We start from the raw sequence: 287089 nt of genomic DNA, 5'->3' as shown, positions 1-287089 counted from the left end.
CCCATTGTGGCACGGTAGCGCTCGGCGAGAACGAGCCGTAGACCCCTGTTGGAGAAGCTCCGTGGCTTCCATCCACAGGCAAAGGCAGAGAAGACGGGAGTAGAGCCTCTCTGCCGACATTACTGGGTCCTGAAGCCACGTCTCCCATATGAGTTAGGAAACCATTGAGACATGGAGTTGAGCTTGTGGAGACTGGAGAGTTTCCTCTTTCTGGTGTATCGTCTTTTGGGCTGTTCAGTGCGGAGTCTGTTCCTGAAAAGCTCTTCCCTTCCTCTTCAGCCAGAGAATCTGACTTTCTCTTTCTCTTGCGACGGAAGTTGCCGTTATCGAACATTTTTTCACAATTTGGGTCGAGGGTCCAGTAGTTACCTTTGCCTGGAGGAATAAAAAGGAAGGAATTATTTTTATGTACTTTGAAGACTTTTAACACATAGAGAGAATTAATGAATCTGGCACAGGAAACATGTTCTCACCTGGATCACTGTCATCTCTGGCCACCTTCATGAAGCAGTCGTTGAGCGAGAGGTTATGCCGGATTGAGTTCTGCCAGCTAGCTTTGCTCTTGTTGTAAAAGGGGAAATTGTCGGCAACATACTGGTAGATTTGATTAAGGGTGAGACGACGGTTCGGGGCTCCGTGGATTGCCATTGCAATAAGTGCTGAGTACGAATAGGGAGGCCTGACTAGTTTCATCAGGTCTTCTTGCGAAGGCATAGAAAACCAGCTAAAGCCACTGTCGGTCCCTCCAAGTCCTCCTGTGGCCAAATAAGGCCTTGTCATATTGTAGTGCTGAGCTCCTCCACCAAGACAAGGAGCTGAAGTGAGCCCAGGTCCGTTAAACCACAGGTACGGGTTGGAGGCTGGGCTGGCATAGTCTCCGAAATCATAAGCGGACGGCAGAGTTGGCTGTGGACTGGGTAATTGTTGAGCGTTGTAGAAGCTGTCACTGTACAGACTGTACTCCTGGGATTCCTGCCCCATGTTGTGAAACTGGGGTGAAAGGGCTTGGGGTACAAATGACGTCATGGTCTCTGTTTTTTTGGTTCTGTGCTCTGTTGCTCCAACGGTGCTCTTCAGTTGTGCTGTGTCTATGTCTGACACAGGTAGATTAGTCAGGTGCGACACCTGTCTCACCTGAACTATTTATACAAGTTTTGCAGCACCCTCTGTGCTCTGATTGGCTGCTACTGTCACACCTCAGCCCTCATTTGCTTGGGGGTGGATTAGCCCCTCGGGGGGAGATAAATATATCAGCGATAGCTTAAGTTTTATGAGTGACTAAAATGGATTAATTTGATTAAATTCATAAAGAGAATGACATAAAATCATAAAAAAACGAATTGATAAATAAATTTAAAGATAACCAATATGAAACCTTTATGGTGATTTTACACACATTGTGCCACTTTATCTGAATTAACCCTAAAACATATATGTCACATTTGGCAATATACAGTATCCTACATTGTTGAATTTTTTACATTTTACAATAAGGTTGTATTAGTAAACATTAATAAATGCATTAACTAACATGAATAAACAATATTTTTCAACATGTATTCATTCTAGGTAATTATTCATGTTTGTTCATGATGCATTATAATTAATGTTAACCGTTATAACGTTTGATTTTATAAATGTATTAGTAAATGTCCAAATTAACATGAGCTAAGATTAATAAATGCTGTAGAAGTATTGTTTGTTAGAAGTAGGCTACTGTTGGTTGGTTCATTGTAAGCTATTGCATTATCTAATAATAGTTAACAAATGCAACCTTATTGTAAAGTGTTTATAATTTTATTTTAAATATTTCAAAAGCATATTAAAATTAAAGTGTGAATTTTTTAATAGGCTAAGCGAAATGTGTTAAAAATAAAGAGACTCAATGTAAAACGTTTTTAACGTAGTACCTGTGGTATTATAAACGAAATTTACCGTTAATATAAAGACATGGGTCATGTGCTGTTGTTGGAGAATCATTTGTTTGCATTGTAAAATCACTTAAAACAGTCAGGGGTGAAATGCCATTTCACAGACGATAATGCGAATTCAATTCAAGCCATTCCTGTGTCCCTATCGCAATTTACATTGTAAAACAGATCGCACGAGCACCACCCATTCCTGCACGCGCCGGGAGATTCACCTGCTGTCTCACCTGAAGGCTCAGCGAGTGACATGCAGCTACTGTTTGATTTAGTTCTCAGACTCCTAACTAACCATGATTTTGTTATAGTTAAATGGATTTACTCATGTTATGGGCGGATTTATTACTATTTATAGTTGTACTACAGATGGTTAAACTAGGCTATATAGTAAATTTGTGGTAAACTTTACTGTGCATGGATAATTTTCGTAAGAGACATGCTGATAAAAGTGGTGATAACTAAACGAAAACTGAAAAGATAACTACAGCGTAGCACACATAACGGACGACAAGACAACGCTATGTTTATTCTAAAGCGCGTGCGCTTTTACATTTTGAACGTGCGAGCGGTATAATCAGAACGGATTTTGATTGGCTGTCAGTGTTTCATTTCTCATCAACAGTTAACGAAAATGTTCTACTGTATGTTTATCATTATACTTTTCTTTTGATTTTAGGACTTTTATACTTTCATATAGTAGGTATTGTCCTTGATGTGAACGAACTTATACACACAATTATTAGGCTATTTATGACAGAGTTTAAGAATGATAAACGCTAGCTGTTGTTTGCCGTAAAAAGTAACGTTATTTTTGACTTTGTCGTAATTTTTGTTGCATCACATAATTGGGCAATAGGAAACTGGCGAAAGGAAAACTGTAATATAAGATTGCATAACATGCTTAACTTTATTTTAGTGTGATGCAACCCTCTTCATATTTGTAAACGTTGTTTTGTCATGCATAATAGTAAAAGCAAAAAAGGAAACTGTGCGGGTGAATTCTGCTGTAGAAATCTATCATAACTTCATAAGTTATGACCTCGGGGTAATTGAGTCATCTGTTAATTTTCTGTCATTTGTTTCATGTTATCAAATATCCACCTGTATGAGAAACAAAACGACTCGTCTTCCAGGAACGAACAGACCATCATGTAATCGGGATTATATTTTGACGCCCTATGGCAAATCATGCCAATCATGTAACTGAATCCTCTTTTGTACATCGATGTTTTGTAAGCCCAATGACAGTTTGATTGTCCTGAATGCATTAAGGGGAGACGTTGAGCTGTGTTTTCCCCTTAAGAGAGCTTGCATGGGCACGTGAACACAGTAAGATTAATTAAACTGAGGTCTAACACATCAGTTTGCGCATGCCAGTGCCGACAGTTTATACAGAGGATTACTACAGGATTAACTGAAAACACACGCGGTATTTTAAAGATTGTGGTACATTGGTCATTATTAAATGTATAGAGTAATCTTTATTGCGTTATCAATATACATACAGATTTAATGATCACGTGGCACCAACGCAACAAAAAGTCACTTATAGAAAGTCATAGATCAGTTAAAACAAAAAGGAAGAAAATACCCTAGGTTAATAAGTTTGAGATATAATGAAAACTTGTATAATAGCGAAACAATATTAATATACACTCTTAAAATGCTGGGTTTGTATTAAATTAACCAAGAAATTGTCCATGTATGACCCAACCATGGTTTGAAACGACCTAGGATTTTTCAGTGTGTATAAACATTTGAAACATATGAAATTTCATGAAATTGTGTAATTGTCATCAGTTTGTTTCAGTAAAGAAACATTGAATCAAATATCCATCAAGAGATGTTGCTGCAATGATGTATTTCCATCCTGTAAAAATGATCCCTGGGTAAAGATTTAATATCCGGCTGGGTACATCAGAGCACATTGGTTCTGTTGACCTGATACTCGGTTCTTGGCATCAATGAGAAGGAGTGGCATGTGTCTGTGCTGGTTGATAATGTCAATCACCCTTTCAAAAGTCTGCAAGAAACAATAAAGAGCATTACTAAATTTGGTCTTTCTTGCAACATGAAAAGTTCATTATAAAACACAGAAACACAAGCGCTCGTGCTGTACCTCTGAGGATTTTAGACCAGTGCCAAGCATAAAGCCTTCGTGGGTTCTGCGGATCTGAATGTTGTAAACTTTATCCTGGTAAAGTACCACAAGTGTGTAGGGCTGGTTAGAGGTGCGATTTGAGCTGTCTCGCACCAGGAAGGTCCCATCCTACCAGATATGGTAAAATATCATAACATTGATATGAGAGATTTGCATGCAAGCAGAGATCAAAATGTCAATTTTTAAAAATCTCTGTTACAAATAAAAATGCATACTTTTATTTGCCAAATATACAAATAACTGGTTTATTTGATCTCACCCTGTTAACTTTTCTCAGACATCTCTCCGCCTCACCCCGGCTGATTTGTCCCACATACCAAGATGGATCCATATCCTTCATGGAAAATTTCAAAATTGAAAATGCATTAAAGTTAGCAATGAAATTAAATTATTAAAGAATTATCCATGGAAAGTATTTCAATTACTCCAAATATGAGAAATTGAGAAAAGCTCATTCACACTAGTCACCAGCTCCTGTGTGATTTTAGTAGCACCTCACTAGAAATGCATTACAAAATCGCCATCTTCTGGTTGATGGGCGTTATTGCTTAAGTTTAAGGATTTTAACATACCTGTTTGCCCCCCATGTCAGCCTGAGGTGGTGGTGCTGGTGCTGCTCTTGTACTATTCAGATGAGCGGTCATAGCTTTCAATTAAAAAAATAGAATAGTTGTTTAATTATTTTATATAAATATAGCAAAAAGGAAAAAACTCCCGCACACTATCATATACTTGCAATTTAAAAAAATATTTATTCACAACAACCTTTTGGTCTCACGACCTTCATCACGTACCTGATGAAGGTTGTGAGACCGAAACGTTGTTGTGAATAAATATTTCTTTAAATTGCAAGTATATGATAGTGTGCGGGAGTTTTTTCCTTTCTGATACGACCTAATTGTTGGTCTTTTTTCCTATGCACATATTCCCTACAGGTGTGCGATGGAGTTTGTTCATTAATATAAATATAGCAAAAAATATTGAATTTAGAAAATTAATAGCTTTGATTCTCACCCTCTTGTAGTTTTGCTGGTAGCGATCGACTTGGACTAACACTGTTAAAAAAAAGAAAAAGAGCAAAATATCATAAGATCCATGAATTTATTTATTTATTTTTATAACAGCAGAATCTTGCATTGCATGAAATTTAACCTTAATAACACTCTTAAAGGACGTGTTAATTTTAATGCATTGTTTTGCGTTACCCTATTTAACACATTAGGTGTTATTTTAACACATTATGTGTCATTTCGTGTTCAAATAAATAAAAGGGACAACACAAGATGTGTTAAAACAACACCAGGTGTGTTGTTCCAAAAATAACGATAAGAGATGTGTTGTCCTTAACTAGACACAAGATGTGTACAAGAAGGAACAACGTGGTACCTTTACACTTTTGTACCTAAAAGGTGCATAATGGTTCCTCAAAGATACGCACTGGTCCCCCACTCAACTAAAATGGTACATATGAGGATCATTTTAAAAGGTACCGGGTCTGTGACAACTTTTGTACCTTTCTAATTATTTACATTTATGAATCTTCCAGAAACTTTTATCCAAGGAGATTATTCACTTAGATTATTTACATATTTACTATATACATTTAATCAGTTTTTGTGTCGTCTGGTAATCAAATCTGTAGTAATCATGACCTTGATGTGGTTGCACTTTACTCCAGTAGTTGTTACAGGATTTTTTTTATTATTTACAGCACTGCTATTGTTTAACATACAAATTAACAATTAATCTATTCATAAGACTTCATATGAATACATGCCTGTCTCTTTGAAAAGGCTGTCCGTGTGTTCCTGGCGGTCTTGGTGATGGATTTCGGGCGTGCATTGGAAATGTGTTGGAGGTTTGTCTGGCAGCTGTAGAAATCAAAGGGTGTAATGTGTTATAACAAATGATATACAACCATAAAGACAGAAGTTTGCTTTTATTACTTTGTTTAATAAAAAAAGGGGGAACTTGTACATACTGTCATCTTGAAACTGTTGAAGAGAAACAAACAAAAAACAGTAAAATTATGTGTCATGTAACTAGTGAAAGTCACTAAATGAAATGAGTTTGTTAAACTTATCACTTGTTAAAATGTGATATGAACTCAAAAACTGCAGTCGTGAAATGTAATTACCTCGTTTCTGTGATCAAGTTGTTTGCTAGGGGAAAAAAAATTAAGTGAAATGATGATAGTGAACAGAAAATGAAAGCACTAGTGTTGCATGCTTGATAAATGCACTAAATCTCATGTGATAGTGTGCGAATTCAATAATCACACCTGTTTTGAGTATAGCCCGGTGTGACGGATGAGGCGCTCCTACGTACTCCAGATGGAGGGAGTGACGGTTTGGGAATTCTCATTGGATCTGCTGGAATCTCTACTGCAGGTCTGTGAGGAGCAGCAATGCTGGCACATGATAAAAAACATCTGTGTTCATCTTACAAATAGACAAATCCTACCATAGTCATTAAAATGTCCAAATGTTACATTTGTAGCTTCATCAGACATATTTCATATGGTTTATATGTCATATATATTTGATTTGTGATAATAATAAAGTACAAAATAGTAAGTTATCACCTACTTTCTTAGTGGCTGGGTACCCTGTAGAAAGAAATTAGAAATGTCTATTAGAGAAAAACACCAAAACCTTTTCCCATTATAAGATCACAAAGTTCTGTGAATGTTTATGCACTGTAAAAATATTTTTGGTTTAAAGGAAAACAACACAGTTTTTCAATATTTTACTATGTTCTTACCTCAACTTAGATGAATTAATGCATACCAATTTTTTTTTCAATGCGTGCACTTTTAATCTTTGTACAGCGCTTCTTGAATGTGTTAGCATTTAGCCTAGCCCCATTCATTCCTATGGCTCCAAACAAAAGTTTTATTTTGTGCCACCATACTTATTCGTGTAACTACTCATAAAACGGTCTTTAAATATGGAAAACATTGAAGTGTTTGGTGGCTTCTAAATTCATCCCTGTTTGGAGCCATAGGAATGAATGGGGCTAGGCTAAATGCTAACACATTCATGACGTGCTGTACAAAGATTAAAAGTGCACGCATTGAAAAAAGATGCATTGTATTATTCATCTAAGTTGAGGTAAAAACAGTGGTGTTTTCCTTTAACTTAAAAACCTGGTTTTTCGAGATTATTCAACTTATAAAAATATTAACAAAACAAGTTGTTGCCTCAAGTAATATTTTTAAGTTGAATTATCTCATAATTTTAAGGCAACCAGCAAACTTACTTTTTTTTACAGTGACAGCTTATATAGAACATATAAAACACCTTTTGCTCTTTAATATTTTTAAGTTTTCATAAAGCACAATGCTTTATGATGCAAAAGGCCAAGTTAAGAAATGAGGCCATTCATACTTTATGTCAAAAAAAAAGAAATGTAGCATTTTTGTAAAATCAACATGTATTTTTATGTTACTTTAACTTTTTAAACAAATTAAGTTAGGGTAAATGAATGCTGCATTTTTTTACAGTGTAGATGACCAAGTATTTTCTTTTTACAGATCTATACCACAATAACTGACCAAATCACTTTTTTCTTATGTACAGCTATGCTTTTTGGTAAATGCTGAGAACATGTGGTGAAAAGTGCAAACAGGAAATTGCTAAATCACATAGCAGCAACTTCTGTTTTTAGAAGAAACTTACTCTGTCCAGTGAACTACTGCCACCTATAAACATCCATTAACAAAAGCATATACAGAGAGAATTAGACTAGTACCAAAGGTGTGATATAAATCATATAAGATCATATCAACAAAAAAGCATTGCGAACTAAACAACACACCTGGTACAGGAGGAGGATGGGCTCTGTCCTGTGCTCCAGGCTTGGTTCTGCGATCCACAGCAGGTGCTAAAAGAGCATAACACAGTAGTTAAGATTTATAAGAGAAATAGACCTTGCCCATAAACCTGGACAAACAAGTCAGTTTTTTTACCAGGGGGTCTTTTTGGTGTCCGCTCTTCTCTTGGATGTTGTCCAACCTATAGAATACAGCTGTTTATTTGACCGAAAACTCAAAAAGGACTTTAAGAGATGAAAACGGACACATACTGTTTCAAAATATGAAGAACTCACAATTGGTCGCTCTACAGGAGGAAGAGGTAGACCGGGTCCAGGGCGTTCTGGGGGTCCAGGGCGTTCTGGAGGCACAGGTGGATGAGCCCTGCCCTTCCCACGGCTACGGTTATTATCTGATAAATAAAGGTATGGGGATATTTACAATGAGTATAATATTGATTTTATAGGCAGGCAGAATGTCAATGTATTGTCACAGCAGATGTACTACATAGTTAAGGAGGATATAACAAGTGTCCTCAAATAGGTTAAAAAAAACTTTTTTGTGACTCAGTCTAGCTAAATTAATTTTGTGATGCTTTCTATATAACACCATCCTACATAACATTCAGTGAAAATATAACCTTGATATATTTAATAGTGACTACTGGGTATGATCATATCAAAGATTGAAATAAACTTTGATGCCACTTTAGCCTGGATTTCACAGACAGGGTCCCACATTAGACCATAATAAAGGCATACAAAGAAAGACAGAATAGTGACTGATCTGTGTACCGATATAATCGCTGTTCTCCATGGATTTAGCAGGAAGTATATGTGGGCTGTTATCGGGAGGTTCACTTGGAGGGGGCTCGTAGTTGTCACTGTCTGTTGCATCTTCAGGGGTCTCATAATCTCCACCGCTAGCCTCGTCTTCACTATTAGAATTCGGATTTTCATAATCGTCCTCACTCTCCTTCACAAAAAAAGACAAACTATTGAGCGACCATCGGAAAACCTGAAAAGACTTCTCGTGAAGAAGATACAAGAAAACTAATATTAGAGATGACTCACAAACTCCTCAGAATCCCATGCTTGATTGTCATGATGCGTGTTCTCAACTGAAAATAGTAAGAAGAACTTACAAACTTCATCTTAAAAAATATGTAATATTAAATATTGATCTTTACACAATCTGTACCTGTTGGTTGCGGATAGCTGGGAACTGGTTGTGTCCTATTACAAAATCAATAATTAATTTTAAATCATAAATTGTTTAGTACTATGACTCTGTACCATATGTTGCACGGGTATATTTGTAGCTATAGCCAACAATACATTGTATGGGTCAAAATTATACATTTTTAATGACAAAAAATCATTTAATAAAGATAATTTGTAAATTTCCTCCCATAAATATACGTGTCAACTAGGGGTGCACCGATAAATGTCGATATACATTAATAATACGTGGCCGATAACTCTTCTGAATCGCACAGACGATAATATTCACAGTACTATTCATGTACTAGGGCTTTTGATCAGTAAGTCCTTATCGATCTGAAATTACTGTTAGTTTGACTCGTTTATAACATGCTTTTGAAAAAGCAACACTCGTCAAACATTCTTTATTATCATGAAAATACCTGAAAAGGTTTAGAGAACAGCAATATAAATATATCCTTAAGCCATTTCCTGGAGCTGCGTGTCATGGCTGCGTGTGTCTGGTTCTTCATCTGCAGCGCATACTGAGTTTCTGCACGAGAGCGCCCTCTGGCTTTTTGGATGTAGCAGCATTTCACCATATTTCATTGAGAAGCATAGTAAGCATCATCGGACGATAGATCGGTGCACCCCTAGTGTCAACATTTGGAGTAGACCAAAACCTTAAATAAAAGTCAATTTGCATTTCCTGTTCTTGTCTTTGGACAACTTTAATGAACTTTTTTAATCCACTTTGACTAGTGAATATCGAAATGTATTTATCATCAGTAATATTTTTTGCTAAGGACTTCATTTGGACAACTTTAAAGGTGATTTTTCAATCATGATTTTTTTTGCACCCTTAGATTCCAGATTTTTAAATAGTTTTATGTTGGCCAAATATTCCTTTTCTAACAAACCATTTATCAATGGAAAGCTTATTTATTCAGCTTTCAAATGATGTATAAATCCCCTTATGACTGCTTTTGTGGTCCAGGGTCACATATGACCAAAAGCATGTGCTAAAATGATATGACTGGGCCCTTAAAGGCGGGGTGCATGATTTTGAAAAACGCTTTGGAAAAGGGAGTCGGGCCGACTACCAAAACACACTTCCAATCAGAAGTAAGGGGCGTGTCTACTAACCGACATTGTTGCCTGGGTTGCGTATGTGTGGGGCGGGTAGGTCTAGATTCTATTGGGGTAGGGGGGCGTGTCTGTTTAGGTGATTTCAAATATCAACATTGGCCTTCAGAGATCATGCACCCGCCTTTAATATCAATCAAGATTAATATTTTTATTTTATTTATACCCTCATGTTGTTCTAAACCTATATGAGTTTCTTTACTCTAAAAACAAAAGAAGATATTTTGATAAATAATGGTTACTGTTCACAGCACCCAAAGACTTCCATTTGTTTCTTCTGCTATGGAAGTCAATGGGTACCGTCAACTGTGTTCGTGTATCAAAATGTCTTGTGTTCAACAAAAGAAAGAAACTCATACAGGTTTAGATCAACATGAGATTGCATATAAGCTTGTGGGCCTGAAGGCTACACTTTTGAAATATCATGCCTATGAGCTGAACTTCAGCGGCTGACCTCACTGATGCTCTGAACGAGAGCAATACCACAATCATGTCCTAACATCTAATTAAAAGCTTTTGCAGAAGAATTAAAACAGTTTCGTGACAGCTATCTATTAATACCTTTGACTCTTACCTAAAATGCTACAAATACAAGTGTGAAACAACAAAAAACAGCAAGCACACGTGGATGGGTGTGTGGTGCATCCATATGGCCAAATAGTGTATAAAAAAATTGATAATGGCATGTACTCACTTTATTGTTGGCATTGTTGGAAAGAATCTCTTCTTCTCTTTGTTGATTTCCTGACAAATTTTGGAGACAAGCCTAGAAATACAAACATTTTAAACTTTTTAACTCGATCAACGTTAGTGGCATGTTCATTTCTAGGTGTTTTGGTATCTTCTTAAGGTAAGATCTTAGCAGTTTTTGTGAAATGATTGCTGTGTGTACGACCCGAGAGTTCAGCTCAGGCAGGATGTGGTAACAGAACCATAATTTTCTATCTCTTTATTTCTATGTGCCTAACCTTGCTCAGTAAAACAAGCAGCAATGACTTTCCTATGACATTAGAATAAACTGACACATTTCTCATCTCATTTTTTTGGGAGGAATCAAAACAGTCCTCTGTAACTTAGTTGTTGTTTGGGTGTGAGGGGCATTCAACCATTTCACACCATACATGCATCATGCACTACAAAACAGCGTCTACATCATCAACGTGAAGGTTCCTGCCACATCTGCTTGTCTTGGTTTATCTTTCCTGTGCACTGTTTCCTCCTAATGTTACTATGTCATCTGTGGTGTTTCTGCAAGTTTCCACCTGTTTTCAAGGCTTGAAGTATTTACATTTTAAAAAGTGTAAACGTTTGTCGTTGAATACTGTGCAAATGCTACATTATTCCACACAAATAGATAGATATCCTAAAAAACGGGCAGGTATCACTACATTTGTTAAAGGTTTACTGTAAAGAAATGCAGAATTAAGTTAAAACAACTTGGTTTTGCAAGTCTATTCAACAAACTATTTCAGAAAAGTTGACATAACTTATAAAATCAAGTTGAAAACTTAATGCTTGCTTAGTATGAATCGCTTTCTTTGTTGGTCCTTTGTAAGTTGCTCTGGATTAAAGTGATGGCTAAATACATAATGTAAATGTTTTATGTGGTAAAGCTGTTTAAAGCTTTTTATTTGACCTGCTTCACTTTAGTGGCAACAACACTTTAGACATTAATTAAACACTGTACAGATGAGGACAAAATCTAAAGACGTATACAAAAAATATGCAAAAAAAGCAGTACTCACGGTGCATGAAGCTTAGGAAACTTTTGATGGTCATTTTCTGACATACTCTACAAAAAATTAGACAAATTCACTATTTACCCAGACGTGTGTCATTAAATAAATATCATCATTGAAAAAATATATAAAAGTGTGTATATAAATGTTTTAATTGGTTAAAGGTTAATATCACTGTCAGAAAAACTTGTCAAAAGATGGTCCCTATTTGGGGTGGTACCCTTTTAAAAAGTACACATTTGCACCTGAAGAGTTCATATTAGTACCTCAGAGGTGCGTATTGGTACCAAAAAGTGCATATTAGGACCTCAGAAGTGGGTACTGGTACCAATGAGTTCATATTAGTACCTCAGAGGTACGTATTATGCTAAAGAGTTCATATTAGGACATCAGAGGTACGTATTGTGCCAAAGAGTTCATATTAGTACATCAGAGGTACGTATTGTGCCAAAGAGTGCATATTAGTACATCAGAGGTACGTATTGTGCCAAAGAGTGCATATTAGTACCCCAGAGGTGCGTATTGGTCCCAAAGAGTGCATATTAGTACATAAGAGGTACGTATTGTGCCAAAGAGTTCATATTAGTACCCCAGAGGTGCGTATTGGTCCCAAAGAGTGCATATTAGTACATCAGAGGTACGTATTGTGCCAAAGAGTTCATATTAGTACCTCAGAGGTGCGTATTGGTACCAAAAAGTGCATATTAGTACCTCAGAGGTGCGTATTGGTACCAAAAAGTGCATATTAGTACCTCGGAGGTGCGTATTGGTACCAAAGAGTGCATATTAGTACCTCTGATGTATATATTGGTACCAAAAAGTTCATATTAGTACCTCAGAGGTGCGCATTGGTACCAAAGAGTTCATATTAGTACATCAGAGGAAAGTATTGTGCCAAAGAGTTCATATTAGTACATCAGAGGTACGTATTGTGCCAAAGAGTTCATATTAGTAGCCCAGATATTGGTACCAAAAAGTCCATATTACCACCTCAGATGTATATATTGGTACCAAAGAGTTCATATTAGTACCTCGGAGGTGCATATTACTACCTCGGAGGTGCATATTAGTACCAAAGAGTGCATATAAGTACCTCGGAGGTGCATATTGGTATCAAAGAGTGCATGTTACTACCGCCTGTGTATATATTGGTACCAAAGAGTGAATATTAGAACCTCAGGTGCGTATTGGTATTAAAAAGTGCATATTAGTGCCTCAGAGGTGCGTATTGTACCAAAGAGTGCATATTAGTACCTCGGAGGTGCATATTAGTACCTCGGAGGTGCATATTAGTACCAAAGAGTGCATATTGTACCAAAGAGTGCATATTAGTACCTCGGAGGTGCATATTAGTACCAAAGAGTGCATATAAGTACCTCGCGGGTGTATATTGGTACAAAAGAGTGCATGTTACTACCACTGATGTATATATTGGTACCAAAGAGTGCATGTTACTACCACTGATGTATATATTGGTACCAAAGAGTGGATATTAGAACCTCAGGTGCGTATTGTACCAAAGAGTGCATATTAGTACCTCGGAGGTGCGTATTGGTAGCAAAGAGTGCATATTATATCTTAGATGTATATATTGGTACCAAAGAGTGCATATTACTACCTCAGATGTATATAATGGTACCAAAGAGTGCATATTAGTACCTCGGAGGTGCATATTGGTACCAAAGAGTGCATATCACTACCTCGGAGGTGCATATTATTATCAAAGAGTGCATATTACTACCTCAGATGTATATATTGGTACCAAAGAGTGCATATTAGACCTTTTTAAAAGGTCCTGCTCCAGTGACACCTTGGGACACCTTTCTGACAGTGTAGGCTTAATTTTGATATTACATCCGACTAAAGTTCTAGTTAAATCTTTCTTGGTAGTTTTAGTTTCCAATAAAAGCACTTCCTAAATTCTTGAATCAAGGGAAATGTTGTTACCACAATGATTCAGCTATCAAGGGGAAGCCTTGTTATGTGCTATAATCGAGAATTTGGACGATAAAGCTGTTTAAATAAAAACACATTTTGATTTTTAGCTGGTTGCATAGTCCACGAACTGTGGAGTTAGCAAGGCTGACAAAACTTTTCCCAGGGGTACATACCAAGAACCGTTGTCCATTTATGTTATATCGAGTTACAACCTTATCACATCCAGTGAGACCTCTCTAGACAATAAAAATAAAATGTTAGATAGATACAGAGACTAAAACATACATATACATAATTATGTCAGATCCAGGAGTATTTAATGGCTTTATAAAGATGATTATAATAAACTGCTAAAAGTGTATTAGGTCAAAATAGTGCAATAGTACATATAACATTTCTCGTTTCATTATCTAATCGAAAGCAAAATCAACTTACTTTCTTCAGAAAGTCTGCTAACCGATGTGAATCCCAGCTTTGGACTTCTGATTTGGATGGAACGCTGTCACAACTCATTGCTTCAAATATAATGGTTTTAATGATGAGTATAAAGTTCCTGATATCCTCATTGAAGAACTGTAGCTTCTCTCATAACAAGTTCACACGGTGTCAGACATCACGTCCACCAAGCTCATGAGGAGACAGACAGACACGTGCACTACCAAAAATTGATGTTACGTTTCAAAAATATGAAATATAAAATCAAATTAGTGTTTAAATAACAAATCAAAAGCAAGGAGGACAAAAAATAGAGAGACGAAAAATAGAGGTAAATCAACAAAAAAATTATAATAGCTGACGGAATAACCTTGTTTTAAATTTAAAAAAGAAAATAAAAATTATTTAAAATAATCGCATTTTTTTCTTAAACTAAAAACCAACACCCCCGATTTACCAGAGCATGCAAAGAAAGAATGACATCCACTTCCCCATAGACTTCCTGTTAACGCTTATGGTGACAAACAGGGGAAGTACAGCCCCCATATGAAAAAAGAAGTTATTATTTTATTCATATAACTTATCATCACCTTTTCAGGGTGATGACGGCCACGCATTTTAATACCTTTAATGTAAATATGTGAATATGCAGTCATGATGCTATATATACTAAATGTTTTTTATCAATAAATGTTGGTTAATTCATAGGCACACAATACAAACTATGTAGTCATTTATTTGGTTTTATTATCTGAATCTTGCTAGTCACATGTCATGTGGTTTGTCGTGTTGTAAGGTTTTTTCGATGCACATTATCTGCTTAAACATGTCAGTGTACAAGATAATCTGGTTGTGAATATGGATTTTGACATTTAGTTGCATAAGTAGTCATGGGTTCAACAAAAATGATGTCCAACATTAGTTCATGCACAATCAGCTAACATCTATCAACTTATTCTAATGGTAATTAACATACTTAATTCTGATTGGTCTGTTAGGATATTAATTAACAAGGATTCACACTGATAACAGACTGCACATCCTACTGTGAATTATCTTGACCAGTGCTATTTATGCTGTTTAATGTGTCACCCGGCTTTTCTTCCTTAAATTTGTGACAAATGACCTAATGAAATATTTTTAAAAATGTTAATCATTTACTTTTATGGCGAGTAACCGCTTAATAAGGAGGATAGTGTACATCAACCTGGTTATTATCCTTTACTTAAAAGAAGCAATTTTTGCATTAATTGTTTATATTTGCATTCAGATTAATAATTGCAATAAATTATTGTTTATTGTTAGTCCTTAAAAAATCTGTATTGCTTGCAACACACATAAACAATTAAATGGACACCAACAGTCACTGATCAAATTTATTCATTCAATTTACTCAATTTTTTAAGGTAAGTGGTTGCAATCAATTTGTTCTACATTTAAACAAAAGTTTTTTGTTTTGTTTTGCCTTTCTAATTTTTTTGTTTAAATGTAGCTTAAATAAATTCATTGCAAACACTTACCTTAAAAATTTAAGTAAATTGAATGAATCATTTTTTTTCAACCTGAACGTTCAACTAAAATGCACAAAAACTGCTGGGTTATTTTCAACCCAGCTTTGAGTAAAAAATGGTCAAACCCAGCCGCTTGGTTAAATTAACCCATTCATTGTTTATGTGTCCCAATAATGGGTAGAAACAACTTAGCATAAACCGCTATACCTTATTAAAAACAACAAATGTGTAGTTAGCATTGTATACATTAATTTAAAGGGACCATTTAACATGTCCGCCCAAAAAAAAATCAATTCATACTCCACACGCCAAACAGACGGGGGCAGTATACCTCCAGAAAAGTGAGTTGGTCTATTTTAATTTAGCAGCTGCAAATTCAGCAGCATATATCAAGTTTGATTTACATTAGCAACTAAGTTATCATTAGTCACAAAAAAAACATTCGGTCTCATTAAAATTGCAATGTTTTCCGCTACGTTTCGTGCGTCCATTTGGTGTTCATTATAATCGAAGACATTTCAAGCTTCTTAGCTAATGTTACATTTTAGCATCAGCTTGGTAGATAACGGGTGAAAACCGGATCGGATCCGTGGGTAGAGCTAACTATTAAACGTTAACAGCTAAGGATGCGCAATAATTTGCATGCGATAGTCATTGCGCTTCTCGTCAGTGAAGCCGGTTTATTGATTAAAAGTGAATCGCCATCAGCTGCTTTCAGATGGAGCCACATTTACTGCACAAAGCCGTAGTTCATGTACAAGCTGAGCATAGGTTATGGCAATGCCTATTATAAGTGAACTTCTAGCGAAATACTAACAGCATCTTACTTACCAATCGAAAAGAAAAGTTGTCATTTCGGAGTCGAACCTCATTTCTTTCATGTTCATTAGTTGTCTCCAGCGATGAAAAGCAGTGCCAGTATTTACTCTGGTTCGGTTACTTTATTTATCATATTTTATTTGTGATTCCGAGCGCGTTGTTCCCTGCAGCAAATGTTTGTGGTAGTGGTAAATGTCTCTTGCTTTAGCCATTCTTCCGCTCTCTTCCCTGAACTGAAATACGTCCGAAACCCCTATTGCAAGGCAGGAAGGCATCAAGGCATGTCCGAATCCATGGCTGTCCGAATTGCATTTCTCTGAGCTGCATTCATAAATCTTAAATCAACAAGTCAGCTGCCTTTTCGGACGCAGCGGTAGGGCTGTACTCCCACTTATTCGTGTATTGCAGTTTGGCTGGCGGTTATGTGCGTGGCCCGCATACCGCCTCCCATGGTCGAAACTGGTATTACAACACCAGTCGGGCTGTAGCTAGTAATTTAGCATGCTAATTCAGATTGATATTTCTGCAGCCCTATACCTTGTCATTTTTTTAATGACATCTTTGCCCTTATTTCTTCTCATTCTTTTGATGCGTGTAACTAATTTTTAAAAATCTTTTACCTCAATTATTACAAATGGCACCTTTAACACAGTAACTTTAGCTCAGTGTAGGTTTTGATATGCTTTAGTTATAATTTTAACTAAGGTAATCTACTTGTTATTTATTTTGCTTTTTATCAAAAATTTGATAATATTGATAATTTGTGGAGGTTTACTGGAATTTAAATTTGTTCCACATAAGCCGTTTGTTTATGTTGTTAGGGCTGAAGCCATCTATATAAACATAATACATTATTGTATTATTGCATTATTGTATTATTATTTTCTATTATAGGAGTTTTTTATATTCAGCATTCAGATTCAATATTTATTTGGATCTACAATGTATTTAAAAATATTATTATAAAAATGCTTTTCCATTTACGCATTTAGCAGATAAAAGCGACTTATATTGCATTACAAGGTAGGTATACATTTATTCAGCATGTGTATTCCCTTGGTTCAAACCCATGACCTTCTACAGTGGTAACTTATTGCTCTACCACTGAGATAGATAACATTATTCCAGCAAATATGGCAAAATTCATCACTTCGTGCTATCATGTGCATCCCTTGTTGTTACAAACAGTAGCTTCTTAACATCTAATCGTTACATATTTTGCAATTTCACAACAAAACAAATCAAACGTCAGCTTGTGTGACCCAGTAGTCCCAAACCCGAACGGCTAATTCATTTACAGTTAGCATTTAACACCCACAACTGGAAATTTTCTGTTTTAAGCATTCAACTGCTCCTTATTTAGGTGTGGATGTTAGTTTATGGAAAATCAGACGTGCTTATCATCACAGACAATCCACTTCGATTCGCTGTAAAATGCATTTGATTCACCTACAGTGCATCACATCAGATATGTGATCATAAAGTTGCTGTGATACAGAAAGACACATTTAGTACCCCTGCATCATTTGCTCTCTGTGTGGGTGGTCACGCAATTATTTCCACTTCCTGACTGCTTAGTAGAATATGGTAAAGTGGGTGTATTCAAATCTTTGATTGGAGGCAAAGTCAGTTAAAGTCTTGATTCAAAGTAGTGCCATCTTATATCTTATTCTATGTAGTACAACTTAGCGTTATACATGCATTAAGGTCACACATCAGAAGTATGAATACTTGTTTCTTTGATTTAATCAATAGGTAAAACAATCAAACATCTTTTGCCCTTTCAGTTGGTTCAAACTGGTGGTTACTAGGTAAAATTTTGTTGCAGGTGGGGAGTTTCCCGAACAGGGTTTAAGTCTAGTGCCAGACATAAAATGCATGTTTGAGCTGTCTTAACTGAAAACTGCTTAGATTGACATAATCTTAAAATATATCAGTGTCATTGTTTTGTCTCAAGATGCACACCATGCAGTAATGCTGTTTGTTAAAAATCACTTATGGGGTGGTTTCCCAAACAGGGATTAGTTTAAGCCAGGACTAGGCCTAAGTTTAATTGGGTAATATAACAAGTACAAACATGCTTTACTAAAAACATTACTTGTGTGAATTTTAAGACAAAACAAAGGGCACTGATGTATTTTATTATATGTCAGTGCAAGTTGTTTTCAGTTTGGACAGCTCTTACATTTATTTTAGTCTAGGATTAGTCTAATCCCTGTCTGGGAAACCGCCCCTAAATGTCCTAATATAATTTAGGCCTAGTCCTGGTTTAACTGTCTGGTAAACCATCCCTCAAAGGCATTTTTCTTATGATTTAAAACATAAAACTTTCATAAACTCTTTATTGTAAGCATTCAATTTTCCTGCAGCCATTGTTGCTGCCATTTTTTCACTTTTATGATCATATTAACCGTTTTAAATTTCATACTTTAAACATATCATTTTATTGTATAAGTGTCATTATATATGGGCTCCATTAATACATATTTGTCTTTGGACATTACACAATAGCCACTAGTGCTTAGTTTTTTGATGAAATAAACATAATGTTTATGTCCTTTAAGCATCATACCAGATGCCTTTGTAGTTGCCAGTGTACATTTTTGCAACCCAACAGCGCCATCAGGTGGTGAAATATGCCACAAATACCAGCAACTCTGTTATTTCGTGCAAGCTTTGTTATTTAAATTTATTTGATTTTTTCCTAGGTTTTGTTAGTAGTTTAAGTACCACAATTTTCATGCTTTTCATTATTCTCACACTACTAACAATTGCATCAAATGTGCCAAAATTTCTTAAAAGAACATAAAACATGTTTCACTTTTACTCTGACATATATTGCAGATAGTGGTTTACCTTTAGGTAAATTACATAATCAAATTAAGGTGGTATTAAAGTAAAAGAAACCGTAGTTTCTTTCTGTTCTGTAGGCATGTCATATATACAACAATAAAAAAACTGTAAAAAAAATAAAAAAGATAAATATACCGTCCACTTTGAAAGAAAACTGTCTATTTTGAATCTCTCATCTTTGTAGTTTTGTAATATTTACACTCAAAGAAAAAGGATGTGTACATTTTTTCCACATTACACATGTTAATGTTTTAAGGAAGTTTGTAATATTTTTGTTATGTTATTTAACACATTATATGTCATTTTGTGTGAAAATAAAAATGGCAACCCAAGTTAAGTGTTAAAAGTAACACAAAATGTGTTGTTCCAATAATAACACACGTGTCTAGTTTGGAGCAATGCATTTAGTGTGCTGTCCCTAAAATAAGACTGAATGTGTTGTTTTTAAAGAGTAACTAAACCCTAAACCAACTTTTTTTAGTTAATGATCTGTAAGAATGATGCTTTATTAGTGCTGTTCATTGATTTTAGTAAGTTTTTTGACATTTGGATATAAAGTGTTTCAATACTACAATATATGGTGTAAAAACGTCTGTGTGCTGCCCTCTTCAGGTTGAACGATGGCTACTGCAGTTGAATTTTCCTATTGGATGTTGGGTCCAAGAAATGACTCGTGACGTAAGCAGGTTCAAGCTTACCACGCCCTTGTTACGATCTCACCACACACTTAGTTCGTCCCCTCTATCTCCGTTGGGATCTGCCCACTTTTCTTGCATTTTTCAAATATTGCAGTGGGTGGAGTCAGGCTCTGATCAGGGGTTTAGTTACACTTTAACAACCATTTTTAGAGTGCAATGTTTTGTACTTTGTATAGTACTTTCAGTAAAACAGAGGAATATTTTGAAAAAGTTGTTACACAATGTTTTAATGTAAAATAATCATAAAGTACAATTTTTAACCCTAATATTAAAAGAAACAAAAACATGATACACAAACAGTTTTGCTCTTTCATTCTTCTCCAGATCACAAAAGACATTGGAGGATAAAGGTATGAAGTCTTGTCTTCTAAAAAGGTCATATTGCTTTAACCTTTCCTGTTGCAGTATGCAGTCGTAGTAAGAGGGTTATTTCAGATTCAGAACTCAGAAAAGCATAAATAATGCAACCCTATTTACAACAAAAACTTTACCTAAATCAATGAGTTGACTTTAAACTCTGATCAGCGTTACTGCAATGAATTTTGTTGAAAATTGGTTGACCAACTAGAGGCTTCACCACATGTGCTGAATCAGAATTTTTTCAAAAAGCTATGTGGTCCTGTCAAGGAAAAATGAAAGGCCTTAGTGAGCAAATACCTACAAGAGAACCTCATCAATGACCTTTTTTGGAGGAACCAAACCCTGAGAAACCCATCACGGCAGCCATTTCATCATCATCTTCAAAATTCAGGTCTTCTTCTGCCTTTCTTTTCTTTTCCCTTTGCTTTTCTTTTCTGTATGCTTTTGCTTTCTCCTCCTTAACAAAGGAACAAAAACTGAAATCAGACTTTTCATAACAATCTGTATATTAAAATGAAAATTCTATTTAACATTTGGATTTTTTTAAACATTTACAACCATAGGTTGTAAGCTATAGGAACTAATAATTCAAATATTATTAATAACACAATTTTCAATTAAATTGTGATAGAGTGAATTAGTTTTAAAGACAGTGGGTCTTGTTCACTAAGCATCTGTACAGACAAATGTATTTGTGAAATGTGTATAAAGACTTTTTTACAAACAAATCATGACTCAACAAAAACTTGAATGTTAAAATATCTTCTAAATGTCTGAGAAACTTATACCACAAGTAAGCAATAATTAAATACTAAGCTTTAAATATAATGTAAATAATGTATCAATATATAATTGATATGCATTTAAATTATTATATTTTGTAGTATCATATTTGTATATTAAATATTATTATATACATTGTTATATATAAATAATTTTTTCTACACATATAAAGATTGCCAATCCTTCATGCTTTGCTTCCTCATTTTAAGATCCTGGAGCCGTATGAATTACTTTTGTGAAAAGTGGACAATTTTTATTTGGGCTTGAAGGAAGAAGACTCCCATATTCAATCATTATCAGAGGTGGCCAGTGACTTCTCTTCCTAAGCATCGAGTGTCATGTGTTGCTCGTTATTTCAAAATGTGTTTGGTGCGTCATGTGAACCATGTGCATCATGCCTCTTATCAAAATACAAGTCTGCTGCACACACGTTGAAAGGATTTATGATAAAAGAGACCCTCATGTTCGCAAAATACTTGCAAGACACTAACTTAACACTAAACTCAAATGAGATTAAGAGAGTATCTGGCAAACGCGAGCGTTACTTTTGGAGCTGGTTTAGGCCTAACTTAAGAACAAGTTAAGAATTAATTAATGTGCGTACATACGTCTTGCGAATTAGAAGTTCAAATGGGCGTAAAAATACAAAACATGTACGCAATTATTAAGGCCTGAGACCCGCTGTTGTCTATCAGTACATATTTAAATTAATACTCACCTCTTCCCGCAACTCTTTCATTCGTTCCTCGAAATCATACTCCTTCTGCTTCTCCTCCATCCTCTTCTTATTTACTTCAAAACGTTTTTTAACTTGATCTAAAGAAGAGCGCTCCACTCGCATGGACATTCCAAGGTTCCTCTGATCTGTTAAATGGGAAAGGGGGTAAATTTGTTTTAGCCCTAAATACAAATGAAATGGATAAAGATCTGCAATATTGTTTGAAGTTTAGGTTACTTGAGACAGTTGCAAGAGTAAAACAATACTTTGGTAATAAAGTTGCTAATAAATGTACCTAAGCATAAAGCTCCTTATAGTCATATACATTTGTTGTAGGGGGACTAGTGTAGCAGCAAGACATACACATTTATTCACAGATTCATCGAAACAGTGACTCTGACATCCCAGCTACCTATGAATCTCTTTTTCATAAAAGCATTTGTAGTTGCTAAAGTAACCTAAGGGTGTTTTCACACTCGAGTCCTCTTTAAGAGAACCAAACTCAGACAACCTAAAATCAGACCAAGAAGTGAACCCTGTCTCTTTACGTTCACACTGTCTCTGCCCCTGAAAAACAACTCTAAGCTACTTTAGGCACTTATAGGTTTTCTCAGACCTCTTTGTGTTTTCACACTTTATTTTGAGACCAACCCCTAAAAACATTTACTATGGTTTTATTAAAGGTGTAGTAACCATGTTTTTATCATGTTGATACCTGTTCGTTTTACTACAAATGCCATGTTGAAATTTTTTTTTTACATTTTTGTTTACTATGGTTTAACTACAAATAAAGCAAATAAAAGCATCCAACTACATCACTCCAGCAACACATGCTTTAATGGTTTCAAATCATGTTAATGCTGTATGGCGTCATTGTGTCGTGTAGACTTTTACAACTTTACACAGTGGTCTAAGTTTAAATATATATAAGTGAGCATGGAGTGGTTTGTGTTCACGCTGCACGTTTTTAATGGAACCGTACTTAAGTGAACTGTACTCAGACCTTTGAAAAGGACCAAGTGTGAAAACACCCTAGGAAAGTATTTTAGGGGTAGAAGTATGTTTTCTTTTCGAAATATACACTTAAGTTACTTACGTTTTTTGCCATTGATATGATCCAAGAAGTTTATGGAATCTTTCACTACACAATCACAGACATTACAGTAGTACCTGTGTAAAAATAAAAAATACAAATTAGGAAGACCGACAATATTATTACAATTAAAATAGCAGAAAGTCCTGAAATATAAGCAGGCAGACAACCTTGGTGGTTAAAACGACAAACAGTACAAAATGAAATTTCAGTGATCTTATTATTACAAACACTTTAAAAAAACTCTTAAATACAACATAAATGTATGCTTAAATGATGTATGCTAAAATTTGAAGATTTGCTTTTATGCATTGTGGGGAATGTTTTAAAAAGTAGCAATGTTGACATAGCGGGCACACACATCCAAATTCTTAGGCATAAAAATTCCACCCGCGTGGGACTTTTACAATGCGTCTCATGCAATATCCACTTCTCGTCGCATGGTTGTAGTATGTTTTCACTAAATACAACAATAAATAGGTCAAGTCCGACAACCGGAAACTGTTTAGTATTTTGAGCTTTCAACCCGGGGGTGTTTTTAGTTCACAACAACGGTTTTAAAAGTTGTGTCACATTCAACCGGTTGGTGTGTTTCCACTAAACTCTGGACACTAATGAAAGGTAGGTGGACAAAAATATATCTCTTTATTCTTGGTACTGAAACATTGTAATCTAAATCTATTGAGGAGATTGTATTTAAATAAATTGCGGAAATTTGAATATTACGTTTCTGGTAATAGACTACAGTGAACGTCCTGTCAGAACGTCCACTGCAGGCATTGTTTTAAAAACCATGGTTACCATGGGTCCGATGCCCATTCTTAAAGTCTGATGCCCATTGCAACTAAAGTCTGATGCCCATTGCAACTAAAGTCTGATGCCCATTCCGACTTAAACAGTAAATGTTTATGATTTTATTTGAAAGAACTAACAAAATTCTACCTTCTGTTAAAATTTCATGCAAATATCTGATAAAATGAGAAAGTTACAAACCAAAACATTTGAATAAGCAGCATTTTCCATCACACACCTTCCATTGACATCCATATATAACTTTTTCCTCTGATTTCTAATATAAAAAATATCATAACTTTCTCAATCCTCAATGGATTTTTACAATGCAGGTATCTTTGTAAATGGGAATGTCTGCTCTGTCTAGTCATATGAAAAATTTTGAGTCATCATACCTATAAAAAGCTCAGCGCTTTCATTGGAAACAACTGAAAACATATGCCGGCCGCCGGGGTAAATGTCTTGGTGTACATGCGCTCTAAAGTGCTGCAGAGCATTTCAATTAAGCATTATATGGACATAGGACAATTTTTAAATGTGGTTTACTATCATTGTGGGGACCCACACAAGCAGACATGCACAGCTTGATCCAAAGATCCTACTACTTTTTTGAGGTGCAGTAGAGTCAAGTATGATACCCACCCTCCCATCTCAGCCTGTGGTGTTGTCTTTGTGATGACAATAGTTTTTCCCAATTTTGACTCCAGATCCACTTTATAATCTCTGTGGCGGAGAAGCTCCCGTTTGACGGGAGGAACAGGCTTGCCTGGAGAACAGGACAGAGAAATATAAACAACATGAAAACTCTGCAGGTATTTATCAATTAACAAATTATTTTTTTGACTAAATATTGTATTGTGTTCATTGCAAGTTTGACTCTTTAACTTTTTACTTTACAACCTTAAACGAAATAAGTCACCAAAAAACAAAACAAAACAAGGAAATATTTAAAGTTTACAATATAGCATTTGCTTACCATCTTTTTTGTCTCTCTCTTCCGTGATTCGCTTCTGGGCAAGTTGTTCATATTCATCTTTGTCCCATTTGCGACGAAAATCATTCTTGGACTAAATAAAGAAGATAAATATGATGTAAATATTAACTCTGATATTTCTGAAAGCTGCTGAAATTGTCTATGCACAAGACAAATAAAACAAAGGCCATGAATAAACAACATGATCATGTGTAAAGTCTGGCAAACATGTCTGAAACCGATACTAATTCACCAATCGCTTCATAACTTTAATATCCACATGTTTATGTTCTTGGACGTAACAAAACAACAAGATAGCGTCAGAGCCCAAGCTAGCTCTGCTAATACATCTACTATAGTATACATTTCTAAATATATTCACATTTAAACAACATTGTATAAAGAACATTCACTGTTCGTCATCTGTTAATACAACGTAGTCTGCATATAATCACAACTTAAACTAAGAAATAAACCTTTTTATCTCCAAAGAAATAACTTACCCCACTGCCGGACGCCATTTTGCTGCCGCGGTGCCGTAAAGTGATTCTGGCGGTCGTAAAGAATGTCGTGGAGAATACATTAGAAATGATCTGTCTCTGACATAAAATAAAGTTGCCCACAATAAAGCACCAAAGTTCACAATAGAATTTCCTTTGTACTGTTTTATTTGAGGTTAATAAATGCGCAACTGTGTCTTTTTTCAAGGTTGTTTTCAGAGATTGTAAATATATACCGCTACCTACTGAGTTGTTAGGATTTATTTAATTTCAAATATTTGTTGGGATTAATTTATTATATTCGTATATGTAGCCCTGTACTATGTAAATATTGTTAAATAATAATAATAATAATAATAACGTGATTAAATTATATTTTATGTCTCTGTACAATGTAAGCGTGTAAAATAATATTATTGTCGTACACGATCATACACACCTGATTGGTTGCATTACTTCTCATTTGGGCAGTCCCGCCCTCCCGTCTCACCTGTGGCTGATAAAAAGAGTTGTCAATCGCAGCTCGTTGTGTGGCTGTAGCCTAAATCAGCATGACAGCACGGATAGAAAGCCTACTTCAAAGCCCCTTAGAGACGCGGTCTGTATATATTTGTACATTTTCAAGACTTTTTAAAATCTTTAACTTTATATGGATTGCTTTTTTAGTAATGTTACAAGTGTTCTGTCTCGTTGTTGTTGTTGTAGTAGAGGTCTACCTCTTCATCTGTGGTCAACAGATTCAAAGACTAAAACACATTCTCATCCATGTAGCCCAGAGCCATGGCTTCTTCCAGGCTGCAGTTCAGTGTATGATAGTCTTGTAAGGTAATGATCTCTCCCATCAACAGTCAAAATATGAAAAATTAAAAACTGTCTAATAGTTTGATTGTTTGAACTCCTAGCTGCTCTAAAACGCCACAGTCAACTTCACAGAATGGAGAAAAGACCTCCGTTCAGAAGTCCCGCAGGTCTTTTTTTATTAATTATTACTGGATTAATTTGGAGTTTGTTTATGTGATTTAACTGTATTGGCCGCGATCAGGTCTTCAATCCTTGAGAGGTGCATCTTGAAAATATCTACAGCTAATGTTGCTGTTGGAACAGAGGACCTAGATGGCATCAAAAGGTCTGATATTGTTGCATAAAAAAAATGTCAATGTGTTTATTGGCTTGTTGAAGCTACATAAACAACAAAACTTGTTTTGTAGGTCACCATCAGGGCTGCAGTGGTGTTCTCACAGTGCTGACACATCACAATTTGAGACCAATGATGCAGTTTTGAAGCGCAGACAAAAGCAGATTCAGTATGGAAAAAACACCTGTGGTTACCAGAGCTATGTGCAGCAGGTCCCAAAGTGAGAATTGTCATTACATTATTTTATTTGACACTTGGACAAGTTTTATTTCAGTTTTTCTGATTACAATAAAAGACAGCTTTGAAACACTTTCTGTCCCTAATGGTTTAGGCGTCTACGGGTTCCTGGGGTTCATCCTTCCACTCCCAATAAATACCGCAAATATAGCCGCAGATCTTGGGATATGCAAGTCAGGCTCTGGCGGAGAGCACTCCATGCATGGGATCCACCATCTGCCTCCCAGAAAGACATGGAGGGCCAAGACCCAGTTGATCAACTGTAAGACTTCAACAATGAAATTTAATGTTATAAAAAAACTTTAAAGGAATGGTTTACCCCCCCCCCCCCAAAAAAAAGAAAATTCTGTCATTTACATTAACCTGTATACATTTATTTGTTCTGATGAACACAAAGGAAGATATTGTGTAATGTTTGTAACCAAACAGATCAAAAGCCCTATTTACTTCCATAGTATTCCCTTTTCCTATTCTGGAAGTGAATGGTGCTTTTGATCACTTGGGTTACAGAAATTCCTCAAAATATCTTCCTTTGTGATTTGTAACAAAACGATGTTGAGTAAATGACAGAATTTTCATTTTTGGGTGAACTATCCCTTTAATTTAATATTTTAATGATAATGTTTATTTAAGTTTGTGAGGGGCATGGTCATGTAATCCAATCAGAGTAAAGAGGTATCCCAGCAAGCAAAAACCAAGACGTTGAAATGACGGCTAACTATAGACCCAATATAGACCGGCTATGAGTAACCCACTTCTACCCTAAATAGCCTTGAATTTGGTTACATGCCATTTTTGCCTAAATAACTTGAAGATGTATGATATTCCAACATGTGCAAAGTCAACAGGTGTTCAAGGTGTTTGCTTTCATTTGTTTTAAACTTGTACGTATCGTCTATTCTTGGGCTATGGTAGACGTCTAGTAGATTTTCACTGACAGCCCAAATTTAGCCTGGTTTTAGCCCAAATTGCTTGCTGGGATGTATAAATTAGCCTTACCTCATCTCTGTCCCATGACAGTTTATGCAGCATCTCCTCACTCTCAGCTAGTACATCTATCCCAGTTAAAGAGCGAGGAGTACTCTGGGTTTCGGCTAAACTTCGGAGCTCTGAGCCCTCCTTTTGGACCGCATGCCAACCATGCTTTATCTTGTTAATGCACAACTCCTGAAATCCCTCTCATAGGCAAACCCTGCTTGACAAAATGAATACGGAGTTGTGTGAAGGTGGAGATAAGGAGGGAGTGAAGTGGGAAACAGGACTAGACTCCAGCACTTCCATAATTTCTCAACCTATGGAGTTATCAAGCGACGGTCCCTGGCTGTCGTTCAGCACTTCTCAAGTCAGTAAACCTAAATATTGTATCTGTTGTGTTATGGCACTGTGGTTGATTTCATTGCTTATTGAAATTCATCCAGGTTGATGTCCCATGCCACCAGAGCCAAACCTCTCAGCCTGGATTGGGCTATACCTTCAACAGTCACCTATCTGCACAGGAGAATGTTCTAGGATGGTTGCGATTTCTCCTTGAGACTAACCAAAACTGGAACCAAGCACCTTTGCTGCATGAAGAGCCTTTCTGGAGATTTACGTAGTGTACTGTCAAGTTATTTGAATGGTATCCACAAATCATGTGCAATAGTTTTTTGTCCAGCAGTGTTAGATGTTCTGAGAAATATTACACTTTGATCACTATGGTCATCTAGTTTTGTAAGTTATTTAATTTATGTAGTTTGGCATCAGCGTATCGTCTTCAGATGAATGTTATGGTGCACTTGCACATAATTGTAATCGTTACTTTGTTTTGCACTCTTCAGTTTTCAATTCTTCACCCCACCTTACCTTTTTAGAAGACACGTGTTCAAGTCATGATTTGTTGGGTTCTTCACACTCCTTTCTCCTGTTTCCCGTTTTCTTCACATCACTGTTTTTCTAAAAACAGACGACGTTTAGACATTTTATTTTTTATGTGTGTGTATGTTGATCTCTAATAATGGAAATCAAGTTAATAAAGATGTGGACTGGCTATACATGAATCTGCAATTTTCTTTATAGTGGTAGTTTGCTACAATATGAAGGCTTAAAAATGTCAAGTCTAAATTTGCGTGACCCTGCCCAATGCAAATTGTTTGCCTGTTATAGGCTTTTACACTGTGCTTAACAAAACGCAGTACGTAAGTTCAACTTTTGCACTGCAAACACCTGGTAATTCGGTGAGGGGTCTGTATGACTGCTATATTGAAAGATACGCAAATAAGTCTGAAAGCAATTAACACATTGGGGCGGTTTCCCAGAAAGGGATTAGAATAGTCCTAGAATAAAACCAATGTAAGTGCTGTCCAAACTGAAAACAACTTTCACTGACATACCTTAAAATACATCAGTGCCCTTTGTTTTGCCTCAAAATGCACACAAGTAATGTTTTTAGTAAGGCCTGTTTTTTTTTTTTTTAAACTACTTGTATTTCCTAATTAAACTAAGGCCTAGTCCTGGCTTAAGCCAATTCCTGTCTGGGAAACCACCCCATTATGTTGAAGTCCTTACCTGTTGATTTAACAATTGCTCATAAGTCAATACATGATTGTCTCTCAATGTTTTCAGTATATAAATGTAGGATTCTCAGATTTGTTTATATGATAAGGTAAAACTTTAAGATTTCACAGACAAAGCTTAAGGCTAGTTCTAGGCTTAAAAACATGTTTGAGCTGTCTCAACTGAAAAAAGCTGAGCTGCCTTGTTTTTGAAATTCAGGCTAAAGTCTCATAATCTTTGTGAAATCAAGAGCATCAAAGTTTGATTTCACTTATTAATTTCACATTTATTTATATTTTTACATGACCTTACTCTATCAAAGATTTTAAAGTTAGACTTTCAGAATGATCTTTAGATCAGTGGTTCCCAACCTTTTTCACTTCAAGGCCCCCTAGTTGCGCACAAAAATATTTGAAGGCCCCCGACTGACTCAGTTTTTTCCCCAAATAAAATTAACTAGAGCAGTGGTTCTCAAACATTTTCAGAGTGCGGCCTCCCTTGTGTATGGCACATTCCTCCGCGCCCCCCACCAAAGAAAATTTATGACGAGAAACTGTTCTAAAACAACTTTTAAATATAGCTGCAAGCAGCAATGGCGGGCCCTCGCACGTTTTTTTACCGCTACACGGTGCGTCCGAGAAAACGATGCACGGTGGGCAAGGGCATCAAGTGGGTAATATCATTGGGCTATTTAATGTTGTTACTGACCCATTTGGGGACTGTAGGTAAAAGAAACCCCACATGTTAGACTAACGGGGGCGCTAGTGAGCCACTTAAGAGACACGCCTATGTGTGACCTGTTTGTGCACAATTAACAGCCGACAACTCTGATGTGTGTGCCGACTTTTAGGTTAATCTAAGCACGCCAAGAGTCCTAAATATGCCTGAAATAAATGTAAAGTTTGGGGCGTTGCCATGGGAACAGCGTTCGAGATATCAAAAATCCCTTCACAATTTATCATCTACTATGTCTCGGCATCATGTTGACCACTTCTGGCATCAATCGCATAATTATTCTAGAAGGAGTATTTAAAAGAACATCGGCGTCAACTGAAAGGCTTAAATAAGCCTTTAAAATGAAAGTAAAGTTTGGGGCGTTGCCATGGGAACAGCGTTCGAGATATCAAAAATCCCTTCGCAATTTATCATCTACTATGTCTCGGCATCATGTTGACCACTTCTGGCATCAATCGCATAATTATTCTAGAAGGAGTATTTAAAAGAACATCGGCGTCAACTGAAAGGCTTAAATAAGCCTTTAAAATGAAAGTAAAGTTTGACGCGTTGCCATGGGAACAGCGTTTGAGATATCAAAAATCCCTTCGCAATTTATCATCTACAATGTCTCGGCATCATGTTGACCACTTCTGGTGTCAATCTCATGAATATTCTAGAAGGAGTATTTAAAAGAACATAGCATAGAACTGTAAAAAAAAATCCAGCTTTGTGACTGACGCACTTCCTGGCGCCTGGTGGTGGCGCTATACCCGGGAGTCACAATAGGCACATCGATGCGATCGGAATCTTCAGACGAACAAACACTCCGCATGGCATCACAATAAGATATTTTTTGCCTTAGATATTAGACACTTCCTGTTTCTCTGAATTCGCCATAAATTCGTCGCCTCGCCATGGCAGAACCGTTCGAGATATCAAAAATCCCTTCGCAATTTAGCAAGTACAATGTCTCGGCATCATGTTCACCACGTTTGGTCTCAATCGCATGAATCCCCTGGGAGGAGTATATAAAAGTTCAACGCATGCATTTTTTAAACAATCCAAAATAGCCGACTTCCTGTTGGGCGGAGCTTAAATGTTAGAGGGCGAAAGTTGTTCGGGTCGATGAGATCTATAAGCGTACCAAGTCTCGTATATGTGCGTACATTTTTGCCCGATCTGTGCATCAATGTTTTTTTTTGCATTACAGGGGGCGCTACAGAGCCCCTGTGCCACGCCCGTGTTCCAGCCTTTGGATTTCTGCGATGACGGACGACTCTGACGTCTGTGCCAATTTTCAAGAGTTTTCGAGTATGTTAAGGCCCCCAAAAAGTCCAAAAGTGTTAAAAAAAATAAAAAAAAAAAAAAAAAAAAAAAATAATAATAAAAAATATAGCTGCAAGCAGCAATGGCGGGCCCTCGCACGTTTTTTTACCGCTACACGGTGCGTCCGAGAAAACGATGCACGGTGGGCAAGGGCATCAAGTGGGTAAATATCAGTGGGCTATTTAATGTTGTTACTGAGCCATTTGGGGACTGTAGCTAAAAGAAACCCCAGACTTTAGACAAAAGGGGGCGCTAGTGAGCCACTTAAGAGACACGCCTTTATCTGACCTTTTTGTCAACACTTAACAGCCGAAAACTCTGATGTGTGTGTCAATTTTAATGTTAATCTAAACGAGTCAAGAGCCTTAAATATGCCTGAAATAAATGTAAAGTTTGGGGCGTTGCCATGGGAACAGCGTTCGAGATATCAAAAATCCCTTCGCAATTTATCATCTACAATGTCTCGGCATCATGTTGACCACTTCTCGTCTCAATCGCATGAAAATCCTAGAAGGAGTATTTAAAAGAACATCAGCGTCAACTTAAAGGCTTAAATAAGCCTTTAAAATGAAAGTAAAGTTTGACGCATTGCCATGGGAACAGCGTTTGAAATATCAAGAATCCCTTCGCAATTTATCATCTACAATATCTCGGCTTCATGTTGACCACTTTTGGTGTCAATTGCATGATTATTCTAGAAGGAGTATATAAAAGTTCACTGCATGCAACTGTAAGGCTTAAATATGCCTTTAAAATGAAAGTAAAGTTTGACGCGTTGCCAGGGGAACAGCGTTTGAGATATCAAAAATCCCTTCGCAATTTATAATCTACAATGTCTTGGCATCATAATCGCCATGTTTGGTGTCAATCGCTTGAATATCCTAGAAGGAGTATTTTAAAGAACATCGGCATCAACTGAAAGGCTTAAATATGGCTTCAAAATGAAAGTAAAAAGTTTGACACGTTGCCATGGGAACAGCGTTGGAGATATCAAAAATCCCTTTGCAATTTATCATCTACAATGTCTCGGCACCATGTTGACCACTTCTGGTGTCAATCTCATGAATATTCTAGAAGGAGTATTTAAAAGAACATCGGCATCAACTTAAAGGCTTAAATAAGCCTTTAAAATGAAAGTAAAGTTTGACGCGTTGCCAGGGGAACAGCGTTCGAGATATCAAAAATCCCTTCGCAATTTATCATCTACAATGTCTTGGCATCATGTTGACCACTTTTGGTGTTAATCGCATAAACATTGTAGGAGGAGTATTTAAAAGAACATCGCATGGAACTGTAAAAAAAAATCCACCTTTGTGACTGACACACTTCCTGGCGCCTGGTGGTGGCGCAATGCCCGGGAGTCACAATAGGCACATCGATGCGATCGGAATCTTCAGACGAACAAACACACCGCGTGTCATCACAATAAGACATTTTTTGCCTTTGATATTAGACACTTCCTGTTTCTCTGATGTCGCCATAAATTTGTCGCCTCGCCATGGCAACACCGTTCGAGATATCAAAAATCCCTTCGCAATTTAGCAAGTCCAATGTCTCGACATCATGTTCACCACGTTTGGTGTCAATCGCATGCATCCTCTAGGAGGAGTATTTAAAAGTTCAACGCATGCATTTTTTAAACAACCCAAAATAGCCAACTTCCTGTTGGGCGGAGCTTAAATGTTAGAGGGCGAAAGTTGTTCGGGTCGATGAGATCTATATGCGTACCAACTCTCGTACATGTGCGTACATGTTTGCCCGAACTGCGCAACAATGTTTGTTTTTGCATTACAGGGGGCGCTACAGAGCCCCCGTGCCACGCCCGTGTTCCAGCCTTTGCCCGGTCGCAATGACGGACGACTTTGACGTGTGTGCCAAATTGCAAGAGTTTTCGAGTATGTTTAGGCACCCAAAATGGCCAAAAGTGTTAAAAAAAATAAAAATAAAAATAAAAAAAAAAAAAAAAAAAATAATAATCCGAGCAAAAACAATAGGGCTTCGCACCATTCGGTGCAGGCCATTCTGGCCTGCTCCTCGGTGCTCGGGCCCTAATAATAAATCCGAGCAAAAACAATAGGGCTTCGCACCTACGGTGCAGGCCATTCTGGCCTGCTCCTCGGTGCTCGAGCCCTAATTACATAAAACATATTAAATGATACAAAGTAGTGCTGTTGGTTAGAAGTCTTATTTTGTTTAGGTTTAATTGCAAAGAATTCATGATAAATTTATTTATTTTATAAAATGTCATAAAGCTGGGCCCCCCTGGCACCATCTTGCGGCCCCCCCCCTAGGGGCCCCCAGTTTGAGAACCACTGAACTAGAGCTTGGAATGACTAGACAGATGTTTATTCACTACTTAAATGGCCAAAAAAAGAAACATCTTGATTTTTGTTTGTTTCAGCTTATTTTAATGCTCGTTTTTTCCCAATTTGTAATCATTTGGTCATCTTGAGGCCCCCCTGTGGGCCCCGGCCCCCTGGTTGGGAAACACTACATTAATCCTACATAATGTATGAATCAGTTTTATAATTGTAACATTTTTATTGTCGTAATGAATTAAAGGTTAATTGTGCCTTCTTCTGTATTTTATAATGGTGTTTGTAATATTGTTTTTGTTTACTTTTTTATAGTGCACTTTAAACAGCATTGATTTTTTTCGAAAGTGCTCTATAACTGATAAACTCCCACAACATTTGTTGCCTTTCAACTCGTGAAATCAATAAATTAATAACCTTGTTCATAAATCCGCAAGCCTCGTGATGAGTTTATATCGTGAGTAAAGTTCAAACAAAAACCGTGGAAACCCCCGTTTTAAAAACTGTACTACAATTCCCATGATTCCGAGTGTGTCATATTATCTCGGGATCGGCTCAGTCCACAGAGAGTCGAGTGCACTCACGGTATTTGACACCTCCAATTTATTTATATCGTCAGTTTCATCATCTTATCATAATGGCTTTTAATCACTAAATGTTGGGTGTCTTTGCACATATTTGCTTAAAGACGATTATAAAAACCCGAGACAGCCCTGAATGTTATTTACAAATGCCTCCATAGAAGGGGCGCACTTATTTCCCTAGTGGGCGACGTTGAGAAGGCAGTCTGTATCGACCAAGCGTGCAATTGCAGACCAGTCTTCAATTTCTACACGGTCCTTTAAATCGTTTATATAGGTGTTAGCGTACGATCCGATGTGTTATTTAAACGTTATGTTTTTGTTAAGCAGAACAGTCCGGAGCTGAATACAGATATATTGCCAGGCCAAAGCGACGGCAGTTTATTAGACAGCAAGCCGACCTGCTTTAGCTCGTTGTATCGAATCGCCTGAATCTCTCGGTCTCGGGCAACATTTACGGCCTGGGGTTTTGTCAACTGCTCTCATTTAAAGGAAGGTAAGCCGGTATCGTCGAAAATCATAATAACATCCTCGTTTAAACGTGGTATTATTCATGTAATTTATAGTTTCCATGCAGTCCGCCTCATTGTAGCTTAACATAGAAATCGGTTCATGGGTCAAGTCAGAATTGCATTTCTTTAATATGTCTATACAAATCAACAGCTCACACTGATATGCGGTAATTCAGGTTTGCACACTGGTTAATAGAAAATTCTAGATGTAACCAACAGCCATTATAAACCTTTATTTCTGTGGTGGGCCTGTTTACTGCTCGACGTTAGCTAAAGCCCGGTCGGCTGTTCCTGATTGGCTTGTTTCGTGTAGACTGTTATTTTTATTCATAATGGAAAATATTTCGCTTTTTATGAAATTGTAAATATTGATTAAGAAGACGTTTTGTTGAGTCATATCATAACTAGGAAGTGAAATGATGCAAATTGAAAGCGGTCGGTACGCAGAATGAGATGTAGATAGAAACGATATCAAACCGCTTTCTGCTCGCTTATGTTGGCAGACACATATTTATAGTCGCAGTTCATTTGCATGCCTTTGACGTGTAAAAATCAATATACACTTAATGTGTATGCATTCTCAGAATGGCCGAACTTGGCTAATGCCCCGTGTAAATCTTAAACACACACACACGCTTCTGTGTAACCCGGTGGCCTACTCCGACCTTCAAGGCTTTTTATTTTATTTTTTTGCCGATGCGATCGTGAAATGTGGTGTTATTATCCATGTAAACCATTTGAAGACGAATGATGTTATGCTACATGTTACGCTTAATGTGCTTATAATGGAGATGACAGGCAAGCTTATACTCCCCTCCCCCTCCGCCGCCTCCATCAGCCTCTACCGCTCATTGCGTTACCAAGGCAACGGCGGAACCGAACCCGAATTTACTCGTGACCACCCATGCTACGTCATTACTAGCGACGTTTTTTAGCTTCAGTCGAAATATGTGCAATCGTTTTTTTTACCTACGTTTGTGATGTCTGCTATACACACTTATTAGTGTACACAGTTTAACACATTCAGGGATGTGACTGCAAACACATGCGTTGGCGATTGTGTTTAGTGTGTAAGCAAAGGCACTTGTGTGTGTGTGTAATGTCTATTGTGTAAGTAAACACAGGCTGTGGACATTGTGTTTGTAATGGTTAGTAAGCAAGCAAGCACTGCACAGGCAAATAAAAAAGTGTTTGTTATGCTTAGTGTGTGTGTGTGTAAGCACAGGTAGTGGAGATTGTGTTTGTAATGCTCAGTGTGTAAGTGCAGGCAAATAAGAAATAGTTTGAAATGTTAAGATATTGTGTTTGCGTGTGTGATCACAGGCTGTGGAGATTGTGTTTGTAACGCTTTGTGTGTGTGCATGTGTGAGCACAGGCCTTGGAGATTGTGTTCGTAATGCTTTGCGTGTGTGCATGTGTGAGCACAGGCAGTAGAGACTGTGTTTGTAATGCTTAGTTTGTAAGTACAAACAGAACAGAAGGTGATTGTAATTCTTAGTGTGTAAGCACAGGTAGTGGAGAGATTGTGTTGTTATGTTTAGTAAGCAAGCACAGGCAGGAAAGGTTGTGTTTATTATGCTTACTAAGCACAGGCATTAGAGAATGTGTTTGTAATGCTTAGTATGTAAGCACAGGCAGGAAGGGTGTGTTTGTAATGCTTGGCGTGTAAGTAAGCACAAGCAGGGGAGATTTGTAGGAGTTCCCACAGTGGCTTCAGGCCAGTGAAACAACATCTCGGTTCTTGACTGTGCAGCTTTCTCAATCACCTATTACTGAGTCGTCCCTATTCATGTCTGTGGTAATGGGTGACCACTAACATACTGAGCCAATTTGCTTACATTCTTAGCAGAGGCTTGAAAAGCAAGGATACATAGCCCCCCACCCAAAACTGCCCACTTTCTTTAACTAAACATTTAATCACATAATACTTCAAATGGGAAAAATTTGTTCCAGATAAACAAAAACCCAGAACTTAGGTAAACAGCAGGGTACATGCCTGCACCAGTCAAGAATGATGCTACTCCTTTGGAATACATACCAAGTACATTGTGGCTACATGTTTTATGCCTATATTGATATATTGAAGTGGAAATTTATTTGATTGGGTAGCTATCTAAGGGTTATGTTTCACATATCACATCACCCAGATTGTTGACTTTAGTAAGTTGTCATTTAAAATAAATAACAAAGTATGTGCAGAACAATTTTGTATCTAGGATCTTTTCTTTCGTTTAGATATCATTTGAGTATTTTGAAGCATAATTTTTCTGGTGTTGTTTTGATGGCACTTCAAATACATGCAGTTCAGTCACCTGAAATGATGTGGTTGTTGCATTTTAATAGTGCAATGTCAGCAATGTGCATTAACAGCTTATTAATCAAAGGGAATTTTATAAATTGTATATGCTGCAGGCAATGCATTAATAAAGACACTTCCCATGTCTGTTTTATAGAGATGCTTGTTAGCCTGCTTTTATTTTTATTATTAACATTTTCCGTAGCCTACATGTTTCAGACATGACCCATTCTGCCTTGAGCTAACATAAGGCAAGGCAAGTTCATTTGTGTAGCACATTTCATACAAGGAGGTAATTCAAAGTGCTTTACATAGAGATGAGAAAACGATCTTAAGAGGAAAAAATCTGTAAAAACAAGAGACATTTAAAATTACAATAAAAACAAAGATGAATGAGAATTTAAAATAACAAACCAATTAAAATAAATGTTATTTTTAATTAAGACCATTTAAAATGTGTTAAAAAGAATTAAAACAGGAGTAATGCTATGGACACACCAAACGCGGGGCATCGCGTTACTCGCTCTAGATTAATCGCAGGATTAAACTTCATGTCATGCGAATTTTTTGCTCATTAAATATTTTCAACTTGGGTGAAGACGTGTTTGAGGCTAATAGTGTAAGGGCCTGAGGACTGGAGTGATGTGCTCAGATGTTTTGGTTCTGGTCAAATTCTGGCAGCAGCATTCAGTAGAGCTGCAGCTGTCTAATGGCGATTTTCCATTGCATAGTACCCCACGTTTCTGTTTGGGTCAGGTCGGGTCAGCTTACATTTGAGGGCTTTTCCACTGGGTGCAGTACGTATTAACGGATACTTTTTTTTTAGTACCGCCTTGGTTGGAGTTCCAAGCGATCTTGGCTGATACCAAAATGTGACGTGGAAACACTGTAGATCACTGATTGGTCTGTGAGAATCGTCACTACCAGTGTCATCGCTATAACGTAAAATATTAGCTTTAACTTCATGCTAGCTTGCGCTGTCTCGAGTAAACATGTTGTCATCTGTGACAGCATGTTTACTCCCTTTTAGCGATGTAAAACATCCACAGGTTGAGAATTGAGAATAACACCATAAGTGTTTTTCAGACTTGCAGTATGTGGCGGCACATTCGCGACACGCACGTCCGCATATATGCTTAAGTGCAACTTAAATGTGGCTCAGCGGAGAGCGTCGACTGACTAACGCCACATGTGTTTGCACAGAAAGTCAATTTTAATTTTGTGGCAGACTGAGAAATAAATGAATGTATGGAAACGTACAATGATGTCTCACTTGTATGATGTCACAGCAGTAGGCAGCACAAATATAACAACACGCCTTTAGTCCCTCCCATTCCTAAGTGTTACTAAACTCGATGGAAAGCTAACCAAGCCAAAGTGAGTTGAGCTGACCCGACCTGACCCAAACCAAACGGTGGGGCACTATGCAATGGAAAAGCCCCATAATGGTCTTTTTGGGGATCTCAGTAAGGGGACCATTGACATAATCCACCCTGCTGGTGATAAAAAGCATGAACATGTTTCTCTAAGTCGTGTCTTAAGATAAAACATCTAATTCTGGCTATATTTCTGAGGTGGCAGTAAGCTGATTTGCCTTTTGCTTTCACATGACTAGTGAAATTAAGGTCAGGCTCTAAGATTACACCCAGATTTCTGACTTCATTTAATTACCCTTAGAGTCAAGGTATGTGTTAACCTTGAGAATTTCATCTTTATTTCCAAATACAATGACTTCAGTTTTGTCTCTGTTTAACTGTAGGAAGTTTTGATGCATCCAACTGTTATTTCATCAATGCATTTACATAGGAAGTAAATGGGTCTGTAGTCATTGGGTGACAAGGCTAAGTATATTTGGGTGTCATCTGCAAAGCTGTGGTAAGCAATTTGGGTCTTTTTCATTATTTGATCAAGTGGGAGCATAACAAAATTAAACAGAAGCGGTGCTAGAATAGAGCCCTGTGGGACTCCACATGTCATGGGTGTCCACTCAGATTTATGGTTACATATGTTCACATAAGGTATGACTTAAACCATTCAGGAACATCCCAGAGAGCCCTACCCAGTTTTCCAGTCTATGTAAGAGTATTGTGTGATCTAACATGTCAATTTGTAGTTTTAGTGTGACTGCCCAATTGTTAAGTTTGAGCACTGTGCTGAACTACCAGTAGTTAAATAAAAGCAAAAAAGCACAGAGTGCAATTAAAAGCGTCCGAACAGTAGCGAATCAGACATCCTAGAATACTATATTGTGTTCTGCATAATATATGATATGCAGGATTTTATGTTTAAAATGCATACATGTAAATATATGAATAATGAAGTCTTATTATAGGGGGTAACGTGAGACTTTCTTAATGTTAAAATGTTGTCGTGTGTACCTTTATTTTAGTGTCTGGTTTAAAAATTAAATTTCCTTTAATCTTAGAGATAAAAATGAAATATTACTTTTCCTTTTCACTTTTGATAGGAGTTATTTTATATATCAGTAATAAATGCTGAGTTTAGTTAAAAATGAGAAAGCTAAACAAAACCAAAAACCCCACTGAGCACAAATAGACTTCATGGAAAATGTATGATTTCATCCTGTTTATTTTTGCTGGTATTGATTACGTTTCGGATGTGCTCACAGGTATGGACGTCATCATGGTTCCTGAGTGAAACTTGGCAAGCGTGCACTGGATGTTTGGTGGACGCGACTGTGCTTCATTTTTATCTAGTGCACATCAGCCACTTTCCCCACCTTTCCTTCCTCCTTCAATTTGCAATGCCATGGTTTCGTTAAATGTTAGACAACAGCGTTGTCCCAACATCAACAACGACCACTGGACAGCAAACTGGTAAAACTTGTGTTTTGGAATTTTTACCAACAGGATGATTTAGGATGTGCAGACTCAGTCAATAAATCTATTTGACTGCTAATGCATTTCATCTGCATTTGATCTGTTTTGCAGTCTCAACTTCATTGTAAGAGCCCAGAACTCAGCAGGCCTACAGATGGATTGATGCCTGGTGAGTATTTTTAACGAACACAACTTGACATGTATGCAATCTAGTATGTATACCGCTCGCAATTATTTAAAAACAAGAGTTGTGAAATTTAAAATAGTACACATTAAGTAAGGCTCAGCGTCTGTAGTTTGTAGCCTTCCTGTAGTTATTTAAGAGTGTTTCGAACACTGATGCAGTTTACGCCACTCTCCCCTGCCTAAAGTAATTCAGTTTGCAACATTTCGAGCATGGCGTGCCACAGCATTTCAATTCGATTAAAGCCTAAAATGTCTAAAACTTTACTTTTATTGTTTTTATAGTTGCACGATTATTCCTATATAAACCGAACACAGTCACATCTCTCCGTTTGTCTTTTAGAAAGCAGTTACTGGCAGCTCTGCTCTCCTTCAAAGCCCAGCCAGCAGGGGGCGCTCAGCTCCAGCTTCCCCCCCGGCCCAGTGCCACTGGGACCTCCAGAAAGCCACCTTCCGGAGGGGGATGCCTTGAACCGTCCGCTCGCCCCTAGCACCTCTGTGACGGACCTGTCTTTTCCCGGGCCGCCCCCTCCCCCCCCGCCACCCCCGAAACGCCACTGTCGATCGCTGTCGGTACCAGAGGACCTTTCACGCTGCCGGTACACCTGGCGGCCGAGCGCCTCCAAGGTCTGGACGCCAGTGAATCGCAGATGCCACAGTGGAGGGGGCGCGGGGGGGCCGTGTCCGTTACGTGCCCCCAGCTCCTCTCTAAATTCCTCGCTGCACTCTTCTTCCAGTCCCACCTTTTTCAGCCTGGCCCTCTCCCCGGATTCTCCATTGCCGTGGAATTTCCCTTGGGATCCGAGTGACGCCGCCGGAGGCGGAGCCTGTTGCTGCTTCTTCCCCTCGCCATCCTCGTGCTCCTCCTCTCCTTCACCGCTTCATCCGCCGCCACCCCCTCAGCGTCGTTTTTCTCTCTCCCCCGTGCTCATTCGCGAGGCCGCCGCACAGTTCTTGCCACCGCCTCCGGTGCCACCGCAAATCGCATCCCACCCTCCGGCAGTTCCCGCCTCACCCTCGTCCGCCTGCAGTACTCCATCTTCGGTTCGCCGTGCTCTTCCTCCTCAACTTCCACGGTGTCATTCTCAGCCCTGTGACCTGCTCCTCCTTAAACCTGGCCTGAAGCGTCGCAGGGACCCGGATAGACCATGCGCACGGCCTGTGCTAGACTTTGCCAAAATGACGCAGGTAAAGCTTTGCATAATTTTTAATCTGATGAGAAGTTAATCCTTGTTTTTGTCACATTGCAGTAACTCTAGTAGTCTTGAAAACGTTTTAACCCAGCTTTATTTTTCCTTATAGACTCGAAGCACAGACCCTCTCAGTTATATGGAACGTGGCAGACTGGCCTGCGGTGGGGACGTCTGTATGGGCCTCGAACCTTTCTTTGGAGATTTCCGAGGCTCGTGTTCACCAGCTGAAGGTCGGGGAAGGACGAGTATTGGGCCGTTGAGCGAAAGCGATGAGGAGGAGGAGAGAGAGGAGGAAGACCATGAGGAGCGTGAGGGGGGGCAAACGAGCGTGTTTGAAAGGGATTGTACTGAACTGGATATCACCCTCATTGAGGAGAACTGAAGGTTTGGAATTCCCCCTCACCTACACCGCCAGCATATTCAACCCTCTCTCCACCACCTGCTACTTTACACTGGCAGGCCTCTCAGGAACCCAGCCGGCCCTAAACGGGGCCCGCAGGCGTAAAAGCCCATTAATGCCGACTACTATCATATGCAGGTAGTCACGGACGCTGACCATCAACATTGTACATTCCAGAATCAGTTGCTGAGACATTCTGACGGATGCAGATGTACTGGAGAAACCAGCATGGAGTTTTCTGTGTATCGGACGAACTCTTAAATTCATCTTTAAACTGACACGCTGGAGCTGGAGGCGAACTGGTCTCCACGTTCCTGCTTCTTTCTTTTTGCGTCTTTCCTCTCGAATCGTTTTGATAGTAAGAAAAGACTTTCACGGATGATGGTTATAAATATCAGTGTTTTGTTTCGGTTAAAATAAAAAAATGGCCGTATAACATAGCAGTATTTTACTCTGCAGACCTTTATACTTCCTGACGAAGGTCCATCTGATTTAAACATAAGCCTTAAGATGCCTGTTTTTTTTTTCTTCCTCTTAATCAAAAGATTCCTCAAGGAAATGAATTGTGTACTGTAGCTGTTGTTCTGTTTTTATTTCTGCAGTCTCTCTCTTTATTTTTTAATCTGTACAATGCATTCCTCTGAAATTGAAATGTGTATACATTTATTAATGCACTGTATTTGGGACATTTAGAAAGAAGTGAACGCAACCACTGTATTCTGAAGGCACATTGTTTTACTGTATTGTACAGCGAGTATTTGTTCAAATAAGTTGTGTAAAGATGGTAGCTTGAAGGTCGGAGACAGGCTATTTCTGTCATTTAGAGATTTTTTTTTTTTTATTGTATGTGTGATGAAAATTCAGACTCAGTTTATGTAAAAATAAAGTTTATTTGAAATTATTTTACAGGTAGTGGAAATGAACATTGTTTAAATGCTAGAAAGACTGAGATGAAAGCTTACAATGTGATGTGTGATGAAAAAATGTCTAAATACTTCCATTCGGTTGGACTGGCTTCATTTAAATACGAATTGAGAGAATGTTTTTGCCGACGATTTACCTTTTGTTGTTGTTTGTTTTATGCAATTGCAGGTTAAAATGATTTCTTATTTCACTGGTACACAGGTGCTTATATTCCTTGTATAGGCTGGTAATATCAACACGTGAACCAGATTTAACATCTAAATCTGAACAAAAATAAGAAATAAGGTGATGGGGTGTGTGCATTTAAAGCTGAAGTGACCATTCTAGATTCAGATGTTGCTTTGCAAGGTGAGTGTTGTCAAAGTTGGGACTCTTATGTAAACAAAATAATTTTTATTTATATAATTTATAGCTTACATCAAAATGCAGTGATATACAGGATACATAATACCCTGTCATCGTATTGTATTGTATTTTCTGAGCTAACAGAACAGGCATTGGCTTTAGAGGAATAAACATGGGAATAACAGATCCAGAACAAAGAAAAAATAAAAACAAAATGAAATCATGCCCTGAAAATGATATAATTGTCCTGGATTGTTTATTTGCTTTGAAAAAGCCAAGGCCTATAATGCATTAATCTTTCTTATTTTTTCTCGGTTTCAAAAAGCTTTTTTAATCAGTTTATTATTATATTTCTGTTATTATTATTTATTAAAAGTACTTTTCTCGTAGTGATTGATCAAAAGAGTTAACATTGTGTTAGCTTTGTATTATCATCATTCCTACAGTAAGCAGTGTTATGATCTCCAGTAGGAGGCAGCAGAGCACCAAATTGGTACATTGGCTCCATCAGAAAAGCGTAGCGTACCGTAGCGTTTCCCACCCCGGTTCATGTTACGTGCACTTTTTGAATCCACCATCCCCAACAATGGAATAAAGCACAGTGTTATTAGAAAGGAAATATCATCCTTACTACTGTTGTACTTAGCACTATTATATATTCCTTAATGTAATAATGACTAAAATGCAGCCACAAGGTCTTCATCCGCTGGAAAAAAATGCACTGCAAAACCTTGTAGGGAACATTGAGGGTTGTTAGATACAGGATGATTTAACCTTGTTTGTATATGCAATATATAGAGCAACAACAAACATACATTAGCATCTGATCCTTCCCATATAGCCACTTGTTCAGTAACAGTAACATGGTGATCTGCAAGAGTTAATCTCACTGCAGTGGGCTATTTTTAGACAGGCAATATATACAATAGCCAACATTTAAAGTGGATCAAAACCTTTAATAACCGTTGTTTTAAAACAAATACCCAAAACTGTTCTTGTCTTAACTTTGATGAACCCTTTTGATCCACTTCAAATGTTGACTAGTAACAAGTAAAGATGGTCAGACTTAATATTAAGGGACTTCATGTCTATTCACAGTAAAATATCATATACTGCCTTCAGCCTGTTGATCATTCTCATTTGATGTTTTGTACATTACTCAGACAGGCCTGGCCTTTCTATATATTTAGAGCTGTTGCATTACAGATATAAAGACACAACGATTTACATTGCATATTCTTTGGATTTTATATGTAGGGGAGAACAGGGGCGAAAGTACACATTTTCAGAAAAACTTAATTTTAAAAGATAATGTTTTAGGTAGAGATATATTTTTGCTGTGGTCGGTAACTTACATGTGTGGTCTATCAATACAAGATGGAATTAAAAAAAAATTTGAAAAACGACTTCTGTATAATTTCACTTTAAACATGAGTAGTGAATTGTTACTTTTGACACTGATAGCAGGGACAAAAGTAACACAACAAAACAGATTTTTGTGTTACACTTGTTTTGAATAAATATACATGACTATGACCTCTTTAATATGTAACTGCAAACTTTTTTTGTCATTTATCTTTGAAAAAAATGAAATGACATTTTTTTATATATTCATTATTTTTATAAAAATAATGAAATTACATTTTTATGTAATTTATATTTTATATTTCAAAATCAACCAACAGTACAAACTTAAATTGTTGAGAATAAAAAAAAATTCAGCAGTTTGAACACTATGAAAATTAAATAATTAAAATGTAAATAATTAAATTATAAATTTTCAACATATACAACAGTATTAGCAGCGGGACAAAAGTAACAAGTGTTACCTTTGTCCCGAGTCCCGACAGGATCTCCTCACAATTAAACTCGATTTACTTTTATTTTGAAAAACTCCGAGAAGTCAAAATTCAGGATGTGTTAGGAGTAAGTTATTAAATAACCTGTTGATTGATCAGTACTTAACACATGAAACGAGAAACACAACGCGTTATAAGAAAAAATTCGCTTTTGGAATTTAAGTTACTTATCATGGTTGAAAACACTTTTCTGGATCTACACGCGGAAAACGGTGAGTAAATAACGCGATATTTGTCAGCTCTGTCAATGATTTGTGTGCCTATAATATGCGGTCATAGTTTGGGACGCAAATGTTATCAGGGCTAGGAGAAAATCGCTTTTTTACTTTCGTCCCGCGTTTTAATGAAAATCAGGCTGACGTCAAAAAACAACTTTAGACTGATGTCAAGCTGTAATTTCAGGTTGATATCATCAACCAACGTTGGACCGACGTCAAGCTGTAATGTCGGGTTGAAGTCAAAAACCAACATCGGCCTAACGTCAAGAAACAGGAAAATTGCGCCATCTCGTGGTAAGAATTGTATCAACTTAGTTTCAATAAAAATGAAAATAACGCATTTTTTTTTAGCAATTTTTTGCACGTTATGCCCAAAACACACCCACTACTCATAACGAGAATAGGAACAACTCTTTTAACCATTTTTCCCATCGTTAAATTAGCAAAAGTGGATTTGGACACACGCTTTTAGACTGTGTGCCATGTGCTTTAGACAATGCACGTAGATCGTTAAAAGAGGGCCCAATGTATGGCTTGTGTTTTATGCTATGGCTTCAAATGTAAGACCACAAGAACATTAACACCATTTATTTACACAGTTTTTGCACAGTAGTAAACATTGAAGTAAACATTGAAGATTTCTTAATACATTTATAGCAATGTAATGGAAACAACTGTCAAAGAATGTGTAGGACATATAATTTACCAAATAATTTGAATACCCAGAAATTAAATATCAATCTAATCCCCCATAATGCCACTCTATATACACTACTGACACAAAGCTTAAAAGTAGTCATATTTACTACTTTTTTTTAATTTAGTTCCCATTCACTTTCATAACAGTATGCTGTAGATAAAGAGTTTTTTTGTGTGTGTGAACTATCCCTTGAAATTAAAACTAAACAGAATCAGTTTGGTTTTGCTTTTATTCCAGAATGTAGATGTTCTCCTCCACTGGTCGTCTTGTCCGTATTTCATAAATAATGTGCCGTGGCTCCTTTGAAAAGCTAAGGTTCAAAACAGCATTAATTGTGATTACATTAGATCAAAAAGAGCTTTATGGTATTCTATTCTCAATGTGAAAATGTCACATGCACATACCATCCACTGTCCATTGCCTTCCCATAAAATCCACCTAAAACAGAATATTAATGCTAAATTATTTCAGTTCAGAATACACATCACCAATGGTACTTTTAAAACTAGCAAACTTTGCTCTCCAAGGAGTTAACTGAGCAGAACATTTTCCCACCAACAGTTAAAGCAGACAGAGTCTCTCCCTAAGAGAATTGTTAGTGTTTAACAGTTTTAGATTGACTGACTCTTTTTACCAGAGGACGGGACTTCCTTCGCAAGAACAATCATACAGATCATTGCACATTTCACTATTCATACTGTAATAGATATGCAGCATCATATTTATATCTATAGTCTTTGTCTATACTTACGTTTGAAGGTCAACAGGGCCAGGGCTCCTAAGAGGAGCAGCAACAGACTGAGAGATAGAGACAGCACAGGAATGTTGATCTGTAGTGTGATCCTGGACATAGGCTCCTCAATCTTTAAACCACAAATTTCAGAAAAGTCACTCTTTCAAAAAATAGTGTCATAAACAGCCTGTGAAAAAGTTACTTTACAGTATACTGTAATTAAAGTCTCAGTTCCTTATAAGAATAAATAAAGAGTTCAGACGAGTTCAAGTGCGTCTGTCATGTATTCTTGTAAATGAGCATTTTTTTTATATGGCTCTTATGTTTAGCTTCAGTTTCAGTTTAATATCAATGAAAAGGTTATTAGTAAGTAATTATAATGCCTTATTTTCACAAATTTCAATTTTGTCATTTCGTTGTAATTTAACAATGACAGTCTTTTGCTGAAAAACACAAGTTTAATTGTGATTCACCCTCCTTTTGCACATCGTCATTCATTTAATTAATCTTTTGTGTACTTAGAGGACAAGTGCACACAGTCGTGCCGTTTAGCAGATTCGGATAACAAGCGGTATTTCTGAAAGAGATTAAATACATTTTAAGCAAAGGTATTTGATGAACATATAAAACATGCCGAGAGCATTCAATATCATCATCTCATTTTTGATGGAGGTGGCGTTTAGCAGCTTTTGCATGCGGGCTCTGCAAATGTTAACTGACCTTTTGGTCATAGACTTAAGTATAAGCTCCACTCTGCCCTTTATAGTATGCATTACTCACAGTTTCAAAAGTTGGTGAGATGTAACAAACAATATAAAGTTCATGCTGAAAATGATACAATGACACAAGATTTTACATTATAAAAAACTAATTGTTATTTTTATTATTATTTAAGTAACTATGATATTGCTGAATTGCTGAGCAATATTCTTCCATATTAGAAATATCTCAAAAATACGCCATATGCTGTCTGCATCAGATGCAGATAAGCTTATCTACACTTTTATGACCTCAAGAATATTGCAAATAGTTACTCGGGGGGTGGGGGGTGTCACAAATTAGGTAAACAAGTTTTAGCTGGTTCAAAACACCACTGCAAGAGTGCTTACTCGATCTAAGAAGTTTGATAACATAAGGCCTTTAAAGCCTTAAATGGCCTAGCACCTTCATATCTTCGAGAATTACTATCAGAACACAATCTATCACGTAAACTGCGGTCGCAAAACTCTGGTCACTTAAGTATTCCTAGAATATCAAAAGCGTCTAATGGTGGTCGATCCTTTACTTAGCCTTAGCTCTGGTATGATTTATCCAACAATTTTCGAGAATCTGACACAGTTGATCAATTTAGGTCTAAACTAAAGACAATTCTCTTCAAATGCCCACCGACGGTTTCCGTTTAATTAAATTTTATTTTGTATGATCAAAATAATAGCAGTGTGAAGTTTAATTGGAAAATGAGTTAATTCCGTAAAAAACATCTCCTTTTTGTCCTTTAAGTTTTTTATACTATCATGTTGGCTTACAAGGTAACATGGATAAGTTTGAATACTTCAGAATACTTGAAGAGATTACATTGACCCTTTGCCAAAGAGGAATTGTCCCTAAAAGGGGTGTTTCAAAAGAAAACAACCCAAAACACACAAGCAAGAGAGCAAAATCTTGCAAAAGATTGAAGTTATGGAGTGGCCAGCTCAATCCCCTGTTCTCGTGATGCCTTACGATTAGTTGCGACTAGCCATTTGCAGAATAAAAGTTTTTGTTTACATAATATATGTCGGTGTACTGTGTATAATTATTATTATGTATAAATACAATCACATGCATGTTCATAGTTAAGAAACTTTTGCATGTGTATATACATGTTTATATTTATAAGCTTTACAGACTTATAAACTGTGTTACTGCTTTGATTTGTAATTTAATGTGTAATGTTTTCAAACCATTTGAAATATGGAAATAAATTCTGTATTTAACATTTTTGCACTTTATTCACTTATATTTTAATTAAATTCCCATAAAATCTTTTAAATATAGTATCTAATATATAGTATATCCTCTATAGAATCAGCTATGTCTGGCTCTCTCTCAAGGTTTTTTTCTCCTAGGAGTTTTTTCAACCCCTGGGGAGTCACCTGACATTGGCTAAACTTAGAACTTTCTTCTATAGGTTACATTATTACTACGCTCGCTGTTACGGTTTGATCTTAGTCACTGTACTCTGTAACTTTTGTTGTCCACTGATTTTTTTCTGTTTTATTAGTGTAAACCTGCTTTGTAACAATTAAACAATTGTGAGAGCGTTATATAAATAAAATCGACTTGACTTAAATAGTGTTTGCGCAGCAGAAACTCACCATTACCCCTGAATGTTCTTGGGTGACATTTTGCCAGGAAATGTCAGAAAGTGGTGAGTCGTACTCTCTCGGCTGATCCGACACTCGTGACACTGTGAAATTCAGAACGAAACACAGGAAATCAGTTTGGTTGCTCATGTTGGTTAAAGCTCACGTAACACACGCTGTTTCTGCATTTCTGATATTAATCTGGAGTACCTATGGAGTAGTATGACATCCTTTATATCTCTGAAGAGTCTTTAGTTTAATCAGATTTATAAAAGAAAGATTAGCTTTACCGAATCTTTCCGATAACGTACGAAAAAATGAAGAAGGAGGAGTTATAACACGGGAGGAGCGAGTACGAGTCATGCAACACTATACAACACTGTTTTAACTTATGATTCACTACATGTTCGTGTCATTTATATAATATACACGCGCCTATTTCCAACATAATACAGAAGTCTTACTTACCGCGTGTAACTCGTCATGAAAATCCACCGCATCAAATACACACACGCAAAACTCCGCTGCTAATCCGGATAATAAACTATATCCATTGTTTCCATAAGGCTGGATGTCTTCTCCTTACATCCAAAAACACACTTCTTGTTGTGCCATTGTTGACTTTTGAAATTAAACAAAGCTGAGTGGCGTGATAAGCTGTTAGCAAGCTCTAGCGTCTCCCGCTGACTGACGGCTGGGCGGGGTTTTCCAGGGGAAGTTTTCCGGCGGAAGCCCATATAAAGAAGTGATACGTATCGAAAACCCCTGAAACGTCAGTTAGAACCGTAATCGAAAAAAATTAGCCGAAACTTGTACGAACCCTGGCGAAGTGCATTCGGCACAGAAATACTCTGAAACACGCCCAACTGCATTTTTGACACTTTGCCTACATTTAGCATGAGGAAACAACTCTATAACTGTGTTAATAAGTCAGAATGCTTGAAATACCATTAAACCCCCCCTTTAACATGTAGGGGTCTGTGACATTTGAGATGTAGTGCTGTGTGGTCTTATGATATTCTTGAATGTATACAAGCAGAAACAAGTAACTGCAGTGCAATGATGGTGTAATTACTGGTGATTCGTCACATGCTGCGGTTTAACTGACTGGCATCAGGGGTCTCAGCAAAAGAAAAACACCACTTCTTGCAACTTGCAAAAAACAAATAAAAGCATTAGGCGTTAAAAGTGTTACTTTGAAATACTTACAGGTCTGTGTCTTCAGTGGCTCTGTGGTGGGCATGGTGGAAGTTGTTGTCGGAACAGTTGTTGTGGCTTAACAAACACATCAATGAAAAGTATTTCTGAAATTGTTTCTAATTTGGCAGATATATAATAATTATATTACTTATAAAAAAAATTTTAGTAAGTGTTTAAAGACTTTTCCCCATCTTTATCACTTGCCTTTCATGACCTTCAGAGTATAAGAAACCTTCTTGTCATTGAAATAACCTTCGATGTCCACTCTGCAGCAGTACGGTCCCCTGTCAGTCTGCTGTATTCTTTGGATCCCCAGGTCCATTTGTCCTGACAACACGTCTCCAATGAGCCGGTACCTGTCTGAAACTTTGGAAATCACACCGTTCTCATCTGTTTGTACAAGGATGTCGTTGCACCAGAAGGTTCCACAGTCTCGTCCCCAGCATACGTGGCTCAAACCGTGAAGTTTTACAGAGTAATGACAAGACAAAATCACAGTGCTACCCTCCGTCACTTGAAATGCTGTTGTGGTGGAGCTGTCAGCTACATGAGACAAAAATAGCAAAGTTTTAGAGAACTATACAGTGAAAAGATGCTTTACTTTTGACAGAGGAAGGTCATATCAAAGATTAAAATTAAAGGAAAATAATTGACTGAATTAAAATTTTAATGGTCCTATAAAGACGTTATCTTGTATTTCACAGACACGGTCAGATATTACTTTTGCTATAAGCGTAATTTTAAATAATGCATTGTTTATAAGTTTCTTGCCTGAGATGATGATGAGGAGGATCCATTGCATTGGGGATAATCTGGGAGGAGTAGCCATACCGACCAGCCAGTGTGACGTTCAGGCAACACTGCCCTGTACTGGGCGGCACCAGGGACATGTAGAGGAGGGCATGTGAATGAACGCTTGTGTTCTCCAGCTCTCCGCCTGTGACATCTCCAGGAAGGACAGGGCGCTGACTCCTCTGCCAGCCTTTGTCTGTAGGTGGAGCCGTGCACCAAAGAATAAGGCCATTGTGTCATGGAATTTTATCTGGATATCTCAGCCGTGTCCCAGTCAATGACTCAGTTGGCCCACTGACCGCATACCATGTTCATAGTGGCACGTGTGTTGTCTATTGGTAAACAACAAAGTGGCACAAAGTGTGCATGCAGTCACAGCTGGATGATTACATGAGCCGGCTATATCGATCAGATTTAAGGAGCTGGCTGAGGCTACGTTTACACTAGGGTACATTTGAAAACAACGTTTTGGTTTAAAAATGTGCACTAGCGTTTTCCAAAAGTTGCTCATCTATACTAAAACGTCTGAAAATTCTTACATCCTTGTACTGTGCATGTGTCATTTACGTCACGCATTTATTTACCTATCACCTCTTTGAACTGCAATCTGGTGGTAATGCTCGAAATGTCACATGGCATTCAAAAATCATTTAAGCTAATTAATAATTTTTTATATTTTTTGAAACTTTGGTGTGCCCACCTTTCCCAGATGTACACTCACGTAAAGGATTATTAGGACCACCTGTTCAATTTCTCATTAATGCAATTATCTAATCAACCAATCACATGGCATTTGCTTCAATGCATTTAGGGGTGTGGTCCTGGTCAAGACAATCTCCTGAACTCAAAACTGAATGTCAGAATTGGAAAAAAGGTGACTTAAGCAATTTTGAGCGTGGCATGGTTGTTGGAGCTAGACGGGCCGGTCTGAGTATTTCACAATCTGCTCAGTTACTGGGATTTTCATGCACACCATTTCTAGGGTTTACAAAGAATGGTGTGAAAAGGGAAAAAATCCAGTATGCGGCAGTCCTGTGGGACAAAATGCCTTGTTGATGCTAGAGGTCAGAGGAGAATGAGCCGACTGATTCAAGCTGATAGAAGAGCAACTTTGACTGAAATAACCACTCGTTGCAACTGAGGTATGCAGAAAAGCATTTGTGAAGCCACAACACGCACAATCTTGAGGCGGATAAGCTACAACAGCAGAAGACCCCACCAGGTACCACTCATTTCCACTACAAATAGGAAAAAGAGGCTACAATTTGCACAAGCTCACCAAAATGGACAGTTGAAGACTGGAAAAATATTGCCTGGTCTGATAAGTCTCGATTTCTGTTGAGACATTCAGATTCAGATAGAGTCAGAATTTGGTGCAAACAGAATGAGAACATGGATCCATCATGCCTTGTTACCACTGTGCAGGCTGCTGGTGGTGGTGTAATGGTGTGGGGGATGTTTTTTTAATGGCAAACTTAGGGCCCCTTAGTGCAAATTGGAAATCGTTTAAATGCCACACCCTACCTGAGCATTTTTTCTGACCATGTCCATCCCTTTATGACCACCATGTACCCATCCTCCGATGGCTACTTCCAGCAGGATAATGCATGATGTCACAAAGCTTGAATCATTTCAAATTGGTTTCTTGAACATGACAATGAGTTCACTGTACTGAAATGGCCCCCACAGTCACCAGATCTCAACCCAATAGAGCATCTTTGGGATGTGGTGGAAAGGGAGCTTCATGCCCTGGATGTGCATTTCACAAATCTCCATCAACTGCAAGATGCTATCCTATCAATATGGGCCAACATTTCTAAAGAATGCTTTCAGCACCTTGTTGAATCAATGCCACGTAGAATTAAGGCAGTTCTGAAGGCAAAAGGGGGTCAAACACTAGGTGTTCCTAATAATCCTTTAGGTGAGTGTATACACATTAGAGTGTGTATACAAATATGAAAATATGGCAGCTCAGTGACGCAACATCCAAAAAACACTGACAGTCACAATTTTGAAAAAAAAAGCATCTGAATACTTAAATAAGCTGTTGCTCTGGGATCCACCAGAGTCCAATGACTTGCAGGTGAAGTGAATTAGTAAAACTAAATTAATTCTCCTAAAATACTATGTAGACTTTCATAAAATACTCCTTCTTTTATCAAGAATATCACCATAAAATCTATAAAGATGTTAAATAAGAAGAAATTAGCTGTTATAGCCTATTGAAAATGGCCTTAACCTTAAACATATTAATCATCAATGTATTTTCTAGTAACGCTGGTTCTCTGCACCAACTGGATTTAATATACAGTAATCCTACTGGATTGATTTAAAGACCATTTGGATCTTTGTTGACAATATTCTCAAGTATCTTCTCCTTTATCCTTGCATTACAGAGAAGGCAGTATTAATTTATTCTTAAAAAGGTGCATCATTTACAACAAGCGTCTGTTTATGTGTCACTTATGGTTAAAGGAAGTTTCCTTAACTTGACCTGATGACAGCATTGAACCAATTTACAGAAATTACGCATAACAGAAACTTCTGTTTGTACTGGAAAATATCAAAATGATTTGTAGGCTAATCTTGATGATTTTAACTGCCATGATATGACTCTTTGATCTAGTTCATATCTAGTTCCTATCTAGTTTCCAGATCTTTGTGGTTAAGCAAAGGGTGTGGTGACGCAACAGAGCAAAGCTAGTACCCAAACCAGGGCCGTGCACAGGGGGGTGGCCCGGTGGCTAGAGCCACTGCCCCTCTGCCCTAATCGGCTGAGGTGCCCCTCTCACCAACTGCCCACTCGGGTCAAAGTGTTCTGTTACCGCTCGTCTAAAGATCCACTGTTTCTGGTAATCCACTTCGTGATTTCCCGCCCGCTACGCAGCATCTCTCACAATCTGTGTCCACTCTTTGAAGGGCGGAGACGACAGTTTGTTGTATTAACAGGTAGATTCATTACATTACCTCAGTTGTTGAGCTGCTCAATTAGTAATTTGGTAGTTTGAAGCCGAGAGAGGTCGTGTTCTATATTTATTTTGCTTGGTTGTTTTCTCGTGATCACGACTTAATTTTCTCCTATCTCGATATAACAACAGTTGTATTATTGTAATGTGATTAAAGCTTACGTGTATTAAAAAGAACATAATTTTTAGATAGAAAAAGCATATTTAGCTAAATCAGCATGAATGAACAAATGAGATTTTACTTGGAACAGGGATTCGCTCAAGATTAAACAGATTTGCCAATAATTGACCATTTGATAGCAGTGACCTTAGGGACCGTATATAAAGTAGCTCCATATATGTTTCTACTTTAAACACCATTTAAATGGAATAACTTAAAGTCAACAAACAGTCACAAAACCAACTGTAAAGTGTTCATGTGGTTTTCAACTATGCACAGTTTTTTAGATTTCTTATATTTATTCAAATAAACTGTTAAATACTATTGAAGATAGAAAGTGTACATTGTTACTTTAGAGATGGTCCCTAAATTCACGAACATCAAACATCCAACTTTATTTATTTATTAAGTCTATCGACAATTAGCTACGCGTGGTAATGGCGAAGACCCCAACTCATATATGCATCAGCAGTCCACTTCAAAATAAACGAAATATTATGGACAGGAATAACATTATGGCACACTTTGTAGACAAAAAATAAAAATAAAAAACAATGTTTTCACAAAAAAGAAGACAGAGTTGAAAGGAAGGCTGCAAAAGCTGTTTAAAATTGCAAACATGGATTCAAAGCTTCAGCACGTAAATCATATAGAATATTAAGCAGTTTTGTCACACTTTAATTCTTGTTATTAAGTATATTTTCCATTTATAATCACTTATCTTATTTGATATTAATCTATAACACATCATATTGTTAAAACCATATAAATTGTGCCCTCGCTCAGTGCCCCCTTTTTGGTTTGGGCCACTGCCCCTTAAAATGTCTGTGCACGGCCCTGACCCAAACACACGGTAAACCATTAAATGAAACTTCGTTCACTTCAAATATGTTTTAATAACAGTATAGTGTTGAGTATGTTAGCCACTACATGTGGCTTATAGATCAGTTTTTGCAAGACTATAAAGCTCTGGTAAAAGTTAGCCAAGTTAGTCAAGTCATTTCTCTAAACAGATAAAGTTGTCACATAATTGCAATTTTACAATATAAACAGAAAACAATACAGTGGAGGCCACTGATCAACAACAAATATCACACGTTTTAATGCCACTGTTCATAAGTAGACTCTATCTGATAGACATTGTCCACCGCTATCTCTCTGTTGTACAGGCCCACGGTACTGCCGGAGTTATTGTAGATGACAGAGCTATCTGAGTTCTGGGCCCTGTGGGAAAAAACCAAACCAAATCATGAGAAACATCTTAGTATTCTCCAGCAAAACCATGATACTCCAAAAAAGGACATTACATTTACATTTAAATGTGAAAGAATAACAGGTAGTGACTGTATTTTTTGCTGATGTTTACTGTAATGTGTTGACCTCTTATGTGGCAATGAATAATTAAGTTTCAATATCTATTGAAATCTTTTGTTTTCTTAAATCCAAGCACGATGCAGAAGTAAACTTTGATTATTTCATCATTTCATGTGTTGACCTTTTAAACTAAAATAGCACTTTCGACATACACTTACATTTGTGCTATGTCTCTGCGTTTGCTCTTTTGCTTCCCTGAAACGTAAACACAAATGAAGACAAATTGTTTTGTTTTTAAAACGAAGCGCAATATTGCTGATAAATTTTAAGAAGTAATGTACCAAATACACTGCACTTACATAACAGAATGAGAGCAATGCCTACTAAAGCCAACAGTAACAGGAGAACAGGCACAATAATTGCTGTTGTGTTCACCTTTAAAATAAAAACAGGATTTAAATATTAAAAATGTAGGTAAATCAAACTAAAATGAACTATATATCATGTATTAGTAAGATACTCACACTCTCTTTTTTATCCATAGAGGATGACTCATCAATATAGTTGTCTATTTTATAATCAAAACAAAAACATTATGATAAATATGAAAATGTGCATGTACACAAATGTACATTTTACATCAACAAAATGAGTTTATGAAACAATACGAAGCTAGAAAAACATGTAATCTGCTTTGTTATACCATATGTTGTGTTAAAGGGCCACAGTCCAGTAGTGGTGCTCTCTGGAAAACCTGAAGCGCTTGAGACTGAAGTACTCTCTTGTGTCGTGTCTGTTTCACATAATACAAAAATTACGTTACGTTACACTGACTGAAAACCAATTTTAAATGTGACCCAGTCTGTGAAACTCAAGCTAATGTCATTTTTTTGTGTTTTACTGTTTTTTTTACACAAAATCATCCTACGGGATGTAAAGAACATTGTGTGAAAATAAAACCTTGATAGCTTTAATATTGACTGAGTAAGACCATGTCAAAGATAGTAAAACAAACTTTAAAGATCCTAATAACATAATGAGATTATAAAACTTGAGCCTGAATTTAACAGAGGGGTCACAAATATCTTTAAAAGCCTTTAATGACTTTAATATCTGTAAAACATGCATGACAAGTCTCCAAAATCTGTACCAGTTGGTTATTTACAAAAAGATACATTAGAGAAAATGAGTATTGAAATAGTAAACCTGAAAGTCATTATCGATTTATAACCAGAATAAATGAATAATACCTCTCGTCAGGTAAGTGCTGTGTGTTTCAGTGGTTATTTGGCCTGGAATAGTGGTTACTGCCACAGGTTCTTGTGTGGTTGGCACAGGTGCTTTGAAACAGGATGTAGAAATGTGTTTTTTAATGCTCACAGTGTTACATGAGCAATGGCAAATCTGATATTTGCTGATCTGTGGATAGTATATCATCTGTGATGACTGAATGATGGCAAATAATGTTAAGTAGACTTATTTCAATACTCATTTTCAGCTAAAAATAGTAGCTTTTAAAATAGTGAGTGGCTTTCATCATTCAGACAAAACAGATTCACAAAGACAATCTGAAATCGTACTTAAAATATACATATGTATGCATACTGTATATGCTCTCTGTGGTTTCATGGTCAGACGTGCTGCTGGGCGCAGAGGCAGTTTTCTGTGTTGTTTGTATAGGTGCTTGAAAGAAAGTTTATTTTAATGCAAAATATATTATATTGTATTATATTGTAATATCAATAAATACGCTTTATTTTAGTATTATTGCAAAAAAATATTTACAATGTCATCTGTAATGAGTGAATGATGAAAAACAATGTTTTTTTATGTAATTCTCTTGATCAGAAATGTAAATATTGTATTTTTATCTTTATATAGCCTACTTACCGTCTTTAACAACCAAGTTGACGTAATTCTTCTCATCATTAAACCATCCAGGAACATGTATGCGACATCCATACTTGCCAGAGTCTTTTTTCTGTATGTTAATGATTGTTAGCGACACATCTCCGTGCTCAATGTCACCTGTCATCTGATATCTGTCCGACTTTCTCCTCACCACTTTATCACCGTCACTTCCGATAATTTCATCACCGCATCCCCTATTGGGAATATCTCCTTTCGTCCAGCATATGTGACATTTTCCATGATATTTACTGTTGTACTTGCACGCCAAAGTTGCATTATCGCCTTCAAAGTACTGTACTAAGGTGTCACATTTACTAACTGAGAAAAGAGAAACAGTTTTAACCTTGGCCTGTATTAAATGTTTGTAACCAAAAACAGTTTTGTATAAAAATGTTAATTAACAAATTAAATATGCATCTTATACACTTATTACAGTACATAAAGTTCTGTTCTATGATATTACGTTGTAAAAAAATACAGCATGAAGTTTAATCAACTTAATTATTCAAGTCAATTCAACCTATTTTTTAAGTTTTGACTTGTAATGAAAGTTGACATAATTTAATTTTTTAAGTTAAATTAACCTTTCTGTTTTCTTCCTTTGACACAATTTTTTTTTTATTACATTATAGTTTGTAACTACATTGTGAAGTAAATGTTTGTAAGACTTACTTGACAGATGAAAGATAAGCAAGGATGCAAAGAAGCAGCTGTGAAGATCAGTCATGATGAAATGGTTTCAGTCTCACTAAGGGCAATGCTAAAGGCAGACGTATTTTTCCTCTTACATTAACACGGAAGTTGACATGCACATGACTAACTCTCCACTTATCTTACATGTGCAATAACACTTCTTTTTTCTTTGAGTTTCACTTCTTCTGTTCTCATCTATACTCTGTTGTCAACTTCAAGTAACCAAAAGACAGATTTTTTTCAAACTGAGATCATAGTAAATTATAGTAGTATTATAACAGCATTTTGAAACATGTCAGCAACTCCTAGTAACTGATTGTCAGGATCCTGCCAGATCCTTGTTTGTATTTAAATCTGGTTTGCATGGCAGGGTTCTGACAGTACACTGTTCTATGTGGGAGATGCGTGGTTTTAGTATTGCCCGGGTCTCGTCACTTTTTCCCCGATCCCTTACTTGTAATGATTTCCAGGTGTATGTAATTTATTACATCCACTCCATAGCTGTGTCCCAATTCAAAGGCTGCGACCTTCTAAGGACGTATTTTAAGACCGATTGCACAGCAGCGCGACTTAAGGACAGTAAGGCCGTCCCATTTCAAAGGATGCTTAGAATGAAGCCTCAAAATGCGTCCTCATTTCTCCGCGATGTTAAGGATAGAACGAATGGATCCTTAACAGCCGAGGATATCCCAAGAGTCATTGCGCGTCTGCAACGGCTGAATATAATGGGTGGATATTCTAAAATAAACAATTAAAACCTTTATTAAATAAAAGTGTATTTAGCAGAAAACATTTTTTCTTTTCTTGTTTCTTGTTTTAGTATTATAAGTTATGTTTTGTGTTAATAATATTCTTTTTATGTTGCGTATATTTCTAAGGTTGATTAATTTGGTAAACTGTTGAATAGTTTAATATACATCAACGTGCCATATTTCTAAAATAAATTAATATTTTTTCTGATGTCATATTTATTTTAATAAGTCAGAAACGTGCAGGCGGGCGCGTGCAGCAGGTGACGCTAATTATGGATCCTCCGAAGGTTAGACCGTCTCATTTCAGTTCTCTTCGCGAACTTCTGAGGCTTCCACCTTGAAAGACCGAGTGCTCACCTTTTAAGGTCGAATGCTCATAAGGTTGCAGCCCTTGAAATGGGACACAGCTCTTATATACTCACTTGACTGCCAGATCCTTGTTCTTATGTTGGTTTCTGTATTGTTTAGACTGTGTTTCGTAGCGTGCTTCCTGTGAGATTATACTGGCCAACAAAGGAAGCAGCAGGAAGTCACTCCCCATCTCCTCTAGAAGAGTTCCTCCAGCGGGCGGTGCAAATAATGGAAGGCCAGAGCCCTCTGTAGCGGTAATATTCTCTCACAGGAAGCAGTCGCAGGAATTAAACACAGGTTTATTTAAACACTGGATAAAAGACACAGAAGGGAACAAACACAGAGTCCAGATGATGGTAATGGTAACGAAGGACTACGGTGGTGAGCGGGTGCTGGTGGTTGCTGGTGACGTTGGTGGAGAATGTCTGTGATGAGTAATCCAACTGTGATGACATGTGCTTGTTATCCCAATTCCCTTCACCTGGGTTGATTGTCTCACTCCAGCTGATCATCATTACATCCACTCCACATCTACTCGCTTGACTCTCTGTTCTCTGCCAGATCCTTGTTCTTATTTTGGTCTCTGTATCGTTTGGACTGTTTTGTAGCGTGTTGGATTGTGTCGTGTGTCGTCTCCGTGTTGGATTGTGTTGTGTGTCGTCTCCGTGTTGGATTGTGTCGTGTGTCGTCTCCGTGTTGGATTGTGTTGTGTGTCGTCTCCGTGTTGGATTGTGTCGTGTGTCGTCTCCGTGTTGGATGTTCCTGTCTTCACATTTGGATTACTCACCACAGACCTACTCCACCAATGTCACCACCACCCGCTCACCACCGTAGTCCTTCGTTACCATTACCATCATCTGGACTCTGTGTTTGTTACCATTCTGTGTCTTTTATCCAGTGTTTAAATAAACCTGTGTTTAATTCCAGCTACTGCTGCCTGTGAGATTATTACCGTTACAATGATAGTTGAGATTGAAAACTCTTTTACAAAGCAGGGTTAGTTGTTATAACTAAGCTTCCAGTATACAATGATAATGAAATGAAAACGATGAAAATACTATGAATCAAAATGATTACTGTTAATGCATAATCAGTAGAAATACATGACAATTATGATTTTTTTAATCGTGCGGCCCTTTCAAAAATCTATATGCGTTGATGCTTAAATTAAAATCTGACTTTTTCCATGTTTAAGTCCTATAATTGGGTTCCCAGTGCTTCTATCAACCTAGAAAATGTGAAAAAGGTCAACCCAGTAACTTGGTTTTGGTAAACCATTCTCTACAAGCACGTGAAAAAACAGGTCATTAACGTTTTACTCTTCTTATGATGTCATAAGGAACTCTTATTACAACCCCAAATCAGAAAAAGTTGGGACACTGTAGAAATTGAGTAAAGGAATGTGATAATTTACAAATCTCATAAACTTATATTTTATTCACAATAGAATATAGATAACATATCAAATGTAGAAAGTGAGACATTTTGAAATGTCATGCAAAATATTGGCTCATTTTGGATTTCATGAGAGCTACACATTCCAAAAAAAGTAAAAAAGGTAGCAATAAGAGGCCGGAAAAGTTAAATGTACATATAAGGAACAGCTGGAGGAGGACCAATGTTTAGGAACAGGAATGTTGTCCATTCTTGTCTAATAGTCTTCTAGTTGCTCAACTGTCTTAGGTCTTCTTTGTCGCATCTTCCTCTTTATGATGCTCTGAATATTTTCTGTGGCAGACAGATCTGGACTAGAGTTCTCAACGGGCCTGAAAATTACAACCCGACCCGACCCGGCCCGTGGCTTTTAAAGCCCGGACGCGATGTAACCCGACACATCACCGTGAATTATCTGTCCGAACCCGACCCGCGGCCTGACCCCGCCTGACTTTTTTTCTTCTACACGTAGGCTTTTATCATGACCAGCAGACGGGAATTCAAATCAAGCTTTAATGTTCACGCCTTTTAACAATACAAACAACTGAAACAATAAACTTTAAATATAGGCTATATAAATATGCCTTAAATAAAAATGACACAATAATAAATAAAAAGAACTCAAACATGTACCCAGCCAGCGGCTTTTCCTCCTGTAGTAGCAAGCAACGGTGAATTCACCTGCGGCAAGTTTACTTTTCTCCATCTCTTCTTCTCCAGACAACAGGCGTGCACGCAGTGATAGCAATAAGCTCCGGGGCGGATCCGCAACGGATCCGCTCTGAAGCCGGCAGCTCCGGTCTGGATCCAATGCTGATCCGCGGCGGAGCTTATTGCTATCCCCCGCCCCTCTCTGTGATGCACGCAGCAGCCAGACCAGACTTTCTTTACGGTGAACAGCAGTGATGATTAATAATTTTTTTCGCGAAGTGTAAAATATTAAGCCCGAGGTCCGACCCGACTCATTTGCTTATATTTTTGACCCGAACCTGAACCCGTTGAGAACTAATTTGGCCTGCAGGCTGGCCATTTCAGTACTCAGATTCTTCTTCTACGCAATCTTGACGTTGTAATTGATGCAGTATGTGGTCTGACATTGTCATGTTGGAAAATGCAAGGTCTTCCCTGAAAGAGACGACGTCTGAATGGGAGCATATGTTGCTCAAAAACTTGGATAAACCTTTCAGCATTGATGGTGCCTTTCCAGATGTGTAAGCTGTCCATGCCACACGCACTCATGCAACCCAATACCATCAGAGATGCAGGTTTCTAAAATGAGCACTAATAACAACTTGGGATGTCCTTGTCCTCTTTAGTCCGGATGAAATGGCATCCCAGTTTTCCAAAAAGAACTTCAAATTTTGATTCGTCTGACCACAGAATAGTTTTCCACTTTGCCACAGTCCATTTTAAATGAGCCTTGGCCCAGAGAAAACGCCTGCGCTTCTGGGTCATGTTTAGATATGGCTTCTTGTTTGAGCTGTAGAGTTTTAGGCTGCAACGGCGAATGACACTGTGGATTGTGTTCACCGACAATGTTTTCTAGAAGTATTCCTAAGCCCATGTTGTGATTTCCATTACAGTAGCATTCCTGTATGTGATGCAGTGCCGTCTAAGAGCCCCGAACATCACGGGCATCCAATATGATTTTCCAGACTTGACCCTTACGCACAGAGATTGTTCCAGATTCTCTGAATCTTTGGATGATATTATGCACTGTAGATGATGATAACTTCAAACTCTTTGCAATTTTTCTCTGAGAAAACTATTTTTCGCCGCAGCATTGGGGGAATTGGTGATTCTCTGCCCATCTTGACTTTTGACAGACACTGCCACTCTGACAGGCTTTTTTAAACCCAATCATGTTGCCAAGTAACCTAATAAGTTGCAAATTAGTCCTTAAGCTGTTCCTTATTTGTACATTTACATTTTCCGGCCTCTTATTGCTACCTGTCCCAACTTTTTTTGGAATGTGTAGCTCTCCTGAAATCAAACATGAGCCAATATTTGGCATGACATTTCAAAATGTCTCGCTTTCAACATTTGATATGTTATTTATATTTTATTGTAAATAAAATATAAGTTTATGAGATTAGTAAATTATTCCATTCCTTTTTTACTCAATTTCAACAGTGTCCCAACTTTTTCTGATTTGGGGTTGTATAATAATACCACCCCTTAATCTGCACAATCCAACCACAGCACTGCCATTTAGAGAGAGAGAGAAAATAATTCACAGCACAATTGAGTTTGAATTGCATCAAACCACCATCAGTGTTTGCACTTCATCCGCCCACTTGCATTTTAAAGGACACACCAAAAACGGCACATTTTTGCTCACACCTACAAAGTGGCAATTTTAACATGCTATAATAAATTACCTATTTGCCATTTTGAGCTAAAACTTCACATATGTGCTCTGGCGACACCAAAGATTTATTTGACATCTTAAAAAAATTATTGTGACATGGTCCCTTCAGGGGCGTTGCACAAGATCTCGGGCCCTATGCATAGGCAGTCCTGATGGGCCCCCATGCCCCATCCCCATAATATATTCCACACTTATCAAGGGCCCTATTTTCCTTTGGGGCCCTGGTAATCAGTACTGGTTTTACCCCCAGTTTGACGCCCCTGGGCCCCTTTAATACATGGATAGTTAGATGAAGGATCATGGATGGATGTGTGGATATCTATCTATCTATTATGGGGAGATATATAAACAATATACACCTTTAGTATATGTATATAGACAGAATTGTATTTAATTATTTGTTTAATCCCTCTGTTTGTTACAACAAACCCCACATATGTGGTAAATTATGTTTGCAGGTAACGTTTACACTCCTGTAACTTTCGTTGTCATTGTATGACAAGTGTAGGTCCCACAAACAAACTTTAAGTGTTGATTTGTAGCAGAGATGTATATGTTGATTGTGTAAAAAAGATTTATCTAATTTAAATATGTTGAGCCAAAGCCAAAAAGCGTTAGTTTGTGCCCCACTATCCCCTACACTGTGGACTACAATGCTGCTACAAAATATTACACATAAGTTTATGATTTTATTATTTATTGGTACATCATTTTACTTTTTTTGTTTAAATATTTCACACAGGTGGATTAAACACTAGAGGCCACTATTGTATCATATTAGTGAGTAAATAAAGCGTTCCTCTTACCAAATAAATGCACAAAACTTTATTGAGAACACAAACATATGTCATTGATTTCTGAGAAATCAATGACTTCGTGACATAGGATTTAAATTCTTTTTGTGTATGCATTTCCACATAAATGACTTCATCCAGGAAGACGTATAAGCATCGTTCCGCTTTTAAAGTCATAAACAATGTTGCTTTGAAGAAGTAATCTCAGATTCATCGGATTATGTGCATCATTTTATAAATTATTAACCATAAAAATGTTCATACATCATCGTGCAAGTGTTTCACACAGTCACAGTGACGTAAATCCCGACCTCAACACTCCACACTTCATGCTGTTAAATGTGTTGCTGTTGGTTTAAGGGGGCAAGAGTTTTAATTCCCCTGCTGCTGCTGCTGTTTTCTATAGCGCCACAGTCCTAAAGGCAGAGCAATAGATAAATGTGTTAATGCACAGTAAGCAAAAGAGCCCATGCGTCACCTCTTTCACTTCCACTTAGCCTTAAGGACTCAATCTAAGAGCCAAATTTAATTCTGCATACAGCATGAGGATCTACAAAATTTTCCACCCAGCCACATGGAACAAGTTTTTTTTGTTGTTGCAGGAAATAACATTTCAAAGCATCTACTGATGCACAAGGAATTTAGATAAATCTCAAAAAACATTTAAAGATAATGTCCAAAATATAAAGCAAAGATCCACACACCGAAGAGCTCACAATTTAGATAATGAGATAATGTCCAATGACAAAAGTGTAAAAATAAGAATGTACTTGTTAAAAATCAGCAATATAGTTTTTGATCATTAATCTTTGCTAATGTTAGTTAATGTCAACATAATTATTCATATTCATAACCAACACAACTTTTCATTTAAAAAATGTTTTAGTGAATGCTGAATTGAACATGAACTAAAATGCTGTATAAGTTTTGTTCATTGTTAGTTCATGTTAGCTAATGGATATACTATTTACTATATTTAACAAAAATGCTGTATAAACATTAGTAAATGCACCAACTAACATGAACTATAATAAAAAAAAAATGAATAATATAGTTTTCAGCATGTATTCTTGTTAAAGTTAGTTAAAGGTGGGGTGCACGATCTCTGAAAGCCAATGTTTACATTTGAAATCACTTTAACAAACACGCCCCTACCCCAATAGAACATTCTTTTGATAGACCCGCCCCACACATACGCAACCCAGGCAGCGATGTTGGTTAGTAGACACGCCCCTTATTGCTGATTGGCCACAAGTGTGTTTTGGTACTCGGCTCGACTTTCTTTTCCAAAGCATTTCTCATAAATTGTGCACCACGCCTTTAATGTGCAAACAGTTATTACTGCTAGTTAATGGTGCAGTAATTACAATGCTTGATTTGATAAATATATTAGTAAATGTTGATATTAACATGAATTTATGATTAATAAATACTGTAGAAGTATTGTTCATTGCTAGTTCATGTTAGTTAATGCATTAACTTATTGTTAACAAATACAACCTCATTGTAAAGAGTTAACTGTAAAGTTTAACCAAATATATATTATTATTAAAATATAGATCATATTAATAAACATATATATATTAATTTTCACAATGCAAACGACTTAATGGTCCAAAATGCTTCACTTTCTTTAACGCAATGCATTTCATATTATTTTTATTATGATTGTAGGATCTAACATTTATTAAAGTGATCTGGTTCTTATTGAGTTTCATTCACCAATTTGTGCATCTTACAAGTACGCAGCAAGCATTTCTCTCTAGAGTTTCAATAATTAGATTGAATTACATTACAATAATCTACTTACTAAACAGAAGTGCAATGATTAAACCAGGGATGAAGACAATAGCCCCCAGTCTTATAGTATTTACGACAAATGTTTCTATTGTTTCCTAGAAAGAGAGAGAGAGAGAACATGTTTATGTGAAACATTTTTATCTACAAAATATTTATGTTCATTTAGTTCAGCAACAAAATATATAACACCAATACACTTACACCATACACATAATTTAAGCAAATGTGCTGCTGTATTTGTACAACCCCAATCGGAAAAAGTTGGGACACTGTAGAAATTGTGAGTAAAAAAGAATGGAATAATTTACAAATCTCATAAACTTACATGTGTGTTGCTCGGTTTTTTCAAAATGTGTTCTGTGCGTCGAGTGATCCTATCTGCATCACGTGTTTTGTCAAAATAAGTGCCTGCTGCACACCCGTCAAAATCGTTTATGATAAAAGAGACGGTCACATTCACAAAATACATGCAAGACACTCCCTTAACATCTGCAGCAGGCACTTACTTTGACAAAACATGTGATGCACATAGGATTGCTTGACGCACAGAACACATATTTTGAAATTACGAACCACACACGATGGGCTACATACATGTTGTGACAAACTTCGCATCGAACGCCCTCAAAAAAGTCACCGGCCGCCGCTGGGTAGCAAGAAGGGCTGGAAAAGTTAAATGTACACATAAGGAACAGCTGGAGGAGGACCAATGTTAAGGAATAGAAATGTTGTCCCATTCTTGTCTAATACAGTCTTCTAGTTGCTCAACTGTCTTAGGTCTTCTTTGTCACATCTTCCTCTTTATAATGCGTCAAATGTTTTCTATGGGTGACAGATCTGGACTGCAGGCTGGCTATTTCAGTACCCGGATCCTTTTTTCTTTGCAGCCATGATGTTGTAATTGATGCAGTATGTGGTCCGGCATTGTCACGTTCATTCAGCTGTTCCTTATACATTTAACATTTCTGGCCTCTTATTGCTACCTGTCCCAACTTTTTTGGAATGTGTAGCTCTCATGAAATCCAAAATGAGCCAATATTTGGCATGACATTTCAAAATGTCTCACTTTGTGTTATTTACAGTATATTCTTTTGTGAAAAAATCTAAGTTTATGAGATTTGTAAATCCTTTTATACTTACAATTTCTACAGTGTCCCAAATTTGTCTGATTTGGGGTTGTACATACAAATAGTTCAATACCTCTTTGTGGACCACTGCAACGGCTTTGCCTACGTAGACCTCAGTATCCTCTGAAAATAAAGAAATGAGTTTGCATTTAAATAAGAAATCTCAGCCAATAGTTTATTATGTTGCAAAAATACTTGTAAGTTAGATTGTATTCTTACCTGCAGTTGTTGTTTCTGGTCTGATATATTTTTCAGTAACGAATGTGGTTTGGTCTGATGCATAGTAGACTGTGTAAAACATAAACATTAAAGTTATAGAGTTATTTCAGTTCATACACACAAGAAAGGATTTGTTCAATTTTTTTACACATTTTTTGAGTTATGCTATTTAACAAATTATGTGTCGCTTTAACACATTATGTGTCATTTTGTGTTAAAAGAAACACAAAATGTGTTATTCCAATAATAACACAAAGATATGTGTATTTAATTTTTGCACAAAATGCGTTGTCCCAAAACTAACACTGATTGTGTTGTTTTTAACACATCCGTTTTAAGAGTGTAAAAGTTTGACTATTATTGTAAAAGTTTCTCTACCGCTTCTTATTCAAACACAAACGTTTATGTTCAATGCATTGTGATATACATTATGGCCTTTAAGAATAGTGGACTCTCATTAATGAAATAATTGAAGGAATTATTGATTAAAGATTAGTTAATAATTAATAGTTATTAATAAATTAATAAGATTGCATTGTTCAATAATAACAATTAATTACTAAGGTTCTATTATGAAGTATTTAGGTGCAAAGTTGTCCTTTTTAAAAAGGGTACTGGCCTAGTGACAGCAAAAGGGACCATTTTTTCTCACAGTTTAGTGCTGTGGTTCTCAGCTGGTTTTGCTTCATGGCCCAGATTTAACATTTTGGTGACCCAAAACAAACTAAAATGTAGTGATATTACACCACATGCTTGGCTGCACTTATTTATATTCAGCATAGATTTTTTTCAGTTTTCCCGCATGAGAACCACTGCTGTAAAGTTTGAGAGAAAGATTGTTAAACCTTGTTTTTCTTGCTTTGCTATTGTAGGAAACAATTTTGTGACTCCTCTTCTTAAGACATCCGGTCCTTAAGGAAGCACAAAAATACATAAAAACTTCTGAGCATGACAATATTAATAAGAAGATTCAATAGTGTGATTACTTACTGTTTCTGATGAGTAGATAAACGTTGTGACTAACGTCATTAAAAAGTCCAGGGATCTGGATACGGCACACATACAGTCCATCGTCTTCTAACTGGGCGCCCTTAATAGTGAGAGAAACATCCCCTTGATTGAGTCCACTGGCTAAGCCGAATCTACGTGACTGTCTGTAAGTTACTTGTGAACCTTCAGTAGAGATAAGAGTGTTTTCACAGGTGAACAATGACTGATGTCTCCCCCAACAAATGTCCAGTATACCGTGTGTGTCAATATCATATATACACGGAAGAGTAACGGCATCCCCAACCTGTCCAACCACCAATTTTGAGGATTCACTGCAGTCTACAAAAAACAGAAGTTAATTGTATTATGCAGTCATTTTCACAGGATGCATACTGTATTCCCCAGGCATTTTACATATGATATCCATACTCCATCATACAAAACACATAAAGGCTGTTTCCCAGACAGGGTTTAGATTAATACAGGACTAGGCTTTAGTTATTTTAGGACATGTAAGTCATTTTTACAAACATACCTTACAAAAAATGCTACATGCTACAAAATTCATGGCAAGATGTTTTTAAACGATAAAACATACATTTTTGTCCTGTCTAGTAAACCACCCCATAATCTTAATATTGCTCTTATAATAAAGTCTACATATCAAACCAATGAAGTTGTTGTGTGAATGTTAAAGAAATAATGCAAGGCATTTGGGCATTACAGGTTTCTTCAGTGGTCTTGGTGTAAAAATACAACACAAGACATTGAACAAAACTTTAGCATACAAAATATTCACAAAAATAGATCATAGCTTTAAAATATATACATGCGTTTTAACTTACCTCCACCAAGAATGCTTGTGATAATGAATAGAAAAACAACCATTTTCTGTGATGTCTTGTCCTCAAAGACACTTATTCATACCCAAAAGGGTACACAGTCCAAAAATACAACTTCCCTTTTCCAAGGTGGCTGATCACCAATAGAAACAACTTCCACATGCTTTTGGTCTGCTTTTCAGAGACATCAAGTCATTTGATTTTTTCCCCTAAAAAATGTTAATTTGATGCCTATTCAAAATAAAATATTGTGATAAAACAAATGTTTTAATATAATGTATAATTTAAAAGAATGTTAACTTCTGCTCCTATTACGTGTTGTGGATGATTACGTTATAATTAGGATGATTTTATGATTAATCAAATAATACTTTATCGATGTAATGTTTACAAAATGATGTTGAGTTTGTAAAATCTGGTTATTAGACATCTAAGAGCAGCGGTTTTCAATAGAGCAGCTTGTGAAGTCAATACTCGCTCCAAAATTTTCTCCTTGGGTGTTAAAGATGAACAGTATTGTGCAAAAGTCTTAGACCACCATGCCAGAATTAGATTTGTTGTTTTTACAATGTTACAGCGATCATATATAATTGTTTCTCAGTCTCTTTAATATAATACATCCAGAAAATAAAGGAAATCTGCATATACAGTGGTGTAGTCTAGATTTTTGTAGTGAGTATACTGTGATTTTTCCCTCTCACCCTTATGCTCACTCGTCCTAGCGCAACACCTCATAAGCACCACCACACTCACAGATGCATAGAGTAAAGATATTCATGTAACTTAGAGCATTCTGAAAGTGTACTCATAAACACATAAACTGAATGTGTTATCAACATGTCAGTTTATTATAAGAAAAAAAAGACTTTAGAGACAATGGGTTTACAGCTGGGGAAACTGGACTGATTTTTAGACTGGTTTAGTGTTAATCAACATCTAACTCAGGAACAAAAGTTACTTAACTGTTAATTAAAATTAAATAAACTGTTTACAATCTTCAATCCGTGGATAACACATGCATTAAAGGAGAAAAAAATATTCACTCTTTCAATAGATATTATCTGACAACTATATGTTTTTAATTAATACACATTTAAGATGACCATGAATTAACTATAATTTGCATAGTCATTGATATTAAAGCTTATTTTTTGCATATAATATAAGCATTGTCTAAAAATGAAAATAGGCTTATACTTAATTATTATTACAAGACCATCCTGTAGCCTAAAATTTGCAAGTCTAAACTGAACATCAACGCAGACATGAATTTCCTCACAGAAGTTTAAGATCATATACATCTTGTCAAGATGATCTTGAACGTAGATATATAAATGAACACAGAGAAGGAAAGTTTAACACTGTGAAGCACAAGCAAACATGCAGAGGAAGGAACTGAATTGCAGTTAAAAACCATCAGGATATTATCACGGGCTTATTTTATTGCATTTAGAGCCTTACCTCCAGATAAAGTAATAAACTGGACTGATTATTTAAATGTTGTACTCACATGTGCGTTGTAAGCTCTATGGATTTTATGTTGCAGCACTGCTTCACTCGTTCACTTCTCAGTGTCGCGTGAGCAGCTACACTGCAGGTTCGACTTCATTTGGCGCTAAGCAGACCTCTTGGTGATGTCAAAGTACCGCGAGAGCGATTCAAAGCAGATTTCTCCATGTGATAACTGGAGTCGCTCTCGCGGTGCTTTGCTGTCACTTCCCTGTGGCGTCACACCAGTCTGCTCCCCAGTCACTTTCGCGTCACTATAGTAATTTGATTTCATAGAAATTAATACGCCGATCGGATCGCGCAGTTCGGCAGGAAGTATATAGCCTAATATGTATTTCAACCCGCTAAAGTGGCAAGTGTATAATGATCAGTGCTTCACATCTATATTATGACTAAAAGTTTAAAAATATGTCACAAAACCATGCTGTTACGCATCCTCGCGCTATTTTTAGTGGGTATACGGAAATCCTTGACCATTTCTAGTGGGTATACGGCGTATACCTGCGTATCACGTAGACTACACCACTGTGCATATAGTATTAAAAAATGTAAACTGATGTGTCAATTTTTTTAGGGTAAACTCCCCTTCCACTTGAGCAAAAGCAGGAAACTGCAGGATCTCTTAAACCTAAATAAAATTAAATCCTCATTTTAAAGAAATTAGTCTTTTTACTTCATTCTGCTCAAAAACACTCAAGATGTGTTTAGTGCCAAGAAGACAATTAGTCATGAAAATTTATTATTATTATTTTTTGTACATATTTCCTGTTTTTTTTTGTATCTTAATAAAATAGATTGAAAAATAAATCATTGGACATTAAAACCTCTAAAACCAAGTCTGGTGGTGGTGGCCTAAAACTTTTGAGGTACTTTTATGTAGTAGAAATGCTACACATATCCACAAAAACTTTTTTTCAACTTCCCTCCTTCAAATGGAGAAGTTTTGTTTGCACATAGACCACTGCTGACGCCAAAGATCTTCAGAGGCCATTTAAAGTCTAGACAGGAATATGTCCTTAAGAATGCAGGATCGGTTTTGGCTGGAAAGTGATGTAACGTTCTGATGGAGCTGACACTTCACCAACATCTGTTTGATCTCATTTGCACTCAATTTTCTTCCTTTGGTGTCACCAAAGTGTTTTCAGATTGATAAAACTTATAAAATTTAACTGCGACATTGACCTAGATTTATTGATCTTTACACTTCTCAAATCATGCTGTACAATAGAGGATCAGACAACATCATTTTGAGTAGAAGTACAGTGTGGCCATGTTTAATGTATGGCTTTAGACTGTTGTGGAACAAACCTGGACAATGTTAACAACAGACCAGTGCTCTTAATGTTAACAACAGACCTTATTTTACCCATAATTTAAAAACCACTATTCTAAAAGCCCATTACAGACTTCAAACCATAGAAAAATGGCCTTAAAAATGCAAATTTTTTCCAGGTTTTAGGACTAAAGACTAAATATATTTATTAAGCTTGATAGGAAAAGGTACTTCTCTTTTCTCTGGGGTCCAAATTATTATGCGTGCCCCATGTAGTTTGATTTATGCATTTATGCATCTTATGCTGCTTTTATCTAAAGTGACTTACAGTGAAGGCTTTTGGTATTTTATCAGCTGTATGACCGTTCCCTGGGATTTGAACCCGTTGCTTTGGTGTTGCTAGCTCAGTGCTCTACCAGGAAAGCCCAGATCCTGAAATTGGAAAAGCTCTTTTGTTATTTTAGGGGGGAAAACGCATCCTTTGCAACTCTGGCATATACTTATTCAAAATACATCACATACTGAAACACTGTCAATCTTTTCTATTGATCAGAAAATCAAATGACCATTTTGTTGGTAAAGGTTGAGTTTTAAAGGGGACATTTCACAAGACTTTTTTAAGATGGCAAATAAATCTTTGGTATCCCCATAGTACAAATGTTCTAGCTCAAAATACCTTATAGATACTTTATTATGTTAAAATTGTAAGTGTGAGCAAAAATGTGCCGTTTTTGGGTGTGTTCTTTAACATGCAAATGAGTTGATCTCTGTACTAAATGGCAGTGTCTTCTGACATCACAAGGGGAACCAAATTTCAATGACTTATTTTTTCCCATGCTTGCATAGAATGGTTTACCGAAACTAAGTTACTGGTTTGTTCTTTTACACATTTTCTAGGTTGATAAAAGCACTGGGGACCCAATTATAGCACTGAAGATTTTCATGATATGTCCCTTTGAAAGAGACTGTTCCTTTAAAAGCATTACTACAACACCACCATTTAATCTTATTATTTTACTGGGGAGACAGTTGTCTCCAATGAAACTGCCAGATTGGCCATTTGCTGGCTGGAGGTCACAATAATCTAAAGAACAGTCATTGTGTTATGAATTATGATGACATTTAATGATGATATAAAGTGATATTTATAAAGATGTTTATTACGGGTGTCTGCAAGGGCTAACGTATAGTTCATAAGGACTTTCATTCTCTTTTATGGTGTTTTAAATTGTTTTGAATAACCCCAGCATATGGTGATTTAAAATGTAAGCGCTCTCTCTTTAATTGCTGTTTATGGCAGCACTTCTGAATACCGCTCCAGTAAAGAATAAATTATAATGAGATGGGTTATAATTGTTTATAAATTACAGTCATTAATCACATTTTAAGATAATGAACATCTCTGAAAATACTATATAGTGAATTTCACTGAAAATTGTACAATGCTACAGTAAAAAAACAGGGATTACACTTTACTATAAGGTTGTATTTGTTTTATTAGGGAATACACAAGCTAACTAACAATGAACAATACATCTACAGAATTGATTAATTTCAGTTTATTTTAATATCAACAACTAATACATTTTTAAAATAGAAAGTTGTGATTTTAACATGTACAATGATCTTACAATGAACAATTAACAAATATGAATAAAGGCTAAACATCTATTGCTCATTGTTAGCTATTTACTAATGGTAACAAATACAACCTTTTCACTAGTTTAAAATGTATTGTGGAAACTATAAAATGCTATGCTTGTCACCACTGTTGTTACGGTACATTTCTGGTAACCACAGGTTTGAGTTTTATGCCAAAATTCAACAAGATCTTTCTCGGCCTAGTCTGAACATCTAAAAGGAAAGTATACACACGCGGTCTCTCTGGGGAGCGCTTTGTAATTGTGTTATTCAATAAATGCAGGTTTATTTCTAACCTTGTAGACGTTGAGTACTTTATGCACCTTGTAAATGCTTTCCTCTGAGAAAACAACCTAGTCAATATGTCTGCGAAAAACTTAAATGCAGGTGGACACTGATGTGTTATTCAATTTAAGATCACTTCTTATCAGTTTTAACTGCAGGTTGACCACCATCCAGAATGAGACAAACCTGTGGGATAATTGCACTTTTCCAGAAGAACATTTTGGTTTATTTAAGGCTGTCAATGCAAGTAAAATGTTATATAACCACATTTGTGTGTCGTGCACTGGTACTGAACTGTGTTACATCTCTCTCTCTCTCTCTTTCTCTCTCTCTCTCTTTCTCTCTCTCTCTCTGAAATGATATAAGCAAATAGGCTGATATATAACTCATTATTCTTGCAAGTTGCAATATCTTTTATATCTTAATTATGAATAAGCTGCACCTGTACACTCTCACATCTTTTGCATTCAATGCTTTTGGTATTATCCTGTAGCTCATTCAAAAGCAGCATCTACTGAATAGGCACCTATAATATTTGCGTCCTCATTAGGGTCTTTTCAGGATGACAATCCTGCATTTATTTGCCTTTTTCTATATTATTTATTCACTTTCCATCAATTAATTGTGTCCGGGTGGAAGCATTTTATAGGGCTTATGGGTGGGTTGAACTAATAAGGGTTTAATCTAAGCTTTATTAAGCCCAGCTTGTTTTTAATTAGACATGTGTTGCACCACCTTATGTTAAACACACATTGTCGGAAAAAAATATTCTTAGTGGTCACTGGGGTGGTATTCATTTAAAAATTACACCTTTGGCCTTTAAGAGTTTATATTAGTTGCTCAGAGGTAGACACAGTACTGCTATCAAAAAGTGCATACACTCTAAAAAAATGCTTGGTTATTTTAACCTATGGTTGGTTCAAAAGGGACGAAAAAACCTGTTGGGTTTTAAATGAAACTGGGTTGTTTTAACCAATTGTTGGGTCAAATCTAAACATGAAAAGCTCAGATGCAAAACCCTTTAAGTGTGACTAATATTTTTGTTCCTGTAAATGAGCATTTTTTGTCAGGTTTGTATGTTTAGGTTTAGTAATTTCACTTTAATGGCAATGAAAAGGTTATTATTCAATGACTGAAATGCCTTATTTTTGCAAATGTATTTTGCTGCAAACCCATCTAAATGCAAAAGCTCCACTTTAAAAAAAAAATCCAGTCACTTATCACTGACCTTTCACTGACCTTTCTGAATAAAGACAAATGGCTCAATAGTTCTGTCAATATCCTAATATATATTCTGTGCACTTAGAGGATTTTGCTGAAAAAGCAACCCCCCAAACTCCGCCTATGATCTATTTATACCTTGATACATATTATGACTTTTTTTAAAGATTATTGCTCCAGTGACAGCATGGGACCAAATGTAACTTTATAGGCAACCCATCCAAGGCTTTATGTTCCATCCACAGTGCACAAAACTCGTAAACAAAGACAAAATCACAAATTCGAGAGTGAGCAAACCAAATGTAATATTTTAACCACGGAAAATCCCATAACATAGCCTATAATACCATATATTGGTAATCTGAATATAGTGGGATGGTGAACTTTCTTTGTCGTTCTTAGTGAAAACTGATAACAAAGCAGAATCATGCTGGACCGCATTTTAACTGACTGAAGCACTTTAGATCTGCTTCAGTCTTTATGTCAATTAAACTTATGCATACTTAAATGAATCAATAGCTGGATAGTGTCTTACGTTAATTAAATGATTTTTTAATCATTTAAATTAGAAATACTTTTTTAAATATCCATTTTATTTGCTTAAAAATTGTATATTTATCAAATTGTATATTTTTAACAAAAATTGGGATTGTGTACATAGTGAAGTATAATTATAGAATTAATACACAAAAAATTACCGACATGCATTTACATTTGTTTATGCATTTGGCAGATGCTTTTATCCAAAGCAACTTATAGTGCATTCATGAAGCACCTTGCTTTACAATGCATAAATTATTTCAGATGCATAACTAAGACAAGTTTGCTCATGGATATCTAGTTTACTAGCTTTTAAGTCTTTGCTTAACAAATTAAATATTCTTTAAACAATGCTTATTGTAACAGCATGTTATCTAGGACTGATAACCTGTGCGCCACAACTCCTGTATAGCAACCAGCCAATCAGATAACTAGAAGTGGCAATGTCACCCAGCTCCTGCCTTGTGATCAAGTTATACATTTTCAGCATATTTGCTCTGAGCGAAATGTATGTTTCATTTCCTTGAAAACATAGAAATCATTGAAAAAAGAATCAGCGATACAATGAAAATATGAATGTTGCTGTATATAGTTGTAATATCTTAATTTTTTCGATGCAGAGACTGATGTGAAATGTGCACGGATATTGATGAGTAGCATACAGATGTTGCTTATAGACATTAACACCTAGAGATAATTTCTATTCTCTTAATTTTTCTGTAATTGTTTTGAACTAAATAGACCTGTTGTGTAATTGTGTCTCGATCAACCAGAATCCTAAATGAAACATTACACCCAATTTACCAGGCTGTTTTTGTGTCCTGAACATTGTGTATTCGTAAAAGCTGCCATGCGCCTGAATTAATGACGCTGTTCTGGGGATTTAGCTCTCACTGTTTTGCCAGAGGATCAACACCTTGCCATGAAGAGTTAGTTTATCCATTGATTTGTATCACAAACGACCGCTTATAGAGACACTTATATGGACACAAATACCTCTGTGACACAACACTGTGACACATTTTGAACTCTCCACCCATCGATTTCACTTCTTGAAAGCTTACAGGACAAACGTTGACCTCTTATGAATTCATCTAGCTGGTTTATTTAAATTCATATGTACGTTGTTTAGCAATATAACACTTGCGAGTCATCTTCCTGGGTCTCACTGTTCAGATTTCTGATTGCTTAACATGACCATTTAATACAATTTACTAGAAATAGCCTAGAGGGATGATAGCAAAGGTCTAAAATGGTAACAGAAAGGTTTAAAGTTCAAACCCTTTAAAGGCCAATCTATGAACCATAATCACATTGGAAGGCCCGCCTCTTCCCTCATTCGATTGGACAGTGGAAATAAGTTGCTTTTCCGCTCAGAGTTGACTCCCACAGCCAGTAACTCCACCATCCGAATTTTTTGTACGTTATCGGAAAGAATCAGTAAAGCTAATCTGTTTTTATAAATCTGATAAAACTAAAGACTCTTCAGAGATATGGTGGATGTAATCAGATACGCAGAAGCAGTGTGTGTTATGGACATGATGGAACATGAATAAAAAGTGTATTTTTTTACTGTAGGTCAGATGATATGTGCACAAGGATAATTTTTTTTTGTTCTCTGGCATTTAATTTTACATTTTGGATCGCAACAATAAAATGCTAGAAAGTGTGACTGGCATGTACGTAAAAAAGAGCCAGTTATCACTTGCTGCAAATGCTGCATAATTTCTCTGTGTGGATAACCGGCCACATCATGTGGAACTTGGAGACATGACAACCTGGAGCATTGCTGATAACAGACTCACAGCTGCTGGAGACAAGTTGCATTGACAGTTATTGTGAGATTAAAATCTTGCCATAAAATAGCTTTTTTGGAAGAAATATTTACTTTGTTATACATTTAAATATATAACATATAACTGGGTGTCCATTTATTGTATGTATTTTAAGTGATATTTTAAAATACAGGAAATATGTAAAAAAAAAAAAACTTCTTTAGGCATCATCTGTGTTTAGTGTGACCTCTCTTGGCACTAAACACATCTTGGGCGTTTTTGAGCAGAATGAAGTAAAAAGATTAATTTCTTTAAAATTAGAAATTAGGATTTAATTTTATTTAGGTTAAAGAGATCCTGCAGTTTCTTGCTATTGCTCAAGTGGAAGGGGAGTTTACCCTAAAAACTTGACACATCAGTTTACATTTATATACACTTTTTAATACTACATACACATTTCCTGTATTTTCTGGATGTATTCTTTTAAAGAGACTGAGAAACAATTATATATGATCACTATAACATTGCAAAAACAAAAAATCTAATTCTGGCATGGTGGCCTTAGACTTTTGCAAAGTACTGTACAGTTACATTTAGGCTACAGGGTGCTTAAACCGATATTCCAGCCAAATATAAAAATTACCCCATGATTTACTCACCCTTAAGCAATCGGAGATGCATATGTCCATAATCTTTCAGATGAACACAATTGGATATATTTTAGTAAATGTCCTTGCTCTTCCAAGCTTTATAATGGTAGAAAACAGGAAACTTTGAACAATAAAAAAGTGCATTCATCCTTTACAAAAGTAATCCACATGGCTCCAGGGGGTAAATAAAAGTCTTTTGCAATTTTGTAATAAAAAATAGCCATATTTTAAACTTTATAAGCTATAATAACTAGCTTCAGGTAACAACACCATCTTGGACTCATGCGATACATGAGAATCACTGCACAACGTATCCATGGCAACCAACACTACGCTAAAACTTTCGCATAAATAACGTGAGAACTCAAGATAGCCTCAATACCACAAGCTGGAGCTTTGATATTTGATATTTGGCTGGAGTATCCCTTTATTCAGTTCCGTTTATGACAAATAGACAAATTAAATGGATCAATTTAAGCTCCCTGTAGCTGACAAAAAACTACTTTTTTGTGTTTTGTGTGTTGTTATGAAGTGACATTTGACCATCATGACCAAACAAAAGAGGGGATTCATTTAAATGTAATGTGTGAACTTTTTACACGGTCCCTTAATAACCATTTCCCAATTCTCTAAATTCTCACGCAATTGACAGATGCTTTTATCTAAAACAACAGTGCATTTAAGTAAATATTTGATATATTTCAAACCCACCATCTTTTTTGTGTTGCAAACACAATGTTCTATCAACTGAACAACGGGAATTGCCAATCACACAGGCAGGAAATACGTTTTTGTGGCATCTCTTACTGATCGGATGTTAAGGGACAATTCATTCACTGTCGCATAGGTTGGAGGATATGTTGGTGCTGTGTTTTGACCTGTGATATAGGCCTTAAAATACTTCAGGATAAGTCCGTTGGAGAAGGATTAGGTCTGCTAAGGACACTTCTCAGTTTTATTTACCTCATACAATCTAAGTACTTAAGGCTCCCAGCTACATCTCTTATCAGCTCAGCATGACTGCGTAGTGAAGAGTTTGTTTCTGCCAACCTTTACTGGAGATATGACAGTGTGCCAAAGACTTAACTCCCCCCACCCAACAGGAATAGTAGTAAAGCTGCATTCATTTCATTCCCTGGCTCGACTGTAGCTGTAAGATGTAAGAGGTGGACCAAAGGTCTCTCTGGGTCTCCCTTTCAGTGCTAGCTTGCGCTGTCTCGAGCAAAAATGTTGTCATCTGTGCTCCGCTTTAAGTTCCCAAACTCCCTTTTAGCAATGAAAAACATCCACAGGTTGAGAACCAGGAACGCCATACCAGTTTTTTCCAGACTTGCAATTTGTATCGGCACATTTGCAATGCACGTGCACATTATAAGTGTGTATATGCAACTTAAATGAGGCTCAGCGGAGCGCACCAACGGAGGACGCGGAAACACGATGTCCAAACATCTTTGTGGTGGTCAATTTTGATTTTGTGGCGGACTGAGAAATAAATTAATGTTTGGGGATGTTTAGCATTCCAACAACGCTTTCACTTGTATGATACAGCAGCAGGCAGCGCAAATATGACAACACACCTATAATCCCTCCCACTGCGAAGTGTTACTAAACTCGATGGAACAGCTAACCAAGCCAAAGTGAGGTGAGCTGACCCGACCTGACCAAAACCAAACCGTGGGGTACTATGCAATAGAAAAGCCCTGTTTTTGGATGTATAAGTTGGGTCATTCATCCTCAAGTGGAGTTGCAAACAAGAGGCTGAATTTGTTAAAACACTTGCCCATTATAATCAATAAATGATTTTCTTATCACTTGACACCAAATATGAAAAATTAGCTATTTCTACCTGAAAAATGTGTTTTTGTGTCATTTGGGCGAAAGAAAACAATTCTATGTTTCTACATTTTGATTTAATTAACTAATACTGAGCATATGTATAGTTTTCAGCCTTTCCCATTCAAGGAAGAAGTGTTCTTGCATGAATGGAAATAGCTGAGCGCCATCATGACCCCCTGGCCAAGATCCCAAGCCTAAAATCTAAAAGCCATCAGCAAATATCCAACAGGAAATGTAATGTAACAATAGACAGGATGTGTACTGTTTTGAATTAGAAAACAACCTCTATGCAGTTGGGTTTTTGTACAGTATGATGGAAACCAATAATGATTCAAGCAGTCATATAACGGATGTAATGAAGTCTTGGAGCACTGTGTTTACACACTGGGCTCCAGCTACAGGCTGTGGGATATTTATAGGTATTTTACAGCTCATGTAGTGATTTGTTGCTGATAGCCGAGTTGTTTTCGTACAGGCTTTGTATGCCCGGCCAGTCTGTGGCTGACTCACATGAAGTCGTTCATCATGAGTCATAAAGCAGAGTCAAACATGTGACTCACTTCATCACATGAATGAAGGTGACATTTCATTTACACTCTTATAGATTCATGTCTTTCATGCTTTATGGTTGTGTGAGCTTTGTGTTAACCTGTATTATCTGTCTTTACTTGTCAACATAAAAACTAAAAGTGACCGTATGTACACGCTTGTTTTACTGTGAATCAAACATTCTCCCAAACTTCTGAGATAATTTTCATTTTTGCCCCCCTGCCAATTTGAGCACCACTGGTTTTAAGGTTAGTTGTATTTTATGCATGCATAATTAACCGTTATTACTATAGTAAGTGCATGTGTACCAAATATACTGTAAAATAAAATTGTTACCCATAAATAAATGCAGGAGCGGAGCCAGCCATTGTAGACATTGGGGGCTTAGCCCAAATCTAGGGGTTTCAAAGCATGGTCCCCTGCTAATATTTTTTCTCCATGTACGGCAGCTGATTTTTTATTTATTATTTTTTAATCCTATCTTATCCTATTTTTAGATAAGAGAAGTTATGTTACAGTTTTAAAATGACAATACAGAGAATGCAGCAATGTTCTCTGTATTGTCATTTTGAAACTGTAACGTATTTTTTTTTTGACAATGACACTTTAGCTTCTCTTATCCAAAAATAGGCTAAATGTTTGCTGTAATCCAGTAACTTTAATGCTACATAAGAAAGAATAAAAATTTTGACTTCACTGACATCATAATTTCTCACATGCTTATGGAAGCGTTCTCTCTCTCTCAATTTTTTTTACAGTCTATGGTTCAAATCGGGTGTGCCTCATAAGCCTTAAAAAGTGAAGCCTCTGGCTCTTTGATCGCCCCCTGGTGGCTGGCTGCAGTACAAATCATAAACCCCGCCCTCTCCATTCAAACGAATGGGACTCTGCTCTAAATAAAAAAATTATTTACACTTCCAATAAAAGTTTTTGAAAGATGGTTTTGGTCCTTTCAAGTAGTTGATATCACGCTGATATATGTTCAAGTCTTCATTATTGTAATAAGTTTCATTTTAGCATGTAATTTGATGCAATAGAAATGGGGCGTGACGTTATGATTGGCGTGGTTGATTGGTCGCGCGGGCGATTGGGCGGAAGTGTATTACTGCAGCGCCGCCTCTGGCTCCGCAGACGATTCCTTTTGCGCATGCCTTGGCTCCAAACTGACGTTTTTACGTAACATGGTGGGGACCGTGGTCGGACATTTTTGGCTTCAATTCATTAAAATAGTGAGAGGCTACATCGCGTCGTCCATCTTTTTTTACAGTCTATGGTTCAAATACCCACATTTGCGGTCCATACCACCCAAATAAACGTGAACACAGAAATGTGGAAAAACACATATCTGCTTGAAAAATCCATTACCAGCTGATATCATAAATATATAATTAAACTCTGTTGTGATCAACCATTCACAAATAAATGTTCAAATAATTGTTAGTAATAAGTATGTTATTTCTGCCTGCTGATTTTACAGGCAATTCCTATTATAACAATATTTATTTAGAGAACCAGAAACAACTACTTATTTATGGGTTTCAAATTTGCAGTCCAGTTATTTACTAAAAAAAAGTTGCAACTTATAGAGGGTTTTTTATGGCTCTCATCCAACATTCATCCATTTATTTTTACTAGGACAATTCCTGTTTCGCCACAACTTTCCAGAATTTGGCATTTAAATCCCTCTGTGCTGAAGCATAACCAAACAAATCCCATGTTTGGTCAGAGTGGCTGTTAAACTCAATACTCATCTCTTTCAGTTAGTTGTGCTACATGCCTACAACACAAGCTCAATATCACTAATGAAGTTTGTGATTTAAGACTTTTTAAAGATGTCAAATAAAATCCCCAGAGTACATATTTGAAGTTCCAGTTCAAAATACCATATAGATAATTTATTATACATGTTAAAATTGCCACTTTTGTGAGCAAAAATTAGCTGTTTTGGGTGTGTCCTTCAAAATGCAAATATGCTGATATCTGATTTGTGTCGTGGTTGGATAGTGCAGATTAAGGGGCGGTATTATCCCCTTCTGATATCACAGGGGGAGCCAAATTTCAATAACCTATTTTTTACATGCTTGCAGAGAACTAAATTACTGAGTTGATCTTTTTCACATTTTCTAGGCTGATAGAAGCACTGGGGACTCAATTTATATCACTTAAACGTGGAAAAAGTCAGATTTTCATGATATATCCCCTTTAAAAGAATAGTTGACCCAAAAATGAAAATTCTGTCATCATTTACTAATCCTCAATTATAGTATAAGTATAACTTTCTATGTTCTGCTTAAAACAAATGAAGATATTTGTGATCAAGCAGGAGGAGCAATATTAACTTCCATGAAAAACCCTTTCTTTAAAAATAAAGGTCCTTGCCAGTTCCAGGCTCTTTATTTTTTATTATTACAAAATGTAATAAATAAACAGAGTCAACTGATAATTAGATTGAAATAAGTAAATTATTAAATAAATTGAGATTTCCACACTTCTGTTGATTATGTAAAAGTCTGTTCATGTGTAAATACTGAGCGAGAGATTGAGCCAGCAAGCAAATCCAGGAAAATGTGCGGGTGGCAAACCCTGCTGTTTATAAAACGAATCTTCAGTGATTGGGATTTTACACCTCTTATGAAAGTAAATCAGGCGGAGTGGGAAGAGAAAAGAACATCGTGGGCCAAGCTGGCATCATCGAGTGCTGATTCAGTTCCCAATGTGATGTGAGTTACTGTAACCCAGAGGGATCATGACCTCCCTCTCTGCAAAACTTTTATTTCATCAAGCGCTTTAATGCACGCACCTGCATCTAAAGATCCAATGTCACTAACATCGAATTCAGAACATCTCATATGCTGACATTTATTCAGTGTTAAATCTTTACTCATACTCGAAAGATCACATACAGGGTAATATTTACGCAGGAGACTTTGAAACTTATTGGGATTCAAGCAGAGATTTCTATGTCAATATATGTATGAGTGCTTTCTAATTAAAACAAAAAACGTAGAGTGGCATTAGCTGCAGATGATAGGCAAAGGGTAAATGCTGCAAAGGATTCTGGGAAGGGGCCAAAATGGAGGGTTGAACAGAATACATTTGGATATTCAGTTACATAACAGCTCCATCTGTTGAGTTGAGTTGAACTCAAGTAGATGTCAAATCATGCTCAGTAAGTTCTTGTTGACAACTCAGTGGGATTTGAATGTGGTTTCCCTACTTGTTAACTGTGATTTTAACGAAAGCTGGACAAAAAGAAGAACTAAAAATAACAAGAACATTCTGTATTCTTGAGATAACAGGGAAATTAATATGCTTTTATCTCAAATGCTCACCTCTCTTCTGGAATGATAGCAAAAGTTTTGAATCTCTTTGTAAAAAGGATTGAGGTCGAACAATAATTTTGAGGAAAGTCAAATTTAATGAATACTGTACATTTTGATTTGCTATGTTAATGTTATGAAGGTTAAGTACATTTTATATTAAATATTAAAGTTAGACACACAGCACAACAGACTTCTGTAAGTAAGGAATAATTGCCGTTGTTTGAGCACCACATATAAAACCATTATAGTCGATCTAGTGCAGTGTAAAAAACTTTTTAAATTTGTTTAAATTTTTAAGTATAATCAACTTGTTTTTTCAAGTCATTTCAACTTTTATTTTTTATCTTGACTAGTGATGAGTTACTGTAATTTATCAAATAAAGTTGAATTTTCTTAAGTTAAACTTTATTTATTAAATTGCAGCAATTCATCACTAGACAAGATAAAAAATGGAAGATGAAATTACTTGTAAAAACATTTTTTTACACAAAAACAGTGCCGGCCCGAACCTCTTAGGGGCCATAAGCAAGATTTGTTTGGGGGCCCCCATCACCATTTTTTTAATAAAAAAAAAAACATTTATAAAAAGAACAAAGTTGCACATTAAGTAAGGGATAAAGTTAGCATCAGGTAGAGAAATCAAATCAAATGAATGATAACACTGTCTTTATTGATTTAATTAAATATAATTATTATTTTTTAGAGCTACAGAAGTGATTTTCTCTTTGTCTTGGATTGTTTGATTAGCATTAATGACTAGGGGTGTCACGATTCTCCAAATCCTCGATTCGATTACATTTTCGATTCTAAGGTCACGATTCGATCCGATTCTCGATTTTTACATATTTTTTTTGAAGACAAAACTGATATGCCATTATTTATTATTATAGTTTAACATTAACATGCACATTGCACAACTCGCATGGGGGTTTGTGGGCTTCACTTAAAGCGAGAGCTAGTAGAGAGAGAATTCCATCTTGGACGCACATGGACTTAATGCACATGGACTTAATGCGCGTGTCTTGGACTCATAGCATCTGAAATAAATCCACCAGCATCATAAGAAGCTGCGCTTCTCTCTGTCTCACATGCACGTGCACGCGCTCTCGCATATGTCCGAAGTCTAAACATAAACTAAAGTAATAATCCTTATGTATTTGTTCAGTTTTATGCGTTTCATGCGAGCTGAAGCAAACTATCCCTTTTGTTTCAAATATAATCCGCTGCATCTTTGCGCCTCTCTCACTCTTGCGCACGTGCAGAGAGCTGCGCTCTGTCCAAAGACAGACCACTAGGTAGTAAACCTGTTTATGATATGCATTTCAAGGAGTTGTAGCATCCCTCGTATTTAAAATATGATCGCGTTCCGCTGGACAGATGTTTTTAAAGGCATCTCTGAGAGTTTTTTTCCCTCTCTTGGCAAGCCGACCGGACGTGACATGGGGGCGTGGCAGCATCGACGATCCCATTTTTTAATTCGAAGTTCGAAGCTGTGACTTAATTTCGATCGATTTCGATATAAAATCGAAATCGTGACACCCTTATTAATGACACAGACTTAAGTATGTTAATTGAGGTTACTGTCTCTTTAAGAGAAGTACAAGACATAAACCTAAGACATAAACAAATGTTTTTATTGGAAAAAAATATTGTGGAAATCATTTTGTTTGTATGTGCCTGTCAAGAACAGAAAGATTTTATGTTCGCCTGCTTTCTGAAACGCATCTCTCCAAGTGTACACTACTGAGTGCACTTAAACGCGCACACACACGCACAGACGGAGGACAAATTACAAATGGGGCAGCATAAAAACGTTACGAGGCCCCAAGCAGCAGCTTAGTTTGCTTATGCCTCGGGTCGACCCTGCACAAAAACAATTTATGTGTGCATCTAAAACAGGTTACCTTACTTAAGTAGTATAATTATTGTGGCTATTATTTTACAATATTTACAGATTTTCCACATTGCTCAAACTCTTGCAAATGTAATCCACCACACCAGACACTTACATTTTTTTAAAGGGGTAATAAATCATTTTGTTTCACAAAGTAGGACTTCCCATTAAGGGACTGTCTAAATGTAAAAAAGATTGTAGAAAAAAAAGAAATAATGGGTAAGCTTGCTGCTCTCTTAGTTACAGTAACGGACAATATATTGTAGACTTGACATAGCTGAAAAGTTCATTGAGAATATAAACAAAGAGATTAGAAATTGTGTTTTCCATATAAATTGGTTGATGTTTCACCTGGCTTTCAGCCATTCTGTAGTGTATCTCATGGGAATTAGCATGGCTGCTTACTGTATGCTGGAGCTGAGAAGAGAGATGTTGTGATGGGAAGATGCTCCTGAGGGCCTGATTCTCATACAAGCACTTGACTTTAATGTGATTTTATGTCATGTGGATGCACAAGGGTTTAAACATATTTTCAAAATGACTATTAATTTATTTAGGAATGCTTTTTTAATTTGGTAAGAAAAATGATGAGTGCATCTTTAAGTTAAACAATTTCAAAGTCAAAACTTAAAATAGCAGGTTGCATAACCAAGTTGTTGCATTTTTTTCCAGTGTGCACATGAATCTATTTTTTTCCACCAAAGGAACAAAAACAAAACCATGCATAAGATGTCCAGCATTATCTAAGATTTATCAAGGATAAGCTGCAAAACATGTTTCTTATGTTCACAAATCCAGCACATTCACAAGCCATGCAGTCATTTTGTGTGCTCATTCAGAGCTTTTAGAGCTTTTGAAAAGATTTCCGGCTTCACTGTTCAGTCTAAAAGATTAATTAAAGGGTCCTTTTTATGCGTCATGAATATTCAACAATCCTCATGATTCATTCATTCACTGAGTCCTTTTACATTCATTTTCAAAGCAGCCATTGATAAGCATTGTTAATCCTTTTCAAGCCACTTTGTTCGTTCGATATTCCAATTATCTTTAGGTTTGTATTTAATTAAATACATAATCAATTCACATTTTAAAATGCAACTAGTGTGCTGAAGGAGCAGCTTCGAAAACAACATGATACTCGCATACACATATGCAACATGCATCAGACGGTGCAGACTATCTGGAGCTTAAAACTATATGATGAATTAAGCGTATTATTTTAAATCAAACCCAATGCTTAAATTATCCAATGATAGTGATGGGTCTGGCCTTGTTTACTTGCCTAGAAGGCACTATTGATTTTTTGATGTCCGCCATAACACCGGTACCACAATTCAGCACAGTGGTAACAGGAGTTGTTGGAAAAAAAGACAATTCATAGGATTTAAAAACCTGCAGGTAGTGAGGAAAAAGGTGACCAGTCTAATGTCCTTAGGAGATTAACCCCTACATGTCTCTGTTTGTTCTTGGCCCCTGTTGCAAAGTCACTTCCCTACCAGCTGTCAGCTGTCCCTGAGACTGTCAGAGACATAGACAGTCATGACAAGTAATACTGTATAAAAATTAGACATATTATCAATTTTGTGGGTTTGTGGTTTCTGTTTGACATCATGCAATCTGACACTTATAAGTTGGACTGAGTTTGCACAAATATAATGAAGAAAGATAATATAATTACAGGAAGATGATGTTGTTACAAAGAAAATGAAGAAGTAAAAAAATAGTATAGTTGTATATTAGACACACTCAGCAGAGAAACAGTGTCAAATTGTTTAAAATAAATGGAGTGTTCCATGTAGCAAGAACAATATTAAAGTCACATTGTGGGAAAATTATGTTTTTATTGTTGCTTATATGTCTACGTGGTGTTTTTAATATGTTTTAAGACAAGTCATGGGCAACTTCTTCATTTAACACCATTGCTAAGTATTTTTTCCATAAATTAAAGACAGTCTCATTCCTATGGTAGCATCTATTTAAATATACATCTATGGACTGAGGTGGTGTGAATGAGTGGTGGTGAGGACTAAATGGCATATTCATATATACGGTCTGAGCTGTATGTTTAATTTGCATATTCATAGATCTGCGTATACTAAATGAAGCAATGGTGTACTGTTGTGATGCTCAAAAATGAGTTTATTGACAAAATTATTGACTAAAGGAAGACTTTGAAAACAGCGAAAAACACAAAATATTCTCTTAAAGGTACAGTGTGTAGATTTTTAGCAGCATCTAGCGGTGAGATTGTGAACTGCAACCTCAGTACACCACTCACCCCTCCTTTTTGTAACACAGAAAAACTACAGTAGCTGCCAAAGGACAAACATGTCACATTGATAAAACGCGTTCTGTAGAGCAGTTAGTCCATTAAGGGCTTTGGTAGAAACATGGCAACTCAAAATGGAGTTCCATGTAAGGTGACCCACGATGTATGTAGATAAAAAAATTCATTCTAAGGCAATTAAAACATAATGGTTCATTATGTTAGGTCTTTATACACCACTGAAAACATATATATGTATATTATATTGCATTTCTGATCATTGATCCTCCTAATTTGTACACACAGCATCTTAAATGGCACATTTATATTATGAACATTGTTAAAGCAACTGAAACCATAAAGTTGTGCCATGTGGACTTATGCATTTTTTTTAAACAAATGCAAGCAAACTAAAAAAAAACCACAACATTTCTTCCACAGAAATTCTTTTTGGATCATATATACATTAATAAATTATTTATTTTATATAAACAAAATGGACATGAATTCTGGTTAAATGTGGGCACCTGCCAAACACAGCAAGATCACCTTGGGCCTATTTTAACGATCTGAAATGCAAGTGCGAAGCGCAAACCGCAAGTGACTTTGTGGGCGGATCTTGGGCGCTGTTGCTATTTTCCTGGTGGGAGAAATAACTCTTGCGCCAGGCGCAAATCAATAAGGGGTTGGTCTGAAGTAGGTTCATTATTCATAGGTGTGGTTTGAGCGTAACGTCAAATAAACCAATCAGAACGCTATCCAACATTCCCTTTAAACGCAACGGCGCAAGTTCCATGGCGGGGTGCTATTATTTTCACGGATTTACCAGGCGCATGCCAGGAGCGGTTCAGGAGACCAACGTTTTTGTAAGAGCAGTCGAAGACAGAGAAGTTGTTTTGTATGAGGATGGGAGAAACCCGCCCAAATCAGCGTCAGTTAAACAGGCGTGGGAGGAATAGCCACAATTGTCTCCTCAGCTGGCATCCCCAAATTTGCGCCAAGTGCTACAATGATGTCAGGAGACGGGGGAATCCCAAGCTTGCCAGCATAAATCGGGCACGCCGTGTAACGGGAGGTGGATCTGCCTCTACACAGACGCCAGCAGAGTACATCGCTGCGTCCACCCTCACCGCTGAAAGCCAAAAAACGCAAGCAGTCCAACTCCGAAGTACACTTACAAATCAAGTTCACATACATTCAGGTTTCTTATGAAAACATTTTAATTATTATTTACATAAAATAAACGTAATACAGCCACACAACCAACACAAAATAAATAAAAACTATCACCACAATGCTCACCACAATGATTTCCCTTATCTCATGTGTTAATATTTTTTATTGTAACAATTTATGATTTGCAAAAATAACTGTTGCATCTGTGTAGATTAGATGCAAAGTGTATGCGCGTTGTGCACACTATACATTATGGTCAAGCATGCGCCCTTAAAATAGCATAATGAACAATGCGCAACGCGCCACTGACTTTAAACTTTTTTTTTCTGGTCAGTGGCGCAATTGTTTTTTGAAACTGCAAAATAGCATCAGGGATGGTTTACGCCGGAACATGCCTCCTTTTTTGTGCTGAACCGCCCAGGGAGCGCAAGTTCATTCCCTAGTTTGCCGACATGCGTCTGTGGAGGGAAAAACCCGCTGTGCGCCGGTGCAAAATACGAATGATACATGCGTCACTGACTAACTCAATTGCACTGGGTGCAAGATAGGGCCCCTTATGTCTTATATATACATATCCTTAAAACCAGTGATTACTAGTGATTTTGCTACGTAGACATAAACAAATGTGATTATATTTGTGTAAAAGCTTTTCACCTATAACATACATCTTATATTGTTTCCCATTAATGATTCCCATTTGTCTCAATTAATCGTGAGTGACAGTGTGATCTTGACTGAATTCAAAATGGATCGGACACCAACACAAATATCTGAAATTCTTGTAAATGTCACTTTTCCTTCTGTGGATTTACACTGCAATAAACAATAATATGTGTCCTTCCTAGTTTTGAGTCAAATAATACATAATATGATCTACAATGTTTTTCACAAAGAGTGCAGTTATTTAAAAATAAAAGTAAAAAATGCATTGCTAAAAGACATTGGAAAAAATGTTTTAGATTTACATACAGTAAAACTGTGAGCATTAGTTATGATAACAGTATGAGCACTGACTGTAAAACAACTCTCTTCCTACAGTTGAACCTTACAATTACTATTTGAATCCTACACATTAGTCTACCTTTATTGTGGCCATAAAAAACTACAGGACTAGTTTTTGATTCCAGCATGAAAACGTAACGTTAGAATCAATCTTTTTAATACCTTTCCATGTCTTTTTGCCAAACCATTTAAATTCTGGGAGAGATTATTTATCATTTTTAATGAATTATTGCGCTTTTAACAGTTTTCTTGCTACCCAGTGTGAACTGAGCTGATTTTGATAAATTGTTGTTTCTCTGTAAAGCCACACTCTAGTTTACCCAAGTTGCACATTGACCCTCGAGCTCACACTGACAGCACAGTCATTCTGGTCTATAGCGACAAAAGAAAGATTACTCAGCAATACAAGCTGTGAAGACTAAATCACCTGCAAAATCACATCTGGGAAATGCTGGAGTTTTTTCACATCACAGAAGCGAAGAAAATGTGCAAAATCCATTTAAACATGGAACCACTGAGATTTTTCTTTGGTCCCTTTGGTTTACATACTACATTACAAAATGCATTTATTAAAATGACCTTTTCTATTAAAGAAAAGCATTTCCCTACTAAAGTTTATAACTTAACATTTTAGGTGAATGTTTATTGCTTTTTTAAACAAAACACAGATTGCTTTACATTATAAGAAGAAACCAGCATAAAACAGCAGCATTTTATAGTAAAACTTGTTTCAAGACAAACAATAAATTCAGAGTCACAAATACATAATAGTAAACAAAAATAAACTGAGGAAATGGCAAGGATTGACCGTGTTTGGAGCCAAAGGGAGTATCCCACTACTATGCTAGAAATTAAGATGATAACAGTAAGTAAACAGCAGTATTATTATTTCTATGCAAGATGGTTATTTATAAAGAAATTGAGTGTTTTGGACGACATAGAAAGCTTAACTCACTTTAGCTGGAGGAAATCAATCCCACATTATAACCACAATGAGTTTCCTCATTGTTAAACAAGAAAAGGCATATGGTACAGCCTGACCGTCGTATCAAAGAGCACAAAGCATGTCAAAGATTTCTGATAGTCAGCATCTGCCGTGTAAGTATTTAATGCAGAATTAGTCAAGGTCTTTCTGTGACATTTCCCCATTTGTTTACTGAACAGACCTTTCACAGACATATCAGTGGACAATGATGCGTGACACCGAATCAATAGACTGCATTAAGTTAATGACCATTCCAACTGATTTTATTTGCATAGATGTTATGTATACCCACATTTAGTGTTATATGGGGCTTTTAATAGCACATCTTTTTTTTACTGTCTGCTGCAAATTAAAGTAGGGGGGAGCAGGGGCGATAATGTTTTAGACAGAGATATATTTTTGTTGTGGTCAATAACTCACAAATGTGGTCTATCGATACCAGGTAGAATTTTGATAGAATGTTATAATGTATAATTTCACTTTAAACATATAGCCCAGAGACGAAAGATTTTTGTGTAACACTTGTTTTTAGTAAATGTACATGACTATCACCTTGTTAATATGTAACTGCAAAAATATTTTGTTGTTTATCTTTGCAAAACATTACGTTTTCATTAACAGTACAAACTTGAATTTTGTGTAAAATAATTTTTTAACTGTTTTACTTTTAACAGTTTTTTAAAAAGTCAAACTTCAGGATGTGTTACAGCACTAAATAACTTGTAGATTGATCAGTATTGTAACACATGAAACCATAAACACAAAGTGTTATTAGAAAAAAATGACTTATCATGGTTGAAAACAGCTTTCTGGACCTACACACCTAAACGGTGAGTAAATAATGTGATATTTCTCAGCGCTGTTAAGGGTTGCATGCTAAAGATGCTGTCATAGTTTGGAATGCAAATGTAGTCAGGGTTGGAAAAAAAACTTTGGTTACCACCTTACTACGCCCCGGTTCTCCCCAATTAAACTGACTATCCCTAAACTGTATATGTAACATCGCATAAAACATTTTAAGTAATGTGCATGGATTTATTGGGAGAAACTTGTATTCAAATAATTCCTAAGCCTCATTTTGTAAATTTTGGTTTTTACACAGAAATGTTTACTGTCACTTTAAGAGACTTAAAAAAGTGGTGGGTTGCCTCTAATCCTGAACAGACACACTGTTGGGTTATAAATTATATCATGGGTTCTTTCAACCAATGGTTGGAAAACAACAAAACAGCATACTGATTTTTAACTCAACAGTGTGTTATGTCCAATATTCACCCAACCATGGGTTAAAAACAACCAATAATTTGTGTACATTAAATGTTTGTATCTATTTTGCTTCCTGTATCTAATTTCATAATAATTGCTCGCCGTGTGTGTTATAACACTTTCTGGGCTTTCAACCAAAAATTAGCCTTTACACATCTGTGAATAATAAACTTAGTTTTGGATTAATCTAGTTTACTTAAAAAATTCCATATTGCTAAACTGCTAATTGTTGGCACCTTTTTGTTAAATTGTTAGTGGTTTTCCTCTAACTGTTATGGATAAAAAGTATAATAATAATTTGTGCAATAACCTGAATATTGTACTGCCTGAAAAGCAAAATGAGAGGTTTGTTTTAAAAAAATAATAACAAATAACCATGAATTATACTGTAGGCGGCCAGTGACTTCTCTTCCAAAGGGGCAAACTCAAAATATGTGTTTGGAGTATCATGTGTGTTGTTCGTCATGTCAAAGTGTTCGTTGCATCATATGAACCATGTGCATCATGCGTCTTGTCAAAATACGTGCCTGCTGCACATGTGCAAAAAAGTTAATGATAAAAGAGACGCTCACATTCACAAAATACTCGCAAGACACTAATTTAACACTAAACTCTGATTACACATGAGATTAAGCGTGGCAAATTATTCTGCACTGAAAAAATTTGTCAAAATGCGTACCCCAGCTGTCACTGGGGCTGTACCCATTCAAAAAGTACAACTTTGCATCTAAAGAGTTTATATTACCTCAAAGATCTTACATTAAAATATGTTTTAGGACACCCTTGTGTAAAAAAATGTGCATTTGTGTGTAAGACGTTTGGATTTTGGATTTCTCCTCTTTTGAAAGGCAATATAACCCTAATATTATATCTTGTGGTTTCACTGTTACATTCTGCCCCACATTTGAAACTTGAGGAAAGAATTATGAAGTACAATTCCCTAAGCATTAAAAGAAAAAAAAGGAAAGGGGGTTTGGAATGCAGGAAAAATAAATAATATAAGCTATTGAAACGTGTACATTTACGTGGAAACATTTTTCCAAGAAATGTATGATAATTTGCTTAGCTCTATGCATTACTTTTGGACAATATCTGTTGTGCAGGCAACAAAGATGTAATGATTGGATCCCTATTTGATTTACACACAACATAATTCAAAAATGCCATTTCCTTCAACACACAAAACATACCAACATCTGATTCTTTGTGCTCTACCTTCATAAAATCCCAGGTGAAGGATGTTATCATGATAATATCCGGTATATTAACACCAACAGACTTTAAAACGCAGATAAATCTCATAGAGGGATGATGTCTCATGATTAACTCTCAGCGTCACTCTTCCTGCGAGACTATGTGATATTTCCCCATCATGAACATTAGGTAACAAATTATTTCAAAGCCAGTGGCTTAAAATCAAGATTGCATTCAAATGTTCTATATGTGCCATTGGTGATTTGCATATTAATACCAGATTAACACAGACAAATATGTGACTGCTTTAAGCAAAGACATTTTTATTGAGAGGACGTTTCAGATTAAATGCATACGATCTCAATGTAATTTTTTTTTTGAAAGACCATGGGAATAGATGTAGCAAGACAATAGTATCTTGCACTAAAATGCCATATGAGGCATGCACATTTATATGGTATAGTAAATTAATGGTCCTCTGGGGAATCTTAACATGCATCTGTAACCGTAAGTATTTATACACCCATAAAGGGAGGTTTTTCAAACGATAGCATCAAAATTTAAACTTTCCCACACATGTAAGTACATACATTTTTATAGTGACTGTGTTATGTAAATGTCTACATTCATTACTGTATTTCCCACACAGTTTTTAAAGCAATGTACAGACTGAATTTGTTAACAATTTACACTAAGGTTGTATTTGTTAACATTAGATAATGCAGTCAACCAACAATACTTCTCCAGCATTTATTAAAATTAGCATTCATTTATCAAAAACTGAAGGCAACTGGCTAACAACTGGCTGGCTGTTAATTATCGGCTATTACACAGCTATTTACTTTATAAATAAGGTAAGAAACATTAAATATTGATATAAAATATTTAACCAACAAACATCTTCATACTGCTCATTGTTAGTTAATATTAGCAAATGCATTTACTAATGTTAACAAGTACAACCTTATTGTAAATTGTTATTATGAATTTGAATATCAATGATAGTTTGTTTTTAGTTTTTATGGGTAAGATGTACCATAACAACATTTGTCTATATTTTTGTATGTTTTGTTCCTCAAAGGACAGTAAAAACTGTTTAAAAACACACTGTTGAGAATTTGTTTTTTTACTTTTACAAGACCTTCTTGTACGGCAAGTAATAAAATGTACACATTATATTGGACACATATCTCGCTCCAGCACACTGAAACATCTTTTCATTATAGCTTCTCTCTCCTCACAGCCGAGCCCTGCAGCTGAATGGGTCGCACCCTTGGCCACAGTCCAGACAAATGAATTACTACCAATTTTTCTTATACTTCCATAACAGGAGCCTCTCAGAAACGTTTAGATCCCGTAATGTCCCTTTGAATTTATTCCAGGCTCTCTTTTCTGACCTTCATGCAAGATTGAGTCGGGTGAGTAATGTCTTTCGAATGAAACCCTATGTCTTAGCTGTCTCATTCTCATTTGGATTAGGAAATAGCTTGTGACTTCATCCTGATTATTTCAGCACTTACTCTTAAATAAACTTGTAAGGGGTGTGACAAGGCATATGTGTGCTTTGGGCATCCTTGAGATGCTAACACATAAAAACAAGCTAATAGGATTTAAACTGCACAGATAAGGGCAAGCAAAGAAAACATTTAAAGAGATCCTTACCCCTTAAACTAAAATCCACATCTGTTCTTTTTGTATGTAAATCAGAAACCCACTCAAGATTTTACCAAGATAATAAATGATATGTCTTGAGCTTGTTGAATTTTTAGCTAATAAATTTAGCAACATAAATTGTAAAGTTTAACCTGGTGTAAACAGGGCCTTAAACAGGAAGTATGCTTTGTTTGAGAGTGGGAAGAGTAAATGTTGAAATGTAGTTAGTCTGTGGGGTTTTTGAGCAAGCTTTGTTGTTTTTAGACTTATGTTGGTGTTTTGCTCCGGTTACCATTATGAGGGAAGATAGAAACTTGTACTTAAGTTAAGAGTGGCTACCAATATTATAAACCAGAAGGCCAAAGTGACATTATATAGTACCATGCAAAAGTCTAAGGCCACCATCACCAGCCTTGTTGTTTTAGCAAAGTTTTAATGTCCATCCATATTTATTTTTCACTCTTTTTTAAGATACAAACAGAAAATACAGGAAATATGTACACAAAATTAAAAACAAAACAATTTTCCGAACTAAATGTCTTTTTCAGGCGTCAGTCAGTATTTAGTGTGACCTCTCTTGGCACAAAGCACATTTTGAGGAGACTGAAGTCCTGAAGTCATTCGATTTAATTTCATTTAGTTTTAAGAGATCCTGCTATTGCTCAAGTGGAAGGGGAGTTTACCCTAAAAACTTGACACATCAGTTTACGTTTTATGCTGTTTTTAATACTACATACACATTTCCTGTATTTTCTGGTTGTATTCTAATAAAGAGACTGAGAAATAATTATATATTATAACTATATAATTGCAAAAACAACAAATCTAATGGTAGCATGGTGGCCTAAGACTTTTGCACAGTACTGTATATAATTATCACACAAAAGCACTTGATGAGATCTGCTTTCAAAATGACATAAGTGAATTATTAATCAATTTTGAGCTATAGAAGATTGAAATTTCACAAAGTCAGATACACCAACATCATTTTTTGGTTCTGGCCCTCCTGTAAAGTTGGTGAAATGTCACTTGCACCCCTCTGGCCCTCTTGCAAATGCCAGCAGAGTAATTAGTTTTTTGTCTTACATCATTACCCAGTTAGTTGCATTTACATTTACATATACTTTTATCCAAAGTGACTTACATTACATTCAAGCTATACATTTCCATATCAAAGCACAACATTTCGCCTCATTTTGTTTCTTCACTTTATTGAGCTTTATTTAGAAAGGTATACACTATACATAATACTGATTTTTTTAGTTGAATGTTGCATTATGTTTTTAAAAACCCATTTCAATTGTGTGCAAAACTTTCTAAAATTAAATTAACTTCTTCGAGTACATGAACTGTAAAAGAGGGAGTCAGTAGGGCAAACTTCACTGCTCTGTCTGAATTTAAGGATGTTCTTTCAGGAATTCAGTGCAAATTTGGGAGAGAGGTAAGGACTTAAGACAAAGTATATTTTAACAAGCACATTTACAGAGAAAGGTTTTAGGTTTTATCTAGGAGATGAACAAAACTTGTAGGCATCACAGGATTCCTAATCCTACCAATTACATTTCCTTGTTTCCTCCTATGCGTGAAAACAAAAAATATACCTGTCGAGATCCTGTTTTTAACAATGAACAAGGTGATTTTAAATGCTCCTCTTTTTTTTGGAAAGAAAAGATGTAAACAAAGATGCTTAATGCGTAATGCATAAATCATTCATACAAATAAGCAATGCCAGATAGACGAAACATTGTTGGTTCCCCAAAGAACTTTTCAGTCAAAGGTTAGTAAAAGAACCATTACCTTCCCAAGTTTTCCCCCGGTTTATAGTCTATAAAATCTTTTTCCATGACGAAGAACCTTTTGTGCAACAGAAATACAATCTGAAAAGGACCTATCAGAATTTTTAAGAGTGTGGCATTTGTCTGCAGCTGTACTGAAAGATGACACGGCTCAGTGTTCTGCGGTGAACAGCTCAGCATTTCCCTCATCTTTCACATCACATAATTTCCTTCCATTTATCATGGGACGATGCGGCAACATAAAAGTGCAATCACCTTAATTCACTTGAAGTGTATATGAGCTGAGTGCTGGACCGTTTTCAAGTTTATGTATGGTAAATCAGGGGATTTGAGCATGTGTATTTATTACGCTGGTCACACAGCGATTTGGCTGCTATTTCTCTTGAGCTCAGCATCGCTGTGTTGGCTAAAATTGATCAGCCGCACCTTTGATTCTGCCACATGCCAACACATCCAAACAAACTTTGCCTTTTTTCATATTGCGCAAGCTTACATTTCTCATTAGTGTGTAAAATAGTATTCTTCAAAATGCGGTATTTTATCAGCAGTGCCTATATGGGTAATTCTCACGAAATCCAGTGTCCAGCATCAAAATAAAAAAATTTAAGCCCATTTTTTTGCACATACAAGATTAAGGCCTGAACTTACTATAACCATTATGTTTAGATAATTTAAAACATATTTCCTAAAAAATTATTTACATTTTTTAGATTATCATTATCAAAAATTATCATTACCGCAACATGATATTACATTAAATATATGCATTTACAAACTCATGTTTTGGTAATGAGAACTAAAAAGTTGTCTAGGTACTATGACAAACAAAATTTCAACTTTTATCTGGAGATAAAAAATAAGAACTGCTGATCTGGTAGCCATCTTGAGTGTCACAGTCAATTATGTCCCTTACAACAATTAATTTTTTATTTTTTATGTTAGTTCCTTGAGGGCTTAAACAATGATTGAAAATTGTTGCGGAGGATGAGAACATTTTTCTTGGAGACATTTATATTCCTTATTATTGTCTCTACATTTACCAATGATCACCAAATACCACATGTTTCTTTACTGTAAATGTTTATAGTATAACATGTACTAAAACTTTTTTTGATTTTTTAATTATACATTTTTCCTTGTCAAAGAACCCAAATCCAGTCATGGACATGTTGGAGTAATTAAATTTTTTCCCTTAAATGTGAAAAACAAAAAAACAAAATTGGTTTGTATGATGTCATTTGAAATCATGTGCAAAAAAGTACATGAAGAGATGTTTGTAACTGCTTTTTATTTTGATACTCTTACTTTGCATTAACTTTTTTTTTCTCAAAATGTCTCATGACACCTCATAAGACTAATTTCGCGAGAATCACCCACATGTGACTGAGAAATCCTTAAAGGGAAAGTTTACCCATTTTAGACTTATTTACTCACCCTCATGTCAAACCTAGCCTCAGATGTCACGCCCATAAACCGTTGGCTGAACATCGGATGTATGCAAACTTAACTGGAAACACTTCAGCAGATTCAAAGTCGTCCTCTGATTGGTTGAATTATACCAGATTTCTGTGATCTTTAACGGTCTGCCTGGAAACAACACAAAGCCGTCAGATCAGAGAAGAAAGCTGTCATGTTGACATTGATGACACTGCTTCATCAAAATTTTTAAAAGCATGCAAAGTTCACAGTATAAAGTCTTTAAAAAGCCGTCCAAGAGTTTGCCATTGTTGTTATTAATGATTTACTACACACTGGTCTGTTATTGTGAAGACGTTTCCATGCCTCTAAACATGACGCAGCACAAAGCGAAACATGATTGGTTGCATTACGTGTCAGTCATACTGTGTACAGCCTGTTGGGCGGTGCTTGGCCATTCTTAAACTGAATTCTTAAACTGGCCAGACCGTCTTAAACTGAAAGGGTGACATCATGCTTGACAAGTATGCAACGCATACTCAAAATGTGACCTCTGCATTCTCAGTGAGTAGTAAACACATGCACTGCAAGTTACGCAAGACAAATCTAATCTCAAACAAATTTCATACAAAGTATCATACAAAAACGTACGATCAATAGAAAAAAATTACAATAATGATACACCAACCCTAAACCCAATTTCACAGGAGCGAAAGCAAAACATACACAACGTACGTACACAATTTTTGTATGAATTGTTTCCTGTGTGGTACATAAAGGCAGATGTTAGGCAGCATGTTAGTGACTCAACCCTCACTCACATTCTTTGTTAAGAATAAAGGAACAGTGTGATCGATCTTTAAAATATCTCCTCTTGTGTTCCACCAGTAAAGAACAAATTAACTTAACAACTCAACTTCTATGCCTCTGGAAACCTTTCTTAACTCCATGCCCTGAACTTTATTGAATGAAAATGAGCCAATTATTTATTCCAGCATAATCAATATAGACCTACACAGAAGGATATTTACCTTTCACTGCTCTCACTAGCTGTAATTTACCTTAATTATTGTGCAAATTATTGGACGTTCAGGTGTTTCATCCATCTGTTTTAGTTATCTCTTTCATGTTCACGCTCTTTTGGCGGAAGCAGCAAAGTACTTCATCACTGTCAAAGCATATTGCTGTCTGGCTGCATTTGCTAACAGATTGACTTAGTGGCTTGTTTATAAAATTACAAATGATTTGTGGAAATATCTGGACACTCGTGGCAGTATTTAAAGATATGAAAGTGTGGAGACCTTGCTTGCCAGTGAATGACTTTGAGTTTTCTGCAGTTTAACAGTGTGCAACAGGCCAGACAAATGAAAATAAATGTGGATCAAAATTGCTAACAATATATGTGTGTGGCACGTGCAACATGTTTGGAATTGTATAACTGTTTTAGTCCTTGATTCCTAGAATTAAAACAGAGTCCCCATGAGACCTACATTTGCACCTATAGCAGCAATACCTTGTATCCTTGATATTGCTAGCAAGTTTTCCATATTTTGAATCCCAAATGCTTCTAAGAATAGAGCTGTTGCAACAGTCATTGGCATGCTCTCCTCTAGTGACTGTAGATTGGATTACCTGACAACACACTCTAGGTCACCAATGTCCCCACGATGGCAAAATGGATGTACAGGGTAACAGGCCGTGAAAATCCTCAGCGTTGTGCTTTTGCTCTAGCCGTGACTGTCTATAGCCAGCGCGTAAAGTTGTGCATAGGGGAGGGGGTTTGGTCGGAGAGCGCATCGGTGAATGCAGGAGTGGCTAGAAGCAGTGCGCCGGATGAGTCTGAAACACCACTGCGGAGAACTCACCGAACCAAGCCGAGCAACTCCGGACAGCGCATATTTTGAACTATACTTTATGCGCCGTATCCAGTTATGGACTTTTTTTATTTCTCGCTCGTTACGCAACAGATCGTTCACCTCTACGCGTTCCTTAGCACTAATATAACAAATTACGCATTTAAAGGTAGAGACTGATCTTGTTTTGGTATGGAGGTACTGCAGAGGCAACATGAGTTCTGATACAGATCATGCCGTGAACTTCTTTAGCAATGATTCCTCCGAACTTCCTCCGGAACTGCTGTCGCAAGTGGCGTCCAACGTCTCCAACTGGACCTCGGCAAGAAACGGCACCGAATCGAGTTCGTTCAACCTCAGTCGTGCGGTTCCACTGGGCATGGTTCTTGGCGCTTTTATTGTGTTTGCCATCGTGGGTAATATTGTCGTGATCCTGTCCGTTGTATGCAACAGGCACCTGCGGATTCCAACCAACTACTTCATCATTAATTTAGCCATGGCAGACCTGTTGCTGGGCACCACCGTGCTACCAGTATCCGCCACAAAGGAAATTCTCAACTACTGGGTGTTTGGAAGGATTTTCTGTGATATCTGGGCTGCGCTGGATGTCCTCTGCTGCACCGCATCTATAATGAGCCTGTGCGTAATCTCCATAGACCGATATATTGGGGTGCGCTACCCTTTGCAGTACCCAAGTATCGTGACGGAGAAAAGGGCGCTCCTGGCAATGCTTGGGGTTTGGGTTCTTGCAATTGTCATTTCTATCGGACCATTGCTCGGATGGAAAGAACCGCCCTCGGAGGACGAAACAGTTTGCCTCATCACAGAAGAGCCGTTTTATGCCCTGTTCTCCTCATTGGGCTCTTTCTATATCCCTTTAGCGGTTATTTTAGCAATGTACTGCCGGGTGTATATAGTTGCCAAAAGAACTACTAAAAATCTGGAGGCAGGAGTGATGAAGGAGCGCATGGATTCAAATGAGCTGACGCTCCGGATTCACTATAAAGGCTCGCAGACGCAGGATGACTGCAGCGCAGCGGGTAAAGGCCATATGAGGAGCTCACTTACTCTTAAATTACTTAAATTTTCCCGAGAGAAGAAAGCTGCTAAAACACTTGGTGTTGTGGTGGGGATGTTCATCCTCTGCTGGTTACCATTCTTCCTCGCACTACCAATTGGTACGTATACGTCCCTCAAAGTTTGACTTTTTTTATTTTACTCATAACATACACTCTCATCAAAGTCAACAAAATCAAATATTTTATTTTCAAATGAATACATTGTATTATATTTGTTATATCAATGAAATATGTCACTTTGACATATTTAGAGTAAACACAATATTTATTTTTATATATTTATTTATATACACACACTGGGTAAACCTTAGTTCAAGTTTTAGTTCTCACTATTAACTCGTTGCTTATTAGCATGCATATCACTGTAGAAAAAAAACATTTTTGAATTTTTTAAGTTTAATCAACTTAGATTTGCAAGTCATTTCAACTAAATTGAATAGTGATGAGTTGCTGTAACTTATAAAATAAAGTTGGCATAACTAAAGCAAATTCAACTTGATTTAATAAGTTACAGCAACTCATCACTTGTCAAGAGAGTTTAAATGACTTCTAAATCCTAGTTGATTAAACAAGTAAGTGCACTGTAAAAATGAAAAATGATATAAAATCAACAAATATTTTTGTGTTATTTTAACTTAAAAAATTAAGTTAAAAAATCCAACTTGTTTTTATAAGTTATGTCAGCTTAACAGTCCAAAGTGAAAAAAGTAGGTTGAATTGACTTGCATAGCCAAGTTGTTTAAACTTCATGCTGCATTTTTTTTGTAGTGTGCAAAAACATTTTTTACATTGTATATTAGCTGTTTGTTAATACTGTTATCTTATTCTGCACAACCTTACTGTATATCCATTACAACAACTATGAAACATTAAGGGCTCTATCTTGCACCCAGCGCAATTGACTTTGTCCGTGACGCATGTATCATTCGTATTTTGCCCCGGCGCACAGCGGGTTTTTCCCGTCACAGAAGCACGTCGGCAAACTAGGGAATGAACTTGCGCTCCCTGGGTGGTTCAGCGCAAAAAAAGAGGCGTGTTCCGGCGCAAACCATCCCTGATGCTATTTTGCAGTTTCAAAAAACAATTGCGCCACTGACCAGAAAAAAAAAGTTTAAAGTCAGTGGCGCGTTGCGCGTTGTTCATTATGCTATTTTAAGGGCGCATGCTTGACCATAATGTATAGCGTGCACAACGCGCATACACTTTGCTTATCTTATCTACACAGATGCAACAGTTATTTTTGCAAATCATAAATTGTTACACTTAAAAATATTAATACACGAGATAAGGGGAATCATAGTGGTGAGCATTGTGGTGATAGTTTTTATTTATTCTCATGCAAATAACGATTAAAATATTTTCATAAGTTTGTTGTGTGGCTGTATTACGTTTATTTTATGTAAATAATAATTAAAATGTTTTCATAAGAAACCTTAATGTATATGAACTTGATTTGTAAGAGTACTTTGGGGTTGGACCTTGCTTGCGTTTCTTGGGTCCGATTTCAAAGCCCCCAAACCCTTTCAGCGGTGAGGGTGGACGCAGCGATGTCCTCTGCTGGCGTCAAGTCCTGAGGCAGATCCACCTCCCGTTACACGGCATGCCCGATTTATGCTGGCAAGCGTGGGATTCCCCCGTACAAGGACGTCGGTCTCCTCGGCTGTGAACCGCTCCTGGCGTGCGCCTGGTAAATCCGTCATAATAATAGCAACCCGCCATGGAACTTGCGCCCTTGCGTTTAAAGGGAATGTTGGCTAGCGTTCTGATTGGTTTATTTGACGTTACGCCCAAACCACACCTATGAATAATGAACCTACTTCAGACCAACCCCTTATTGATTTGCGCCCGGCGCAAGAGTTATTTCTCACGCCGGGAAAATAGCAACAGCGCCCAAGATCCGCCCACAAACTCACTTGCGCGTTGCGCTTCGCACTTGCGTTTCAGATCGTTAAAATAGGGCCCAAAGTGTACTGAGACAAAAGTCATAGTTAATAGTAAGCTAATAGGGAGACTTGGACCCTAAATGCAAGTGTTGCCATGCATGCTTTTAATAATGATGGATAACCACACACTGTAAAAATTAGCTGTTTTTATGCAGCTGGTTGCCAGTAACTTACTGTAGAAGATAAAGACTGAAAATGTTTCATGTTTATTTACCTTTAAACAAACTTTTGCAAGTAAATAACATAAATGTTAAATCTACAGTAAGTTACTGGCAACTAATTGCCAGTAATACTGTCATTTCTACATAATTTTTTACAGCGCAACATTTGTATTAAATATACCTTGAATATGTTCATATTTTTCCCAACAATAGTTTGAAATAACCCAGCATTTTCAGAGCAAGCTTTCCTTTAGTGTTAATGTTTTACTGTTAATGTATTTATGCATCCTGCTCATTGATTTCATATATATGAACTATACTGGGCATAACAAAATATACTGTAATTTAAAACCATAACAGTACCCACAAAACAACTGTTATTTCACTTATTTACATTGTACTTTTAGATATTAACAGGCATTTGTGCCTAATAGTGTAGTATTAATGACAGGGCCGTGCACAGACATTTTGAGGGGTAGTGGCCGAAACCACAAAAGGGGCACTTAGGGGGGTGGTAGTATTAATATGGTTTTAATAAAATATGATTATTATTATAGATTACTAGTAGCAACTAAGACAAGTGATTATAATATACTTAATAACAAGAATTAAAGTGTGATAAACTGTATTAATTATTATAAATATTAAATATTCTATACGATTTACCTGCTGGCTTGTTTGGAGCTTTGAATCCATGTTTGCAATGTTGAAATGCCTTTAGCAGCCTCCCTTTCCACTCTCTCTTCTGTTTTGTGAAGGCATTTTTTGTCTAAAAGGTGTGCCAACAATCACAAATTTGGTGATGTGGTATTTTAATTTGATAAGACAAGCATTGTAATTCTAAGAATGTGAATATTTAGTTGTTACTGACAGCATCTCAGAGATGTCTATTTGATGTCTGCATTTACATCTGCAAGATGTTGTTTTTTGCAATACGTCTCTGAGACGTTTCCTAAAATATTTCATATAGACTTATTGAAGAAGTCTTTGATTTAGAATGTATGTAAAACAGCTCTTTAGCAGACATCTTACAGACATACCTGTTGTTTGCAATTTTAGAAGACAGAGAGCAAATCCTTACCGACCGAAAAACAAAAACAAACTACCAAATTACTAATTCAGCTGATTCAGCTTAGGGATCTGTCGTCTCCACTCTCCAAAGACCGGGCACAGATTGTGAGAGATGCACTGGAGTGGCCGGGAAAAAACGAAGTGGATTATAAGAATCAGTGGATCTTTAGCAGAGTAATAGAACACTTTAAAGAGGGGGTTTGCAGTTGATAAGAAGGGCACTTCAGCTGATGAGGGCAGAAAGGCTGTGGCTCTATCCACCGGGCCACCCCCCGTGCACGGCCCTGATTAGTTATGTCAGGTTTTTTTAGATATCGGCTTCATGCACTACACTAAATGCTATATGTTTAATTCATGCAGATTTGGGCCCAATTAACCTGAATTCACATATTATTTTTATAATTTTTATAACAATCGTGGCAAAAATTAGTCCCAAGACATACTGTTATAGTAGGATGACCATATATGCCATTCTTCCCGGACGCGTCCTGGCCAGGATTTCGGTGCGTCTTCCGGAAGTCGTATTTGTTGACCGCATGCGCCATTCAGTTAAAAACATAAGACATACAATCATAGTTTCATTCTTACCTTAAAATGCAATGGTTGTCGGAGCCGATGGTGTAGTAGAGGGTGCTCCGACACATGGTGCAGACGCACTTCTGGCGACCCGAGTTTAAATCCCGTCTCCAGGTCCTTTGCCAATCCCATACCCCTCTCTTCTTCCCTATACTTTCCTGTCATGTCCTTAATTACTGTCTATCCAATAAATGGCAAATATGGACCAAAACAAAAACAAAACAAAAAAAACGGTTGCTTTTCTGTAATAATAATAATATTCCTGTATGACATATGCCGTCGACAAATACGACTTCCGGAAGACAAACCTGAAATCCTGGCCAGGACGCGTCCGGCACGTATGGTCACCCTAGGTTTTAGGCAGTGAATGCATGATGTACATTTATTAAATCAAAACATGAGATTTACGGATGGAGTTTGGTCTGTTGTGCTTCAATACCACATCAATACAATTACCTTTTATGATAATATGGTATTTTTATTTTTATTTAGCAGTTACAAGAAAACTTGCAAGGCTATTGTTAAAATTATAACCATAATCCAAAATAACCATAACAGTTTGATTGAATGTTAAGATCCTGACCCATGTTACTCTTTAGAATGTGACCCCGTTGCCAGAAAAAACTATTTGTTTCCAGCTCAAACGTCTAATTCACATACTTGTTCTGGTATTCAGCTTGGTGAAGAAACTACAATCTGTAATGATTTACTCACAGTTTAACATTTGGCTGCGTTGATTTCTGAGAAACAGCATCTTTATTTTGGTATAAAAATGGAAATGTTTTTGCATTGTTTATTTGTAGTATAAAAAAGCAGACAGAAGCAGATGTTGGTCTAATTTTGGATGTCTTGTTTGATAAAAGACCAGCATTGTCGTAGTATTAAAGCCTTTTTTTTAAGTTGAACCAAGTTTACTGTTTACAGTGTATCTGTTTAAAGCAATAAGCCATAAAAGCAAGGGAATGGATGTAACTTAAGTGTATATACAGTACTGTGCAAAAGTCTTAGGCCACCATCACCAGCTTTGTTGTTTTAGAAGTTTTAATGTCCACCCATATTTATTTTTCACTCTTTTTTTTGAGATACAAATAGAAAATACAGGAAATATGTACACAAAATTAACAACAAAACAATTTTCTGAACTAAATGTCTTCTTCAGACATCAGTCAGTATTTGGTGTGACCTCTCTTGGCACGAAACACATCTTGAGCTTTTTTGAGGAAACTGAAGTCCTGAAGTCATTCGATTAGAATTAGAAATTAGGATTTAATTTCATTTAGGTTTAAGAGTTCATGCACTTTCCTGCTACTGCTCAAGTAGAAGGGGAGTTTACCCTAAAAACTTGACGCTTCAGGTTATACTTTTATACTGTTTTTAATACTACATACACATTTCCTGTATATTCTGGTTGTATTCTAATAAAGAGACTGAGAAATAATTATATATAATCACTATACAATTGCAAAAACAACAAATCTAAATGTAGCATGGTGGCCTAAGGCTTTTGCACAGTACTGTATATATATTTACACACACAGATGAGCAAGAAAGAGTATACGATGAGCTCAGATGCAAAAGTCTCTAAAACCACCTTTGTCAAAAATAATATTAACAAAATGCTCTCTGCACATATTATACATTGATCAAATACTTTCACTTCAAATTTGCTTAATCCCAGCCTCAGGGCATTCAGAAATACTGGTTTGATGGCAGAATCCATTAAGAGTCTGATAAAAATAAATGCGCATTTACAAGAAAACATGTCAGATGCACAAGGTTTTGTATCTGAAATGTTTATATGTTCACTTTCAATTTTCATTTGTTTTAACTTGAATCTAATAGCTTTGACTTTGAAGGTTAGCATTGTTACTTCAACATGCTTATGTAAGATGTGGACATTGTGTGGACGTTTCCTTCAGTAATGGATGTGTCACTATAGAGATGGTGATTTGACATTCTGAGGTCTTCTGGTGGAATGCACTGGAGATGCCAAAGTCTTCAATGTTCTCCCATTCCCAGGCTCACTTTGTATTTGAACACAGAGACTTCTGATGAGGTGTGGGAATATAGATGAGGTACAATTCCCAGCACAACTACCCCCAATCTGGTCAAAAATATAATCCTATATTAATTTCATGCTTTGAATAACCTTCTTAAGGGTCATATTAAGTAATGGCCAGATATGTTTTTCTTGCAAATTAATGATATTTTGAAGGAAAATATATCCCATGTGTTTGACTTTTGAGAAGTTCATTTCCCTCCTTCAAATAGCCTGTTTTCTTATGCCAGGGTAATTTAATTTAGCTTTCTTTGAATTTAAAAGAGAACATCTGAAAGAAATTATTAAGCCATTGTTGTTTACGATCCATCAACGTTTTGGTCACTATGGTCAGTGTTCCCAGGGAAATGTTTAATTTTTTTGGGTCCATGAATCATAATGAAGACATATACTTCTTTTTACTTAAACATGAACTAATGCAAAGTTAAAGCATAAACTAATGAAGAGTCATCATTAAGTACAACATGATGATGTAAGTTGTGTAATAATTAACAATGAATTCATGTGTTGAGTCATGAGTCATGTTAATGATGACTTTTCATTAGTTTAGGATAAATACATGCTTTAACTCAGCATACTTCTTATTTACATTACATTAATTTGGCAGATGCTGTTAATCAAAGTGACTAACTGTGCATTCAAGCTGCTTATACATTTTTTTATCAGTATGCATGTTTTCTGCTAATCAAACCTAAAACCTTTTGCTCTGCTGATGCAATGCTCTGGATCTACAGGAACACCATCATCATCAAATACGTGTTGGCTGTGGACAGTCAGTTAATATCTAATCCATGCTGTGGTCCATGCGGCATGCAAACAGCAATTTATTACCTTTGCACTGTAACATTGATCACTACTTTTCTGTAAGGCAACATGCTTGGCCAAATAGAGTTTGTGATACCAATAATTGAAAAATCAATGTCCACTTTGCTACCAGGCCATGCAAGTGTGTATCCATCAAGCAGTGTGTTTTTCCTGTGCACTTCACTGGTTATTTAATTACCAGTAATCTAAATAACTAAAAAACATAAAGCACTCACGTTCAACAAGATATTGCAAGGTAATTTCAGATACTGATTCTCAAAATGTCATATGTCAAAAACAAAGTCAAAGGCATTAATTTAAGGAAACTGCAGACATTGAATGTGCTTGCAGAAGACATGATTTGTTGATTCAGTTGTTCCTGAAGAGGGAAGGTTGTCTTAAATTATAGCCGTTCCCTGGCTGAGAAATGGCTGGGAGACATTTGATGTAGAAATGGAAGGAGCAGTCTTAATTTAATGAATCAATTGACTTACTGGCAGGGAGAAAAGCTGATTTGAGACCTCACACCCGTGGCTCTTCTTGAAGTGTGTTAATGAACCCAAGCCTCATTCGGCCGTCAACTGACATGCGCTTAAATCTTCTCCCGCATCAGTAATCCATTCTATTCCTTTAAGTAAAGAACGGCACTTAATTATCATATACATGCAAAACGAATTAGCCTATAAGGCAATGGACATATGGGACTTTTAAGTTAAATTTCATTTAAGTTATGAGATTAAAAGATATAGAGTAGAAGAGACAGGCGCCAAAAAAGATTATGAGCTGAGTGATAAATGGTCTATTCCTCAGGGAAGACTGAGTTGGTAAACTCATAAGCAGAGATGAGCTACAAGCCAAAGTCTGAAAAGTATGATAGATCTTTGTGACCTTTTTTAATGTTCTGAAAACCCGAGGGAATATGAACCTAACAATGAGTTGAGAATTATAAATGGTACATTCAGAACATCCATTGCTTTTATGGCTTATTGCTTCAAATAGATTCACTGTAAACAGTAAAATTGATTCAACTTAAAAATTACTTCAATTAGTAATTACTTAAAGGGACATTCCACTTTTTTTGAAAATATTTCTAAGAAAATTGTGCTAAGCTATGCTAAAAGTGCTGGCGTCAGACCCGGAGATCAGCTAGGGTGGCCATTCATGCCAGTTCCGCCAGACACGTCCCGAACATGTTTTCGGGTTCGTTCTCCGGAAGTCGCGTTAGTCGACCGCATACGTCATCAAGGTTTAATACTTTGGGTTTAATTTCAGAAAAGCAACCGTTACATTTCAAGGTAAAAATGAAACTACTATGATTGTATGTCTTAAAATAAATAAATCTTAATTTTCTATTGTATTTTAACTGAAATGTGAGAACCTCGATGACGTATGCGGTCGAGCAACGCGAATGGCCACCCTAAGATCAGCTGAATGGATTCCAAAACGGTAAGATTCAAATGGGAGCTGGAAAATGAGCATATTTTCAAAAAAAGTATAATGTCCCTTTAAGTTTTTCTCACTTTAAATAGAAAAAGCTGAAAATGTTTAAATATTAATAAAATTAGGTGTTACCAATTGAAGTAATTTCTTAAATTTTTTAATTAAAGTGAGAAAATTTAAAAAACATATTTATTTGGGTATGAAAGTATTTTTTTTTTAAAGAACAGCTTTAAGTAGAGTTGCTTGGAGTAGAATAGCAAAAGGACTTTTTTTATACTTTCCACTTTTTTGAAGTTTTTTTTAGATGTAATTCTTTAAAATGTGAGAACTTGAACACCATTTTAATAAATCTTTCAAAGTGCACAGGAAAAAGGAACAAAATATTCAAATTAAGCTCTTTATGGAATATTTTAATATTTATGACATTTTGTGACAGAGACAGGCTTAACTGGAATTAGAGGCTTAAAAATAGATGCAAAACCCTGTAAGATGGTTTGGAAAGATAGGGAAGATAATAATTTAAAACCAAACACAGAATATATCATTTAAACTGATAAACGCACATATGACCTGTCAAATGTCTTAAAATAACCACCAGAGCAATGTCTGTGGTAACCTTGGTATAAGCGGAATAATTGACAAATAATTTAAAAACAATGTACACCCCACCACCTTAGCATTATTTTTTAATAATTCACTGGCCCGTCATCAATTATTCCTTACTTATACCATGTGGCTGTTGAATGCTTTATTCTGATTGGTTGAAAAATGTTTCATGGATAGGCATTATTTTTCGATAAATGCACACATGACCTGTCAAATGTCTCAAAAAAACCACCAGAGCAGTGGTAACCTTTGTATAAGCGGAATAATTGACAAATAATTTAAAAGCAATTCACATCCCCATGTAACCACCTTAGGTGTGCATTATTTTTTATAATTCACCGGCCCGTCATCAATTTTTCCTTACTTATTGTTTTATTTACATCCTAGTGGTACAGATGTCATATTTATAGAATTTATTCTAGTTTACATTTTTGATTTTATATATTCATAATATATAATCGTAAATTATTTACATTTACACTATCATCCAAAGTGACTTGCAGTTTTAACCCACAACCTTTTGCACTGCTAATGCAATGCTCTACCACTGAGCCATAAAAGAATTTAAAAGCAATTCTGATGTTAAATGTAATAACTGATTTGGTGTGATGAGAGATTCTGTTTTTTGTATTCTTGTATGGCTGAAAAATAACTCTGAACAGTTTGAAATTCATCTCTGTGTAGCCGTTTCCAGAAAAACTTTGTTGATAAAGTCTGCCACCTGCTGGTAAAAATACAGCATTTCACACAAAGATTTATATTTCCTGTTTTTCAGGATCCTTTAACGAAAGCTTACGTGTTCCTGAGACATTCTTTAGAGTCATCTTCTGGCTGGGTTACTTCAACAGCTGCCTAAACCCCATCATTTACCCCTGCTACAGTCGTGAGTTCAAACAGGCCTTCATTCGGATCCTGCGATGTCAGTGTCAGCAGAGGAAACAACAGGGGTGGAAAGCGTACAACTATCGAGTCCAGATGGGCTGCGCGAGCCAGGGCTTCACAGACACCAGCTCCATTTCAATGAATAGCAGTCAGCAGACCCTGGCGCTGATGCAGCCCAGCCCGAGTTTAAGTAGGGGCTCTCGTCAGCCGTCGGCCCATCTTCCAGGCTGGGGTTCCTGCAACTCCCCTCCCTCTTTATCTGGGAGTCCCTTCCTGAGTATGAAGAGGTCCACCCGGAGTCCCTGCAAAACCAGTGGAATGACTTTGCTTTTCCCTAACTGGTCCCGTTCCAAAGGACCTCAGCACGCTAACGGACAAAATGCTAATGGAGGAGTGGAGCAGGTGCCAAAATCTAGAACCACACCAGAGACTTCAATGTAGCTTGGTATCAATAGTGACTTAAATGGCAGAAATGTCTTTCTAAATGAATTTAATACATTATTGTCAATGTGAAACACACTGCGCATCCTGTCATGCATGTCTGCATTGTAAATCTAATAGTTGCTTTTAATATTAAATAGGCAGGGAGGACATTTACATTAAAACATTTGGTGGACGCTTTTATCCAAAACAATTTACAGTGCTTTAAGGTTTACATTTTATCAGTATGTGTTCCCTTGGGATTAAACCCTTACTGATAACGCAATGCTTTACCAATTGAGCTACAGGAACCATTTTTTCACCCCTGTAAAGTGTGTTATGTGTACATACTGTTGTAAGTTTGTAGATTAGGAAGTGTAGATGTTTTCAGGTTGGAGATCAGTTTTGCATCTGGACAAGCCGCACACAACTGTGAGCATGAAACTCACTATTTTATATCTCTTTTTGATCTTCATGTTACCTTTGCCATCATCTCCAGGTTGTGCCAGTTTTATAATAATCCCATTAGCCTGGTTAAGATACTTTGATTGGATTGATAGTTTAAGATAAACCAATGCCATCTTGTAGTCTTCAGTTCAATAAGAATGTTTTTCTGTTGTCTTAACTGATTTAGATTTGTTTTGGGTCAATGCTAAACACCTTACATAAAAAGATGGCATGAAAAGGTTGTATGAGTACAGATGAAGAACCGAAACAAACCAGCAAAAATGGTTATTCCCATAGGTGTATGTGCTGTACACACTCTTTGTGCTTTATTATAAGATTTTATTTTTGGTTTTACATTTACCATTCAACTATTCGTTGGATTGCATAAAGTACAATATTTCCCTAGGGAAATTTCATTGATAGTTATTGAATTTTTTATCTGCCATGTGTGCCCTTCTTGAATACATTTTATCCTAGAACCTGTACATTTTATTGTGGACCATATTGGTTGTGTTAAATTGTGTGCTACAATACAAAAATACCTTTCTTTTATTTAAGACATAACCAGAGCATCATGAAGAAATAAATTTTATGTGTAAAAAAGTCTCTTACCAAAGTAATTTTTTCAATTATCAAAACCATGCCAAGTGTTTGAAAATGTCCTTTCCACATAACAGTGATTTAAAGGTTAAATATGCTTAAAAGATTTAATGGCCTGTATAAAAAATGATGAGACTTTTGTAATACTTAACCTGAGGTATATCTGTGATGCTTACATAAACAAAATTTAGATAAAAATTGAAGTAAAAACATTTTATTCAAAGAAAGTCGAAAGACAATGAATAATATCAATGCTATTGTTATTATAGCATAACAATAGCTATAATAACAATAATAATAGTCTAATAATAAAGCAAAACAATGCTTTATAATTAGACACTCTTGTGCAGAAAGTAAAATAAGCTTTTTATCTAAAAAGCGGCGCATCTGCTTTTTAATAATATGTCTTTATTGGTAAGTAAAGTATAATGTAATAGCAGATGGCAAAACAATACCTCCACACAATACATTTTCTATAACAAATTAATAATACATTAATCTACACATAATATATTTATAAATAAAGTATTTATAGATTAACTATAAAAGTGAATGGGGCTCGTGATCGGTTTGTTTACAAACATTCTTCAAAATATCTTCCTTCGTGTTCATCAGAACAAAGAACTTTATACGAGTTTGTAGCAACATAGGAGTAAATGATGACAGGATTTTCATTTTTGGGTGAACGATCCCTTTAACATAAGGATATGCTTCCACATTGCTTATTTTATTCTGGATGTCACTTTTGACACTGTCTCTATATTTAAACGCACATGTACAGTTTCATTGAACTGTGTGAGCACACCAGACACACAACCAGACTTCTGTTACTATTTTGATCCTTGTTTGTCCTTTGTTTTGTTTTTTTACTGATGGTCATGTGTTTTAATGGAAGACATGAAGTCATACCCTGCTCTCTTAGTAAACAACTCGTATGTAAAGTTTTACTGTCAGATTCATCCTTTCTAAGTTCTACGTTTTTTTTCACTGCCAGAATTCACCAGGTGGCCCAAAGGCAAGCCAGACACGATCACAGAGCTGGAAGCAATATGAGCCAAAACTGTCTATTATGTCATTCCCACAGCTCTTCAACACATCACACTCTCCAAGTGAGAACTCGGAAGTAGGAGAGGAAACATGCCAAAACTCTGGATAGTTTCACAGGAATATTCATATTGCTGGCCTGCTTTGAACAAAACAAAAAATCACAAAATACCAAAAAAAATCCCATTGGTAACTGGACTGCAGATTCTGCTAAAATACAGTCAACACTGAAAAAAAGGGTGAAAGATTGATTAACTTAAAAAATACTTTAGTTTGTAACATCTTAATTATTATTATAAATTTTTTTTGTCAAATTAAGTTTTCTGACTTTAAGTGAAAAACTTTAGTTGACAAAGCTTGAAAATTTTACGTGTTGCAAATTTTAGTACATTTTTAAGTAGATCCAACTTTTACTTTTTACAGAGTATATAGGAATTAAATTTCTTCGTTTTTGTAAATATAAAAAAAAGGATTTAGCTACGATAACCTTTTTAAGGGTCTAAAACACCACAGTCGTTTATTAAAGCAAGTTTATATATATATATATATATATATATATATATATATATATATATATATATATATATATATATATTTGGTCGATCGTCGTCAAATGTCCACCCAGTCATCCAGAAACGACACAAAACCCGCACTACATATCCCAGAATCCTCTGCGCCCAAACATCATCCAACGTCACGACAAACCGGAAAAGACGTTATGGCTCATTTCTAGAAGGTAAGAAAGAAGTACCGGGTGATTGTTTTTGTTAAAAATTATCCGTTTGAATGCTGTTGTCTAATAATAAGTGCCAGTATTTATGCTACAATTAAAAGCTTTTATTAAACACCTCCGTCGTAGCGAAGTCCCAAGTAGCGAACAATATGAAACCACCACTGTCATATGTGCTAATATCACGTTTTGCCTGATATTTGTGTATAATATTTATTGCAACATTTATATTTCGTTGTCAAATATTGCTGTTCCTCTTCTTTGTCTAATAAACAAAAACAGTTTAGCTAAAATTAACTGTGATACTTAGGATTTAGCCCAAGCAGTACACTTATGTTGCGAGTTAGCAAAACCAGTAAGACACATTCATCTGCTGAAATATTGATATAAATTTAGCTAAACATATATAAATATGTATGAAACTAAGACTTGAAAAAGCTAATTTGATGTTGCAGCCCTGAATTAAAGAGAAGCAAAATGTACAAATTTGAGTTTTGCTGTGTTGGATGTCAAAGTCTGTGGTCATTTAAGTCTCTTTCACGCCCAGGTTGAACTGACAACAGGACTGCAGATGGAGAGAGAGACTGAGACACTCACAGCCACAATGGCAAACACATTAAAGGTGTCAGAGACCAGCGAAACCACTGCAGACCAGGAAGACTGTTTTTATGATTGTGATGACACATTACATGTAGAAGACACATCACCTGTGAGACAAGCGGATGTGCAAAGCGAACTCGTAAAAGACACAGAGACACTGGGAAATACGGATGTCAATGACAAGTCATGTTTGAATACCACACCGCCGGAGCATGAGCACAGATCAGCTGAAAACACACTTGACTCACTGGCTAGAGACCCGGGGCTTGAGGAGAAAAGTAACAATGACCAGGAGAATTTGGAGAGGTTTGCAGAGGATGATGGGACGAGAGACAGTGACTCAGATTCAGAGTTTAAAGAAGCGGCGAGTACGGTCAAGGTGAGCGAATACGATGAAGAATACCTGCGTGAGCTTGAGAAAGACCTGACGGAGGAAGAAAAGGAGGCGAGTATCCTCTTTATATAAGATTTCACATCCATTAAAATTTCTGTGTCTGCCTATAGCATATTATCAACCATTGTGCACAATGCTTCTTATTGTTCCATTGTTTTATTTATGATTTGTTCGTTCTAATCACAGAGCAGAAGAAAGGAGAGCTTAGAGCTGAAAGAAAAGGGAAACACCCAATTTAAAAGTGGAGGTAAGAGCACCCTTTTAAATTTTGGGGTGAACCGATAACTCCGTTTTTTTTTTATTAGCCCATATTTTGCTAATCCTCAAGCCATCCTTTCGTGGGTGTATATGACTTATTTCAGTTAAACACAGTGTGATTTATATTAAAAAATATCCTGGCTTTTATTAGCTTCATGATAGCATTGGATAGTACCCCATTTTTAAAAGTCCCCTTTCCTGTGTTTTCGAAGCTATGCTTGTGTTTACGGTGCACAATATAACATGTGTTTATGTTTCCTGTGTGAAAAACCATGTATATTCACACAATTTACTTATCTCTATATCGCTGTTTTCACTGTCCTAAAAACGGACTGATATCTTTCTTCTTCTATGAAGTCCCTACTTCAGAAATACATTACGAGTTCTAATGGTGTAGCTGGTGCAGTGTGTTGTGATTCGACGGTAGCAGCTTAGTGCACGTTGTCCAGTAAGGTCACACCAGATTGAGGAAGCTGTACTCAACAATGGCCAAACAAAGGGGATTTGACTCCAGGATGAAAGTAACATTGTCCTGATAGCTTGGTGACAAAAACATTCTACTAACGCAACTCTTCGTCTTCTCCATGGTAGCACAACAAGGTTACGCCCTTTTTTGGCATATTCCCGTAGGTTAGTCAAAAATTCAGAATATTGTAGTCATCTTGGGAAGTAAAAGGGCTATAGTCCAAACCAGCCGTTCTCTGTTGTCCTTGAAAAGTGAACTCTGTTAAAGAAAATATTATGTTTGGCATTGAACTTTAATTTTGCAGTTATTATTTATGCCTTAACAGCAACATTACACACTAACTAAAGTTAGAAAAATGAGATTAACGAAAAATAACACCTTTAAAGCTCCACAAAGCAAATACATCCATCAAAAATGAACCCATACTGTTATTTAATGTCTTCCTAGGTGAAGCAGTGGTTTTTGTAAAGAAACATTTATTTTTTAAACTTACATGGATTAGTTTTGGGTGGATCTGGTTTTAGAAGCTTTAAAATGTCACAAAATACAATCCTATTACAAAGCCAGAATATTATCTAAAGGGCATCTATAATGCCAATTTTTACCAGATTAATATATGTCTCAGGTGTGCTCAGAATGTGTGTGTTAAGTTTTAGCTCATAATATAGCATACAACTCGCTGAATGTGGAATCTATGGTAATGCAGGACTGTCAGTAAGTGGCCGTGGGCGGGGCTTTATCAGTGTGATGTTACACTAACAAGAGAATCAAACCAGCATGTCTTTGTTGGGTTGTTGTGTTCACACAGTGCCAACAAACATTTATGTCCAAAACATTTTAAAATATTTAAAATAATTTCTAAAAGAAGAAAGTCCTATAAACCCAGAATGGCTTGAGGGTGTTAAAATATCAGCTCATTTTTCTTGTGGGGTGAAGTTACTTTACTTACTTTAATGCTGTTGCAGGAAGGCTGTTTCATATATTTTAAAGAGGTGTGTATGGATGAGCTGATGGTATTTCGATGTTTACAGAACACGTAGAAGCTGAAGAGTCCTACACAGCTGCTCTACGACTGTGTCCTGTGTCCTACAGTAAAGAGAGATCCATACTCTTCTCTAATCGAGCTGCTGCACGCTTGCATCAGGTCAACTTTATCTAAAGCTTGGCTTGTTTAGTTGTTTTTTGTACTGATCTGTATTTTTAAATATTGTGGCATCTATAATATTAGCCCTGGTTTGTTTAAAAATGTGTCCTTTAAGACAGTGTTTGGTTACTGTCCAGCATTGCATGTGTGCGTTCTTGTCATATTGAGTTTGCACATTAGGAGAAAAACTCCTGCTTTGCTTGTTCTTTTATTTTGCCTTACCATGGGTCAGTGGCTGGTTAATAGCCATTAGTACAGTAGTAAACTTTTCATCCTAAAATAAATTAAATAGGATTTTTAGCCCTAGAACCAGTCTAATGAAATCACGTCTTGATGCATCCCTTACTTGTGTGCTCATTGTTCCTTGTATGTGATAATGTAAGAATGCTTTATTTATAGTTTTCATTTTTATCTGACAGGATAAAAAAGAAGACGCAATCAGTGACTGTTCCAAAGGTGAGATTATACATATCCGTGTATTTTTATGTGCTGTGTCACACATGTTTATCTTAATTTGCTTTTCTTGTGAAAATTCAGGTTGACATTTGAACAGTCGTGTTTGTTATAAAATGAAGGCAGAGACGGTGACTAATCTGCCATGTCTCCTACAGCCATAGAACTAAATCCAAATTACGTTCGTGCCATTCTGCGGAGAGCAGAACTGTATGAGAAGACAGAGAAGCTTGATGAAGCCCTAGAAGACTACAAAACTGTCTTAGAGAAAGACCCCAGTATACCTGCAGCTAGAGAGGCATGCATGGTACGTTTCTCCTATATGGGATTCTTATTAGGTTTTGATGAAATCCAATCTTGAACATTTATGTTCCATAAATCTGGAGGTTAGGTTATTGGTTAGTAATAATAAGGTTTACCCAAAATGTAAAGTGTCGTCTTTTATGCACCCTTATATAGATCAAAACCCATATGACTGCCTTTTTTGCTTTCATTTAACATTGTTTACAGAATGTCCTTGTCATTATATAACATGAACATTTGCCAGTGATATATTTATTGCTGAAAAAGTAGTCCATGCTTGCTATATTTCAAGCTTTTCTATGATAGCCATTGATATACATAGCTCTCACATATATACGTTTAAGGGTGGTTTCCAGGACAGGGTTTAGATAAATCCAGGACAAGGCTTTAGTTATATTTTAACATTTAAGTAGTTTTTACAAAAAAATTACTTGTGTACATCTTGAGACAAAACAATGGCACTGATATATGTTAATATATGTCAGTGCAAGATGTTTTTACATTAGGGAGCTCAAACATGCATTTTAGTCTGCGACTAGGATAAGCCCTGTCGGGAAACCGCCCCTTAGACTTTTTGTAAATAAATGGCTTAAATTTCAGTCTGTTGCTCACACGAAGCATAAGATGTATTGACGTATAGCAAGCCACATAGGGCGGCTCTTTATGGAGTTTTATGGAGCATTAATGTTCACTTTCATATTGTAAGACAAGGGAAAATCACATAGGTTTGGACTGAGGTGAAATGTTAATTTCTTGTTCTCTTGTATTGGACAGAGGTTGCCACGGCAAATCGAAGAGCGCAACGAGAAGCTTAAAGAAGAGATGATGAGTAAGAATGATTTACTTTTAACTTTCACTTTAAAGGTCAGAATAAAGTCTGGACAAGATTCATTATGATCTGTTATCTCTGCAAAAATTTTGCAGTACATTTTTGCATTTAGCAGATTTGACCAAAAGTGATTTACTGTGTATTTAAGGCAGGGGCGTCATGCACCACATTTTTGTAATGTGAACACAGTGTGCACACTTCATGCTGTAATCATAATTAACATCTATTAATAGAATGTATTAAAACCTTTTTAAATGCCATATTCTCAAACACAGACAAAAAAAGCTAAGAAGCGTTTTGAAGTTTATTTAATTACTATTTAAAACATTCATGAAAATCTAAGTGAAAAGTACACTTTTACACCGACAACTCATTTAAAGGAACACGCTGACTTTTTGGGACTTAAGCTTATTCACTGTATCCCCTAGGGCTGGGCAAAAAAATAGATTTTTCGTTTAATCTTTTTTTTTACGTGGTTGATTCAAAATCGATTCTCAAAGAGAGCAGAATCAATTTTGTGTTTCATATTTATTTCCGTAACATTGAACGTAAGATTAACGTTAATCTAATTACTAGTCTTCTTCACTAGATGCCACATTCTTTTTCTTGTGCGATGTTACCAAGGAGCGAGAGGTGAGTGCTTTATTCAGTGCTTAAAATGGCAGTTTCAGGTGCTTCATCGCTGTTGAAGCCACCTTCATATTAAAAATCAGAGCTATGGAAGCATTTTAGATTTCGCAAGCAAGATGACGACGATAGTGTTGTGGCTTTTATTTTCTTTTTATTAATTACCCACTTGTAAACTGCTGTTCACTGTTCTTTTTTTAATGATATAGTATTTGTATTAAATCTATATTCTTTGAGTTGAATCGAGAATCGAGTATAAAAACCGACCCGAGAACCAGAATTGAAAATTGAATCAAGAATCGAATCGATTTGATAGCTTGCGAATCGAAATTGAATCGATCTGGAACATCTGAATCGATACCCAGCCCTAGTATCCCCAGAGTTAGATAAGTCCATACATCCCTTTTTTATCTCCGTGCATGCCGTAACTCTGTCTGACCCACCCACCGCTAGCCTAGCTTAGCACAAAGACTGGAAGTAAATGGCTCCAGCTAGCATACCGCTCCCAATAAGTGACAAAATAATGCCAATATTTATATGTTGTGATTTGTATCACAGCGTATCACATTGATAATCACAGCGTGTACAAGTAACAAGGTCATATAAGACACAGCTATCTTTTAACAGTATTCAGACTGCTACTTGGGCGGAGTGATTAGCGCAACACTTGCGCAAACTATCTGCTCCTCACCACAGGGCTTCTCAGGTGCTGCGAGCAAATCACTCCACCCAAGTTGCTGGAGGACACTGTGTGTTGTCATATGTCAGCACAATAAATTCTGAAGGTTGCGAAAAAAAAATTGAAGGTTGCACAGATGCTCATAAATGTATTAAAGCTCCAGTAAAAAGTCTTTTTAAAAAAAAAAAGAGGAAAAAGCTTTGTTAGGTAAACAAATCTTACATTCCTAATGCAGTCATCTTTCATATTTTGGATTTCTTTCTCACAAATCTTTCTGTGCTTTTATGGTATAAAAATAAAAATCACAGATACTGCATACATTATCTAGAGATCAGATTTATATGTATAGGTAAACACTGTTGTTATGTAGCTGGTAGGGACAGTAAGTGATTTTACTGCAGCTCACAATTGAGCGGTCAGCTGGGGTGTGGCTTCTCAAACCCTTCATATTGATCTTACTGCAGTCTCAGAGCTGCAGTCAAACAGACATAGCTCATATAAAGTCTTGAACAAATATTCAGTGTTAAACAGAGCTTGTTAGATTTATTTTTGTATTTGTTTTCACAGGTAAGCTAAAGGACTTGGGTAACATGGTTTTACGACCCTTTGGTCTTTCCACTAACAACTTCCAGCTCAACCAGGATGCCAACACAGGATCGTACTCAATTAATTTCGTTCAGAATCCCAATAACAACAACAGATAGCAATCATAACAACTGATAAACTATTAACCCTAATTATTGAGTCACATTTTCTGGCTACACCAAGTCATTCTAATGCCTTTTTGGAGAATCACGTGTCGTGGATGATTTTTTAAAATGTTTTCTTTTGATGTGGTCAATTAAATTAAGCTGGTGAAGTTTAAAATCTAAAGGCAACTTTGTTACAGATCTCTAATGCTCTTAAGAGTGTGTATTATACCGATCTTAAGTTGTTTTTTGGCATGTTAAGAGTGTTGTTTGGGACCGTTTGCCAGTACTGAGCAATGAGGCGACTTTAACCAAAAAGCCCTAATGTACAGTCATGCCTGTATTATTTACTGGAACTGTGCTACTTGCATTCACATTAAACCACACATGTTCTTTAATATACTTGCTGTTGCTTTTCTTGTGTACATCTATTTATATTTACTGCGAAAATGCTCACTTATCCGAACTGATGTCATGATACGTTATTAAAAAATAAAGCACACATTTTGTTAAAAGACAAAAAAAAATGTTTAATGTTCATTTCATAAAGAGACATACATATACAATAATAAAACAAATTTCTGCCCACAACCACTATCTTCATATGTATCAGGAGGGTTCAATTCCCTTTCACAGGCCTCAGATTCAGCCTGTACCAAGAGGCTGCTGGGCAAACACAGAAAAACCTTGAAGCAAACCTTGAATCTGATAAAGCGATGAATGACGGATGGAAAGTCTGGAAAAGATGTATTAGGTTCTTACCATTGTGTTCATTAAATAAGATAAAAGCCATCTGAATAGTGGTTTAAAGTGAGCGTATCATGTGTTCAACTATGGTGTACCACAACCATAACCGAATGGAAAACTTCACGTGGTAATGAGACTTCAAGAAAGGGGATTAAGTGCACCCCCCCCTGCATTAAGGCTCAGAAATTTCTCAACACATAAAAGCATGGGTAAAATTTGGAACACTGGCTTTATCATGGACTAGAAGCACAAGACCAGTCCTCTGTATTTGTACTGTGAAGCATTGCACATGCAATATTCATTGCATTTTAACATATTTTAAAATTCTTAATGATAATTTTTTCTTTGATTTCAATCAAACACTTAAAACCCCTGAAAAGTGTTCCTGATCCATAAAAACCAGAACGTCCCTGTGCCTCTTCGCCATTTGTAAATGTCTTTTTTAAGCATGCTTTAAACATGAATGTCCGCTTAAAGATACATCGCTTTTGAAAAATTCTTCTCAGCATGATTGATAGGGATAAAAGTGTACAGTCTGCAAATCATTATAAATATATAATTCTTTTCTTAAATAAAAATAATTTCTCCATTACGCGCGTATCTCCAACTGTGGACGTCCCTTCCCTTCTTCCTGGCTCTTGACCAATGGCAGTGCTCCAGGCAAGAGACTTATCAGCAGCCCTTCAGCGTTGCAGCGCTAGAAAGAAAGGATACATGATAAGAATATTTCTTCTCAAACAGGACTATATCTATAGAAAAAAGTATGGTAAGTCAAAATGTTATATTCAAAACACGTCAATAAATAATCACTGTAAAAAACATAATTTTGCACTTATGTTTTTTTATGAGTGATGAGTTGCTGTAACTTAATAAATCAAGTTGAATTTGCTTTAATTATGTCAACTTTATTTTATAAGTTACAGCAACTCATCACTAGTCAATATAGTTAAATGACTTATAAATCCAAGTTAAAGGTGGGGTGCATGATCTCTGAAAGCCAATGTTGACATTTGAAATCACCTAAACAAACACGCCCCTACCCCAATAGAATCTGGACCTCCTTTTGATAGACCCACCCCAAACATACGCAACCCAGGAAACAATGTCGTTTGTAAACACGCCCCTTATTGCTGATTAGCTACAAGTGTGTTTTGCTACTCGGCCCGTCTCCCTTTTTCAAAATGTTTTTCAAAAATCATGCACCCTGCCTTTAATTAAACTTCAAAATGTAAGTGCAAAAATATTTTTTTTTTTTAGTCTGTAAGGCTCAGAGGGTAAAAAATAAATACAAGCAGTTCACTTAAAGTTTGTCTTATCAACCACTGGTTTCCCATTTGATAAAATTATTAGTTATTTGTTTAAATTCACTTTTCTGGTGAAATAAAATAAAAAAAATCTTAAGAAAATTAGTGCCTTACCACCAATTGTAACAGTGTGATGTGTATCAATAAGATTTAATTCACCAACATGTAATTGCAAAAAAGTGTTGTTGCTTATTATTTCTTCACTTCATGTTTAGAACTGTAATCTAATAGATTATTAAACTACTTTGGCTGACTTTGTTTACGGTGATGGAAAGTTATGCACATTTTTAACTGTCTATGAAATCCATGCTCAAGTCTCACAATCGATTAATGCGATTAGGAGCATTAAAGTGTAATTTCATTTCAAATGCATGCCAAAGCTCATTCTATTAATAGCCTCAATCTTAATATTTATTTATTACATATTTTTATATTTGCTTGGCTTCTTTAATGTTAACATTTTAAACAACAATAAAACAAAATAAATAAAACAAAAATAAAATCAAGTAAAACAATTTAAGTTTTGAGCAGACTATATTAAAAAAGTAGCCCTCCAGATTGTTTTATCCATTGTGGTAGCCCTTGCTCACAAAAAGGATTGGAGACCCTTGGTCTAAACTATGGTCACTGGTCAAAACTGTGTACACATGATATTCATGACAACCCTGTGTAGGCTTGAATTTTGTATAGTCAAAAATGTTTTGCATGTTTCAGATCTAGGCTCCCCTTGTTTTCTCATCTGTTTGCAGGTATGAAAATCTGTATTGTAATGTATTTGTTTATTATGAAAAAAAAATCACTAGTTAAATTTCGAAATTAATAAAAATTTGAGAATAAAGGTTTTTGACAGTGGGATTTAAACTCACAAAAAAAAACATCTTCCCACAGCAGGGTTGTGCACTAGAGGCTACACCTCACATAAATGCAGTTTAATGGTGGGCGTGCAGCCCATTGCATTTGATAACTTTGTAGTGATGAATAGAAGCTGAAGATAGAATATGAAAATAATGACAACTAGATCAAATTCTTGAAGTTCACAGTTTATTTATATACTCTTCAAACATCAGAAAACATGTACACAATATTTTCAACCGTTTCGTTTTTTCAATGGTTTTACAGCATTCTCTGACCTGCAAACAGATAGAAATAGCAAAGTAAAAAATAAGATGCTGAAACGAAACAAAGCCAACCACCCAAATAAATACTGTGTTTATTCTTTCGACAAACATCTGCCAGTCAGTCAGTCAGTGTGGTCTACCAAGCATCGTTTTGTTTTTTCTCAAGTCATTGATCTCTACCTGCTCATATATGGAAAGACCAAGCTATCATACAGTATGTCCCATCGACAGGTGCTAATGGATATGCAATGCAAAGACATAACCATGATTACAGACAAGAAAAACAAGAGTTAATGCTCATCCACAAAAATAAAATTGTTTGTCCTCACAATTAAAACAAGATCCAGTCTATTCTTCTTTCATTTAAGCAGTCAAAACAAATATTTTTTAACACTTTACATATAAACGTGTACTCCACACCTTCGGCCGCATTATGCGAATAGTGAAATGACAGCAAATAAAGTTCAAGCACAACAAATAAATTTAAAACACAATAATCCAAAACATTTCAGCTGTGACAATGAATACTGAAATCAGAATAATCACTAAACAAACAAACCAGCCATTGGCCCATAATTATAACAAACATACACGTGAGAACTGCTGCCGCTTTTTAGCAGGACACCGCGGCCGTCAAGTGTTTTCCTTTTCAGTTATTTTAATGGAACGATTTTGGTATTCCATTGCAGCTACATCAAAACTTACAGTTTGCTTCTTGATGAGATATGCCTAAATTGACTAAACATACGGTGGCATCAAAAAAGCTTAATATTTTATTAAACACATATGCACGCCCAAATCCATGCAAAAAAGGGGGGTTGGCTGAACAACAGGAACACTTTTGTGAAAATCAGACGTATATAAAAAATAGTCTGAGACATGAACATATGACATCGGCAGGAGGGAGCAAAACAAGTGGAGGAAAAGAAAAAAGAAGCTGTGAACAGGGCAAGAAGATTAGGGAGAAATGAGCTCGGGGAGCAGATGTTGTAGCTGTGAGGGGCGAGGGAGGCGGGCACGCAAATAGGCTGGCGGGTTTCTTCACGTCTGAGTTTGTACTCTCTGTATTTACAGAGTTGCTGTGCTCTACTCACAGTGGCACTTGAGGTGACTTTGGCTTACAGGCACCTCCCCAAATAACAGCAGCTCAACTGCCCGCAAAGCCATGGCTGGCCAAAAGCCACACCCAGATCGACAGCCATCTGCACGTATCGCTGGACTTGGATTAGTCGTGTCAGAACGTCTAAAAAAAATCAGCACCGATCCAAGTCCTTCTTACTACCTGAGCAAGACACTCTGTATCCAACAGGGCCAGGTTTTCACATTTCCACTAACTTCCATGTTAAAAGGATATTTAAAATAGTGTCCTAAATGAAATTCAAAGACTGTAATTCATCTTAAAAAGATTGGACTGAGAGGCTCCAACTTGTATAAAACACACCGAACTGACACTGTAAACATATAACCCGCCTTTGATCATCCGAGAGGAAGCATTAACTGTGCTAGGATTGGGATTCGGACAAAAAGAAATTATTTTCCATGTTTACCGTGTCTTAAGGTAGCGGTCGACTTGTTTAGTTGATATCAAGTATAAATAGCTACAAATAGACATCGAATTCTTCAAATGAAAGCTATTAAGCTCAATCCCACACAGGGTTACTTGCTAACCGTTTTGCCATTTGTTTTTAATGTTTACCGGGACCTTCAACAGAAGACACTGATCAAGAAAAAAATCTTCAAATAGATTTTCAATGACAATGATTTTTTCCCCAACTTCAGATACTGATACTACTTAGCTGGACAGCTAAGTTCAAAGCCTAAATATTGTGGGCACTCACAAGCCCATTAAATCTTTGCCTCTCCATCATCTGTTTTCAGTATCATAATTGTAAGATATGGCAAACTCAAAAGACGAACATGTACGGACGAACATCGGAATATCAACCGTTTGATTTTATTTAATCGGATCAATCCCCTTTATTTGCCTGTTTAGTGACAATAAATAATTTCTGGTTGTCTGTCTGATGTTGGCTGGGATTCACTCTGGACCCTGTGACTGGGTACAGCAAAGTTCGAGAGGTTTCAGAAGGGTTACGGGGCCAATTCGGGTGCCTGGCTTTCCTATCTTACCAAGATACGTAACCTCACGTCTCAAACTGAGTTAGCAAGGCGCGAACCTCGGGTGTGAGCTGCTTGGCAGCCTTGGCAGCCTCAGTGATGGCTTTACGATACAGACCCTTTCTCTTCTTGTCAAAGCGAGACTGGAAGCTTTCTAAAAAAGGGGCAAGTTGAGTAATTGCCAAGAAGGAAGTGGTAGGCGACCCGAACCAAGACACTCTGGCCTCCTGCCTGACTAAGAGCCCATTATCTTTGCGACTCACTGTGATGGCTAGGATGCGTGCGGGCCACCAAGGGAAGCCGAGGATTTTGGCCCAAACAATGTCCCCTACACAAATTGTCCTACCATCCACAGCAACGCACTTTGTAACGTTTTTGGAAAAAACAGTAGCTTTGTGGGATTTACTGCATTTTTTGTCGTCCTTAGGAGCAGAGGGAGAGGCAGCGGCAAAAGCGGAGGACGTGCCAGGGGCAGGGGCCGATCGCAAGTCACCGGGAGGGGGAAACTCAAATGTTTCGGTAGAGCTACACTCAGAGTTTGATGACTTTAGGTCATCACCACTATCAACGCTGCACATGGAGGTACCAGAGGAGTCAGGCTGGCTGGGGTTAAGGCTCATGTAAACCACTAAGTTGCCAGCCTTGCCCCCACGCGTCTCCCGCTTTTCCTCCCGCCCCTCCTGTTCTTCTCGCTCAGCCTGGGGTTCCCTGCATTCCGGGGCTGGGAGCATTTGGGGATCGGGTTGGGCCGGGCTCACTAGGGTTTCAAGCGCTCTGTCTGGCCTCTGGGGCTCTACAGCATTGACAGCTTGGCTTGCAGAGCAGGAGGAGGAGGAAGAGGAGGAGCGCGTGGAGTTGCAGCGAGGCGCGGCTGGTTTAGGCAGCACCAAATGGCCCCCTCCCTGCACTTTTTCCAAGCAAGGCGGCTTACATGAAGAAGAATCGTTCTCTTCGTTACGGTACCTTTGGGGCTTGATGCGCATCCTGGGTGGCAAAGGGTTGGAACCTGGGCCTCCTCCACTGATCTGCTGCAGTCTCCGAGTGAAGTGGACCTTCTGGTGGGCTTCCTGGAGAGCAGCAGCCCTGGTTATGGCCTTGGAATTCCCGCTGCTACCTGTGACTGTCTCTTTTTGTCCTCTCTGAACCTTGGCCATCTTAAGCACCTCTCGTGCTTTGGAGTGGTCAACGTTTTTGCTCTGAAGGACTTTTTTGGCATTGGCAGAGGATGGTGTCGTAGCGGACACCCCCTTTACCACTTTATTACCAGCAGCTGCCCCTTTAACCTGACTGTGACCCAGAGAGGAGGTGGATGATGACACTCGTATGGCTGAGGCCTGCCGCTTGGGCCCTTCAGTACCACGGCCCTTGTCCTCAGAACGCAGCTCATTACGGGGCCGCTTAGCGGCAGCTGCCGTCGCGTTGTCATTTCGCCGTCTTTTGGCATCGTCACTACGGCAGTCTGAGATAGGACCTTTGCGTGTCTCACGCTTGTCCCCTTGCACTACAGCCCCTTTGCATTTATCACACAGAACTTGTCTGGGTCGGAGCTTGATGGCATTCATTATAGAAGTGGGCTCCTCTCTGTACAGCCTACGCTTGGGCCGCTTGATTTTGCGGGGTAGTGGCTGAGGTAATGACTGGTTGTAAGTGTCCCTGATGAACAACGGGGGTGGATAAGGAGCCCCCTCCTGAAACAAGGGAGGTGGTTTTGAGGTCCATGGGTTGGGCTGAGGCTTGGGACAGGGCTGGGGCGCAGCAGGAGCCTCGGCAGGGTCCTTCAAAGGGACATTAGAAGCATCCGCAGGATCCTTAATTGGGGCATCAGTAGGTCCTTGAGAGACACCTTTATCTGTTTCTGACTGGAATGCTTCCGTCTTTAGCTGCATAGATTCTGGTTTATCCTTGTACTCCCTCTTAGGGAACACTGTTATAGGAATTCCATAAGGTCCAAACCTGAGGTAGACAGAATGAGAAAAGACAAACACAATAAGTTTAAAAAGTACAAGGTCAGGATCTCTGGTTTAACATACTTAGTTAATAGATCATACTAAATGATTCCTAAAAAGGTCATTCAATTCACAGTCTAGTCTTTTACTAGAACATTGTTGAACAATAATAAGGTTCTTTGAAAGCATTTTTCATAACATATTTCAGTTAATCATACTGCCATGTCTTTATTTGAATGCCATTTTATCTGGCTATGTTTATGTTTATAAATTCCAATGGAAAGAGCGATGGTTAGATGGCATCAAAGCAGGAATTCAGATTTTATTTTCTGCAACCATCATACAACCCATTATGCCTAAAAAATTGCTCTGCAAGAATAAAAAGCCACGTGAGACTAGATACTACAAAAGATGCACAAAACCTGTGTTGCTTTTAGTATAAAACATTTTAGTTAACTAAATGTTTACTTTTAAGATTCCTACAAAATAAAAGGCTATAAATGAACAGAAACAATTCCTGCTTTGTCAGATAGCTGATCATATTTGGCTTAAAAGCTGATATCAGAAGGAAAATGCAATGCAGCACCACTGCTAAAAAACTGCGCACTGAAATGTCCTTGGATGTCAAAAACACACTATTGGGCATTGCAAAACCATGTGTAGCAATAACGCTGTTCACCTGTATCTGTCCTGTATCAAATGTGAGCCAAGTAACAAATAGCAGATTTCTACAGATGAAAGAATTAACTATTACACAGCCTAACTAGGGCTTAAAGAGCCTCCTTAAATGTGCACTTTTGCATACATCATGAAATCATTTCTGTCTCTACAAAATATGTCCAATAACTCACAAACGTAATTTTCTGATTTTCCATTTTAATAGACTGATGCAAAAACCTCCTATTACACTCAGGCTTGTGTGCTTGAAAACCAGTTAATGCATCATAGATATGGTGCAATATGATCTTAAGAAGCAGATGAATGAAAGACGACACATCATAGAAATATAGATCAGCAAGCTAAGTACCATGGGTGCACCCCTTACTCATATGCATTACTGTATGTAATTTTGTAGTATAAACAAGTAGTGTTTTCACGCTGATAAAGCAGGCACTATCACAAACATAAGTAGTGCACTGTGATACCTATAGATGATGCACGTCTCATTAAACAAAAATAAGTGTGGAATATTGACCACTTCATGAACTCATTGGTTGCATAATTTCCCTACATAGCAAAGAGAGAAGAGCGAAAATTTCTTAAAAAACAAACAAAAAAACATTCCACACTCAATATGAATAAGTGCATCATTTGGATTCTCAGTCGGTATCAGTGTTTAGTGTGAAAGGTTTCAACAAGACTATGAATGATCCAACATGCAAAAATGCAAATGGAAATAACCCTTATTGCAAAGACTAAAAATAAACTGGACAGCATGGTTGGCAAATCACTTTAAAGCCATGACAGCAGCAGTACAGAGACTCAGTTCAGTCACTGTACTGCTGCTGTACATCCCATAGTTCATTCAATGAATATTAATTAATATTATTCAATACCACAGACATTAACTGCTTTCAATCTATTACAAAGTGATTACACATCTATCACCAATGCATGAAACATTACACTTAAACTAATAAAGATAAAGTAGAAGCAAGAGTTGAAGTCTAAGAGACACATTTTTAAAATAAAAACTTTGACTTTTTTGTCTCTGTTTGACATATAGAGCTGTATCTAGGTGATATGGTTTCTAAACACATTAACGATATTTAGATATACATGTCAGTATTTTTAACACGTGTTAAATTGGTCAAGGTGCATTCTTCCTTCCAAAGCGCGCTCCCGTGGCGTCTTTCGTAACTAAGCAAACATGAGCCACGCTCTCCGTGACGGCGAGGAAAACAAAATGCTGGATCGGATTTAAATCGCTCATCTGTATCTCGCGTCAAATCATATCATTGTCAGCATGCTGGTTGGAGATTAATTAAGCTGAAAAGCTTTCACTCAGAAGTGCGAAAAGAAGGTGCAGGGTTAGTTTGCATCAAGTCACAGCTTCCAATGGTGACACCATATAGGGAGGGAGAGAACGGGAAATGTAATCCAACACAAACTAAATTACAGATAAAAAAATAGAATTCCCACAAATCAGTGCAACTTTTGTCATCAGAATGTTATGTGCGCACTTTACGCGCACCGCCGGATTTTACAGGTAGGTCGCGCATGCATGTACAGGAGAACTTAGTATGTAGCCCAGGCAATGCGCATGCGTCGAACTTCTGCATACATGTATGATAACTATGCTTTGCAAGGCTGTATCTTCAACCGTGTGTGTGTATGTTTGTGTACTCATAATAATAAAGTATGCTCTGGGATTTTGACTTCCACTCACCGTAGTTCATAAATATCAACACATTTTGTTTGTTTCAAAAAAATTGAAGTACACTTTAAGAACTATACTAATAAATATAACTGTAATATTCATTTGCAATTGTGTTTTGCCATTTATTCACATCACTGTTGTAAGACTAAAAATGATGAGTGTCCTTGAGGATCTGCCCACAATATAATTATTCTACACCACTGGCATCCTTCTTTAAACCAATCAGGTGTCTTGTGTAATTAGTTGGTTGACTCATATGGTCTGTCAGCATGGGCAAGTGTTGCCTCTAAAAGTGTAATATCCAGCTGATGTAATCATCACTTTCTAGTAACGTTGTTGCACAGGCTCTTCCGGACACATTCCCTCCAAAGAAACATCACAAGAATGTTTCACGACTTATCTCAGTGAGAACTGAGAGACGGGTGATCCCACGCCACATGGGGCCATATGGATGGATGACACTATAAATTGGGCTCAGCTATGATGATTCTCTGACACATGGAGAAAATGTGTCAAAAAGGGTGTTGAGGATATGTGTAGGGGGTGTAAGGTGTTAATCATAAGCGTTACACAGTTTTCCATGGGTATAGTACACTGTCAGAAATAAAGGTACAAAACTTTACCTTTTTTGTCAATGGGGCTGTACCCTATGTTTCTGTTTGGTACCTTTACAGGAACACAAAACAGAATACAATTTTGGGTAGATTACCGTACCTTAAAGACCTACATTGTTAGAAAAAAGTCTAGAAAAAGTTCTTCTTTACTACCTCAGGAAACCAAAAATTATTTTATTTTTGCAAAACCTTATTCTTAAGCATGAGTGTGACATACTGCATTTTATTTTCTTGTGTATAGAAGTATAAACATTTTAGATAAAAATTATACATTTTGTGTCAAACCACATAACTATATATTTATTTACTATAGTAAATTATAGTGAAATTCCTAAATACTACAGTGGTCTAAGCCTTACCATAATAAATATTTAAATCAAACTACTACAATTAATACTACAGTAATTGTAATACACAATATTATAAATACTACAAAGTGCTAAAGTATACTACAATTTAGTACAGTTCCCTATTGAATAAAATAAAGTATATTATAATATCTTTTCATGTATGTTTTAAAGTAAATAAAGTAGGTAACAAAGTAATTAAAACTTTTATTAACTAAATCTATAAGCTAATAAGAATTGCACTGCAGGTTTACTCAAAATCAATACTGATAAAAAAAACTTGAAACCAACCAGTTTAAGTTAGGGAGGTTTTTAAAGAAAGATGCTGATTACACCTCAGCCATGAATTTGACATCTGTGACAGCTGAAGTGTAGGGGGGACACAGGTGCACATCATATGTTTACCTTTTAGAAAGGTCCATGAGGACCCCAGAGAAGATCTTCTCTCCTAAACGAAACGACACCACGAGCGCATCATCAATGATGTGATCCAGTGAGACCCGAACCTCTGACCCGAGCACCAAACGGCTGAGCGTGTCAGATTCCGCGTACAGAACCGGGGGTTTCGTCTCCGACTCCCCTTTAGGTTCACTGAGGTCCGTACTGAAACTCTGTTGATGAAGAGGATGCGAGTGCACCTCCTCCGACGATGAGATGAGCGACTGATCCACCGCTGCTGAAAGTTCGGGAGAGTCCTTACTGGAACCAGTAGAAAAGTCACTAATGCAACTCTGTCCCAGAGACGACGACTCTGTATTAGACAGAAAGTCCAGATTATCCGAGGGGTGAGGGGTTTCGTGAAAAGCATCCTCGTGACTTTTGTGTTCTGACCCGGCGAGTTCGGGCTCTGTGTCTGGCTGCGTGAAGCCTATCAGTTCGCACTCCAGATCAGTAGGATGGGTTGACGCGGGATTTTTGTCATAATCGACACTCGGTTCGGCTGGCACGGCGAGAGACAATGCGGTTTCGGGTTCGGAAGGATGAGCAGGACGGGAATGCAAGAAGACAACAGAGGGTTGGGAGTCGGTGATGGAGCTCGGATGAAGGCAGGGGCTTGAATCAAGAGGACTGACCTCGTTTGCAACCTCCACCTTTGGGGAGTACGATTTTTTCAGACCGTATTCAGAAATGCCTTTATACCTGTAGTCCATACGCATGGGCGGTTCGGTTCCGTCCGTGCGCCCCCAGGAATCCCCCGGCTCGGTTTGCTCACCGTCCGCATGGGCAGCGAGGGCTTTTCCCGCGGCTTGAAGGTCCGGCCTTCTGATTTCCATTTGGACATGGCTGCATTCCTGAACTGCATCCACATCTTCTGGTTGGTGACAAAGCTCCGTGTCAGAGACGAAGTCCTGCGTTGAACGGGTTTCTAGTTCGTCCACATGCTCTCCTGGCTCGGTGTCGTATTCCGCCCCGTCCCCCGCTGTCGTTGATGCCGCAGCAGCAGCTCCTGGCTCCGCAGCCACGGCCGCCATTTTCTTTCCGCTTTGCAACTGCTACTTGGCCCTCTCCTCCCGATACGATTAGAGCCCGCCCACTTACAACTACTGACACTTGCCATTGGTTGATTTAGTGTGCGCTAGTTATTGATTAGGTCATGGTCTTGTCATTCAAAGAAAACCCGCGGTGTGATTGGCTTCTGTTATGTCAATACACTTTATTATTTGGATACAACTTTAGCGCCACCAGAGGCGATGTTGAGTTGTGTACTAATAACAGCGTTGTGTTGTCCAGTTTTTGTTTTCTCAGTTGCTTTCAGCGTGGGAAAAAACATTACATTAAAATGCCAATTCAAGATAAAGAAATTTGTATTAATTATATTAACAAAGTAGATATTAAAAATTAAGTCAATTGTGGATAGCCTAATGGATGGGCCATTATTGCTTTGCAGTAAAATAAACTTGCAGACAAGACCGATTTGTTTTATTTTCATATGCACCAATGCTGTCTAGTTAGAGCAGCTGACTTATGCATATTTTATAGGTTAATTTTAACCATCCATTATATTTTCTATGACCTACTAATCATCATGTGATCTTTAACCCATCTTCTGTCTGATGATACCCGGTCTACCATTATGCTATCTATCTACATTTACATGTTTTATACAACAGCCTTTATTATTTTATGCATAAAATAAACATGAATGAATAAATAAATAAAATAATTCTGTCTTTAAATGGTTTGTCACCATGTTTGATGTTTCAACTTGATACTTTTATTATCAAACCTTGAGAGAATTGCAGTATTGTAAAAGTTTATGTGTTACTATCGCTTTTTCCTGGTGACCTCTTTAAGGACACAGTTTAATGAGTATTTTGCAATCGTACCATATTTTGTTAGTGATTTATTCTTTTATGACCTATGACATCAACTCATTCAGTAGGGGTTATAGCAACTTTCCTACTCTATTCAACTTACATTTGGATAGCACATTTTGCATATGAATTCTGTGGTATTGTACCAACATTTTCCGAGCAAAAATAATGAATATGCCACACAGCGCTCTTTTGTGATACTTTGCGATAACAATATCTCATCATCAATGGCCTTTTATGCTTCAAAGAAATCTCACATTGTTCCCTGTTCACCCGAATGTGTGCTTTCAGATGTCAGACCTTGCAGCTAGCTCGTCCTGTTCTGATCTAGCTTTTATCTCTTTTGGCACATCATTCTGCAAGGCTTGTGATATGTGAAACTAAATTTTATCTATACATCTTAACAACAAAAAAGAAAATGTAAGGCTTTATTGGCTGGGATGGCGGTTGAGGGGACGAGGCATGATGCAACGAAAGCTGTATTCTAGAGAAACTAACAAGGGTTTATGTGCTGAAGGCCAATGGCCTGTGAGACAGATAAGAGGATTTGAACACTCACTGTTGAGAGCAAGCTCATTTCTGGATCTCTGTTGTTTTATGTTCATCTGTATATTTAAGATTTTTGTATGTAAAAATAAAATAAAGATATAACTTGTCCCTGCAAGATGATTTCATCTTTTGCTTTCAGTCTGAACAGCTTTATATTACTTCAAAACAAGGTCAAGGCAAATGGTCTTCTGTACTGCCAAGTTTTTAGACTTGAGCATGGCTGCATTCAATTTTGAAGCTGGTTTAAATAAAAATACTATAGGTGGACTTAAAACATTTATGCATTTGGCAGATGCTTTTATTCAAATCAATTTACAGTGCATGGTGTTCATTTTATCAATACAATCTCCAAAAAAGGTACATGAAAAATACACTTTTGTACTGGTACCTCTAATGTACACGCTTGTACCTCAAATGTACATCTCTGTACCTAAATGGTACATAATAGGACCTTTTTAAAGGTGCCATCCCAGTGACAAATACCTTATTTTATACGAGTGTATATGTCTTCCCTTGGAATCAAAAAATCTCTTATAGAATCTCTTGTTTAGAAAGTTGAATGCAAATCATATCTAACAGGTTTTGTTAAAATTCAAAGCATATACATGAGAACAACCCAAGCAACAAAACCATTTGTTTCAAGGAGGTGGTAAAAGCTGTTAAATCATTGATAAGTTATAAGTTATAACTACATTACCCTATTCATCATTTATATTAGCCATTTGAATGACAAACGCTATTGGCATTATTTCTACTAGTATCATGAAGAAGCACTTCCTATGATCTTTGCATGGTGAGACTGATTTACTGAAAAAGATTTTAAAAGTCACTAAATTTTCCTTTCATTGCCCATGCATGGTGCATTAGTGCTAGTCAAGGTAATCAACCGTACGGTCATCCACTTGATGACTTGCTCTTTTTTAATGTCATTGTAAAAGTTTATTACACAGTTATTATAATGGTGTGCCCATAATGTCATGACAAAGAGCCAAAGAGAAAAGGGTATATAAGCACAAGAAACTTCAATCATCAGTACCTTTCTCCAAGATCACCTTTTGCCTCGCTCTTCTCTGTCCGCTCAACACCCAAACCATGGCTTTCTCTGGCAAGTGGGAAACTGAATCTCAGCAGGGGTATGAAGAATTTTGCAAACTTATTGGTAAGCCACTTCTTTAAATGACTATAAAATGTTTTTGGTTTCACCAGAGTTGGTGATTAAGGTCTCTAGTGATTGAACTCAGGTGGTGTATATCCAAAATGTATTGTTTGATACTCTAGCATGAAAAATTCCTACCTTCATCCCGACCCTGGTAAAATGATATATTAGATTTGGATGTTGGTGTGCTGGTTTACTCACCAGGCCCTTTAACTAGATTAACAGGATAGTTTACCCATGACAATTCTGTCACCTTCCTGTATGAATGTCTTTATTCTGCTAACCACAAATGAAGATATTCTCAGAAATGTTTGTAACCAAACAGATCTGGGGCACAATTGACTTCTATAGTAAAAAATACTATGGAAGTCAACGGTGCCCCAGATCTAATTGGTTAGAAGCATTATTTAAAATATCTTCATTTGTGTTCACCAGAACAAAGACTGGTTTGAAACACCATGAGAGTGAGTAAATTATAGCAAAATTTGTCAAAAAGCCATGATAGTTAAAACAGCTTCGCCATCAACGGCTATGCTTGTTTACCAGCTAAGCCAGTACTAATTTGCATTGCAGTTGATTTGGTGTTTTCTGCTTGGTCAAATAAGTGTTGCTTAAAAAACAAAATAATGTAATTATTGCTGGATTTGTTCATAAATTATACAGAGTATTTTATATATTTTATAATCACTTGAATATGCCTTAGGTATCCCTGATGATGTCATCACAAAGGGGCATGACTTTAAGCTTGTGACAGAGGTCACTCAGAATGGAGATGATTTCACATGGATCCAATATTACCCAAACAACCACACTGTGACAAACAAATTCATTGTGGGCAAAGAGAGTGACATGGAGACTACCGGAGGAAAAAAATTCAAGGTATTGCCATGAAAAGTTCAAATCAGACTCATTAATAAACACATAATGCAAAGCACTTATTGTATAGTGCCTTCAAGAACAACAATAGGCAGGGACGAGTGCTTGAATGTATTTAATCTTCAGTGGTTATCTCTTTCATTTATGCATATGTCTAAGCAAACATTAAATCATAAAGCATGAGCTATTTTAACCGTGAACGCTCATATTTGCATTGTTCATTCAGGGAATCGTCAAAATGGAGGGAGGCAAGCTGTCCATAGATTTTCCCAAGTACAACCACACATCTGAAATCAGTGGTGGAAAGCTGGTTGAGGTGAGATGTAAAAAAATCTGTTTAAAGTGAGCTGAAATGCACGGCGTATCTAATTCTCCCCATTCTCTGCTTTGCAGACCTCTACAGTTACCAGTGCCAAGGGTCCGGTTGTTTATGTACGTACAAGCAAGAAGATCTAACTACATTATTGACATACAAAACACTGTTCTGCTATGTATGCTACAAATAAAGTGTAAAAGCTTATTAAACTGTTTCTGTATCTCTTACTCATACTACATAAATGCAATAAAAACATACAATAGTGTAACATAAAGTGAATTATTTAATTTTTTTAAACTTACAAACAGCTTAAGTACCACTGGAGGGCAGTCAACCCTAAATCATACACGTGCTCCCTCTGGCAATTCTGTAACAAAGACATTAGCATTCATTTTTTAATGCATACTAAGGACAACACTAATGAGTACAAAAGGGGGGTGTGGGTTGATTTTTCAAGGTAACCTTTTAAAGAGCCAATTAAAAATTACACCGAATTAAATCATAAAACACCACAAGTTGTAAACGCCACAGCATGTTTAATTTGTAACTGATTCAAACACAGCAAGTTAATGTTAAATCTCACTTTATGCAGACTATATAGACTAAATGTATTGTAGAATGAACAAAGGAGTACAATGCATTAAAACAATAGCAATGTGAAGGGTTTGCTTTAGAGGTGCCCCCTCCTGATAATCAAGAAAAAAGGTGCCGGCCCTTCCCCCTTCTCTGCTTCGCAAACAAAGGTTGTGAAAATGATCCATTACCCGACTGCCCCTTTGCCAACTATCACCCCCCATTCAATCCGTGTCTCTTCATCATCACACCAACTCAGACATGTGCCCCCCCAACAAGCTTTAACACAAAGGGACAGTCCTCTGTCTGCTATCCACCAATCTCCTTAATTACATAGATAAGAAGGGACTCAGTAAAACCTCTAATCTAGTTACGGTAAAGTGAACTCCATCCAAGAGCGTTAATTGTTAACATTTTAAGGCTTTTGTATGTAAAAATAGATATCTTCTAAATAAAAATAAAAAATAGTTACATATAAGTTACTTTATGATGAAAGTAAAAAGTACAAAACAGGAACCTTTACTTAGTAACGCATTGCGTCAGCAATGCAAAGGTCATGGGTTTGAATCTCAAAGAACACACACTGATTAAAGAAGTATTGCACTTTAAAAAGCTTTGGATATAAGCATCAGCCGAATAAATGAAGGGAAATAAATATAAAATTTATGACCTTAAATGTTGACAGTGTCACTGTAAAATAAGTTTTTGCTGCTTTACATGTTCAAATGCCATCATATTGGCCTTACAAGTAATATTTAAATGAAATTTTAATATTCTGTTTTACTTGTAACCAATTTGATTGCATGTAAAAATGTAGGCAAAAAATATATGTCAACATTTGAAGTGGATCAAAAACGTTTATTAAAGTTTTCCTAAGACAAGAACGGGTATTGAGTATTGATTTTAAGACAACTTTAAGGAAAGGTTTTGATCCACTTCAATTGTTGAGTAGTGTATTTTACATTAACTGGATCATGGTTTTAGATCATACAAATTTAATTTTTTTATTTATTTTATAAAATAATATGAAATAATTTATATAAAAAAAGAATACATAGTATTCTTTTATCCTACTATGAAAGTTAATTGGGCTCATGATCGGTTTGGTTACAAACATTCCTCAAAATATCTTCCTTCAAGTTTGTCAGAACAAAGAATATATAATATGTACGTTTGTAACAATATGATAGTGAGTAAATGATGATAACATTTTCATTTTTTTAACTATATCTTTAAATTAATTATTTGATAATAATAAATGTAAAAAAAATAACATTTGTATGATCTAAAATCTTAATCCAGTTACTGTAAACTATTTTTTTTGCTTACATTTTCAAATGCAACTAAATTTGCTTAGTATCAACTTACCTTTTTTTTTATTTTTATAACTTTCACATTACAATTTTTAAAAGTTACAGCCCTACACCACTTGTCAAAATTTAAACAGCGAGTTGAAATAACTTGAAAAGCCAATTGGTTGTGCACTCTTAAAATGAATGTGTTAAAACAACACATGTTGTTGTGTCTAGTTAAGGACAACACATTTAATGTGTTGTCCTTAAATAGACACATCTCCAGGTTATTATTGGAACAACACACTTTGTGTATTTGAACAGAAAATCAACACAAAATAACACGTGATGTATTAAAAAGGATAATACAAAACAATGTGTAAAAAAAATTACACATCTTAGAGTGTAAATTAATGCAGGAAAATATTTTAAAAGTGTACATTGTGACTTTCTAAATTAAAGGACTCATCATTTATGATCTTTGGTCAAACATTAAATTTGATTTCCTTTAACCCAACATTTTGTAGTTTTGTCCTTGACTCAGTACACTGCACCCTTGAGTGTCAAATTTATCTTCACCATCTCGTCCACCACGCAGAAATATTTTGTACATTACTCCACCTTCACTGTAGCTATTGTCAGCTATCCTTTAGCTGAGCCCGAGGCTTTTATCTTTGAAAAGATCACTGGTGCTCTGTTGGATGCGCTTTATTTGTTTAGTGGTGTTTAGTGACAGGAAGAGCCACCATGTGAGGCTGGAATCTCCCCCATTGTCCTCAATCCAGCACGTGACATGCGGCCAGGAAAGGGGGAGGGCGGCGGTATTTAGAGGTGGAGCCAAATGAACCAGACCCCCCTCCACAACACACCGCCAAGGACCTTTTCATGTGCAATGAGTCCCGACATTCATATGAAACAACTTGCCTCGAGCTATGCAAATTCCCCGGATCCATTCACAAACCATGCACACGCATGACACACAAATAAAAACATTCGACATGAACAATTTGTGCTTTTCATTTTATTTCTGGGGTTTTCATCCAAATTACACCGGTTATCCCCTGACCCAAATACAGGGTTTTAAATAAACCCATTAGATCATTGAATGAGCAGTATTACTGATCTCCACCTTACTATAAATGTCTGACTCAGGAGACATTGGTTGCAATGTGCAACATTTTCTTGATGGAAAAATAAATCACTGCTTGTCGGCAGTAATAATGTATCAAAACAAATAAAAACAACTAATTCTACATCATAAAAAAGTAGTGGTAGTAAAAAAAAGCAGTCTAAGGCTATGTTTACATTAATGCGTTTATGCTTTAAAACGCGTTACTTTTGCTACGTTTACGCCTTTCATCTACACTACATCACCGTTTTCGACCCTCATAAACGGATTCGTTCGCAAACGCTGAAGACCCTGTTTTAGTTTGAGAACTCAGACGTTGCTCTGAGTGTAAATGAACCTAGACGGAGTCTTATGTAAACGAACAGCTGACGTTAACATGATAGCGCATCATTTTCAAAGTAAAAATTATTTTATTCATGTAAATGTTGGTTTGCAACGGAGGTTTTGCCAAAAATAGTAAACATCTACCAACCAGCTATTATAAACGCTATATCGGATTGTTTTAACATGTATCCTTATAGATAATGTCTGTTTTATATGAATGTTTGAGTATTGTTGGGTTTAATGTGTTTATGTTTTGTTTAAATTTAGTTAGCTTACGAAAGATAGACTGTAATTTTAAACGCCATATAGGCGTTGCAAAGGCCAATATGAAGGGAGAATTGTAATGGGTCAGACATTATTTTCCAGTTTAATGTAAGTTTTGTTTGCTACTTTAAAATGAATTTCGTTTCAGATAATTTGTCACTTAATTTTAATCGATGTTTTGTTGATACGTTTTGTGAATATAAATTAATAAAAACAATAAACTCAACGTCATTAATATAATGCTCATTTAGGCGCTTGCGCTTTTAGCTATTTGTGTGTTGCTAGCGGAGGAAGTGCACGGACCTCGCACACTTTTAATGCAATAAGCATTTCTGGTAGGCTAAAGCTATACTTAACCCTTTACTATGCTTGATTGAAGTTTGCATTTGCTGAAATTTATTTTTGCTTCAAGTTCGCTACTGTTTAGTACTGTTCACTTGAATGCTTTCTTTTTAAATCATAAAGACCTTTCTGTTTAGTTATAAAATCAAAATTAACCTGTTAATCATATTAATATGTTGTAGGGGGTGAAATATAACAGTATAAGACTTTCCCAAACACATTTTTATAGGTTAAAATAGTGTCTGTTATAGTTGCCAGCAAAGGACCCATGTATGACTTTTTGTCAATATCGCACACCCCTAGGCTGCATAAACGTGCAAAGGTAAGCTATTATTAGAGTAATAAGTTATTTTACACTTTTATGCACATGCCCAGTTACATGATTGGTCATGTTTCATGCATTTATGGTGGTGTATAGTGTGGATGAAGATTCTTTTTAAAATGCCAGTATAAACGAGGATCGTTTTCATTTTAAAATGCCGTTTTAAAACGCAAATGCTCTAATGTAAACATGGCCTAAAAGTAACAACCTAATGATTACGTATTGCACACACAGAGGCTTCACAAAAGAATGAACAGAAATATAAAACAGTGCGTGTCTGTTACAGTGAACACAGTTCTCTACCTATACAAAACATGAAAAAGAAGAGAAATTAAACTAAACTTTGGAGAAAATACATAGCTGTGAATGTTATATGACCAATCCAGTAAAAATGTATAAAGCAAAATAACGTCGAGCCCTGCAGAATCAGCACATAAATGGCAATATATTGAGGTAGTTCAAAGTTCAGGACTACAAGAGAAAGATTTTGATCCAAAGTCCAGTAAAGTGGTTGAAAAGCTTCTCATTCAGCAGGACGTAAAGCAGACACTTTGGTCTTAAGGCCAGCAAACAAAAAATAAGGAATTCATTGTGTAACCTATACTTTCTGGACAAAACTCATGAATATAAAAAGCATGTTTGGTTAATCTTTTCTTTAGTGTACAATAAAATATTTTTGGAGCAAGAATTAAAAATATCCTCAAGTTGAAATAAGACTGAATTGATGTTCATGTAATGTGTATAAGCAAACAAAATAGTGTTAACACAAAGTCAATCATCCTTCCGTCCCCCACAATGAATTAAAGCATATTATAACAGTAGAACAAAGCCTGAATAACTAACCCGCAAAATGATCTTAAATTTACTCTGTTGACCGGTTGCTAGCATGACCTCAGAGGTAAAGACAGTGTAAGAGCAGTAACGTGAGGTAATCTTTCTAAGCCACAGTGTCTGAATCGGGTGCGGCAGAACCACAGGGTGATCATGGCTATTTTCCCTAGGGGGAGGAACTAGTAAAGCATGGTTTCCTCCGGCTCACGAGAGAGGGTAGGACATATGCCTCCATCCCCTGAGAGGCTTCCCTCCATCTGCCAGAGGAAAAAAACCTGAAACCTGGTTTCAACCCGTCAACCAATTCAGCAAGGAGAACAAAGAAGCTACTTCATACAAACATAAACTGTTTCAATGGCGTGTAAGATTCCTGTACATCCCTGATATGAGGTTCGTCACTGTAAACAGAAAGGAACACGAGATTCTTGGTCATAAAGCCATACAGTTCATACAAAAGGCAGCAGCATCGAAGGTCCGTACAGTAAATCCAGTGTGAAAGTTCTCGAAAAATGCTGGTGTGGTTGAATTTCATTTCTTAAGGCTGTACATTAAAAAAAAGTGTTCTCAGTCGATCAGCTTGGCCGATGTGGCACTGGCAGGAAGGTCCCTTCTTAACAAAATCTCGAAAAATAGACATCCTCAGTTTATAAAAAAGAAAGCGCACACAAACGCTTTAAAAAAAGTTCAGTTTTTAAGTTAATACTATAACCTCTGTGGGATCCACTCGACTCTTTGTCTTCTGTTTGGGAAGTCTTCGTCTACGGCTAAGACGAAGCCCCTCGGGGCTAGATGAGGGCGAGAGGGCGGAGGACGGCGGCAGCCCCAGGTTGAGTTTGTCCTCCCTCTCCTGGCGTCACCTGTCGAAGCAGCCCGCTGTGAAGGCGTGGTGGGAGCTCAAATATCCGTTCCCGTAAGTCAGACCGAGGCAGTGGCGTTCGGGCCCCATGCTAACCTGCATAGAGATAGGACCCTGAAGGGGCAAACCACGCAACCCAGATGCCAAGGTGGGGAAAGAAGCGAAGGAGCTTGCCGGCATGGCTGCAGAGAGCAGGCTGGCCTGGTGAGGCTGCAGGTAATCCCGAGAGCCCACGGGACCCAGTGCCTGGCAGTCTGCCAGCATGTGCAGCTGGGATAATGCCGGCGAGTGCTGCGGGTAGCTGCTGGCTTGGAGGAGCAGCTGCTGGGAGCTGGCGATGGGCTGCCTCTGCAGAGAGGGGGTGGCAGGACTGGGCGGGATGTGAGCTTGGGGCAGGAGGCTTTGGCCAGAGGAGGGGGATGATTTGGATTTGTTGGCCTCTTTAACATCGTTGTCATGGGCACTGAAAATGAAAGAGAGGAACTATGAGCATGACAATGAAACGTACACTTACAATGAAAGCGAGTAGTGACCGAGGTTAGCGCTGCATTTAACATCACTTTTTGTGCTCCATGAGTCGACACGTGGAGGAGTGAATGACGACAATTTTTAATAAATTCAATACAGAGTATACCACATGTACGCAGGTATAAGCTAGGGTTTGCTCTTACAGTAACATGAGCTGGATACACTGCGTCAGATGATCCCAAGAGTAGCCGGTGAGCAGGTGGAGAACTGTGGTCCAGCTTGGTGAGATCTGCAGACAGATTCTGGATGCAGCTATGCAGGCAGCCGCCACCTGAGAGGGTCTGAAGCTTAGGAAGGCATGATCTACAACAAAACACACACATATGCATGCTTACTGACCTTGAAGAAACAAGTCAAATTTAGTTATACAGTGCTTTTTTATCATGTTGCATTGTTTTTAAAGCAGCTTAACATGAAAAACAAAATAAGGAAACCACAGAAAACAAGAAATTTATAAAAATATATAGTATAAAGGATGGGTCTCCAACGTTGTTCCTGGAGGGGACATGCATATTTTACTCCAACAACCCTGCCTCTAATTTTAAAGTAGCCCTGAACAACTTGATTAGCAGGTTCAGGTTTGTTTGGACCTAGTCCACACGGATGCAGGTATTTTTATAACCGGAGTTTTTCCTCCTGTGTTTAAAAAAAAATCCTGTCCACACATGCTCGGTTTAAAAGAAATCTCTGCATACATGAAAACGCACGTGCTGTCAAGAGCATGCCACACCAGCAGGCAGTGATATAACCCTAATTGTAAAGCCACGTTGGCCAATCAGAAGCCTTAATAAAAAAATGCAACCAGCGTTTCTGAAAATCCTCACCCTGGCAGGGGTTTTCAAAAATGTTCGGTTCATTGCCCTGATACTGCATTTCCAAGTTGACGAACGGCCGAACCACGTAAAAAAGGTCACGGTTATAAAAATACACGTGTCTGTGTGGACAAGCCCTAAAATGTGCAGGACATGTGCCCTCAAGGAGCAGGGTTGGAGACCCATAGTATAAAGAATATATGATATTATTGCAAATGTTATTGTCCTCATAAAATAGATTAAAAGCTATAATAAAATCTATCAAATAAAATAGTGTATACTTTTTCTATCGCACATTTAGTAAATTTATATGAAAATGAACAGGCATCATGATTTAACTAGATATGCCGTACCATCATAAAGGGATAGTTCGGCCAAAAATGATATTAAACCAATGATTTACTCACCCCCAAGCTGTCCGAGTTGATATGTCCATCGTTTTTCAGACAAACACATTTTCGGATATTTTAGAAAATGTATTAGATCTTTCAGTTGATTAAATGTAATGTTAAGGGGTCCACGACCTTCAAGTCCAAAAAAAGTGCGTCCATCCTTCACAAATTAAATCCAAACGGCTCCAGGATAATAAACAAAGGTCTTCTGAGGGTAATCCGTGCGGTGTTGTTGTAGAAATATCCATATTTAAAACTTTATTAACGTAAATAACTACCTTCCGGTAGCGCCGCCATCTTAGTCGCGTCCGCATTCAGGATGAGAGCTTACGCAGCCTACGGAGGCTACCCTGCTGCTGCTCTGTGCCCCCGCCCTCCGAATTTGTCATACGTCACTAAGAAAAGTGCGTACACTACGCTAATACTCTCTCCTGAATACAGAGGAGTCTAAGATAGCGGCGCTACCGGAAGGTAGTTATTTTCGTTAATAAAGTTTTAAATATGGATATTTCTACAACACCACCGCGCGGATTACCCTCAGAAGACCTTTGTTTATCATCCTGGAGTCGTTTGGATTTAATTTGTGAAGGATGGACGCACTTTTTTGGACTTGAAGGTCGTGGACTATGGGTGGACCCCGTAACATTACATTTAATCAACTGAAAGATCTAAAACATTTTCTAAAATATCCGAAAATGTGTTTGTCTGAAAAACGATGGACATATGCAACTCGGACAGCTTGGGGGTGAGTAAATCATGGGTTTAATATAATTTTTGGCCGAACTATCCCTTTAACACGGAAATGCCCCCCACCTCCCAAAAAAATGCAGTACAGAGAATTTGCAATAATATCATGAAAAGAAGGATAAAAACTATTGAGAAATTGTAGCAATATCATTAAAAGACCAAATCAAAGACAATGCCAGTACATTACGTTCTGAACACCCCTAAACCATGGTAAAATCAGTGTAAAAAAAGATTTTTACAAGACATTTATGTTAAATATTAAATCTTATATTAGGGCTGGGTGATATTGACCTAAATTTATATCTTGGTAATTTTGGAGTCATTGGCAATATACAATAAATATCCTCATATTCTACAAAGTGGAATAAATGTTTTCATGAAAGTAAAATCCTTAATAAATTACATTTATTGAAAAAGCGTATTAAGAAAATAAACTTCAAAGACTTTAAAATTTTCTCCCCGTTTGAAAATATACAGCTGTACAACATGCAAGCTGGCTGGAAAGCTTACGACTGACCTCAGTGTACATATTTTGGCAGAGCATCTGTTGCAAAAACGAGAGTCATATCAGACCATACGATGTTGACGGTATGGTCTCATCCCATATCCCGCTGGGAAAAATACCGATATGTTACCCAACCTCAATATATTGCCCAGCCCTACACCAGATTAAATTATTTAACCGAGTAATATAGTATATTAACCTCACTCTAGTCTGTTCACGGTTGCCAAGCAACATACTGAAAGATTATCCTATGAACATATAATTTGCACATTAATAAAGAATCCAATTAAAGTGCGGTCAGAGGTTTGTATATATCAGCTATTTAACAGCAGATCTGATTTCATCACTTATAAATCTATTCAATGTCCAGACAAAAGTCACACATTAATTTACAAAAAGTATTTCTTAGGCCTGGGATAGATGGTTTAGGGGTGGTTTCCCGGACAGGGATTAGACAAGTCCTAGACTAAAATAATGTAAGAGCTGTCCAAACTGAAAACAACTTGCACTGACATATCTTAAAATACATCAGTGCCCTTTGTTTTGCCTCAAAATGCACACAAGTAATGTTTTTAGTAAGGCATGTTTGCATATTTCCTAATTAAACTGAGGCCTAGTCCTGGTTTAAGATAATCCCCATAGACTGTTATAGGTTAAGCCGGGAATAAGCCTTTGTAAAATTAGGATAAGCAAGTAGCCGTTAAGTAGCTTTAACAAATATGACTATACTGGTGTGCATCTTGAGACAAAACAATAGCACTAATATATATTTTAGGATATGCAAATTATTTTAAGTTAAGACACCTCAAACCAGCATATTATTTTGGAACTAGGCTGTGAAACTGAGGCTTATAATACCAAAGCGACTTAATGCTTATTACCTTGTAATGAGACCTCTAAGAAGTAGTGTGTGTACTTGTCCATGAAGGCTTTGGTTTTGGACAAGGAAGAGAGGGGCCAGCCGTTGTGCAGGTCTCCCTCTTGGACAGCGGCGTGGAGGTAGTAGTCGATGAAGTGAGCGGGTGTTGGCATGCACAGGTTCCAGCCAAACGTCTCCAACAGCAGCAGCTCCATCTTGATGAGGTCACGCTTGTTGAGGGTGAGGTTCAGACTGCACATGAAGCCAAGTGTGTTCAGTTGCTCCAGTTTGGGCACACGGTCCTCCTTTTCCTCAAACTTACCTGTGCAAAGATAAGCAAATATTAAAAACGTGTGTAACACATGTATGATTTATATTTATTGTATGTTCTTATTGATATTTCTTGTTATATGTAACTTTCGTCCCACATCAGAGGATGCATGCATACTGTATGCTCCCCGTCTGATTTTTTTAACCCTTTATACATTATACATGTATGTCAGGCATGCGCATATAGGAGAACGTAGTATGATGCCCAGGAGATGCATTGCACTGTGTCGCAATGCGTATGCGTCATGTTTGCGTACACGTGCGAGTCAAATAAACTATGCTTTGCAAGGCTGTGCGTTCGACTATGCCCCCATGTTTGTGTACGCAAAAAGTAGACTATACTCTGGGTTTAACTTTCTAAGACCCGAGCTTTGGTTTGTGTGTTTTTTTTTCAGATTTCTAAAATGTATAAAATTGTACAGACCGAAATCACTATAAGCAGCTTTGGACAAAAGTGTCTGCCAAATGCATGAATGTAAATGTTTTTTTTTTCTCTTTCCCATGCAATGAAGACCCAACTACAGGTTCCTGGCATGGCAGTAGTAACATTTTATTGCCTTTTCTTTAATCCTGGCTAAAGTAGACCCTGTTATCAGATATCACAGAGAAATTCTTGATCTAAGAACAGTGCAGTTTTGTCTTTTACTCACATTCTTTGATTTTTTTTTAAAGGATTTGTGCTGACATCATTAAGGTGAGGCATTCTGCAAATTCCTGTAATGAGAATACACAGCTGCTCCCTTCTCTGCAGAATTCCTTTGTTCTCTTCCCCATTCCCTTCCTGTCTCTCCTGTGCTAGGTGTTAATATCTTTTCCCTAAAGTCCAAAGCTCCCTAGTATTGCTTTCCCCCGCACTCCAACGCTCCTACAATAAGGGCCTCATAACCTCTGACCCCCGCGACGCATGCTTGAGTGCTGGTGCCCTCCTGCCCGGCCCCCCCGTAGATCAGTGGCTGGAGGAGACAGGCATACAAATACGTACTATGGTATAGTGAGTGATGGTAAAGCATGGTACTTTTACCCATACTATGGGGAAGAAGTTGATATGGAGGTTAATTTCTTCCTGAAAACTTAAGACGATACACACATACCAGCATTATCTTAAATGCAACAAGGCAATGCCTAAATTAATAGTTTACCAAAATATGAAACTCTTTTCAATTTACTCCTCCCTATGCCATCCCAGATGTATTTGGTGACTTGTTGGATGGATCATTTTAGAGTTTTATCATGTTGGCTCCCATATAAGAAGATAACATGATGGCATTTTTATATCAAATTATTTGTTTGTATTCAACTGAAAAAAGGAAGTTATACACATATAGTGAATGGCATAGTGAGACAAGGCATCGTTCAGGGTTCCCAAACCTTAGTAAACTTCAAATTCATGGACCTTTAAGGACTTTCCAAGTCCAATACCCTCAAATTCAAGGACTAAATGTGGGGACACATTCCAATAAGAGCAAGGTTACATTGTTACAGTTCCCTTTTGAGGGAACTTGCGCTGCGTCACTGCAAAACACTTTGGGGACGCCTCCAGGGGTAAGTGCGTCTGAATGTTTACATCAAATTCAACCAAGGGTAAGCGACAAAGACAGGAAGTATAATGCTATCTGAAATATTGCCGTTACAGGGACACAGGAAGTATGGCAAGGGAGACGCAGCGTCTCGTTCCCTTCTCAGGGGACAACAGTTACATACATAATCCGAGACGTTTTCATTTGTCAAACACAACTATGCCAAAAAGCATTATGGTATGAATCAACATTCGCATACAGAAGATATAAGCATTTAAAGCGAACAGTTTAGCATGTTTGCTTAAAAGGCTAGAATGTTTATGATATTATTCTACACTACACAGGGAATAAAATTGTATGCATAAAATAGATTCAAGCACTTTCAATGACCTGTATCTATCTATGTATTTTTCAAAAACTTTCCAGGGCCTAGAATTTCCCCCTCCAGATTCACAAACTTTCAAGGCTTTCAAGGACCCTGATCATTTTCATAATGATGTTAAGCTTTTAACAATGTAAAGAACATTGTGTGAAAATATAACCTTGATATCTTTATTACTGACTGAGTAAGATTATGTCAAAGATTTTAGCCTGGATGGCTCAGGAAGCCTGCTTGTGTCAAAACCGGCAGACACTAAAGCCAAAGCATAATGTCTTCTCTTAATTATCAATGGGTATACAAACTCTTTTCATCAGCATCCAACCTCAGGGGGGGCATCTGTCACACTAATCTGAATATCAGGAACCCTGCTGAGTGTTTCAGTTTAAACATGCCCCGCCAGGACCCTAGGCTCCCCGCCCCTCCCTTCTCTCGCCGAGGAAAGGCGCAGCCTGCATTTGACATGCTACTCGAGACCATTTTCTCATAAAGGTGAGCACCAGCTCAATTAGTCTCAGTACAGATGTGTGATTTCACAAAGCTTTTTTCTAGAGATAAAAAACATAACCAGGTCATGGTTTCTTTTTCCTTAGGGATGCATTCATATTCATTTAAAGATGACATTTTAAATTCACATCCTGATAGGTCTGATAAAGGAAAACAGGTTTGGCGGAGTGCATTGTGCTTTAACGCCTGCTTTAAACTGGTTACCATAACAAACCCCCATCATCAGCCCGACTCAAGAGAGGAAATGAGCCTGAAATCTCGCCCTCTATCCTCCTCTAAAGTTTTCAGTAAAAATAATGAGAAAGGGGAGGGGGACACAGATAACATCAGACTTAAGCGTTTATCCATGCATGTCCACCAAGCTGCATTTAGTCAGAGCATTAAACTCTAAATGCTATAATCTTACAAATTTGATCAAGTCTCGAAATCATGCTTTATGTTTTAGGACTGTAATTCTTTAGCTTAAAGTTAATCTCAGACGTTTTTGGTGCGGTTTGATTTCTGCTGACTCTGCCTTTAAACAGATCATCCCTTGAGCTCAACTTAATACATAATGGGGCAGACACCCAGACAGGGCTTAAGCCTAGTCCAAGACTAAAAACACTTGTTTGAATTGTTTTAAAGGAAAACACCACCGTTTTTCAATATTTAACTATGTTCGTACCTTAACTTAGACGAATAAATACACACCTATCTTTGTTCAATGCGTGCACTTAATCTTTGTACAGTGTGTCGTGAATGTGTTAGCATTTAGCCTAGCCCCATTCATTCTTTAGGATCCAAACCGGGATGAATTTAGAAGCCACCAAACACTTTCATGTTTTCTCTATGTAAAGACTCTTACATGAGTAGTTACACGAGTAAGTATGGTGGCACAAAATATAATGTGGAGATTTTTTAAGTGGATACAAAATGAGAACTATATTGTATGGCGGAAGAGCACTTAGTTTGCAGCACTTCGACCTCGGCTGCAGTAATATTGACAGAAGTTTGAGCGAGAGGATGAGCAGTCAGGAGTGGTGATGTTACTGTGCGCCAAGGTCTATACAACTATAAATAACTAAGGTCGACCTGGATTAAACTAAACCCTGTCTTGGAAACTGCCCCGATGACAAATAAGCTTCAGATAGGAAATAACTAACCTCTACATAAATTCAGACTGACAAAACCAAAAATGCATATTTAAGGGGATAGTTCAAACAAAATGAAACTTCTGTCATCATTAACTCACTCTCATGTTGTTACAAAGTAGGGATGCACCGATACCGATACTGGTATCGGCCTCGATACCACATTTTCTAAAGCACTTGTAAAAAGTCCCCCGATACCTGGAATCGATACCACGGTCTGAGAAATGTCTATGTTTGAGCGGCGTGCAAGCGGTTAATGCCTCGTGTTGTCCAAAGAGGCAGAGTTTACAACAAACTGGAAAACTAGTCCTTTGTTTTTTTTTTGTTAAATTAAATGACTAAAGCTGTTACCTGTAAATTTAAATCATGTTTTTTTATCAAGTACTCTGTATCGGTATCGGCAAGTACTGATATGCAAGTACTCGTATTCCAAAAAAGTGGTATCGGTGCATCCCTATCACAAAGCTGTATAAATTTCTATGGTCTAATGAACACGAAGGAAGACATTTTGAGGAATGTTTGTAACCAAAACATTCATGAGCCCAATTTACTTCCATAGTATTATTTTTCCTACTATGGAAGTGAATGGGGCTCATGATCGGTTTGGTTACAAACATTCCTCAAAATATATTCCTTGGGTGAACTATCCCTTAAATTGGATCACCCAAAAATGATTATCATACATCAAAACTGCTTCAATTAAAAAGACATTTCTCCAATGTCTCCAAAAAAATCATGTCTTGGCCCTGAATGGAAACGCTGCTGTGTTCTCAGCTATATGCATTAAGTCCAACCCTGCCTGACACGCACTGACTGCAGGCGGCTCTTGGAGAAAACCAACAATAGCAGCAGCCGCCTCAATCAATGACTTGGAAAAAGGGAGGGATATTTTAACAACACGAGCAAAGTCATTATTCATTCAGTCCATAGCAATTAATTAATGCCTGAACAACACTGCCAGAAGCTGGTCAGCGCAAAACAGACCTCCCCCCAAAAGCCATAATGAGGCTCAGAAAGATTTGCTATTTAAACACAGGGATGCAAAACAAGTAAACAGAGACTGAGAAATGTAAAAACAGCAGGGTATTTTGCCTTCAAATGGTTTTCCAGTGTTTCACAACATAAACAGTTATTTTATTTCGCATATGGCAGATGCATTTTATCAGTATGTGCATTCCCTGGGAACGAACCGATGACATTTGCAGTATCATCAACACAATATTATGCATTTGGCAGTAGCTTTTATCCCCTGCAACTTAAGAGTTTATCAACATGTGCATTCCCTGAAAATAAAACTCATAACCGTTGAGCTGCTAATGCACTGCACTACCAATTGAGCTACGCGAGCGTGAGGAAGCAATCAAAATAGTTTTCCATATAAAGCACTTTGATCTAACCTTCCATTAAAAACATCAATGCACAACAAGCCCCCCACCCGAATCTTATCTGTGTCTCGTTCTGTATGTGTAAGCAAACATGCTACAGCAGCTGATAACATGCCTCACAACATTACTTCAAGTGCTGATAGATTATGAGTCATTAGTCAGACTTCATTGTTTCCAGCATCATTAATCTACTGGAGACATCGGGTGCTTCGCTTGAATTTCTCGCACAATCTACCTGGAACCATTTTGCCATTCGATGGGGATTGCTAGGCACTCGCTGTGCTTTGGGAAGCTGAGCACATTGGGAAGGTTGCCGTGGCGACTGACGGAGGGGTCTGGAGGCCATGGCCTCTTATGCACACAGCTGTCATGCAGCACAATACAGCAGCCAGTCACTGCGGATGTGCTTGCTCGGTTCCATACACGCAACAGAAACATCTATGGTAGACAAATTTACAGTTCAGTGGTTGCAGAGGTAGGGAAGAGAGGGGCGAGTTGTGCCAGAACGTGGGATGTAACAGTACTATAATGTTTAAAGATGTGTTGCATTGAAGCCACATAAAAATATGGGTATACAGTCTTCGTATGTTTACATAATGTCTGTCTATGCATTTCTGCCAAAGCGCCCATTTACGTTTACTGTGCATATGATTGCAATGCAACAACAAAGCATTGGTATCAGTGAAAAGATAATAGCGGAAAACGTTGTGTCTGCTGTTTAAATACCAATAAAACAATATAGACCTGAATCATATTGAAGGCATTGCCAAACATCATAGCATAGCATCATAGCATAATATCAAAGGATCGATATTATATCGCATCGTGATGAGATGTCCGTAGTTCTTATTTAAAACGATGTTAGATGAAATATTTCAGATGTTTTTAGGTGAGCTAAGCCGGTGGTTAACTATCAATAAGCCATAACCTTAATACAAGCATCAAAAATACTATGAAATTATTACAACACAAATCGTATTACAAAATACTCCTGTGCTATTCAAAAAAAAACCTGTGCCTTGCATAAAATCTATAATATGCATCAAAATAAAAAAATGGAACTGGTTTGTGAATTAATTATTTATCCATTTATCTTCACATTTTATTTATAAGATCATTGTAAAAAAAAAAAATCCATCTACATTAACATGCAATGTCACTAAGTAACATTTCTACAGCCTCGATGGTACAAATGCCATTCCTCCAATCTGACTTGACAGCAAACATATTATAATACATTCGGGCATACAAGTCTCCCTACGTAGTTCATACAGCTCGCCCGTGTGCAATGCACCTCACGGTTTCCTGCCAAATTAGGTACATTCAAGGATCAAAGTAGGCACAAGAAATACAAAACAGATTAATTTTGTCTTTAACTTACTGGCCAGGAGGAGGCAGGAGAGGGCGATGACGTAGAGTTGCCGCACCGCTACATCATAGTGGTCCATAAAGAGGTCGAGCAGGTAGACAGCCAAGTGACGTGCAGTGGGACACAGCTGATAGCGGTTACTGAGAACGGCCAACAGGTCTGCAAAGTACCGACGCATCCCGATCTGCGGAGAGTGGGCCTGGTATGCCGGCAATTTCAGCTCCTGTGAGAAAAGGAAGATTATATTATTATATTATTTTATCTGGCTAGGCGAAATCAAAACTTCCAATAGTACTGTGTTTTTGGGTTTAATGGACATATTTGATCTTTACTGTCCTTGATATATAGCTCAATAATGTAACATAGTATTTCAAAGTATTGTGATATTACCATCTGATATCATTAATGTTCCATGTAATGGAAAATATGCATCATAGACCATCACTAACAAAAAAGCATTAACGTAATAAAATATTTTATTTTCCATTTGTCGGCATTTTACTTGTATAACAAAAGCAAGCAAAACCAACCCAAATATTCATCTAATCTCACTGCCAAACTCGGGTCTATAAAGTTAATGCTTCAGTCACACATAATAAGCATCTAAACTCATTCCAGACGACTCCCACAGGCAAAGTGTGCTGCTTTATAGTGGCTGCTCATGAGAGAGCCGGTAACTTCACAGGCCTAACCCTCACGTCTCATAGCCATCTGTCCCCTGTGGGGTGAGGGGCTGGGATTTGACCCTCTCAAGAAGCCTTTTTGTGGGGCCTGCCCGCAATTTAGACAGCGCTACAGCTGCTGAATTTAAATGGCTGATCAGTTCGTCAACTGCATATGTTGATGCAAACTAAGTTATCTTTATCCGAAGAACGAGCTTTTAATATGACAACATCTATAAATACTATACCAAGGTAGAGGAAATGGCACCTTTTTGTGGTTTTACTTTGCGGGTCGGTTAAAGAAAAAAACAGGAATTGCCTCTTGAACATCACATTTAAAGAGGAAATGATAAGATGTATTTTTCGTCATTTATTTAAAGGGATGGCAAAAAAATGCATAAAAATATGCACAGGCCTTGAGCCATAGCTTTAAGCACACGGTACACCTTGGCCATACTTCACGCAAACCGAATCATTGCATATATCTGCACTACATTAAAGAGCATCTATTTCATTACTAAAAACAATGTTATTTTGTGCATTTGGTATAATACAATGTGTTTGCGTGGTTTATGGTTAAAAAACACATTTTCCAAATACCGTAAATTTTTGTAGCTCCAGATTTCACTCGGTTTCTGAAACGCATGGATTTGAAAAGCTCTGTGTCCCTGATTGGCCAGCTAATCTGTACATTGTGATTGGCCTGAATACCTCTGATGTCAGTCGGAAATGTGACGCTCCTTACCATGTTTGAAAGATTCGTGCACAATGCAATGCTAACAGGAGTTAACTTACAGGCTGAGTCCGAAGCGGGAGGAATTATGATAATGTCGGTCTTCTCTACATCACCAATGACAGGAAGTAAACTATTGCCTACAATCCATGTGTTTGTTGTAGTCCAAGAAAACATATTTACATTGGAGACGATAACTGGCATGAACGTTTACTTTGGGGTTTGTACCTTTTCCATATTGTTAACATTTACTAATACACACTTGCACACCAAAGGAAAATGTAAAATCGTGAATCGGACCATTTGGTGCAAAGAGAAGAAAAAGGGTCTTAAATAATCCACCAAAACCTTGCATCTCCACACATGTCTTCAAACAGCTTCACCATTTTGCTTCAGCTGTGTATCAGCACCATGCACCAAAAGATTTCATATAGTAGCACATATCCATCCAACCAGTGGGATGAAAATGTTTGTGTCTAACTAAATATATAGGCAAACAAAGTCAGAATAAGAACACCACTGCTTTCTGCCACAAGAAACTTAAGTGACTGCTGAATAAACCCAGTAGGATTGTTTAGTCCTGTAATCTTACGCCAACAGACAATTTCAAGTACAAACACACACACACACACACACACACACACACACACACACACACACACACACACACACACACACACACACAGAGAGAGAGAGCACTTCACATTCCAAACCGGATGCGAGCAGCCCCAATAAACAGGCCAGACAATAAAAGCACAACAGACTGCGCTAAATAAATGCACTTAACCTCACCGTCTGATGACAGCAATTCACACAGTAGTTGGGGGACACAAGTTCGGCAATTCCTTGCGTTTGAGCTCCTCTATTTTTTTCAGTTGTAGAGCAGCAACGTTTACAATAATAAAGTTGAAACTGTTTCCAAGGTCACGCAGACAACATCATTTGCCAATCGACAAATGATACTGGAGGGGCTGGAATTTGTCCATGGAGTAAATTTTAAGGGGGGGTGATTCACATCTTTTATCCATGTAATAGCATCTATACCGTAAATTTAATTATAGGCATCTATAGTTTAAAAATATGCCCCCCAACTAGAGTCCCCCCAGTGAATCACGGCCATGGAAACTGTGTTTCCGAAGTCAGGAAATTGTTTAGGATGGGAGTAGATGCACAAGACAATGTGTTGGACAGGAACCTTCATCCATCCACCATCAAGGGATGTTTTGGAAGGGCAGTGTGACATTTCACACTTACCCATCAAAGCCATAGACAGGTGAAACCAAACCTGGTTCAATTTGCAGCAGACATAATCTAATGATAGAGGCCTGGAGGCTGACATTTGGATCAAAGCTTCATTGACATGATGAATGCAAAGCATCTGTGTATTTTTACAACTCACCTTAATCCGCAGAGCCTGATGGATGTCCGCTGCGAGCTGGCTTTTCCACCACTGCCCCTCTGGTTCCATCTTTCCCATCCAGAAAGGGCCCAAATCCTTCAAAAACACAAACAGAAGTGTGAGAAAATAAGCAATGTTGGTTCACATTCAACCGCAGCAGTTGTAAAGTATAGCAGCTCTATTTCAGTTCTGCGTAAAAAGAGAAATGCCACAATCTTTACTGTAGGTGGAACTACAGACATGGGATAAGTGAGCATTTGGTGGAAACTGTGGCAGTAATTGTACATTTATTGCGAGGCTTTTAAAAGTCACCCAGCAAAGTTCAAGCAGTTCATCCCACGCTATGCTACATCAACACAGCCCGTCATTGTATCGTTGCAATCACAGCTTCGTCTTATTTCTTCAATTTAAGCTATATAGAAGGCTAGTTAACGATAAACGTCGGGTAACGCCTAACTTTGCTCTCTTTAAAACTCCGAATTTAAAGTGACCGGCGTCGCACATCCACCCCTGAGGCACGCCATGACGCTCTACTACTGCGATACAAAGTATACATACGAGTTGCGAACCAATAATTCAAAGACTTTCAACGACTAAAAGCTCAACATAAAACATAAACTACACGTGTAACGCTTTTTATCGTAACAATCATCTTAATCCCCTACCACAGCTCGTCTTACCTATTAGACAACAACGCTCCAGACCCCTTTGTTTCAAAAGTGCCGCATACTGGAGTTATATCCTTCAACTCAGCGTGTTTGTACTTTTCAAAACATGTCCCATATCAAGGACAAATCTTCTCGCGTGTATATCAATCGCTTCAGTGTACGGTACGGCGACTTTTTTATAATTAAAACACCGCCGCGTGGGTATCCAAGTTAACCTCTTTGACTTGTTTCGCCGTCCCGATGTAATGTGCTCCCCCTGTGGCCTGAGAGGAGCAGATCTGAATGATGTTGCTGTGCGGAGATTGCGTGGTCGCTCCAAACGGGGAGGAGCCTGTGGACATTAGCCGTGTTTGACTTCATGCGGCGCTGCGCAAACTGACCAGTTTGTGACATCAGAGTAGCGCGAGAGCGATGCGGATGTACTGGATAACGGTCGAATCGATCTCGCGGTACTGTGATGTCATACTCCGATCAATCTACGCAGCGCAGCTTGAAGTCACATACGCTTATTAACGCAAACGTTGTTCAAAACAATTGAGGCTTGCCAATTCATAAAAAATAAAGAAGACTGATAGAAGATCGAAATGTATTTGTTCATATTAAGCTAAATGTACAAATTTAGAGATGATGAAGTTATCATTGTGATGTAACGGGTGTTTTAAATAAATTAGTGGGGGGCCTATCTTTGCACATTTAAACAGATCCTAATATGACAAATCTTAAAGGGGTATTTCACTTAAAAATTAAAATTCTGTCATAAAAATTCTACTCAGTCTCAGTTGTTCTAAACCTGTATAAATGTAACTGTTGTGATGAACACTAGGAAATATATTTTGAGTAATGTTTGTAACCAAACCAATCATAAGCCCCATTCACTCCCATAGTATGAAAAAAGAATACTATGGAGGTGAATGGGGCTCATGAACAGTTTGGTTACAAACATTTCTCAAAATGTCTTTCTTCGTGTTCATCAAAACAAATACATTTATACAGGTTTGTAACAACATGAGAGTGAGTTAATGATGACGGAATTTTCATTTTTCATCTTTAATATGATAATTCCTTTCACGAATTAAATGACACATATTTTGTAATAGTTAAATACATTATATGGACAATATGGACTTGTGCAATAACATTCTGCACATTTTATATTTATTCTTTATTTTAAAATATATTTTCCCCCTTTGTATATACATGTGCATTCATCCATATTTGTAGTTCATGTTTTCATGTAATAAACACAAACAATATAATTAGTAACAGTAAATACATTTTACAGAAATGGATCTAACAAATGTTTATTTATTTAAACTTTTCTAAATTCTGTTGAGTGTTTCGATTAGTTCTTGTATTTTATTTGGCCAGCAGATGGAGCCAGTACTCTCAATAACTGTATGACTGCTTTTTACTCATGTTGTATATGGATGTATAGTTTGTTTTTAAGTATACAATGGCTTATCAATGTGCAGCTCTCTTCATTCTTCATTACCGGATCTTATTTCAGGACCAAAGGTAATCTTAAATTTACTTAATGCAAAACTGCATACGTTTCTGTAAAAATACATTGACCACTGTTTTCTAAGCCCAATTAGTAGGTAATAGCGCAGTGTTTCTTAACCAGGGACCCTTAACTGGGCCTTAAGATGACTTAAAATCATTTAAACAAACAAAAAAAAAATGGCAAAAACATTAAAACACGCTACAACAACTAATATCAAATTATTTCTTACTGGTTATTTATATAACATATAAGTACATCTTCTTATATTCATATTCTTGTGGACTATAGGGGTACTTGAAGTCCAAAAGGTTGTCATCTACTGCAATGGTGGACTTTAGTACCAACAACCTTTAAGTCAAAAAAGACGTTGCTAAAGTAAATAAAATCCTAGTAACAGTGAATGCTAATATAGAAGTGATGTTAGGCTGATGCTCTTAACTCTCTGTAATGCTATGCCACTTCTCACAACTTAACACTACAGTGCTGGCGATCCCCTCAGGTTTGATATATGTGCTACTATGCACAAGGGAAACTTTTGAAATGCCATGGGTGTGAAACAAAGTAGTCTTATTTCCACACTGCCCATTATATCATCTCATTAAATCATCATGCACAGCCAAGACCAAGTGGCTCAAATGCCAACTGTCATGGCCTGCACACATTTTAAAGACAACATGCATGTCTGCCCTCCAGTTTGAGAGCTTCCTTTCATAGTGTTGTTAGCTAATCTGTCACAGAGTTATATTTCACATCGAAAATAATTTTGTGTATAGTGAAATCTTCTATGATAGGATTAATTTCTACAGTCGACTGACACACACTAGCATGACGACTCTATTTGCAGTGGCCATTAAAAGGTGCGATATTTACAACAGTGTACCCACAGGACATGAGCTCTATCTCCCCTGCTGATAGTATTAAGGGGCCTGAGAAACTATATTTAGCTGGCTCTGAGACTTCATTGGCCATGTTAGTCAGATTCCAAAAGAAAACACTCCAGTACTAACCGTACCAGCACCTGGTGTCAATGCTAACTGACACACTATTGCCATAGCTACGACTGGGCCTGGACCACGTTTCCTGATCCAGACCCCTGCAGCCAAAAAATAAGGTCTGATTCATTTCTTTAACAGTCAGTGTGTATTATAATCTTTAAAGAGAGCTATTGGCTTCATTTCTTATTTTAGATTTCTTGTCTGTTGATTTATAAAATTATTTATTAAATGATTTTTCATTCAGACATCTCAGGAATTCAACAAAAGTGAGAAAGTTTGTTTAGGTTGGTGACTTGGATCAGGGGAGAGGGGTTTTCCATTAGGGGTGGGACAGTTTAATGCACCAGCTGTCTTTCTGGAACACACAATTTGTCTTTGACATACACTGTTAAGTCAAACACAAACAGCAGGGTATCTTCATCCTCAATTAAATGCATGATTCAAATCAATACTTTAAGCATTGCACACATGGCATGCTCAGAAATATTATAATCAAAATAATATTTTCTTAATAAAATATCATATATTTTATATATAAAATGTATTTTATGTTTTTGCATGTACATGGCTTGTTCTCTAATGGTAAATGTTTAAATAAATAATTTTTTATTCTTGTTTCACCTAGATTATAGACCAGAAGAGGAAGTTACATGATGGAAATATAATCTGTTTTATTGCCGAACACTGATTGGACGCCTCGTTCTGTAAACCATATCATTTCTGCACTTGCAACTGAGGTCCATGCCTACACATCATCTACACAGCCGGAAAGACTTCTAGTGCAACTGCATCAAAGCTTATTGGACCATCAACATGGAAGGACATTTTTCGAGGGTCATTTCAGAAGAAATGACTACATCATCTCCATCAATCAATGGAAAAGTCAGCCAGAATCACAGACAAAAAGATAAAGGGCAAAGTGACCTAGAGCAAGCCGATGAGATCATAGATGACTCAGGCAGTTCATACTACACTGCCCTTTGTTCTTTGAGTGAGTATAGTGAAGATCTAGATGATAGGACAGGCATAGAGCCGCTTGAGTCGCAGAATTGTGCTACCTCTATGGAAGGCATCACTTCAAAGTCCTTGATCAAAGACACCACTCAAGAATACAAAACACAAAAAGACCTGGATACAACAGAGCTGCCAGAGATGTCCCAAGGTCAACAAGATGAATCTTCATCATTCAAGAGGGATTTGTTAGAATCAGAATCAAAACCTTTACAATCATCGACAACTTTAACAAAAACGGATTTGCAATCTTTGAAGGCAGACGCCATTCAAAACCTGGACACTTTTCAATCATTTAATTTCTCCTTAAAAGATTTATCACTTAGACCGAAGGATTATTTTAGAGGCACTGGGACTATATTTCACACTAACATTAGATCCGCTGAGGAGCTCAGCTATTCACAACACGGATCTACTTCAAACACTATTTTGACTTCTCCTGACAGAGATCAGTATAGCAAGGGTAAGAAACAGGAGCACGGTGGCACAGAGCCAAAAGTGGGCCACGCGACACAACAGCACAGACCCAACGAATCCTGGTTTGACAGAGGTGGGCATATTCTGGGTAATATGGTAACGGAGAGAGAGGGGCAGGGTACGAGAAACGAGCAGGCTGGGCTGTCACTCAGGTCTAGAAATAGAAAAGGGTCTGCAAGCTGCATCTCAACATTTACAGGCAGCCAGCAGGAGTCAAGAATCCCGTCGCACTATTCAGAGTGTATCTCCGCACCCGGGCAACAACATCAGCCACAGAACCTTGCTGATACTTGGAGTTTGAAAAAGCAGAGCACGAAAGGCGCCTGGCTGTCCAGATCAGTCTCTTACAAACAGTGCAGCACCTTGTGGCAACCTTGCCACAATACAGACAATACCAGCATGGGAACAAAACTTGCTGAGGCCAGTGGTAACCTGGCCCAGGTAAGATCTTCCTGTACTGAACCTGACTACTTGCATGTTTTCGGATCTTGCTGCAGGCCCTCACATCAATTGTCTACTGATGGGAGCCACAATAACTGGACAGATGACGTTCTCTCTTTCAAAATGCGGATGTATTCAAACACTCAAAACACATCTGCTTGTTCAGAATCGAGCAGCTTTGAGTGCATCGATGTTGCAGTGGAAAGCACAGAAGAAATCAAAAGAGGATTAAAGACTGTTCCTAAAAGACAAATCCAGCTGAAAAGACGCGACGTAGCTGAGAACAACGATGAAAGCCTCCAGGTTCCGAACCCACCCATGCGCACCCGAGATTTATTTCAACGTCAACATAGCATGCCCGAAGCATTTCACCAGGAGTCACACGCGGCCGATCAGAGGTCAATCCAAGCTGAACGAAAGCAGAAGCTTCAGAAGTCGTTTTCGCTGGATGAGACGTCAGGCAAAACCAAAATGGCTTCGTGCATCATAACAAGTGTCCTATCGAAAAAGATGCAACATGAACAAAATCTTCGAACCATGGATGTTGCCGATACTTCTGCCGATGCGAATGATCCGTATTCGGCAAGCAAGGATGTACATGCTGAAATAACCAAATTACAACAAAGTGCTTTTCCCCAGACTGCCCCTCCGAAGATTGAGGCCCAAACGGAGTGCAGCTCCATCCAAAAGCATAACATTGCTAACTCCAAAACACAACCAAAGCCATTAAGCAAGCATAGCTTCAACCCCCTGCTAATTGGAATTGAAAGGTCGGAAATTCAAGGCAGTGGCACTGAAATAACTGTCCTTTCAGAGAATGAGAAAGCAGAGAAGCCGATCTCAAGAGAGGAGGTGGTGCAGCTCCCCAACCTGAGCCCGGGACCAAAGTTATCCTGTGACTCAGCAAAGAGCAGAGCGTGGACCTCGAGTGCAGCAACAAATGTACCTATCAGCGCACAGGCATCTGTGAAAACTACACCTGAGGAATGCCACATGGGCCAGAGAATCCATCAGGGTGGCAGTATGGAAAGTACACTCAGTCCTACAAATATTGCCTGCCTTATTTCTGATCTGGAAGCAAATGTGGTTGAAACAGTTCCCCTGGTTGATGGAGGAGCTGTTGGGGAGGGGCAGGAGAGTGTCAGGCCGCTGGGGAAAATTAAAGCCATGGCTCCTATGCATGTAGTAAGAGACATGAGGAGCCTAGTGAAGAACACATACAACTTGCCCTTTAAGGGCCCAGTGGAATCAGTTCATAGTAGCACTCCTTTTCACCACAATCAAACCAACAACAAAAATGAAGATAAAGGAAAGCTACACAGACAAGATGAAAAGCCCCTGGTGCAGAAAGTCTCTCCCCCCATTCCCCTGGACAAAATGAGAGATCTGGCCTTTCATCTCTCTACACCCAGAGGATGCTCAACTAAACTAATGCCTCCTGTGGAATCAAATGACAAAAGTCATACGGTTGGATTTACAAAGGTCAGCCAAACGAGTGTAACCAAGGCAAACAGCTGTGCAATGTCAAAGCCCCCAGGGATACAGGATAGCCAATTTGGCTTTTGTAAAGGTGGTATTGCAGGCAACGAAACAAACTTGAAACCAACAAACAGGAAAGATCTAACACTGCAAACTGGAGAGGATTGTTCAACTGAAGCGCCCATGAAACAAGAGTTGAACAGCTCTGACAACGACCGGCAGGCTGCTTTCCATAGTTTCCCAGTACCACTGCAATATTATTCACCTACAGTAAGCGCTGAACAACAATACAATGGCAGGATGATCAGTGATGGACAATGCGTGCCTCCCAGGTCACAGAGTTCAGCCGGGCCTCTGTCTGCTTGCGTCCTAACAGTTGCTTCAACACCTATGGTTCAACACCCGTGTTATTTCAATGCCAATCCACTGGGTTACCAGACAATCTCTCCTCACATTGGATATGTTCAAGGGCCTGTTTTGTTTCAAACACCTCTTTATAACCAGCCACCTGCATCAAATAGCAATATCTCTCTATCGAGATCCCTCTTCGAGGATGGAAAAATGCAGCAATCCCAAACAGATGGCTCAACCAATCATTCTGAAGAGTCCATCCTTAATATACCTTCTCCAGATGGAATACAAAACACAGTTTTCGTTGCTCCCTTGAATGCAGAAGCCAGGCTCGGAGGTACAGGTGTGCTGTGTACAGATGCAGGAGGAAGCCAAAACCAACGCCAACTGTTGCTGGACCCGGAAACCGGACGCTGCTTCTATGTGGACGTTCCTCAGTTGCCACAGCGCAAGATGCTTTTTGATCCCCAAACGTGTCAATATGTCGAGGTTCTACTGCCACAGCAGACACTAAACAGCGCTGTCCTGCCCTCACCCTGTCCCATACCATTTGCTTCTGTTCACATCCCCCCCATGTACACCACACACTGCTTACCTTTCGTGCAAGCACATCCTCAGGTACTCCAACCACCAGGACCATGAAACCTGATGGGACCTAATGCTCAAGGATCAGATTTCTCAGCGCCTCTGAGGTGCTGAATTAGAGCTGTTTATAAGCTACCGAATGAGTGAAACATGTTGACCATCTGCTACCCTGGCCTCAAGCGTATTTTCTTAGCACTGCATTTCTTTGCGAAGGCTACCTCTGGACTTGCAACTGACATGGGTGAGGTTAATTACATCTGTTGAAATGTTGTTAGATGAATATGAATTCACACATGCAACACATATATAAACAGAGCACTGGCTTTAAAGGGAGAAAGGGCTCAGGTCAACTCTGGTATGGGCTATTGAGACTCACAGAGGGACCTGAGGGTCTTTAGCAGGTTTAGCATCTATGAAAAGGTCACAACTGTGTTATTGTAAATGTTTACTGAATGCAAATTTGAACGGAACCATGGCTTTGTTTTGTGTAAACTGTGGCTTGTTAACCAGTTCATGATAATACTTCAAAGTTTTGTTTATTTGTAGACATGCTTACACAGGGTATTGGTGTCCCAAGTGCCATTTTTAATAGGAGAATCCAAAAAACATATATAAACTGGCTCTAAAATGAATCTGCTCTACAAATGCGTAATATTATTCTCTCCTGACATCGAGCTGTCTGCTTTAATACCAAGAGCTGGTATCTGAGATTCAGGCTGGATTATGGAGCATATATATAAATATATACTCCAAACATTTCGGCAACTACCCCCGCCCCTTATGTAGGGTGAATCCCTTCCCTCACGGCCCTTATTTTTCTGTGTTTTAAGTTATGATAAAATAATGTTTTGCTAAATTTCATAAAACTGCCCCCCCCTCGCATTTGGTTACAGGTTGCAGATTTCACACAGCATTGCTAATTGTTGTTAAACGTGTGAAGAATGAATCAGAATTGCTTTGAAGATTCCCCAAAACAGATGAAGTAAAATTATGTTTAATACAAAATAACTTAAACACAACTTTGTCAACACTGAACATCCCACAAGATCTGTAATGCTTTCACGGCATACTTGGTACACTTATTATATTTATAAACATTTTCCATTACGATATCATGTATTTATACATTATGAATTGTTTATTTCAAACACTTATTTGTCACCATCTTCTGAAGCAGAACATTTCTAAAAATTTTTGTTTAGTGAGTTTAATTTTAGTCTTTTGTTTAGTGTCAATCACTTGCAAATTTTGTACACAAGAGGTAATAAATCCTGAAAAACCTGACTTTCATTTTTTGTTGTTATTTCAGTAAACCCCCTAATGAGTCACCATTTCAATTAATTTCAATTTTGTTAACAGTTAAACGAACCAAGTATTTCGTCTTTCAACTGTCCATCTAAATTTATACTGAAATGGAGCATCTTTATTATTCTGTATCTTAGATAAAATACTGAACAAACAAATCGGGCATACAAAACAAATAGTTCATGAAACCCAGTTATACTTTGGTGCAGGCCATTTTATCTGGATCATCTGTCACCACACCTTCGGTTTTTGTCTCCTTCTCCTCATTGTGCTTGTGGCGTAATGGCTTAAAGCCCCGGAAAGTGGGACAGATGGGCAGGTATCGCAGGCAGCCCAGCTTTCGGACGAGTCCCATCCCCACCGGAAAGTCGTATGTGTCTGATTTCACTGTGTCTGCTCCAGAGCTCTCAGACGCCCAGTCTATCAGACCTCGCTCTTTTTTGGACCCTATATACAAAATATACAGTACATACAGTCAAACATGACATCAGTTGTTTGACATAATGAGTTTGCATTATCAGTGTCAGAGACTGATGCATACCTGGGATTGTGTTATCCAGTGCAAAGGCTATAAATCCACCTACAAACATCTCTGTCGTCAGGAGCACTGTGATGATTTGGTCCAGCTCTGCCACACCTGTCGACATCATTCAAAAGAGCTGTTTCATACAGTAGTAATGTAAGTAAGACTCACATGAAAGAGAGAAAATGAACGATGAGGAGCATATATAAAAGAGCTTATTGATTTACATACTGTATATGCACTTGGCTGACACTTTTATCCACAACGACTTACAATAGATTAAAGCTGTGTTTATTGTCAGTATGTGTGTTCCCTGGGATTGAACCCACAACCTTTTGTGATGTTAATGCAATGCTCTACTATTGAGCTACAGGAACACATTTACTTGAGAAAGCCTGTACTTACTGTTGTGTTACTGTTTTGGAATCCATTCAGCTCATCTCCAGGTCTGGCGGTACCATTTTTAGCTTAGCTTAACACAATCCATTGAATCTGATTAGACCATTAGCATCACACTCAAAAATAACCAAAGAGTTTCGATATTTTTCCTATTTAACATGGCTCAATGATATTATGCAGCCGCCGAAAATAATCCCCTTAGTATCTTTCAATAGCAGGGGACTATTTTCAGGGGCTGCGTAATATCACTATGGAGCCATGTTACAGCAGCAAAGTCCTTGATTATTACGCCAGAATGCAAGTATAGTTCCTAGCATATCGCCCTAGAAAATCTCAACTTTTATTTTCCATCGGTCCGAGTACACGATGTAACTACAGAAGAGTCAAGTTTTAAATAGGAAAAATATTGAAACACTTTGGTTATTTTTTAGCACGATGCTAATGGTCTAATCAGATTCAATGGATTGTGCTAAGCTATGCTAAAAGTGATACCGCCAGACCCGGAGATCAGCTGAATGGATGCCAAAACGGTAAAAACAAATGTTTAACTCTAGGGAGCTGGAAAATGAGCATATTTAAAAAAAGTGGTGTGTCCCTTTAATTGATTTTAATGCATCTTTATGCTCTTTAAGAAAGGGCTTTAAAGTGAACGCCTATTAGAAAGCTCCACAAAGCTTCAATTTTGCTTTTTTTATAGGATCTGTAAAAATGACTGATGTTTTGAGCAGAGGAAAACAAATCAGTAAACATGGTACACAAATAACATATTAACCTGTTTGGATGCTGCCCGGATGAGTCTCCAGATAATTGGGCAGCATAAGGCCGGTAAACATGGAGAAACCCAGAACAAAAAGATTTCTGGAGGAGTTCAGATCTACACTCTGGAGGTTTGACAATCCAACGGCTGTAATCATGCCTGTTCAAAAACAGATTTAATAAAACACTGACCAATCCACGGCAAAATTCATTTGGTTTAGACTTCACTTGGATGTAAATTCTGAAGTCTGCATAAATTTATATGCTCTTCACTGACACCTTGTGGACAAAAGAGGGGATTAAACACTTGAACTCTTAAAGGGACAGTCATCATTTTTTCACCCTCATGTTGTTACAAACCTGTATACATTTCTTTGTTCTGATGAACACAAAGCAAGATATTTTGAGAAGTGTTTGTAACCAAACTGTTTGTGGACCCCATTTACTTCCATAGTATTATTTTTTGATGGGGTCCACGAACGGTTTGGTTACAAGCATTCCTCAAAAAATCTTCCTTTGTGTTCATCAGAACCAAGAAATTTATACAGGTTTAGAACAACATGAGGGTGAGTAAATGATGACAGAATTTTAATTTTTGAGTGAACTATCCCTTTAAATACACTTGAATTTTTATCATTTTGTGTTTTATCACTTCTAAGGAAGCTGACCAGACCTACATAGCACTGCAAGTTGTATCCTGTGCATAACCTTGTATGTGATAAATAAACTAATTGAATTGAATTGAATTGACATAAGCAATGGTATAAGACTTCAATAAGCTTACCAAATAAAGTGCAGAACATCCCTCCGAGCACCGGGTCAGGCAAAGAGGCAAAGAGTGCAGTGAACTTCCCAATAGTTCCCAATATTAACATGATGCCTGCCCCATACTGTATCACCCTTCTACTGCCCACCTGATTGAATACAACAGACATCAGATTTTTTACATTACTGTTGGAAAACACTGCTGGTCACCTAACAAAAAATGTCAATACAAAGCATCTAAATGGTGAAGCAGATATTCTGGTTCCGCTATAAGAAGTCCATGAAGAAGTAAAACTTTTATGTATTCAAAAAGCTTTTACATAGGTTCAAAAAGTTAACACTAAAACTATACAGACCCGAAAATCTTCAACTACATCACCTTTGTGATACCAAGCACCCCAATGTTAGGACTGGAGGAGGTTGAGCCATTTCCGGTACCCAGAAGTCCTGCTATGATACAGCACACACCCTCTGTAAAGATCCCTCTAGGAAAGCAAACAATCAGAAAAATATCCCCAATTAAATCCAATTAATATTAACAGTGTCATATAATGAGGAAAGAAAAAACAGTAAAGCATAATTTTTACCTATTAATAGCATGCACAGGAGGAGGCGGAGCCCCGGAGAGGCGAGCACATGCGTAATAATCTCCAATAGACTCGACAATACCAGCAAGAGTTGCACTGAACATCCCGAGGACCCCTGCCACGGTTACTGTAGGTAAACCCCATTGACCTGCGGCACACATAACCACATGTACCTGATCCCACCTGAGATCAATTGCTAAATTTCTGGCTAATGATCTACAGGTATAACATCTAATCAATGGCCTAATCAGAAGTTAAGTTATAAATAATAGGTGTGTATGGTAAGCGTGAGAGTCCTTACACGGATAGGGGAAACGAAACCATGGCGCCTGGGTCATAATATCACCCCTGGAGTCAGTGCGGGCTTTGTAGCCGTACCGATTTGGATCATTTGGCAGCACATCTGTCAGAGTGAAAATATAGCAAACCAACCATACCACCATGATGGCCATGATGATCTACTAAGAGCAAAAGCAGCAATTACTAAGGTCAATGTACTATATGGGGTACGATAAATGTTGTACATATATGTATATGTAAATATCTACTGAAACTATTATATTAGTTATAAATGTGTATGACAACTGTGAGGTATAAAACTGGATCATACTGGAAACATTTTGAAGATCTGCACTCGTGTAAAGTGACAGCCTTTCTGTCTGGTATAGGCTGGTAAAGGACAAGCCCAGTTCCTCAGATACTGAGCAAACAAAACAATGAGAAAGATACACCTGAGAAAACACAAACAGGCACATTTTTACACATTCAAGTATAAAAAAGAATGGGTGATTCTCGCGAAATTACACTTATGAGGTGTCATGAAACATTTTGATAAAAAAGTAAATGCAAAGTAAGTGTAGCATATTACAAACATCTCTTCATTGCACATGATTTCAAATGACATCATACAAACCAATTTTGTGGTTTTTTCCACATTTAAGGGGAAAATTTTCATTACCGCAACGTGTTCGTGACTGGATTTGGGTTCTTTGACATGGAAATATTTATAATAAAAAAATAAAAAGCTTCTGTGCATGTTATACTATAAACATTTACAGTAAAGAAACATGTGGTATTTGGTGATCATTGGTAAATGTAGAGACAATAATAAGGAATATAAATGTGTCCAAGACCAATTTTCTCATCCTCCGCAACAATTTTCAATCATTGTTAATCCCTCAATAAACTAACATTTAAAAAAAAAAATTGTTGTAAGGGACATAACTGACCTTGACACTCAAGATGGCTACTAGGTAAGCAGTTCTTATTTTTTCTCTCCAGATAAAAGTTGAAATTTTGTTTGTCATAGTACCTAGACAACTTTTTAGTTTTCATTACCGAGACATGAGTTTGTAAATGCATATATTTAATAAAATATCAAGTTGCGGTAATGATCATTTTTGATAATGTTAATCTAAAAAAATTTTATAATTCTATAGGAAATCTTTTTAATACTCTAAAAATCTTAAAAACAAACAATTGGCTTTAAGGGCTTTTTAAAAATTCTGATGCTGGACACCTTCTACATCTGGATTTCATGAGAATCACCCTAATGCATTAAAAACATCTATAATTTATAGAGACTCACAGCATGGAGAGACCCCAGTGGCTGCCTGCTCGATCTCCTGCTGTCTGGAATACAGACAAGCCGATAAGTGACACGGTAGGAGTAACGGTCAGGGGCCCGATTGCATTGAGCAGGACCCCGGGGATTCCAGTCAATCCTATGACCACCTCAACCACGCTGGACACAATAATAGCACCCTGAATCTGTGAAGCAGATCTGTTAGAATCTGTGAAGGAGATGTTAAATAAGTTTTATTCAGACAGTGTTAGGTACACACCTCTCTTATTCGTGGGTGCCAGATATGAGATGTGTTGAGAGGAAGCGTCCAATCTCCGTAAATCTCCTCTGTGAAAACCCAAAACCATGTTAAGCATTAACCTAAAGTATTGACCTGTGCAATGTGGAATGTAGATGGATCCACAATAGACCCTTTTTGATAAATAAGACAGATGTGTATTTAATCATTTAAGCTATTTTTTAAAGTAAGCATGTGCCCTAGATTGACTTTTTGATAGACTTAAGTTTAATAGGTCATGAATGTTTTTTTCTTCTCAAACATTTACAATGACTTTTATTTTAAAGAACACAACATTTAAAATGTTATTTTAACACAAATGCATGGCCCTCAACACTGTTTGAAACAATATATACCCTCAGGGGGACAGGTCCATCTGTCTAGCCTCAAAATTGCCTGAGCGGGGACGAGAAAGGCAAAGGCACTCGCCTGGAACAAAGGCAACCTGACATGATACATAAGAATGATTAAACACACAAGCACACTTTAATCCCAACCACATGTTTCTGTACTGAAACACACATTGGATATTTCACCTGACACCAATTGTGGTCTGGATAAGAGTAGTGATGCCCACACAAGTGAAGATGGTGCCCACTAATTGGCTGACCGTGGACTGGTCCCGTCCCACGCACATGGCATCGGCCAATAGAAATGGCACAGCGATTGTTCCACTGAAGCATGTTAGGTAGTGCTGGAGATGTGGGTACACATTTGGGAACGTGGGACGGCATAAGAATGAGAACGTACACTTTAAAAAGTTGGGTCACATATGGACAAACCCCACTGAAACTAGAAAATGTTCATATTTGAAATATTTATGGGTTAAAAACACCCCAGTATTTTTTTTAAAGTTTATGTGTACCTGAAGTCCCAGCAGAATACACAGATACCAAGGTGGGACATCCTCAATCCTGTAGATCATATCAAATCCCGCTGTCTGATTCGGACTCCCATCAGGCTTGTTGTCGTCTGGTATCTCCTCTGTCTCTGCAAACACAACCTTATTTGAAGGTGGGAGCTAATGGAGAATAAACACAGAGACATTTTAGTTATTTAATGAATTTAAAATGCATTTGTGTGTTCACTCTTCTGCAGTTTCACAAAATTGCTCATATATCTCTGATAACAAAGGGCTCATATCTATATAGTTATTTTCATCATGATATTTTACATTGTATTTCTTTTACTTATCTTTAACTTTTTAATTTTCTTTACTGTGTTTGAAATGTTGTCTGTATTGTCTTATATGTTTGGGGAGCAAAAGAAAAATTTCCACCCCGGTGGACCATAAAGATTTATTCTATTCTATTCTAATATTTCAAAGAAACCATTTTTTTTAATCTTACAATGATTGAAAGTGTCAAGTTAGGCTGTAACTGATTCTAGTTTGCTAACATCCTCAATTTTGCATGGTCGACATTTCATCAATACACGTGACAGGTTAGGTGTTAAACCTGTTAAAAAAGCAATAACATGTATAAACATCATGACCTGTTTCAGCAGGTCTGGCAGGCATAATGTTGAGAACGTTATTGATAAAGGTAGTTTTTAAAATGGTTAAAAAGTAAAACAATGTTATTACATTAGCTGTTATGAAGATTATGCATATTTGAGTGTATATATTGGTAATGTAAACATATCTTTATCTAAACGGTACATATTACGACATTTTTATACTTTTGTAACCATTTTTTTCTGAATGATATACAGCATGTATGTAGTGTATATGTGACGTTGGACCATAAAACCAGTTATAAGGGTCAATCATTTGAATAAATAAGGTTTTCGGTGATGTAAGGTATAGTATAAGATAATATTTTGCCAAGATACTGCAATCTGGAATCTAAGGGTGCAAAAAAATATCAAAAAACAAAAAATTCCCTTTAAAGTTGTCCAAATGAAGTCCTTAGCAACACATATTACTAATGATAAATTTTTTTGTACCTTAAATATATATATATATTTAAGGTACAAAATTTACAAACTATCTTGGAACATGATCTTTACTTAATAACCTAATGATAGATAATTTTAACCCGTATTTTTAGGTATTGTTACAAATATACTTGTGCTACTTATGACTGTTTTGTGGTAAAGTGTCACACGTTTAAAATGAGTAATTTCTATTAAACATTTACTTTTCTAAATGTAATAAATTTATACCCAAGATGCTAAAGTGATGTTTATCACAAACTGTTCTGTGCATAAAACAATGTTGACAGATAGAATTTAATTGTCAATTTATTAATAATTATTTAGAAAAATCTCTTCTATAACAAACTAAGTGTTATTACATTAAGTGAAAAATTAAAACTGAACATTTTTTATATTTTACCAATTTAAATATATAAATATAAAAAGGTTTTTCACCATTACTTTTTATAAAACTTTGTACATTTTTTAAGTAGAGCAGCTTTTACTTTTTACAGGGTAAATGTGTTTATTTTATTTTTTTCAGATAAAGAAGTGCAATATGGTATATAAAAGTGACTTTTCTTTAATACAGCAATGTTCAGTGATGAACTAAACAAAAGTGATTTCATATGACATTGACATATGAAATATTAACCATTTCATATGACATATTAACCATCATATTTATAAACAATTCCAACAAGACCTGGTGTTTTCCTTTAGAACAAAAGCACCATATTTTATTTTAAGATATTTTACCTTCAGCTCCTCTGTAGTTTCTGAGGGATTCATTGGCCCTTGGATGATGTGCGGGGCTCTGTAGGGCCAGTGCTGCTATCTCCCATAGATAGACTTGAGACCTGGCTGGACACAAAGCACTGGTTATATGGGAGAGATAGAAAGAAATAGAGGGACCAGATTAGACAGGTTAATAATCTGCCCTATGGTCCTGGACTTTACTCCTCTCTTTCTGTACTCATCAAAAGAACAGTTAATACATGCAATGTATCCACATAGAGCTCCTTTGGATGTAAAACAGTACATGTGAGGTCATTCTTCAGATCTCTTCAGTTATTTGTGAAAAAGTGCTGATGGATTGAAAAGTGCCCCTCCTCCACTTGTATATCTTCAGTGCCATAGTGCCAATATGCAATATTGAAACTCTTACAGATAAAGACCACAACAAAAATCATAGGAGGAATATCCATGGATAATCAGAGGAGTACAGAACTTAGGTGCAAAATTTCCACTGTACTGTTAGAGCTACCCATATTAATCACATGACTTCACAAGGTCCACACCTAAATGTGAAGGATGTGACTGCATTTAGTGATGTGGTCAGTAGAGGGAAGTATAAATCAACATATGAAATAAAACCACATGTGGTCGCATCTGTGTGGAGCAGTTCTGTAATGTGTGGATGGATGTTTTATTATTTTAAGTAGTCTGGGCACTTAATAAAATATTAATGTCACTATCAAACAAAAATAACATTTACAGAAAGCTAACACTATCACTAAGTAATGCAAATCACGAGAAAAACTATTAATAATTATTAATGTGATAAATCCAGGGTATACAGGGTAAACTTTATAAAGCAGGTACCCCCATATATGATAAACCTTTGGATAGAGACCCCTTTCCTAAAAGTATATCTATAGTTTGTATAAAGAAAAATAAATTGTGTGATACTATAAAGATAGCAAATTGTTTATAAGACTGAAAGACTTTTACAGTTTTTGCTGTTCTTTTGAATTTTTCTGGGGGCCCCTTAGAAAAATTTGGGGGACCACGGACCCCAGCTTGAAAACTCTAGGAAACCTGTGTAAATTTGAAGGAAACTCTCAGCCAATACAAAAATCTCGGGATCAGCTAAAAAATTAAAAAGTTTAGTTGGCATTATTTGTTTGGGGCAAACCACATTGTCATAATAAATTGTTAAAAAATGGTCCCTAGCTGTCACTGGGTCAGTACCCTTTCAAAAGTACACCTTTGCAATTCCTTTTAGTACCTCAGAGGTGCATGTTGGTACTAAATGTATACATGTCTGTACCTATAAATGGTACATAATAGGACCTTTTCAAATGGTACTGCCCTAGTCACAGCTTGGGATAATTGTGTCTGATTGTGCAGAACCTCATTGGTTGTACCATGTCATTATTGACAATGTCCATTATTACAAATCTATATTATACAGTCAATCAGTTGTAGGTTTAATCATATCAGTTTAATAGTGAATATTTAATAAATAAAGGTTAAAAAACATTAGGGTTATGCTCTGCAGTATAATTAAAAATTTTTTTGCAGAGTTAGGGATGCCTGAATGTACCCACATACTTTGGAGTAAATTGATGTCAAAATGTATTATTTTAGAGAAAACTTTGTGCTATTTGTTTTAAAAATGATGCCGTTTTTGACCCACCGGCGTGTCTGCAGAGTTTATGGGGTTAAATGCTATTTGTCAGACTGTATGGTTCAATAAAGACCCTTTAAAGCATTAGTACATTTTCTTAAAAAACAAATCCAGATAATTTAGTCACCACCATATCATCCACAATGTTGATGTCTTTCTTTGTTCAGTCGAAAAGAAATTATGTTTATTGAGGAAAACATTCCAGGATTTTTCTCATTTCAATGGACCTTAATGGACCCCAATACATAACAGTTTTAATGCAGTTTAAAATTGCAGTTTCAACTGAGTTTCAAAGGATTCTAAACGATCCCAAATGAGGCATAAGGGTTACATATACGAAAAGCACATTTGCGGACCATTTTAAACAATACAGTGACACAAAGACATTAATTAGCATCATCCGACATACAACAACATCGGAACGGTCCTTTTTCTCCACACTTGTAAACACTGGGGTGTAGTTTCGCATACGTCATCTGTGACCTCTTGACGTGATGACGTATTACGTAAGGTAGTGCTGGCGCGTCACAGGAGGAAGACGAGAAGTTGTGGTTTAAAAGCGCATTTTTTTTTCTTGCCAAAAATGACAATCGTTTCGCTAGATAATACCGGTATGCATCTATTGGAATCGTTTAGAGTCCTTTGAAACTCCAATTTTAAACTGCATTAAAACTGTTACGTGTTGGGGTCCATTACAGGCCATTTAAATATGAAAAATCCTGGAATGTTTTCCTCAAAAAACACAATTTCTTCTCGACTGAACAAAGAAAGACATCTTGGTTTTTATAGTGGACAAAGGTACCAATGTATAAAAAAATATACCGTAAAGGTTTTTTTGTGAGACCAAAACAAGTTCTTCTAAGAAACTTAATTTTTAAAAGTATAGGTTTTATTTTTTCTGTCCATTTAGAGATAGTCCACAGTCATTTGAGCAAGGAAGGAGGATATCACTCAGACAAACATCTGCATCATTATAGATTGAGACACAGACAGACACACAGGAAAGACGCAGGAAGAGCAGTCTGGTGCAGATTTAAACAGAAGTCTCGTCTATTTCTCTTTTTCAGTTTTGAGGTCATCGCCTGAAAGTTTTCACAGGCTTGTGCAACATCTTTCTTTAGGTAGTCAGGAAAAAGATCACAAGAAAGAAGGGATGAGACACGAAAGAAGGATGTCCAGGGGAACGAACAGGAAACCGGTGACGTGCAGTTCCCAAATCTCGCAGCAATTAAGAGCATCCATAATAATAATAATATCAGATCGTATCTAAATTACTGTATGACACACACAGACACAAATCCGCTGTCTTTCAAAGTCATCTTTATTGCCATGTTCACACCTGCCTACATAAAAAAAATGTTTTGTATTTTTATTTTATTTTATTTTACAAACCATAGAAAGGAAATCTATAAAGAATGCAGTAAATAATAACTTAAAAAGACTTGGATAGGTTAAAGTTTACCTAAAAAGGTCACAGGAGAGTACATTAGACAGAATGTAAACATTCAATTTAACAAATCACTTAAATAAACTTCCTCTCTACAGCTGACAAATGACTCTTACTAGCATAGCTGTCAAGATGAACATTCTTGAATACATACAGAAGGCATGTAAACTAATGGTATGGTGTACAAAGGTAATATAGCAGGTTTTGTGGATGGGTGTGAGTGTTTTACTGAGCTCTTCTGGACATCAGCATCTCTCTAATGTTGTCCTCTGCGTCTTTAACGCTGCGCTCGAGATACGTCTTCTTTTGCTGCAGAAAAAAAACACAAGACAAGCCACTTTAACGGGTTTAAATCACAAAACCATGAACGTTCACAACATTAATATTTTGCATACATGCCTAAACAAGGCATTCGCAACATCAAAAGATTCCTGTTCCGATCACACCCTCTCATCAAGCTGGTGACAAAGTTGTTAAAATTCTTTGAGATAAGATAGGAAAATGACACATCAAGATGCTCTTAACAAAACTTATGATTACAGTTGTTAAAAAAACCTAAAAGTTTTTTGATATCCCTTACTGACCTAAATCACAAAAGGGCCGTATCTCAGACGAAAGGTGCTACATGCTGGAGAAAGTGTGAATGAGTGTTGCGTCAGATGTGTTTCAGGATGTGATCACATGGTTGACACCTGGTTAACAGCGGTGATAATGTACAGAAGCAGGCCCCTACCTGAAATCTTCCAGCGAAAGAAATGAGTCAACACACACAGAGAAAACCTTTGCCCTGGCGATGTGGCAGCATGATTATCTTTCTTTCAAACAAAATAACACAAGGCATTGTGTGCAATCCACTAATTTAACAATTTTTTATCATGAACTTTATATGAACCACTGAGCGGAGTTTCATCAACGTCACAATTTTGAAGTCTGTGAAGTCTTCTAGAGAATTTCTTTTATATGTTGTAATTTAAAGGACACATATTACGCAAAATCCACATTTATGTGTGTTGGGAGTGTGTGAACACAAAAACCCTACAATGAAAAAAACCTTTTTTTTTATCCCCATTAAATCAAAGCATGCAGTTTTGATTATTTGGTTATTGTGACCTCACACAAACAAAGCCCCACCCACTGCCACTCACTGACTGGTTAATTTACCCCAAATCTTTTCTAAATGGGTTTGTTAGCACGTTGTAGCGCTAATGCGGCTAAAGATACTATTGTCTCAGACTGTATATACAAAAATCTGATCTATTTTTAACCAAAAGCGCTGTCGGTAAGAGAGTGATGAGCTGTAGCTCATTTGCATTTAATGGTACACACATAAAAAAAGTTTTTGCTCCCATCCAGATAGGGTCATTTGGGACATGCTATAACACATTATTTGTGGGTATTTTGAGCTGAAACTTCACAGATACATTCTAGGGAAACCTGAGACTTCTATTAGATCTTGTAAATAATGATCCCGTATAGCCCATTACCGCATAAAAGGTTATTGGTTGGAACCCAGGGAACACACATACTGTTAAAAATGTATAATAATGGAAAAAAGTGTCTGCCAAATGCAAAAGTGAAATGAAGTATCTTTAATTATTGAAGTACGCCATGTGTTTATGTGAGTTGCCTGTAACCAGGCAATACTGTACATTAGATCATTGCTGTCTGGGAATCCCGCCCTTCCTTCATCTTTCCTTATTGACTTTTAGCCTACATATAATCTCACCGTCTCCGAAACGAATTGCCATGATAACAACCCTACACCTTTAGTGGTTTTTATTTCCGCTTTTATTTGAAGAACCTGTCGCTATACTTAGTGTGTTTAAAAACTATTATCTTGTTTAACAGTGACCTAAAAGCTATTAGTTTTCCCTTTCATGACTCAACCATACCAATGGTGGTGGGATAAAACAATGTAAGAAGTGTCACAGAAACGAAAAACGAGAGTAATATCCAAACGCTGTCCTATAAAATGCAAGAGGCAATTGTTCACTGAACAATTTGTTTATTTTTGGAATCTCACCCAGCCTGTTCACGCACAAAGCACTTTTGCATACACAACGTTTACATGTGCACATCTGCGTAACCTTGATGCAGGTTACAGATACATCGGTATGTTTTTGAAAGGAGGGTGAGAGTGGGAACCACAGGACATCAATAAGCAGGAATATTCTCTGAGCAAGCATGATAACAGATACGACAACAGATATTGGCCCATGCTTTTCATCTATGCCAACCCTTTAGAAAAGCTGCTTATTTTTAGATCAGAGAGGCCAAAGAAAGGTCATAAAAATATTTCAAAAGGCAAAACAGGCGCAGAAAACAATGGCGAGTAGGGGCGTGCATTTGGGTATCTAAGTAGCAAGTAGTATTGAATTACGACTGATGGCATTTTTGCCATGTTTAAATATTCTTACGTACTAATGGATGCCTAAGAACGTCATCAGCACACATATAATTTACCTTCTGTATTCACAAGTAATGGGTTGAACGCATTCAACGCTATGTAAGCTTTCATCAAAAGTATTTGTGGCATGTGTCAATTAGCACACAATATAATTTTGTAATGCGCTTAAGGGTTTAAAAGCACAAATGTGCAGGTCATATCTGTGTTAAAGGACTCAAGCATGAATTCTTCATACTTAGTCATCCATTATGAGGTAGGATTTCTTTCTCTTTTCTGGATGGATGAATTGCAGCTATTTTGCTATTGTACATGATGTGGGTAGAGTGTAGAGCTCAGCTTTGTGTGCTTAATGGATCTTGCCATGTAATATGCATGTAATAAGTTCACTTTTTATTTATTACTATTATTAGGGGGGGGGGGGTTAATGCTACTTCCTGCATTCTGACCTATTAACATAGTGTAATATGTTAATAACCCTCATGCTAAACATAAGCAACGTGTCAAAAAAGCAGTTGAGCTTGTGACCGAGTATTTCTAGGCCAAATTCAAAACCGAAGTTTTTTTCGAAAGGGGGTATCTGTTACGACTGACTGACCCCATATTCCTTTTATGGACCTTTACCCCCAGAAAAGCACGCCTGCCCTGCACGTCAAGTGAGAGCGAGAATGCGCATTAGCATTGCTCCGTTGAGTAGAAGTTACCTGTATCACTGCACAGCACCCAACAACTTTGTTTTATTAAGATGGGTCGACAAAAGAAGTGTGTTTTTGGATGTAAGGAGAAGAAAACCTTATTTCAAAAAAGCAGTTGAGCTTGTGACCGAGTATTTCTAGGCCAAATTCAAAACCGAAGTTTTTTTCGAAAGGGGGTATCTGTTACGACTGACTGACCCCATATTCCTTTTATGGACCTTTACCCCCAGAAAAGCACGTCGCCCTGCACGTCAAGTGAGAGCGAGAATGCGCATTAGCATTGCTCCGTTGAGTAGAAGTTACCTGTATCACTGCACAGCACCCAACAACTTTGTTTTATTAAGATGGGTCGACAAAAGAAGTGTGTTTTTGGATGTAAGGAGAAGAAAACCTTATTTAGCTTCCCATGTCTTAAGACAACAGCGGATGCAGTTAGTTTTTCAAAGACAACAACATAATTGCAAATTAGCTGCAGTTCGGAGAGGTTTGCTTTACAAACAAGGCTCAGTTTGGTCCCAACTTTAAGAGACAATGTAAAGGAGTCGCAACCACAGGCGTAAATAAATCAAAATCTGACGTGTTTTGTTTGCAATTAGCGCATACGTGCATGTAATGTAACGACACCAACAACAGAAATCATTTTCCGCCTCAGTTGGCATTGTAATGCACTTACGACATTTATACCTTTTAAACGAACACCTTAATTAAAATAGCAGATAAACAAAAAGGATTAATTACCAGATAGAGACGTCCTACTGTAATCGTTGCTGCTGTTGTTCCTTCTGATCAATTACTTACTCAGTATCCAATTCTGGATCATGTATGCAAAGCTGTATCTGACTGTAAGCCATTAAAAAAAGTTTTTATTAAGTTTGATTTCAATCAGTGTCACAGCTGTTAGATTAGTATCGAAAGGCTGCGTGTACTCATAACTCTTCAGCCCCGCCCACCGTACGCCTTCAAGTGTTCATCTTTTTTCGGCAAAAAAAACGGAATGGCCGTTCTGTCTTTTAATAATCTGACAACACGAAAGACTCTTTGGACATATGGGGCCCTATTTTAACGATCTGAAACGCAAATGCGAAGCGCGAAGCGCAAGTGACTTTGCGGGCGGATCTTGGGCGCTGTTGCTATTTTCCCGGCGGAAGAAATAACTCGATAACGCCAGGCGCAAATCAATAAGGGGTTGGTCTGAAGTAGGTTCATTATTCATAGGTGTGGTTTGGGCGTAACGCCAAATAAACCAATCAGAACATCATCCAACATTCCCTTTAAACGCAAGGGCACAAGTTCCATGGTGGGTTGCTATTATTATGACGGATTTACCAGGCGCACGCCAGGAGCGGTTCACAGCCGAGGAGACTGACGTTCTTGTAAGAGCAGTCAAAGACAGAGAAGTTGTTTTGTATGGGGATGGGAGAAACCCGCCCAAATCAGCGTCGGTTAAACAGGCGTGGGAGGAAATAGACACAATTGTCTCATCAGCTGGCATCCCCAGGACGTTGCGCCGCAAGCGCTACAATGATGTCAGGAGACGGGGGAAACCCAACCGTGCCAGCATAATTCGGGCACGCAGTGTAACGGGAGGTGGATCTGCCTCCACACAGGACCTTACCCCAGCCGAGGACATCGCTGCATACACCCTCACCGCTGAAAGCCAATAAACGCAAGCAGTCCAACACCAAAGTACACTTACAAATCAAGTTAACATACATTAAGGTTTCTTATGAAAACATTTAAATTATTATTTACATAAAATAAACGTAATACATATAATATTAATATTAAATTAAATATTTTAATCGTTATTTGCATGATAATTTTTTAACGCAGCCACACAAAATAACAAAATGACTTTAGACATTTTTTTTCTGATTAGTGGCGCAATTTTTTTTTGAAACTGCAAAATAGCATCAGGGATGGTTTGCGCTGGAACATGCCTCCTTTTTTGCGCTGAACCGCCCAGGGAGCGCAAGTTCATTCCCTAGTTTGCCGGCGTGCGTCTGTGGAGGGAAAAACCCGCTGTGCGCCGGTGCAAAATACGAATGATACATGCGTCACTGACAAAGTCAATTGCGCTGGCTGCAAGATAGGGCCCATGAAGGAGAAATTCTACTCTATAGGTAACCAAGCTTAAAATTTGATTGACCTAAACGGTGTGTGTTATGTGAGCCATAATAATAATAATAATAATAATAATAATAATACATATAATAATAATAATATTATTATTATATTATAGGAAAAGGTGCAGCCTTGAATAAAAAAATGACAAAATGCAAGAAGGTGAAGTACATAGGCATCATGTTTAAGGGCTTGTTTGCATTTTTTGCAGTGTTGCATGCTTGAATGCAGCGCCTTTTCTGATGAATGAAAAACAAAACTGCCTGGTTATTTAGATTATAGAAAGGTATAAAAAGAATGGCTCGTTGACTGATTGGTTTTCTTAAGAAAGCAAAAATGCTTTCTCTATGGCATTGCTGTCAAGACATTTTTAAGCATTTTTATTTTTAAGAGCGTACTTAAGAGGTTACAAAAAATAAAAGAGCAAAGAAATGTTGCAACTAGCTTTTAATAACCACTTTGCTAACTGAGGGATGTTTGCCTCCCACACAGCTCTTCTGGTTTGAATGTGAACAATCGATCTTTTGAACTCAATGAATGTCCTGCTTAGTTTATGTATGTCTCTCTCTTTCACTTCTGAGCATCTAGACTATGACATATCAAACCTCTTTGACAAATCTGTGATAAAAGTCAGTTTCATGGCACACAAGGCAATATTCTAATTTCAAGGCTCAAAATCACCCCAATAATTATTAAGAATTCCTTTATGGCCAACTAGATGTGTGAATATTACGAAACTAAAAGGCTGAGTAAATTGACAAACTTATATTGAACAATTCATGAATGCACCAAAATCTGGACTAAACTGGTTATCATCAAAGGTATGAACCCAACAAAGCCGCCCTAATGAGGGAATCCCCTCAGCCCATGCCCGTTGTGTTATGGAAACACAGCGCTCCATGCATATAATGATACCTCAGAAAGCTGACCTTCCCAGAACAATGCGGAAGAAGGCACAAAGAGGTCTTGTGGCTTTCTCTTTGCAGCTCTGTCTCAATCAGGCCGCAGAAGCCCTCATTGTTGTGGTCTGAATGGATCCTCTTATGGGACAGAGTGCCGCCCATAGTGACTTCTGTCAGAGCACAGATGACAGGGCAGATAGTCTGCGCAGACTCTGTCATAAATGAACCCTTTGTTGTTGTCGGCTCCGTTACTGGAGGCAGAGGTGATGGTCCTGAAACGCACTGACCTGCCGCAAATGCACACGGGTCGGAAAAGCGAAGGCCTTCGACTTCTTTCGGTTTTGAGTGAATTCGAATATAAACAACTGCCAACGGAATGCTTCAGTATTAGAATTCCAGAGAAAAGGAGGTGTAATGCTTTCGTTTATGCCTCTGGGGATGAATGAGAATGAATGCATTCCCTTCACACACCTTTGAAGTGAAAACGCAAAATACGCATACCGACTTCAAGCTTCAGGGATGTTTAATCATGCTTGTCTTGCAGAAACAAAAGGTTTATACCTACAGGTGTGTTTGAAACAGTGCATGAAATGAAAACGAAAGAAATTGATTATGTTTACATGAACACCCACAGAATAATGGGGAAACAGGAATCTAGGTCAGAATTGGACGAAATTATTGTTATATCGCAAATGTGCCTAATTGTTTGCAGAATGACTGAATAGTCAAACCTAGGGCTGTCACAATGACTAAATAATCGTCTCATCGCAATTGTTTGTCCTCATCGCGGTGATTTTAGATCACCGCAATGATTGCACATCTCTTTAAAAACCACAAGGGGGAGCTGCAGCGCCTGTAAAAACGAGACAGTATTAGATGGAGCTCTTTAACTGACAGTGTAACGTGATATAATGCAAATGCAGTGGAAAAAAACAGCATTTAAAGAAATGCTGCAAAACTTTGATAATTAGTATGAACTGCCAGGTAAAACAAACATTTCCAAAACAGCAATTCCAAATTTAGGGAAATGAAGGATGCTATTCTTAAGGATCTGTAAGGGATTATTTTTTTGCAGCCACTACAGACATGTGGTCCAGTACTAATATGACCTAAGTAGGATTGGCTGCTATGAATTATTTCATGAACAAACAAAAGTAAGAGAACTAAATGTTAAATTCTTATTAAACAATTAACTCTTTCACCGCCAGCGTTTTTAAAAAAAGTTGCCAGCCAGCGCCAGCGTTTTTCATGATTTTCACCAAAGTTTAATGCCTTCCAGAAAATGTTCTTCTTTAAATATATAAACATACAATATACCAAATGACAAAACAGACCCTCTGCTTTCAAACAAAAAAAACCGTTTCATCCTACCTTTAGTGGTTCTTTTGCAATCAGCTTTTGAATATTTTGAGCAAAAAGCAGAGATATTTCCATTTTTATGACGGACTTTTCATAGAGATCCGATTCAAAGCGATCTTTAAAACAGACACGGACATGCAGCCGCTTGCCATAGGGCAATACTTCCGGTTTTAAAAAGTTGCGGAAGGGCGCCTGGTGGATAATAGCGGTATTGCGGAAAGACGGAAAATCTCGTCATTGGCGGGGAAGCGTTTTCTCTTAATTGACGAGATATCTCGTCAATGGCGGGGAAAGAGTTAACTGTCAGCCAAATATCATAATCGTGACAGCCCTAGTCAAACCTTTAGTTCAATGCAGATAACATAGAAACTGGCATGTGAATGTTATTGCCTGCATGTACTCTGACGTATGGATGACGTATGGATGATCGCATATGAATGCTAAACGATCAGAAAGAAAGTAAAGGAATCAGGGCAGGACGATAAGTTAAATATTAGTTTAAAAAAAGTATTTTTAAAAAACTAATATAACGGAAAATGTATAAATCATAGAATAATGTGAACATCGAATATTGTTGAAAATTGTGCAAAATGTAATTTATTTATTATTCTTTATTAAAATGGCACCAACAAGTGACACAGATACTATACAGATACTATATATGTATATATAGATTATATATTATACATATATATATACAGATTTATAAATATTTATTTTATTTATTTAACATAAAATCTATTATGTAAGTGATTCATTAACATGAATGCAGCACATGCAAACATAAACTTTTATTCTGCATGCAATTAATTGCGAGTAATCATTTGACAGCCCTATTTCAAATTGGTCTTGCATACTTAAAGCATTACCATATTATATAACTCACTGCATTATTTAGCAAGTTATTGCAAATTGCATTTTTCTTAAAAATTTAAGTCTGGTTTGGTGCTGGTGCCCCAAAAAGAACGTGCCCCATAGTTGATGGGGAATTCTGAATAAAAGCACGGAAATGCCTCACAACTTGCGCCACAGTCAAGATCAAGAATAGTCAAAACAGGCACAGCGTGAAGGGTGTGAGGCATGATAAATCGACTGTCATGAGTAAGAAGTAAATCTGATAGTGCCATGTAAGGACAGCTGTCCCCCAGTTTGCACCCAGGACGACACCCCAACCATGCAAATAATTCTGCAGCATCTCCCTCCTGCTGTCTCGGAGTATTTATAACAATCTTCATCCGTCTTTTCTGCAATTGCACGAAACAACAACCCGCTGAGGTTCCCAAAAAGGCGTTGACAGATCCGTAACAGCTCTGTCAACACGCTACACATCAGTCCTCTCCCCACTATGGGCATGCAGCCCACCTGCATCGTGTGCAAATGATGACCTCATAAAGTAATCGGCAGTTGGGTCATTGTCACCCCAGGAGTCATAACTCATGCATGGGCATCACGAGGGCGGTGAGTGGGCACCGTTCAGATGCTGACAACATCATGTTACTTCGCACTGCCTCACCCAGACTCTGTGAATAAAGAGGTCACAGGAGCCATGAGCTCATTCGCTCCCCGTGGTCTAAAAAGGGTTCCAGTATTCGGCGGAAAATGGCAGCTATGCTGTCTGACTGTACACGGGCATTACAAAAGCAAGGAGGCCTCTGAAATATTTGCGTGACTCAGGGCTTGATCACAAATGCGTATCCAAACAACCTTTTTTAAAGGCCGGTCAGAAAGTCATCAGGTCTCGAAAATTGTTTCGATTGGTCACTGTAGGATATATGACGGTCAATGTGTAATGAAATACGCTGTCATCAGGTGCTTCTCATTGGGCTCAGTTAGTCGAGGGAAGCCCTGGGCCTGGATCCAAAAGTCACCAGGCCTGCATTTATTCAAGGTGATGTCATAGCCGAGACTGAGATTACACCCAAACTGCCCAGCGCGCTGCAGCCAAATACAGGCAGGCCCAGACACGATGCTGAAAGTGCACAAATACATCTCAGCATTACTGTATATCAGTCAACGCCCTTTTACAATCACACACTTCTTATTTACTTTTCTAAACAACTTTTTTGCCATTCAAATAAATTGAGATCTAAATATCGTAAATGGTGTTAAAGTAAATCAGTGGATGTGTGTATGTAAAGCCTTAGAGCATCATAACATACTGTAACTTTTATGATGTCAGATGCACACGAATGGCCACACACGCACATAAAAAATACAAGTGCTTAAACGTTTCTTCACAGCGATGGCATAGAAGAAACCTTTTTGCTTTACTTGTCCCATCCATTCATGGTAAAATAACACCAAGGAAGATGGATATAAAAAACATCAGAAGAATTTATGATACGAGTAAACAACGTCCATGACCACATCAAGCAGGTTTCCCAAAGAGTTTGTTATTAAAGGACGGTGCAGTTAAAAATAAAATATTAGAGCCAACTTCAACCCACAGTTTAAGTGCGGCACAACGCTATTTCTTATTTTACATGTAAAGAAAATGATCTTATTAACCCAAATTAACCCATATGGGTGATTCTCGCGAAATTAGACTTATGTGGTGTCATGAAACATTTTGATAATAAAAGTAAAAAAATCAAAATAAGAAGCATAAAGTTACAAACATCTCTTCATGTACTATTTTGCACATGATTTCAAATGACATACAAACCAATTTAGTTTTTTCCACATTTAAGGGGGAAATTTTCATTACCGCAACGTGTCCATGACTGGATTTGGGTTCTTTGACGTGGAAATATTTATAAAAAAAATAAAAAGCTTCAGTGCATGTTATACTATAAACATTTACAGTAAAGAAACATGTGGTATTTGGTGATCATTGGTTAATGTAGAGACAATAATAAGGAATAGAAATGTCTCCAGGACCAATTTTCTCATCCTCCGCAACAATTTTCAATCATTGTTTAAGCCCTCAAGGAACTAACATTTTAAAAAAAACATTGGTAGAAGGGACATAATTGACTGTGACACTCAAGATGGCTACCATGTAAGCAGTTCTTATTTTTTCTCTCCAGATAGAAGTTGAAATTTTGTTTGTCATAGTACCTAGACAACTTTTTAGTTCTCATTACCGAAACATGAGTTTGTAAAGGCATATAATTAATGTCATATCATGTTGCGGTAATGATAATATTTGATAATGATAAAAAATATAAATATAGGAAATATTTTTAAATCCTCTAAAAATAATGTTTATAGTAAGACCTTAATCTTAAATGTGCAACAAAAACAAAAATTGGCTGGATTTCGTGAGAATCACCCATATGACTCAAATAGTATTGACATTATTCAGTATTTCCCACACACTGACCTTACTTAGACGGGCCGCCCAGGTATATTAACAACCGCCCAAGTATATCTGCCATCAAATTTTGTCTTTTTTGTTATTCTTTAATAATGTTTCGTCTCTCCCGATGAGTTTGGTGTGAGTTTCTCGATGAATTGGCAAGCACTGAGTCACTTTGTATCCTTCCATGTTTCAGAACTTGGGCAGAGTTGTATCCATTAGAGGACTTCACGGAGGACCCGTGACCCGTTTGGGTCGATCCCAGTTGAATTACTTCGGGTCCTGCGTCTGATTAACATTGTGTGTAAAACCAGAGTCGATCAGAGAGCGGTCATGATCAGAGTCAGTCTGCGCTAACGCTCATGTGCAGTTTCAAGGGCGCATTTATATGTAGAAAACAGTAAAGCTCAGAAAAATTACTTTAGCTGGGTTTTCACAGACGGGTTCACACATTTTAGTCTGTACATCTTACAAAGTGATAATATTGCATTGGTAATACACCGCTTCAGTCATATGGGTTACTTTAGCACTATGGGGCAGTTTCCCGGACAGGGATTAGACTAGTCCTAGACTAAAATTTATGTAAGAGCTGTCCAAACTGAAAACAGCTTAGACTGACATATCTTAAAATACATCAGTGCCCTTTGTTTTGCCTCAAAATGCACACAAGTAATGTTTTTAGTAAGGCATGTTTGTTTAAACTAGTTATATTTCCTAATTAAACTAAGGCCTAGTCCTGGCTTAAGATAATCCCTGTCTGGGAAATCACCCCTATATCTTCATCCCAGACAGGGTTTAGATTAATCTACGACTAGGCTTTAGTTATATTAGGACATCTAGGTAGTTTTACAAACAAACCTTACAAAAAAGCAATACAGCTGTGAGACAAAACAATGGCATTGATACATGTTAAAATATGTAAGTACAAGGTGTTTTTAAAGTAAGGCAGCTCAAACATACATTTTAGTCTGGGACTAGGATAAACCCTGTCCAAAAAACTGCCCCAAAATTCATTTTGTGGGCATTTTTCAGAATATCACCTTATGCATTACAGACAGAAGAAAGCCATGCAAGAGTGTTAGCAAATATTAAAACATTTTGGGGGGAACTGTACCTTTAAAGAGGTGGTTTTCTAAAATTCTAGGAGATAAATATCAAGCACTGTTTAGTTCCAACAAGTCAGCTTTATAAAAAAAAAGGTGGATTAAATCAATCATAAACCCACAAGATCAAGTCTAGAGACCTGTTGTAGGTGTTGAGCTACACATTTTCAACATTAAAGGGATAGTTCGGCCAAAAATGATATTAAACCCATGATTTACTCACCCCCAAGCTGTCTGAGTTGCATATGTCCATAGTTTTTCAGACAAACACATTTTCGGATATTTTAAAAAATGTTTTAGATCTTTCAGTTGATTAAATGTAATGTTACGGGGTCCACCCATAGTCCACGACCTTCAAGTCCAAAAAAGTGCATCCATCCTTCACAAATTGAATCCAAACGGCTCCAGGATGATAAACAAAGGTCTTCTGAGGGTAATCCACGGGGTGTTGCTGTAGAAATATCCATATTTAAAACTTTATTAACGAAAATAAATACCTTCCGGTAGCACCGCCATCTTAGACTCCTCTGTATTCAGGAGAGAGTATTAGCGTAGTGTACGCACTTTTCTTAGTGATGTATGACAAATTCGGAGGGCGGGGGCACAGAGCAGCAGCAGAGTAGCCTCCGTAGGCTGCGTAAGCTCTCATCCTGAATGCGGACGCGACTAAAATGGCGGCGCTAGCGGAAGGTATTTATTTTCGTTAAAAAAGTTTTAAATATGGATATTTATACAACAACACCGCACGGATTACCCTCAGAAGACCTTTGTTTATCATCCTGGAGCCGTTTGGATTTAATTTGTGAAGGATGGACGCACTTTTTTTGGACTTGAAGGTCGTGGACTATGGGTGGACCCCTTAACATTACATTTAGTCAACTGAAAGATCTAAAACATTTTCTAAAATATCCGAAAATGTGTTTATCTGAAAAACGATGGACATATGCAACTCAGACAGCTTGGGGGTGAGTAAATCGTGGGTTTAATATCCTTTTTGGCCGAACTATCCCTTTAACAAAATGACTCTGTATGACACATTAAAGCCAGACAGATAAAAGGTGAACTAGATTACTGTATCTGGCACCTGATGACTGTAATGTCTCACCTGTACTCGGTTTCACTGCATTACAAGACTACAATCTGCAGTCATAAAAAAGGACTGTGATGCAATTTTCACACACACCCACATTTTTACATAGAAACTGTTTACCACAATAGGAAGTGGTAAAAGGAAAATGAATGACAGCACAGCTAAAATTATTCAAGGATACCATTCTAAAGAATTATATAGTTATAAAATGACAACAATTCTCCGGACTGTTTATTTAGGTTTCAAAGAAAATATGCATAGTCTTATCGCTAAACCAACACTGTTTGAGATAACACTATTTTTAGCACATGACTTAAATTCCAAGCATAAGTAAATACACAATTCCTCCCATCCTTCTTATGAACCTGCCATCTTAAATCATGTGAAACACACAGAAGGACTTCATAGCCTGACACCTGGATGAAAAACCGTGTTAGGTTTTTGAAACAGTTTACCTCAATGAGAAGATATGTGGTCGTCATACCTTCAATAACAAAATAACAAAGCCGGCTGCATCTCTCTCATGTCATTCAAGTTAACAATAAGCGGGCTGATCTGAAAGCTGTTTGAAACAGGAGGCAGGACCTCCCGTGAGGCTACAGGTGGCTACACTCGCTCTTAAAGTTCAGGTAAACACGAACAGCTGGCTTTTCATCATAAACCAAAGAGATCAAAGAACTGACATATTTAAACTTGGTTTGAACATTCTGATGTGGGCACAACTCACAACTTCTGAATCTGAAGCAAGACAGTCACGTCATTGCTACAACCGAGCAGCAAACCTCGAAAGTCTATTGAAATTAAAGGGAAATTTCGAAAAATAATTTTTAAGGCTAATGATGCCACAAAACCACGCTGATGTTGAAAAGTATGATGACATACTGATTCAGTCATTTTCATATTGAAGCCCACATGCTGGGCATAATGATGACATTTCTCATCACTATTTCCTCTAATACGACAAGTTCTTGGGAACAAAAGCGTCAGCTTTTCTTTACCCAGCACAGAATTTGATTTGACGACCTACGACTTTCCACTGAGTAACAACATTTCTCGTTTATACAAATGATCCTCTGTGCAATTCAGATCAAGTCACAATAAAACATTTTAATATTTTACAACATGGTTATTTGACATGATATTGGCACAGGATGGTGCTAGAAACAGCACTGGTTCGATTCCCATAAAATCCACATACTTACAAAATGTATAATGCAAACTGTTTTTCATTAAAGTAGGAGCTAAATGTGTAAATGTGAAAACATGCTGAAGGATGATTGCTCATACAAGCATGTGGATGCCTGTGTAAAGATAAGGATATCATGAGAGCCATAAAGCCATTGTGGTTTTAGCACAGTGATGGGAACACAATGATGTACGGGCATCATTTTAACCACACATACCTCCCCCTTTAAAAGAAATCAACATGAGAGGGTTGCTAAAACCAGACGGGAGGGCTTCCTCCCGCACAACATGAGTGTGACATTCTGAGCGTGCATGCAAAACTGTGGGAGAAGCATGCAAACATGGCCACGAGTAAAAACCACACAAGCATTTGAGTTTCTAGAGAAATAACAGGCAATCCTATTAGACTACAGCCTTTTGTGGAAACTCCAAAAGCCATACGAAAAAATATGAATATTTTTGATCGTAGGAGTGTCAGTCATTGATTTCAGTCTTATCATACATTCACATGCATTTAATCCTTTCAATGTTTGTTTCCTGCTTTTAATGTTGAATATCATTAATAAAATGCTTGTTGAATGCATGTATCTTATGGATTTTTCCATTTTCTTTAAATATTTCATTCTCTAACTTTTTTACTTTTAGGGGCAGGTTCCTGGAAAGGGTTTAGATTAATCCAGGACTAGGCATTAGTTATTTTTACAACATCAGAGTAGTTTTTACAAACATACCTTACAAATATCATTACTGCTGTGCATCTTGAGACAAAACAATGGAACTGATAATACAGTACAGGCCAAAAGTTTGGACACACTCACTCATTTTTTATTTATATATTTTTCCACATAACAGAATAATAATAAACTCGTCCAAACGATGGCATAACAAAAATGCAAATGTGGGAATTATGTTGGTGACTGACAGCATCTAAAATAAATCAAAACTCTGTTATATTTTATCATCTGAAGTGCAGTTACCCTTTGCCTAGAAATTGCAAAACCATACTTGTGTCATTTTATCAAGAAGCTTCTTGAAGTTTTACTTTAGACTGAATTTTAAAGAATATTGAAGGATTTCACATTTAATCTGGGCTCTTATTGACAGCTTTTTCTGTAATATTCAGTGCAAGTCATCTATTTCAAAAATAATATTTTAAAATAAAATTTTAGTTTTCTAATAACAGAAATTAATCTGTTTGGCACAGGTATAGTTTTTTCTACAAATATAATTTCATGTATTTAACCATACACCTTCAGATTAAAAGATTTTTAAAATCATAGTTAACATTTTAGTCAAGTGTGTCCAAACTTTTGGCCTGTACTGTATGTCAAGATATGCTTTTAAATTATAGCAGCTTAAAGTCGCAATGAAAAGTAAAATAAAAAAACTGTAATTTGTTTTGCAATATTGTGGTATTTTTTTTACAAATGATTTATCTGTGTGCTTCATTCATTTAAAATTTAAAATTCATGTGCCCTCATAATCTTTAATCATAAATGCAAATCTCCTCCCCTCCTAAAAACGATCTCTTTTTACTTCCGGTCATAATGTACGGCAGGTGGGCGGGGTCCGGGAGAATATCGCTGCGAATAGCAATTAGCAACACGACCCACCTTCAAAAGATCCAATTAGATCTCGATGGACAAATTCAAATCCAGCCCTGCCTTATTTCATTTCAGAGGCCGGTTTAGCAAGTAATAGCAGTCATTTTACTATTTAGATTAACTATAGATCCAGTATACCAAAGGTATAAGTAACCCACTTCTAGCCAAAATAACCTTGAATTTGGTTACATGTTGTTTTTGCCTAAATAACTTGCAAGATGTATGATATTAGCAAAGTTAACCGTAATTACAAGTGGTTTGGTTTTACTGATATATTTATTTTATTTCATTATTTCTGGGCTATGGTTAGACGTCTATTCAATTTTGACTGACAGTCCAAATTTTGCCTTGACATCTGGGCTGTCTTTTAATGGCAAAATTGCTTGCTTGGTGTACCTTTCGTGTATATATTTTTTGCTTTATCTAAGGCAAATGATCTGCGGTTAATTGAAGGGCAAGCATGCAGTGTTTCGCAATTATGTGATATTCATTAGGACATACTGGCATTTACACCAGAAATGCAATGAGTTTACAGGGATGTGTTACTATCCTCTCTGTAGTTTGAGTAACCAGATCACATAACGCTTTAGACCCTGTTTGCACCTGAGCTGACCACTTGTAAACAGATCGCCCGAGACAGATGATCTTTCCAGGTTAACGTCACCTTTAATATAGGAGTCTTTCCTTTATTTAAAGGGACACTCCACTTTTTTTGAAAATATGCTCATTTTCCAGCTCCCCTAGAGTTAAACATTTAATTTTTACCGTTTTGGAATCCATTCAGCCGATCTTTTAGCATAGCTTAGCATAATCCATTGAATCTGGTTAGACCATTAGCGTTTGTGCTAAAAAAAATAATCAAAGAGTTCGATATTTTCCTATTAAAAACTTAACTCTTCTGTAGTTACATCGTGTACGGAAAATTAAAAGTTGGGATTTTCTAGGCTGATATCGCTAGGAACTATACTCTCATTCTGGTGTAATAATCAAGAACTTTGCTGCTGTAAGATGGCTGCAGCTGGCGCAATGATATTACGCAGTGCCCGACAATAGTCCCCTTGGTTACTTTCAATAGCAGGGGACTATTTTCAGGCGCTGCGTAATATCACTACGCCTGCTGCAGCGATGCTTGGTCTAATCAGATTCAATGGATCATGCTAAGCTATACTAAAAGTGGTACCGCCAGACCCGGAGATCAGCTGAATTGATTCCAAAACGGTAAAAATCAAATGTTTAATTCTAGGGGAGCAGGAAAATGAGCATATTTTCAAAAAAAGTGGAATGTCCCTTTTAGCATCAGAATGCTCTTTGCATAAACCATTTGATGATATTTTTGTAGACATTTGCGTCCCCAAAAACACTTGTTATGATGAGCAAAATACTTTTAGGCAGTTGACAACTTGTGAACTTTGTATGTTTGTGTTTGGCCACACCCACCTCAAGCTCCTTAATCTTCTCATCTGCTGTTTTCTGCTTGTCCAAAAGCTGATTGGCGATCTCATCTTTAGACTGTAAAATAAACCTGCAAAATATAATCTGTGTTAACCTACAGCAAAAGGCTCAATCGCATGATATTTTGCACAAAGCTGATCTGCAGTGCACATACATGCGTCCTGCTCCCTCGAACATGCGGGTGCTGCCAGGAAGTGAGGTGATCTCTACATGTGTGAAGCTTGCGTGTTTCTTCATACGGCTCAGCTGTTCGATCTGCAAGTCTGCGATCTTCACCTTCTGCTGAGTGTCAATCATTTTGGCCTGCAGTTCACCAAAGGCCTGCAGAATACAAATGCGAGAATTGCAGATTGAGAAAGTTGTGGTAACAGTTTTATCTCTTAATAAATACCTTAAATATTGATAAATACTCTTAATAAATACTTTAAAGATTCCTTAAGATCTAGGCATGTGACATCATCAGTTATGAATTAAAAGAAATAAATGATGAAATGTACATCAGAAATAAAATATACCCTTACAAAAATTACCATTGTAAAATGTTTATAGTCATAACATTAAACTGTGCTATAGTGTTAAGGTCGCATTAAATTATGCTTAATTAACAAAATAATAGACTTTAAAGTATTTTTTGTAAACTTCATTTGCAGTCATATAAAAAAACAAAAACGAATGTATACTGGTGTAAATAAGGCTTTACTTTGTAATCTTTTAATGTAAAGGCAATATATGAAAAAGCATAACTATAAAAATGTGTTCTGCCACAGGTTAGCAGTTCCCCTGCATTGTTTTAAACCGTACCATAGCGTAATTCTGATCTAACTGGCAGTATAAACCATCACTCGCTAATTTAGAAAGGCAAAATATAATTAACAAATTCGTTTACAACTGTGAATAAATCTGTAAATTGTCATTTACCTTCTTCAGCTCGAGGTCTACGGGCGCCGCCATGATGCTGAGGTAAAACGAGACAATGCGCATGCGTGACAATCTTGCGCATGAGCTCTGCCTACACAGACGGCAGAGAGAGAGAGAGAGAGAGCATGCTTAGACAAATTGTGGGATGACAGGAATGGTTTAAACTGCACTGTAAAAACCTTCGATGTCTGTAAAACAGCATATAATACAGATTGTAAGTATGTTAACACCCTACTGAAAATAAAGTTAAAACCAGCCTTGGTGTAGCAAGCTGGTTTTATAGGGGTTTTGGCCACTTTTTACCTGACCAGGCTGGAAAACTAGCTTTGCCATTTAGCATGGTTATTGTAGTAAAAGAATGGTTTTGCTGATAGTAGTCAATACACCAAAAAACTATGGTTACTAACTACACCTTTACCACAATAAAACCATAGCTAATTCCATCGTAAACCAGCTAAGACCAGCCAAACAGTTTAGCCAAGTTTTCAGCCTCGACAAGCTTGTTTTTGCAGGTGGTCAGCTGGTCTTCCAGTCTTCAAACCCCCTCTAAAACAAGGTTGGGAGACCAGCTACTGCCAACTTAGGCTGGTTTTAGCTGTTTTAGTATAAGGCATATGACATGAGCCCCCAGTTTTATGGCATTTAAAAAAATGCATTAATTTATCATAAATTCTTTGTAATTAAACCTCAGAAAATGAGGCTATTAACCAACAGCACTGCATTGTATGATTTAAAATTTTTGGTTTAATTCAAATTCTGTGTTTGTTTTTGAATGTTTTATATCATGAATTTTCTTTTGGGAGTGGCATGCGCAGTGGAAAGTGTGACAAACATTCTCCCAGACCATAGCTTCTTTTCCCAATATAAACACCAAACAAATTCATATACAAACATAATTGTTTATTAAACTGAAACTACTCCAATATTGCTTGAAAATGCCAGAGCTTGGATATCACTTGTTTTGTTTATACAGTATAAAACACATAGCACTTCAAAAAATACTATGTTGAATATATTCCATTTTATTTCACTTAATTTAAGCTACTCTTTCTCAGTAATACATATAAAAGACCCAATGAGCAAACAATGTCAAAAACACAGATCATCCCTCCACAGTTCATAATTTCTCTGATTGTATCTCTTTAGAGCACCTGCTGTATTTTCACAGTATGGGGTTATTAAAATGTTATCTGAAGGTCTTTTATACAGTATGGGATTTTAAATATGGTCATGCATAAGCACAACAGTCATATTAGAACATTATTTGATTGTATTTGTCAATAATAAATATTCATACATTCAAAACAGTTTTTATAAAACTTTACAAAATTGTTACATATTACAATAAATAACCAACATATAAATAAATAATTACAAGAGCCACGTGGTGTTTTAAACTGATCTGATCAGAAACACCTTTTCTTTTTTTAAATAAATAAGCAACAAACATTAAAAGCAACTTGACTGATGCAGCTAAAAAGTGGTACTACATTCATCACGTGTTGCACTTCAGTTCCTTTTAAAATACAAGCAGTCCTTTCAGTATGTTGTCTAGGTGGACAATGGCTAAGGTCAAACATTAGAAAAATCCTTCATTCTTCAGTGTCCGTAGCCATTTCGAGGAAAAACAGGTGACATAGGAATGATTTAAAAAGTAGGGAGGTAACATTTTTAGTTCCCCTTGGGATGTATCCTATAAGATGAATGCAATCTATGCCCCTGCCAGACATAATAGTTTCCTCGTCGTCACCCATAATGCTTTGCCCATGTGGGTCACATGTCATGACCATTTAGCTTTTCAGTCTTCTGAAATAGAATGATAAAATATTACTAATTAATAGCATACCAATATGATAAATGATTAACATCATGATTCATTACTTGTATACAGGAGCACATACCTAAAATACACATATCTCTGGTTATACAGATATCTCTACACATTTATTGAAGACATCTATTTACCTTTCACTGCTTATCACTACTGCACGGAAGTTTGACCTTTTCTTCACTTTCCACATCATCATCACTTTTTTTGTGGTACCTGTAAAAGAAAATGCACGCTATATGACGTTGTCTTTTCAAGGAGTTTTAAAACCCATACGTTTTTATGTTTATACATTATTGCTGATTTATGGGAACTGACCTCAGTGTCAGCAAAATGCCAATGATTGTGAGACACATGAGAGACAAGACCACTGCCATTACAGCTAAAGCTGTGGTCCGGCTGTAACGCTGTTCTTCTTTAACTACCGGTAATATGAACAGGTGACATCTTTCCCCTGAGAAACCGGGATCACATCTGTAACAAAAATCATTCACTTTTTATTATTTTAGCAGTACATAATAGTATTGATTTAATTCACAAAGGCACTTTCTATTAGGAATTAAAGTTTGTGTTAAGTAGTACTGAGTTTTTCTACGTTTCTGAGTTCAGGAATATTTGGGCGGGGCTAAAACGGTGACTCGATGACGCACTGGAGCCATCGACCATGGCCCCGCCCCTAAAACAATAGCAAGCATCCATTCAGGTTGCAGTGGTATTTGAAAGTTAAAAGAGACGCAGCTTTCCCGCGAGTGGGCGTGGTTTTAGCGCTGACAGTGGACACGCCCCCTGCGTTTGCGAGCAGAAAAGTTTGCATGATTTTTTTACGATTTTGTAAATCATTCCAATTTGGCTGGGTGGTAAATATAATACATTTTTCTGTGGTGTGAGAAACTGAGAACAAATTTAATATCGGACTTTAAACTCCACTATTTTGCATGTAAACATGTTGTACCATAATTCTATTATTTCAGCATTCTTAATAGTGTTGTCTTCTTATGATAAACTATACGCTTATTCACAAAATCCTTTGGATAAACACATCTGCTTAATGAATATAGATACATGTAATGTTATGTCTTTATTAAATAACCTAATGTGACAATCTATGACAACAAAAAGCTAAAAGAAAGAAATGCACAAAAACTCACACACAAGAATGAGACTGTAACTCTTTCAGATAGTGACAAACTCCATGAATGCAGAAATCTTTGTATTCTGAGAGGCAGGGGTTTTTCTTCCTCCCCCTACCCTTTCCTTTGCCCTTTCTTTTGCCTTTTCTTTTCTTCTCTGTAATGGGCATCATAGACGGATGTTTGGGTTTTGTGGAAAATTCAACTGTTGAGCAAGAAATAGCAGTGATGTAAGTCTATGATGATCTAATATCGTGCAATATTCTATAAAACTGACTCAATGATTAAAAGACTAAGACTGCGTTTTCTGTGGATATGTACAATACTGTTTTGGTATCCAATAATATTCATTATTTTTCAACACGGTTATCTGTCAGAGCTTAATGTTAAAGAAGTACAAATTGCACTGAAAAAACAACAACCAGGCTGTTATTAAATCTGTGCCCAAATGGGTATTTAACAGAAATGGTCCTTCACCCCCCTGGTTATATTTCCAGAATCTACTGATAGCCTTGTCATGTTTTTAAAATATTTTGTGTTTAATTATTATTGTGTAATCATTATTATTAATAAAATCAACATTTTCACTAGTGGACTCCATAGGGCAGTTTCCCAGACAGGGTTTAGATTAAGACAGAACTACGGCTTATATTCAGGCATTTCGGTAGTTTTTACAAACATACCTTACTAAACAACAGTGGTGTGCATCTTGAGGCAAAACAATGGCATTGATATACATTAAAATATGTCAGTGCAATATGTTTTTAAATTCAGGCAGCTCAAACGTGCATTTTAGTCTGGGACTAGAATAAGACCTGCTGGCAAACTCCCCCATGTGTTGATTTAAAATCAGTAATTTCTTGCTACACCATGTTTGTTTACCATATTATTAGTAAACGGGCCACCCTGCTCTCTATAATGGTCCACAAGGTTTAACAGTCCCTAAAAAGAAGCAACTATACCTCTTGGCAGGATAGCATCATAATCCCCAGAAATAAAGTCATCATCATCATATTCAAGATCATACAGATCTGATGTTTTGTCCAGATGATGTCCTGATGTGCTGCTTGTCTCTTCCAAACTTTCAATACTGTTGAGCACTGTTGTTCTGGGTTTGGCACTTTCATACCTGTCCACAGAGGCGCAACTGCATAACACTGTAACACAAGAAAATACTCTTTAGATATAATACACAATGTGTGCTAAAGATATAAAATACAGTTAATAGATATAGATAGATAGGTACAGTTAATAATAACAAAGGTAACACTGAAATTGATGGGGTTGAATATTTTTTTTTACTATGAGATACTGTAGTAAATACTATAGTACAATTGCATATTTACTACAGTAATGTTCACAAAAACACTATAGTAGCTGGGAATTTTACTACAGTTTACTATAGTAAATCCTAAAGTACACAAAAGTGATTTTTAGAGGGTATACAATAAAATATTGAATAAATAGGCAATAATTGGTCAAAAATATGTCAAAACTACTGCTCATTAGAACCTCTTAACAATAAAACAACTTAATTTTAAACAAATCTGCCCACGAGTCTGATAGCCTACTGTAAAAGCCTCGTGAAATAAAGTCACGCTAGTTTTGTCAGGTTTGAGTGTAAAAGATTACAGCAGAAAAAGACGCTCACCGAGACAATAAACGACAATGATCCCAAGTCGTAAAGTATCCATATTCGTTTCAAGTATGTACCCGAAAATGAGTAGATCAGAAGTCCCCGTCTCCAGCACCGTCTGATATCTATACTGTAAATGCCGGGGACGAGCAGCGCGAGCGCGCCGATGCAGTTATAAAGACTGACACAAGCGCTTCCCCTTTATGAATCCATGGACGCACGTCATCAATCATTCATTCAGTACTACACATTTACTCAAAGCTTAAACTGAAAAGCTGTATACTCTCAAGATAAAGCAATAATTCACTGGTCTAATTTTTGGTCCTAAACATATTTTTCAATATTTAAAAAAAATGCCCCAACATGAGCTCCATGCGCTACAGTAGGTTTTATTTGAAAAATTAGCCACACCTATATAATTTCCAGGCTTGGGAAAGGGTGATCCCAAATGAGTCATTATTAAATGACATGATTTTGGCACAAAATGTACAGAAAGGCTTGGTGGTTCAAGGTTGGGTTAATTTTTTCATTAAAGACTTTGACTTGAATTCCCAGCAGGACCATTAGCACCACCTTGTGCCCAAAAAATAAATTTGACAAAGTATGGTAATATCATAACCACACCTCCATAAAAGACAGACCATAGGCAGATCATATCTGCAAAATTAGTTAAGTTTTAACTATGCTTTATTGTGGACCTTTGATCTATCTAGTATTTTGTAATGACCAACCAAGAAAGACAAAGCTTGTATCAAGACACCTGTTAATACATTAATGAACATTTATTAACAAATAAGAGGATTTGACAAAAAAAAAAGATATGCAATCATCTTGCACTGAAGCACAAGAAAAGAACACAAAAACATTTTCCAGTTTATTTTTAAAAAGCAGTTTCAACAAAGCTTTTCCTTATAAAAAGTGAAGCCGAAACACCACATGCCATGCACGGTCAGTGTTCAACAGTCTCTGAAGTGAAGAGGGAAACGATTGAAAGATATTTACAAGTACAATTATAACTAATAAGGTAATGACTGGAGTTCAACAGCTGAACCCCACAGGACTTGCAAAAAATATAATACTGATTCCAGGGGTGAGGATCAGGATGCAGGTGGTTAGGAGTGATTCTGGTTCTTCCCAATTGTATTCATTTAGGTGCCTCTACATGCCCCAGCCTCCTCCCATACCGTTCATACCGACAGAGCCACGGCTTCCACCATAGTAACTGCTACTCATTCCGCTCTGGCTGTCTGTTAAAATGAAGGAAACATGCGTTAAAACCAGTATCAGACATCACTAAAACATGCAACAGACTAAAAACACGCACTGTAGTCATTGTAGCCTCCCATGCTGGACTGGTTGTTGTACCCTCCTGTGTAGCCCCCACCCATCTGTTGCCCTCCGTGTCCATAAGATGACTGGTTTCCTAGGAAGAATAAATATTACAATTATTACACTTTTGTTTTGATGATAACCTTATTGAGTTTAGTCACCATCTTAGACAGGATCTCTATGGACAACTCAGAGGCAGGGTAAGGTAGCAGGATGCAACAATATTCCAAAAAAACATGTTTCAAGTTGGTTTGATTAACTTTCTCATTCTGTAAACATCTAATAAACATTCCTAATTACACTTAAAAATATGATCATGACAATGTTATACATACAACCATTTGCATAAAGTACAGCTCCAGTATTTGAATGAGATGCCACTTGTAAACAAATGATGTGGTTGTTTGTCATTTCAGCGCTGTTCAATTAACTTTTTCCAGTGTATGTGAACAAATTTTGCATGAAAAAAAATCTGAATTCATACTGATAGACAGAACAATAAGTATGCTAGAATATTTAGACCATAAGCTTACCCATTCCACTCATCATTTGCCCTCCATAGCTTCCATTACTGCCCCCTGCTGTTGAGTTCAGGAACAACTCAACATAACGGTGCTCTAAAAAGGAAAATGTACATGTCGATTTTACAAAAGCATTTAATGCTAGTGCACAAAAACATATTGGAATTACTTAACTCAAGATTCACATGACTTACGCATATTTGCCTTGTCCTTTGACATGGCAGCCACGGCATCCTCATGGGTTGCAAATTCGACGTCTGCCTCTCCGGTCACCCGCCCATCTGGACCGATCTCAATATGCACACGCACCGGGTTCAGAGGAGAGAAAAACTATGAGAGGAAGACACATTTTTACAATCAAAACATAAAATATGCTATATATCATATATATACACTCACCTAAAGGATTATTAGGAACACCATACTAATACAGTGTTAACTGCCTTAATTCTACGTGGAATTGATTCAACAAGGTGCTGAAAGCATTCTTTAGAAATGTTAGCCCATATTGATAGGATAGGATATTGCAGTTGATAGAGATTTGTGGGATGCACATCCAGGGCGCGAAGCTCCCATTCCACCACATCCCAAAGATGCTCTTGGGTTGAGATCTAGTGACTGTGGGGGTCATTTTAGTACAGTGAACTCATTGTCATGTTCAAGAAACCAATTTAAAATGATTCGAGCTTTGTGACATGGTTCATTATCCTGCTGGAAGTAACCATCAGAGGATGGGTACATGGTGGTCATAAAGGTATGGACATGCTTAAATCACCTTTCTTTCCCATTCTGACATTCAGTTTGGAAATTAGTAGATTGTCTTTACCAGGACCACACCCCTAAATGCACTGAAGCAACTGCCATGTGATTGGTTGATTAAATAATTGCATTAAGGAGATTGAACAGGTGTTTCTAATAATCCTTTAGTTGAGTGTATAAACACATTCATCAATGCAAACCAAACATTCTACTTACATTGTAAATGTCAGGTTCTGTTGCCCGGTAAGGCAGACCCCTCATGTGAACACAATGACCAGTGGTACTCTGAAAACTACCACCATCACTGTAACGCCCACCTGACACTTCTAAATAAAATAAGGTGGCACATTCAAAATTGTTAAAGCACAAAAGTGGCGAACAACAAAGGAATGGGGTCAAAGGTTGAACGCACCTCCACCGTATCCTCCACGTCTGACCCGATCAAACGACCCACCGCGACTCATGCCATTGTAGCCTCGGCCTCCTCCGCTGGGTCGATCATAAGGGCTGGGTCTCTGCATCCCCATGCCTTTACGCGGAGGCTCATAATGTGTCCGCACTTCAGCTCGACTGCTCTTAAAGATCTCAATGTACCTACAACCATACAGATTACATTGAGGTGCATACTCCTATTTGCCATAAAAAGGAAAAATGCTCAGTATAAACACACCTTTTCAGAAGTTCAACGGACACCAAGAAAAAAACAGTACTATGGGCCTTCACCTGTATTTGAATGTATGTATTTGGCAGGTGCCTTTATTCAAAGCAAGTTGCGTTGCATTCAAGGTAAAGATATTTACGCCCTTCCTGTGCATCGAACCCATCATCTTGTCATAGCAGTAGTATGCGTTACTGAGGACTGATTTTTTACTTCAAAATTGGAGATCATGTAATGTTGGTGCCAACTAGTTTACAAACACAACTGCTTTGTGGTTTAAAAAAAATTAAGTGTAAGTAAAGAGATATGCATTGCATCAACATTGTTCACTTAAATGGCAGTGCAGTTTCACCAACTATGCCTTAAATTGTAAAGGTTAAGTCACATTGCTGCAAAAACTGCAACATTTTACTTATGTATATATAAATAATTTAAAATAGTATAATTATTACACAAAGTATACCCACATTATGTTAATAAAAACTTTTTTCTGCAAATGGTTAGGTTTAAACATTTTAACATTAATTATTTTATTTGAGAAAGATAACGGACTTCCTTACACTGCCCCAACAAACACCAACAGGTTTAAAACTCAACAAAACCCAACAACACCTGTTAGAATTGGTTGTCTATCGAGGTAGTGTGAACTAGTTTAACCACTTACATGTGACAGTAAACCAAGCTACTGTGCTACATCAGTAGAGATCCATTACAATTTCCTGCCTATAATCATATTTTGACTGGCTGCAGCAAGGCACTTGTTTGTATGCTTATAAATTAAAATTTCCTGTAATGACAAACCATTAATATGCACTAAATATGCATTCTTCATCGATGACGATCACTGCGCTACACAAATAAACACATAGGAAAGTTACGAATCCTTCAAGGCCTGGGAGCTCTCTAGTAAAGACGTGTGCATGTCCATTAGGCGTGTGTAGGTTCATGTTGCATACCACTTTAATGATAACTGTAGAGTAAGTGTTTACCATAAGAAAAACAGCTTAACCATCCAACCATCCATCCCCACCTGTGCCCTATTCTTTCCTTGTGTTTCTTTAGAGCCTTTTCAGCTATATCCTGTGAAGCAAACTGCACGAAGGCCTCCCCCGTACTCCTCCCCTGGAAGTCCACCGGCAATGTTATCCCATTTGGCACGATTTCCAACCCTTCAACCCAAGGACAGATAACCCCATTGGGGACATATTAAATTAATCACATGCCCATTTACAGTCTTTTCTTTTCTTGAATGAAATAAGAAAAGAAAAACAAAAAGCATATTGCAATGAATGAACCTAATGGAAGAGTTCCACCACTTGGGAACATGGTCTCAAAAAGTGGGCAAGCATTCCAATATCTTCACTTAGACAACATTTTATACTGGCCATCCCAAGAGTTGGTAGCTGACAAAGAATATTTTATTTCCCATAACTGTAAAATAATTTAATTTAGTAAAACAATGTTGTAAAATGTAGAGGAGGACCAAAAGTTGAGCTCCTGAGAAATACTGCAAGTTTCAATGTGCCAAATTATTCTAGCAACCATGGGAATGGCCAAATGTACCTCGGTGAGGTCTACGTTGGGCCATTACTTCTTCCGATGTACATGTAAATGGGTTCAGGAAACGGTTTTGAACGTACCTGAGAAAAATTGCACAATCTCTTCCTTGCTACATCCGAAAGGGAGTCCGCGCAATCTGACCAACCCGTCTCCCTCGGTCTCTGGACAGTTCGGACCAGTGTGCTTCATAACCCAGTCCATTTCCACATTGTTTGATTTGAATACTGAAAACACAAAGATGACAATTCCCATTAAGCATCTAAAAAAAGCAAATAAGAAAAACTTTAGTTCACATCGAACTTCATACCTTCTACGTATCTGTGTCCCATTGTGTCTCTATCTTTTTTGACCGCGAGTTTAAGATCTTCCTCTGACTCCAGCTCCACAAATGCTTCTCCACTCGGCCTGCCTTCTCGTGTGTATGTGAAGTGAATGGCTGTTCCATTGTTGGCAATTTTACAGCCTGGAAATAAACATTCCTTTTAATATTTACGACATTTTTTAACTATAAATTGTGTTATTTTTGGTAAACATCATCACAGTATTACCAGCAAAGAACCTGGATACTTCTTCCGTAGAGCACGACCAAGGCAAACCCCGAACACGGACAACAAATCCTTCATCGTCAGCCATGATAACACAACAGATCTTCTTAGATCAAGCTATAAAAAAGCAATCAGTGTTTAGAAAAAAAATCTAATATTACTGATACACAATAAATATTCCAAAACAATACAACGCAGCCGCAGATTAAAAGGAAACAGTTACTTTCACAATACTTCTAGTCTTTGCATTACTGGTAAACACAATTTCAAGCAAAAGAAATAGACTGCTTTATTAGTCTTGACTGATAAAAAAGCCTGTTTTGGGGAAACGCTATTTTAAGAAAGAAATCTCTAGTGTATGCGCACTACGTACATTCACAGCAAGACTCAAACAAAGAGCGCACACAGGCCTGTAAAGGCCGGGAGCTCCGCAACAAATATTATTTTAAATTCCTTAACCGGAACGCAGTTTGTACAACAGCCCTAACGAAATACTAAATAAAAAACGATTTTGAAACACTAACAAAAATGATACCTTGGTAAAAATGTAATATTTTATCCAGCCGGCGTGGTCACGTTAGAACGCTTCTCCACTTCTCATTCACCTCAAGCTAGTGACAACTTCCGGCAAGCAGATACGCCCACTTCCGCATTCGGACTTAATGGGTTGATTCAGAAATAAAAACACGTATTTTTTCTTATACATTGTAACAAATTGCCATTGTCTATGTTTTTGTTTTTTAATGTTGTGCTGTTTATTAATGTGCTGTTTAGGTGTGGTTTCATAATTTTTTTATAATAGGGAACGAAATTGACAAAATTTAAAGGGTAGATTGCATTAGTACATCTGTGGTTATTTATGGCTCTCACTAAATACTTGGTGTTTCGAGTCTGGTTATACGGTAGTGTACTTTATCTCAAGTCCTCAAACTTTGAACTTCGCTTGTGGTTAGGGTATAATATAATTTCTGTAGGATCGAACAGTACTGCAACTGTCCTACCGGCCGACACGGTCGAAACACCTATTTATTTGGACTCAGACGGTTATTTATATAATAGACATTAAAGAAATAACTAGTCCGTGCATTGGCCGCTTTGGTCAGCTGCTGCATGTCAGCGGCGCCGGCCGCCATATTAGCGGTGGCAAAGTAGCCTGCAAACAAATGCGAGGAAATGAGGGAGCTGCGACTTTGCAAGATATACAACACAAAAACTTTACATTTCTCATCCAATTTTAATGATTTTTGATCCGTGTGGAGAACAGAAATGCCTTGAAGTTTATTATAAATTATTATAAATAAATTGTTATGTTTATAATGATCGCAAGTCCTTGTTATGCATTTATTTGACTTGTGGAGTCATCTCTTATGTAATATAACTTAATGTACATGAAATTTAATACATTCTTCCTATTGTGAATATCGCTTTTTGTATTGTTAACACCAACTTTTAGTTTTCTTCGGTTTCAGCAAAATTAGAAAATCCAAATCAAAGAGTGACAGTTTGCTTTCGTTTCTATAGCACTAAACTTACATCACATAGCATATCTATAAAACAAAAAATAACAACATAAAGGATTATATGAGCATTTATTTGAGTTGCCAACTCAAAATAATGTTATTTAACACACCCAGAAACAACTGTTAAATCTTACTTGTGAAAGGTAATTACCCGAGACTTTTTTTGAGGTGTGTGATGAATTTGTACACCCACAAACTGCACAAAGCGGGAGGCATTTTTAACTCCACTTGCTTTGCCACCATTAATATGGCGGCGCCGTTCACGCACGATCCAGCAGCCAATGCGCGGTTTAGTTATTTCTTAAATGACTTTCTCAGTTGTACAACAGCGTATAGGGTAGGAAAATCCCTCCCTCAGACTTTTTATTAGGCCACCTTTTTATTAATTTTATTTTACATTATTTTTAATTACAACATCGTAACATTAAAATAGAAATTCGGAGACAAATAAAAATATTGGAGGATGCGGGCATCGATCCCGCTACCTCTCGCATGCTAAGCGAGCGCTCTACCATCTGAGCTAATCCCCCTTCCACGTTACCCTTTCCCCCCCAACACCATATATGGTTAACAACTGTGCTGCAGCTAAAACGTTTCACACATTTTATTTTAATTTATTTGGCATAATATTTAATATTCATATTATACCAAATAAATTGTTTAAATACCTTAAAAATAGGAAAATGTTATAAAATTGTTTTTTAGGAATACGTTTCATTTCCGGTAAGGAGTTAACAGTCAAAATAAAAGCTAAAATAAAAGAAAATGTTCATGTAAAGCAAGACATTGCATATTTCAATCATAATAACTTTTTTAATTGCTGACAAATGTGCTTAATTTCTGTGGAAACATTTACATTCACTCTTTGTGTCATTATGTCAACAGATATGTCAACGTAAAAAATGAATATAAAACTGCAAAATGTTTAATAGGTAAACATGCTTATACGTTAAAAGAGAAATCAGTATGTGTTGATACAGAATTAATAATTTTTAAATGTATTTATTTTCCCTTAAAGGCATATAATACGCCAATCATGACAGGAAAAAACTTTATTCATAACTGAATTTAGTACGCAGAAAATAGCAATAAAAATGCAGTTATTAAAAGCTTGTTATACACCGCATAACATTCAAATTTAAGAGATTTAAACCCCAAATCACTAATAAAAAACACTTCAAAACAATATTTTATGAAATAGATAAGACACTTGTGAGCAAATAAAATAGAGCGGTGCAAAATTATTGTTGAAAAATTCACACCGGATATGCGCGCGCGTTTACATTTAATAGCCAGACACTTGTCATGCCAAAGAAGCAATAGAAACAGTCCAGTCATGACAAAATGGCGAGCGGAGTTGGAAGTGAGTATTCCTCTTTGTTTCTCTTTATATATACTGCATTTGGGTTATACACATGTATGTGACAGAGAATATATTATATAAGATGCATGTCAAGCGCGTGCAGGATAGATGCTATGGGGCGCGTGCATAGGTGTTGCGCGATTTGACAGGCAGAAGTCATGATGGGAATGACGCGCCCATTGGCTGAATCGCTTGAGACGTTACGATACATTTATCATTGAGACATCCATTGTAACTAGCTTCATTAGTCATCAAATTATCTTCTGCTAGCGCAAGAACTTAATGCAATGATCATATAAAATGGCCCCGTTAGTATTTGTCAAACTGCCATTTCTAGTAATGCATCATCTTTAGATATACTACTGTCATGAATAGAAATTAATTGTCCATATTGCAATGTAGCACGTAAACATACGCTTCGTCAATGCTGAAATGCATGAATTGAATTAAGTATGCTTCTTTTATTCTTTAAACAGAACATAAATTGCTGCTGGGCCCAACAGAACCTTGGTCAATTAGAGAAAAGCTTTGCCTTGCCTCCTCTGTCATGAAGAGTGGAGACCAAAACTGGTGATTTTTTTGCAGATTTTATTTTATCGTTTTAAAACCATCTCCATATCGACTATGGCATGAAAAGGCAGATATAACAAACTGATAATTATAAAATAACTACGAAATTGTCTGCTGCATAATCCAATGATTATCTATGGGTAAAATAAATAATAAAATACTTATATCTGTACAAAATTTGTACAGATGTGCCTTAAAAAAGTTGTAAATCACATAAGTGAGATTTGAATGGGCAAATAATTGTTTCTTAAAATCTCAAATTTTCACTTATATATCGTGCAATTCACCAAATACTCAAGCAGTATCATTTTTGTACAACGGTTGTTTCAGGGTGTCTGTGAGCCGAGCCATTAAGCCATTTGCCGAACCCGGACGACCACCTGACTGGTTCTCACAGAAGGTATGGGCAGAGTTGTAACAATTTAAAATTTTTACACACTCAAAAAAGCTTAAAAAGAAGGCGTTAATCTATTTAGTAAAAATTGAGCCCCACACAGCAACACTGGCTCATTTACTGACATTTTTGTAGGGTGAGACTTTATTTCTGGATGACTTTCTGTGGTCATCCAAACCTTGCTAGTAGTTGCACATGAGTCACACTGATTAAGATTGATTAAGTCACATGATTAAGACATTTTATAATATGCACTTATAATACAGAATTTCTCACCTTCACTGTCTTGCAGCATTGTGCATCCCAATACTCTGAGCTCCTGGAGACAACTGAGGCCCCAAAGTAAGCCAGCCCTCTTCCTGCTATCCTCTTACAGCCGTTCCATCATTCAATCCTGACAGCACTTATTAGACTGTGTGTGTGCGTGTGCTTGTTTGCAGGAGAAAGCGAGGTGAGAAAGGGGAGGTGGTTGAGACGGTGGAGGACGTGATCGTCCGCAGGCTGACAGCAGAGAGAATAGAAGAGTTAAAACGACTGATCAAAGAGACCCAAGAGAAGCACAGGTAACAAACCTGCTTAGCGCATTCTTAACCCAAATACAAGTCCCTCCCGACTGTCCATCGTTACTGTATTCTCTAGGAAACTGAAGAGAGAAGCTGAGCTCATCCAGGCGGGTCACCTGGACACCAAACTTGAGGAGCTATGGGAGCAAATTATACGGTAAGAATAAAATCAACAGCTATATCCATTGACAACCCAAATTATACGGTCTGTTATGTATGTGTATGTCAGTATGGGGGTTTAAAAACTTGATCTCCATTAGGAACAGAAAACAAGAGGAAGAGGAAGCTGATGTGAAGAGAAAGGCAACAGATGCAGCATACCAGGGTACTAAAAAGAAGCCCACCAAGTTTTTTCACAATAGTTATATTTTCTCACTTTATTAAACTTTGTGCTTTTTTAACAAAATCACTATATTGTAGACTTTATATTATGTTATATTTAAATTCCCACCTCAAGATTTTTTCCATTCCAGTCTATATTTAATTAAAGGAATAATGTAGTAATAATACAGTACTATTTACAACATTCACACAGGATTTCATTAGAGGTTTCATCGTAAAAGTTATTCATCTAATTTTTCTTTTCAGCCAGACAGGCACTGAAGAACACTCCTAAACGTGTGCCCTGTGTGACTCTACGCTCCCCCTCTGGGTCCTGCTCTCCCAGCCTAGATTTTCCCATTGGAGAGTCGTCTGAAGATGCCAGCACCACTGTGAGTTTTTAGTAGGTTTTTTTACTTTAATTCTATTATATCATCTCATTCTGAAATTCATTTTGATCGGGTGCAGGGGGCAGGGTTGACCGTTTTTGTGCCCCTGGCGGAGCTGGCAGGCCCTGGAGTGGTAGAGTCGAGTTTAGGTTCACTTCTAGATGAATCAACACAGAAGAAGCTTTTGGGGCAGAAAATCACACCGCCCCCTTCCCCGCTCCTCTCAGAACTGCTGAAGAAAGGCAGTCTTCTGCCCACCAGCCCTAGACTGGTCAGTATTTGTCACCTAAAATATAACATATACATTATCAGAAATATACATTAAACTTTAAATATCTTCTAATTGGCTGTCATGTTGCATAGCAGTTTTATGCTCAGTGCAGACAGATGAATTGTTAGTCAGTGGACACTTGTTGCATCACATCTGTAAGTACTAAAATAAAAAGGATTGTTCATCTGCTCATCTGAATGAAATCCATATTGCAGGCAGTTGAGGGAGAAGCTTTATCTAGCCAGCTTACAGCGTCTCAAGATGTTCAGATGACGTCTTCAATACCAGCCTCTCAGGCCGCTACAGGTATTACACACTTGTCTAACAATTTCAGAGAAAAAAATTGTATGAGCAGCATCTTTATTACATACAAGTCTTTTTTTCGTATAAAAGATTCTATTATTGTTCTACATTAACGTCCAGTCCGCTCTCTGTGTGGGCCGTGTATGTGTATTTTAGGTGCTCCCACATTGTCTCGTCTGCTGGAAGCTGGCCCCACCCAGTTTCCCTCTCAGTTGAGCTCAATGGCCGCTGCAGACTCCACTCCCAGCACTACTGACACTGCTGTCCCGCTCATTACAGGTCTCATGATGACATTAGCTCTCTTTCTCTCCCCATTGCTTATCTTTCACCTTCAGTTTATACCTAGCATTTTATTATCTATGTTAACCAGTGTTGGGTGTAACTAAATACTGTGTATGGACTGTAGAACAATTATTTACACTAGGCAACATTTGAAGTGGATCAAAAAAGTTAATCAAAGTTGTCCTAAGACAAGAACAGGTCTTGGGTATTGGTTTTAAGACAACTTTTATGAAAGGTTTTGATCCACAATAGTACAATAGTGGATTTAATCAAAATTTAAATGTATCATTATCACTTTAAATACTTTGGTGAGTCAATAAGAATAATAGTAACACTCTAGTGTAGTTTCCAATTCTCACTATTAACTGGTTAGTTATTAGCATTAATAATATACTGAGATATTGGATGTTAATTAATACTTAAAAAGCACATATTAATGCCTGATTCTGCAAAACCTTATGCTACATTACTTTAATCCTACTTAATTCCTACGAATACTAAAACTTAACAACTACTTTACTAAGTATGAATAAGCAGTAATTAAGAGTATATTGCGGCAAAAGTAGTTAATAGTTAGTTAATAGTGATAATTGGACCTTAAAAAGTGTGACCAGAATAATTTATTTACTTTTATGATTTATTCGTGCCATTTCAAGCCTACCTTTGTATTATTTTATTAAAATAGGATTTTGAAAATAATTAGTAATTAAATACTTTTTGGAGAGAGTAATTTGTACAATAATATAATTACATGATTGAAGATTTAATTAGAAACTAGTAATTAATTACTTTTTTTGAGTAACTTACCCAACACTGATGTTAACTAAACATTCGATATACCAGAGGTATTCAACTATTTTCATGCCAGTAAATAGAGAGGAGAACCAGGGACCCCAGTACATGTATCAAAGTAAGACTGGGTTCACATACTTTGTTATGATGGTTCCATTACAAGGATTTTAAAATAATTTTTGGCCTACTACATATCATTTTAACTGAATAGTTTATCGTGGGAACGTTATGCTTTTCATTTTAATTAAGTTTTGTTTTTATCATTAGCCTCTTAATGCACTTTTGTTTTATATCTAATAAAAAACTGTTTTTGGAGGACCCTCAGTAATACCACTACAGACTTATAAAAAGACACAACTTATAAAAAGTATTATTTAGTAATTTTAACTCTGTGTATGTTTTGATAATCGTTCTAAATCTGATCTCAAACAAATTTCCTTCATAAAAATGCAATTATGTTAGCTTTTTACATTCGATAAACATTCGATATACCAGAGGTATTCAACTATTTTCATGCCGGTAAATAGAGAGGAGAACCAGGCACCCCAGTACATGTATCAAATTATCAAATTATCAGACCCCCAAGGGTCCTTAGACCTTCTGTTGAAAACCCATGCAATTATAATGTAGTCCAGCTACGAGTTACCCACTTTTAGCAAAAAATAACATTGAATTTGGTTACATTTGTCGTTTTTGCCAAAATAATGAGTTGTATGATATTGCATTATGTAAGTAGTCGACAGTGTTCACAAGCAGTTTGGTTTCATTTATTTATTTCAAATATTGTAGGTATCTGGTTAGATCAGCCATATACAGTAGTGTGACAGGCAGTGTAATGCAATGACAGCCCAAATTCTGCCTTGTTTTGGCCTAGATGTCTGGGTGGTGTTTGGACGGCTATGTCTTTTAAACCCAAAATTGCTTGCTGTGTATATAATATTGCTTAAGGTAGAGATACAACTATTTAAAAATCTGAAAATCTAGAATCTCAAAATATTGGAAAAAACGCCTTTGATGTTGTCAAAAAAAAGTCTTTAGCAACACATATAAGTAATGATAAATACATTTTTGATATATTTACGGTATGAAATGTACAACATATCTTCATGGAACATGATTTTTACTTATTATCCTAATGTTTTTTTTTTCATAAATATGCAATAATATAAAATGTATTTTTGGCTATTGCTAGATATATACCCATGCTACTTATTTTTTGTGGTCAGCGGCAATAATTAATGTCTTTGATATTTGTCTGTTACTTTGAATAGGAGGTGATGGAGCACCAGTAGATAATAAGGAAGCAGTTTTAGGGGAAGATGACCTGGTGACTGTGTCTTATATGGGAGAGGAGTTGGACTTGGAGACAGTCGGGGACATTATAGCTATTATTGAGGAAAAGGTACATTAAAGACATCTGAATGAAAATATTACAGCATTATTGCTATAATAGGCACTGATAATTATTTATTGATTTCTATTTACTATGGTTTAGTTTACATGATTTTGTATTGTTGACAAAGAAGCTGTAACATGTTGAATGAAATGCTAATCTGAGTCACTATAAAAGAAATAGTTCACCCAAATATGAAAATGCAAATGACAGATGTTCGTCCTTTTTCTTCAGTTAAACATAAACATTTTTATAATAACTTCATAAAATGGTGCATTTTATCTTCTTACATAAGAGCCAACATGGTCCAAAAAAAGCACAAACATCTATCATTAAAGTCATCCAAAAAACTCCAGTGGGTTAGGAAATATCTTCTGAAGTGTAGTGATATGTTTGTGAGAAGAAAACAATTCATATTTTGTACACGTCAGTGATATTGATTTTTATTGGTTCTTGCATGTCTCATGACTAGTTGTCATGAGACATGGCAATAATGATTCTCTTAATTTGAGTTTGTGCAAGGATAAATTATAGTCCTAGATTTATAAAAGAAACAAAAATTGAATTAGAAACTATAATAATCAGACGTTGTGCATCAGTAAATGTGTTACACTATTCACACAGGGAAATGAGAATGTAGAGGCGCTGGATGCCGCAGCAGTGGAAGCTGCTTTGTCCTTGTGTGAGGATACGGGTCACAACCTGACAGGGCCCTGGGAACCCAGTACCTTCAGGCCCATTGGTCCTGAGCCGCCCGGCACTACAGATGACCTAGACCCAAATCCTCTGCACCTGTTAGAAGGGAAGAGAGAGGATCCTGACACATGTGGTTCAAGCATTGGCTGCGGAGCACAGGTGTATCCGACTCCCTCCTTCACAGTACCTCAAGACACCGTCCCGACACACACAGAATCAGACAACCCCAGATCAGAATACACTGACAAGGCTAAAGAGGAAAGATCAGAACCGGTGCATGCTGTGATTAAACGTGAGAGTGATGAGTGGACACAGTCTCAATCCGGTACATCAAGTTGCATTTACAATTGTAGTAAATTAAAATAATAGTTAATGTAACTAATGCACGGTGATGTTTAAAAGTTGGTTTATTGTGCTTATATACGGCATACAGTAAATGCATATAGAGGTAAGGTACTATTTACTCTTCTCTCTTCACTATAATCCAATTCTCTCCCATTCTGTCCCTCCCATCAAACATTTCAGCCAATCAAATGCACCATCTGAGTAAATTATAACAGCAGTGTCTTGTTTACACACATGCCCAAAAATAACTAACAGATCTTCTACTGTCTTCCAGATACACAGTCAGAAGATGATCCCGCGGTAAAACAGCACTCAAAGGTGTGGTGATGCTGTGACTGTACTTACACTAATGCACAATGTACGATGCACACATGAACCCAGAGAGTAATGTGTAGTCTGTCCTGTGTAGTATTTTTAACGCTCCTTGTTAACAGGAAGTGAAAGAGGAGGAGGAGGAGGCTGTAAGCGATACAGAAGAGAGCAGCGTGATGGAGATAAAAGCCGGACTAGATGGGGACGGAGCAGAGGATTGTGGGGGAGACGAGGATGGAGAGGGAGTTTATCTGTCTGAGGCTGAAGGGGAAACAGAGTTGGACCCTCCAGCCAGTGAGAGCGAGGACGGCTACAGCATGCACACTGCATCCTCTTCCCTACAGCTTCACACCACAGCCGACTCAATTCCAAGCAGCCCTGCTTCCTCACAGTTGTACGTTGAGGCATATAAAGTATTCCCAAATATAAGAAATGTTGCACTGTAACTTACATTTTAACTCTTTCCCCACCAGTGATGAGTTATCTCGTCAATTAAGAAAAAACATTTGCATAAAAAATTTGTTCCTGATGAGGTTTTATGTTAATCTGTAATACAGCGATTATCCACTAGATGGCATACTTACACAACTTATAAAAAGTATTATTTAGTAATTTTAACTCTGTGTATGTTTTGATAATCGTTCTGAATCTGATCTCAAACAAATTTCCTTCATAAAAATGCAATTATGTTAGCTTTTTGCTAAAAAATGTGTATTCTTTAAGAAAAATACCCATATTTAAGAGTTTATAAGCAAAGAAAAAATATAGATGGATGAAACGTTTTTTTTTTTTTTTATTGTTTGTTTGAAAGCAGAGGGTCTGTTATTTCGTTTGATATATTTGTAAATGTAAATATTTTAAGAAGAAAATTGGTAACACTTTATTTCGATAGTCCACTTTAGACATTTTACTAATTATAAGTAACTTTGCAACTACTTATCAACTACCAATCTTTAGAGAATTAGTAGACTGTCTGCTTAATATCTACTAACACTTTATTGTGATGATATCTCACCCGAAATTCAACTGTCTATAAGTTTCTTTGCAGGTGCATGTCAACTTATTCCACTAACCCAAACCTCTTCCCTAACCCCAACCCTTACAATCTACTAATACTCTAATGACAGTTAGTTGACGTATAGTTGCAAATTATTGAAAGTTAGTTGACATGTAGTTGCAAAGTTGTTTATAGTTAGTAGAATGTCTAAAGTGGACTATCAAAATAAAGTGTAACCAGAAAATTTTCCTGGAAGGCATTTTGTGAAACTTTTGTAAAAATCACAACTTTTCAAAAAATGGCTGGCGGGGAATGAGTTAATAACTAAATGTTGCCATAATGCCCGTCCTTTTTGTCCTCAGCTCTATCTGCAGTGAAGATCAAGAAGCCATTCAGGCTCAGAAGATCTGGAAGAAATCCATTATGCTGGTGTGGCGAGCAGCAGCCAATCACAGGTAGGAGTTTTCGCTACCAAACCCTGTGTATCAGACCCTGCCCTTGGCACCTACATGTGCGTACAATTTAACTTTGGTAATTGTGGTAATTGGTCACTCTGGACAGGTATGCAAATGTCTTCCTGCAACCGGTGACAGATGACATTGCCCCGGGTTATCACAGTATTGTTCATAGGTAAGAGCAAATCACTTAAATGTTCACATCAGCAACAGCACATGTGCAAGGGATTCGCTACCAATCAAAAGAAAGTGTCATTTATTATATTTTTTTATAATAGTACAGGTCTCAAAACTATAGGTTAATGCAATTTCAGCCTTAAGGAAATCTATAAACCAGCGTGCTGCAAAACATTTACAAAGGCTGTAAGGCAGTGGCGGCCGGTGACTTCTTTTTTCGTGGGCGCTCGATGCGAAGTTTGTCACAACATGTCCCGTCATGTGTTCTGCGTGTCGAGAGATCCTGTGTGCATCACGTGTCTTGTCAAAATAAGTGCCTGCTTCAGTCGCGTCTAAAGGGTTTATGATAAAAGAGACGCTCGCGTTTGCCAGATACTCGCATAATCTCATGCGTAATCAAAGTTTACTGTTAAGGGAGTGTCTTGCATGAATTTAGTGAACGTGAGCGTCTCTTTTATCAAAAACGGTTTTGAGGCATGTGCAGCAGGCACTTATTTTGACAAAACACATGATGCACATAGTATACATGATGCAACAAACACATATTTTGAAAATGCAAGCAACACACATGTCACACTTATTTTCAATTTGCGCCCCTCGGATGAGCAGTCACGAGCCGCCACTGCTGTGAGGTAAATTAAGTGCTATTTTAAAAGGGGAGGAGCCACTCAATATATCCTACCATAACTTCTTGTGATGATGATGATGAACACATCAAACAAAGTTGCACATTTTAAGGCACAGTTTGATTCTCTGACGTCTTCTTAGGCCAATGGATTTGTCCACCATCAAGAAGAACATAGAGAACGGTCTGATCCGCACCACAGCCGAGTTTCAGCGTGATATCATGCTGATGTTCCAGAACGCTGTGATGTACAACAGCTCCGATCACGACGTGTTTCACATGGCCGTGGAGATGCAGAGGGACGTGCTGGAGCAGATTCAGCAGTTTCTGGCCACGCAGCTGATCATGCAGACGTCAGAGTCAGGCATCAGTGCCAAGAGCCTGCGCGGGAGAGAGGCCAGCCGTAAACAGGACCCTAATGACAAGGTGAAACACTTTATATGAGGCAGTACAGTTTGACATGTCAGGAGATTTTGGACCACTGGACTGGAATTAAAGAGTAATGAAATAGATCACACACTACAGTACTTAAATACACAGGAGTGTAGTTGAAAATGTGACCCTGTTTGTGAAATCCAGGCTAAAATCTCATCATCTATTTATAGTAGGATCAATCTTTGGCATGTTGGCTCAGTAGGTATAAAAGATATCAAGGTTATATTTTCACAGTAAACAGTAAAAACAAAAAATGACTTTAGCTGGGTTTTCACAAAAGTTTCTCACTCACCTTAGTAACGTGATTTATATTTCCTTTCTTTTCCTTTTTAATATCCACCTTTCAACTGCTTTTGCATTTTTAATAGTAGTGTGTGTGTGTGTGTGTGTGTGTGTGTGTGTGAGAGAGAGAAAGAGAGAGAGAGAGAGAAGAGAGAGAGAATGAAACTTTATTAGTGGTGAACCCATATAAAATGTTTCTTGTTAGATGTAACAACATGTTTTGAGTGTTTGTGTATGTATTTGAGGCCTTTTTTTCTCTTTCTTTCTTTCTTTCTTGCTCTCTCTCTCTATTTCTCTAATGGTGACCTTTCCTCTCACAGGACTGTGTTCCCATGGCCTCTCCTGCATTTCTTCTCTCTCTCTTTGTGAGTATCTGCTCTCTGCTGTTTCCACCTCTTACTGACACACCAGAAGTGATATTAGACCATCATACAAAGAAATGAAAATCCAGAGCACTACAGAGTTTGGGTCCAACCCTAATCAAACTTACCCACCTGTGATTTTCTAGTGATCATGAAGATCTTAGCCGTTTCTCAATATGCGTTCTTGTCTGTACTTGTGTTCTTGTGGACTTGTGAAACGTCATCAGTCGCAGACCAAGTACTGTTCCAAATCAAAGTTCGCATCAAGCCCAAGTTCACATAAAATCCCCGGATGTGTTCTTGATCCGCCCATTTTATCGAGGATGCATCCGAGGAGACTTGTGTGGACTTATGACAGCGAAGTTTCCCAGGATGCTTTTCGCGTCAGGAGTTCGTTTTTTTCCGAGTCTAAACTTGCAAGTTCGAACTACGAAGGACACAAGTCCGAGTTATTGAGAAACGGCTCTTGATTGGCTTGCTCAGGTGTGTTTGGTTAGGGTTGGACCTAAACTCTGCAGTGCTCCGGCCCTTCAGGGTAAGATTTGGGGAACCCTGCTCTAAACCAACTGCACTTCAGAAAAAAAACATTAAAAAGCAGAAACAAGCAATGAACTGTTTTTACACTTAACATCATTTTATAAATTTTAACTTGCGGTTCAATACACATTTACAATGTATTGATTTTTTTTGTTTTCAGTTTTCTGATATATTGTAGTGTTCATGGCCGTAGCCAGGTTTGAAAATTTGTGAGGTTTACTTTACATAACTTACAAAAGTACTTGCTAGTATTAAAGGGCACCTATTATGGCCTTTTTAGAGGATGTAATATAAGTCTCAGGTGTGCCCAGAATGTATCTGTGAAGTTTCAGCTCAAAATACCCCGCATATCATTTATTATCTCATGTCCAAAATTTGGATGGGAGCAAAAACGTGCTGTTTTAATGTCTGTACCTTTAAATGCAAATAAGCTTCAGCTCCTCACTTCATTACAAACAGATAGTGAGCGCTTTCGGTTAAAATAGATCTGATTAATACAGTCTGAGACAATAGTATCTAGTGGACAGAGTACAACTCGTTGAGGGTGAAAACTATGGTAATGCAGGACTGTAAGTGGGCGGGGCTTTATGCAGTGTGACCTCACATTGATAAGACAATTTTGTATTTTGTCTTAACCTTTTTGCCATTTTACACTTTGGGTATACCCACTCTGTCTGTCTGTTTTGAGGGATGGACTGAGTAAATTATGGGGTAATTTTCATTTTTGGGCAAACTATTGCTTTAATTCAGTTTTCCATTCCCTCACAAACCACCAGGGGCTCGTGAACCCCAGTTTGGGAAACCCTGGGTTAGGGAAACTTATAGCACAAACATTTATTTTTTATGCTTCTGTGTGTCTACATACAAACTAATATTATAAAACGTGTTAATGTATTAACCCTGAACATCCATCATTCATGGGCTTTTCTCGCTGCCTCTGCAGGATGGGGGCACCAGGGGGCGACGCTGCGCTATAGAAGCAGACCTGAAGATGAAGAAATGAACAGGACTGACCAATGGGTGGATTCATAAAATACCTAGCAAATGACTGAGAGTGATAAAAACACAATTTGCCTGAACCATACCAGGCATGTTTCAAGGGTCTGACTGGAGTCATGGGATGGGACTGCCTCATTATATGAGTGTGTATATATGTCTGTCCTTATGTATTTGTTGTAAGGTGTTACCAGTTTTTTTTTTGTATGAATAGTGCCTTTATAGGTGTCGATGGATGGAGAAAAAACCTGTGACAAATGGCAGGTTGATTAAAATTCAAAGGCCTTATTACAGGGTTGACAACAAGATCCATACAGTATTTTACTGATACAGTACTGTGCACAAGTTTTAGGCACATCAGATGCTTCACCAAATTGTTTGGTTTTTAAATCTTTTAATTTATAGATTTGTGTGTCAAAAGAAGAAATTAATATAAATGTATAGCCATTGACAATTAAGTAAGATTCTTACAGACAATATAGCCAACACATGAAAGATTACAGAGACCTAGCATATGATTCATGTTTTATTTTATCGGCACACTCAATCCAAACAAAACTTTCAACAGTTCAGGTACTGCATGGAACAAAATCACAATACCACCACCGGCACAAACTCCACATCGCTCTCTTTAAACATTTCATCCCACATCAGGACGTCTTCTGAACATCTCAACATTCATGCTCAGTTTGTGCTGAAGTTCAGCATGTTGTACTAGTGTTCAGTAACATGAGGTAAAACATTAAATCTACTTCAAAACAGCTCAGTAATGGTTATTTGCCTGGTTATAATCACTGATATTAAACTGTGATGTGTTAACAACTCTAAACATGTAAAAATTTAAAAGGCAGGAGAATGCATGAAAGGGTTGCATGCAATACACCATTACAGTTCAAAGATAAAGTGCCAAAAAATATAAATCAAATACTGCATGGGAATAAAACAACGTGGGTTTTAGCAAATTTGTGAGGGCACTGAGAACTCTTCGCCCTTTATGAAAAAAAAGTCTGAATGTTGCCTAAAAAGGTTTTGTATTAAGCGACTATAAAATTTACAACATCGTAACAAATGACTAAAAGACTGAAATAATGCACACACAGATTATTTTGCTACTTCAACAGAGCTTTCAAAAGTTGTGTAGTGGTTTGTTATTAAGAAATGGTTTTTTGTTGTTTTCTACAAAAACAAAAAATAGCTTTTGTCCTATGAAAAGCTTTAATAGTCTTTTCAAATGTAATTCACAGCACAAATCGAGGAAAAGTTAAATACGTTATTAAATAAATTATTCCTATTAACAATAAAGCACTCCCGGGAGTGTCAACACAAAAATCTCCTGTCAATTAGTTAATCCTGTCAGTCAGCCTGGAGCCTGCGCTCCTTAATGTAAGGAAAAAATTCCAGGCATTCGAACCAATCACAACCTCGCACCTTCACTGTGTGGAGGCTGTGCATCATCACAGCCAAATCACTTACTTCTACAATACACCCTGAATCATTCGTGTGAATCTGAGCTGTGTCGGCTGTTGTGTCAGCCTTCACTCCATTTTCAGGCACCTGAACTCTCGCCCTTCTTTTCAAAAAAGGTGACCCCACCAAGTAAATTGAAATATATAACCGATACTAAAAGCTTCTTTATAAGGTTGGCCGTGCTTTTTGGAAGGGGAACGTGGTCTCAGTCTCCTCTCTGTCGACCCATGTAGCGATGCAGCTTGTCACAGTGATCCAGCTTCATGGTCTCGGCCTTCTGCTTTAGACGCTCGTCGCGGTACAACTGCCCGAGATTGGCTAGATCAGACTCTGTAACACAATAAGATCAACAGAATACTTATTGAAGTGCAAAAGAGCAATATGAAGGTCCAACCGGTGTCCATTTGGAATCGTACTGTGACTTGTGTATACATTTAAGGTTTATAATTCACTCAACATTTTCAATTAATGCTGCACATCTGGAAGTCTCCTATGAATTTAGCAGATGTTGCTGGATTTAATGGCACCAGGATAGCATGATCTATTTTAGTGACACAGCTTGACAAGGTTTTGTGTAATACGCACCAACGATGAAGCTATAATTGTGCGTTCACACCAGACGCGGAAAAAATGCGTTATTCGCACGTAGTTGGACGCTTGAACATTTTGAGTTTAAGTGAAATTTTAGTCATTCGAGACATTCACGCGTAAATTTGCGTCATGGGAGGGGCTTAAATAGCTCAAATTGAGTAAACTTTTCAGATTGCTCGACCTCCTCACTCACTTTCTTCTAAACAAGATCCTTTTAATTCCTGTTAAAGTACGAAGATGCCTCGTGTAGCGATGATGATTGTACTCCATTGTTGTTTTGTTTTTCTGCCTCTGCTCGGTTTCTGTAATCACGTCATTGCTGGAGCAAGCTCCTGATTGGTTAACGCGATGCGACAATCCACCAAAGTTCAGATATTTCGACCGCAAGATGCATATTCGTGTTTTTGCATTGATTTAACATGTAAATTAGGGCTGTAATAATTTATCGTGCAAATGCGCGTTTTCTCAATGAATGAATTTGAATGAATTACGGTGAAATACTGCCACATCCAAAAGCCAGAGGGCGCTCTCGTGCAGAAACTCCAATTGTGCCACAGAAGAAGTAGCATTACAGCCGCTATTCCAGGAAATGTCTACAGGAATATTTATATTGCCGTTCTTCAGATTGTTTCAGGTATTTTAATGAACATAAAAAATATTTTGAATGATTTTATTTAACGATATGTTGCTTTTTTAAATGCACGTTATAAACGCCTCCGACTCATAATGATTTTAGATTGATAAGGACTTCTTACTGACCAAAACGCCATTGTACACGCACAAGCTGCGCATTAAACACAGAATCGCAGCCTTGCGATGCAGAAACGATTTTAGGTCTTTTTAATGGGACACACGATTTATCATTACAGCCCTAATGTAAATCACTTCCGCGTCTGATGTGAACGCACCATAAGAAACCAAGGGCCCTATCTTGCACCCAGCGCAATTGACTTTGTCAGTGACGCATGTATCATTCGTATTTTGCGCCGGCGCACAGCGGGGTTTTTCCCTCCACAGATGCACGTCAGCAAACTAGGGAATGAACTTGCGCTCCCTGGGCGGTTCAGCGCAAAAAGGAGGCGTGTTGCGGCGCAAACCATCTCTTATGCTATTTTGCAGTTTCAAAAAACAATTGCGCTACTAACCAAAAAAAACTAGTCTAAAGTCAGTGGCGCGTTGCGCGTGGTTCATTATGCTATTTTAAGGGCGCATGCTTGACCATAATGTATAGGGTGCACAACGCGCATACACTTTGCTTATCTAATCTACACAGATGCAACAGTTATTTTTGCAAATCATAAATTGTTACACTTAAAAATATTAATACACGAGATAAGGAGAATCATAGTGGTGAGCATTGTGGTGATATTTTTTATTTATTCTCATGCAAATAACGATTAAAATATTTTCATAACTTTGTTGTGTGGCTGTATTACGTTTATTTTATGTAAATAATAGTTAAAATGTTTTCATAAGAAACCTTAATGTATATGAACTTGATTTGTAAGAGTACTTTGGGGTTGGACCTTGCTTGCGTTTCTTGGGTCCGATTTCAAAGCCCCCAAACCCTTTCAGCGGTGAGGGTGGACGCAGCGATGTCCTCTGCTGGCGTCAAGTCCTGAGGCAGATCCACCTCCCGTTACACGGCGTGCCCGATTTATGCTGGCAAGCGTGGGATTCCCCCGTACAAGAACGTGGGTCTCCTCGGCTGTAAACCGGTCCTGGCGTGCGCCTGGTAAATCCGTCATAATAATAGCAACCCGCCATGGAACTTGCGCCCTTGCGTTTAAAGGGAATGTTGGCTAGCGTTCTGATTGGTTTATTTGACGTTACGCCCAAACCACACCTATGAATAATGAACCTACTTCAGACCAACCTCTTATTGATTTGCGCCCGGCGCAAGAGTTATTTCTCCCGCCGGGAAAATAGCAACAGCGCCCAAGATCCGCCCACAAACTCACTTGCGCGTTGCGCTTCGCACTTGCGTTTCAGATCGTTAAAATAGAGCCCCAAGAGTTTTAAGTGTACATTTATATAAATAGTGCATTAGATCCAGTCATCTTAGCAATGTTATTACACAAATTAAACAAATGATGTACTGAAAATCTAATCGAAAATAGGGTTACGTGTGAGAAATCCTACTCTGTTGTTTTTCTTTCCAGCAGCTGCTTTGTAGATGGTCAACATAGTCGCTCTCGATGGTCTTCTCTAGTTCCTCTAGTGCAGCACCACGGTACTCCTTCTCAAAACTCTTATCCACATAGTATGGTACACCCATGTGCTGGGTTTCCCTGGACACCACCAAACCCATGGACCTGTAAGCCAGACACACTGCAAGATTAGCTTACCCTCATTCTCCACAGAGCAAGCCAAATAATGTCATCATCTGCTCTTTGTTGCCAAGAATCAAAAACAGCTTTACATCTATATGTACCATTGATCCTGTCTTGTGCACCTGTTTGTATCCTGTCCGCATGTACGCACTGCATTTTTTCAACTTGAATGAGCCTCAGCGGGTCATGTGATACAGAGGTAGTGATAAACGCAATCTGTGGTGGTCAATTTTAACTTTGTGGCAGATTGACAAATAAATGACTGTATGGGAAACACTGACCCGACCCGTGGGGTACTATGCAATGGAAAAGCACCATTAGTGACTTACGGTTTGTAAAAGAGGCTATATGGAGGGTTGGTGGCCATCAGCTGAGTAAATACAGAGATCAGAATAAGCACCAGAACCGGCAGGAGTTGAAGGAGAGCTGTGAAGTTGTTCTACAAACAAAAGGGAAGTTAAAACAAGCAATTTTCTTGCAATAAAAATGGCTCTAGGTTAATACTGATATAAGGGAGACGTTTTGACCTTTGTAATGATGTGTACAATGACTAAGCAATGGTTAGGATCTTCTCACCTGACTGTGGCTTTCCTCCACATCCTCCTCTCTTCTCTCAAATGTGCGACGTCTGCGTGGCTGGTAAAATTGAGCATAAGAGGCTCCTCGGTTTGTGTACACGTGGATGTTGCCTACAAGACAATAAGAATTGTATATTCTGTTTAAACAGATGATGTGGACTATGCTAACACTTTGGTATTTCTGTGCGTTCGGTTTATCATCCAAAAAAAAAAAAAAAAAAGTTCAATTGCTTAGAAAAGTATTAGCAGCATACATCACTCTTTTACAATCAGAACAACTCATATCCAGAGCAATGCATTTGTAATACTTGGGGTCAGACATGTAAATCTACATCCATTAGCAAAATTATACTGATACTTCTATAAAATATATATTCAGACCTGTTGGGAATCTGCCCCCGAAAAAGATGTTGAAAAGCTCCTCTGGGGAGATGTCAGCCTCAAAGTCTCTGGTGAAGTTACGGTGGAATCCGTAAGCATGGCGGGACTGTGCTGAAGTTTGACCGGATGTATCTACAGGCCCCTGATCGCCATATTGATCATACTGCTGTCTTTTCTCTGGGTTGCTCAGCACAGCATATGCATTGCCTATAGCTGCACAGGGAACATGACAAAAAAATCCCAATGTCAGATAAGATGCTACATCCATACAAGCTTAAGCAAAAGAAATGGCAGGTGCGAGATACCTTTAAAAGCATCTGTCGCTCCAGGGGCAAAGTTTTTATCTGGGTGGAAACGTAGAGCCAGCTTTCTGTAGGCTTTCTTTAGGTCGTCATCATCAGCATCTTTTGGTACTCCCAGAATTTCATAGAAGTCTTTACATCTCTTTATCCTGCACAGATTTAGGGAGGAATCAGTTTCCCTCAGTTTTAGGGTTGAGTATCAATGTTGGAGTTTGTGTTGGCTGCGTTAACAGTACCTGAGCACTCCCTGACGCTGCTCCTCCGTGTAAGTCTTTCTGTCATCGCCGGACCCCTCTCCTCTATCTTGCGTGTCGGGCCTCTGATGTGAAGCCGGGCCGTTCTCATTGGAGTTCCTCCAGCCGGGTGGTGGCGTGTACACACGGTCTTCATCAGGGGGCATGGGACCACCATTCTTCACAATGGCATCGATTAGTACTAAAGAGATTTTATGGATTATTATTTTGTTTTAAAAGTTTCAATGAAATCACAACAATGTAATATTTGTTTATTAATGGGGTGGTTTCCCAGACAGGGCTTATCCGAGTCCCAGACTAAAATGCATGTCTGAGCTGCCTTAATTTAAAAGCATCTTGCACTGACACATCTTAACATATATTAGTGACATTGCTGTGTCTCAGGATGCACACCAGCAACGTTTCTTTGTAAGGTATGTTTGTAAAAGTTACTTAAATGTCCTAATAAAACTAAGGCCTAGTCATGGATTACTTTAAATTACATAAACAATTTATCCGAGTAAGTACTTTTTTTTATTTATGTGCCCTCATAAACTTGAAAATGTACTTCTGCAACGGTCATTAATCGGCTGTCTGTGAACATGTCAAACTAGCGATCAAAGAATGGGATTCCAGAAATCTTTTAGGATTTCAAAATTTGTCCTAGATAGCTAAATCGTGGCTGAAATCTTACAGTGTGAACCGGGCTTTAGCAAGATTTCCACGAGATTTCCTGTGTTTTTGGTCGAGACTCGCATTGTTTGTAAAGGGAATTTGAAGATGTGTGGTGTGCTGTGATGATCACATAGCAGCAATTCCACATACACTATAGAATTTTTTTTTAATCGTAGATTTTTTTATCATGTTTAATCATGTTTGCTTTTTGTAAATCTGATAAGATTTTAACAAAAATATTTTGGTGTGGCCCTAGCTTAAGCATCCATTAACTCTGCCCCCTACAACTGTCAGTCTGATGCCAGTTATATTACTGAATGAAATGCCCAATTTTCTATGTCCTATCAAAGCACAGTGGTAAACACAAGCCTCAATGATAATAGGCTTGTTCGACTTCCAGCTGTCGGTTCTTGCGGCACCGCATGATGACATCAAAGTACCACGAGAGCGATTAAAAAGCAAACTCATCCGTATGATTTCACGAATCGCTCTTGCGGTACTTTGACGTCATCCGACTGTCAATTCTTGCGGCGCCGCATGAAGTCAAACAAACCTATGGGCTGCTTCCGAAAGCTAAGGCAGCTGACTTGTTGCCTCGCTGTCTCATAAGGCAATGACTTCAGAGACATAAAGGCAGCTCAGAGAAACGCTTTCGGAGACACTTCATAGGCAGCATGTTTGAAATTAGGGCTGGGTATCGATTCAGATGTTTCAGATCGATTCGATTTCGATTCACAAGCTATCAAATCGATTCGATTCTCGATTAAACCCAATGAATATAGATTTGATACAAATACTATATTAATAAAAAAGTACAAGTATTATCAGCAGTTTTCAAGTGGGTAATAAATATAAAAAGAAATTAAATGCCACAACCCTTTTGGTCGTTGTCTTGCTTACGAAATCTAAAATGCTCCCATACCTCTGACTTTTATGTGAAGGTGGCATCAACATCGATGAAGCACCTGAACCGCCATTTTAAGCACTGAATGAATGAATGACAGGCTCACCTCTCGCTCCTTGGTAACATCGCACAAGACCAAAAAGAGGGTGACATCTAGTGAAGGAGACTAGTAATTAGATTAACGTTAATCTTACGTTCAATGTTTGCGGAAATAAATATGAAAACAATTTTCGATTCTGCTCTTTGAGAATCGATTTTGAATTGATTACCTAAAAAAAAAAAAAAAAAAAAAAAAATCGAAAAAGGCAGCATTTTAGAGCTTTTGGACGCAGCAATTATTTCAATTGTTAAGGTCACACATCAAGAGTTTTTGTGTTAAGTAAACCCTAAATACATAGCTTTTTTTAAATGAATGACCATTTAATCATAATGAGCCTTTTTGCATCAGGTTTTCAGGTTTGCAAATCAAGTATTGTCCACCAAAATATATCGGTCGTTTTTAGTGATTTAAAACTATTTGAATATCGGCAATAGCACAATAACGACAGCTATAACAAATCGATGTTAGAGCATTTAGTTATATGTTTCATATTCATATATAATGTTTTGAGTTATATGTGTTAAAACAAAATTAAATCTTGTTGAAGTCAAGAAGTATTTGACAGCAAAAAAAAAACAGTACAGCTAAAAAAAACTATTTGGATAATGTTAGCATTATAAGGTAAAATTAATCTAAATATGTTATGATTTGAATGTAGGATAGAACTTTGCTATTGATTTTTATTTGACAACTTTACTGACAAACGTTGAAGTGCGCAAGTCGCAAACATCTGTATCGGCCGATAGTTGTTTGTTAAAACCGATATTAGGAAAAAACAAATAATTTTGAGCATCTCTTAATTTTAAGACTGTACACTGTTAGTCTATCATGCCAAACATAACACATTAAGCATACTGTTAATAATTTAGGAATAGAAAATCAGCATGACATGTTTATAATTCATCCATTTCAATGATTGACAGCTGTGGGAGACCCGAGCACAGATTATATAACGGCCAACATCCCGACGCTGCACTTTCTATTTCCGCAAGCAGGACACCGACCAACAAACACATATACACACACCTGATTTGTCAATCAAAAAACAACACGAACCTCTGGCCCGGGAGCTGGGGTAAATCTTCTGAGCCTCGTACAGCAACTGTAGGGCTTTTTCCTTCCGTCCCGACCGAAGACATAGTTTAGCTTTCTCTATCAGTCTGTCTGATTCCTCTCGGTCCATCTCAAACATCGCACAAACACGTCAGAAATAACAGCTAAATCTTACCAAGCGGTTAATAAACAAAAAGTGTTCGGACAAAGGTTTAATGATTTGCTGTAATGTTCACTCGCAATGTTGTTGACATCGAGCTTAAAGTAGAACGTTATGCTAATGCAACCGCAACAATTTAACGTCGGATTTCAATAATTTGCTTTGACCGTTTAGCGAACATTTCGATGACATGACATAGTCGAATATGAAGTTGTCAAATCCATACACCTTAAATCTGTCTTCGTCATTGTGAAATGTGCGAGAAAGAGAGAAATGCAACACTCGGCGTAACCTCCATCGCTCACCGGAAGCGGAAGTACAGAACGCGGGACTACAACCCGAATAACCAATGAGATCGCGCCATTACTGACCCTAAAAGGCAGGATTGTTTTTAATTAACATGACCAAAATGTAACTAATAAACTAGAAGGAGCTATTCTGGCATAGAGAAGGGGGAAATAAAATAATAAATAAAGTAAATGACCCAATCAGCTTAACCCTGCCATTGGGAAGAAAAAAACGTGTTTTTTTTTTTTTTTTTGGAGTTTTTTTTTAGATAAAGCCTGGAATGCTTTAATGATGTTTTTTTGTTTCTATGTAATTTAAGTTAAAGGGATAGTTTCGCGCAAAAATGAAAATTCTGTCATAATTTACTCACTCTCATGTTGTTACAAACCTGTATAAATTTCATTGTTCTGATGAAAACGAAGGAAGATATTTTTTCCTATATGGAAGTGAATGGTGCTCACCAAGAGTTTGGTTACAAACATGATTCCGGGTAAATGATGACAGAATTTTCATTTTTGGGAGAACTATCCCTTTAATATGTTGTTTTAGACCTGTATGAATTTTCTGATGAACACAAAAGAAGATATTTTGAGAAATGATGGTAAACACACACTATATAGTGACCATTGACTTCCATAGTAGGAAAAAATATTTTGGAAGTATTGTGATAAATGATAAAGAAAATATTTTGATAAATGACGGTAAGCACACAGTTGATGGTACCCATAATTCCATCATATTTTTTTATTCCTACTATGGAAGTCTATGGTCATCTGCTGTGTGTTTACAATCATTTCTCAAAATATTTTCTTTTGTGTTCATTAGAAAAAATAAATAAATACAGGTATAAAACAACATGAGGATGAGTAAATGATGACAGAATTTTCATTTTAAGGTGAACTATCCCTTTAAGAAGGAAATCTGCAAATCCTTTTATCTCAGAAACAAAAATGCAAAGATTAGGCGAATATTTTCCGAATAAGCACAAGGTTTTAGGAGCATTGCTCCGTATTAACAGCAAATGTCAAATAATATAAGTATACTGAAGATCATTTGGAAGTGCTTGTTAGTGATACTGCTGTGTTTATGCATTAACCTGTGTAAATTATAAAGTGCCAAATTTTTATTAACTGTCACTGATTATGACCATACAGGCTACATGTACAGAAAAATTGAGTTTTTAAGAACTTTCCCAATATTATTCTTCTATAAACACTTAATATTAGAAACAAATCTACAGTTGTATTTGAAAAAGAAATTCATGAAACTTTATTAAACAATGGAGCATTTGTCAAATTTGATATCACATTAACTCTCTGACCTCCACTGTAGGCACATTTATTCACATACATTCAGCATTATAAATATATAAAATGAGTAGGAACTGCAATTCTCTTTGCTCTGTGATCTGAGTGAAATTAAAATTCGCCTCTGATGTTCAGCAGGTCTCTGTTAAGTTCCTGCTCCTCATTGTCCACTATAGTACTGTGAACTGAAGAGACTTGAGGAGAATCTGTGTCTGCACAAATAAGAAGAAAAACATGTTTACTGTTTTTTATATGTCACCTATCTAATTATGAGAAGAGTAGCATCAAAGTTTGACCTTTCTCAGTCAATATCAAAGATATCAAGGTTACATTTTCAGAATGTTCTTTACATAATGTAGAATGATTTTATGTAGAAAACATTAAATGAATTATTCAGTGTAAAGCTGGCATACCGTTACTTAGTATAAATCATGAAAAACACACACACACATTTGATTTTCAGCTGTTCTTACCATAGTCTGTGTTTATTGTCCTCACAGAAACAAGAGTGATGCTCTCTTTATCACAGTTATTTGTCATATTGCTTGAAAATAATACAAAAATGTTTTATTTTACACTCTAATACAATATACAATAGATGCAAAATAGGGTCTGAGATAAATAATATATTACAATGACAAGGAAAATCTCATGTTCATTTAGGTGCCAACGTTGAATTGTAAGGCCTTACCTGTCAGTAACCATAGAGTCGTAGTTTTTAATACCTGTGAAGAAATACAGATGGATCATATAATATATTTATATCCGCGTGTATTTAAAAGTAACATTTGTACTGTCAGAAAGACGGAGAAACTCACCCTCCTGTTGTTTTGTATTTTTACATCGTCCCCTGAGATTGATGGTAGTCACCAGAATCACCATGACAACAATTAAAATGAGTATGAGACTCATTACACCTGCAAGGACATTTTTTTAGCACTGGCAAAACATTGTATCATGACATCATCATTAGTGTTAAACATACCAAAAGCAAGCATAGTGAGGCTGTTGCCCATGTCCTGTGCAGGTGCAGGTGTGACCTCAGAGGCAGTGAGGTTTGAATGAACTGCATGGGTTAAATTTCCAGAAACATCCACTGCAAAGAGCAAAAGTGTGAAATACAGTTTAGGCATGTATACATTGGACAATATTTTTGGGCAGGCCCCTATAAGAGGACCAGTGAGGCCTGTGTCATGATAGCTAAGGATTCTAGAAGGATTCAAGTGGTCGTTACAGTGTACCTGGAGAAACGAATATGTCCACAACATTGAATGATTTTCTTTATTTATTTACAAATAGAAATATAAAGCATGAAGAAAAGGTTGCAATTGTTAATCTGGCCACTAAAGTTGAGACAGCATGTTGAGTTGGGTTGGTGTAGGATTTTGAACTTGTTATTGGTAAGCTGGTGATAGTAGTAATAGTAGTATGTCCTGTAATGAATACACAGTTGTTGTTATGACCTCATGACTTTCATAACATTTGCTGTTATGTAAGAGTTCACAGAATTTTCCACTAAAAATCCAAACTCCAGTTGGTGGACAAGTCAGATAAAAGATTAACATTATAACTTACCCTAACAGGCAAAAAATTAAATTGTGGCTAAAAACAGCCATGTAAGGTCAAAATCTTCAGTATATTGAGTTTGACAGTGGTAAATAGATACTACCTGATGTCCTGTTTGAAGTAGAGTGACTGTTTTCACCAGGCACAGCAGTCGTACCTGCTTAAATAAAGATATGCAATGTTTATTTTTCATGTGTGTCATTGTTTGTGTTGCAAGCATATTATTGTTTGTTGCTAGTGTAAACTATTGCTAAAGGGATATTTGTTTCTTGCCTGTTTGGCTGGAAGATAAAAGAGCCATGGTGGTTGTGCTCACAGTTGGAAATGTGTTGTTGGTCATAACAAGGGTATTGAAAGATGTAGTCAGTGATTTTTCTGAAGACGATTGGGCTGCTGAAATTAAACAAAGACATTAAAATCAAGACATATTTATTTACACAGCTTCAGAGATCATATATTCCAATAAATTGATAACAAATATAATCAGAAAAATATCCCTTGTTAAAGAAACACTCCATATAATTTTTAAATATTCACATTTTTCAGCTCCCATATTAAACATTTGATTTTTACCATTTTTGAATCCATTCAGCAGATCTCCGGGTCTGGCAGCAGCACTTTTAGCATAGCTTAGCATAGTCCATTGAATCTGATTAGACCATTAGCATCACGCTCAAAATTAACCAAAGAGTTTCGATATTTTTCCTATTTAAAACTTGACTCTTCTGTAGTTACATTGTGTACTAAGACCGACAGAAAATTAAAAGTTGGGATTTGTTTAGGCAGATATGGCTAGGAACTATACTCATCCTGGCGTAATAATCAAAGACTTTGCTGCTGTAACAAGATAATGGTCTAATCAAATTCAATGGATTATGCTAAGCTATGCTAAAAGTGGTACCACCAGACCCGGAGATCGGCTGAATGGATTCCAAAACTGTAAAATCAAATGTTTAACTCTAAAAACAAACAATGCTAAAGTGTTTCTTGGCTCATTATCGTAGAGGAACCATTTTAAGTGCCATATAAGCACGGATGAAGTACCTGTGTAGCACCGGTGTAGAACCATATTGTGCTATGTAGAATGTGGTGCTATATGACCCCCGTATGGTTCTTCATAGGTGCTTCACAGATGCTATATAGCACTAAAAATGGTTTGTCTATGATTACGAGCCAAGAACCACTTTTAGTGCTATTTAGCACTGTTTGTTTTTAGAGGGGAGCTGGAAAATTAGCATATTTTCAAAAAACGTGTGTTTGTTTTCAGAATGATGTCAATATACAGTGCATTAACCAGTTATAAAGTATTGTTATTTATAATGTTTTACGAGAGTATTAAAGCAAAAAATAAGTCTGTCTCTTTAATCAAAAACACTAATTTGATTCACTTAAATCTAATCCAATTCAAACAGCATGATAATAGTTAAATGTTTATAAATTGTAGAATGGAAATCTTTTTAGTGTAATTCCATCTTAAATAAAAGACAAAAAAAATATGTTGTTAAAGAAATAGTAGTTGTTGTTGCCAGAAAGTGTAAGAGTAACTGTAAAGTATGTATTACTCTTAAGTTGTGTATATGTTATTGTGTGATTAATCCAAAATTCATTACAAGTGACATTTCCATAGGCCGTTGTCAATACTTATATAGAGATGCTGCAAAGTGTCATAAACACAAATAAAAATATATAAAAATGGTATAAATGTTATGTAACATTAAAACACAATGTATATTACTGAAAACAAATGGACTCACTGTAAAATTGACAGTTTTTGTATAGATGCTAAACTCCTTTATGTGCCAATAACATGTGCTGAATGTAAAGTACACCACCTCAGGTAAAATGCATTGGATTTTCCAAACAACACTGTATTATGCATGTGCAACAAAAATACTGACCTGCACTTAAATAAGTGAGTCGTGGGGACAATGTGGCTGTGTTTGGTAGTGATGTAGTTGTGATGCTTGGGTCATTTCCTGTACATTACACATGGGAGAAAAGTGTTTTTAATGCCAACCTTTAGCTTTTAAATAATTTCTTCCTTTATTTCCAGTTAAAGTCACTTAAGTCAAAAAAAAATTCACATTTAATTTTTATTGAGCAATAAACTTGACATTTTTGTGTTTGAACAACTTAATCTTATATATTATTTATGTATTTTGATATAAGATCCATAGTAGGAAAATGTTTTCACGAATAGTTAAAACTACCTTAGTGTACTATAAGTTTTAAAGCAACTGATATACAAAGATCATCAGGAAAACTAAATAGATACAATATTCAAAGTAGCAGAAAACCAGACCACAAGGTATCAGGTCTAGTAACAAAACACACCTATTTATAAGACTTGTGATTGACTTACCTGCTGAGATGATGGATGAAGATACTATCCGAATAATCAAAATATATAAGAGCTGCTCCATATTTCAGTCCAAATAGCTTATACTCATCCGTCGTATGTATCCCTGTTATGTTTTTCAGATATAAGTATATATATGTTTTATAAATCTTATAAAGCTAGTCGGGTTCCTGTGTCTGTATATTTGCCTGATGTATTAATCAGTATGTAGGTTTCCTGTAGGTAAGAGCACATAATATTATAATAAAGTCCTGCTGAGAAGCGTGTGCATGGCTGTGTGTACCAAGCCCTGGTTTGAGGGAGAGGTTACGGTAGGCCCCAAGTTTCCTGTGGAAGAATAGCAGGAAGCAGGTGGACTGCCCTCATGGAAAAAAACCTTCACCAGTTAAGTGCTTTAAACCCAACACTCTGTTCCAATTTATATTTTTTTATAACAAATTGCACATATGTGTAAAAATCTAAATAGCTTTTTTTATCTTAGGTTCATTTACTCAAGCTAGAGTCTTTCCAAGCACTTCCACAAGAGGAGATATTTTGGCTAAATTCTCAACCATGAAAGTAGATACTTGGGAGTGCAATGGCCAGCATGTCTTTATAACCCAGTCTTATAATCTAATAATGAGATCAGGAGCATCAAAGTTTGATTTCACACTGATTTCAATATTTAACATGACCTTATTCAGTCACTTTTAGGGGCAGTTTCCCGAACAGGGATAGTCCTATACTAAAATAAATGTAAGAGCTGCCCAAGCTGAAAACAACTTGCACTGACATATCTTAAAATACATCAGTGCCCGTTGGTTTTGCCTTAAAATGCACACAAGTAATGTTTTTAGTAGTGATAGACTGATATATCGGCCGGCCGATATATCGGGCCAATATTTGCGAGTTTAATGTGTATCGGCATTGGCCGATTTTTTTCTGCATTATTTACAGACAGAGTGCTGGAAGCCGCAAGCGTTTGCAGTTCATGTGACTACAAACAACCAAACTTTCCATGACAACATCAAAAGATGGTTCCATAGAACCCTCACCTGTTTTTACTATTTGTTAAATATAGATTTTTTTAAGTTCAATAAATGTAACTTTTTTAAAATTGAGACTTGTAACATTTGGCATCATCGTGCCATTTTTATGATGTAAATTGAGCGAGCAAAAGCAGTATCGGCTCCAAATATCGGCTCAAAAAAAAAAAAAAAAAAAACATTCGGCAGCCTGTATCGGTCATCGGCTAAGGCTGATGAAACAAAAATCGGTATCGGCATCGGCACTGAAAAATCCATATCGGTCAATCCCTAGTTTTTAGTAAGGCATGTTTGTTAAAACAAGTTATATTTCATAATGAAACTAAGGCCTAGTCCTATATTTTAAGTTAATCCCTGTCTGGGAAACCACCCCTTAAAGTATATCTGTAGGATGATTTTATGCAGAAAAACTATAAATCACAAAAATAAGCTGGGGTTTTCCCTGACTGGGTCACAATCATTTAGTCCAGGAGGAAAAGGGTAACAACATTTTTAGTTCATGCATATTTTATTCAAGAGTAAAAAAAGTGATTTGTCCCATAGGGCATGCTTACAATATGTGTTTTCATTTAGGAAGTTAAATGCGAAAACTTAGTTCCAGAGAAAATTACAAGAAAAATCGTCACAAATCCATAAAATTCCTCCTTTGAAATAAACCACATCTGGACCAAACAAGGATCAAAAACAGTGGAAATGAAAGTACTGTAAGCTTAATTGTAAGAATAATAAGAATATCATCAAGAATCATAATGATAATATAGTTGTCCTCTTCAAAGTGAGACACTGAATTTTCCTTGTGTCCAATTTGTTTACATTTGAATAAACCATGCGATCATGCTTTGGCAGCCTGAATGTTGCTTTTCACTGAGTAATATGTTCATTCACACTACTGAACAACTTCTGTACACCAACTGAACGAAGAGAAGAAATGGAAACAAACAAAACAAACAAACAAACGAAATGAAAAGAAAAGAGCGCCAGTGCCTGTACAGCAAAACTATACAAAAATAAATAAACCATCAAATGATATCAGTCAATCAAATAAAAGATTACAAAATCATATATATATTTATATTATAGATATAAAAACAAACTAGACCTTTACAAATATAACTTGAAGAGGGAAATAATTCAAGTCTACCATATTGAAACACATCACAATTATAATTTCACATATCAATAAGGAACTTAACTGCATGCACTGATGCGTTCAGTACCATAGATGCTGTTAAAAATCATTGTCTCAGATCATTGTATATATATATATATTTATATATATATATATATATTTATAATATTATATATTATTTATTTATTTGCGAAATGTACTATATGCATTTTCGTTTCGAATTACAGGCAGGTGAGAAACAATCAGGAAGGTGGCGCCAAAGGTTGAGCTTTACTGCAGTACTTCTTCATCCGAATGGTGCTTTTGATGTGAAGAGTCTACGGTGGACAAACAGCACCACTAAGCTCCGCCCTTTACCACCTGCATGGCATCTTACCAAACACAAAATCAATAAATAAAACCCCCCAGGTAAGATTGCATTGTCAGTAAGTAATAAAATGTACACATTTTGTCGTTAAATGTCTTTTCTTACAAACGTTTTCATGTTTCATCATTTCAAATCGTGTTAATAATAATACCAGTAGCAAAACATTTTCAACAGTAAGCTAATTTCATTATGAGATGGAAACTTCAGAAAAGAAAACGTGTGCGTGGAACTGGTACAGGCTCAACAACCGCACCGATGAACTACACGGATCAGCTTAAGAGAGAGAGCTCCCAAACCCCGCCTGCATATGGGCGGAGTCAAAAAAGGAACTGGCAGGTTTTGCCCCCTCTCTGATAAAGACACTTTCAGCCCTTAACAGGCATATAACCCCCCCACCCCACCGTTCCCAGAGAACAGGCAGAAATCAGCAAGGTATACCGCTGCGAAACCGTAAACAAGACAATACTCCGCCTCTCACCCACTTCAGTGAAAGATTTTAAGTCCGGCAAAGTTTGGATCTCGAATTAAACATTGGAGCAGGGATGTGTTAGTGATCATTGGGTGTTTGTTGGAAGCAGGAGGCCTTAAATCACGAGTTTGGCGACGTCCTGCCATGCATCGTGGGGTGGCATGGACTCAACAGGTGCAGGTGGGCGGGCAGCCGTTTCATCACTGGATGTTACTGTTGTCGTCAGTGCCGTTGGTCTCGGACATGTTCATCTTGCCCATAGAGTGGCCCACGTGGTTGACCCCGTCCTTGCGGGGCGGCATGCGCTCATTGATACGGTCCAGACCTTTAGCTTCCTCAAAGCTGGTGATCTTGTGCTGAGGAGAGAAGCCGCGGATGGCTGTGGGGGAGACAGGAAAAGCCAAAATAAACAGCAGGACTTCATGAGGACTTAAAATTTCTATTTTTTGACCTGCTATTGTTGATATTATTATTAATCAACAATACAACTTTGTTCTTTCGCAATGATGCAGCCCTAACTGTTTTCCACTAACACTGTTTTGCCTGTTGTCAGTACTACTGTATAAGATATAAAAACTGTGTCCAAAGTCCCCTTCAGCGTATCATTGAGATGAGCTGCTGAGGTTGCAGTACAGGAACACACTCTGGTTGGCTGAGAGATCCTGATGAAGATTATCACATGCTATATGACCACACTCGATTCATGTTGGCCAAAAGCACAGCATATCAAATAAACATGCCTCCAGTTTAGATTTCGAACCATCATGCATGTTATAAAATGAATGTTCCTTCAATGGTACTAGACAAAAGGGCACAGTGAATATCTGGTTAATAATGATCCATTACAAACTTCACCATTCCTGTAATAATTGTGCATAAAGAACAATGCAACTCATTGATTTAAAAGGAATCAAACTTTTGTAGCCTACAATGCTAGCAGCAACCACTTTAGTTGCATAAATGCCGTGTCCAAAATCTGAAAAGCGCTGCGTTTACAGGCAGTATGTGGTGAAATTAAAACCTTTATTTTACATCATGTGATGCTAAGGTTTCTTGGAAGACCTTTGGAGCCTGATTACCTTTATGGAAAGGATTTTTAAGTAGATTAATCACTTTTTGAATTATGTTCAACAACATTTTCAGTAAAACATTTAAATTTATAAAAAATGTTTTGAGTGATGACAACTGAATTTCTGAATCAGAATTATGATTGATTCATGATTCATTGAAACAATTTAAATAAAATACTGTAACACTATATAAACAAGTTATTTACACTATTTACAGACATCGGTTACATTAAAGGACAAGTTCGGTATTTTACACTTAAAGCCCTGTTTTCAGATTGTTCATGATGAAATAGAACGGTTTTGACTGAAATTTCGACATATGCGGCTGCCCCGAGAATTTTCAGGTGTTTGTGTTTCACCTCCCACCTCTATAATGGCTTAATAGGTGCACTGGAACAATCCTTCCTAAAATGCATTAAACTTTCGTTTACAAAGACATGAAACTCACCGAGTGGTCAGGGGTGTTCACTGATATGCTCACACAAAAATCGCCTCAAAATACGCATTCCAACGGGTTTTATCGTAGTTTTTGCCAACTCCATTGACTTGTATTAGATGTCCTGTGAGGTACGGTATTACTCCGCGTCAGGAACTTTGTTTCTATTCTTGCAATTGGCAATGGCGGATTAGCGCCACCACCTGGGCTGGAGTGTCTATTATTCAAGCTCTCAGCGGAAGAATGTACGGGTGTGAGGCGTTTGGAAAAATAGGTCCACAAGTTAACAACGAATGCTAAAACAGCTGTTGGAAAGCATCGTTTGCAGCGATTGTTGTGTGAGCATACCAGTGAACACCCCTGACCACTCGGTGAGTTTCACGTCTTTGTAAACGAAAGTTTAATGCATTTATAGATTAGTGGCTCAGTCCACGGTTCACCCCTCCTATTCGAAACACAGAACTGTTCTTTATGTAAGATCTTAATACACCACTACAAATATAGTTATGTATATTATATTGCATTTCTGTCAATAGATCCTCCTAGAATTTACACACAGCACCTTTAAATCACTTGTACAAGGCACCGACCTTCACCCTGCGTACCAAAACATATAGGCTACCATAAATCCTTAGTAGTATTAAAATGTTTAATTAGTATGGCCCAAATTAAAGTAGGCTATGTTAAAAATTTATCACCCGGATAGTCTACTTTATCCAGTGAAAATTCAATGTGTAGTATTACCTGATATTACCCATAATTCATTGCAGTTAGTTAAATGATGCTATACTGAATTTATTAATTATTTATTCTTTGAATGAAAAGCTTAAAGGCGGGGTGCATGATTTTTGAAAAACACTTTGGAAAAGGGAGTCGGCCGAGAACCAAAACACACTTGTAGCCAATCAGCAGTAAGGGGCGTGTCTACAAACCAACATCGTTGCCGGTGTTGCGTATGTGTGGGGCAAGTCTATCAAAAAAGGTACAGATTCTATTTGGGTGGGGTGTGTTTGTTTAGGTGATTTCAAATGTCAACATTGACTTTCAGAGATCATGCACCCCGCCTTTAATCCAAAGAGATGAAATTTGATGCATGTTAATTGTTAACTCAAAAAGGGATAGTTCACCCAAAAGTGAAAATGTGTTCATTTCTTCTGTTAAAGCAACACTATGTAGTTTTTTTACCTTTAAATAATGTCTCTAAAATTATTTCAGTGATAGAACAACTTTTAACTGGACAAATTGTACTGTTGCTGCAACCTGAGCAGTCTCCTAGCTTCTACAAGCACACTCTGAAAGTGGCGGTGGAGGGTAGAGCACACAGCCCCGCCCCTCCCCCTGCCTGGAGAAGAGTGTCTGATACCAGGCACTGTTGCACTTTTCAACCACATGGGGGAGCTGTAAGTCATTTTAACATGGAAACTACATAGTGTTGCTTTAAATGATGATAACCCATTGATGGTACCCGTTTATTTCCATAGTAGGAAAAACAAATACTATGGAAGTCAATGGATACCATCAACTGTTTGCTTGCAATCATTTATCAAAATATCTTCTTTTGTGATCCACAGAATAAAGAGAGGTTTAAAACAACACGCGGGGGAGTAAATTGCAGAATATTCATATTTGTCTGAACTATCCCTTTAATGATCACAATGTAGGCCTACGCCTAGACAACAATGGTCACTTCATTACGTGTTAGTATTCATGCTATTTTGCTTCACACAAAAATGTAAATTCTTTTCCCAGTGCATACTTTTAGTGCATGATATATGTAGGCAAACTGGGAAGCAGCATCAGTTTCAGACACAGCCAACTGTAAGCTACTGCTAGCAAGCTAGTGTTAGCAACACAGGCTACTTCCCAGACATGATTTGTGCCCTTTTGTAGTGCATGGTGCTCTCTTAACCCATATTGTCTCCTCTCTGTGTGGTGTGTTGTAAGCTGGTGGTTAGTTTCAGTGTGTGGCTAAGCCCTGCAATTACCTTCTCCGTCCTCATCTTCTGTCTCGATGGCTTCAATGGCTTCGATGGTTGCTGGAGGGAGAGGAGTGAAGTGTGTTACACCTGAACAAGCCATGCAATAGCAGTAATGCACAGGCAGCAGTCGCGCACGGGCGCCGGGCTATCCCTGCGAGTTGCATGCATGCCAACCAGACTATGGACCACAAACGCAGACAATATCCTCAGCCACTCGCACTCTACAGGAGTCTCGCTGTGCTACAGACACCGTATGGACCCTACAGAAACTCATTCTCACCCCAGCTTACCAGCTATAGGTAAACCGACCCACTAATGTGTCCATGCTTTGGGGGAACGACGAGCGAATCACCCAAAGCCTGGAGTTTGTCAGAGGATACAGAGAGAGACAGATGATGGACAGGTGGAAGAGACAGACACTTAAAGAGAAAGAGAGGAGAGAGAAGAGAGAGAGACAAAAACCATGGACACGCCCAGAATTGGGTCGTGAGCTCACCGCTCTGTAGAGTTTGTTTGCCTCCGGACAGCACACCGCTGGGCAGCATGCCAGTAGGTGTCAGACCCTTCAGAGTCAAGACATTCTCACTTTCCTCTCTGCCAGGATGAGATAAGAACATTAGTATTATTATACACATATCAATGTATAATGTGCATTTGGCAGACGTTACGTGCATTCAAGATACAGACACTTTCATTGGATGTACACACGTCTGGCAAAATTAACTTCCGATCTGGTCTGGCTAAACTGACCTCTGAAACAAATACCTTGTATATAAAAATAAAAATATTTTGGTTTCCAAAAGACGAGGAGAGATGGATTACCGCTGTGTGATTTGGCAGCAAGGCAAGAATTTTATCGGACGCACGTGCATTGTCGTGGTTATGCGTTTGGTCTGAACTTTACTTCCGGTTTCTGTTTGTTTAATGGTCTAAAATGAACTCTGGAATAAATACCTTGTCAAAAATAACAAATGTTTTGTTTTGAATCACCACTATGTGTAGGGAGGTTTGGTAGCCGGTTTATAGACCCCTTAAAAGTTTGTTAAAATTGCAACGTCTCTGGGTGGGCGGGGCTTAGCTGGAGGCAAAAAGAGCCGTGGAGCTAGCATGTGTAGATAACGACAATTTTTAATTGACTTGTTTAAGTTTTTATGGCGTCACATCAAGCTTCATGCGGTCCGACAGTCAGCAGCAGTATCTTTCTCATTCAACACATTTTAAGTTATTTGAACACACCATAATAAACATATTAAACTATTACATGTATTCAGCATTGTTTTCGTTTTATGAAAAATTACGCTTTTTACGCACTAGGAAATCATTTGCTTTTTCATTTAAAACATAACAAAACGTGCAGTCACATTAAGAATTAGTATAAGCAGTTTATGTCGTATATATTCTGTAATGTAATCGCATTTTTGTAATAATATATAGTAGCAGAATTATTAAACCAGCTAAGTCAGCATATTTTATCAGCATAATATAAAAAACATGGTTACTGTAGTAAAACCATTGTTACCACAAAATAACCATGGTTTTGTAAATAATAATGGATGGATGTGTGTGAATGCAGATCATGGACGGCCAACATCCACATTCAGCTCTTCTGCATGGATAATGTTCAAAACAAATGTTTTGTAAAGATTTACTGCGTTTGTACCAGCTATTGTGGCAACTCCTAACTGCACAAATGTCGGTCTTCTTGGATTTTAGAATAAACATTAATATGCCAGTCAAAACGGCACACTCATGTCCCTCGCAATACGACTACCATAGCTTTAGTGGCTCACCGGAGGTTTTACACAAAAGAGCTTAAAGATGGCCGCTCCCACATTTACGTCAGAAAAAAGTCTAAAATAAATGTCTCTTTTAAAGAAAGTGTGTCAGATTTTCCATGAGATGTCCATTAGCAATCAGAGAAGGATTTCATGTGACCCAGCTGGCCACAGACTAAATGATTCAGCTTGAGGAAGCTCTGTTTGTACCTGAGGACGGAGAACATCTTGGCCATCTTCCCAATGGCACGGATCTTGTTCCTAATCACCTCTTTCCGAGCAGCTGCTGCATTGGCTGTGGGTGGAAATAAAAATGAATCAGACTGTGACCACCACAGGCAGAAAAACTCCAGAAACTTTTAAATTGCAATTTATAGTCTTGCCAGGTTAAAGTAAGAGATTACATATATTGCGGCAGTGACAATTACTTTAGCAGGTAGCTAAGGTAACACGTCGAGTACTAAGGGAATGTAAGTGCCATTAGTAATACGACATCACAACACCCCCGAGCCTCAATGGCACTTTACGAGAAACATATTGAAAGAGCCAAGTCATTATTCAGGATGCACCTGACGTCAAATAGGCCATTTCTGTAGAAGAATAATAATCATGATTCATGCGGGGAAATCGTAAATCACTTTTAACTTTTATATACACAGTTATTTTTGTATTAAAATGACAGGTGAAGGGAATGAAAGTGGAGCATGTCGTACCGTCAAAGATCTCTTCTCCGTCATTCATCAGCTCATCGTCAGAGCAGATGCTCAACACGTTGACCAGCATCTCTGTGACTGAAAAGCAGAGACGGTATCAAAACATTGAACATTTTTACTTTGCAGTTGGGTCAATTTTTAACCCAATGGTGTGCTTCAATGTTAACTTTTTAACTGTGTCAGGACAAAAGCTGTAAGTGCTGTGTTTTTGGATGTGGAGTACCTTTCTCCCCTACGAACGGCAGCGACCAGGTGAACACATCCATGAAATTGGGCAGCCAGTAAGGATGTGGGGAGCAGTTAAACTGTCGGATGTTCATTACATTATTCTCATACTTCAGGACAGCAGCTGAGGAAGTGAATAATCAGAGTAAACAAGCCTGCAGTATTTAGACTTTACTCAAATCAATAATATAAGCAGTAATCTCAACACTATGTTGTTTCATGAGCCTCAGGGTTACTAATGCAGGTGGAACGGGTGTTTTAATTGTGTCTCCAGTACACACTGTTTTATGAATAAACTATAACTGCTCAGACAAACCAAGTTATTTTGCTTTAGTGCGTATTTGTGATTATCTAACAGCGATAAATTCGCCGTCGGAGAAACTTCTATGAATAGTTTTTAGAACTATGTGCACATTTGCATCCCAGGGGTTCATTTTTATTATCTAAACTTTCTTCTTTTTGGTTACATAAAGGTGACATTAAAACTGGGCTTGAAACTTTTTGGCTGTTTTGGGGGTTTTATTATATTCAATATTTTAAATTATTAAAGTCAATTTTTTAAACCTATAACAATCCAAACAAAGAGTGACATGAACATACACCCATTTAATATTTATTGGGGCAGTTTCCCGGCAAGGTCTTATTCTAGTGCCAGACTAAAATGCATGTTTGAGATGCCTTTATTAAAAAAGCACCTTGTACAGACATACAGGGAACTATTTTAACAATCTAAGCGCATCGTCTAAAGCGCACGGCGCACGGTCTAAATGGGCGTGTCTGATGCCGCTTTTGCTAATTTAACCACGGGAAAAATGGTTTGTGCGCCGAGCACAGGGTCGAAAACGGTTGTTCATATTTTCCTAATGAGTAATTGGTGTGTTTTGGGCGTAATGTGCAATAAACCAATGAGAGTCTCTTTCATCCCCTTTAAAAGCCAGTTGCGCTGGCGCCATGTCTAATCCCTATTTAGATGACGGACTTTGTAAACTGCAAAACCAAGCAGAGGAAGAAGACCCCCAGTTTAAGAATAACGTTAAAAAAATTGTTGTTTTCATTTTTATTGAAACTTAAATTTTTGTGTTAAAACCTTTACAAATAGTAGGATTTTAATTGCTGTAAATGTATTAATATCCTACATAATCATTGTAATCTCATAAAAAATTATTTGCAAATATGCAAGAAAAGGTTTGTACTCTAAAAATGCAAACAAGAGATAAAGAATTTACAAACGTGCGGAGAGCCGAAGCGTTTCAGCACTCGGACAGCGGCAATTTTTAAAAAGCATTACTTAAAATGTTTCTCATCTCACTATATCCACAGGTACAGAGTCATCATATACAATAAATCAGTAGGGTAGCATTTAAAAAACATTTAAAATAGATGCATTTGTTTAAAGCAAAGCATTCATTTACTTATCATGCCAAAGGTGAAGCAGCTCTTTGTGCATTTTAAAGTCTCATAATCGGTCCTCATTTATGTCCAAGAGACTCAATAATAATCTTTTACATTTCAATCCTTTAATCTTTTTATATTTAAAAGAATTTTTGTGCTGCTGCGCATTCATGTATGTGATAAGCAAACCCCGCGTTGTTGTCCCGTTTATAGGCGCATATTACTTACGCGCTCTTAAAATAACAAAAAAAACATATTGGGCCATTGACTTTAGACTTTAGACCAGGTTTTTGTTGGTCAATGGCGTAGTCTATTTTAGTTGCCTCAAAATAGCAACACGCCAACAATGCGCCTGAACACACCTCGTTTTCAGACCAGAACACCCATGGGCGCAACATTTTGCACAAATGCATTTGCTATTCAAACAACGTGGCGCTAAACGTGAAAATGATCATTGCGCCGGGTTGAAACTAGCAAAAGACACTTGCGTCGCGCATTGCGCTGCATTGCACCGGGTGTATGATAGAGCCCAAAGTATCTTAAAGTCGCCATGAAACGGAAGTAGCGATTGCCTTATTTTCCCCGTGGTGACGTATATCCGAATGAAACGGCTTTTGAGATGAAATAAGGCAGGGCTGGATTTGAATTTGTCCATCGAGATCTGATTGGATCGTTTGAAGTTGGGTCGTGTTGCTAATTGCTAATCACTGCGATCTTCTCCCGGACCCCGCCCACCTGCCATACTTTTGACCGGAAGTGAATAGAGATCGTTTTGAGGAGGGGAGGAGATTTGCATTTTTTATTAAAGATTATGAGCACACACGAATTTTAAAAAAAATAATGAAGCTCACAGATAAGTCATTTGTTAATAATACCACACTATTAAAAATACATATATAGTTTTTCATTTCAATTTCATTGCGACTTTAACATATATCAGTGCCATTGTTTTGTCTCAAGATGCACACCAGTATTGGTTTTTGTAAGGTTTGTTTATAAGAACCACTTAAGTGTCCTAATAACAAAAAAGGCCTAATACTGGATTAATTTAAACCCTGTCTGGGAAACCTCCCCAAAGTTTGATAATAACTATAACTTTTAAGTTTTGCCACAGAAAATAAGTCTTTGAGTCTTTGGACCACCCTGGACCACAAAACCAGTCATAATAAGCAGAAGTAGATTTGGAGTAATAGTCAAAAATACATTATATTGGTCTTATCTATTTTTTAATGACACAATTTATTAGGATATTAAGTAAAGATCATGTTCCATGAAGATATTTTGTAAAATTCCTACCATAAATATATAAAAATAAATATTTATCATTAGTAATAATATGTGATGCTAAGGACTTCATTTGGATAATTTTAAAGGCAATTATCTCAATATTTTGAGTCACGTTTAAATATTGTCCTATCCAAACAAACCATTCATCAATGGAAAGCTTATTTATCCAGCTTTAAGATACATATGTGTTGCAAACAAAGTAAAATCAAGGTAAATATCACGTCCACCTCCACTAGATGGTACTGCTGAGAGATGACCCTGTTCAATCAGCGGATGATGAGAGCACATGGATGAGGTCACTTCGACTGATGGATGAGATCACTCCAGCCCACGCTCTCATCCCGCTCTCTCTTCTCATCACAGTGCTCACGCTCACACACATCTCACCCTATGGACTCAAGTGGCTGAACTCACCTTTGTTATTGTAAACATCAAGGTAGTTTGGTGCAGAGAAGATGGTAATTAGAGAAGGAAAGCCGGTGGTCTGACTCTTCCTGTACATCCGGTATCTGTGTGCAATAAGAGAGAAGAGATCCAGATTAGTGTATCAACCTCTCCAGTCCAACTGCACTATCAATAAGGCTTGTGTATCCGTTCACCAAATTAAAAATGTGTTTCTTATATGTAATGTTATCATTAACATGAATGAGAAGACTATCAGAAGACTTTGGTAACAGGCCAGTGATCGTGGTTACATCTTTGTTACATTTGAATGTTGCATATCACCAGTGTTGGGGAAAGTTACTTTTAATAGTAATGCATTACAAAATTAAGTTACTCCCCCAAACGAATTTCATTACCTAGTTACTTGTCATAGAAAGTAATACTTACGTTACTTTTGCGTTACTTTTTCTTACTTGGCTGAGGTGTTTTTTATGACAGAAGTTCTGTATTCAAGTAATTCTATGTGACTATGTTCAGATTAATTCAGTACCTTATTTTTTTAATTAATTAAACTGAAAAGTAACTTGCATTACTTTTATAAAAAAGTAACTTAAATATTAATGTGTAAATTTATAAAGTAATGCGTTACTTTACTCTTTACTTCAGAAAAGAAAAGTACTTGTAATGCGTTACCTCCAACTCTGCATATCACAACATCAGTTTAGTGTTTATTTCCGTGTTAGATTCAATCCAAAAAATATAGGAAATCTATTTGCTTTTATATAACTGCACTAATTTGATATTTTCTTAAAAAGGAGCCTAACATTCTTTAACTCCCTGCCAGACATTTTTTGAAAAGTAGCGCGCCATAATTTTTGGGATTTTCACAAAAGTTTCACAAAATGCCTTCCAGAAACATTTTCTTCTCAAAATATATAAACATACAAATATATCACATGAAAGAAATTTTTTTAAAATATTTTTTTTTTCAAAAAGCTAAAATAATTGCATTTTTGTGAAGGGATTTTGTTAGAGGTCAGATTTAGAACGATTATCAAAACATACAGAGAGTTTAAAATTAGAAAATAATGTTGTGGCTTCAGTTTTTTCATAAAGTGGATAAACGCGGTATTGCAGATTAACATAAAAATTCTTCAGAAACACATTTTCTATGCAAATGTTTTTCTTAATTGACGAGATAACTCGTCAATGGCGGGGAAAGAGTTAATCATTCATAACATCATTGTATGTTAATGTTCTACTATTAGATTTTAAACATTTTACTATATGATTTTTACTATATTTATCATCATTTACTATACATATTACTATTTATTACATGGTTTATTGTAATGCTTGATTTTGATTGGCCAATCGCGAAATAAGCCCCTTCAGTGTGATACCCCCTCCGCTTCGCACCGGGTCCTGATCACACTGTCAGTGCTTATTTCTGCAATAACAACCTGCTGCCTATATACAGTTTCAGTTGTAACAACATAAACAAGCGGCTTTCGTGGTCAACACGTAACTTCCGGTAAACTCCGGCAAGAAAAATAACAATAAAGTACTTTAACATAGTTTATTTAGAAAACAAGCAAAATAAATAACACGTAGATTACCTAGGAAACCAAAACATTTGTTATTTTCGACGAGGTATTTGTTCAAGAGTTCAGTTTAACAACTAGTCAGACCATTAAAAAAAACCCTGAAACCGGAATTAAAGTTCGGACCAGACGCGTATCGCGTCACCGCACGTGTGCCTGATGAAACCGTCTATACATTATTCCTTACTGTACATGCTATATACTTATATACTTATTAGGACCAAATCAAGTTCACTGTTAGAATCCTGCCATTTATAAGTTTTTACACTTTCTTTACATTTCTTAAAACCTGTCTTTCAAAAACACTTTAAAGTTTCACAATCTAATAATGAAATGAGGAGCATTAAAGTTTACTCATTGATTTCAATCTTTGACATGACCTTATTCAATATTAAAGATATCAAGCTTTTGTTCTTTACACTAGGATGATTTTACACAGAAAACAGTAAATCACAAAAAATGACTTTAACCAGGGTCACAAATAATATCTACAACAATTACAATTTGTACTGTTGTTCAGCAGCTATTATTTTTGGTCACCTTCATTTCCCAGCAGGTATCGTTGATGGCTGCAGGCACAGAGGTCCACCTTTAATTTAACCCAGCCGAGCTGAAAACCAGCTCACTCACAGATGATTTCATGTTTCAAGTCATTTCAAGTAGCCTACATTTCAATTTGGACGTGACTGACAGCGGTGATGTCAGGCTGGGCGAGGTGTTGACCGTGTCATTAGTCCATCCATTTCTACCACTTTCACCCATTCAAGTCAATTTGTGTAATAGCTGCGAACATGATAGGTGGGAATTATCGGATTGATGATAATCAGCCAATCATGGCAATGTGGAGGCATTGTGTTCTCCCGCGTGACTTTTTGCCTGTGTTTTACTCTTACACTCACACAAAAGCAATGCTTTCACCCTCGCTCTGAAACTTTATCCATTGGTGTTGCAGTTTAACGGTGTTAGCTTAGAAAATACGCTGGATACAGTGTATTCTCACATTTCATAATATTTACTCTTTTATTTAAGATTATTTATTTTATTTTGTTTTCTCAATTGCATTTGATGAGGCACAGACACTGGCCCACCCCTGCATGAGATAACCGATACCACAAGTAAGATGCACAAATGGAAATACAGATTATGACAGATAGAGAGATCGACAGAGCGTGAGAGAGTGCGCCCGAGAGAGAGATAGAGAGAGAGGAAGAGAGACAATACATACCCTGCATCTTGTGCTTCGTGTGCTCGAATGATTGATAACAAGTTATTATTCTGTAGGAAGTCACAAACTGCTGGATAACTGCAACATGGAAAATAAGAGAGGGAAAAGAGAATAAGAGAGAAAATAAGAGCCAGCATTCAGTAAATGTGGGTGGACGTGTCTCATTAACGTCGTATTGTTTTTCTATGCTTTCCACTATCAGCCAATCAAAACATACGTGGCTTGTGTGTATGTTTCATGCCTGCAGTTCAGCATGTTTCCAGTGTGGTGCTATACTGATGGATACAGCATTCCCACTCCACTGCCAAAAAACAGCACAGCTGCCCACAAGCATATGTTGTGTTTTTGGATGTTGGTGCGCAGGTATTTCTACCAGGTATTTATGTAGATCACACCTCAAATCTCATTCATGCATTCACATATACTGTTTACAGATACGTTTATGCAAAGCAGTTTATAGTGCATTCAATCTATACATTTTATGAGTCAATGTTCACCCAGTTAAGCTACATGCACGCACGCACGCACGCACGCACGCACGCACACACACACACACACACACACACATACACATTAATGTATATTCAAAAGTTTTGATCATTTGTTAAATTGCATATACACATTGCATGTAAATTGCATGTACTCAGTTTGAACTAAAAACACCCTAGACATAGTAAGCAGGAGGGCTGCCGTTCATAATTTTGCCCAGTCAGAAACTACTGAAACACAGTTTGATATACAGGAGGGAAGCTCATCCGAGGTTTTTATGTATAGCCTGAAGCAACCTCTCACCTTCACTGTTAGAGAGAACCAACACAGCACTGCATTTGTTTGCCTACAACCCAAAGAGTGTGTAAAACAGTGTGAGATCTCTCTCTCTCTCTCTCATTCTTTCCAGCGCTCTAACAATCACTTCTTCCTCTGCATCTCTCTTTCTCTCTAACCATCACTCGCTCCAGTTTAGGAAGAGGAAGCGGGTCGTCATGGCAACACCACACTGCGGAGCCCTTGGGGATTGTGGGATAGATCGCAGTGCTGTGCTGCCGTTGCTGGCCGCAGCGTGGGCCCTTACTCTCTCTCGCTTTTTCTTTCCTTCGCTCCACTTCATTCTTTCTGCTGACAACAGTAAGATCTAGAGTCCATAAGGGATCCCTCTTCTGTCTGTCTGTCTATCTATCTATCTATCTATCTATCGTCAACTGTATCTGTATGTCTGTCTGTCTATCATTTTATGGATCTACTGTCTGTCTGTCTGTCTGTCTGTCTATCTATCTATCTACTGCATCTGTCTGTCTGTCCATCCATCCATCCATCCATCCATCCATCCATCCATCCATCCATCCATCCATCCATCCATCCATCCATCCATCCATCCATCCATCCATCCATCCATCCATCTATCTATCTATCTATCTATCTATCTATCTATCTATCTATCGTACGTATCTACTGTCTGTCTGTCTGTCTGTCTGTCTATCTATCTATCTATCTACTATTTCTGTCTGTCTATCTATCGACCTACTGTATCTGTCTGTCTGTCTGTCTGTCTATCGATCTACTGTATTTGTCTGTTGTCTGTCTATCTATCTATCTATCCATCCATCCATCCATCTATCTGTTTATGGATCTACTGTCTGTCTGTCTATCTATTGATGTACTGTATCTGTCTATATGTATGTCTGTCTATGTATCGATCTACTATATTTGTCTGTCTGTCTGTCTGTCTATCTATCTGTCTCTCTATCTGTTTATGGATCTACTGTCTGTCTGTCTGTCTGTCTGTCTATCTATCTATCTACTGTATCTGTCTGTCTATCTATCGATCTACTGTATTTGTCTATTTATCTATCTGTCTGTCTGTCTGTCTGTCTATATACTGTATCTACTGTATCTGTCTGTCTGTCTATCTATTTATGGATCTACTGTCTGTCTATCTGTCTGTCTGTCTGTCTGTCTGTCTATCTATCTATCTATTGTTTCTGTCTGTCTATCTATCGACCTACTGTATCTGTCTGTCTGTATGTCTATCTATCGATCTACTGTATTTGTCTGTTGTCTGTCTGTCTATCTATCTATCCATCCATCCATCCATCCATCCATCCATCTATCTGTTTATGGATCTACTGTCTATCTGTCTATCTATTGATGTACTGTATCTGTCTATATGTATGTCTGTCTGTCTATATACTGTATCTACTGTATCTGTCAGTCTGTCTATCTATTTATGGATCTACTGTCTGTCTGTCTGTCTGTCTGTCTGTCTGTCTATCTATTTATGGATCTACTGTCTGTCTGTCTGTCTGTCTGTCTGTCTGTCTGTCTGTCTATCTATCTATCTATCTATCTATCTATCTATCTATCTACTGTATCTGTCTGTATATCTATCGATCTACTGCATTTATCTATTTATCTATCTGTCTGTCTGTCTATCTATTTATGGATCTACTGTCTGTCTGTCTGTCTGTCTGTCTATCTATATACTGTATCTGTCTGTCTATCTATCGATCAACTGTATTTGTCTATTTATCTATCTGTCTGTCTGTCTGTCTATATACTGTATCTACTGTATCTGTCTATCTATGGATCTACTGTCTGTCTGTCTGTCTGTCTGTCTATCTATCTATCTACTGTATCTGTCTGTTTGTCTATCTATTTATGGATCTACTGTATTTGTCCCTCTGTCTGTCTCTGTCTGTCTGTCTATTTATCTAAAGTTCTATCAATCTAATATATCTGCCTGTCTGTCTATCAATCAATCGAATGTGTCTGTCTGTATATCAATCTACCGTATCTGTCTGTCTATGTCGATTTAATGTGTCTGTTTGCCTTTCTATCAATCTAATATGTCTGTCTGTCTGTCTGTATATCTATCCATTGATCTACCACATGTTCCTGTAGCTCAATTGGTAGAGCAATACCATTGCAAAGGCTATAAGCTCAATCCCAGGGATCACACATACTGATTAAATGCACTGTGAGATGCTTTGGATAAAAGTACCTGCCAATTGCACAAATGCTAAATTTATGAATAAAAGTATTTTTTTCAGACATGAAGAGTGAAGCTTGTGGACTTCAGTTTACTTGTTTTCTATCACATTACTGTAAAACTCAGCATGGTAAATGGTAAAAAAAACTCAAAGACTAACATGACATTCTGGCATTGCATGAACCTGGTAAACTCTTTATAAACTGACCCTCAAAGAACACACTGCATCTTTTCCCGTAATATGCATTTTGACATTTTCATTCATACAGGTGCATTATGGGAAAACCTTATGTATGTAGTTTGCATGCATAAAAGCAATTAAATAAGCAAGAGAGCGAATGTATGGAAAGAAGGGTGATTACAGTTTTTCTCAGTCGCAGCCTGGGACATCAGGAGTTGAGATTAGATTTTTTAAATTATACAGTGAATAGTACTGTAAAATATGATTTATTCAATAACTTTTTTACCAAAACAATTTCACATACTGTACACAAATGAACTTTATACTGGTGAAATAGAAAAAGTGCAGCCATGTTCATTTACAATCATCATTATCAAAACTGTAGTCATAAAGTTCACATCAGAAAATTCTGACACCTATAATTGTGTACTCTTGTCATATTGACAACATGGCTAAACATTTTGACTGTCTTGTTCAAAACAAATTTTAACAAATGCTCCAAAGCGACTGAGTAAAAGTGTAAAGACCAACATGGTGATTCGGTGAGGTGGGCAGCTTGAGGAACGCTGACAACACTGATTAAAACAAACTGCTTCTCTGAGCCTTGCATAACAGATATGTGTGTGGGTATCTATGTGCAGTGAAGTATGCAGCGTGGTGTGATAAATTCAATCGTGTGTGCGTGCATGCTCAGTAACGTGCCTGTCACTGCTAACACACAGATAGAGGAAGAGTAATGTTGTAATATTGGGCCGTGGCTCAGCTCAGAGATGCACGAACGAATCTAGAGCTTCAAGTGACAGGCCTAAATAGGCTGTTTACACCAGACAGCATCCTGCAGTATTCAACACAGCTGTGTATTGTGTGTATTAGAGACACAAATACGTGCACATATAATCCTTTAAATGGCCAAAAGTGATGTCCAACTTTAAACAATCGACACATTTTCACTCTTTATTTAAAGGGGACATTTCACAAGACTTTTTAAAGATGTCAAATAAATCCTTGACAATGATCTTCTATGTGTGTGTGTGTGTGTGTGTGTGTGTGTGTGTGTGTGTGTGTGTGTGTGAGTGTGTGTTTGAGAGGGAGCAATGTATATACGATTCATCAGCGTACAGACTAACATAAATGCTACAATAAATAATACCATAGAAATAATAATACATACAGCATATACAGAGCTTTACTCTTACTCTGTCAAAAACAAACACATTCATTCTCACACAAACGCTGCTTTTCCTTCAACATTTTAGGTGTGTGTAAAATATATTAAGTGCTTGTTGCATTATGCAGTCCGATCAGAGGGCAGAAAACAACAGCAGACCGGGACACCTTGAGAGACCCAACAACTCCCCATCGAATCGACTGCCCTGCCACTCTCATACTCACACACATACATACAGTACACAAAAGCACATACAATGAAAATGTGTGTCACACAAGCATCAGACGCGCATGGTTACAAACACGCACATTTGCATTCATGCATTAGGCAGACACTTCACATTACAACATACACATGTTGTCAGTATGCGTTTCCCTTTAGGTTTGAACCCATGACCTTTACGCTGCCAACGTAATGCTTCAACAGGAACTACGATACACACCCATCCATCATCATCTCAAAATTGCCCAACATTCTTCTTGTGCCCCAAAAATCAGTTACCTGTAAAAGTATGAGCAGCCTCTCACTGTGTTGTGGCTAAAGTATTCCTGGTTCTTTTCATTGCCAAAGTCTTCCAGTGGGTCCGACCAAAGCAGATCACACATCGGCCCGAATGCTGGGGGCTCCTTAAAGCGGTCCAACTAGGCCACAACGACAAAAATATCATACAGAATATAGAAATACACACATACAGTGCTTTGTTGTGGCCATGCATGAAATGTCTGTCCTCCCACACACAGCATCGCTGTTCACGCATGGCTTGGCAGTACCTTTTTTATGTCGTCTAAAGTCTGGACTTCCGGGGACAGTCCACCGTGGACGCACAGGAACTGTTGGTTCATGAGCGCAGCCAAGGGCAGACAGTCGAACGCGTCCATACAAGCGTCATAAACCTGCTCTGAATACTTGATTTTACCTGACGCACAGTGAGAGAGATAGAAAAGAAGACAATGGCATTTATTTTGCATGTAATTGCATCTTTGTGAAAAGATTGGGAGCATTAAAGTTTGATTTTACATTGATGTGGCCTTAGTCTTTTCACAAAATGTTCTTTATGTTGGATGATTTTATGTAGAAAACAGTAGTGTGATAACCTAATATCTGTGGCAAAGCTAGTATAAACAATGGCTACACTTCCAGCCTCATCGTGTTTTTCTCTGCCCTCATTAGTTTTCTACCGGGACCCAACTTTATCGGTGTCTCAGCGCGTCTCACACACACTCACTCACAAAATAAAAAGTGTCTCAAGACAGATGACGTTTTATTTCTCAGCGTGTCGATGCGTGTCCTTTTCTCATTATGTCTCAATACGCCACCTCTCGAAAGCATTTGTAACTATGGCAACCGGTCAGCGGTGTAGACACACAAGAACTACGCACCTTTCCCTACCACCTCACGAGTCTCTGTGCTCCACTGCTTAGCCTCATGGGAAGGCTCCACTCTTAAAGCATTACCACATACTTCACATCCCCCCCTCCCGAACCCCTCCCACCTACTCAGTGTTACAAACCTCACTCACTTTAAATGGAAAGATTTCTTTCTATCAGGAACAATAGATACATTCAATTGAATAGTGTGTTTTGCTATTTTTTTATAACTAAAATGCATTCATTTGATTCTCTATCCAGGCTTTCCCATCACATCACACTTAAAGGGGTGAACAAGGAAAATACTCACATTCTTGTTTGAAGGTGAAATATTCTGTCAAATGTCTACATTCATGATTTCCTCTCAGTAAAAATAGTGTCTTTGGGTAGAGGATTTTCAGTGACCAGAGGTATAGAACGCACTGCAGGGAAAGAGAAAAACGTACATTGAATCACATGTCCAAATTTACTAGATACCTACCATCACATACACCACACTAATGCAGGCCTGTGTAGTGTTAATGATACACTTCCAATTACATTACATATGTTATCACGTCTACTGTCAGTCCCTATCGCATTCACTGACTGCCCTCAGACCAGACCACGAGTGTGCTTCATTCTCTCTCTCTCTTTATTGCAGACACACACACTAAACACAACCAGACTGACAAACTCATGCAGTAGATCTCATCTATTTAAGAAGAACAACAAATACATCATCCCAGAGTGATTTAAATGCAGCTGATACAATTTTAAATAATTGCATAATTGTGTCAGCCTACTACTACATTACATTACTTTATAGTTAGTACCCCTAAAAATTGCAAAAATGTATAGATATCATGTGCATTATGTCACAACCCTTTAGATTATTAAACAATTCACCACACAACAAAAGATCTCCACACCTATGTATAAAAGCGTCAGAAATCTAGTTAAATTAAACTGATGATCTACGTTGAGTTTTTGGGACATGAATTTGGGAGAGGAACGTGTCCTATAGATAAATAAACTGATGCATCACGATGTGGATGTGAACAATTCTGTACCGATTCACAAATGATGAAAATTTTTTTTATTCTTTCTAAAATAATAACGTGACGTTATCAGAACCAAAAGGTGTAAGTCTACACACGGACAGTTTAAAGAGCGCACGCCACATGCACACCTACGACGGAGCTTACACGAGCAGTAGAGAAAGAAAAAAAAAAAAATACAAATACATCTAGGACAGCCCTGTTTGACTAATTCTAAATTGCAAGATAAGCAAAATACACGTTGGGATGGTCTTCCTCTGCCTTTTCTCTGTTCATTGAGTGACAGGCCTTTCATTTACTGACTCATCTGACTGTGCAAACAGCGTTTCCCAAAACATGCGCTGACTGTTTAGACAAAAGAACATGAATATAACTTATTCTGTAAATATATGCGGCTTATGCGCATAGTTAGTTATCCAGACGGAGGCGCTGGGTGCGCTGCCTTATATAAATACAGTAAAACTGCCAAAATCACTGTGTATAGTGATGATGATTAGATGATGTGTCAGTTTGTGGAAGTTACTGCTGGTTAACATAAAGAAATAATATATGGGTATTAGTAACACTTTACAATAAGGTTTATTAGTTAACATTAGTTAATGTATTAACTAACATGACCAAACCATGAGCAATACATTTGTTACAGTATTTATTCATATTTGTCAAGTTTAGTTAATAGAAATAAAAGCTTTTAATAGTTTGTTCATGTTAGTTCACAGTACATTAAAGCAACACTATGTAGTTTTTTTACCTTTAAATAATGTCTCTAAAATTATTTCAGTGATAGAACAACTTTTAACTGGACAAATTGTACTGTTGCTGCAACCTGAGCAGCCTCCTAGCTGCTACAAGCACACTCTGAAAGTGGTGGAGGAGGGTAGAGCACACAGCCCCGCCCCTCCCCCTGCCTGCAGAAGAGTGTCTGATACCAGGCACTGTTGCGCTTTTCAACCACATGGGGGAGCTGTAAGTCATTTTTACATGGAAACTACATAGTGTTGCTTTAACAAGATTTTAATAAAGTATTAGTAATTGTTGAAATTAACATTAACAAAGATTAATAAATGCTGTATGAGTGCAGTTCATTATTAGTTCATGTTAATGTTAATGCTAATGTAGTTAACTAATGCTAACTAATGAACGTTAATGTAAAGTGTTACCAATATATGTAACGTTTAAATACAATTTTTTACTGGTTTTAATGTTTGACAACAGAAACTGAACATTTATTTAGCACTTAGTTGCATTAAAATACAGTATATGACAGTTCAGGGTCTGGCTTTGAGCGCAGTGTCGTAATGATTTCACAAATATGCTAATTAGTAAGTTAAGAATCGAATTTTGAATCGAATCGGGACCCTAAGAATCAATTCTGAATCGAATCGTGAGGGTCTAAACGATTCCCAACCAGTTTCTCAAAAGATCAGCATTGTTGTGGGGTCATATAATGACTCTTTTCTCACCTCAATACTGAAGTAACCCCGGTCCACATAGTCGCCCAGGAAGAGGTATCGTGTCGTGGCTGGCGAGCCTCCCACCTCGAACAGCTTCATCAGGTCAAAGAACTGCCCATGGATGTCACCACACACTAAAGAGAGTTAAGATGACTAGATAAGCTGAATGAAGCACAAAAGCAGACACAAATGCCTTTTCAGGATTTTAATTTGGTCATTGAAAGCACTTGGAACATTTGGAGAGTTTGGTTCCAATAACTAAACAACAATAATTTTTTTAATTATTCAAAAATCGTGTTTTTGTGCATTCCAATGAATATCAATCAAACTACAGTTGGTTCGTTTAAATTTAATACAGCTAAGTAGAACAATAAAACATGATAACATAATAATAAACATGTTTGGAATAAAAAAACAAGTTGTCTGGTTTTGGACCAAACTATCATTTATACTTACTATATTAAAATAAGCTGGGATTCTATCATATGAGTAAACAAATGTAACAATGAACATCTGAAAACAACTATAAAACATTGTTTATTTAATGCACATATTATGCAAAATGGACTTTTACAAGGTGTTTAGACATAAATGTGTGTTGGCAGTGTGTGAACACAAAAACCCTACAAATAAAAAATCCACCCTCTCCTCTAATCCCCATTAAACCAAAGCATGCCGTTTTTATTGTTTTTTGTTAATGTGACATCACACAAACAAAGCCCAACCCACAGCCACTGACTGACTGGTAAATTTTACACCAAATGCTTATATAAATGTGTTTGTTAGCACATTGTAGTGCTAGTGCAGTTAAAGATACTATTGTCTCAGACTTTATTCACAAGAATCAGATCTATTTTTAACCTCACTGTCTGTTGGTAAGGGAGTGGGGAACAGTGGCTCATTTGCATTTAAAGGTACATACAGCGTGTTTTTGCTCCCACCCAAATTGTGGTATTTTAATATGCTATAACGAATAATTTGTGTGGTATTTTGAGCTGAAACTTCACAGACCAATAAGATATTTTACCAATGAAAACAAGACATAAAACATATAATACCTGCATTACATTCAAGGCCTGCTAATACGCTCAGTAATAACAGTACGAAAAACATTAGTAGGGATTATTTACCTTAAATCTACATGCTTTGATACAAACACTAATTTAAAGCTAATTTATACAGTCAAAGATACTAAACAGAATAACCGCACCCCTGTGCATAATCTTGAAACTGATCAAGCCGTAATAAACTGACAGAAATTACAGTAAACACAATCACAGCTGTGCACATCTGAGGGAGTAAACCACACACATGACCTTATATAAAACATAGCTGCCCTATAGATCTATGTTGGTTGTTTGCAAAATAAATCTCTCTGACACACACAGAGAGAGAGAGAGAGAGAGAGAGAGAGAGAGAGAGAGAGAGAGAGAGAGAGAGAGAGAGAGAGAGAGAGAGAGAGAGAGAGAGAGAGAGAGAGAGAGAGAGAGAGAGAGAGAGAGAGAGAGAGAGGGAGAGAAATGCATACTCTTGTTGCCATGGAGACATGAATTTGATGAGAATAAAGAATGAAATAAATGAGGAGTTTGCGTTGGCATGGAGATGCAGCCTAAGCTTTTACCCCAGAGGGGCTCTCAGACTGTAGTGTGTGTTGGCGTTGCACCGGACAGTGAGGGACACACATTTAAAACCCACTTAGTGAACGCAAACAGCTGATACACAGGCATGGGAGCGCGACGGCAAATAGCAATGATGAAGGTTTGTGAAATTATCAATTATGAGCTTGTGAGGAAAGAAAAATGTCAAACATTTCAGTTAAAGACTTACTCTTGTAGGCACAGGTTTTTATACATTGTGGGGTCCAAATTTTCCCACAATGGCAGTAAAAGTCTGGCCGACCCCCATTATTTGATTATAAATCATATTAAATGATGCTTATTTGAAAATGTAAATATGCAGGAGGGTTTATGTGAGGGTTAGGGGTTGGCTGAGGGAAAGGGAAAGTCGTGTGCGTGCATGTGTGTGTGTGTACTGAAAGTCCAGATTGTGTGTTATGCCCTACTGTAATTGCGTCACCATGTCTGAGATGTGTGAAAAACTGTGAAGCAACATTCCATCTGACTTCCTGTTTCTACCATTTTAACTCATCAGGTCTTCATCCATCCTTACTAATGTTTCTTTGACCAACGCACAGGCAAACTTGAATTTCTTGTGCTGAACACACTCATCACATGATCCTCCTTTTCTTACGATGCAAGTTCACTCGAGGGACACTAGCAGCATTCTGTCAAACTACATCCGAAAAGCTCCTTTACTTAAAAATCAATACCCGAATCGATCGATCCATTCTCCAAACGAGCACTTATTTAGCTTTAAATGTCTCTAAGGAACCGGCTTAAATTAAGATTCCTCACGGTCAGATGAATTAGCGGACTTATCTGCCCTAAATCACACAGCAGCCGCAAGCAGCCTGCCGAGTCTGACATACATGCAAAATGGGCCATTAACATGAACCATTAACACACATTATAGAGCAAAAGCCATAGATGCGATCAGGCATTGTGGCATAGTCGGAAAGAGTAAAAGGCCTCTAGAGGAAACGGCTAAGGGGACCGTTGGGGCCATGGGGCCGCAGTTAACGCTCTTTCTGCAGGAACAGGGTTGATGAATGACAGCGAAGTCACAGGCTGAACTCTCTCCCACTATCCGTGTGTGCTCGCTTATCCACCGACTGGTAAAGAGATTCTTCCGCCCCCTTGTATTCAACTGTTACTGCTCCAGCCCTCTCACGCTGTGATTATTTGCCTTCCTTCACCCTGCCTCCTCTACTGCACCCCAACCATCGATAAAAGCGCTGTTGCATTGTGGGAAAAGGAGCATGACACCATTTCTTCTCATAAGAGAAACAACTCGGATGAAAGAAAAAGCTGTGAAAGAAAGAATCAGTCTCTTAACATCTCATTTGTTTCTCAGAGGTAGCAATGAGATACTCATTCAAAGTGCTCCTGCGCTCTATTGGCCCGATCTCAGGGAACGCAAATAGTGATACAAATTTACAATGAATGCAGTGTAATGTTTGGTAAATGCATAAATGTAAACATCAATGTAATACGTGGACCTCAGGATATCAATTTATCTTACCATAACCTTTTTTTCCCATACTGAAATACTGATTTATCGTACCGGTATATTTGTTTATGTATAAATTTCTCTGATGTAATAGCATATTTTTGTACATTTAAATCGTACACTTTCTTAATAGAACCCCAGGGGGTTAAAAACACCGTATAGAAATATAAACAACAATAAAAACTTCATTTTCACCACAGGAGGACTTTAGTTATTCCTGAATAAAATCTCATAAATGTTATTAATTATGCATAACAATCATGCATTTATTTGTAAGTATTACATCAAGTTCAAGATGACAACGCAGTACCCAAATGGGGCTGTGATATTAGTTTCCAGGGGTTGAATAACAAGGTAATAACAAACCCTCTGAATATCGTCACTGACCAATCAGAATCAAGTATTCCAGCATGATAAAGATGTATGACAACAACTGTCTTCTATTTTATTTTCTACTAAAGTATTTTCTGAGCTCTGAAAGAGCAACTTGGGAGCAATAAAAATGTCAATATTGCAGTTCGAGTGCTATGGCTCTGATTATTCATACCAGTACTGTATGTTCGAGAGGTCATGTATTCATTTATTCTGTGGTGCTGTTGTTATGTTTTTTTTGTGGGAGAGCAGGGGGGGTTGGTGTCTCATAGGAGCCATATATACCCAGGTGGGCTCTCTTTCTCCCTTTGAGCACCTGATTTTCTCCTGGCGACATAAAAACCTTCTCCTCTCACAAAGCTCTACCACCATCTAAAATGTTGCGCTGTTTAAGTCTTAGTAGATAGGGATAAGTTTATGTAATCCAAAACTGAAAGAAAAAAATACAGATATGCTCAGTCACGTTGCATCAGTGCTGCATAATGCATAGGTAAATCAGATGCGCGGGCTGTCTCTGTTAGCAGCAGAAAGTGTTTACTGTATAAAACAGTGGACCCCGCATATTGAAACAACATTTGCATGAAAATGATCTTTTTGGATCCTAGTGTTAAGTGTTTCTGTGTAAATTAATTCCCTGGGTCGCTTTAACAAGGCTTGAGGAGAAGCAGGTATTAAATGTGCAATTAACATGCTTCTTCACATTCCTGTGTCACGTGCTGCACAAATGCATGAGGACGAGAATGTAAACGCAATCTGCTGTGTGTCACAATGAGTCTGTCATGATCACCCACAGCGAAGACTAAATGTAGTTTCACTCTGTACTCCACTTTCTCTCCTGATAGATGATCATTCTCTTGCCTTGCTCACTCATCTTCTCCTCTCATTATCTGTTTCATCTGTCCTCTCTTCTCTTTACTTCAATCTAGTTTTACTCCTCTTCCCTATGGCAGCTTCACCCATGTGTGTTCTTCTCAGCTCCTATCCTCTCCTTCCTGTTAATATTCTCATATTATCTGCTCTTCTCCTCTGCTTTCTTGTCTCCTCATTATCTGCCCTTCTGCTATCTCTTCCCCTCTTCCCTGAGGAAGTTTCTGTCCTCTTTGTTTTCTCCTCTCACTCCTCCCTGTTCTCCTCTGTTTTTCCTTCTAATTTTCTTTTTCTCTCCTCTCTGTTTATCTCCTCTCTGTTTCTTTCTCCACTCACCTCATCTACTCTCTGTTGCTCTTCTCTCCTCTTTTCTCTCATCTCTATCTCTCCTCTCATCACCTCTGTTTTTTCTCCTCACCTCATATGATCCCGGCTAATGTTATCCATCATCTTCTCTCTGCTCCCCATCTCTCCTCTCTGTTTTTCTCCCCTCACCTCCTCTTACCTGTTATTCTTCTTTCTACTTGTTCTCATCTGCTCTTTGTTCCTCTTCTTTCATCTCTATTTTTTCCTCTCTGCTCCCCATCTCTCCCCTTATCACCTCTGTTTTTCTGCTCACCTCATATGACCTCTGCTTCTTTTCTCTGTTATCTCTCATCTCCTCTCTGCTCCTCATCTCTCATCTGACCTCATCTCTGTTGTTCCTCATCTCCACTCCCTATCTCCTCTCTTACCTCTTGTTTTTCTTCTTTCTACTTGTTCTCGTCTGCTCTCTTTTCCTTTCCTCTCCTTTCTATTTTCTCCTCTCTGCTCTCCATCTCTCATCTCACCTCATCTGCTTTCTGCCTTTTTCTCAGTTTTTTCTTATCTCTGGTTCTTTTCTCTGTTATCTCTCATCTCCTCTCTGCTCCTCATCTCTCCTCTGACCTCCTCTCTGTTTTTCCTCATCTCCACTCCCCATCTCCTCTCTGTTTTCTCCTCTCACCTCATCTTACCTGTTATTCTTCTTTCTACTTGTTCTCATCTGCTCTTTATTCCTCTTCTTTTATCTCTATTTTTTCCTCTCTGCTCCCCATCTCTCCCCTTATCACCTCTGTTTTTCTCCTCACCTCATATGACCTCTGCTTCTTTTCTCTGTTATCTCTCATCTCCTCTCTGCTCCTCATCTCTCCTCTCACCTCCTCTCTGTTTTTCCTCATCTCCACTCCCCATCTCCTCTCTGTTTTCTCCTCTCACCTCCTCTTACCTGTTATTCTTCTTTCTACTTGTTCTCATCTGCTCTTTGTTCCTTTTCTCTCATTTGTCCTCTCTGCTCCCCATCTCTCCTCTCATCACCTCTGTTTTTTCGTCTCTCACCCCATGTGATCTCTGGTTCTTTTCTCTGTTATGTCTCATCTCCTCTTTGCTCCTCATCTCTCCTCTCACCTCCTCTCTGTTGTTCCTCATCTCCTCTCCCCATCTCCTATCTGTGTTCTCCTCTCACCTCCTCTTACCTGTTATTCTTCTTTCTACTTGTTCTCATCTGCTCTTTGTTCCTCTTCTCTTATTTGTCCTCTCTGCTCCCCATCTCTCCTCTCATCACCTCTTTTTTCGTCTCTCACCCCATCTGATCTCTGGTTCTTTTCTCTGTTATCTCATCTCCTCTTTGCTCCTCATCTCTCCTCTCACCTTCCCTCTTTTTTCTTACCTCTGCTCCCCATCTCTCCTCTCTACTCTCTATTTTCTCTTCTCACCTCCTCTGTTTTCTGTTTCTACTCGTTCTCACCTGCTTTCTGTTCTTATTCTCTCATGTGCTCTTTTTATTTCTACTCTCTGCTCCCCATCTCTCTTCTCATCACCTCTGTTTTTCTCCTCTCACCTCATGATCTCTGCTTCTTTTCATTGTTATCTCTCATCTCCTCTCTTTTCCTCATCTCTCATATCACATTGTATTTTTTATCCTTTGCTCCCCCTCTCTCCTCTCTACTCCTCTTCGTTTTCTCTTCTCACCTCCTATGTTTTCTGTTTCTACTCATTCTCATCTGCTCTATGTTCCTCTTCTCTTATCTCATCTTTTTATTTCTCCTCTCTGCTCCCCATCTCTTCTCTCACCTTATCTGATCTCTGCTTCTTTTCTCTGTTATCTCTTATCTCCTCTCTGCTCCTCATCTTTCCTTTCACCTCCTCTCTGTTTTTCTCCTCTTACCTGCTCTGTTACTCTTCTTTATACTCATTCTCATCTGCTCTCTGTTCCTCTTCTCTCATCTATCTTTTTTCCTCTCTGCTACCTATCTCTCCTCTAATCACCTCCCCTCACTTCATCTGATCTCTGCTTCTTTTCTCTGTTATCTCTCATCTCCTCTCTGCTTCTCATCTTTCCTCTCACCTCCTTTCTGTTTTTCTCATCTCTTCTCTCCACCCCTCTTCTCTGTTTTTCTCCTCTTACCTCCTGTTTTTCTTATTTCTACTTGTTCTCATCTGCTCTCTCTGTTCCTTTCCTCTCATCTCCTCTCTTTTACCTCATCTCTGCTCCCAATCTCTCCTCTCTGTTTATCTCCTCTCCCCTCCTTTGTTATTTTTCTTTCTACTCGTTCTCATCTGCTCTCTGTTCCTCTTCTCTCATCTCTCTTTTTCATCTCTGCTTCCCATCTCCCTTCTTATCACCTCTGTTTTCTTCTCTCACCTCATCTGATCTCTGCTTCTTTTCTCTGTTATCTCTCATCTCCTCTCTGCTCCTCATCTTTCCTTTCACCTCCTTTCTGTTTTTCTCATCTCTTCTCCCCATCTCTTCTCTTACCTCTTGTTTTTTTCTTTCTACTTGTTCTCGTCTGCTCTCTTTTCCTTTCCTCTGCTTTCTATTTTCTCGTCTCTTCTCTCTATCTCTCCTCTCACCTCATCTGCTTTCTGCCTTTTTCTCAGTTTTTTCTTATCTCTGGTCTTTATCTCCTCTTACCTCCTCTCTGTTTATCTCCTCTCTGCTCCTCATCTCTCCTCTCATCACCTCTGTTTTTTCTCCTCTCACCTCATATGATATCTGCTTTTTTTCTCTGTTATCTTTCATCTCCTCTATGCTCTTCATCTCTCCTCTCACCTTCTGTCTTTTTTCTTACCCTTTGATCCCCATCTCTCCTCTCTACTCCTCTCCTCTCTGTTTTCTCTTCTCACCTCCTTTGTTTTCTGTTTCTACTCATTCTCATCTGCTCTCTGTTCCTCTTCTCTTATTTCCTCTCTGCTTCCCATCTCTCCTCTCATCTGCTCTCTTCTTCTTTTTTCTGTTTTCTCTCATCTCTCCTCCCCATCTCTCCTCTTTACTCCCCTCACCTCTTGTTTTTCTTCTTTTACTTGTTCTCATCTGCTCTCTGTTCCTTTTCTCTCATCTCCTCTATGCTCCCCATCTCTCGTCTCACCTCAACTGCTTTTATATCGATTTCTCTTATCTCCGGTCTTCATCTCTCCTCTTACCTCCTCTCTGTTTATCTCCTCTCTGCTCCTCATCTCCTCTGTTTTTCTCCATTCTGTTCCCCTCCTCTTTTCTCTGTGTTCTGTCATCTTCATCTCTTTTCTCATCTCCTCTCTGTTTTCTCACTCCTCTCTGTTTATCCACTCTGTTTCATTTCTCCCCTCTCTGTTACGTAAGATATAGCTACCCTACCGCTGCTAGATAGAGCAGCACACAACACAAATCATTCTCAGCATAAAGTGAATAGGCCTGAAGCAGCGCTCTGTATGTGTGTGATTGTGTAAGTAGTCTTGATTAACAATAGCAGGAGGTGATGGCCATACAGCTGGGTGAAGGTAGTGACAAACGGCAGCCGATATGTCTTTGTTTTCCATTATGTTGCATCACAAAGGAAGCAGATCTAACAACAATGACAGGTTCTCGCGTACACCGAGCCTCCTGCATATTTCATATCCCTTTGATATTAATAATAGACGATCGGCGGGCATAAACTTCACTTGGCCTAATTCTGGCTGATCTGGGGAAACATTTTAAATAATGGGACAGACCGTTCACAAACACACACACAAAAACATACACCCAGAAAACGCTGAGCTCATAATGGTGATAATTGTAAGGATGTCTGCTTATGTGTATCGGTGACCAGTGACTACGCAGTGCTGAGCATGATGGTAGTGGGGAGGTACTTATTCTCACATCACCCACTGCAGGCACACAGGGTGCAAGCAAAACTGGATGATAGGAAGATATTTAGAGAGAGAGATTTAAAGAGAGAGAGAGAGAGAGAGAGAGAGAGAGAGAATATTGAGCTATGAGGTTCAGATGACTCAGAGGTGTAGGTGTTCTGCAGTAAAGAGCCTCTCTCTCTCTCTCTCTCTCTCTCTTTCTCTCTCTCTCGGTGCGCTGTAGGTTGCTCTGATCAACTGATGGATTTTAACAGCTGCACTGTACCAGACAAATCTAAGTGCACAGTGGAGTTGAACTCTTCCTGTGAGACTGCAAGCGAACTAGGGTGAACTGTCATGTTTTCATGTCTGTATGATACAATAACACAGACAACAGGTCGACTTTCAGTGACTTTGTATAACTCCTGCTGTCCCTTATAAATGTGCACAATAAGTTTCAGCGATCAGGTGATTCTTTTGTAGTCGTAATTTGTTGTAGGGATGGGTCACTGTCAAAAAAAGACTAAATCAATCAATATTTTAGATTTTGTTGCAATCATTGATTTAAATGTTTTATGGGTTAGACAGTTTGCACAATACAACCCTTGCTTTAATTTCCTTTGCTTTGCAGACACTCATTTGCTTTGCAACTTACGCTGCTTCAAAGCATCTTGCATCATAAATGTTACGTTATCAAGCATCTCAAATTAAAAAAATAACCTCGATATGAACACTATGTGGAAATCAGATTTAAAGGGGCCATGGCATGAAAATCTGACTTTTTCCATGTTTAAGTGCTATAATTGGGTCCCCAGTGCTTCTATCAAACTAGAAAATGTAAATTAGTTTTGATAAACCATTCTCTACAAGCACGTGAAAAAAAGGCAGGGTTTCCTGCAGCATATTTCAGTTAAGGTGGCCCGCCTAAGCTTGGAAATCCTACCGCCTTAACTGGGTCGTCCCAAAAAAAAAAATTGCTACACAAAAGGCCGTCAAGTTCCTCTCGGAGAATGGCGCATACGCGAATCACACCGCATGCGGGGACGCGCGCCTCACGGGCCATGGCCGAAATGAGAAAGACAAGGTTCGGACTGTCACTGTCTGGAGGATAACTAGCCAGTTGATAAAACATCTCGGAGAAAAGCGCAGACGCGCTTCACACTGCGAGCGTGCATGCGCACCACACGGCCGAAATGAGATAAGACATGGTCCATCATGTCTGGAGGATAGCCAGTTGAAAAAACGCGTGTCCGTGAGAACTGTAAGTGGACTTATGTTTTGGGGTTATTTAAGCCTGTTATTGTATTAGTCTACAGTTCTTCTAAATTTAAAGTAAGTTAGCTAGTGATTCCGTTGTTGGAGCAACCTGCTAAGGTTTTACACTCACTTTATTTATGTGCATTATTTACATGCTACACTCATTTAAGATAATGTAATTAATAGTGGGAAATAATCAGCTTTTACAATGTTTGCGCTATCTATCATCGTTCGCCAGACGTTCTACAACATCTGCTTTAGTTTGTGTTTATTAACCCTTTAGTTTCACTTCATCACGCAGCTATTCCCATTAGAGGTAAAAAAATTTATTCATTAATAATCTAATATGTGTTCATTTTTTGTCATAGTTTCTTCAAAATTAAGTTTTATTTGAGTGTTTAAAAAAAAATGTATTTATTTATTTTGTTAAAATATTTTAATTTTCATCATGACGCATACGCCCCACCCCTTTGATTGCCACACCCTTGGCCCTGCCCACTCACCCAACCCTACCACCTCAACTAACAAATTTTCTGCGGGAAACCCTGAAAGATCATTGAAATTTGGCTCTCCTTATGAGGTCATAAGGAGCGCTTATTACAATAATACCACCCCTTAATCCAACCACAGCACTGCCATTTAGTGCAGAAAGAGAAAGAGAGAGAGAAAATAATTCACAGCACAATTGAGTTTGAATTGCATCAAACCACCATCATTGCAATCAGTGTTTGCACTTCATCCGCTCATTTGTATTTTAAAAGCACACCCAAAACGGCAAATTTTTGCTCACACCTACAAAGTGGCAATTTTAACATGCTATAATAAATTATCTATTTGGTATTTTGAACTAAAACTTCACATATAAGCTCAGGAGACACCAAATAATTTATGTGACACATAAAAAAATTATTGTGACATGTCCCCTTTAAATATATTCAGGCAGCCCATCGAAATTTTAAAAAATATGTTGTTTTGGCTCAAGGAATTTTTACATCAGTTGTCTCAGTATACATCTGAATAGGAATGACACCCCTGGCCCACATAAAAAGAAACACATTAGACGCTAACTGCTTTAAAAACACTGTAATTTTGCTATAGTGCAGGAGATGTACTTTCAGGATAAACAGAATCACATTACAAAGAAAAATTAATCAAGCTACGTCCATTATCTCTGCATTTTTTTGTGTGGTTACACGAGGTCCTTTTTCTTACAGGAGTAAGCGGCTCATGCACGGATGAGACAGCGGAAATCACAGCCAGCTGGTGCGCTGACACACTCCTGCAGATGGACGCGGGTATCAAGTACTCAACTCTATTGATTATACACAGAGACTGAAAGAGGCGAAAAAGTAGAAACCAAACTGCATATATCAGGGCTATTACATAAACAAAGACAAGGTTTGTGTCATACAAAGCCCTGGGTTTTAACTAACAACTTGAAATTGACATGGTGAAAGAGGGAATTAAAGGGATAGTTCACAAAAATCATTATTTGTCATATTAACTGTCATGTGGTTCCAAACATGATTTTATTTTTTCAGTGCACACTTAAAGGTAAAAGTTCACCCAAAAATTAGGGCTGGGCAAAAAAAATAGATTTTTCGATTAATCGTTTTTTAAAAAGTGGTCGATTCAGAATCGATTATCAAAGAGCAGAATCGATTTATTTTTTATTTTTTTCCTGCAAACATTGAACGTAAGATTAACATTAATCAAATTACTAGTCTTCACTAGATGTCACCCTCTTTTTTGCCTTGCGTGATGTTACCAAGGAGCGAGAGGTGAGCCTGTCATTCTTTCATTTAGTCCTTAAAATGGCGGTTTTGGGTGCTTCATCGACGTTGATGCCACCTTCACATAAAAAGTCAGAGGTATGGAGGCATTTCAGATTTCGCTAGCAAGACGACGACGGTAGTGTTGTGGCTTTTAATTTCTTTTTATTAATTACCCACTATTTTTTTATTAATATAGTATTTGTATTAAATCTATATTCATTGAGTTGAATTGAGAATTGAGTTTAAAAACCAACCTGAGATTTGGAATCGAAAAATGAATCGAGAATCGAAATCGAATCGATTTGATAGCTTGTGAATCGAAATTGAATCGATCTGGAACATCTGAATCGATACCCAGCCCTACCAAAAATGTATATTACCCCATAATTTACACACATTAATGCCGTCCTAGGTTTACATGACTTCCTCCCTTTCTTCAAACGAACACATTTAAAGTTAAATTAAATAATATCCTGGAGCTTTCTAGCCTTGGAATGGCCCTGAATAGTGGCCGCTTGATCGAAAACCTTTAGAAAAAAAATCCATATGACTCCAAAGGGTTCATGTATGTCTTTTGAAGCAAAACCATATGTTTGTGAGAGAAAACGACTCATCAATGGTTCTCGCAAGTCTGGTGACTTGTCGGGATGAAACATATAGTCACAAGACACGTTAGAACCAATGATCAAATGTGATGTATCGATTGCTATTTGCTACATTGTCTCTAACAAATATCGTTAATATTCTAATATTCTAACGATATTCCTAATATTACGATATTGCTAATATTCCTTTAAAGAAGACTTCAAGCTTAGCCGAATGTCTGAATTCTCTTCCATGCATACCTGGTCGTTATTTGCTTTTAATACACGGCTCGTTGAAATGCTTAATTCTGATTGCCAAGTCGTGACATAACAACCAGATAACAACCACTTAAAACGAATAACACACTGCAAATCATTTTGATATGTACAGTTTAATATTACACAAACATTTAATATAAATATGTCTTTTAATGACATATATGACATTATATTTACAAATTATTAAACCAAATAGTGTGTTTGTGACATTTGTTTGTGTTTGTGAACGTCTTGTCTTATTTAAAAACGGAAAATAAATGTGTTTTCCTGGCGGAAGGTCTGCATTCGTTAAAAATGACACGAGCAAATAAAATATTTTAAAGGGGACATTTCTCAAGACTTTTTTGGTAGGTAGAAGCACTGGGGACCCAATTATAGCACTTAAACATGGATAAAATCAAATTACTTTAGATCAATAATTAAAATACAGGCATCTGATTGTTATCTGCTACGTCAGGTTCTGATCACACTGTCTGGGCTTATTTCTGCGATATCTCTTACTTATTGTTTAACTGTATAGAAAAAAGGCGCTTGAACATGTTTGCTATAAATAACTCTCGTTGTGTTTCACAGAATAAAGTCAGGTTTTGAAAGTGATAAAAGAATTATCATTTTTGCAGGAATGTTCCCTTTATACCTGAGAAACACATACACATGCACAATAGATGCAACTTCAAAGTGACAGCTACCTTCACAGGCAAACTTCATTCCAAAACACCTCAAGCGTTTGTTGCTGCCTTTATAGTTTTGACGGTCTCATTGGTTTTTTATCATACAGTCGGGTCCTTTGGAGTTTATTTTTATATTTGAGGTCAGAACGCAATCTCTCAATCTCTTCTACAATGCTGCCTGTATCAAAGGAGCTCATCACTGATATACAGTTAACACATGCAGACGCCATCAGTTAAAAACTGTATTGCATACAAACACAGATGCTAATGTGCAGGTGTACACAAGTACAATATTCTGATTTCCAAATGTAATATATGACACCAACATTACTATAAACTTCAACACACACTCTGTTTGAGAAAGCTTTTACTTTACATAGTCATCATTTCATCACCGGTCATGGTTAAAAAGCTTGACCTATAAAACACTACTCATTTTACTGTATCATCCATCCCGCAAACCCTCTGCAGGTTTCCGAGAGGAATGTCACTTATCTCGAACCACAGGCAGGATAAAACCTGAATAGTAGATCAGCCCTCGTCTTATCTCATAATTTCTTAATATACAGAACACTTTATCTTATATAACATTATAAAGACAGAAATCAGCGTTATATTAGTCAGCAAAACAAATAAAAATGCACAAAGTGCACCTGTTAAAAAGCATGATGGGAAACCAGCACACAAGACAAACGATGTGACCCTGCCTGTGAAAACCCAGTTAAAGTAATTGTTTTAAATAAAATTATCCTACATTATATAAAGAACATTCCGTGAAAAATAACCTTGATATCTTTCATATTTACTGAGTAAGATCATGTAAAAAAAATTATCATAATTAGATTATGAGACCTTAGCCTTGAATTCACAGACAGGGTACACATATACAGTAATCTGGCCTTTTGAATTGAGAGGAAAGCACCATGATGTACCTGTGACAGGTGCCTCTATGTCCAGCATGGTCTTCTCCTGCCGTAAGATGGTTCCTCCTTCATTGATGATCCGGAGGGCCACGGTCTCCTCCACTCTGCCTTCCTTAGTGAGGTGGGCTTTCAGTAGATCCACCCTGGGCTTCCCCTCACAGTCAAACACCTCTTTCATAGTAAGGCGGTGACTCAGGGGAAAGGGTACGGCTGAAGGGAACAAACAACAGAAATAACAGATCAGATCTGAAGAAAAGTACATACTGTAGTTCAAGACAGAGAGTTTGTTACTGGCACTATTTTTAGATTAGTTAAGATAAATGATTCTATATTTGTACATCACATTTAATTTAATCAAAATGCACTTGCACTTGTTATAGCACTTGGAAATAATTATTCCTGTAATCACAGATGCCTCTACTGTCCTCATTCATTCATTGAGATCACTTACAGCGATGCACAAGTCTCATTTTACCACAAAAACAAAGCCAAACTGCTATACGTTAGCTGATTGACAAGTCATAATAACAGCTGCATATTAAAGCTGCCAGAGAGCTGAATATGAATGAATAATTGATTGAGGTGCGGCGAATGGCGTCTCGATCCTCAGCTGGGTGAAAATTCAATTGAGAAATTAGGTAGAGAAAACAATATCGACACCAAAAATTGGGGCAAAGGCAGTTTCGTACCGCCGTGACTCACTCGTGTGTACACTGATAACGTGGGACTTGGCTTCAACAAACCATTGGCATGGTGAATTATTTACGCGTGTGTGCTAGCAAAGATTAGCCGCGTGCCGCACGGCAATAATTACGGAGCGCTGTTACAGTGGCATTCAGAAGAAATTGGAAACGTCGTTCGGATGTGTGATGATGCTGGATTTCAGAAAATACAGACAGTGGGGAAACTTACAAGGAATCCTGCAGGAGCTCTGTGCAAACCATATATTTTGTATCGCTGACTGGTGATTAGCAACAACATATTCTGCTTGTACTGTAGGTTGCACATAGACAGGGAGAGAGAGAGAGTAGGGAAACTGGGGAGGGAACCTCAGGGCTGAGACTCAACGTGATCAACACAAAGCTAAATAATTCATGTTTGACTTCAGGGGGAAAAAAGAGAAATCTCATGTTCCTGCTGCTGGGATAATGAGACCAGGCCTGGCATGGGATTTTAATAGCGGTAAGAGAAAACAGTCCATTCAGAAGAATGTGTGCTATGTATTTGTGCATGCTCTCTCTTAAAATACACACTAAGGCTATGTGGTTATTTTTCGTAACTTTGATATTTTACAGGCTGTATTGCAATATGCCTGTTATACACAGTATGTTAATTGACCATTGTGAACCAGGAAGCAGTAATAATATCTCAAAAGAGAACTTAGAAAAGTATTAATATGGTATCACTTCACTTGAAGGGGTGTTCATAAGACTGACATGACACCTATAATCATGACATGTCATGTCCCATGAACATGAAGGAGATTTTATGCACATTTATGACAACCGTCATTAAGTTTCATTTGTTCAATTATGTCATTTTTAATGCAAAGATGATATTGTTTGAGATGTCTTTGTTATGACAACTTGACATAAACCAATACATCATTACTTGTCATAAATCTGTTATAAACATGACAGAATAATTATCAAACTTAAGAAACTACCTAGCTTTATGGGTTAACGTTACATTAAATGTCATTTAAATGTCAATAAGTGTTAATACTATGTCAAATAATTTTAAATACCTTAACAAAATCTAACATAGACTGTATAAGATTATACTTAAAGGAACAGTATGTAAGAAATTTATATCAATTAATCATTAAATGGCCCTGAAATGTCACTATACATTAAGAAATCATTTTCATTTCAAATACTTATATCACTCACAACAGCGGTCCGGCCAGGATATTGTCATTTAAAAAGTGGAGTTGCAGCCCTCAACTGATGTTTATGTTGTCGTTTGGTATATTGGCCACCAGCTGTGTGATTGCAGTACCAGTTTTAGCCACAAGTTTTGTGATTGCAATACCAGTTTTGGCCACAATCCTACATACTGTTCCTTTAACTTTATATGTACACAATACATAAAAATACATAATGACACTTTAATGACAAATTATATTTGTAACGCTGTAGTTGAGGTCAAGAAAAATATTTATGACGCTGTTATGAAAGAGTATTAAAACTTATTGACGTTTAATGACAAATTTAATTTGTATCACTGGTAAGATGTGGTCAGTTATGTTGTCATGTCAAGTTATGATGTATTGGTTAATGCCAAGTTGTCATAACAAAGACATCTCAAACAATGTCATCTTTGCAAATAAAATGACTTAATTAAACGAATGACACCTAATGACAGTTATCATAAACGTGCATAAAATCTTCTTCATGTTTATGACACCTGTCATGTCCTGATTATGAAGGTGTCATGTCAGTCTTATGAACACCCCTTCAAGTACAGTGTTACCATGCATGTAGCAGCCCAGTCTCACAAAATTTCGTTATATAGTCACGTAATTTTCAGATTATTTTTTCATGATATTATCACGAATTTCTGAGTTTTTTCTTGATCATATAATGAATTCCTGTGTTTGTGTGATTATCAATATTTTCTTACCATTGTCGCTTCGGTTTAGGGTTAGATTTATATAAAATGACACCCCTACCCAAACCAAACTCTAACCCTAACGCCAGGCGACATATAAAAAAATAAATCAGAAAAACTAGTATAAACTAGGGCCGGGACTCGATAAAAAAAATTAATCTAATTAATTTGAGGCTTTGTAATTAATTAATAGAAATGAATCACATTTTAATCACATATAAATATTTGACCTGAGAACATTGAAAAGTTATTTTTTCACATGGATTTTTAGTAACGTTATACTAAGAATAATGACTGAATACATAAGCTTAAGCAACAAAATATTGTTTATTTTTGTTCAACCAAGTCGTTGTACCCGGAGTCGTTAGCTGCTATATGTTTTGCATTGAGATGATACTTGAGGCTCGATGTGCTGCGGTGATATGTGAATTCCTTGTTGCATAGCTTACACACAACCATGCTCTTATCGACGCTTCCATCCATTCTTTTTTATAAAAAAAATTCCCATCCACGGGGCCAACCAAAGCGATCTCATCAGCTTCTTCGTTCATGTTCACTGTGGTTTGTTGTTGTCTAAAGTCATGAACGCTAGTTGGTGCTCCAGTATAATTGGTCCGCCGAATCTCATCCAATGAGAAATGTTCTGTGGTGCAAAAATAAGTGCGATTAAAATGCGTTAAAATGTTTAACGCGTTATTTTTTGTGTAATTAATTAATCTTAATTAATGCGTTAAAGTCCCGGCCCTAGTATAAACCAATATATAAAGTGACATTTTAATCCAAGCACCAAATCTAACCCTAAACCGAAGCGACAATGGTTTAAAAATAGGAAAAAGCAGTTGAGTAACCAATACGTGATAATCACTTGAAAACAGGAATTTGTTATACGATCAGGAAAAAAACGCGGATAATATCACAAAAAAAATTACGTGACTATATCACAAAACCTCGTGAGACTGGGTAGATATATACATATTGTAGATTTGTTGTGTTTAAAATGGTACAGTAAATGAAATTCACAACAGTTGTGTCACTTTTACATTATGTATTCAGCGCAAAAACCTGCAACCCGATGTCACATCTAGTCCATCACTCAAACATTTCACAATTTGCACCTTGCAAATTGCACACAATATCTGGGGTGCATTCAAGGAATACAATTTATCAGTCCATGCATTTCTTGAGATTCAAACCAAATGCATTACTAGTCTAGCACCATGTCCTACTGGCCGCTACAGGGCCACTTTTGGAAGAAGCACATTTCTGTGATAAGGGAACAGCTAAAGCATCTCAGCAAATCGTTTGGCACCTTTCTGACTCAGTGTGAGAGTCCACGGAAAGACGTCACGGCACAGTCAGATAAAGAGAGAGAGAGAGCTAGACACAGAAGCATCATTTGAACATAATGCCTCTTCTACAAGAACAAATCGTCCCTATTCATCCCCATATTCGCCTTTTAAATACTCATTCTGAAAGACAGACAGACAATTTGTGTATATATGAACAATAATGAGATGGTCCAGAGCGCTGTGTGTGGTCAGATACTTAATAGAAAGAATAGACAGGAGAGAAAGAAGGGAAAGTGTGAAACGCCTGATGAATGAAAGTCTTTGTGGGGAAGAATGAAAAGCAAACAAATACAAAGAGAGAAAAAGAGAGGTTCAAGGGTGAGGTTGAAAACAGCAGCTTTGCTCTTCACTTCACAAGATGTTGGACTGTGGTGCATGTTGCCGAGCAACAGCTAGAGACTACTGAAGTGTGGCCAGTTTAGACACAGTATACACTGCGATTTAAGACTAAACCATAAATGTCAAGATCACCAGCAGCACGGTTTTTCTCAAACCACAATCACTGAAATATTCTCTAGTTTTAATAAACTGGTTCTGAAGTGTAGCGAAAAGCTAAGGCAAGCAGAAAGGAGACCAACTCTCATTGGGAGAATCTCAGGGGTTTGTAATTTACACTTATAAGAAGTACACATCCACCCAGAAAAGTGTGCTCATATACAGGAGTTTGCACAAAAATGAATCAAGCGGGAGCCCACGCACGGCAGAATCAGATATAGCTTGAGCTTATACTTCAATTATGCTAAAATGTACAATACTTTGCACACCGTCCTGAAATAAGCAGATCTCAGCTTCTTTTCTTTCCCAGCTGCTTAATGTAGTTTCAAGAAATAAAGCCCTGTTTCAAAACCTACTGAGATCCCGTCATGTCTACTGCAGTTTCAACACCTTATGCCCACATACAGCATTGTATTGCTTGATTGTGTACAGTACTGTATTTTGCTAAACTGGCACCTTTAAAGAACATAAACAATATATCCAACAAATACTGGGTCAAGTCTCTTGACTGCCTACCACCTTGGATAGAATCTAGTGATGCAACGATACCACTTTTTTGGAATAGGAGTTACGAGTACAAGTACTTGCATTTCAGTACTTGCCGATACAGATACCGAGTACTTGATAAAAAAACATGATTTAAATTTACAGGTAACAGCTTTAGTCATATAATTTAACAAAAAAACAAAGGACTAGTTTTCCAGTTTGTTGTAAACTCTGCCTCTTTGGACAACACAAGAGGCATTAACCCCTTACACGCCGCTCAAACATAGACATTTCTCAGACCGTGGTATCGATTCCAGGTATCGGGGGACTTTTAACGAGTACTTTAGAAAATGTAGTATCGAGGCCGAAACCCGATACCGGTATCGGTATCTGTGCATCCCTAATAGAATCATAATGCATTATGGGACTGCCTTTTCTATAGATCTATAATGTTCTAGATATTGTCCAAAACAAGCTATACAGTTGAGCTCCTTGCGAAATCTGCAAAATTTTAGTATTAAAGGCAGGATAGGCAGGAATTATCTAAAAAAAACTTTTTTAAAAATTTGTTTAAACTGTCTTTATATACCAGTACATAATTAAAATGTAAGTACTATGAAAAAGAGAGCATAAAAATCGAGTGTCTGTAAACCTCTTACCACTGTATTAAACACACCAGGAGTGTTAATTTAACACTGGTGATTTTGCTGTGTACTTTTGCTCTTCCTAGAGTACCTTGTGCACGTTCAAATCAATCGGTTGTGCGCATGTGTGGGCAGATCCCATAACAACAGGGGTGGTGCCATGGTCGCGAGAGAGAGTGATAGTCGCGCAAGCCAATCATTTGTTTCGTTCCAAATGGAAATAATTAGCTGTGTTTAAAACAGTTGTGAAAGGTCTACAGCCACTCGAGTTTTATACTCTCTTTTTCAGAGTAATTACATTTTAATTATGTATTGGTATATAAAGACAGTTTAAACAAATTGGTAAAAAAAGTTTTTTAGATAATTCCTGTTCGATATTTGTGATGATTTTGATGGAGCGGGTCAAATTGACCTGCATTGAATTCAATTCAATGCAATTCCCCAAATATCACATTATGAAAAACAAGAAGGAATTACGTATGAACCATTGTTGAAAAGTGAAGCCGCCAGTGTCCCAATACGATGACATTAAGTCTGCGCAGTAGCGATTTCAAGACCAGTCCTGCACAAAATCATGCTTGGTATGAACAGGACCATTTTACTATCATTATTTGTCACACATTACAAACACCTAATATTAAAAAGTATGATTTTTAAAAATGCATTTAACCACAATTTTTAACATGTTTGTTTTAACAAATGTTGGAAATAAACTGTTGTAACGTTTAACATTTTACATTTGAATTCAACATTTTTTTTAACATACCTATGTTTAAAACATCCTAAATAAACAATTTAATATTGCTGTGAAATGAAATGAAGCTTTTCTTTTCCTAAACAGCTCATCTTTTGTTCTTGAGCCTCATTGAATAAATTCAAGAAATCACTTTTTACATGATGTGCACATATTAAGCATGTGAATTTCTGCCTTCTTGCATTTTACACATATTGAGCTTGTTTTGATGTCATGTTTTGTGGGGCACATTGGCATCACATGTATTCACCTCTGGATTTTCTGTGGGTCTGATTGGTAAAAAAAACCAACACTTCAAAACACATCAGTGTATCCTAACTTTGCATGCATGTTCATGTCCCTAAATAAGAAAAAGTGAAAAAATGTCTGGAAGAAAAAGATAACTTAAGTAGTGTTTTATAATAGAAATGATAGCTCACTTTTACCATCTGTGTCTGTAAAAGTCTTTTACAGTACTCAAAAGAGTGAGGAGAAGTATTTTTACCCAATTTCAGGATAGTAAAACACCAATATAGCAACAAACACTGAAAACATATATTTAATTTTGGTTTGTACAGTTACTTTGGAACCAAAAAATGCGGGTCAAATTGACCCCCGAATCTTAAAATCGTTACAAAATTATTTTCGTACACTACAAAACATATCAGGGTATTCTAACTTTGCATGCATGTTCATGGCCCAAAATGAGAAAAAGTCACAAAATTTCAAGAATAAAATCACAGTTTAACTGTTTTTTCCGCTAGCTTAAAATCAAAACGGGTCAAATTGACCCGTAACATAATACAGTACAAGGGTTAAGCAAATAATAAAAGGAATCACACAAATTGCAGTCTACTGTCCTGAACTAGCTTTATTGCATAAATAACCAGGTTCAAAAGTTTACATCCCCTTGATTCTTAGTATGTATTATGTTACTTGGTTGATCAACAACTGTTTTTGTTTTTATTTGAACTGAGCCATAAAACTGCACAGTGGTCATCAGAAAAATCTTTTAGGTCCAGCACCTTCTGCATGTTTGATCCATTTCCAACATTAAAGGTGGGTTGCATGATCTCTGAAAGCCAATGTCGACGTTTGAAATCACTCAAACAAACACGCCCCTACCCCAATAGCATCTGGACCTTCTTTTGATAGACCCGCCCCAAATATACACAACCCAGGCAACGATGCCGGTTAGTAGACACGCCCCTTACTGCTGATTGGCTACAAGTGTGTTTTGGTACTCGGCCCGACACCCTTTACCAAAGCGTTTTTCACACCACGGAAAACTGAGAGACTCATACAAAACTATTGCAAAAGATGCAAACATTCACTGATGCTCTGCACTGATGGCAACACAATACATTAGGAGACAGGGCCAGGGGTATGTAAACGTTTGAACAGGATGATCGGTGCACTGGGAAAAATGCAGCATAAAGTAACAAAAAATTGGTTATACAAGTCAATTCAACTTACTATTTTAAGTTTTGGCTTGTGACAAGTTCACATAACTTATAAAAATAAGTTGAAATTGTTTAACTTAATTTGTTAAGTAACATAAAATACAAGTTTGATAATTTTTACAGTGTATAAAATAGCTTGTTCAGGACAGTAAATTAAAAACAAACTGCAATTTGTGTTATCCATTTAATTTTTAATACTAACATTCTGCTAATTTTTCAAAGAGTATGTAACTTATGAGCACAACTTTATCTCAAAAGCAGCAAAAGTTTGCTCCATAGTATTTGGAATAGCCTTCGCATTACAATACAAATGCCTTAAAAATGCTGTCTATGTAGGGATCTAACCAGATTTTGGAACAGAGCTAGTCAGTGTAACTCTCTTCTAACACAGTATACTTCTTTGAGACTACTGTACATTCCTCTGTGGATGAGTCTGCTGTGGTCTAACCTCATGGTTGACTATTTTACATTGTGCAATACAGCTTTATTACAGCAAACATATTTCATTAACTCCTTTGAGAAAGCTTGAAATGTTTGTGACAGACGGTAAACCTTCATAACAGTAACCTGAAGGACTATAACATATCACGCCAGCATATGAGACAGTAATATGACCAACAGCGTGGAATAAACCCTACATGAAAAAGCTCAATCGCAATGGTTGTCTCTTATGAACACATCGTTCAATGCTAACAAACACACCTGTCAGCTTGACACTGTGCACGTCTGTCAATGTTCTCATCATGTCAACAGAAGAGCTTCAGGCCATGAGCACACACACACCTGCTTGTTCTACCAGCCACTATGCATCAAAATACACAGCCAATTGTTACAGTGTGGCTTACTAACTATTTACATGACTGATCCAGTAATATTTAAATGATTTTGCATAGTAAAAGCCACATGTTTTTCATAAAAAGGTAATACAAAACACCAACAAGTGCTGGGGCATTCTGGTAGAATCAAATTGTTTTGATGAGCCTCAAATGTAAAAACCGAAGAATGACATTGGTTTCTTATTTAAAAATGTTATGTTCTAACCCTTAAACTATTTCAGGCTTAAGCTAGCAAATATCACTGTAGCACAATATATTTCTTAAAAAAACAAAATTCTTGCAAATTGTGTCAAAATGTTTTTAGTTTTGGTAAAATATGTTTCTGTTGTTTGACAAGAAAGTATAAGAATAATGAAATGCTGTTATTGACTGTTAGAAAGACTTCTTACCTATTTGCAGCATGTGGCCAAAATAAAAATAATACAGTAAGCTTAAAGGAACAGTATGTAGGATTGATGACGTTGCCGCCCAGTTTGTCACATGCCTAAGCGATGTCAATGGGAAGATTTGGGGAACCCTGTCTTACACAGTCTTATCTATGTAACTTTATTGATCATTTCAGCAGTGCATTGCATATTTAAAACAGTCAATGCTCAGGATAGGAGACACAAACCACAAATTCGATTTTAAAAGGATAGTTCACCCAAGAATGAAAAATTATTTATTTTCTCACCATCATGTTGTTCTAAACCTGTATGGGTTTCTTTATTAAGTTGAACACAAAAAAGATATTTTGATAAATAATCACACATTTGACAGAACCCACTCACGCATAGTAGGAAAAACGGCAGTGGTGTGAACGCACAGTAAGGCACCTGCAATGCCTTAAAATGCTGTCCTCAAAGGCAGCATCCTCAGTTTTGGAGCAGAGCTTATGTGTTAATGATGTCGAGATAATGATGGCATAATTCGGCTTTGGAAATCTCTCCAAAAATGTTTCAAACCCACATTATCTATTATTGAGCTCATTACTCTTTCTCGTTCATTAATCTGTTTGAATAAATATGATTGCGGCAACGATTGGATTATTTACTTTCCAACATTTCTAACTGTCCATGTATTGGTTTTAACATACATACAGTGTATTGCTGAGTAAAAGCGTCTCTGTTATCAGCATCTGACATCAGCTTACACCACACAGCAGATCTTTTATTAATCTTCAGTTTAAGGTGTTTCAGCGATGGCACGAAACTGTGAAGCCTGTTCAAAGAACAGAGGGAAGTGGACATGTTGACAGGACATTATTAATAACAGAAGAAACTGGATTATATAACAGCCTCCACAGTGTCTACCACATTAACTGAAGCAGGATCAACTGCACGACGGGAAGCCGTGCAGCTACAGTAGGAATCACTTTGAACATTTTGACTTGCGTTACAGACTAACGCCCTCCGGTTATAATGTCGACGTGTCTGATCTCTGTCATTGTTTGTGTTACAAAAACAATACACGGGACTGAATAGATCTGGTAACCAGAAATTGGGAGCACTCTGCCTTATCTGACTCAACTAAAAACGTGAGCACTGCCTGTGCCTGTGTTGAAATGTGTCAGTGGTCCCCGAAACATGAACAGACTTGGAGTGCCTTATGTGTTCAAGGGCTGTACTAGTGTGGCAGCTTGCAGGCCTGAGCACAACCCATGCATGAAAAGCCAATATGCTGGAGAAGGGAGAGATGAAAGAAATGGAGTCAGTGTGGCTACCGGGCCCTGCTGATTGGTATGAGAATGGGGGCAAGGGGCTCGGGCAAAGTGGGCTCAGAGGTGTTTTAGGACTATGCAAAAAGAAACAATGTGGTGGAGTAGGGTGACAAAATGTTGGAGGAGCAGAGATTTCAATTAGAGGCACCGTTTACACAAACTATTTTCAAAACTTTGTATGCACTTTGGCCATCTGTTACATCACAACAGCATTTTGGGGTACTGAAAATAGGTTTGAAATTTTACATTTTTGAAAACAATACTGCTATCCTATCCTTTAATTTGTGAAATTATGCACATGGGTGATTCTCGCGAAATTAGACTTGTGAGGTGTCATGACACATTTTGATAAAAAAAGTAAATGCAAAGTAAGAGTATCAAAATAAGAAGCATACAGTTACAAACATCTCTTCATGTACTATTTTGCACATGATTTCAAATGACATCATACAAACCAATTTTGTTGTTTTTTCCACATTTAAGGGGAACATTTTCATTACCGCAACGTGTCCATGACTGGATTTGGGTTCTTTGACATGGAAATAAACTAAAAAATCTAAAAAATAAAAAGCTTCAGTGCATCTTATACTATAAACATTTACAGTAAAGAAACATGTGGTATTTGGTGATCATTGGTAAATGTAGAGACAATAATAAGGAATATAAATGTCCCCAAGACCAATTTTCTCATCCTCCGCAACAATTTTCAATCATTGTTTAAGCCCTCAAGGAACTAACATTTAAAAAAAAAAAAAAAATTCGGAATGGACATAATTGACTGTGACACTCAAGATGGCTACAAGGTAAGCAGTTGAAATTTTGTTTGTCATAGTACCTAGACAAGTTTTTAGTTCTCATTACTGAAACATGAGTTTGTAAATGCATATATTTAATGTAATATCATGTTGCGGTAATGATAATTTTTGATAATGATGATCTAAAAAATGTAAATAATTCTATATTCTATAAAAATAATGGTTATATTAAGTTCAGACCTTAATCTTATATGTGCAAAAAAAAAAAAATGGCTTCAAGGGCTTTTTAAAAATTCTGATGCTGGACACCTTCTAAATCTGGATTTTGTGAGAATCACCCAAATGCTTATTTTTATTTATTTAACATTGGCATTGGCAACCCTTTTACTTCATTGTCAAATAAAAATCAATATAGGGAAGGATGAAGCAATTATATTTATATTATAATTGAGGGGTAACTGGAGAAAATGTTATGCAATTACATTCCCATTCATCTTAATGACAGTTGCTTGGTGGAGTAACATGAGTCATAGTAAAACATTAATAAGGATTAGCCGCAATCATTTTTATGTCAAAAAACTAGTAGGCCATGGCTATAACCAGAGTTTTAACTCAATACCCTAAAAAAATAAATAAGAGATCCCCAAATAATATTTCATGTGTGTGTGAATTTGTGACTTGTGTGCTCATGCAAGGCTGCTATATAACATACAACAAGCAGATCCTGAGAAAGCTCCCACCCTCATCCACAGAGCTGTCACGTACAAGCGTTCTCGCGTGTGTGTGTGTCTCTCTCTCTCTCTTTCCTATCCTCTTTTGTCTCTCCTTGCAAACATGTCTTCCCTGTCCAATTTTTTCCATGGGAACATCTTTATTTCTTACACTTTAACCCCCCAAACCCATGTTCACGCCTACCCATCACCTATTCAGTCCTTCTCCTTTAAGACTGTGCTCATACATTCCTTCATTATTTTCCTCCCTGCTCCCCCATCTCCTCCTCTTCTCCATCTCATCACTAGTCCTCAGGGAAGTGCTGTTATGTAAGACAGCCATGTGAACTGAAACAGTGCTGCAAAACCAATGCTTAAATAATTCACCCACACTACTATATAAAGCTTGCGTTTACATCTAAGGCATGCAGCTCATTCTCTCGTAATGCTGTCAGTAATTACTTCACCTTCCCATTTATCTTTTTATACTTTATCTGTACCACCGATCTGTACACTAGTTCATTCGGTTCGGACTCCTTGTTCACCTAACAGATTATGCCCACATTTTGCGTTAAGCACTTTCTTGAACAACAGTTCTGGATAATCACTCAAAGTATTGCCTAAGGGATTTCACTAATTCAAAGTAAAAACATAAGCTTATTAACTCATTAAAATTGAGAAATTGCAAATGCAAGGAAAGAAGAGGCTCAAACTGAAATATTTAGATCAACCAATGATGAAACCTGAAGTTTAAATGTCAGAGCATTTGTTTGAGACCAGCGAGCATTCAGTTTCTGCTGAGACTATATACTGCATCATTCACTTTTATGAAATACAACCGGTTTTGTAAACGAAAAATATCAGCCTGGTCAAGAATATCATAATTTGTGTTGTTTTTAAGACGATATTATTTGTTATTATTTGATTAATTGTTACTATTAGTCAGCCTATTACTTTTACTCATATATTGATATATTTACTCATCACATACTCTATATATTAAGATATATCACAGGGACAAGAATATCATAGAGACTTAGAGACATTATTATTAGAAGTATTATTAGAATTTTTGCAGAATTGGAGTCATCTACCCACATACTTTGGAGTAAGTTGATAAATATATACAGTACTGTGCAAGATCTTAGGCCACCTGCCAGAATTAGATTTGTTGTTTTTGCAATGTTATAGTGATAATAAATAATTGTTTTTCAGTCTCTTTAATAGAATACATTTAGAAAATACAGGAAATGTGTATATAGTATTAAAAACTGTATAAAAATGTAAACTGATGTGTCACGTTTTAAGGGTAAACTCCCCTTCCACTTGAGCAATAGCAGGAAACTGCAGGATCTCTAAAACCTAAATACAATTAAATCCTAATTTTCAAGAAATTAATCTTTTTACTTTATTCTGCTCAAAAATGCTCAAGATGTGTTTAGTGGCAAGAGAGGTCACACTAAACACAGACGATGCCTAAAGAAGACATTTAGTACTGAAAATTTTATTTATTATTTATTTGTACATATTTCCTGTATTTTCTGTTTGTATCTAAATAAAATAGATTGAAAAATAAATATGGATGGACATAAAAACTTCTAAAACAACAAGTCACATGGTGGTGGCCTAAGACTTTTGCCAGACCTGTATATTAATTTGATGATGCAGTTTTGGACCCGTCGGCGGGTCAGCAGAGTTTAGGGTTTTTTAAAGAATTATCTTATATATAGAATTTTTTTGCAAGTTGTCACATATCGTGGTTTCTTTCAAACTGTGCATCCCTAGCAATCATAAAGTTGGTATTTACACTGGTAAATAGCCCACATAGCTTAGCAACATGACTTAAACCCCACTGACATTTTTTCCAAAAATACCTTAGCATTTTTAGTAGACCGTATTAAACAAGTAGGCAACATTATTATACAAATCTACATATGTACTACATTAAACACAGAACTACTCTGGAAGGTATTACCTTTCTGAGTGTCCCGTTTATATCCTGACAGCACCTCTTCAGAGTGACCCTAGTGGCTTGCCAAGCCCCATCAGGACTAACACAGTTAATGTCCCAGAATTGGACTCACTAAACTAGGCCGTTCTAAGCATGGCATGTAGGTAACCCAGAACAGTGAGTGGGCTATTGGCATCTACTGTACAGGCAGCCAGATGCCCACCAGCATTCAGAACAACACTTGTCTGCCGTGGTAAGAACATGCAGGTGGTAAGTGATAGAACAGTGTGCTGCCAGCAACGATAATGTCAAGGGTTCGATTTCCACGGTTTACTTAAGTTAATAAATGCATTTGTAAACCATTACTTTGCATATTAGATTCTTATTTCAAATGCAACTCATCTACTGCATGTCAACATTGTGTATCCTAGGAAACAGTTGGGCCTTCAGGCTTTTTTTCTTCAAAATAATTTCATTTAAACATAAAAAAAGTATTTGCATATGACTCATTCGCTCTCCAAGTGGACGTTCATATGCAGCTAATGTTCAGCCTGTAGGAACATTTCAACATCCTTGCAAATCTGTAAATGATTTGCAGTGTACATTTGCACTGGAATTTGTATTTATCAAATGTTACAACACATTCATGCCACAATAGGAACATTAAGACAGATTCATTAGTGAGCTGGAAATGAGTCTGGGGAATGTTTGCACTGAGGGTACAATATAATGATTTAGCATACAGAATGATGCACAGTACAGCTCCCGTGAGACCAGGCGATAAAGCAGCATATCAAAACACTAAATGGAAAGCGCCATAAAATCCATTATGTCAATGTAGAAATGAAAAGACTAACTCTTCTTGCACTTAGTAAATGAGACTCTGTGCACTACAGTCCATTCACTATTTTATGAAATCCTACTTTGATGCAGTGGGGATTCGGTGCAGAGACAAATGCTGTGTTTGTCGTCAGTATTTGGAGCAGCACGCTGCTAAATACAAATGCTTAGCTAACCTCATCACTTCAGATGTGGTTATTTATTGAAGCATTTTGTTGATGATAAAAGCCCTTAATTATACATAAAGGGGGAAGGGAGGCTGCAAAGCACAGGGGTGAGCTGGGAGTGCGCTGAATCAGAGAATAACATTACACTGATTTACAGCATGTTAAATGAGCTGGATCTAAAGTCTGGGTTCTGACGGGTAACATGTCAGTACTTAATATGTGACAATAATATTTACTGTGTGTAAATAAAAATAGGATATTTTATAATGTATGAGTAAATCGTATTTATTGAAATATGAAGAAACAAATTAAATACAAATTCAAATGTGGGTGCATTAGCATGCAAATTAAAGAATTGTTTTAAAAGTTCAACCCAAGTGTTTTTGCAATTCAAAAGCACTCAGGTAGACTGCATGTTAGTTGTGTAAAGAAAAAATTAATGTTGAGATTACACAAAGGGTTAGATAACATCAGAGGAACCTCTATTTTGCCTGCCCTGACCCACTAAATACTTTCAGACTGTACAACTCTATACAAAAATACAATGCCTATATTATATTAAAATCACAGGAGATTTATCTATACAACGCTGGATGTAATTCTTGCAAAAGACACAAGTTTCTGCAAGCAGTCAAAAGTATCAGTCCATGGAGAAATCCATGAAAGTGTGAAAATCTGACCCACTAGTCTTCAAAGGGTCAGAGCCAAACTATAAAACAGACTAATAAAAGCATGCACATGTAATGCAATTCAGAATGCACCATATACAAAGTGTAAAATAAATCAAATATCGAAACTATGGGAATATTTTGAATATCTATATATGGGATCAATACGTTTAAAAAATGTAAATCTACAGTAAATACAATATTGTAAACGATTATAGCGTACTGCAGCTCTGGGATCTCCGCTATCATGTTGCTGTGGATGCATGTGAATATTAATGCAGGCTACGTGACCAATAAATGTGAGCAAATCAATTGAACGCAACGGGGGCGTGACAGTTTCGGGCTCAAACCATTTGCCTATACAGACAGGCGGCTTCCCCTTTGATAAAGAAGATAAATATGAAAACCTTATAGACTACTGAAAACCATTCGTGATGCCTCCTAAATCCTGCTGCATCACCGCCTCCACTAGATCTGCCTTATTTCACGCATCTGCCCGTGGACTTTATTAAGATCAGCCCACACGAGAGAAAAATCCAACGACTGAAAGCGCATGATGATAATAAAATGCTAAAAAAGCAACAATAGTCCTCTGTGTTTCTGAGCATCGCATTAAACGGCGTACAGCTAATTATCCTCGCGCTGACAACATTGGTTACAGTAAATAAAGGAATGGTTTACATTAAGGTAATGATGCAGGTAGAAGGAAAAACGTCCACTTACATTTCACTATCCGATCGGTGGAGTTCAAGACCATGTCAGACATCTTCATGGGCAGTGGATGTCTCCAGGCGAACGTGTTTCTCCCTCCTCGCAGAAGAAGCGCTTTATTCTCGGCGTGTTGTCGCGGTGGCGAGATGCGGTTGGTGCAGTGGCATCACTCGGATGCGTCTCCTCCGTGTCTCACCGCCGGCGCTGGGGAAGATGCTGCTGCCTAGAGAGGGTGGAGGAGGATGCTGCTGCTGCTGAGACTTAGGCTGTCGTGAGGGGGAGGATGGAGCTGATGGGGTGGGGGCGGTGGAGAGAAACAGGAGAGAGAGAGAGAAAGAGAGATCTGCTCGGGAGATCCTTTCAGCGCGTTGCACCACCCCGACATGGCGAAGCGGGGAACTCCCACGCACCCGCGTGAAGGGGCTGCGTAATGCTGCCATCAGGTGGAGGTGAAGGGCTTTCCCGAGAACGCCATGTTTGATCAATAGTTGATATGCCACTCAGGTCTGTGTATTGGTGCGTATTTTTTATTCGTGCGTCGTTCAGCTACTATTATTCAATGTAAAGATGAGTAGCATATGTAGCCCTATAAGTTGACAATCATTACGCCCTTATGATAATTACCATGGCAACGACAAGTTTCCTTCAAATTCTATTATACTAATACTATATACATATATATTTGAGATATAAGCGGTCAAAACTTAATGAGTAAAACCGTTAAAAATACCTGAAACAATCCTTGAAACTAAACGGTCCCTTAAATTCACATCCAAAAAAATTGAATCCGCAAAAGCGCAAACATTTATCATAAAAGTAATCCACTGGATAATAAATGTCTTCTGAAACAAAACTTTGGGTTTGTATGAAAAAAAAAATATTAACGCCAAACATTCACGCCTTCACGAGAAATCAAGTTCGCGTGAGCTGACGCATGCGCAAAGTCAGACTAGATTGGCCACGACTTGCCGTGATAGGGTAGCAACGTGAATTTTGTCAGATGGTTGTTATTCGGACTTTAATTCTAGTGTGTAAATTCATATATTTAGGTAATGCATTTGTATTAACTTCGTCATTAGATGTACATTAGCGATAACTGTAAAAAATATCAGATCTCAGCTGTTAATTCACAAACCATGACTTTATTGCACAGCAAATTAAATTGAGTTAAAATATTGTAAACCAGGCTAAAGATTGGCCATTTTGTTGGCCAAAATTTGTGTCGTTTATTTTTATATTTTAATGTTACAAACATTACATTTAATTAGGACTGTTTGTAATTGTTACCAGGCTTAAAGACTGAAATGCCCCTATTGTGCCAATTCGTGCATTTACATGGAGCATTGTGTTCCAATCGTAATCAGTTTAAATGTTCAATTAGAAAGAGAATTTGATTTAAATTGAGTAACTCTTGTGGTCATTACAAGCCTTGCATTTGTTGTTTGTAAATTAGGATAGCCTGCCACAGTTTAATTGTATCAAAATAAATGACAGTCACAAAAAATATATAAATCAAAACATTTTAATCTCGAAAAATGAGTAGAAAATCAAAGGAATTTAAATCACTATGATGTTGATGTTTTCATCATTATCCATCAGAGATAGGCTACAGGTAAAAGACAGCGGGCAGCAGACTCTTCTTCTGTGAGTCATTGGAGGACGTTAGAGACGCATACAGCCACCTGCTGTTCACCTGCTATCAGACACAACAAAATCACTGTGAGTTATAAATACTTTCTAAATTAAAACTGTCTGAGAAAAGCAGAAAGACTGGTAACTGTACTCATTTTCATTTGTGTTAGATAACACACTGTATTTTTAAGTTTATAAGTTAATTTAACTCATCAAAGTAAGTTAAGCAATGTCAGCTTGATAACATTTTTAAGCTGATTAAACTATTTTTTTTATTATTATTTAAAATTATTATTTTTTGACACAAAGGGGATTTTTCTAAATATCTACCTTTTGGTTCAGCTATTAATGCAAGTCATATACACCTGGGATTGCATCAGGTTGAGTATATTATTTTAAGTATTTTTCGGTTAAACAACTCCTGAAAAGAGTGTGTTAAGACTTATTTGTGTTTTGTGTTGTGTTTGGTATGTAATCTCTCCAATAATCAAATGAAGCATTTTTGATACTAATGATTATGTTTAAACAATGTTTAATGAAATCATAGAGATTTGACACTTCCCCAAATGTCCAAACCAAATCTATTTGCTTGGCTTTGCAATACTTTACTCATCCCATAGATGTCAGTATAGACTTAAGTACAAACCTTAAGTTTACAAAGCCTTAAGTTTACATTGACAGCCAAATGTTCAGCAGTGCATTAATGTTCATTGACAACTTTCTTCAAGATAATGAGGCTGTACTACATCTCAGTGGCCAACTTTTCAAGAGGCATTTAATGTAGTTAGTTGTCATTTTAGTTAGTTAGACCCTGGGTTAAAAGTCAATGAGTATTTTGATCAGATTATTCATGAATATTCATTGCAAGAGTGATTTGAATAAAGTCAT

At 37.4% G+C, this 287089-nt stretch overlaps 21 protein-coding genes and 1 non-coding gene across 39 annotated transcripts in view; 6 read left to right on the top strand and 16 right to left on the bottom strand.

Annotated features, from left to right (window-relative positions):
- Window positions 1-1180, bottom strand: part of foxi3a (forkhead box I3a) — a 1744-nt gene extending 564 nt beyond the window's left edge. Inside the window, exons 1-2 of the mRNA XM_065287809.1 lie at window positions 474-1180; window positions 1-375 (exon numbers count right to left, since the gene is read on the bottom strand). The exon at window positions 1-375 is cut by the window's left edge and continues 564 nt beyond it. Coding sequence (XP_065143881.1) covers window positions 1-375; window positions 474-1026 — 928 coding nt within the window. The 5' untranslated portion in view covers window positions 1027-1180. The remainder of the gene's footprint in view (window positions 376-473) is intronic.
- Window positions 1181-3383: 2203 nt separating this feature from the next.
- Window positions 3384-14700, bottom strand: lcp2a (lymphocyte cytosolic protein 2a). Of its 2 annotated transcripts, none has more exons than XM_065287184.2 (21): window positions 14361-14700; window positions 14099-14161; window positions 11994-12040; window positions 10943-11014; window positions 9101-9135; window positions 8974-9020; window positions 8695-8875; window positions 8197-8312; window positions 8057-8102; window positions 7906-7971; window positions 7767-7789; window positions 6675-6694; window positions 6368-6496; window positions 6224-6248; window positions 6068-6080; window positions 5864-5957; window positions 5101-5141; window positions 4659-4732; window positions 4346-4420; window positions 4045-4194; window positions 3384-3948 (listed from the first exon to the last, which is right to left on the bottom strand). In XM_065287184.2, the coding sequence occupies exons 1-21, from the start codon at window positions 14436-14438 to the stop codon at window positions 3823-3825; spliced, it is 1521 nt and encodes a 506-aa protein (XP_065143256.1). In that variant the 5' UTR covers window positions 14439-14700; the 3' UTR covers window positions 3384-3822. The 2 variants fall into 2 exon arrangements, with proteins under 2 accessions (XP_065143256.1, XP_065143257.1); XM_065287185.2 differs by having other exon boundaries at window positions 8695-8872.
- Window positions 14701-20401: 5701 nt separating this feature from the next.
- zmat2 (zinc finger, matrin-type 2) lies at window positions 20402-25557 on the bottom strand. The gene is made up of 6 exons (XM_065287183.2): window positions 25464-25557; window positions 24964-25054; window positions 24630-24753; window positions 23199-23272; window positions 22103-22248; window positions 20402-21058 (listed from the first exon to the last, which is right to left on the bottom strand). Exons 1-6 carry the CDS (start codon window positions 25479-25481, stop codon window positions 20915-20917), a joined length of 597 nt encoding a protein of 198 aa, XP_065143255.1. The 5' UTR covers window positions 25482-25557; the 3' UTR covers window positions 20402-20914.
- A 410-nt stretch (window positions 25558-25967) lies between these two features.
- slbp2 (stem-loop binding protein 2) lies at window positions 25968-28868 on the top strand. 3 transcript variants are annotated; one of them, XM_065287808.2, is made up of 8 exons: window positions 25968-26058; window positions 26232-26285; window positions 26363-26428; window positions 26503-26586; window positions 26669-26815; window positions 26927-27094; window positions 28018-28174; window positions 28251-28868. In XM_065287808.2, the coding sequence occupies exons 1-8, from the start codon at window positions 26012-26014 to the stop codon at window positions 28425-28427; spliced, it is 900 nt and encodes a 299-aa protein (XP_065143880.1). In that variant the 5' UTR covers window positions 25968-26011; the 3' UTR covers window positions 28428-28868. The 3 variants fall into 3 exon arrangements, with proteins under 3 accessions (XP_065143880.1, XP_065143877.1, XP_065143879.1); XM_065287805.2 differs by having other exon boundaries at window positions 26166-26285; XM_065287807.2 differs by having other exon boundaries at window positions 25979-26058; window positions 26169-26285.
- A 5397-nt stretch (window positions 28869-34265) lies between these two features.
- Window positions 34266-42628, top strand: fam53c (family with sequence similarity 53 member C). Of its 3 annotated transcripts, none has more exons than XM_065287181.2 (5): window positions 34266-34307; window positions 39741-39948; window positions 40063-40120; window positions 40478-41322; window positions 41437-42628. In XM_065287181.2, the coding sequence occupies exons 3-5, from the start codon at window positions 40114-40116 to the stop codon at window positions 41707-41709; spliced, it is 1125 nt and encodes a 374-aa protein (XP_065143253.1). In that variant the 5' UTR covers window positions 34266-34307; window positions 39741-39948; window positions 40063-40113; the 3' UTR covers window positions 41710-42628. The 3 variants fall into 3 exon arrangements, with proteins under 3 accessions (XP_065143253.1, XP_065143252.1, XP_065143254.1); XM_065287180.2 differs by lacking the exon at window positions 34266-34307 and adding an exon at window positions 34360-34799; XM_065287182.2 differs by lacking the exon at window positions 34266-34307 and having other exon boundaries at window positions 37918-39948; window positions 40098-40120.
- A 2236-nt stretch (window positions 42629-44864) lies between these two features.
- Window positions 44865-50992, bottom strand: timd4 (T cell immunoglobulin and mucin domain containing 4). Its single transcript, XM_065287179.2, has 7 exons — window positions 50823-50992; window positions 50256-50594; window positions 50061-50126; window positions 48864-48955; window positions 46525-46636; window positions 46178-46211; window positions 44865-46083 (listed from the first exon to the last, which is right to left on the bottom strand). Exons 1-7 carry the CDS (start codon window positions 50878-50880, stop codon window positions 46002-46004), a joined length of 783 nt encoding a protein of 260 aa, XP_065143251.1. The 5' UTR covers window positions 50881-50992; the 3' UTR covers window positions 44865-46001.
- Window positions 50993-54569: 3577 nt separating this feature from the next.
- havcr1 (hepatitis A virus cellular receptor 1) lies at window positions 54570-58320 on the bottom strand. 3 transcript variants are annotated; one of them, XM_065287176.2, is made up of 9 exons: window positions 57867-58139; window positions 57174-57512; window positions 56889-56966; window positions 56534-56623; window positions 55987-56076; window positions 55808-55851; window positions 55643-55718; window positions 55502-55538; window positions 54580-55193 (listed from the first exon to the last, which is right to left on the bottom strand). In XM_065287176.2, exons 1-9 carry the CDS (start codon window positions 57919-57921, stop codon window positions 55070-55072), a joined length of 933 nt encoding a protein of 310 aa, XP_065143248.1. In that variant the 5' UTR covers window positions 57922-58139; the 3' UTR covers window positions 54580-55069. The 3 variants fall into 3 exon arrangements, with proteins under 3 accessions (XP_065143249.1, XP_065143250.1, XP_065143248.1); XM_065287177.2 differs by lacking the exon at window positions 56889-56966 and having other exon boundaries at window positions 54570-55193; window positions 57867-58320; XM_065287178.2 differs by lacking the exons at window positions 56534-56623; window positions 56889-56966 and having other exon boundaries at window positions 54574-55193.
- A 5285-nt stretch (window positions 58321-63605) lies between these two features.
- havcr2 (hepatitis A virus cellular receptor 2) lies at window positions 63606-68686 on the bottom strand. 3 transcript variants are annotated; one of them, XM_065287172.2, is made up of 7 exons: window positions 68571-68686; window positions 67726-68064; window positions 67581-67646; window positions 66736-66804; window positions 66590-66639; window positions 65400-65484; window positions 63606-64005 (listed from the first exon to the last, which is right to left on the bottom strand). In XM_065287172.2, the coding sequence occupies exons 1-7, from the start codon at window positions 68611-68613 to the stop codon at window positions 63962-63964; spliced, it is 696 nt and encodes a 231-aa protein (XP_065143244.1). In that variant the 5' UTR covers window positions 68614-68686; the 3' UTR covers window positions 63606-63961. The 3 variants fall into 3 exon arrangements, with proteins under 3 accessions (XP_065143244.1, XP_065143246.1, XP_065143245.1); XM_065287174.2 differs by lacking the exon at window positions 66736-66804; XM_065287173.2 differs by lacking the exon at window positions 67581-67646.
- A 30599-nt stretch (window positions 68687-99285) lies between these two features.
- Window positions 99286-111715, top strand: adra1ba (adrenoceptor alpha 1Ba). Its single transcript, XM_065287171.2, has 2 exons — window positions 99286-100848; window positions 110185-111715. Exons 1-2 carry the CDS (start codon window positions 99885-99887, stop codon window positions 110730-110732), a joined length of 1512 nt encoding a protein of 503 aa, XP_065143243.1. The 5' UTR covers window positions 99286-99884; the 3' UTR covers window positions 110733-111715.
- Window positions 111716-113423: 1708 nt separating this feature from the next.
- ttc1 (tetratricopeptide repeat domain 1) lies at window positions 113424-120376 on the top strand. Its single transcript, XM_065287170.2, has 8 exons — window positions 113424-113538; window positions 114080-114577; window positions 114713-114773; window positions 116282-116394; window positions 116814-116850; window positions 117006-117154; window positions 117925-117979; window positions 119853-120376. The coding sequence occupies exons 2-8, from the start codon at window positions 114104-114106 to the stop codon at window positions 119987-119989; spliced, it is 1026 nt and encodes a 341-aa protein (XP_065143242.1). The 5' UTR covers window positions 113424-113538; window positions 114080-114103; the 3' UTR covers window positions 119990-120376.
- A 2673-nt stretch (window positions 120377-123049) lies between these two features.
- Window positions 123050-133438, bottom strand: pwwp2a (PWWP domain containing 2A). The gene is made up of 2 exons (XM_065287169.2): window positions 130954-133438; window positions 123050-127214 (listed from the first exon to the last, which is right to left on the bottom strand). Exons 1-2 carry the CDS (start codon window positions 132018-132020, stop codon window positions 125288-125290), a joined length of 2994 nt encoding a protein of 997 aa, XP_065143241.1. The 5' UTR covers window positions 132021-133438; the 3' UTR covers window positions 123050-125287.
- A 978-nt stretch (window positions 133439-134416) lies between these two features.
- fabp6 (fatty acid binding protein 6, ileal (gastrotropin)) lies at window positions 134417-136000 on the top strand. Its single transcript, XM_065287804.2, has 4 exons — window positions 134417-134571; window positions 135272-135447; window positions 135671-135760; window positions 135838-136000. Exons 1-4 carry the CDS (start codon window positions 134505-134507, stop codon window positions 135898-135900), a joined length of 396 nt encoding a protein of 131 aa, XP_065143876.1. The 5' UTR covers window positions 134417-134504; the 3' UTR covers window positions 135901-136000.
- A 2640-nt stretch (window positions 136001-138640) lies between these two features.
- ccnjl (cyclin J-like) lies at window positions 138641-155923 on the bottom strand. The gene is made up of 6 exons (XM_065287168.2): window positions 155628-155923; window positions 154948-155043; window positions 152166-152376; window positions 145559-145858; window positions 142365-142524; window positions 138641-142156 (listed from the first exon to the last, which is right to left on the bottom strand). The coding sequence occupies exons 2-6, from the start codon at window positions 155023-155025 to the stop codon at window positions 141691-141693; spliced, it is 1215 nt and encodes a 404-aa protein (XP_065143240.1). The 5' UTR covers window positions 155026-155043; window positions 155628-155923; the 3' UTR covers window positions 138641-141690.
- An 8033-nt stretch (window positions 155924-163956) lies between these two features.
- Window positions 163957-171434, bottom strand: slc23a1 (solute carrier family 23 member 1). Its single transcript, XM_065287167.2, has 14 exons — window positions 171332-171434; window positions 169521-169676; window positions 169192-169349; window positions 169012-169100; window positions 168638-168705; window positions 168382-168563; window positions 167404-167524; window positions 167095-167251; window positions 166794-166941; window positions 166586-166691; window positions 166226-166355; window positions 165458-165601; window positions 164305-164400; window positions 163957-164210 (listed from the first exon to the last, which is right to left on the bottom strand). The coding sequence occupies exons 1-14, from the start codon at window positions 171362-171364 to the stop codon at window positions 163957-163959; spliced, it is 1842 nt and encodes a 613-aa protein (XP_065143239.1). The 5' UTR covers window positions 171365-171434.
- A 2854-nt stretch (window positions 171435-174288) lies between these two features.
- On the bottom strand, window positions 174289-192657 carry pfdn1 (prefoldin subunit 1). The gene is made up of 4 exons (XM_065287803.1): window positions 192570-192657; window positions 191806-191972; window positions 191637-191721; window positions 174289-174741 (listed from the first exon to the last, which is right to left on the bottom strand). The coding sequence occupies exons 1-4, from the start codon at window positions 192630-192632 to the stop codon at window positions 174658-174660; spliced, it is 399 nt and encodes a 132-aa protein (XP_065143875.1). The 5' UTR covers window positions 192633-192657; the 3' UTR covers window positions 174289-174657.
- Window positions 192658-193466: 809 nt separating this feature from the next.
- hbegfb (heparin-binding EGF-like growth factor b) lies at window positions 193467-197753 on the bottom strand. Of its 2 annotated transcripts, none has more exons than XM_065287166.1 (6): window positions 197179-197753; window positions 196490-196684; window positions 195546-195732; window positions 194716-194871; window positions 194535-194613; window positions 193467-194372 (listed from the first exon to the last, which is right to left on the bottom strand). In XM_065287166.1, the coding sequence occupies exons 1-5, from the start codon at window positions 197219-197221 to the stop codon at window positions 194538-194540; spliced, it is 657 nt and encodes a 218-aa protein (XP_065143238.1). In that variant the 5' UTR covers window positions 197222-197753; the 3' UTR covers window positions 193467-194372; window positions 194535-194537. The 2 variants fall into 2 exon arrangements, with proteins under 2 accessions (XP_065143238.1, XP_065143237.1); XM_065287165.1 differs by having other exon boundaries at window positions 193467-194375; window positions 197179-197752.
- A 271-nt stretch (window positions 197754-198024) lies between these two features.
- On the bottom strand, window positions 198025-203171 carry hnrnph1l (heterogeneous nuclear ribonucleoprotein H1, like). Its single transcript, XM_065287164.1, has 11 exons — window positions 203071-203171; window positions 202539-202652; window positions 202298-202453; window positions 202071-202214; window positions 201461-201599; window positions 200185-200366; window positions 199989-200098; window positions 199208-199343; window positions 199026-199109; window positions 198488-198586; window positions 198025-198410 (listed from the first exon to the last, which is right to left on the bottom strand). Exons 2-11 carry the CDS (start codon window positions 202621-202623, stop codon window positions 198322-198324), a joined length of 1224 nt encoding a protein of 407 aa, XP_065143236.1. The 5' UTR covers window positions 202624-202652; window positions 203071-203171; the 3' UTR covers window positions 198025-198321.
- Window positions 203172-204512: 1341 nt separating this feature from the next.
- Window positions 204513-204585, bottom strand: trnaa-agc (transfer RNA alanine (anticodon AGC)). Its single transcript has one exon. It is a non-coding gene; the product is annotated as a tRNA-Ala (tRNA).
- Window positions 204586-205327: 742 nt separating this feature from the next.
- On the top strand, window positions 205328-217676 carry brd8a (bromodomain containing 8a). Of its 2 annotated transcripts, XM_065287160.1 has the most exons (20): window positions 205328-205418; window positions 205895-205988; window positions 206319-206388; window positions 206675-206724; window positions 206823-206945; window positions 207022-207102; window positions 207206-207270; window positions 207534-207658; window positions 207735-207926; window positions 208142-208232; window positions 208386-208508; window positions 210575-210705; window positions 211321-211717; window positions 212012-212055; window positions 212172-212443; window positions 213409-213501; window positions 213608-213676; window positions 214447-214729; window positions 215341-215385; window positions 216863-217676. In XM_065287160.1, exons 1-20 carry the CDS (start codon window positions 205400-205402, stop codon window positions 216920-216922), a joined length of 2427 nt encoding a protein of 808 aa, XP_065143232.1. In that variant the 5' UTR covers window positions 205328-205399; the 3' UTR covers window positions 216923-217676. The 2 variants fall into 2 exon arrangements, with proteins under 2 accessions (XP_065143232.1, XP_065143233.1); XM_065287161.1 differs by lacking the exon at window positions 215341-215385.
- Window positions 217429-226002, bottom strand: dnajc18 (DnaJ (Hsp40) homolog, subfamily C, member 18). Of its 2 annotated transcripts, XR_010544107.1 has the most exons (9): window positions 225536-226002; window positions 222804-223002; window positions 222571-222716; window positions 222266-222478; window positions 221883-221995; window positions 221636-221745; window positions 221116-221288; window positions 218377-218712; window positions 217429-218336 (listed from the first exon to the last, which is right to left on the bottom strand). XR_010544107.1 is itself a non-coding variant. In XM_065287162.1 (8 exons), the coding sequence occupies exons 1-8, from the start codon at window positions 225669-225671 to the stop codon at window positions 218588-218590; spliced, it is 1215 nt and encodes a 404-aa protein (XP_065143234.1). In that variant the 5' UTR covers window positions 225672-226002; the 3' UTR covers window positions 217429-218587. The 2 variants fall into 2 exon arrangements, 1 of the variants encoding a protein (XP_065143234.1); XM_065287162.1 differs by having other exon boundaries at window positions 217429-218712.
- Window positions 226003-227042: 1040 nt separating this feature from the next.
- On the bottom strand, window positions 227043-231490 carry ecscr (endothelial cell surface expressed chemotaxis and apoptosis regulator). Of its 5 annotated transcripts, none has more exons than XM_065287800.2 (10): window positions 231216-231490; window positions 230752-230829; window positions 229127-229243; window positions 228957-229013; window positions 228619-228720; window positions 228273-228386; window positions 228106-228204; window positions 227979-228012; window positions 227761-227831; window positions 227043-227499 (listed from the first exon to the last, which is right to left on the bottom strand). In XM_065287800.2, exons 1-10 carry the CDS (start codon window positions 231274-231276, stop codon window positions 227399-227401), a joined length of 834 nt encoding a protein of 277 aa, XP_065143872.1. In that variant the 5' UTR covers window positions 231277-231490; the 3' UTR covers window positions 227043-227398. The 5 variants fall into 5 exon arrangements, with proteins under 5 accessions (XP_065143872.1, XP_065143870.1, XP_065143873.1 ...); XM_065287798.2 differs by having other exon boundaries at window positions 229127-229246; window positions 231216-231488; XM_065287799.2 differs by having other exon boundaries at window positions 227044-227499; window positions 228957-229010; window positions 229127-229246; window positions 231216-231486.
- Window positions 231491-232732: 1242 nt separating this feature from the next.
- Window positions 232733-284859, bottom strand: ppp3ca (protein phosphatase 3, catalytic subunit, alpha isozyme). Of its 2 annotated transcripts, XM_065287159.1 has the most exons (14): window positions 284582-284858; window positions 268459-268659; window positions 254498-254622; window positions 252305-252416; window positions 251398-251543; window positions 251129-251268; window positions 246293-246370; window positions 243494-243588; window positions 240399-240524; window positions 240176-240253; window positions 239673-239757; window positions 238184-238281; window positions 237694-237744; window positions 232733-234581 (listed from the first exon to the last, which is right to left on the bottom strand). In XM_065287159.1, exons 1-14 carry the CDS (start codon window positions 284628-284630, stop codon window positions 234403-234405), a joined length of 1563 nt encoding a protein of 520 aa, XP_065143231.1. In that variant the 5' UTR covers window positions 284631-284858; the 3' UTR covers window positions 232733-234402. The 2 variants fall into 2 exon arrangements, with proteins under 2 accessions (XP_065143231.1, XP_073668690.1); XM_073812589.1 differs by lacking the exon at window positions 237694-237744 and having other exon boundaries at window positions 284582-284859.
- Between the last annotated feature and the right edge of the window lie 2230 nt (window positions 284860-287089).

This window comes from Paramisgurnus dabryanus, chromosome 18 (genome assembly GCF_030506205.2).
Source record: "Paramisgurnus dabryanus chromosome 18, PD_genome_1.1, whole genome shotgun sequence".
In the NCBI taxonomy this organism is placed as follows: domain Eukaryota; kingdom Metazoa; phylum Chordata; class Actinopteri; order Cypriniformes; family Cobitidae; genus Paramisgurnus; species Paramisgurnus dabryanus.
This window is presented reverse-complemented; position numbering and strand designations above follow the sequence as displayed.

Excerpts from the sequence above, each read along its gene's own strand:
- ppp3ca (XM_065287159.1), bottom strand. The coding sequence starts at position 284,630 with ATGAAGATGTCTGACATGGTCTTGAACTCCACCGATCGGATAGTGAAA. Across the intron at positions 240,254-240,398 it reads GCCGTTCGTAGGGGAGAAAG|TCACAGAGATGCTGGTCAAC; the intron begins GTACTCCACATC and ends TCTGCTTTTCAG. Across the intron at positions 237,745-238,183 it reads CAAACAAACTCTACAGAGCG|CAACCATCGAAGCCATTGAA; the intron begins GTGAGCTCACGA and ends CTCTCCCTCCAG.
- slc23a1 (XM_065287167.2), bottom strand. The coding sequence starts at position 171,364 with ATGAATCCCTCAGAAACTACAGAGGAGCTGAAG. Across the intron at positions 168,706-169,011 it reads ATGGACCTGTCCCCCTGAGG|AGGAGATTTACGGAGATTGG; the intron begins GTATATATTGTT and ends GGGTTTTCACAG. Across the intron at positions 164,401-165,457 it reads TCCGGGCAGCATCCAAACAG|GTGTGGCAGAGCTGGACCAA; the intron begins GTTAATATGTTA and ends TGATGTCGACAG.
- timd4 (XM_065287179.2), bottom strand. The coding sequence starts at position 50,880 with ATGGCTACTCCTCCCAGATTATCCCCAATGCAATGGATCCTCCTCATC. Across the intron at positions 50,595-50,822 it reads CCTCCTCATCATCATCTCAG|CTGACAGCTCCACCACAACA; the intron begins GCAAGAAACTTA and ends TGTCTCATGTAG. Across the intron at positions 50,127-50,255 it reads TACTCTGAAGGTCATGAAAG|CCACAACAACTGTTCCGACA; the intron begins GCAAGTGATAAA and ends GTGTTTGTTAAG.
- fam53c (XM_065287182.2), top strand. The coding sequence starts at position 39,791 with ATGTTTGGTGGACGCGACTGTGCTTCATTTTTATCTAGTGCACATCAG. Across the intron at positions 39,949-40,097 it reads GACCACTGGACAGCAAACTG|GCCTACAGATGGATTGATGC; the intron begins GTAAAACTTGTG and ends AGAACTCAGCAG. Across the intron at positions 40,121-40,477 it reads TACAGATGGATTGATGCCTG|AAAGCAGTTACTGGCAGCTC; the intron begins GTGAGTATTTTT and ends TTTGTCTTTTAG.
- havcr2 (XM_065287172.2), bottom strand. The coding sequence starts at position 68,613 with ATGGTTGTTTTTCTATTCATTATCACAAGCATTCTTGGTGGAG. Across the intron at positions 66,805-67,580 it reads AGCAAAGCAAGAAAAACAAG|TCTACTATGCATCAGACCAA; the intron begins GTTTAACAATCT and ends TGTTTTACACAG. Across the intron at positions 65,485-66,589 it reads TTGCAGTGGTCCACAAAGAG|GAAACAATAGAAACATTTGT; the intron begins GTATTGAACTAT and ends CTCTCTTTCTAG.
- pwwp2a (XM_065287169.2), bottom strand. The coding sequence starts at position 132,020 with ATGGCGGCCGTGGCTGCGGAGCCAGGAGCTGCTGCTGCGGCATCAACG. Across the intron at positions 127,215-130,953 it reads CTCATGGACCTTTCTAAAAG|GTTTGGACCTTATGGAATTC; the intron begins GTAAACATATGA and ends TGTCTACCTCAG.
- fabp6 (XM_065287804.2), top strand. The coding sequence starts at position 134,505 with ATGGCTTTCTCTGGCAAGTGGGAAACTGAATCTCAGCAGGGGTATGAA. Across the intron at positions 135,448-135,670 it reads CCGGAGGAAAAAAATTCAAG|GGAATCGTCAAAATGGAGGG; the intron begins GTATTGCCATGA and ends TTGTTCATTCAG. Across the intron at positions 135,761-135,837 it reads GTGGTGGAAAGCTGGTTGAG|ACCTCTACAGTTACCAGTGC; the intron begins GTGAGATGTAAA and ends TCTGCTTTGCAG.
- zmat2 (XM_065287183.2), bottom strand. Across the intron at positions 23,273-24,629 it reads CCACAGGCTGAGATGGGAGG|GTACTACTGTAATGTCTGTG; the intron begins GTGGGTATCATA and ends ATTTTTACACAG. Across the intron at positions 22,249-23,198 it reads TCATATCAATGGCAAAAAAC|ATCAGAGGAACCTTGGAATG; the intron begins GTAAGTAACTTA and ends CCCATTTAACAG.
- dnajc18 (XM_065287162.1), bottom strand. The coding sequence starts at position 225,671 with ATGTTTGAGATGGACCGAGAGGAATCAGACAGACTGATAGAGAAAGCT. Across the intron at positions 221,289-221,635 it reads TATAGCCTCTTTTACAAACC|GTCCATGGGTTTGGTGGTGT; the intron begins GTAAGTCACTAA and ends TCTGGCTTACAG. Across the intron at positions 218,713-221,115 it reads CTGGAAAGAAAAACAACAGA|AGTCTGATCTAGCCAATCTC; the intron begins GTAGGATTTCTC and ends ATTGTGTTACAG.
- ttc1 (XM_065287170.2), top strand. The coding sequence starts at position 114,104 with ATGGAGAGAGAGACTGAGACACTCACAGCCACAATGGCAAACACATTA. Across the intron at positions 114,774-116,281 it reads CACCCAATTTAAAAGTGGAG|AACACGTAGAAGCTGAAGAG; the intron begins GTAAGAGCACCC and ends CGATGTTTACAG. Across the intron at positions 117,980-119,852 it reads GCTTAAAGAAGAGATGATGA|GTAAGCTAAAGGACTTGGGT; the intron begins GTAAGAATGATT and ends TTGTTTTCACAG.
- ccnjl (XM_065287168.2), bottom strand. The coding sequence starts at position 155,025 with ATGGGAAAGATGGAACCAGAGGGGCAGTGGTGGAAAAGCCAGCTCGCA. Across the intron at positions 152,377-154,947 it reads ATCAGGCTCTGCGGATTAAG|GAGCTGAAATTGCCGGCATA; the intron begins GTGAGTTGTAAA and ends CTTTTCTCACAG. Across the intron at positions 142,157-142,364 it reads TGTATCCAGCTCATGTTACT|TGCCCATGACAACGATGTTA; the intron begins GTAAGAGCAAAC and ends TTTCATTTTCAG.
- hbegfb (XM_065287166.1), bottom strand. The coding sequence starts at position 197,221 with ATGGATACTTTACGACTTGGGATCATTGTCGTTTATTGTCTCG. Across the intron at positions 195,733-196,489 it reads TGATGCTATCCTGCCAAGAG|TTGAATTTTCCACAAAACCC; the intron begins GTATAGTTGCTT and ends CTTGCTCAACAG. Across the intron at positions 194,614-194,715 it reads GGCATTTTGCTGACACTGAG|GTACCACAAAAAAAGTGATG; the intron begins GTCAGTTCCCAT and ends TTTCTTTTACAG.
- pfdn1 (XM_065287803.1), bottom strand. The coding sequence starts at position 192,632 with ATGCGCATTGTCTCGTTTTACCTCAGCATCATGGCGGCGCCCGTAGAC. Across the intron at positions 191,973-192,569 it reads TAGACCTCGAGCTGAAGAAG|GCCTTTGGTGAACTGCAGGC; the intron begins GTAAATGACAAT and ends TGTATTCTGCAG. Across the intron at positions 191,722-191,805 it reads TTCGAGGGAGCAGGACGCAT|GTTTATTTTACAGTCTAAAG; the intron begins GTATGTGCACTG and ends TATATTTTGCAG.
- havcr1 (XM_065287176.2), bottom strand. The coding sequence starts at position 57,921 with ATGACTGATCTTCACAGCTGCTTCTTTGCATCCTTGCTTATCTTTCAT. Across the intron at positions 55,719-55,807 it reads CTATGGATAAAAAAGAGAGT|GTGAACACAACAGCAATTAT; the intron begins GTGAGTATCTTA and ends TTTATTTTAAAG. Across the intron at positions 55,539-55,642 it reads CATTGCTCTCATTCTGTTAT|GGAAGCAAAAGAGCAAACGC; the intron begins GTAAGTGCAGTG and ends TTTACGTTTCAG.
- lcp2a (XM_065287184.2), bottom strand. The coding sequence starts at position 14,438 with ATGAGTTGTGACAGCGTTCCATCCAAATCAGAAGTCCAAAGCTGGGAT. Across the intron at positions 11,015-11,993 it reads TTTCCTAAGCTTCATGCACC|GCTTGTCTCCAAAATTTGTC; the intron begins GTGAGTACTGCT and ends TTGTATTTCTAG. Across the intron at positions 6,497-6,674 it reads GGTACCCAGCCACTAAGAAA|CATTGCTGCTCCTCACAGAC; the intron begins GTAGGTGATAAC and ends ATCATGTGCCAG.
- ecscr (XM_065287798.2), bottom strand. The coding sequence starts at position 231,276 with ATGGAGCAGCTCTTATATATTTTGATTATTCGGATAGTATCTTCATCC. Across the intron at positions 229,014-229,126 it reads TTTATCTTCCAGCCAAACAG|CAGGTACGACTGCTGTGCCT; the intron begins GCAAGAAACAAA and ends TCTTTATTTAAG. Across the intron at positions 227,832-227,978 it reads GACTCTATGGTTACTGACAG|CAATATGACAAATAACTGTG; the intron begins GTAAGGCCTTAC and ends ATTATTTTCAAG.
- slbp2 (XM_065287805.2), top strand. The coding sequence starts at position 26,012 with ATGACAGCACGGATAGAAAGCCTACTTCAAAGCCCCTTAGAGACGCG. Across the intron at positions 26,059-26,165 it reads CAAAGCCCCTTAGAGACGCG|TAGAGGTCTACCTCTTCATC; the intron begins GTCTGTATATAT and ends TTGTTGTTGTAG. Across the intron at positions 26,587-26,668 it reads GACCTAGATGGCATCAAAAG|GTCACCATCAGGGCTGCAGT; the intron begins GTCTGATATTGT and ends CTTGTTTTGTAG.
- hnrnph1l (XM_065287164.1), bottom strand. The coding sequence starts at position 202,623 with ATGGCTGACGATGAAGGATTTGTTGTCCGTGTTCGGGGTTTGCCTTGG. Across the intron at positions 200,367-201,460 it reads AAGGAAAGAATAGGGCACAG|GTACATTGAGATCTTTAAGA; the intron begins GTGGGGATGGAT and ends GTATGGTTGTAG. Across the intron at positions 200,099-200,184 it reads ACGTGGAGGATACGGTGGAG|AAGTGTCAGGTGGGCGTTAC; the intron begins GTGCGTTCAACC and ends TATTTTATTTAG.
- brd8a (XM_065287160.1), top strand. Across the intron at positions 214,730-215,340 it reads AACAGGACCCTAATGACAAG|GACTGTGTTCCCATGGCCTC; the intron begins GTGAAACACTTT and ends TTCCTCTCACAG. Across the intron at positions 215,386-216,862 it reads CATTTCTTCTCTCTCTCTTT|GATGGGGGCACCAGGGGGCG; the intron begins GTGAGTATCTGC and ends CTGCCTCTGCAG.
- adra1ba (XM_065287171.2), top strand. The coding sequence starts at position 99,885 with ATGAGTTCTGATACAGATCATGCCGTGAACTTCTTTAGCAATGATTCC. Across the intron at positions 100,849-110,184 it reads CTTCCTCGCACTACCAATTG|GATCCTTTAACGAAAGCTTA; the intron begins GTACGTATACGT and ends CCTGTTTTTCAG.